Raw genomic sequence first — 288,358 nt, 5'->3', positions numbered from 1 at the left:
AGAAAGAATTTGTGCCGCATGCCAGCAAAAACGCAGATGCAGCCACATATATGAAAGTTCTTCAGTGGAAAGTGATATTTCCTCACATATAAGTTTGTATTTATTTTATTACATTTAAGAGCTCAAATTTGTGTGCCATAGAATAATTTGTCAAAGCAAAAATGAAAAAACCACTGTCTCCACATTTTTTGTGTAGAGTTTGGCGCATGAAAAAAGTGAGTGCTGCTCCAAGGAATGGAATTAGTGCGCATAGAAAAGATAACCTTGATGGAGTGTCTGCCAAGTGCTTTTACTGCGGCTTGCAGTAAACGAAGGGCATATTTTATGAATCTATTCAAGTCTTTCAATGTATTAAACTTCAAATTAATTTTAACATTCCTGCCTTCTACGCTGCTTGTGGACGGTGCAGATTTTCGTCTTCCATAAGAAAATTGCTGTTCCATTATTTCTGTATTCTTGTGTGAGTGTACTTGTAAATAGTTACATTTTATGAGTTTTTCCTCTAGATTAAATTAAAAAAAAAACAAAAAAAATAAAAATAGAGGAAAAATTAACAACCTCGGCGCTAAAATTTTCAAAAAAAAAAGAAAAAGTTGGCAACACAAGAGTTTTTATGTGTGAATGTGCACACGCACTTGTACGTATGTATATTGTGCTGTATGCTACATTTGCTGTGCATGTGGCTTTTGTTGAAGTGCGTTCAACACAGCAGTACAATCCATGCAATTGTGTCGCAAATGCCCCTGAATGCCGAGCATTAACACTAAACGTATTTAGAACCAGGCAATGGCGCTGGCCCGTCGGAAATAAACAAGCAAATGTAGGAATGAACAAATTAGGGCAATAATTTAGGGTAAGAGACATGGCTTCTAGTATCAAAATTGTTAAAGTTAGGTTAGGTTAGGTTAGGTTTGGCACCCCATCGGACATAGAGACAACGATGCCACTTAGACCACGAAATGGCTCCGTTGTGAGCCGCGGGGGCTGGGCTACATTTCTCTTTCCATAGTGAACCATCTTGAGCTTTTGACAAAGCGTAAAAGGTTGTTGATACCTAAAGTGTATAGGTATATAGATAGTAGAATATAGATTCTTTAAGAACTAGAATCTTAAATATTATAGAGCTGGACATCATGCGTGTAAATGCCTAATCTCTTCCCATGATTTCCTATGAGATAATGTCTTGTTAGGGCCCCTACTAAGATCCTAAATTGAAGTCAACTCAATTTTATGATATTCTTGGACAGACGTAGATTTATCCGCGGTCATGTTTGCCTAGCAATTTCACACGTATTGACACTAATCCATTTTTGATTGACAGAACTGATTAGCGCGACCTTAATAAGAAGCGTACAAGTTGCGAGAGATACCCGCTAAAATTTCTTATGTTCGACATACAGGTACATTCTCTTGCAAGTTGGTCGGCCCTACAGTTCCTTGGTATATCTCTGTGGCCTGGCACCCAGCATAAGATTGGAACAATGTAAGACACTCCTTGATGTTATTTGGAATGCATCCAGGGCTGGTAGGGCAGATTGGCTATCTGATAGAATGCAGATATCTGTTGAAGATATTCTGTTTATCTTTCAACATTTTAAGGATTCATGAATAGCGTTTATTTCTGCCTGAAAAAACTACAGTGATCCGGTAGTTTAAAGGATTCACTGAAAGAAAGCTCTTCGCAAAATAACCCTGATCCTACACCGGTGTCCATTTTAGATACGTCCGTGTAGATCTTTAAAGTTAATAATTTGTATTTTTTAAGACAATTATTAACAGAAGTTTTAAATATTTTTATGCCTTTAAATTAATTTATCTTAAAGAAAGTGGTTTATTTTTAAATGCTAACCTTTTCGATATAATTCATTAGATATCGGTAGAATGCATGTTTCTGTTGACCCAGAAATACTTTGAAAAAGTTGCTAGAAGGCAGAGTAGTATAATTTTATTAATGTGTTTCCTATAGACTTAGCAGACAAACTGTTCCCTTTCGTTTCTCGAATAAGGTTAGGTTAGACCTTAACCACGACCACTACAGTCTCTTAAAAACTTCGTTTGCACCACATCATTCACCTGTACAAACTGATTATGGGTCCAAGCAGATCTTTCTCAGACTACAACCGGTCGCAGTTAAACCTTTAAAGACTACATATTCACGAACGACTAAAAGTTGTGTAAAAGGGTAGCGTTGCCGTTATAGGTGTCGAAGTTGACGGAGCTTAAGTACTTGCCTTAGCTAATGCTTTGACTTTTTTCGCCTTCTGCCTTTCGGATAGACCAGCACCTGCATTCGAGTCCCCCGTACCGTCAGCCTCTCTACCAGTAATTTCCAGATTCGCACCAGATTTAACTGTTGTGTGAGACTTACGCGGTGGCAGAGATCCGTTTGCTTCTATTGAGAGATTTTCCGTGCCGTCTCCACATCCTCCGGAGCTTGTTTAGTTGCTTTGGGTGGTTTCGACATCGGCTCTCACCCTCTCGATTCACCATTGACATAGTCAATTTGCCATTTTTCACCTAGTAGTGGAACCCTGGATATCAGCTCACGTCGTAAGGGATGTGGGCTTGGGGCCTGCATATCCGTTGTCCAAGCCGTCGATTGCTCTACGAGAGTATTTCCTAAAAGTTCTGCTACCTCGCCCAGAAATATCCATGTTTGGCCTACCGTTTCCATTTCTTTTCAGTTTAGAAAGATAAAAAGCATTTCATACCTACCGCAAAGTGCCTTCTCAAACTAGATCGCTCGCAAGCCGATGATCAGGTGCTTGAACCGTATACAGAAGAATCGTCCTGACCACTACCAATTCCATGGTGATCAGGGACGTTCTCCACTTACGGGGACTTCCACACACATAACCATCCTCCAAAAAAACAGATTGGGGTTTTCAATGACAGTGAGGCTGTACTGAAGGCCCTGGACTACTCGAAGCAAACCTCAAAAATTGTTCAAGAATATAAGAAGAAACTTAATTATGTCACAAGACAGAACAGGCTCGTACTTATATGGGTTCCAGAACCCTGCGGTGTTCAAGGAAACAAAATTGACGATAAAATGGCCAACCGTGGATCAGAGGTTACCCCACAGGGACCAGTGTCAATAACCGGAAACAGTTCTGCAAGAATCATAAAGGGGATCAGCGATTATGTTTGCAATTTACACAAAGCGCTATGGGACAGTCTAGAACGTTGCAGAACTGAACTGCAAAGTGTTTTGTGGCATGCCCGCACAGGCAATTGTCGAACTTTCTTCTAAAACTTGGAAGGAAAGACGTTCGGTTGATGGTCGATATTATTACAGAACACAACCCATGGGGTCAGCATATGATAATATCATGAATCATTGATGACCCAATGTGCCTCTCTAGAACTGAAGGGTATTTACAGATTTACCAAAGAATCAAATTCTCACAGGACTACCTACCTCTGTCACTATCTCTATTCTTTCCAGAGCTCTAAATACAATGGGCTTTTTAGCCTGAATGTTTTAGGAGCCACCAAATCTCTTGGTGCTCCTAGGCTCGACCAATTCAAATTTAAACTTTTTTCAATCCTCCAAAGAGCAACAACACGCGGTGTTCAGAAGCGGTCCCCCATCCAAGTATTAACAGCGCCCAACGCTGCTTAATTTCGGTGATCGGATGAGAACCGATATTTTCAGTGTGGTATGGGTTTTGACCTTTGTTTTACTTTATATCTTCTTTATTATTAGTTCCTCTCAAATTCGTACTAGTTAACTATGCCTAATTTTTTTCTAAAATCGGTGAAAACTGATTTTAGTGGATTTACCTCTTAAGGTTTTATATAGAATACGAGTGTGCTAGGAACGATGTCTCGAAAAATTGTTGCATTCAAACTGACCCATCCTAATAAGCAGTTATACAAGTTTTTAACTTAAAAGCAGTTAATATTTCAATGTGATTTATTCTTTAGCTTAGTTTTTTAAACGCAATATTTTCTCGAGCCGTATTTGTTTACCTATTATAAAAAAAAAGTAAAATACATTTAACATTCTTGAAATAAATGTTTTAAATTCTCATTGGGTATTCGCATAAAGCCCATTCTACCTCCACGTATGTGGTCTTAAGTGGCACACAGTGTTAGTGTTACAAACTTTTATAATACTGGGGCATGCAATAATTGCGCCCGCATTCCTATTTACATACATTTCTTATATTAAACACTTTTACAACAACGCTTGTAATTCCACATATGCGCTTTTAAGTGTTTGTTTTTTTCCACATTCACAGCTATTTTTAGCCAAAGGTAATGCCAACAGCGGTCTGGCTAATATATATTCGTGTGGTAAGTACTCATGTAAACACGTATTTTGTACGTTGTAAATTACTTTTATATGCACTCGCACTTGGGAAACAAAAAAAACGTGATAAGCTAGTTTTACATGGCGATATATTTCTTGAGAGAGCGCACTTTTTTCCCAAGCGGATGCAGCAAATGAAGCCTTGAATGGCTTTGTGAGAGATTGCACTTATATATTGCGCGCGTTGGCGAAAATTTTCATTAAAAAAGCAAATGTAAAGTTTTTATTTCCACTAAGTTAAACTAATGGGTTCACTACTCATTCAAAATCTCAGCAATTCATAGTCTTCACATTGATTTCCTCTTTCAAGATGCTCAAACTCAATTAAAAAAGTTTAAATGCAGTGGCAAGTGAGTGCCTTTGTAGGAGCAAAATTGACTTTGAAACTAATGTAGGATGACTGGAACTATTCTTCTGATAGGTACCGTCAATATGGTTGAAAACAATGGATGAAGTAAAAAGTTTGAATCGTCTTTCAGCTTTATTTTGACGATCTGTGTAATTACATTCTTATCCCTGGCTCTTTGGCTCTTTTGCCAATTTCCTGCCAAAGCGTGCATCATCTAGACGTTTATGTTACCAGCACGAATTGATTGGAATTTTGAAATTGGCCGATAAACAGTACAGGTTTGTCCCACTACCACCGCCGACTTTTTACCTTAGTTATGGTAGTACGAACGCCGTAGCAAAATGGCTTGGTGCGTGACTACCATTTGGAATTCGGAGGAGTACTTAGGTTCGAAGCTCCATGAAACACCAAAATGAAGAAAAAGTTGTTTCTAATAGTGTTCGTCCCTGGGTAAGCAATGTCAAACCTCCGAGTGTATTTCTGCCATGAAAAAGCGCTTCATAAAAAAATATCTGCCATTCATAGTCGGTTTAGAACTGTAGGTGCCTCCATTTGTGCCCCAACGCACGCCAAAAATAGGAGAAAGAGCTCGGTCAAACGCCCAAAAAGGGTGTAAACGCTAATTATTTATTTATTTGTATGCCTCATAAAGAGTCCCGGAATCCTTTCATTTCAATTAAAGTGTCCCAAAATCCTTTCGTTAGCAATTACCGCATATATTGGCATCCCTAATACACCCACTAATGTTCCATACATTGCATTAATTCCAGTCCATGAGAAATTCCAAGCACATCTCTTTTAATAAGTGAACATATAAAACATGCGGCCACATCTGTACTCATCTCATCGCTGCTATGTACGGCACATTGCCAAGCCCAGCGCACACACATAAAAATAAATAGCTAATTGATTCAAACTTTTGCATGGCTGGTTGCGAAGCAAATACACTTATGCAGCTTAACAGAAGAGAGAGAGAAAGAGAGCGTCCGAAAGGGAGAAACGAGAAGTGCCCACTCTTGTAGTTGTTGTTGCCATGTTCATCTGTAGTTACATATGTACATTACTTAATTAAAAGCTCAATGCCAAAGGCAGCGCACACACAACGCCACAAGAGCATTCCAAGGAAGAGCAATGCAACTCATACGTAGCAATGCACCAACAAACTACACCTAAGCTCTTTTACTAGCATTTGCTGGAGAATGCTAAGAAATTGCTAAATTAAGTTGTAGAGCAGGTTTGAAATGGAAGGCAAAAAATAAAAATTAAAGCACACAAGTAAATATTTGCTATGTTAGATATGTGGCCTTTAACAACGACGAGCGAGCGAACAGAGAATGCTGAAGAGTCGGACACGTTTAATAAGTCAGTAAGCTTGTATGCGAATCAATGAATGTGAAGCCAAAAAAAAATTTTAAATTTTTTTACAAAATCTTCTTGATATTTTTGTAACAGTTCATTTCTTGCTGATTGATAAATTCATTGTTTCCCTAGGAGAGTTTCGAAATGATACAAAATTGAAAGATATTTCCGATACTGAGGGTGATAGCAAATCAATTCTGACAAAATTCATCGACTTTGCATCTTTCTTTTCACTTTTTCTTGAATAGCCTGATAACAATTTTTCTTTTTTGGCTCTCAAGCATGCAATAATCGATTGCGAAACGTGCTAGTAGACCGGAAAAATGTCTCATTTCCTAAGTAAATAGTGACCAAGTCGCATTGAACAGTAGTGCAGATATTTTGGTTTTCTTCACATACCCACGCACTTGCAATTCTTACTTTGACTAGGAGCAGACAATCGAAATTGTGTTTGCTCACACGCACTGTTAAGCACAACAACCAACTACCACACGTGCCTCAAATGGTAGCCACAAATTGAAAACGGCAATTCCTTTTCGAAAAATAAACAGTCATTTCGTACGCACTTCTGCATTAAAATAGGTGAATTTGTAGTTATGTATGTAAGTGTATTTGTGTGATCCATAGCAGTTAAACTGCGTGTGTATGTGTGTAATTGGGTTCAGCGCTTGCCAAGTTCATAAGCACTTAAAATGCTAATAAATGTCTATTTACTTAAACTCATGTGTATATGTTTGGGTATAGATAGTGCGGAGTGTGGAGTGTGAAGCGTCTGAATGCCCAGCCTACTTAAACCAGTGAATTGATGCAATTATTACAAATGAGCACTTAAGCCAAATTAAAAAAAAAATACACATACGATGTATCTTTATATAATTATGAGAAGCCTTTCTTCTACTTACCTTAAACCATCGTAAATATTTCTTTATTTTTTTGCGCTGGGTGGTACTCGAGTCTCAACATTGCTAAAAATCTTTTTTACAGCTTGAGTTGGTCCTTATTCGGAACAGATATGAAATAAAATAACTTTCACTAAAAGAAATAAATGCAAAAAAACAGGTTTGTGCAGCAGCTTATAGACTACCTTTTATGAGGCGTCATGAAAGCCACGCCATCCATGGCTGTGGATATCATTCCTACATATGCCACCCCTAGATCTCTTCTGCAAATACACAGCGGCCTGTTCCGCTTTAAGGCTCAGTGCGAACTTACAATGGAAGACTGTCACACATGGACATTCAACCATCTTAAACTCCTATACGGATATACCCAGTGATTGTGATTATCACCCTCACATTCTCTGCTTCGCAAAGAATTTCCTATTGAAAATCTCTTCTTGACTGGAATGGCTTGAAGAAGATCCAACTCCCAACATACCCAATAAGATTTACACGGACGGATCTAAAATAGACACCGGCATAGGAGCAGGGTTATATTGCGAAGAACTATCTTTCAGTGAATCCTTTAAACTACCGGATCACTGTAGTGTTTTTCAGGCGGAAATAAACGCTATTCATGAATCCTTAAAATGTTTAGAGATAAACAGAATATCTTCAACAGATATCTGCATTCTATCAGACAGCCAAGCTTCCCTACGGGTCCAGGATGCATTCCAAATATTCCAAATAACATCAAGGAGTATCTTACATTGTCGCCAATCTCTTAATGAAATGGCCAAACCCTATAGTAAGGCTGGCCAACTTGCAAGGTACCTTGTATGTCAAACATAAGTAATTTTATGGAGCTACCTTTCGCAACTTGTGCGCTTCTTGTTAAGGACGCGCTAATGAGTTCTGTAAATCAAAGATTTATTAGTGTCAATACCTGTGAAATTGCTAGGCAAATATGGCCAAGGCTAAATTTACGTCTATCCAAGAATATCATAAAATTGAGTAGACTTCAAATTAGGACCTTAGTAGCGGCCCTCACATGACATTGTATCATGGGAAATCATGCAAGGAGATTAGGCGTTTACACGCATGATTTCTGTCGAAGTTGCAGAAAGAGGAGGAGTTGGAAACAATTCAACACCTTTTTTACACATGCCCGGCTCTAGCCAAAAGCAGAAACCGATATTTAAGATCCTACTTCGTAACGAATATAGATAATCTACACACTTGAGGTATCAACAACCTACACTTTGTCAAAAATTCATTATGGTTCAATATGAAAAGGGAAATATAGCCCAGCCATTGCGGCTCGCAACGGACCCATTTCGTAGTCTAAGTCGCATCGCTGACTCTATGAGCAATACGGCTGCCAAACCTAATCTAACCTATAATAAGGCCACCACAAATCACCACAACTTCTATTGGGAGAAAAACGAAGCAAATTATAGCAGATCATTTCGACTAATTTCTTTTAGAATTCAAATTGATCGAATTTTTTGTGGATCTTGCGAAAGGTGGTGCTAGTCTGTCTTTTATCTTTTTTTCTGAATAAAATACACCATTTTGAGTGATGTAAATCTTGATTTTTATGTTTACTCGCTCCATTGGTGGTCTGTTTTTTATTACCGGCAGCTGTGTCGTTCAGAATGGTTAAATATAATTGACGTACGACGTCGTTTGCAAAAATTGTAAATCTTCCCATTGAGGGATTAATTTTGCGCCACCTTGTGCAAAGTTTGAAACTTGGATTAATGTGGTTCTGGTTTAGAATGAGATACATTTTTATAAAGAATAAAAAATTTAAAAAATTGTTGAAAAAAAGAAACTAAGTTTATTAAAAGCTGAATTTTGTACGCGCGCGTCTGCGCTTATAATTTGTATGAAGCAATGAAGTGGTGCTTCCAAGTCCAGCAAAGTAGTATTTTTCTCTTTTTTGCAATCTGATTTATCGACCGCAGACTTTCAGAATTCTGGATGGAATTAAGTATTAATTCATGTTTTTTTATTAATTAAAATATTTTCTTATCACTGAACCTTTTGCCTCACTTTATTTGAAATTTGTTTTTGTTGATTTGATTTTTTGTATTTGGAATTACTTCCCTTAATAGTTTGCTTATGTTCAACATATATTTATGTATATAAATGCATAATTTTATATAGACTTGACTTTCAAGACAGCGCAAAAGCAACTGCATAATTTGTAAAAATCTGATTCAATTCCGCCTGAATTCACCACCCCGCTTTAATGCAAGAAATTTACGAAATCAGGCGACTAACTATTGTAACTTTTCATATATCTGTGATGTTATTAAAATGAAATATTCTAAGCGAAACTTGATTTTTTAAGAATTTCCAGGAATTTTTACGCACTTGTCTTAAAAGCATTCTGAAGTGTTGTTGCGCTTAGTTGCATTGCACTGTACATTTTCACGCTTCACTTCAATTGACTTTACTGCTCATCTATGAAGTAGATATGCGTAGATATGCCAACAAATTGATTCTTGTATTTTTATAAACAGGAAATATAAAATTTCCTTTTTTCCACATGGCAAACACACAAACACAATCACTGCTTGCTGCGCCATTATGCTGCCAAATCACTTCTGCGCCATTCTCTGCTCGTTTTCTCGCACGCAGCCACAAATTCCTAATGCAAGTGAAATAGAATTGTTTTGTGTATAAAAAATGTGGAACGTGCCACGGTGGCTTTATTCTCATTTACCAGTTCGTGTTTCCCTCGCTTGAGGTCAATACATACAAATGTGCATTTGTGTGCTTATCAGGCTTTTCTGTAACTCTTTAATTAAAATCAATTAGAAAGTTGAAGGCAATACGAATACGATGAGCTTAAATGTTTGCTTATTTTTAGACTGTACTTATATGTACTTATATTTTCTTATAAATTTTCTTGAAAATAATCGAAGAAGTAATAAAGTGTAAAATAAAAATTAGTTAACTCTTTATAATCAGTTGCTGTTTACAAAAATTTGTGCGTATGGTTGCAGTTGAAAAAAAAAAAAATTTATTATAAAGCACAACCTTAAAAGTTTGATATATAAAATTTTGTAAGATTTCAGCGCATTAGGTGAAGTGAGCAGCTCTGACCATTTTCCATTAGATATCTTAAAGAAGTACTACAAGTCAGTGCGTTGAGGACCGCGTGTAGCTATAGGACGGGACACCATAGCTAGTAAAATAAACATCCGGGCAAATGACCAAAGGAAGTTGTACTGCAGAGATTGTATTAGCGAGATCCCAAACCGCGAGAGAAACTCCAACAAGCAGAACATTTTACCTTGATAGCTGAATGGCAATTAAAATGAGACTAGTAACCAAAAGGCTTATGGACGCGTAGGTTGTTGATCTCAGGGACTAACGTGTGGATCTGTCGAAAACACGAAGACGTTTATTTTTCCCTGACACAGCTATTAAGCGGAGACGGATGCTAACAAAAATGTCTGCATCGCCTAGACTTGGCTGGTAGTTCTTATTGCCCAGAATGCTTGGATGAAAAGGAAACTGCCGAAGATGTGGACTTTCATTGCAACAGGTTGGCTAAGGAACGGGATGACCTGGCAAATGAAACTGGTCCAATAACCTAATCCCACAAATGCTAGAGTCGGATGGAAAGTGCAGGACGATGCAAGCTTTTCCTACACGAATCATGGATTGGCGGCGAAGGAATGTTGCTAGACGAACGCAGCAGCAAGAACAACTGCCGTACGAGTATTGATAAAAGGCAGAAAGACGAACAGCCTACGAATGCAACTGTCGAATGAGCTCGATTACTCAAGACGGACTCCCGAAGTAGTTACCAAATCGGCATCTTTGTAGGATGAACCGTCCGACTTGATGTGATTTTAGTGGCGTTAAAGTCACACACAGACTAAGGCTTTGGATGGCTTTTACACCTTAATCAAAAACAAAAAAAGAAATGCACTCAATAAAAAAGGTGTTTTACGGGTTTTTTAATTAATGAATAGTTTTACAAAAATCAATTTTTCATTACAGTCGGAGCAGGCGGTTAAAGAAACTTATTCTGTTTATAGTCCAACAGCAAATTTTTAAATGATTTCAATGCACGTATGGACGTCGATGATGGGGCGCGCTTTGGTAAGCCAATCATCGAAAATGCTGATAAAATCATAGAAATGGTCAGGGTGGACTAGCAAGTGGGTACTAATTTCATTTCCTGGGAGTTGAGGTAAGACAGAGAACTATTTCGACTTTGAATTATTTGCACAAGGCTGGTCTCAAGCACGAGCTCGATTTATGGATATAAAAAACTGACGCAAGAACAAATTTTAGATCGAACAAACGCCCGACTCTTTCCTAAAATAAATCAAAGTAGGCTCATTTATAAAGTGGATAATAAATACTCATGAAAAACAAATACGAAAAATACGAAAAAAATTATTATGATTGTGATTAAAATGTGAGCCAGTTTAAAGGATGCACTGGTCCGAATTATGAGTAAGCAAATTTTGCTAAGTATTTGATTCAAATTGGAAAAGAATCAATCACTATGAACTACTCATAACAGGCCTAACACTCAATTCGGTCCTGTATTGTCAACTACTGACGAGACTGAAGCTGGTAATTGACCAGAAGTAGACGGAACTGACGAATAGTAACTGTGCTGTGCTCCATCAAAAGAACTCTCGGCAGAAAACCTCTTTAAAGATGCACTACAGGCTCCCAGAATTTGGAAGGAAAGTTTTATTCAACGCACTTAGACTCATTAACGAATTATCACCTTTTCAAGCACTTGCAAAATTGTCTTAATAGTACAAAGCCCCTCAAGAGCGGCTTTTAAGAATAAGCTGGTCAATTGCGTTAAGCAATAGAAAGGAGGTCTTCTTTTTTAATTGCGGAATTATCAAATTCCTTTCAAAAGAAACAAGAGTTATCACATAAAATGCTGCATATTTTATCTCAATCATGTAATCCCTACTAAATTACTTTCATCGTCAAATTAAATCAAATTAAAATATTTTTTCTTTCTTTTCTAACCACACCGAATGTGTGAAGAGATAAGCAATCAACACTAAATACTCATTTTATGAGAGTAGCCGCAGGAAATTCACAAGTTAAGGACGCAATAAAACTTTAACATCAAAATTTCACACATCAGTGCACGTACAACTACATACCCACACGCATTCATACATACCCACATGAGAGTGTCAATGCCTGGTGAATTGGTAGCCGGAGAGCTATCAGGCGTGTGAGCGAATTGCGTCAGTGCGACATAGAAAATGCTAAGTTAATGCTGGAGCAATTAAAAAAGTTTTATGGAATGTGTAGGCGCGCAACACACAAACCTGGCTTATGAAGTGCCTGCCAAAATGATGTCGAAACAGGCAAGAAACACCACAAAAAACCATGTTACAAGCACAGGCGAAGATTAATGCAGTAACTTTTACTTATTTCCTATATTTTACGAAAGTAGTTGCCCGAAGATACTTCCATGTACGACAATGTATGCGCCTATAAACATGTGTACTATCGTATATCAGCTATACTCGAAGATATGCCCTTCTCTGGCGGAGTCTATTTGGTTGGGTAGAAAATATTTGGATAACTTTGAGTGTTCTAAAAATATATGTGGAATGTTTGAATGAAGGAAGGAAACTAATAGAATAAATATTTTCAGAGGAAGGCTGGCAAAAGTCTGCACTGAAGCGTACATATGTACGCCGGTGTTCAAAATAATAGGACAAGGGGTATTACTAAGTTTTGAGAATTAAGACTTTTTTTTTTTTTTTTTTGAAAATATTTATTTTTTTTTTTATAACAGTATAACGCTTTCTAAAATAATAAACAACTTAGAGCTTTCAAGTGTTTATAAAATGCAAGACAATATGAAAATTAAAAAAAAATACTAATTAGAATCTCTAAAAAAATATAAGTTATACAGTTAACCAAATAACTCAGAGCTTCAAGCTTTGCCTAAAGTTAATAAATAAAAAAAAAAATTATAAAAAAAATTTAATATAATACTTCAAATTTTTAACTCTTTCATCAGAATTTCTAGAAAAATTCAGCTATACTGTTTTATAGCCCAATAAATTTTAGTAAGGCAAAAGTTTCAATTCACTCAAATTTTTTTTTGATTTTCGAAATTTTTCTTCTTTTATTTTTGTATGCGATGTTGGGAATTTCTTTTCATATAAAACACATTTTCAAAGTTTTCTATGTGGAAGAAAATGCGCAACACCGCAATGAAAAAAAAAAATCAAAAATCATCAAGAACTTTGAGCCACTTGAAACTTGCATTTTTGTGTATTCTAATTTAATGGTTTATAAAGTTGCATACTATTTGTACAAAGTAGAGCTACTGGCTAATTTGTATTGGAGAGCACATTTCTTTTACATGTTAAGTTAGGTTAGGTTGAGTGGCTGTCATGCGATACACTTAGGCCTGGATAGTACCATTGTGATACCATTCGAGCTCGATTTTTACACTGCAGAGTCTTTTCTAAGCCAATCAATGGATTTAATTAATTTTTGTTAATTTCGGCAATTCTATTTGGGAAAGGCTTTGTTGTCATTTTCATTGGGTAAGGATTTTTACGTGGCGGGTTCCAAGCCCAGTGCGCAACTTTGGATATTTCGCCTTCTTACACTAGCTCGCTCTCAAACGGATATTCGGAAGCTACCGAGAGGATACTGGGGCAAAGTCCGGAAATTGTGAGCTGCCTGAACCGTATGCAGAAGAATCGTTCTGGTCACTCCCAAGTGAATGGCAATTAAGGACTTTCCCCATATGCGTGGACTTCTACACACGAAACCATGCTGCGGAAGAAGATTTGTAAGACCTCTTCAATGCTATCAAGAAAGGCGAATTGGAGCGTTAAAAGCCTTTTTCTGTATAAAGCCATGACCGAGTCTCGGTAGCTTCGGCAAAAGTCATTATGTGGCACCCTCAGTCAATTTGCATCCCCGCCACTGAGACAATGCCCTGTTAGTACCGCTATCGTATTTCTCATACCCTGTCTCCGAAGATTCAGTGGCAATTTTCTATGGCCGTGGCTCCATTCTAGCCAATTTAGTGTGCTTATTTGATGAAAGCGCCTCCAGTGGGCATTAGTAGCGTTAGTAGAATGATATTATTTTATAAAAATATAAAAATAATTAAATAAAAAAAAAAAAATGATTCACAAAACTTAGTTTTTTACCGCGCTCCTATTATTTTGAATGCAGGTGTTATACTGACCAGTAGCAGCCAAGAACTGTTTACACAATTTTCACTCCAAATCTGCTGCACAACTAGAAGGACTGCGATAAGCGATAAATACGCACATTTGGGTTGTAAAATTCAATCCAATTCAATAAAAACCCAGACACTTATCAATAATTCAGAGCAGAGTGCAGACATCAAAAATGTTCAAAAATTCACTAAAAAGTTATTTGTATGGATTGGTTTATCGACTGGTTTTTTGCTAAACCAGAAAAAAAAAAACAAAAAAACCAAAAACAAAAAACACAAAAGCAAACCAAAAACAAAAAGGCAAACTCTCAATTTCACATCTCCGCAAGGGATCAAACGTATTGCCTTACGCTTGAACAATTTTTCAAAATAATCAATTTTAAAAATAAATTTCGACCAAGATAATGCAGCAACCATCTTTTAAATGTAAATTTGTAGAAATATTGAAAACTTGCATTTTCGCTATTCTCGTAACCAACTGGTCCATTAAAGTAAAATTATTACTGGTTGTGCCAAGCACACATAAACGCACTCATAAAGTTCAATAGGCTAAGAAATTTTCGGCATATGAACATCCACTATGCTATTGCTGCCTTGCGTGGACTTGGGATCAGCTGAGCAGGGATGGATGGATGGAATAAAAGATTATTTTTTTCGGTTAAGCTCAGTAACTACGTTCATAAGGCTGATTAAGACTCGGTTGAGCTGTCAATGAATGCTCCGCATGTGAATATTTGATGTCGTTTTACAGCAGTCATATTATTGGCTTTTTTTCAACCAAAGAGAAGCTAGCAAAAGCGCTGCGGTCACCAGAGGGCGCTAGAGCTGTGTTTTTTTAATGATTTTTTTTTTTAATAGCTCATTGGAAAATTGATCGTTGTGTAGCTGTAGTTTTAGTCAGATGGCTAAAATGGCTACTGTAATTTATGTTGTATGCGTTTTGTGGTTATTCCGGAGATGGATATACCAACAGCCTAATACCACCGCTCAATAGCACACAGATTTAATGAGCAGTGTTTTAATGACATAAATTCAACCGAAAGTTAGCCATTAACTGCGGAGAGGCGACCGCTGTTAGAAAACACTTTTTTATAATTCTATACTTTTGTACGTAGTGGGCTTCGAACCCCCAATAACCAAAAGGTAGTCAGCCGTAGAATTTTTGGTTCATGGACTTAAATCAATAAATCAATTTCGGCAGGAATTGTCAATTTAGTAGCATTGACCACACCAATTGACTACGACGGTCGCCCAATATGGGTGGGTAATTTTAAAAGCCCCCTCCCCCCAATCAAGTTTGACAGTTTCATTTAAGTTCGTAACTTTACTTAACCTAAGGCATTGGAGGCTTTATATTTACTGCAGTATCAACAGTTTCCACTGATTTACATTTTTTCTCGATTGTTATTTAAAAATGAGAATTAAAATCTCGCCCCTAGTCCACTAAGAAAAAAAAGTGACCAACTTTTCCTATGAACCAGCAACAGGTCTAGTAATTCCATATGATTAGCAAATAAAAAATAAAAAAACTTCGAACAAAAACCACTAAAATGTGCAACGACGGAAGTGTGCCTATGAGCGCATAAGCGAACGGTGTGCCGACGTGGCGTATACGCAACATAAATTAAAGCTATCCATTTAAATGCCTTTATTGTAGGTGAGCGAGTTTCAATTGAATTGCCCTGCTGCAAGCAGTCTCGTTCTATAAAGTTTTCAGCACAGTCGATTATAAAAACTAACAATGTAGCTGAAGCCCCATGGTGACCAGCTAACTTAATTGCCCCCGAAACGTTTTCAATGAATAAGTGAGAGAATGTCAATTGATAGCTTTTGTAGCGAAATAGTTTTAGCGCTAATGAAAATATTTTTTGCTCAGCAATAAATTGTTCAATAACAATTCGGAAAAGTTAATGAGCATAGCTGCTAGCAGCGAATACTTTCTATATATAAAAATTCACGTTATTTAGCAAGTTGCCAGCAACGCCACAAGCCAGTTAGTCCGTCTTCGCAGGACTAAGGCACGCAATATTCGCTTGTTTTAATTCCTTATTTAAAGCGCAGCTCAACTATGTTATGCCACATGAATAAGCTCATAACTGCAGTGGTTAAAGTGATATAAGTTCGGCTGGAGTGCGTCAGCTGCACAAACTACAACTCGCTTCCGTTTAAAGTTTTAATTTGTAATTTGTTTTGCATGGAATTTTTTCTTATATTTCTTTTTTTTTTTTTGTGTTCTTTTCGCGCACGCAATATGCCACTATAAGCTGGTATGCGAAAAGTTTTGAATGCAAGCTTAATTGCTTTCTTCTCTGCTGCTTATTTTGTTTTGCTTTCAGTGCTCACGCTCCCATGCCGCTGTAATTCAAGGAATCTATTTTGTGGCGCATAATAAAGAAAACTTGAAGTGAATGCAGCCAACACTGGGCATTTTTTCTGCTCATTTGTTGGTGCTTATAAGTGCGCACAAAAGTTTTCGCAAATTCTTCACTGCATCTACCACTAATTATGCCTGCGCATATTAACTCCTATTCTCCTTTCCATCTTAGACTACTTAGTTGTAGGCCTGCATTGGAGCATTTAGATGAACTTTAGCAGCTGCATTTGATTTGTATTCGAATAAGTCACGAGTTCAATTTGTTGCTTGACTGCAGTTCTTTTATTCTATTTGCACTTTATCTACTCTCGGGTCCGCTTATGAAAATTTATTGGAACCGAATGGAAGCAGAAAAGTTCATCAAATTTTATTTAATTATGGCTTCATTAATTATTCAGCGAGTTGCATGCAATTAGAAATATATACTCGTTGCTGCACGTAATGCGTATACAAAGCAGGAAGTCATAAAGCTGCGTAGAATTAGGGAGAAACCCCGTGGGAAAGCGAAAAAGAAAAAAAATGATTTGCTCCAACTTGGCAATTTAGAATGCAAAAGTATGCTATTAATCGTTTGTAAGTCAAGGCAAAGGCTTTGAGCGAGGTACCCAATATAAGTAGCAATTGACTCAGAGATCCTTTTTCTTTGAGTTTTTTTTTTTCAAAAACCACTCAATAATAACTAAGCCTCGATTATTTGTAGGTGAAAAAATTTACTTTCCTACATAGGCTGTGTAAGCTCGTGGACCCTTCTTCTTTTATAAATTAATATGCAGCCTCTCTCAAAATGAACAATGGGACTATACTAAAAAAGTTATAGAAAGCATTTCTGCAGGCCATGGAACACTAAGTGAAGATAGAAGCCGGGATAAGAGCTGTAATTTGCCGGAGGTAGAATATGTAGACAGCAGAGCACATCTGCAGTTACTCGCAATACTTTGCAGTAGACTAAGCCTTGTTTTAGCTTGGATAATGAAAATTCATAATATTTATTTGCAGCCTCTCCCCTCGGGCCATTATAAATATTTTCACCACCGCATATTTTCAGCAGAAAAAGAGAGCGATGTCAATAAAATGATGCGTTTTTAGCGCTAATTGGAATCATAAAATACTCGCCACATAAACCAACCAACTCGCCGTTTAGTAAAAATCCCAGCTGCATTTGCCCATTTAAAAGCTTCATAAAAATATAATACATTTATATAGACTTTTGCTCAGATTTAGCAGAGAATAAAATGATACTACAAACCAAAATAAAAAAATTAAGCAAAAATGTATAAGTGCGCGTTGAGAACGAACTTTTATTGTACTTATTGCCACACTTTAATGACTTGAGTAGACGACAATGGTGAGGGCTGTGAGTAGCTGTAACTAGCAGTGGGTCTAACTGTGGTACTACGCCTGAAGATATGCAAAAGCATGCATTCAAGCAATAAAGAAATGCGAAAACTTTGCGCTTTCCTCCAGTTCATCATTATTACTGGGTTTTCCTCTTCCACAGCTGCTTCGCAAAAATGACGCATAATGTATGCAGCTGCATAGTGCTTTGTGTCTGCTCACAAAGCCAAGGTAATGACTGCATTTTTGCTATCCAATGGCGCAGAACACGGAGACGCTAGGCGACAGACAGCAGAAGAATGCGCACAAAGACAAAAGAAAGCGCAGGAAATGCAAATTTAAATGATTGTGATAGATGGCAGAGAGAAGCGAATTGAGCGCATTTAACTGGCAGTTGCGGCTACCACTACTGGTTCATTTTCATTTATCGTGCGACCGATAAACCGACTGCCACTCAATGGCGGCAATTAAATGGCATTTAAAGAGCCTTTGGCGTGTTTCGCGTGTTTTCTTTTTCTTTCGTTTCACATATTTTTTGTGTGAAGAGTAATGAAAGAAGAATTTATTTTTTAACGTCACTTTAGTCATATATTTTGCAGCTGACAGTTTTTAATCGGATGGGATAAACTTTCAAGCAAATGCGATGGGTGTAAAATGGCATAATTTTTTTGAGGAATTTTATTTTTATCTCAGAAAATGTGCAGACCACATTTATTTGGTTTAAAGTCTAGAAAATGTTATCTGCTATACTCTGCATGAAGAATCGATGACAGCGGCGAAAAATTGCAAAAACATTTTAGCAATCTCGATGAAAGTAAGCGACTCAGGAAAGAGACAGCAGATACAGAGGAAATCAAAGAGCAGACATTTTTTATTTTCACTTTACGACCAGGTACAGAGGCAGCAATTTTTTCAAAAGTAAGCGACACAATTAGAAATCAGCTGTTATATATATCAGAAAGCAGACATTTTTTATACTCGCTTTGCAACCATGCACACAAACAGCAATTTTCCCAACTTCGTTTTTTCTATTTTCAAAATTTAAATAAGAATAAGAAATAATTTTTAAAGTGAACTAACGAAGAATAATAGTAAGAACTTTAAAATTTAATGGCAAAGAAACAGTACTCAAATTAATTGAGCCACTTTTGATTCGTTGCAGTTTGAAAATTAATTTCATCACTTTTCAACACATTTTAGCTTACTGACACGCCTCTTTTGCAAGTTTGTGCAAAAAATAAAAGAGTTCCTGTGCAAATCGAAATATACTGTACATTATTATTAGCATACATACATACGAGGTGTGTTCAAAAATATCGAGAATTTTGTGTTTTTTTTCAAAATTTTTTTTGTTATTTATTTAGGTTAGGTTATGGTGGTAGTCGGTCTGTATGACCAACTCAATTAGACCGCACAGGTCCGTTGTGATACCACTGTGTGACACGGGAACCTTGTTTATTTACTTTCATGAAACCATTTTGAGGCTCTTATGAAGCGCAGGATTAGTCTAATCCACGCGCCAGATAGTTCTGTAAGAGAATTGAAAAAGTGTTTACCTAGACGACCTACTCTGATTTTACCTAAGGCTGGACACTTGCAATCATCTGTACAGCTTATACAATATTCATCGCTCGTGTCTTCTATGCGACGCTATTATTATTTAGGGCAGCTCGGCATTCCTGTGCAACCTTTTATGATTATGGATTTATTCATTAATATCTATTTTGTCCCCTTCAAAGTAGTCCCCATGAGATATTATGTACTTGTGCCAACGTTTTTTCCAATCTTCGAAGCACTTTTAAAAGTCATTTTTTTATCTTGTTCAGCTTCACCTTCGATGCCGTCTTGATCTCATCGTAGCGTAGCGTCGTCCTTTCATAGTCCTCTTCAGTTTCGGGAACAAGAAAACGTTACAGGAGGTCAGATCTGGGAAATACGGTGGCTGTGGCATCATTAGTGTGTTGTTTTTGGTACAATGCCTCTACAATCGAAGAAAACCGTAAGCAAAACTTTTACATTCGACCGAACTTGGCGCGCTTTTTTCGGTCTTGGTTCGTGCGGGCGCTTCCATTGAGATGATTGAGCTTTGGTTTCCACGTCCCACGATTCGTAACCAGTTATGACCCTCTGGAGCAAATTTGGGTTGTCGCGGAGAAAGTACAACATTTTGGTACGAATTTTACGGCGACCTGTCTCATACCCAAATCATTGAAAAAAATCGAATGGCTCAAGCCAATCGATATGTCTAGGTCCTCAGCAACTTCTCTAACGTTGATTCGACGATTGGCCAATACCATTTTCTTCACTTCATCAATTTTTTCGTCTGTTGTTGAAGTGCTCGGGCGTCCGGCACGCTTTTCGGCCTTCTGAGAACATTTGGTACCACCGATAAACGTTGCTTTGGTCCAAAGTAGCTTCTCCGTATGACACAGTAAACATTCGGAATGCATCCTCGCACTTCTATTCGATTTTCACACAAAATTTGATACAGGTTCTTTGATCCATCTTTTTGAATAGGTAAAAATCGAAGACGAGCCGAAACACGTGCAAGCAAAGCAGCTGTCAACAATTAACTGAACATTCAAAATGGCCAAACTCGTCGGCATGAGTGAGAGACATGAGTACCCAGATATCGCCCCAAAAAAATCCAAATTCGAATATACGTAACCTGTGAAAATTCAAAATTCGCGAGACTTTTTGGACACTCCCCTCGTACATATTTTGTTGCCTTTTTTTGGGATAAGCATTTTTTTAAATTTTTTTTAATAATCAAATATAAATGAGTGGTTAAATTAAATCATATTAAACTACAATTTAAAATTGTTTTAAATTTAAAATTTTAATTCTTTAATGTTTTAAATTTTAAATATTAAATATAATAGTTTAATTTTTAATTTTATTTAGTTTTTTTTTTACTTAAAATTTCAATTTAATTTGGTTTAATTTTTTTTTTAATTTTATATGTTCAGCTTATTTTAATTTGGGCTTCAGTCGAATTTCCTTAAATTTATCTCCTCATCTGTTCGTCACGAGTTATTTTTGAATTCCAACATCTTTAAAATCATTCCCGCATTTCTAAGTTTCTGTTCTGATTTATACAAGCAGGTATGCACACAAAGTTAACTGCTTTCCTCATTATCGCATGTTGACTCACCTTCATCCCAAGCCAATGACTTTGGGGCAACTTTTCTATTTAAAAGTTTTATCTCGCATTTGTTGGCAATGATGCCGTCGAGCCAAATCACTTTCGCTTGTCTTTTGTGGGCGCGCCTGCTCACACATTCATTCCCCTTCATTGACACCAACAAATGGCAAAGCAAATAAAACTTTTTACACTATCCACAGTGGCAATACCAATTACATCTACAGTTGCCACTGACACACACAAAAACAAATACACGACTACAAATATGAATGCGACGAATTGCCGGCAGAAGGGCCACACCGCCACCAACTGAAGTACTTTAGTGCAGGTTGAGCGCTGTGAAAATAAATTTTACTTTCAATATGCGCCCGCAACTTACGTCCTCAACTCTGAACGAGAGTGTTTGTGTGGATGTGGGCTCCTGAGCGCTGAGACAATACGCAAGAACCACTCGCAGTACATCCAGAGGGAATGCAAACATTTTCGCTGAAATATCCAAACATAATAAAGAAAATATGGATGTATAAGTGTGATATATTCATATATATATGTATGTGTGTGTATGTATATATATATATATACATATAGTTGGTGCTCACAGCCTTTGTTAAGTACTTGGCCAAGCATCTACTACAATTCGTGGTCGGAAATTTCATGCCGCATACGCCAGCCAACAGTGGGTTTTTATGAGCTGCTTTTTCATGCCACAAATTCTCTCGGAGGCTTGTAAATGCTTGACTTGGCGATTGTTATAGGAATTTATTTTTCCTAACATTTCATATTTCATGTCTCTAATGGGCATCGAACTTAGCATCAACCGCATGGCCGTCTTGCACAATGCCATCAATTATTACGGTGTAAGAATACTTCAAGCGACCGAAACGTTTTCGATAATCTGCAAATGCCGTATTTTTTCAGTTTTACATAACTTTACAAAACAATGCATACTTTTCGAGTACCTTTGGCATTTCTCTTCTCCGTTATTTCTTTTCATTCTATGGCACCTGTGTATTTGTTCAGCGACCTAAATATGCGTCGGGCAATATTGAATGACAAAAACAAGAAAAATAAAGCACCGCTGCAAAAAAACAAAAAAAACCGAAAAAAATTAAAAAAACTGGAAAAACTAAAAAATAACACGAAAACACAGTTAAAAAAAAAAACAGAAAAACAAAACACAAATACAAATAAATTAGCACAACCAAAAAACTTGCATTGCCTATTGAAAATATCGTAGATTCTGTGTTCTTAGGCGGAAAAATTTTATAATTTGTAAGGCCATAAATTATACCTAACCATCTATGCTCAGCCTGGCACAGCAATGATTTGTGACTTCGATTAAGTATTTGGTTTTGGTCGAGCAAACTGAATTAACGCTTGCTGCCCCTCAAACTGCTTTAGGAAAAAAAATATTGTTTTTGTAAATGCAGCTTATATTTGATTTTTAGAAATAAGCGGCCACTTGCTTCGGTAACGAATTTTCAACATTTTATTTGTATGGAAGAAAAAAATTTCTAGAAAAAATCAGCAGAATTTTCTAGTCACTTCATACTTGTGCTTTGTTTGTTTACTAAAATTTAATGGACTATAAAACTGCATACTCGATTTTTTTTAGGTTATTGATTAAAAAATTTCAAATATGTATGAACTTGTTTAGCTTGTACACGGGGCACTATCCGCGGGGTATATATGCCATGTGACTCGGAATTACTTCCAGTCCTTTTTGCGTCAACTGTATGGAGGATGAGGTGGAATCATCTCAGCACACGCTCCTTAGCTGCCCAGCTCTCACGGGACTAAGATTCAAGCAACTTGGTTCTCACCACTTTTCTTTTTTGATTAACTTCATCAGCAGCATAAAGAGGCTAACACAACCGCAAATTAGTCACCGAACATGGCCCACAAATACTCATCCCTCCCTACCTCTTGCCTTTTCGTTCTATCATTTTTTCCTTCACCTCTTTTCCCCCTCTTGCAATGCTATCACAAAGGATGAACCAAACTTCTTTCGTCCAAATGGGCCCACTCTCTGGCCAACCATTACTACCTAACCTAATTTGTGCAAAGTTTGAAACTGGGATTTATACGGAGATTTATAGTGGAATGCACTGTATGTTCATAAAAGAGTTATTAAAATTTATTAAAAACAAAAAGTAAATAAATTACCAAAACTTCTCAGTAAGTCCCTGTGCTATAATTATTTACTAATTCTGAGACTATTTTATGCGATATGCCATGAAATATATGAACATCGAGCGATGAAGTTATAACGCATAGACTCTCAAAAATCCAACAACCAAACTTGCGAAATTAAAAAATTTTTTAAATTGTATAAAAATTGTCGCCCGTTGAAAATTTTGTGTACAAAAGACATCCAGGTCTTAAATTCATGAAAGTGAGTTCCAAACTAAAAACAATCACAAAAGATGTTTCGGTCGTTTACATTGTGTCAAAAAAGTACCTGAAATTGTTCAATAAAACGCAAAATAATTGTTTAATCATCAAAATTTATTTTGTCGCCTTCAAAATAGGCTCCATTCGGAGCAATACACATATGGCAACGGTTAGTCCAATCATCAAAGTCCCTTTTAAAGGCGTTTGAAGATATCTTCTTCAGCTCCTTCAGCGAATTCTACTCTTGAGACTCAAAGCGGCGTCCGCGGAGTGCCAATTTAAGTTTTTAGAAAAGGAAAAAGTTGGAGGGGCTAAATCCGGTGGTTGTTCGATGATCTTTGTCGAGTTTTTGGTCAAAAAAGTGTTCGCAATATGAACCTTGTGAGACGGTGGGTTAACATAGTGCAAGATCCCATATTGGGCCGTTTCCCACGCACATTCTCTCTCAAACGTCGCATAACTTCCAAATAATATTATGTTTTTACAATAGAACCATTTAGAATGAATTTCGAGTGCACAACACCATGATAATCAAAGAAAACGAGTAACACGACTTTTACTTTTGACCGAATTTGACGTGGTTTATTGGTTTCGGCTCACGTGGATAGCGTCATTCAGACACATCAGCCGCCTGTTGACTGGTTTGCATGTCAAACTCATATGCCCATATTTCGTCACCTGTTATGGTGCGCCGGATAAACATTGGGTCCGAATTCACTTGCTCAAGCATGTCTTCAGCCATCTTCTTCTGATTAATTTTTTGAAAGAAATTCAACTCTCTTGGAACGAGTCGAGCAGCCTCACGTCTCATGCCCAATTGATGATGTAAAATGCTGCGAATTGATTCGTGACACACGTTAAGGTCACGAGCTACCTCCCTCAAGCTTAAATGATGGCTTGATGGTTATCCAGCACCATTTCCTTGACTTTGTCAATATTTTCATCCATTGAAGACGTTGATGGGTGACCACACCGGGGCAAATCTTCCACAACTTCTCGGCCCTCTGCAAAAGCACACTCGTTATGGGCTTTCTGTGACATTTTCAATGACTCAGCACCTGAAATCCCGTTCAAAACACAACATTTAAAACAAACCCTTTATTCGATATTTTTATACATAGTGAAAATCGCAGAGCTCAGCTGCGGTTGACTGGATATAATTAAATGTCAATTAGATCACTCTCAAACTCTGCGGAATATCAGAGGACAATTGTACCAACATTTCAGCAAAAAAAATTTAGACATACTTGTGTGTTTAACGCGCGCTTTTTAAGTAAGCAATTCCCTATATTTTTTCATGCAATGTAAACAATTGGCCATATAAACGAAACAATATTTTTTTCAATCTTTAGCTATTCAAATCGATGGCATATAACCCTACTGAGCATATCTTCCATTCTTACGAAAAGGAAATTCTAACGAATTCAAAAATTATTAAAAAAGACAAAGAGTTTTTAAAAGTGGAATTCTTATACAACTAGAATGGATTTAAACCTGAAAAGTCCACCAACGACCAAATATTCACAATACGCCAAACCTTGGAAAAGACCCATGTTTTCGTCAATGTCAAAGCTGCATTCGACAGTACGAAAAATAGTTACCCTGTGTGCCGCGGTGTCTGAATTTGCTATCCCCGCAAAACTAATACAGCTTTGCAAGATGACGTTGCTCAACAGCAGCAGCACCGTCCGATTTCGGAAGGACCTCTCTGAGCCGTTTGATACCAAACGAGGTTTCAGACAGGTGAATCGCCGTCGTGTGACTTCTTTAACCTGATGTTGGAGACATCGTACGAGCCGCAGAACTTAATCGTTCGGACACAATTTTTTATAAGAGCATAAAATTTTTGGCGTACGTCGATGATATTGACATCATCGGCTTTAGCAACAGCGCTGTTAGTTATGCCTTTTCCAAACTGGATAAAGAGGCAAAACGAATGGGTCTGGTGGTGCACGAGGACAAAACGAAGTACCTCCTGTCTTCAAACAAACAGTCGATGCACTCGCGTATCGGCACTGTCACTGGTGACAGTTATAAGCGATTTTTGAACCTTTTGACGTTGGCTATGGCGAGTATCGTAGGCAATGGATTGATGAGCTGTATTAGCTTTCCGACGACACAAACAGAGCGCAGCGAATGAAGATCCCCTGGCTACGTTGGCTGGGCCATGTCGTTCGAATGGATACAAACGCTCCAGCTCTAAAAGTATTCGATGCGGTACCAGCTGGTGGCAGCAGAGGAAGAGGAAGGTCGCCTCTGCGTTGGAAAGATCAGGTGGAGAAAGACTTGGTTTCACTTCAACGAACGCCGGTTAGCGCGAGAATGAAACGACTGGCGCGCTTTGTTAAACTCGGCCAAAATCGCATAAGCGGTTAATGCGCCAATTCAGAAGAGTAAAAGAATGAAGAAAAATGAAAAAATAATCACACAGGTGGATGTGTAACCACTTCGTTTTAGTGAAGCTATAAAAGTGAACACAAAAGCTGGAGTATATATTAAAAATCATTTTCATTTGGCGCATTTGTATGGTATGGCATTTATACTCTACGACTAATCGGCTTTGGTAATTGCAAATTCAACAAAGTTTGCATATAAATCAAGCCGGAAATTCTGCGGTTGACAAATCATTATTAGGCTTGCATGCACATACACAGGCAATCACACATACATACATACATACTCGTACATATGTTATACTTATTTAAATTTGACTGCTGGTTCATATTGGGGTATTAGCAAGAAAAAGTTACAATATTAAATAGAAAAAATTACAAAAACAAATACATACAAATACCCTACGATCAGAAAGTACCGGGAAGGTTTAAATAAAGCAAAAAAGAGTTCAACTTCAGGCAATTTTATTCCATCTCCTTCAAAATATGACCCGTCTGAAGCAACACACATGTGCCAACGCTTAACCCACTCCTCGATGCACCCCAGGTAGGCCAACGAAGGGATGACCTTCAGCTCATTCGCCGCATTTACTTTGATCTCCTCTATCCATTGAAATCTCCTTCCACGAAGTGGTAACTTCAACTTGGGAAACAAAAAGAAGTCGCACGGTGCCGTTTGTCAGCATCTCTCAAACACTTCAAAATAGATAAATAATATTATTTATTGACTGTCTAGCCCGATGGAAGGTACTCATTGTGCACTACGCCTTGACAATCGAACAGTCAGCATCACCTTCCCGGTACTTTTTGATCATAGGATGTGTTAATGATCAAAGTAGTTACAAAACATTCGTAACATACCATGTAGGGAAAATCTGAGCCCAGGCAACTCTACAGCAGCGAATTTTCACTTCGGTAGTAGAGACTTCAGCAACTTTGTCTATTTTTATTTTTAGAATCCGTAATTTTTCGTGCCAAGATTTTTGCATGTAGGAAAATAACCCCTTCTGTTGTTGCGGGAAATAGTTTTCACATATTTGCATAAATAAATTACGTGCTCAATAAAGCAAAGAATGGCAATGTCGGAAAATCACTCAACTCCCAACGGAATGAGCGAAAAGCATCACTATTCTGTAAAATCACAATGTGAAATATTTATTATTGTATTTCCAATCAATGCTCAGTTTTATTTTTGTATGGATTTTTCAGGATTTTTTCGTATGGAATAAAAATATATGTAATTTTATACAGTCTTGCGCGAACGCTTAAGACCACTGTAGGTTATGCGACCTTGTGAAGCGTAGGACGCAAAAACTCAAAAACCTAAGAATTAACAAATTGAAATTTGCTTAAACGCATGTGTCCAAGGTTTGTAAAAAGTAGGGCATTTTCATCATCATCATTAGCACTACAGTCTTGTGCAGGCCATTGATTTCACTTCATCATCATATTCCTTAAAATACAGCGCTTTTGCTTTTAGACACGACTCAACTCTTTGGGGATCGTACTGACCACTTTCGTTAATAATTTTGGTCATTACTGTCCCTATGAGCTAATAATTGATCTATTTATTTAATATAATTCCATTTAATTTTGGATTTCCTAAAACTTTTCTATAACTCTCAATATTTTTTATTATTTAATAATACATTTTTTACTTTTTCACTTCTTAATCAGTCTTGAGCAAATATAAAGAACCGCTTGTAGTCTTGCCTTGCCCTGCTAGATTGCACTTCAAAAAAATTTCACCCACTACGTACGGGTATAAAGAATTGTGAGATACGATGCCTTCCAGAATAACTTTGCCTGAGACAGTACTACAAGGTGGCGCAAAATTAATCATCCATTTTTTTGAATAACTTTCTTGCTAAATAAAAAAAAATATTTCGAGTGATGGAAATTCTTATTTGGACCTTTACACTTGCCAACCGAGGGGTGACCGCTTTTAGAAGAAACTTTTCTATAATTTTTCTGTTCCATGCATGGAGACTCGAACACACGTATCTTAATTTCGATAAATTAATTGCACTTTCCACCAAAATGTAAAACTTTAGGGGTACACATGTAAGGCTGAAAAATCACGTTTTTTTAGAAATTTTTACAAGAACGATTTTATTAAACAAATACAATTTTTAAATTTTAAAATAATGTCTACTTTAAAGTGAATTATATCACGTAAGGTTAGTGAAAATATTGAAGTGCACGGCTCCTGCAGATGATCTCCCAAGTATCCTCAAAAAAAGGGTTCCGCGGTGGAAAAAATTTCTTCGGTTTGGATTATCTGAAATCAAAAAACCCAATTAGATTATCTTTGTGGATAGATAAAGCTAGTTATTAATCGAAGAAATAGTCAACATTTTAATTTTTGTAAATGGGCGGCTACAGGAAAAAAAATTCCAAATTTCTAAAAGGATTTCGCAAAAAATTGCCTAAAAACATAGAAAAAATCATCAGAATTCTTATTCCTTCGATTAATGTAATTACAATATATTATATATATAATTGCGCATACACCCTTTTTGGGTGTTTGACCGAGCCCTCCTCCTATTTGTGGTGTGCGTCTTGATGTTGTTCCGCAAATGGAGGGACCTACAGTTTCAAGCCGACTCCGAATGGCAAATATTTTTTATGTGCAGAAATACACTCGGAGGTTTGCCATTGCCTGCCAGGGGCGACCGCTATTAGACATATGTTTTTCTTAATTTTGGTATTTCACCGAGATTCGAACCTACGTTCTCTTTGTGAATTCCTGGACAATATATCTGAGAAGGTTGTGTTAAAATTTCAAGACGATCGGTTCAGCCGTTTTTGGGAAATCGTGTCCACCGACTTCGAAAACACGGTTTTGAGAAAAACGTGTTTAAAGTTTGAAAAGCACTTTACATAGGGTACAAATTCTCTGAAACGCATTTTCAAATTTGCGTGTAACTTGGAAAATATTCCTCGAAGCATTATTCAATTTTTTGTGTGCATTCTTAAATATATTAAGAAAATAAAATAAAAACAAAATCGAAAATTCTAACTGTATATAACCCCTTAATGCGCCGTGAAGAAAAATTCGTACTTCTGGACAAGTACTTTCTTCGGAAAAGTTAATTTGGCTGACAAAATTTTTCATTATTATTAGCGTTTGTTCAATGAAAAAATTCCGCTGTTTTTTCACCGCGGTTTCACAAGTTTCACAAGTGGGCCACCAAGAGTTACTTTAAAATTTTTTACATGTCTCTGGTCGATTTCGAAAGTTTATTATTGATATTATTGATTGACTGGTGACGTGAATAGTTCTATTATGTAGCCATGTAGCCTACTCGAACAGTTTTAGGCTATAAATAAGTCCTAAAACTGCTGCAGGCTTAATTTCTACCAGGAGGTTGGGATTTATAGCCCCATTTAATCTGCGTCGTGCACTGCTGGGCAGTCGCATAGAGCGTGTTCTGCTGTTTCTTGTGCCTCTTTGCAGAGTCTACAAGAATCGTTTTCTATCGCACCTATCTTTTTCATGTGATAATTAAGTTTACAGTGTCCAGTTAGTAGTTCAGTGTAAAGTTGGATGCCCCTTTTGATTAGGTTAAGGATTGCTTCTGATAAGCGCAGTTCTGTATCTATGAGTATTTTCGATTGCCGCATGCCCGATTGGCCTCGTTGTTTCTAAAGTGAATGATATATTGCCACTAAAGCGTTTGCGTTAAATATAATTTTTCGACGAGTTGTTTGTAAACAAATTTTTATGTAGTCTTTCCGATATTTCAGTAACAATTCACTCGAATCTGATGATTTTTTAAAGCAATTAGAAGCAATAAAGTAAAGTAAAGTAATTAGGTAAATAAATTAATTAGATAAATAAATAAATAATTAATTAAAAAAACAATTGAATTTTTACCAACTTCTGATATATTAAACAAATTTCAAATGGTCAAAATTCATGCAATGAAAAATTTATATGCAAAAGCGCTAACATCCCATTTTATTTTCCTTACTGTACTTTGAATGACAAAATAGTTATGTTGTTTCTACTGAAAGTATACGACTGAAAATGAGTGCAAATGCCAGCTCTCATAAGTACTTTTAAACCAGACCCCTGAGCAGAAATATGAAATAGGTTTTTAGTACGCTTTAGCCAGTGCGCGACGCCTGCCAGTATTAGCCCGACTACTTACATTTGAACTTTAAGGGGCTATTCTGGTCTAGAAATTTGAAAAAATCGATTTTTTTTTTGTGTTTTGCATATCTTCACCGTTTAGACGTTCAAAAATATGCCCTTCAACGGATTTTCCAAAATTCGAATTTTTTTAAGGAGATACAGCGGATTTTGTGACGTGGCGTCTAGCCGGCCGAGCGGAGCGAATCGCACAATGAGCGGCAGATGTTACCGGACGACTTGAGGACTCGTTCTTTCCAGAAAATCTCTTGTATCCCACACAACTTTTATTTGCTCTTTTCATATATACCTATATACTTTATACCTGGAAATATAATGCCGATTAATCCAGAGTGAGTAGTAAATATTATGATCTAAGTTATTCTATTGGAATTGTTGCTCAAACTTCAAACGCGATTTTCTCAAAACTACTTTTTCTGAGATGGTCGTCACGATATCTCAAGTTCTACTTGACCGATCGCTTTGAAGTTTGATTGATTTTTTTAATGTACATCTGTCTATCGCGCCTGCCTCGGATTTTGGAAAATTTCAGTTTGAAGTATTTTTAAAAAATTTGAAAAAGTAAAAACAAGAGGGTAACAATTTTTTTTTTAAGTTGACGCCATTTCGTGATTTTTTTTGTTTGATTTGGCGTAATCCGATAGCGACATCCTAACTAATGAAACGTTTTTTTAATTTGTTTGTTTTTGATCAATACAAGGGTTGGAATATGTCAATCATGGAGCACCGTTTGTTTGGAGCCCCCACTCCGCCGGCCTGTAATATCACGTTTTTTTTTTTATTAATTTTTTTTTATACTTTTCCAATATTAATGAAAACCATAAAAAAATGGATAGTGAAAATGTTTTTAATTTTTTTTATCTTAGTTTTAAAAGTACCTAAAATTAAGGCGTCTAGACCAGAATACCCCCTTAAGTGATTTGTAAACCAATAAGGAATTAACAGAAAGAAATACAATTTTGCGCGTGTCGAAGTGAAAGCTAAGATATTAAAGTGGTTTATAAATTTTGAATGTTCTACTAGTTAATACATGTAACTTTTACTGCTTAACTTGACTTGAGTTAGTACCCTTTACAATTTGTTATTTGTAGTATGTAATGTTCTTAGTACTGTAGATTTAAATAAAATAAATCAATTTGATAAAAATTCACAGGTTTCTAATTTTTTTTAAGAATACTGGGTATATTATTATGTTTTCACTGAGACATATCTACCTAGAACTGGCAGCAAAAAAAAGTGCGTGTAGCGTAGACACATAACAGAAGTGAAACTTTCAAAGCAGCCAAAGAAACAGGGAGAGACCCGAGAGAGAATGAGAGGGAGATAGAGAGAAAGAGTATATATCTGAATAAATTCACAACATTTGCAGAGAATACAAATAGACAAAATCACTGAAAATTAGCAACCGTAAGGAAAAACTCAGGAAAAATAGCCTAAAGTCTATCTAAGACATATATAAGGTATAGCTATTTCTCTCCTTTTCCTCTACGTTATATCTTTTTTCTCTCTCGCGGAACGAAAATGCCCAAAACGTTGCGTGCCTTGTTTCTTGAAAATGTTGATAAAATCATGGAAATCATCGCTCAGCATCGGCTGTGAGCACTTATTCCATTTTAAAAACAGCACTAATGCAGATGCAACAATTTTCATGCAAAAGCAATCCTTACCGCAATTCAAATAAGTCTCCTTTAAAATCAAAAATTCCCAAAAATTACACTTTTATGGCTTTAAATTGTTTGTGTGGTTCCTGAAGTTCTGCATAAATACAAAAGAAATTTAGCAGCACGTGCGTGCGTACACATATACATACATACAGCACGCTTAGCACACAGAGCACAGCAGTAAACAATTTTATGGATTATTTAAAGCAATATAAAAGTCATCAATATTTATTTGGCCCATCCATAAGAACATGACACACATTTTGTATCATGCAAAATATACTTCGCCGTGTATGTGCGGATGTGTGCATGTATGTACTTCAACTTGTACGAGCTAAAATTAAGTAAATATGAAAAGAGAAATTAAAGTAGGACCAATAAATGAAAGAAATATGGCAGCGCATAAACACGCATGGTATGCCATTGCAACGATGGTATAAAGTAAATTGTCAGTAAAGTAAATTGCATCAATATGAGAAGCCGTAAAAATTGGGCAGTTAATTAATTTTGGTCTTAAACTGATATTTCGGATAAAAATATCTAAATGTCTAAATTTGCAGTTTCATATGAAATTTTAAGATTTCAGAAATATTAATATGGTTTCACACAGCGTATGTAGGCAAATGTATCTCAAATAGGAAACAATTCCATAGCAGAAGACATGGACGACTAAAGCTTTATAGTGGAAATTCATTGGGTGGTGTATAGCGGTCATGCTGGTATGCAACTGAGTGACTCCTTGTAAAGTGATCCAAATATTTTAGGCAATGTTAATTCTTCTAAAGATTGGTTTATTTGTTCGCTTGGGTATAATAAGAAGTAAATTGAAAAAAGTTAAGAATTTTTAATATTTTTTTTATAATTTTTATAAATTAAATTTAAATTCCGATGGTTGGGTACAATAAGAAGTAAGTTGAAAATATTTTGAAAACAGCAAAAAATATTGTGTAACAGTGGGTATAATTAGCAATAAATAAAATTAAAAAAAAAATTAGAAAACTTTGAGATTAGTTTTTTTCTATTTTTAATTGTATATGAAGTAAACAATTGGTATAAGAAGTAAACAAAAAAATTTTGAAAAAAAATTAAATATTTTGAGATTTTGTTTTAATTTTTGATTAATAACTAAATTTAAATTTGAACTCGAATAATTGGGTACAACAAGAAGTTAATTGAGAAAATTTTGAAAAAAGTTAAAAAATTTTGAGAGTTTTTGTTTTTATTTTGTATGATTGGATTTAATAAGAAGTACACTGAAAATTAAAGAAAAAATAAAGATTTTTCAATTTTTTTAATATACTTTTATAAGTAAATTGAAAAAAAAAAATTAAATTTTAAGTTTTTTTAATTTGTATGACTGGGTATAAACAGAGGTCAACTGAAACAAGTTGAAAAGAAAGTAAAATAATTTGAGATATTTTTAATAATTACTAAATTTAAATTTAGATGATCGGGTATAATAAAAAGTAAATTGAGAAAAGTTAAAAAAAATTAGAAAATTTTCAGATTTATTTATTTATTTTTACTTTTGTATGGTTCGGTATAAGAAGTTAACAAAAAAATTTTGAAAACAAAATTTAATATTTTGAGATTTTGGTTTAATTGTGATTAATAACTAAATTTAAATTTAAATTTGGTTGATTGGCTATAGCAAGAAGTAAATTGAAAAAAAATTGAGAATTTTTTTTTTTTAATTTGTATAAGAAGTAAACTGAAAAATTATAAAATTAAAAGATTTTGAATTTTTTTAATATTTGAATTGAAATTTGTATTTGTGTGATTGGTTATAATAAGAAATAAACTTACAAGTTTTAAAAAAATTAAAAAAATGGTGAAATTTTATTTAAATTTTAGACGTAACCTGAAAAAAGTTTTGAAAACTGCTAAAAAAATTTAGAAATTTTTTTTTTTAATTTAAATTTGTATGACTGGGTATATAAGAAGCAAACACAAAAAAATGTGAAATAAATTTAAAAAATAAGAATTTCCTTTTTAAATTTGTAAAATAAAAAGGAGACTGAAAAAACAATTTGAAAAAAATTAAATAGCGTGTAAGAAAAGTTGGGATTTTTACTTTTCTTAATTTGTTTCAAAAATTTCCGTTTACTTCTGAAACTACTACAAAAACAAAAAAAATTTAGAAAAATTAAAAATGGGTTTTTTTTTTTATTTTAGAAGCAAACCGAGAAATTTTGAAATAAAAAAGTTTTTTTAGCTTTTTTTTAATTAAAATTAAAAATTTTAGGTTTTTTCTTTTAATTTTTCAATTATAATTCAAATTTGTATGATTGTGTGTAATAAAAAGGCAAAAATTTTAAAAATTATGAAATTTTTTTAACTTTTAATTTAAATTTAGAAATGTTGAGATTTTCTTTTAATTTTTAAATCTACATTCAAATTTGCAAGATTGGGTATAATAAGAGGTCAAAGACTTTTTGAGACTTTTTTTCATTTTTAAATTTTTCAACTGAAAAATTTTTTTTAAATTTTACTTTTTTATTTATTTTTGGGAAAATATCCTTTTTGCAAACATTTTTTTCAGGAATAAATTATGTTTTTGGTTAAAAATTTTAGAAAAACAATTTTTTTTGGTAATTTTCGCCTCCCGCAGATTTTTCTTATTTGGTTCAATAATAGCTGAGACTATACTCGGCCGCCGCAGCCGAATAGTTGGTGCGTGACTATGATTCGGAATCAAAAAAGAACGTAGGTTCGAATCTCCATGAAACACCAAAATTAAGAAAAAGATGTTTCTAATAGCCGTATCCCCTCGGCAGGCAATGGCAAACCTCCGAGTGTATTTCTGCCATGGAAATGTTCCTCATAAAAAACATGGCATTTATTATTATTTTTTCCTTGTTCACTCCTCTCGGGAGCATAGGTCGTCGACAAGACTCTTCCGCCGTAGACGGTTCTATGCTGTTGTTTTTACACCGTCCCATGAGAGGTCGACATCTGTTAGTTCGCACAGCATCGACCTTCTCCAAGTGTTTATTGGCCGACTGCGACCTCTGCTCCCTTGCGGGTTCCAGTCAAGTGTCTTCCTCGTGGTACTATCTGGTGGTTTTCTCACTTTCTGCGTCATTTTCTGCGTTAATCTCCACAGTGCGTCGCTACTGATGGTGTTTGGCCAAAATATTCTGCAGATGATGCGGAGGCATTTGTTGATGAAGGATTGTAGCCTCAGTGTGATGGTGTTAGAGACCAGCCATGTTTCGCTTCCGTACAACAATACTGCCTTTAGATTTTCGAACTCCCCCATACCGTATGCATTCACCCGAATGCCGCCCTTGCTTTGTTTGACATCTTCATCTGCAGTTGACATCTTCATCTGCTCCATCATCTGCCGTGATGATGCAGCCGAGGTAGCAGAAGCTTTGCATGATTTCCACCGGGCATCCGTCAACCAATATCTGCCTTGCGTTATTGTGGTTAACTCTCATGGCCTTGCACTTAGCGATGTTGACCTCCAGTCCGACAGTGCGTGCCAGCGCGACTAATTTGTCCACCTTCGCTTGCATGTCGGAGAGTTTGTTAGAGAGGAGGCAGATGTCATCGGCGAAGGCCAGGTCCTCAAGATGTCTATATATATATATATATATATATATATATATATACTCAGGTATACCCGTATTTATTTACAAATCGGGGCATCACTACCTAGATTAATTTTAGAGAAAACTTACTTAGCCTTGGCACTTAACCATGAAACGCTGTACAATTTAATAACCCATTGGAATTGTTAAAATTTGTTATCAAAATCTGCGGGAAAGTATTTTATCTCTATTACTACTTTCCGGTTAAGTTATTTCCTAAATAAGCAATATTTCTAGCATTGGAGCAAAGAAAACCCTCTTGAAATTCAATACCACTACACTCTGAAAAGTGATTGATATATTCATATGCCCATGCTTCCAATGCCAAACCCACACACTTTCTTACGCAATCTCTACTTGTGTTAACTCCTCCTAGTTATATTCACTTCTACTTCCACACGTTTCTTAAGCTGCTACCTTACTATATTAACTGATATTTTCTTTAATGACATTCTCTGAGCCAATATCTTTCTCTCTTACATTACAACAGCAACAATTTACAATTTGACTCTCACTATTCCATAGTTTGCAAGCTCGAGCTCATCCAAGGGCTTGAATTCACGTTTACTTAACCAAAAGGATGCCTGACTGCTTTGTTAATTAATTTGTATGAACTTTTAGTAGATTAAGTTAAAATTATATCAAATAAGTAGCAAAAATTAATTAATTATAATCTTCATTGTTTCTTTCGTTTCAGGTGAGTTAAAAAAACTCTTTCCCAAATAAATTTTTATACAAATTTTGGTAAGTGTCTACCCGTAACTAACGTCGCAAAAAGGAGACAATTTTGTTTTTAAATAACTTTTTTAGTAACTAAAAAAAGTTATTTCACTAACTACAAAAAGGTTATTTTGAGCAATTGAAATCTTTATTTTGACCTTTACGCGCTCCATTGCTTGGCGGTTTGTCTACTCCAGCTGTCTGGTTCACAAGTGTCAAATACGAATGATGTACGTCGCGGTTTGCAAATATTATAAAACTACCTATAAGGTGATTAATTTTGCGCCACCTTAGATATGTACATGAAATGGCTGATCATCGAACTAAAAAAGAGAGAGCAAAAATGCCTCTAAATGGTTACTTTGCACACCACTGTAGCCTGAGATATCATTTGAACAAAATGGATCTCACTGAGACCGAGCCGACTCCGGGAAATGGACGCGGAAAATTCAGAACCCATTCCTTGGGAGTATCCTGTGCTAAGCAAAGAGCACTTTCGTGGTATTGACGTGCGTTCAAATAAATTATGGAACACTAAGCCCCAGAATGTGCTAAAATATGTAAAAACCGTAAAAATACAGGGTACGTCGATAGGTTTTGCACAATATATCTCGATGTGCGCAGTAGCCTAATAATAATACTCGTAGTATAATATAAATATGTTTATCGAAACTACTCGTACAACACAAACAGTCAGTTTTTAACTTTTATGCAAATTTACGTATGCTTTAAAAATGTCCTTAAAAATCATCCATATTTTCATTCTAAGCCGAAAGCTGTATGTGTTGTGCTTTTGAAATTAAAATTTTTTAAATTCATATAATATCGAGAAATATCGCAACAGAAAAGCGACACCTACGCTGATAAGGAATCCTCTGAAGCTATCAGTTCTGGCAGCTATTCATCAAACTGTAGGCGGCAGACAAATTCAATGAACCGTTATAAAAATAAGTCACCCACATAGCCATTTATTCTCTATGCACTCACAACACACAACCTTGCATAAGCATGCCTTACACACTCACTCTCATATATACATATACACATATACCTACATACATACGTCCCATACAATTTAAATTTGTATTAAGCGGATGTATTCAACACCAAAGAGGGAATATTGTGCAAGACAAATTTTGCGCGATAAGCAAAATGCAGGTACTTGGGGGGTGTGTACACCCACATACAAATAACGGTTAACTTTCGTATGTACATTAATATATACTTTCGTTCCAAACATATTTACGTACTTACTAAAGAAAGCAAAGAAGGTTAAAATATAAAAATTATGCTGAGAAAAATGTCTGAAGGTTGTTACGAAAGTAGAATATAACCAGCAGCGCCGGCACCATATACACGTGCAACAAACACGAAATGCTGCAGGTGAATGTAGCTGGTCCCGACATCGCTAGCCTCACAACCAGCACCGTCAGCAGGGCTTAAAAAGGTGGAAAATGTTGATCTAACGAAAAACGGGGACAGATCGAAGTACCGGCTGGTAACACATAGTTGATTCTCGTGACTGGCAACACATGCCGCAGTCATAGTGGAAAAAATGCAAAAGATGAGGCCAATATCAGACCACCAACCAGCGAATTTGAAAGAACCTACTGATTGGTTTTGCGCTAAGAACCCTAACTCAAAATCGTGTCCGTTGGCGAAGAGGAGTGGTTGACGTCCTATGCTCCAAATAGGAGTTAAAATAAATCATATACTCATATATATATATAACTGATTGGCTGAACTGGATCGTGCTGGTGATATAAGTAAAAAATCCACACAGTCCTCATTCATGCTGCTTCGTTGCCGACTGATCAACGAATGATTGGACGAGCGTGTGAATACGTGGGAAATGAGCGGGCGGAATTCTGCTGCCGAGGACCCGGTGACGCGTGCAGCCGAGGCTACTCGCGGTATTTCCAGTCTTTTTTTTTTTTTTAACCAAACCAAGAATAAATTTTGGTATTTGCCCTCGATAGATTACTGAAGAAATACATTCCGAAAAACTCTCACTGTGGCCTTCCTTTCATTTGGCATAGAAAAGTGAAGGATTTCCAATAAGTAGAAGAAAACTCTTCCTGCATTCGATTGAATTATTAATGACTACCAAACATAAGACACGAACTCAATGGAACAAGATGTTTAAAAAAAACCATCCGCCCTTGAAATAAATAACTGTCTCAACTTTGCAAAGATGAAATGTAACTGTCATACCTGCAGGAAAATACAGCAGCATCGAGAATGCACCAAGCGATTATAAAGTAGATAATTTCGGCCGCGACTACTTCTTCTTTAATGTTTTTTTTAAGAACTGCCAATTCGAAATAATCGAAATAAAAAAACCGTACACAAATTATTGAAAATCCCTGATGGATATGGAAAAATTGAAAGAACTGGCCCGAAGCCTAGGATTGACTACAGGTGTAAAAGAGAGATAAGACTGATGGCCTGCAATCGAAGCAACAGCCCTTACCAAATTTGATGTGAACTTTCTCTAAATGTTACGAAGAGAAGAATACAGCTAATTTTAAATGAATTCGAATTTACAATATCACAATAGACTTTAGCCTGTCTTACACCACGCCGGAATGCAGCTTGACTCGAATCTGCTGATAATTATAAGCTCTGGAATCGTGAATGGGAATCCATGAAAAATAATTTAGTAATGGAAAAAATGTAATTTCGATGGACCTGATTATTTTCAGAAGTATTGGCGAGATATTCGCGAGCCAAGATAAGCGCGTCATACCCGAAACTTCCACGGTGGCTCTCTTATAATCTGGTGTGCTTTTAGCTACAGTGGCTAGGTCCAAATTTGTTTTATTTCGCATAAAGTGAGCCCAGAAAGTTACGTAGATTTCTTTTATAGACGTATCAGCAGGACAAGGCTCCAATCCACAGGCTAGGTGTACAAAGGAATTTTCGCGTTGAAAAATATTCCTAGGTACACTGAAGTAGTCTGCAGTTAGTGCTGAACTAAATCTAATGGAGAATCTCTGCAGCTTTCTTAGCAAGCATGTTTATAAAGGCGGACGCCTGTTTAATATCCAATTCTTCTTCTTCTCTTCTTAATTGGCGCTATAACCGTTTACGCGATTTTGGCCGAGTTTAACAAAGCGCGCCAGTCGTTTCTTTCTCGTGCTAATCAGCTCCAGTTGGACACACCAAGGGAAGCCAAGTCCTTCTCCACCTGATTTTTCCAACACAGAGGAGGTCTTCCTCTTCCTCCACTACCACCAGCTGGTACCGCATCGAATACTTTCAGAGCCGGAGCGTTTGTATCCATTCGGACGACATGACCGCTGGATCTTTATTCGTTGCGCTATGTCTATGTCGTCGTAAAGCTCTTACAGCTCATAGTTCCATCGCCTGCGATATTCGCCGCTGTCAACGCGCAAAGGTTCAAAAATCTTGAGCAGAATCTTTCTCTCAAACACTCCAAGCGTCGCTTCATCGGATGTTGTCATCGTCCAAGCTTCTGCGCCATACGTTAAGACGAGCATGATGAGAGCCTTGTAAAGTGTTAGTTTTGTTCGTCGAGAGGGGACTTTACCACTCAGTTGCCTACTGAGTGCAAAGTAGCACTTGTTGGCAAGAGAAATTCTACGTTGGATTTCAAGGCTGACATTGTTATCGGTGTTAATGCTGGTTCCTAAGTATACGAAGTCCTCTACAACCTCAAAATGATAACTGTCAACAGTGGCGTGGGTGCCGATATGCGAGTGCGCCGACTGTTTGTTTGAAGACAGAAGGTACTTCGTTTTGTCCTCGTTCACCACCAGTCCCATTCGCTTTGCCTGTTTATCCAGTTTGGAGAGCGCGGTTGTTAAGGCCGATGATGTCAAAATCATCGGCATACGGCAACAATTGTACGTTCTTATAAAATATTGGGCCTGAGCGATTACGATCCTCTCCAACATCAGGTTAAAGAAGTCACACGACAGTTAGTCACCCTGTCTGAAACCTCGTTTGGCATCAAACGGCTCGGAGAGGTCCTTCCCAATTCTGACGGCGCTGCTGGTGTTGAGCAACGTCTTCTTGCATAGCCGTATTAGTTTTGTGGGGATACCAAATTCAGACATCGCGGCATACAAGTAACTCCTTTCCGTACTGTCGAATGCAGCTTTGAAGTCGACGAAAATATGGTGTGTGTCGATTTTCCTTTCATGGGTCTTTTCCAAGATTTGGCGTATTGTGAATATTTGGTCGATGGTAGACTTTCCAGGTCTAAAGCCACACTGATAAGGTCGAATCAATTGACGGTGAGCTTCAGCCTTTCACACAATACGCTCGCTAGAACCTTATAAGCGATTTTTAGAAGACTAGTCCCATGGTAATTGGCATAGATTGCAGGATTATGATTTAATGTAGTATTTTGGTGAAATACTCATTTTTTATAGATATTTTTTAAGAATTTTTTTTTAAGAAAATAAAATGCGATCGTTTTGATTTTATAGTACGTTACTATGCACATCAAATAGTATACAAAAAAAATTTTTTTTAACAAATTTTTTTGTAGTAGCACACTACCCCAAAGTAAGCGTCTTAAAAAATGATAGGTGGCTTGTCAACAGGATTTTGATCCTTCAGGTCATCTGAAGCGAAAAAGTTAAACGGATAATTTTTCTGTAGGATTGTCATTCTGGCAGGTGCTACGATGGGAATTTTTTTGAAGTGAAAACTTCTTTAGAATCGTTGGGAGTGATTTGAGACTCGATGAAACGAAAAAGCAACACTACGAAGCGTTATATGTTGATATACGTATATGTGTGTGGCTGCGTACTGCTGAGCCACGCTAGTATAGTGAGTATTGTAGTATGTATACTACACTGCCTATTACTTGCTTTGGTGTTTAGTTCAAGCGTCATACGTATGTATGTTTGTATGTATGCAAGTACGTAGAGAAGGCATTATGTATACCTATACTACACTACCTAATACTTGCTTAGCCCAAGCGTCCTACGAATGTTTGTGTGTATGTTAGTACATCTGTGTAATATACGCGTTACGACGCTCCTAATAGCAACCGCGAGTGCTGTATTGCGTCCGTATTTTTATATTCGTAAATATTTTCATTTTTAAATATTTACCGCAATTGCAGGCGGTGTTGCAATATACCACAATCAAAATGACGGTGCTCGTATTGTAACTCCACAGATAGATCTGAGTGCACAGCAACTAGAATCACTGTCTGTTCAGCTCTCTCAGTATAAATATGTGCATGCGAAACCAGATTGAGCAATGGAAAAACAGTTTTAATTGTGGCAATTTATATTTCACCGAATCAATCAATAAATAGCATCACGGAATTCATTCACGAAAATTTAATAAAGTATACACCAGAAGTATCGCGGATACTTGGAAAAGATTACGATAAAGTTCCAATGATTTTAAGTGGCGATTTTAACGTAAATTTTGCATTGGACACAGCGGTTCCTTTAATTGACTTTCTCAATACAACATTCAATTTAAAAATGTGTAACAATCGCACTGAATCGACAACACTATCAAAAACAACAATTGACGCGGTATTTCAAAGATATGTTGACAACATCGAAACCAAAGCATTTGTATCACATTTTAGCTATCATAAGCCACTCGTATCATTTGTTGAAATTGAAAACATTGAGGATGAATAATTATAAAATGAAGAAAATAAAATATGAACTTTATAGCAATATTATAATGAACCTATAATTATCCCGCTCCTAATGCTGCCTTCGTCTCATTCTCTCTCAGTTTGTTTTACGGAAGGTTTCACTTCTATCGCGTCTAACCGTTAGACTGGTATTTTTTTTTTTTGTCCCATATACCTTCTTTCTTTTATGCTCTTGAAAATTATTAAAAACTAAAACTATTAAAATTTTACAATAAAATACTGAAGTAAGTCCTTTAACATGTTTTATTTTTTGGTTTGTTTTCTTCCCTTAAGTCGAAAGGTAGAACCATTTAACCTCTGATAAAAAAACAAAAATTTCTTCAATGTTCCATGTTACTATTTCTCTTAGTGTATTACAAAACCCCACAAGTAAGATGCACGATTTCCTCTTAGCCCACAGCACATTCGCTCAATGGCAATATCCCTTCACGCACATTACGCCACGCTGGTCGTAATGTGCGTGAAGGGCTATTGTGTGCATTCAATAATAAGCTTGGACACTTTCACACTCCGGAGGCAAAAGTCGCTTCCCGCTATCGTAGATGGCGAAATGGCTCACAAATAGCGCTTCACCAGTTCAGGTTTTCCTTGGCAGGGCAATTTCTTGCTCAACCACGTAAATATGTATTTCTGCATCTGTGTTTTACGGGATGTCTTTAAACTATGTGTGTTTGTATGTATGCATTTACGTACACTTGACTGTCTGTTCACCTGGCTGACACAGGAGCTCAATGTCAATGAAAGCCGCACACAAGCTGCCAAAGCTAGGTCATTCAGCTCTGCTACTGTGTCAGATGCTATACCAGACAACTACTCACGCATGTAACATAAAATAGCTTGCACCCACACTAGCATACATAACAATGGCATACACTGTTCAATAATGCTGTTAGATAGCTGCGAAGAGAGCAATAAGCAGAAATCAATGAGAATACAAAATCAAAAGAACTTAAGCGTTGAATGGCATATATTGTATATGATACATACACACATTTGCATATGCATAGATTAATCCGCTTCGACTCACTCTCTTGCGCGCCAGGTGAGCCACAGACATATCCCTCAAAAATCTCTACTAGTCACTAAATGGTTCGCTTCTAGTTAAATAAGAACTATGACTAGTTCGAGCTCCTTCTCATTTCAATATGAGCGATTGGTGAGCTTTATACAGCGATGTCCTAGAAAGCGGCTAAAAATACAAAGTGAGATATTTTCTACAATTCCAAACCTGTGTTTAAATAAATTATGTAAATGGGGATCAATTTATCTTGTGCTATCCAATCCACTGGTCCGAGAAGAGAGACAAATTGCTCAACGAAACGACAGCAACGACACTGTAAATCAGTAGCGCCGTCTTGTTGGAACCAATTGTTGTGGAGAACTCGGGCTTCAATTTTCGTGATCAGAAAGTTGTTTATCAGCTGAACGAAATTCGGTTCCAAAATTTCATAAAAAAATTTTACGATTGGTAAACGTTGTTGGATAAAATGATAAAATGTCAATGAATATGAAAAAAAATTGAGTATTTACCTTGACAGTATTCACACCACAACCAGTTCAAAGTGTCAATCTCTTAGCTACCAGAACACTGAGCTAGACACGCATTAACATCCTCATACAGCGCAAAAACCAGTTACCACTCTAAAGGGTGAATTATATACATACTATAGCTGCAAGGTCTTGGACCATCCCACGTGACGAAAATAAGACCGGTGGAGACTAAATAAAGCCTAGCTTTACCGACGGCTAAATTAAGGGCGCTCTGGAGTACCTCTAGGGTGACTGCCTACCATTTTACAGATAACCGCTTATTTTCCTTGGTTCTACAGTTCTTCTTGCATTGACAGATACCGCAGATCAAGCGATCAGCATTCTGCTAAAGCTTGCAAAACATTGAATCATGAAAGAAATTTGAGACATACGCTTCCGCATATCCTTTCTTGGCAACACTAGCGACCAGTAATTGATTTATGTGACATTAAGAATGATGAATAAGTATAACAAAATTTCATACAGTCCCCGGACAAGACGATAGCACACAAACATTTTGACTAGTTTTGACGATTTCTGTTTTCAATGTCCATTGTTTTTGGTTTTTCTTTTTTTCTGTGAAACTTATTTTTTTAATAGCAACCATTTACTCAGAATTTCTAATTTTATACAAAAATTTTAAAAACTACACGGTTTTTATTTACAATTTTTGAATATTGTGGACGCAGTTTCATAGCTTATTATTTATGAAAATTTTAAGTTTCCAGTTGCTAAAAAATTTCGTTGATTTCTTACAATTTTTTTCATAATAAGATTGATTTCTTACAACTTTTCTTCATAAAGTAAGTGTCTGGTGCACATTCTGTATATTTACAATCACCACATTTTTTCCAGTCCGACGGAAATCTACTTTGTCGCAAACCGTTACTTAAACTTTTCTGCTCTGACGCTTTTAAACTCTGAGAACAGATGCCACTCTTCGCTCCGAGGGTAGCGAAATGCATTACAATTGACGAAATCATACTAGTTCTGAAGAAGAAATTTGTTTCACTGGTCACCCTGCACTGAGCTCACACAACACATACTTACGACTGCCAAGTGATGTTATTGTTATTGCTGGTAATTGCACTGCAGCAGCTGCGTATAGGAATGCGGGCATGGATGCTCATTGATTTTCGATACACTTACAGCAGCAATACAACAACACCTTTGCACTCCTCGTCTTTACATTTCTGCTGCTGAGAAGTGACAACCAACCAATGCATTGCATTGTCAACTGGCAGTTTCCAGGCGAGAGAATAAATGTGCTGCAGCAGTTCTTTTCGCCGAAAAGGTGGAATGGCGAGAAGTGGAAGAAACAAAATTTAATGAGATATTTAACAGTTAAATATGGGAATTACTTTTGCATTCCACTATCTTGGTGAAGAGATCTCCTAAATCTTTGGTTACAAATTGACTGTAGTTCCTATTAAAAATGTTAGATGAAGGTTATGAGGGCGATGAATAGATTTTTAATGAAAATAGTTATTGTTAAAATAGTCCACTTTTCAGGCAGTAAACCCTCTTCTTCTCAAATACTGTCATCCCCGGTGAAACATAGCGTCTCTAAAGTTTCAGTTGTAGAACTGATTCCATGTTCACGAATTTTACAGCTCCAAATCCGATGGGCTTACTACCGAAGCATACGGATTATCCAAAAAAAAATTGTTGAGACTGACTTGCATTCGGGCTTACACTAAATTTAATTTTTTTTTTGCTTTTTTTTTGTTTTTTAATTTCATTTAGAAATTCACTGAGAATGAGAAAGGTGAAGTGCTTCAATGAATTACAAGCTTAAGGAAGATCTGGTAAGCTCCGCTTTTAATATAACTAAACAAGAGGCAGCCTCTAACATTGGGAACAGACGCATTTTGCAGCCGCTCGCTCCGAGACAGACGCTGTCAAATTTTGGGGGACCTTTAAGTCATATATGACGACGTAGACTATTTGATTGACTTCATTTCAATATAGACCCTTTAGAACAGGTCAGCGATCTGCAAGAATTGTCCAATGCAAGCAACAAATTTGAACAAAAGTTTTTCTCATTCCAATTTTAAAACTTTGTATATGGAGGCGAATTTTAAACAGCTCTAAAATTACACTTGCACAAACTCTAAAAACCAATTTTAAATCGAGTGCTTCTTTACTCACCACCGCTGAGGCAAACCTCTACCAAAGCAAGAAAGATAACTTTCCTACAGCCAATTACGTTCACTCAAGATGAAAATCATTTGAATAATCAAACACCAAAATGCTCAGATGAGGTCTCAAATACTTATCGGTAACACTTGACCAAATTAATTTGACTGAACGGAATACAATTTAGGAACAAACGAAAAACGAACGAAGTTTCCAAATAAGTTTAAAAAAAATTAAATTGGTTTATTACAAAATTCAATAAGCAGTTGCACAATTACGATTGCCATAGACCTCTGACACAAATGAAATTGGCCAGCTAAGTAAAAAAAAGAAAAAAAATGCCCTCTCACACACTTCCGCTTTCACTTGAAATCGCATACGTTTCGGCTTAAAGCAAAAGGCGAAAGACTATGAAATGAGATACGAAGCGAAAGAAAAACTTGAGGCGAAAGTCGAGACCGAAATGTCAACAAGCGAAGCAAATACAAACTTATTTGAACATATTTATGTATTAAGGACCAATGCTGACTTACAGTTGAGAGCCAACTTCTGAGGAGTAGTCGCCAATGGTTGCGGCCAGGTGGTTGCTTACAACTGCATTGGAAAACGCAAGGCACAAAGTGATGAGTCCGCTGCGGCAGTACAAAGCACGAAATTGTTTGAAAGTAGATTTCAAAGAAGAACTTAAAAAGCATATCAGGGTGAAATGGTTATTGATATGTATGTATGTACAATGTGTTTGATGAGATGTGCACGACTTTATATTGGCAATCACAGCGACAGCTTGTAGAGATACAAAAAATGGAAGGCCAGATCTGCCATCAAGCAGTGATTCTTTGAAAAATTACCGTCAATTATACGCACAATAACTGCGATAAGCGCGTATTTTAAGATTTAGTCACCATTCAGTGAATTTATGATTCGACACTTTTGACATAGACTGATTGTTTTTTCTTTTCTTTTTCCTGATTACTCTTTTGAGAAGCATAGAGCTTCTAAAAGGCTTCTTCAACGTACGCGATTAGATGATATCCCTGCGTTTTTGGCCCAGCTTGTACTTATGCAGGATAAGTCATGCAAAGGGTCGATTCTCGTTCTGTGCAAACGCGAAGTGAAAAAAGTCTTCATTTTCGTTTTCACATACACTTTTCGCTCTGTCCTTATACAAACGATTATTTTGCGATTCTCGTTTGTGCCATAATAAAACTGTTCCGTTTCCGCTATAGCTATGAAACTTTTCCAAGTGTGATATAAAAATTTCAAATGACATTTGCTTTGAAGCTGGAGTATACTTCAGAAAAATATGCACCAATTATTTGTTTTGCTTCATTTGGAGCAAAGAGTTGGAGATGAGGAAAGATAAGCTAACGGTTTTTAGTAAATTTAATCCTTTTTTGAAAATAATTTAATGTTTATAGAAATTTGTTGCTAGTGCTGAGACGCCCATTTCGCGATAGATCAAATCCACTAACGACGAGGTTTTTTAGAGGGCTTTGAGGAACCTGAAATTTATGATAGTCCCCCTACCATTATTTCAAGTCGCTTCTACAATACGATTCAAAAATGTATTTTGCAGTTAATGGTTATATTTTAGCAGACCAACACGGCTTTAAGAAAGGTAGATCTACTATTTCAAATCTTGCAGTGTTCTCTGAATATTGTATATCATCGTTTGAAAAAAACTCAAGTTGGCACTGTTTACACAGACTTTTCAAAAGCATATGATAAGGGTTTTAATTTCCAACTTGAGTGCTATAGGATTCTATTCCATTCCTTTAAAATGGATTACATCCTATCTCTCCTCTCGGAAATGTGTCGTCAACGTTGATGGAGTCTCATCTATTTCTTTTAGCGCCCTCTGGTGTACCCCAGGGTAGCATACTGGGTCCCCTACTTTTTATAATTTTTGTTAATGACATTTCTAGTTGCTTTAATAACGCAAATTTTCTCTTGTACGCCGATGATTTAAGGATATATTCGGGGATTGCTAGTACAGTGGGCTCTTTAAACCTTCAATCTGATTTCAATAACGTTGTTGCTTGGTGTAAAAGAAATAAGCTAGATTTAAATATAAGCAAGTATTTTTATATTTCTTATTCTAAATCTTGTTCTCTTATACCCACTTCCTACCACATTTTTGGATCCAGTTTATCCAATCGGAGTGAAATGGTTGATCTTGGTGTGGTATTTGATTCTAAATTCTCTTGTCAAAGACATTTAAATTACACTATTTCAAAGTCTTATTCCGTACTCGCGTTTATTCGACGTTTTAGTTCAGACTTTGTTGATCCATATACTCCAAAGTTGTTATATACGACTCTGGTGCGTTCGAAGTTGGAATACGCCGTCTTTATTTGGAGACAATAATATGCTTGTCATATTAATAGGCTCGCACGTGTCCAGAAAGCTTTGTGCGTTATGCTTTGCGTTCTTTAAATTTCACTGATCCAATTCCATCCTATAAAAGGCGGTGTTTGCTCATAAATATAAAATCACTAGATATTAGAAGGACTATTCTCTCCATTACTTTCCTTTTCGATTTAATAAATGCAGTTATTGACTCGCCATTGCTACTCGAGATAGTCAATTTCAATATTCCTGAGCGAAGTTTACGGAATCATGATTTTTTCTGGTTAGCGATGGTAAGAACTAATTATGCTTCCAATGCTCCGATTTCTAGAAGGAGATTTTAATTCGCTTTCAAATCATACTGGCCTGGATTTTTCTTCCACAAAGAACCACTTCAAATTGGTACTAAATGAATTGTTGAACTAAATTCTTAGAATTTTCTAATAATCTAGTTAATTAATTAAAATTGAAACTAGTTAATTATAAGTTTAATTTTACTTTGATTAATTTATTTAGCGTTAAGCTGTTTTCATAAACACAAAAACATTTTCTCATAAAGTACATTCGTTAAAAACTTTTGTTTAAAGGGAACTCAATTCTATATATTTAAGGGGTTATATACCTTGTGTTGGACTAAAAAATCGAAAATTTTTTTATGGCATTTTCTAAAAGTACATCATTTTAAAAATCACCCATCTTAAAAATCATAAACATCGAAGCACGAAGAACGAAAGTTACAGACCGTGGAAGCGCATGAATGAATGTGCCCGCGAAACTTTAGACGAGAGTGTCTTGAAGTCGTTTTTTTTTTAAACTACCGTCGCGGTGATCATTATTTATCAAAAACTATTTGACCGATTTGCATAAACTTTTTTTTTAATTATTCGCTAAGTTACAACCTCGTGAATCTGACGGTTCACTTTTTATAAATATTTGCATAGTTCGCTGGAACTAATTTTTCTTTTAATTTTTCAATTCCTCAAAAATCGTAATTTTGGTGCAAAGCGGTTTTCATATCGAGAAAAAAATTTTTCGGGTAAATGAACCGTTCAGATTCACTAAAAAACATTTTTCTACAATTTAATTTTTTTGATTTCAGTTGAGCTGCTCATGCGCTACCAAGATCACCGCCTCTTCTAAAAAACGGCGTTTAGGGGGAGGGGCGATATCAACCATAAATAATAACATTTTTTAAAATAAGAACACAAAAATGTATTCTTCGAGAATTACGCTTCAGTATGATATATACTTCATTAGAATAAAAGTTCTAAAACATATATTATATTATTTAAAAAAAATTATGACAATCGTCCATTTTTTCGGGCTCACAAGGTATATAACCCCTTAAGCCTAAAATAAAAATACTTCGAATAAGCCCTTCACTTTGGTAAGAAATATTAATCATAAATATTAGTTTGACATAGATGCACACAGTGGCTCCCAGACAAAGTGGTCCACTGTTCCCTTTTACATCATTTACTACATTTTTCGTGTACAAATGTTTTTTTGTGTCTAACTTAATATAAATTAGCTAATTATATATTTTTTAATTATTTAAGTTAATATATTAGTTGACAGCCCCTTAATAAACTACTCACAGCATGCGTACACACGCATAAACAACTTTCCACACGCGAAAGCTAAAACACAACCCGAGAAGCAGCGTGGAAAAAAGTGGGTCTTGATGGTGATTTTGTAACTATAAAAACCTTAACAATTTTTTTTTTGAAAATATTATAAAAGATATGAAACTTTTTTCAAATAAATACACAAAAATAATTTTAATTCGTAACTGATGGCCTAGCCGCTAATGCTTTTAAAATCATTGTAATTGTAATTCATTGCTTTTACACGCTTTTACGCTTGGCACGGACCTCCTCCATTTTTTCACACCCGAATTGCCAGTGAAAAGAAAATTTTTGTATGAAAATATTGTCACGTTTCTTTTAGTTTTTTTTCACGGAACGTGAATCGAAAGTGTAATGAAAATGGCAAAAACATTTAATTTCATATTTACACTGAACGAGAATCGACCCCTAGGATGAATAGTAGTCGGACTAACATTTGTTAAGTGAAATTCCAAAACATTTGTAAGAATGAAAACTTAGACTAAACCTTTAAACTGATTTATTTAGATTTTTTTTTTCAGATCTCTATTTATTTCATACAATCTGTCGTAACAATAAGAATAAGTACTATTTGAACCTACAATTGAAAGAAGAATAAATTGGAGTAAGAACTCCCAGTGGAATTCGTTACTTAGTAATGAACATCATGTAACATATATATTATACAATTTTATAACTTTTGCTTCTAAGTATATTACGTTTTAAGTCTTTTCATTAAATCGTTAGGCTGGCGTTATTTTAATCTTGAAGAGTATCTTGGAAAGGTTATGTGCTCGGTTATTCGGATGAGTGGCAAGTCGGTTGTTGTATCTCTGGCAGAGGTTGTTTATTTCTTCGAAAACTGTCGTAACTTTTGGGTCACGGTGCAATATCTCGTTTCGTACAAACCATGGCGCATTGGCACACATGCAGAGCACCTTTGACTGAAATCTTTGCATAATTTTTAGATTTGATTCTGCAGCTGAGCCATAACTGATCTCCATACGTCCATATCGGTTTCAGAATAGATTTGTAGATAAGCACCTTGTTGCCTAGTGTAAATGCTGGATTGTAGCCGATTAACCAGTATAGTGATCGCAATTTCAGTCCAAGTTGCTTTCGCTTTAAAAGTATATGCGATCGCCAAGTAAGACGCCGGTCTAATAGAATACCTAAATATTTGGCATTATCTGTTTGAGGTTTTGGAACGCTGTTAACCCTAGAACACACACCCGGGTACAAATGTATCCACTTCAACTTTGAAGTGTTGTAACTTTTGAACCGCTATACCTCTATACCGGATTTAGGAAGATTATTTAGTTTTGAGTTCAAATTCAAAATTTGAACCAGATCGGACCATTGGTTCAGGAGCTACAGCCTTCCAAACACATTATATACGTAAACACACACCCGGGATACGTTTGTACCCCAATAGTAAAAATCCTCATAATAATCAAAAAAAAAAAAAAAACATTTTTTATATTATTTTTTTATTTGAAAAATTAAAAATATTCATTTCACACATTATATTATTGACTTTTATTATAAAAATTATAAAAATGCATCTTATATCTAAGGAAAATCATGGCAAATAGAGCAATTTGTTGATGTGACCGAATGTTCAAGACACATTGGCTTCTTACATTTGGCGCACAGCTTTCTGGTTTTTCTACGGCGTTTTTCCTCTTGTGCGTAACATAAATAGCAAGATCCGGACACAGGTTTTGGCGTGCGCGCTGCGGCAGATGTTGATGCTGCTGTTGACACCATTGATTCCAGCGGTCGGTTGAAATATGCTTAGCAATTTTAGTCGAAAAATTTTGCGTCACAATGCTTCAGCCAAGCTGCGCAGGATCTGCTTACGCTTGTTGTTTGTTCTCCAAGGCAACATAGGGTTATTCAAATCGTAGACAATGTAGGCTGCAAGAGCTGTAATGTCCAACATGTTGAAGAACATCGCTAGTGGCCATCGTTTTGTTTGTCTTTGTGTTGGATACTCCGCAAACATTTGGTCCATTCGATCAACACCACCTTTGGTACGATTATAATATTCAATTATTTCAGGTTTCCCACTGTCAGCTATGGTTGAAAGCAAAATTACTGCTTTATTTTTTTTGGGAACATAAAAGCACATTGTCACATTATTTCTGAAGCCAAATGTCGTTGAACTAATTGTCCTGTTTTTGTTCTGCTTCATTTCTTGAGGAATATATGATTTGTTTTTGCGCAAAGTTCCAACGATCGTGAGTTTCCAGGTGAGAAGCAGTTCTGCAACTGGCAAGGTCGTAAAAAAATTGTCCATTGTAATGTTTCGGCCACTTCCTTGGTATTTGGCCGACAAATCCTTCACCACTCGTTCGCCTTGGTTCGTTTCCCTACCAGTTTCTGCTTGGCCGGTATATATTTGTCCATGCAGTGGATATGCATTTGTGGCATCGCAAATCCACCAAACCTTGACTCCATATTTAGCAGGTTTTGACGGTATGTACTGCGTAAACCGTGGGCGTCCACGGTAAGGACGTCAAGCATGAGCTGGGCTTGTAATGTGCAGCAAGATTATTGTTCATCATCGTCCACAACTCACTGATCGGTGCTGCTTTATCAGTTAGTAAGCGTGTTGCACGAGTGTTTTTATCGTCAAATCTTAGGAACCGCAATATCGAACAGAAACGGTTGACTCCCATTGTGGCGCGATATAAAGTATAGTTTTTGACGCTCCATAAATCTCGAACATGTTCTCCATTGCTATGGTTCGCACCAGTCATAATAAGTATGCCAAAAAATGCATACAGCTCTGTTATTGACACAGGCGTCCATGACTTAGGAGTTGTGTTTGGATGCGCATTGTTGTAAGCATTATAAGTTTCTTTTGCTAACTTATTTGTGTGGCGCATAATTATATCAGCCATTTCAACGTTCATGAAACATTTGAATGTTTGCTCTATTGACAACATTTCAGTGCTTCTAGCTGGTCCAGAACGTTCTCTTATAATATTTTGTCTGAGTACCTGACGACTTACATTTGGTTCTTTCATCCACTCAGTACCATCACGTGCAACAAATTTTTCATTTCAAGGTCATAGGGAGCGTCATCGCCACAAATTTCATCAAATAAAGATTGTATATATGATTCTCGCTATTCCTCAGTTAGCCTGCATAATAAAAAAAATTAGTACATGTTTACATTGTTGCTTATTTTACATTTTTTACCTTCTATATGCTGCACTTGACAAATATTCGTTTCTTCTTGAAGTCATTTCGTATCCAGTTATTTATAGTTTCAGTTATATTTATTTTCACTTATATTTTCACTTCTTACACTTTTGAGCACCAAAACAATAATGAAAATATCAACAGGCAGCATTTATAACAACACCTCGTGTGAAAACAACCCTTGCAGCTGCATATAAAATACAAAAACCAGTTATACCAGTGTATTTGCTACCTACGTACCCATACCTTGCGCGACCTTTTTGCACATATCTTTTGAACCAGGTAGAATATTTCAATGAAATAAAACCCAAAATGTGTATTCGTTGTTACTCTACAAGTATATTATTATAAATTATATTATTTTGTTTTGCATTTATCAGGACAACAACAAAAACAAAAATCCACTGTTGCATGTCCTGACTTTATTTGCCCATATCGCTGGAACCAGTAGGAATATTCGAATGAAACAAAAGACAAAATACTTGTTATATATTAAAATATACATTTAAAAAAAAAATCATAGAAATCAAAATAAGGTCCCGGGTACAAACGTATCCCGGGTGTGTGTTTACGTGGTATTTTCTGTGTGTGTGTTCTAGGGTTAAGAGATACGGCAGGACATGAGCCATTTCGAAGTGTGAATATTATCTGCGCCGATTTGCTTTCGTTAGCTTTTATGCGCCATTTTTCCATCCAGTCGCTAACACTTTTAAGGTTTTCTTGTAGGTAATCAAAAGCAATTGAGGGAAGGGTACTCCTGGCCATGACGGCAGTATCATCTGCATACGTGGCATCATCTGCATATGTGTTCTTTGATAGTGGCAGGTCTGCCGTGAACAAAGTGTACAAAACGGGATCTAGAACACTTCCTTGTGGTACACCTGCTCTGATTGCGTGGAGGTTAGTGGTTTCGTTGTTTACTTTAACAAGAAAATGTCTATTTTGCAAGTATGATTTTATGAGCATATAACAGTTGTGCGGTAAACCTGCTTAAGCTTGTATAGCAGGCCTTCATGCCAGACTTTAACGAAGGCTTGCGTTATATCTAAAAATTTAGATATGAATTCAATATATTTACTTGACTTATAATTTTATATGATCAAAAAACCAGGGATGTAAAAAGTAGCAATATTTGTTAAAGAAAACTACAGCGTTAAAAAATAAATGAAATGAGAACTGAATTCTTTTCATGGCCTCGTATTGGGTCCTCTTATTTTCTATCGCATAAGTTCTATGTCCCCGTGGCGGGGCCTTTCGGCTGTTAAGGGTTAACTTACAAGTGCAAGTAGCACACTTTAAGTGCAATATTCCCATAAAAGTTTCATACCACTCAGAAATAGCCGTCCAACAATTTCATATATTTACTCGATATATCTTAAATATTTTAACATTTCAATTTTCTCATTTATTACTCATCTTCTTTGCTATTAAAACACCTTCTGTTGCTCGATGTCGCACCTGAGTATATGAAAATATTTATAGCTTAGCACTTGGAATGAATGAATGAACGAGTACTTACACACACAGCTATACACAGCGAGTGTCGTGTGGAGCAAATGAAAATTAAGGCTAAAATAAAATATTTTTTCCAAATTGTGTGGGTACACATTGACCACCAGAAGAGCATCCAGCGGAAGAAGCACCAGTAAGGATAATAAATTAAACAATTTTTTAAATAAAAATAAGAAAATAAAAATAAAAATTAATATATTTATATTTAATATTATTTTGTTTCTTATTAATATTTAATAAATTTGAATTTTAATTGATTTGAAGGCAGTTGAAAAAAAAAATGAATAACAGTTTTCATTCTAGTAGTAATATTTTAATGAGGATGTTATAGCACCAGTAAAAGAGTCAAACTCGTATGGATGTTAAGGTCATTAAGTGGAACTACCATTTTTCATGGAATCACCTTTTCCAAATAATCATCAAATCAACAATCAAAATAACTATCCGAGGCTTAATATATAATAAGTTGGATGCATTATCAAAAGATTTCGACAAGATTCTTTTCGGTATTTTTTAAGAATTTTCGTATCGCTGACCTTTATTTTAAGAGAAAGACATACAGGGTTGCCCAAATTCGACAGACCCGTGTGTTTTTTCGGCACATTCCAATCGATGAGGCTTGTCCGCAGGCAACAATCTTTGCGTCAATTCAATCTTATACGGGAATAAATGCAAATTAATGCGGATAATTCGTTGTAAAGTGGTCCGAGCAATGCCCAACTGCAGAGAATGGCGATTTTGGGATGTCCTTGGCGACGTCTCAACACTGGCCCGTACAAGAGCAATTTGACCTCTTTGGATTAGAAAGAGCATCACCAGTCAAAAACCTTTCGTAAAAACGTTTAATGGTGTTCTTAGAAGGCGCACTTTTCACCTATTAGTAATTTTTTATACGCACGTTGAGTTTTCACAATTGACTTCTTTTGTTGAATGTAGATACAGGGTTGGCAGATGGGTCCGTCGAATATTGGCAACCCTGTAGAGGCAGTAAAAGACTCATCTGGATAGAACCACTTAACATAGGTCTTAAAATTGTGTATCGTTGGCTTTTAATTGAAAAGCAATAAAGTCGTATGCATAATTGCAGTAATAGATGGCTAGGAAGTGAGCTCTGTGATTAATCCGTCATTGGTAATATTTTTCTAAGTTTGATAAAAGTACGCATATTACCACTATAAATGGTGATCAGATTGGAGGCGCTTTTTTCAATAGAGGCTTTTTACAGATCACGAGTGGCCACTGTCAAACTAACTACATAATTTTTTTCAGTATTCATTGATATTTCATCATGGAAAGACTTACGTCTCAACAACGTCTATTAATCGTGTAATTAAATCGTATTACGAACGTCGACGCTCTGTGAAAAGTGTTCATCGCACCCTCAAGCCAACTTACATATGGTCTATATAACCGTCCTAGCGATGAGGCCCATTTTTATCTTAATGGTTACCTCAATAAACAATATTGTCATATTTGGGCTGAAGAAAAACCCGAAGCCATTCAAGGACATCTATTCCATCCATTGAAAGCAACCGTTTGGTGGGGCTTATGGGCTGGAGAAGTCAACGATCCAATTATCTTTTAGATTACAATAAAAAAAATCATTTCAAGAAAATTCCTGTTTTAAATTATAATTTTAAGTTCTTATGCTCTTAAAAAACACCCGTTACAATATGGCGCATCCATTTTTGTTTTTGAATATATTTTTTAATAAGACAAGAAAAATAAGTTTGAGTGATGGACATCCCTATTTTGCTCCTCCATTGCTTATCTGTTTGTATACTATATACATATATATATACAATTGGCACGTACACCCTTTTTGGATGTTGGGCCGAGCTCCTCCTCCTATTTGTGGTGTGCGTCTTGATGTTGTTCCATAAATGGAGGGACCTACAGTTTCAAGCCGACTCCGAACGGCAGATATTTTTTATGAGGAGCTTTTTCATGGCAGAAATACATTCGGAGGTTTGCCATTGCTTGCCGAGGGGCGACCGCTATTAGAAACATGTTTTTTCTTAATTGTTCGTGTTTCGCCGAGATTCGAGCCTACGTTCTCTCTGCGAATTCCAAATGGTAGTCATGCACCAAGCCATTCGACTACGGTGGCTGAGGCTGTTTAATTCAGAAGTGTCAAATATGATTGACGTAAGCCGCCATTTGCAAAAATTATAAATCTTACGATAGGGTGATTAATTTTGATTTTTAATATACAACTTTATAGAATATATTACATATAGAATATATAGTACATAGAAACATCCGTTTTTGTTGGAATCGTTTGCCAATTCGCACAATTTGCGCAGTGATTGGTGAATCTTCCAAGTAAAATTTTCTTTAACGCAAGGAAATTGACGTTGCTAAGCCCCTTAGCGGTTGTTGACTTGTTAAGTGGTGTGCTGACAGCTCAATATTATTTGAAACTGCGTTTAAGGGGGAACGCCTCTGTGAAAATTCAAAAACATCGATTTTTTTTTGGCATAAACTGTTAGTATAACTACTCAAGAAAATGTGGTAAAAATTTTAAATCGAAATTCGCTTTACTCCCGATTCTATGTGCACTTAAGTGGGCGCCCGTCGGTTCAGCCCCGTATCGCTTACGATACGATGCTTTATTTCAAACGCGTTTTTCTCGAAACGACTGTTTTTGATACGGAGGCAACGATTCCTCGAAGACTAATGATTTTTAATTTTCTTTTTTTCAAAACTTTTGTTATCGCATTGGCTATCGTTGTACGTAGCCCATTTTCAAAATTTTCAATATAACTATTTTTTTGGGCCTGTTGAAAATCAAAAAATTGTGACAAACACACATCGAAATTCAAATCACCACCATTTTGTCAAAAAATGGTCAAAAAAAAAACGGCTACGTACAACGATAGCCACTATTGTGTAGATCAATGACATTTTTTTACGTTACGTTTACTTACATAAATTTGTCAATTTTGAATATTTAAAAAAAAAAAACTTTACATCAACATAGTTTAATACTTAAATAATAAATTGCCATTCGTCTGATCCTCGAATAATCATTCCTACTTACAAACAAAATTCGCAAAAATCGACTGTTTTTTGACCCCCCCTCAGTGGCGTTCCCGCTTAACCTATTTTCCACCGCCGTTGCGTTTTCGCAACAGCAACTTTGAACCTTTGTAGCTACAGTAAAAAAATGATACCTCTAAAATGTTATATTTTATATTGTAATTTGGACTTTTGACTTAATAATTATGCTCTAAAATTTTTTGTGTGCGGATTTCTTCCAAATCAGGACAAGTGTAGAAAAAAGTGTGCAAAATAATAACTTTTTCATAAAACTGTTTGAGAGCTAAAAATAGTTTTTTTTTTTACGTTTTCTACTAGTTTCTTAAAAACAAGATATGAAATAGTAACATTATCATAACAGCTGCTAATTCAGCTGAAGTTTTCTTGCAAAAATAAACTCTTAAAAACAGATGTTGCGAAAACGCAACGCTGGTTGAAACGACTCATATGACTTCAACGTTTTGGTGACATTATTTTTGGCGGGAAAATTGATGTTTATGTCATTTTCATATGGCAATTTGTACCATAAGTGCTATTATTTTTATTTGTGCAAGTAAAAATACATTTAGAAGTATTTCGTTGAAAGCTTTTATCGTTTTGGTAAGACTAATGTGCTCTTGATATTTTTTGTCAAAATTTTGTACCCTTATTTGAAGAGTAATGGATCGTCGACGTTTTTTAACCATTGAGGAAATAGAATCTTACATAAATACTTCGAGCAGTGAGGATGAAGGCGAAGTAGTTTCAGCTAAACGAATGGAAATTGTTAAGCCTATTTCGAAAAAAATATTGTAACGTCTGTCGTATATATGTATTCCACCAGCAGATGTTGATGCTGTAGGTGACGAAGAACTTATTGACGATAATGAGATGATAACAGAGGTACCAGCTATGACGGATGTTTGTGGAGAGTTGGAGGTCGAACATGAACAGATGTGGAAGATTTTGCGTCGCCGCCGTCATGCTTAGTTGGAATACCTGATGATGGACCATCCTGTTCTGCAAAAACAACTAGGTACACAGCAGAAAAAGATTTCGGTACACCAAACTGGAAAAAAATCGAACGAATTGATTTAAAATTTGGACCCCCTGACGAATCAGGTGTGGAATTTTTAAAAAGCAATATTGTTGATTCTATGAGTGAGTCTGAATATTTTATTCCTATGATAATTTTTGGCTCATAAAATTTTTCTTTCAGGTGGCAAAACACCATTTGAATTGTTTCTGCAGTTCTTCGACGAAGAAATAATGGAAATGCTGGTCGTGAATACAAATATGTATGCTCACCAAAATAATATCGTAGTGGATATTAGCAAACAACAGATATATCGTTTCATTGGAATTTTGATACTAAGTGGTTATCATAAAGTACCTCACGTTGAACATTATTGGAGTACACAGCAAACACTTGGTATACCTATAGTAAAGCAAGCTTTATCACGTAATAACTTCCAGTTGATCAAAATAATATTTCATCTAATGGACAATTATGGCATTGATGCCACAGACAGATTTGCTAAAGTTCGTCCACTTATTGATGCACTGAATCGTAAGTACATGCAGTTTGGAGTTTTTGAAACGTTTCCGTCAATTGATAAACAAATGATACCATATTTTGGTCGACATTCGTGCAAAATGTTTATTCCTAACAAACCAATTCGATTTGGTTTCAAGTATTGGGCTCTTTGTTCAGACAGCGGTTATGTATATGCAGTAGCACCATATGGAGGATCGAGTGTACCGTATGACAAGAATGTAGGCTTAGGCGTTTCTGTTGTTCTATCATTGTTAGTAAACGTTCGAAATGCAGATAACCACGCCATATATTTTCATAATTTTTTTTCGTCATACTATTTGTTTTGTTTGTGGAGTGAAAAAAGTTTCAGAGCAACAGGAACTGTAAGAACAAATCGTCTTAGAGGTCCAGAGAAATTGCTAAGCACTGGAAAAAAACTGAAAAAACACCAATACGACTACTGCTCCGAGATAAATAATAAATTATTTGTTGATCGTTGGCAAGATAATGCAGAAGTAACAGTCATTTCTAATTTCAAGTCTGTCGACCCACTGGCTGTCTCACAACGTTGGTGCAAAGCCGAGAAGAAAAAAGTATCTGTTGAACAACCTAGACTTATTCATGACTACAATCAACACATGGGAGGGGTAGACCTACATGATAATGCCGTAGCTAACTATGGCGTTGGTATTCGTGGAAAAAAATAGTGGTGGCCGTTATGGACTAATTCAGTTAATAGTACCACTGTTAACGCATGGAAAATTCATTGCCTGATTTGTAAGGCAGAAGGAACTCGCCATATGTCTCAAATTTCTTTTAAAACTAAAATTGCAGAATCTTTACTTTTATATTGCGAAGAAGTTTCTGATGAAATAAGTGATTCATCAGACATCGAAGAAGCAGAGAGACCAGTCCATTTACCTCGCATAAATGTTCGTGATCATGTCGTATGGAAACTTCCAGGCAACAAACGTAAAAGATGTGCTATGTGTCACTCACAAACTGCTTATGAATGTAAAAAATGTAATTTGAGATTACATCCAAAATGTTTTGATGAATACCATACAGATTTAGGAAATAAGAAAAAAAAATGTTTTTTTTTAAATATTGCAAAACTATTACATTGTTAACTTAACAAAATACAACTATATTAATAAAGAAAATTCAAAAAAATACCCAACTACAACTCCCCGTAAGTTATATTATTTCTATGAATAAGATCACAGCGTTTCAACCAGCGCTGCGTTTTCGCAACAGTCTATCCTGGTGCATCCGCAAGATCTATCGGTCTGAAAATTTGTAAAGGTGATCAGGAGTCCTTTAATACCAACCATACAAAATTTCACGCAATTATCTACACGGAATCAGTTAGCGGTAATAAGGCAGATTTATATGAAGTTCATCTGCTGCCTTGTTTACATTTTTATAGCTGCCACAATTTACACAACTCTTTATTACTGAACATTATCTCAAAAAGCATCCAAAAAATCCAATATAAAATAAAATTTTTTTATTTCCAATAAATAAATTAGCTCCTACTTTTCTTTTTATATTCAAAGTTGCCAATATTTTTCAACTCATTTAATAGAGCTGGTGAATAATCAATTGCCTTGTAGATGGCTTTCCCCGCAACATATTTTATTTGTATAACACAAGTTAATCTGTTTTACATATGAAACATTTTTGAACATTCATTTTCATTCTCACTTCTTACCATTCACAAAATAAATAATAGAAATTAGCCGCTCCTTTCACTCCTTCAATGGGTTCACTCTTTATTCACCACTCAGTGAAAGCTAATCACAGATGCAAAGTAAACAAGCAAACAAATACAGAGGTAAATAATTCAGCAACGCAAGCCTGATGCAAAGAATTTATATAACGATGCTGTCACCTGCATCCTTCTTTAAACTTTCGCATGTCTGCTGTCAGCATTTTTCCTTGCATGATCGCGTACAACAGGACTACAAATTTTATTCAGAATTGTCACAGAGACCACCAAAGGAATTCAAAATTTAGAAAACATTATTCAGTAGCAACAAAAGTAAATCAAATTGCCGATGGGTGCCTAGTATAGTATGACAAAATATGTAGCTTGAGCTCTGTTTTACTAAAGGATCGCAAATTTGACGCATACCTCACATAGCCAACGCCTGCAGGTATGCTTTTAAATGCTGACAGTGTATCAGTAATAGTCCAAAATTAGCAAAAGGAAGCAGCTAAGAGCTAAAAATGCTAAAATGCTAAAAATATGTGCCACGCACGTCTGTGCTGCTACTCAAATTTCATTAATGCTGCTCATTTGTGAATATATCTTTTTATTTTTTTTTTTGTTGTTTTCATTTTTCACTAAAGTGTTTCTTTTCATTTTGCATCATGAATAAAGCAGTCCGCAAACACTTTAGAAAAAGTAGAGCAGGCTTTTGGGCGCACCATTGCAAATGTTTAAAGAGCAACAGAGAATTTGAGGTGAAAATAAATGGAAACTGAAATTTAAAAAAGTTATTGGGACACCGTAATTTCCGTAATTTCATGGTGCTTCAAAATTGTTGTCAAACATTTCGGTATGTTAGTGACGTGACCTTTGACAGCCTTTGGGTATTTAATACTATTGCCTATCACTTTTGATTTTCTGGGTGCACGCTTTTATATTATTTTGGCTTCACTGCTAGCATAAAATATACAACCAAAAGAAATTTGCTCTGACTTATATGAAACGCTTCGCACTCGAATATTTTGCACTTTGCGCTCAAAAGTGCAGCTGAAACTTTATTGTAAAAAACGTTAGTTAGGAGAAACCTCACTTAGTCATTTTGTGAAGCATGAAGTTTATTTTGCCAACTTGCCCACCCATGGTTAATAGGGTAGCTTTTCTACAAACACCCACTCTAATAAGTCTCTAAACGGTTGCTGTGTGATTGGTGCCGTTGAAGGCTGGATTGAGTGTTTGATGGAGCAAGCGATTAGAAGTTTGCCTTTCGTTCTTTCTATTCTGAAAATAAGCAGTTTATTTATGAGCTGGGTCTAGCCAGGTTGCAGGCCGGGCATCAGGCACCAGCAGTAGGTACTTAAAGACGCACACTGAAGTACTTTATTACTGCTCATGCATTTGAGAAAAGTAGACAGCCTCTTTAGTGTTTTTTAGCACAATCAAACTTTCGAACTATGATTCTCCAGACCTTTGCTTTTGACTTGCGCATCACTTTTCACTGCCTTCTGTCAACCAGGATATGCTGAGCGGCAGTTTAGCATTATCCTATTTTAATTATTGTTGGAGGGCAGGATTCGGCAGTTAGTTTTGAAGTGCCAATGGGCAGCTAAGCACTGAGCAGCCTGATGGCAAACTAACATAGTAGCATGCAAAAATATGACTTCTGAAATCGTGTGTTGAACCTGAATATTCACTGAATTTATTGAACTTTATAATCCTATATAATTTTTGAGTTTTGTCCATACTTAAGAATTTTCCTTTTTATATTGAGAATTAGTATGATTGATGTAACGATTCTTTAGTTTAGATATATCCTGATATTATGTATATATGTCACTAAAAATTGTCTTTTGTTTGTTTTTCGTACCTCATCTAAGGTATGGAAAATAATATTGGCAGACACTTTTTTTTATTCAACAAACCCGAACCCGGTCGAAGGAATCATAGGGTCAAAGAGAACCTTAAGATATATCTACCCTATTCGTCGCCAAATTGGAAAAATTCTCTCACCATACCTGTAACATAGGGTTGGTATGCTACGCAGGCAGTATTTTGTTATTCAATCAATTTCCGTATAATAATGCAATATTTGGAAAGAAAATCTTCTACATTTTCCAAAATCTAAAATATTGAAAATTCAGCGCGTGACAGTAGCTCTCAGGAGGCACATTAAAAAAAGTGGTTTTCCATTGAGCATCATAACTCGCAACAGAATCACCCAAAAAAACATCAAAGTAAATTTGTTAAAAAATATGCACGAGGCCACGTAATAGGTTCCTCAAAAAGTTTTGCGGTTCGATAAGAAAAACATTTCACTATTCAGAATAGTCTCATCAATACACTTTCGAGACACCAATTTATGAATTCCATCCGTGAAGCTGGAATATGAAAGGGCTACCAATAGGCTACCACAGCTGTTATGACCTCATCATTTGATGAAAAACGCTTTACACGTATGCATTTTTTTAGGTCTGGAAACAGTTGGAAGTCGCTAGGAGCCAAATCTGGTGAATACTGTGGATGTTCCAACAATTGGATCTTTAATTTATAGATTTTAGTCAAAATGCTCTTGCTTTGTCCTAATGAAAAATATCTTTTTGCTTTTGCAAACTGGATGTTTTCTCACGAATTTTTGCTTCAGCAGATCTAAAAGGTAACAATAACATTGGGAGTTTATTGTTTTACCAGTTTGCAAGTGGTCCACAAACAAAATTCTTTTCGCATCCTAAAAAAGCTATGCTAACACCTTCTTGGCCGATTTCTGGACACGAACTCGCTTCAGAGCCGAGAAATCAGGTTCTAACCACTCTTTAGTCATTCATAGTGATGAATCGGTTCACTTTATCCTTCTGAAAATGCTCTAAATGTTGCTGTGAAAGTCGCATTCGAATGTGTTTTTGTTCCATTGTTAGCGAATGCGGCACTCAATGTGCCCACAGCTTTCTGAAATCCAGCACTTCAGTCAAAATAAATCACTAAATATCAAAAAATATCACACTATATTACACTACTAATTAAGATGCCTAGGGCTTCTATCAAATCTTTATCAGTCTCTCGACATTTTTCCAGTACGATATCCTATATTTTTTCTACGATTTCTGATTTTGTTGCTGTTTTTGGACGTCCTTGACCTGAATCTTCTTCTACGACTACGTTTAAATTCAGCAACCCATCTTTCCAATCACTGCACCACGTTTGATTTTTCCCATCGTAGAAAATATTGAGACACGTCGATACTAAATGGCTTGAAAAGAAGAAATTTCCAGATTAAAATGAAACTTCACATACGTTCAGATGAAGAGTCTACCAACATAACAAAAAAATTTAGGCTAGTAGCAACGCCTTCTCGTATCGAACCACAAAATTTACTGAATAACCTTGTAAATTATATTGCTTCCAAATCATTCTCAATGTTGGATATTATTTGTCGAAAAAGTTCTTCGTTTTCTGATCCCTACACTCCCAAATTGTTGCACTCGATCCTTGTTCGGTCCAAGTTAAAATACACGGCATTCGTTTGGAGACCATTTCAAGCAGTCTATAATATAAACTTTTCTCCTTGTTTACTACATTCGGGAGCATTGGGCCGCGACAACTTGCGTTGCGTTGGTTTCGTTAATCTTTTTTGATTTCTGACAGGGTAGGTGATTAGCCTTAGTAGTGGGAATGCCCACCTGTCGTTGCTTAGGAATAACGCCTTCTTACTGCTTGAAGCGCCATCTGTGTCTCACATTTTTGGGGCAGAAGGATCACACAGATGGGTGAGGACTTCGCTTAATTTGGTGTGTCTGCACTATTACCGCGGTTGTCCGCTTCCTCTTACTGGCGCCACTGATGCAATGTGTAACTATGTGTTTTTCTTTGTTTTAGCAGCCACAAAGTCAATAATGCCCTGACTATTGTGTGGAAGTAAGGATGGAAAGGATAAGTTTTTGGGTTTGAGGAATGAGGTTTTTAGTTTTAGAAACAGGAAAGAAGGTAAATTTGGAAAACTGCGAGAACCGTGCTTTACATGGGATTCGAACCCCAACATCTGGGATGGCAGGCTAGTGCACTTACGCTAGACTACCGAGGCTGACTATATTATTCAGTTACATTTCTTTTCATTGAGTCTGTTCAGAGAGGTTTTTGCGCTTTTGCTTGCACTCGATAAATTTCGTTGATCCCATTCCGTCCTATCGCCCTCGTTGCTAATAAATCTCATGTCTCTAGAATCCAGGCGTGTTCTGTTTCGATGTGTTTTGTCTTTGACCTTTGTGCAGACCCAATAAATTGTCCGACTTCGAGTTTTCTTACTCTAAGTCTGCTTTTAATAAGTTACTTATAAGACACTTTTCATAACGACTTTGTTTGTATGTATCTACCTAAAGACTGTAGACATCCTGTTTGTTCGTTAATAAATAATTATTTTATATAATATTTAATCATCACCAAATTCAAAAATAATAGATTTTTAGAGTTTCATGAAAAGTATGCCGATTAGTAAGTTAGGAATCGAAACATCTACATTTGGTAATTGATAATAATTTTGTTGCTTCCGGACAACGCACGCAGTTGTCACCGCTGAAAGTGAAATTCGCTCTCATAAAGAGATTGGGTGGCGAAGTTTATAGCAAATAATAGAAAAAAAATTCCCCTGCAAATCAGTGGCACGTAGACTTGCACATGCAGTGTTACTTGTTGAAGCAAAAGGCCACTTCAGTGAAAGTTATTTTTGCCATTAAGCAGACTTGCTGAGAAAAAATCTCTGCTAGCCACAAAAACACCCAGACTTCATTGCAAGTGCGCTGACCAAGCGCTTCTTCAGATAGCATTTTACGACCGTGCCGTAAGCTGAGCAAACGTAAATGGTCGCATTGTGGATATTTTTATTACTAAAAGCGATAAACAAGGAAAAATTGGTACTTGTCTCTGGTGTGGTATGCAACTTGACAAAAGAAAAGGCCAAGCATGCAATTCGTTTACAATTTCCACTTTCCAAGACTTATTGAAAAGGTATAATAATAATGACGAATACTGCGAATGCAACTTTGTGGGTTTTTCGGTAAATTTTCTCCTAACAATTGTGGTTTGTAGCTCTTATGCAAAGCTTTAGAGTTAATTATAACCCGAATGGCAATGCATTTTAATGAAAAGCTTTTGTAGAATTGCAGAAATGTGGAATAGGATGTAAGCCGATATCCAACTGAAGCTCTACATCCGGTATGCCACGCACAAACACACCCGGCGGGCACAAAATATACCATCCACAACTCGCCATCACTCACAAACTTTTTTAGCTATGATGCAGGCGGTTCATTAGCTTCATCCGTCTCTGCAACTGTAAGTGAGTTGAAATGAAGCATAAATAAATTTATTATCCTACAGCCAGTGGCAACAACGCTTTGTAGAGAGTAAGAAATTTGCAACACAAGGACAAGCTGTGCGTCAATGTAGTTGCTGATATTTAACGACATGTCACTCATTTGTCCAGCTGTAGCCGATAAATTGCGAACAACCTTCGCACCGCCCTCCTCACCTCACTCGATGCCAATTTAAATTTATGAGTTGTCGACATTCATCTGGTTGTCCCTTGCATGCAAAGGTGACTATGCATCAAAAAATGTGGAGAAAACGTAACAAAAGTGGTGAGCGTCCAGCCACTGCAGCAGTAAATTAATGATGCAACAGGAGAAAAATCGCAATGACTACAAATGGCCGCGCAACAGGATATTACTTATACGCCATGTCATCCACAAGTATGCAGCAAGGCTATGCTGCACTTTGAGATTAATGAGATCGAATGTTTGAAATACTTTCATAAGCTAATGGGTTCGCATTGTGAAGAATTTTTTAGCTAAAACAAAAACATCAGAGCTTAGTGCATGAATTTCTTACAGTTGGCCAAGTACTTCCACAAGTGTAAAATTTCGCCGCATCACGCATGGCCTGCATTGAAATCGCATGAATCTTCACTGCTACTCACTGCATTCCTGGTAAGCATTTTTGGAAAAAAGTTAGTTAACGTTGCATAGAAAATTTGATGTTAGTATAGCGAAGGGCGCTTGGCCTTTAAAAGTTTAAATGTGTTTACGCCCGATTATTTATGTTGGGTGAGAATAATATATTTCGGGCATTTTTCATGAAACTTTGAAGCTTTATTTAGAAACATTGTTAGCTACTATAACATGTGATTCATGAATCTACCAAATTTTGGGCTTTTTAGGCTGATGAGAAGTGTTGTTTGATCTACATCCGGTAGAAATGGCCGAAATAACTTGTAGGAAAAGTTTCGTTAAGTTGAAGTAGCTCCGTCTGCAGATCAGCATACTTAGCATTCCTTATCGTTTGTATGGCTACGACTTTCGACTTCTGGCGTTCGAGTAATAAAAAATGTAAATGTAAATCTGAACCACCTCCGAGGTGAGTCAGGTGGCATCTCTTTAAATAAAGGGTGTTTTTTTTACAGGTTAGGTTTTCAAGTTGGCACTACTTTTTTCGTAGACGGTCTTTTTGACAGCTGTCACTTGATTTATGCTCAGTTTGGTTTGCCATTTCATAATGAATAGACTTACACCTGAACAACGTTTGCAAATCGTGCAAATTTATTACGAAAATAATGGTTCGGTTCGCGCGACGCATCGAAGAAAATTTTGTTCAGCGATGAAGCTCACTTTTGGTTGAATGGGTATGTCAATAAGCAAAATTGTCGCATTTGGAGTGAACATAATCCACAAGCCATTGCTGAGACGCCGTTACATCCTCAAAAAGTCACTGTTTGGTGTGCTCTATGGGCAGAGGGAATCATTGGCCCATATTTCTTTAAAAATGAAGCCGGCCATAATGTTACAGTCAATGGAGAGCGCTATAGAGACATGATTAATGACTTTTTCGTGCCTGAATTGGACGATGTTGATATGGGCGACCTTTGGTTCCAACAAGACGGCGCTACATGCCATACAGCCAACGCAACAATCGATTTATTGAAGGAAACTTTTGGTGAGCGCATTATCTTGTGCCGTGGACCTGTGGCGTGGCCTCCAAGATCGTGCGATATAACACCGCTGGACTATTTCTTGTGGGGCTATGTGAAGTCGCTTGTCTACGCAGATAAGCCCGAGACGATTGATGTCTTGGAAGAGAATATTCGGCGCGTTATTGCTGACATACGGCCCCAATTGCTGCAAAAAGTGGTCGAAAATTGGCTGGAATTTATTCGAGCCAGCCGCGGCGGCCACTTGCCCAAAATCATTTTTAAAACATAATGGCAAACCCTTATCTTTATAATAAAGCTAAATTCTTTGTCATAACATTAAATTATATACGTTTTATTTCATCTTGAAAACCTAACCTCTAAAAAAAACACCCTTTATACTGACGAATAAATGTATATTACTATTTTTGCATGACATTGAATATACCATTTGGGATGAAATGGATTAGAATCGAAACTTGGATAGCCGAAAACTTTTCCAGGTACTCAGGCAACATTGTCTAGTGCACCTACGGCCAAGAGAGAAGAGGTTAGAGAGAAACAGTTGGATAGGGTTTCATGACCCATGACTTTTATTACCTCGCCGTTACTGTGTCTTAAATGAATTGTTTATTACAAGAAAAGAAAAGGATGAAGATAGTTGCTATGCGGACGATGTAGTCGACCTGATGACAGGGAAGTTTCTCTCGACTACGATCAGGCTCATGCAATTAGCGTTAAGGGAGCTTTTTAAGTCTAACTTGTTCTTTTCACCAGAAGATATTAAACACCGAGTTTTCAGTTACCGTCTATTGATTGAGTAACACTGATCCTATCAAACGAAGCCAAGTGTATTGTCATAATTCTGGGCCCAAAACTCTATTGGAAAAGAAACACCGTGGAAAGGATTAAGAAAGCTTGTAGTGCCCTCTTGATCTGTAAGAGAACAGATGGCAAGAAAATATGGTCTGAAACGGTTTATGGTTTACGCGTGAGATATTGTCTTTAATTAGAGAGCGTAGTAAAGCATATAAGAAATGGAAAAATGATAGAAACACTCACTCGTGGCAAAAATATTGTGTAGCAAGAAATAAAGTAACTGCAATCACTAGAGATGCCAAAAGGGCATATCTACAATGGAAGCTCAATGATAGTTTACCTCCGAAAGTCCTATGGAAAAACCTTAAAACCTTAGGTGTCTCAGGAGAGAGACACTTTCTAGCATCTAACAGGACTCCACTCGACATATCTGTAAAAGTTCCTCTACGAGTGCATGTTGATGACGGTGAGTTTGAATTTGTGTCTGCAACAGAGATGAATCTGATACAGTGTGTACATACTGTCAAATCTAATGCTATAGGGACCGACGGCATTTGCCTTAAATTTCTTAAAATTATTCTACCATTTGTAGTACCACCACTTACGCACATAATTAACTTTTCAATCACCTCATCTACATTTCCATATCTTTGGAAGATAGCAAATATAATACCTGTGCCAAAAACAAAATGTCCTACCGCTCCTCAGCATTTCAGACCAATAAGCATTTTACCTGCCCTATCGAAAGTATTTGAAAAATTTTTGGCGCGACAAATTACCTGCTACTTGGACAAGAATAATCTGCTGAGTAATTTCCAGTCGGGTTTCAGAAGTCTGCATAGTTGCTCCACAGCTATGCTTAAAATTTTTGAAGATGTTCGCTCTGCTTATGATAAAAACTACCTAACAGTGCTAGTATTACTCGATTTTTCAAAAGCATTAGATACTATTGATCACAACATTTTACTGCAAAAATTGTGCTATCACTATAAGTTTGGAGCATTTTCTCTGCAACTAATAAAAAGTTACCTTTCGAATCGGCTACAACAAGTTAAATGTGGTGGTAACTACTCAAGTAAAAAGGGCGACAATAGCACTATACTCTTGTAAACAGCTGATAGGACTAAGTTGGGGTCTCTCCCCATCTATCGTATACTGGCTTTACACGGCAATTGTCAGACCTATCCTAACATACGGCATATTAGTATGGTGGCCAGCTTTAGATAAATTGTACATTAAAAGAACCATGGCACACGTACGAAGAATGGCCAGTCTTTGCATCTGCGGGGCCCTCAGAACCACACACACAGATGCACTAAATATTATGCTTATCATTTTACCAATAAAGCAGTACGGTAAGCAAACAGCTGCCAAAGCAACTCTCAGACTAAGAGAAATCGGTCTACTCAGAACAAACCAAAGAGGACACTCCTCAATTTTAGAACAATTCCCCTGCATTCCCAACACAACGGATTTCTGTAGGACCAAGGACATCAATTTGTATAAATCCTTCGTCACAGTATTTCCTTCCAAAGAGGAATGGGATAACGGGCTCATTGTTAAGATAAATGAATTAAACATCTACACAGATGGCTCAAAACTGGATAACAAAGTAGGTGGAGGGGTCTACTCCGACAAACTCGGAGTATGCCAATCATTCCGCTTACCTGATCATTGCAGTGTATTTCAGGCGGAAGTCACTGCCATAAAAGAGGGGCTTAAAGAAATAAAAACGAGAGTATTATCCACAAATGAAATCTTCATTTACTAAGACAGTCAAGCAGCAATAAAAGCGCTGGAATCAAAAACGCACTCGTCAAAAACAGTTATAGAATGTTTTAAACTACTAGATGACGTATCTAAGTGCTACAAGGTGCACCTTATCTGGGTACCAGGCCACAGGGACATTCCAGGAAATTGTAAGGCGGATGAACTTGCAAGAGCCGGTACAACGCTCGATCTCGAACCGGATAAGGCGCTGATACCCATGCCTATAGCCACTTGTAAATTACTTATAGACAGGGAAACCATCAAAAAGGTAAATACAATCTGGCAAAACCTCACAACATGCGAACTAAGCAGACAGACATGGCCGAACTGGAACAGCGGTCGATCGAAGATCTTGCTAAGATTCAACAGGGAATCTATAAGAAAAATGATAGGTGTATTAACAGGTCATTGTTTAATAGGCAGCCACGCTAGAAGGTTAGGACCACCTTACTTCGATTTCTGTAGAAGCTGTCTAAATGCAGAAGAAGAGGAAACAGTCAGACACCTTTTATGTGAGTGTGAAAGCCTAGCTAGGAGAAGGCTGCGCACCCTCGATACAGCATTTCTAACCGATGTAGCGGATATAGCCCATCTAAAACTAACGAAGCTCTGCTCGTTTATTAAAGCAACCGGATGGTTTGAAAGGGAACACGTAGAGTAAGGATAAGCTCCAGTGGTATCACAATGGACCTGCCGAAGGTCTAAGTGTGTCTTACGACAACCACCCTACCTACCTACCTACTACTCAAGTCTAAAACCAATTACGTCAGGTGTGCCGCAGGGCTCTATTTTAGGTCCAATTTTATTTTGCATTTTCATTAATGATATTGTTGAGTGTTGCCAAAATTCGTCGATTCATCTCTATGCTGATGACACCCAGATCTACCTGTCAAGGCCAATAGGTCTTATTGAAGATTTGATAGCAAGGCTTAATGAAGACCTTATTCGTATTTCTAACTGGTCCAAATCTAACAACTTGAAATTAAATGAGTCAAAGACAAAGGCGATTGCTGTTTCTCATTCAAAGTATGATCTTAACTCTTTGCCGCCAATATTACTTAATGAAGTAAATATTAACTTTGATGACATAGTAACTAACCTGGGTTTCAGAATAAATTCAAGATTATCATGCGTTGACCATGTAAACTTTGTTGTAAACAAGGTATATAATATTCTTAGAAAGCTATATTGTACTGCCTACTTACTGCCACGGCAAACTAAATTAAAACTTGTTAGATCACTCATTGTTCCTCATGTATCATACGCTGAATTAGTATATTGCAGGCTTGATAATAATTCGAAACAAAAATTGCAAATCGTTTTAAATAATGCAGCGCGTTTCGTGTTTGAAAAACGGAAATATGACCATATATCTATCTACTCAAAACAGATTCTCGATCATAACCTCGACTCGTATCTCAAAATACGCTCTGTTTTGTTCCTGCATAAACTAATATACACACAAAAACCATTGTACCTGTATAAAAACATTAAACAATGCCAGTGCACCCGAACATTGAATCTAATTATTCCGACTTACACTTACTTGGAATCAGAACGCATGTTCTTTGTCAGTGCCATTAAACTATGGAATTCTATACCAACTACAATAAAGCTTATAAAACAAGCAAGGTGTTTTAAAACTGCAGTTTCTAACTACTTCTAACCTTTAATACCCCTTTCCTTCTCCCATTCCCACCATCTTTCTCTTCTTCTCCCTTACTACTCTAAGTTTTAGTCTATAAGTTTAATAGTTAATATAGTTTTAAATCTAAGTAGCATTTCTATGTATACCATCCTCGTATTCTAGAATTATAAGAAGATGTACTACCACAAGACTCTGTCTTACTATGTACAAAACAAATCAAATAAATTGAAATTGAAATAAATTGAAACTGTATGTAAGCCACTACGTGTACGATGTGATCATCAGACCCATTTTAACTTATAGAGCTTTCGTCTGGTAGGAGGCGGTGCAGAGACAATGCTACCTAAAGAACTCCATAAAAGTACAACGATTAGCTTGTGTAGGAATAACTGGTGTACTCCGATCGCCGCCTTGGGCGACTCTGGAAGTGATGCTACAAATTCCATCCATTCATATACAAGTTAAAGGGATAGTGGCCAAATTTGCTTCCAGGATTAAAGCAGCAGGAAAACTAAAAGAAGATATGGACGGTCATGCATCAATTCTACTATCTGTGGAACACTTTCAAGGCGAAAGAGAGTTTAAAATACGAATAACCGGCAGAAAGGATTAGCAGACCAGAGTCATATCAGATGATAGTGATCACCATACTTATACTGACGAGGAGTGAGGAGCTTACTCGGAACAATTATCATAAAATTGCTCACTTAGACTCCCAGACTCGTGTAGGGTCTTCCAACCTGTGATCTACGCTAAAGGCAAAGCAGCAAAATGAACTAATGGAGTTACCTCCGACAAACCTTACCATTTTTGTGGATAGTTAAGCAGCGATCACAGCACTGGCCTCAGCGCGCATCAACTCAAGATGTGTAAAATAAGATCGCCCTCGCTTATCCAGCAATACAACATTCCAATTTGTTAAGCCTCCAGCCACTCTGGAGTGGAGGGAAATGAAAGAGCAAATGACTGTGCAAGGAAGCCTCTAAGCTTGACCTTCAGTATTCCTCTAAACGAACTATGCACTGCTATTGACTCGAACTGTACACTGCTATTGCTCTTGGCCTCTGAATACGAGCAGCAGAGTCTCCAAAGCACTCTGACCAAAACCGACTCTTAAAAGGACAAATTGCCTACTTGGATGCAACAGGCAGCGACCTCATAGGTGTTATAACGGGTTACTGCACTATTGGTACCCTAGCCAGTAAAATAGGTGTACCTCACAATCACTTCTTTAGGAATTGTGGAGATGAAGAAGAAATTGAGTCGGTACAACACATTCTCTGTGAAAATCCTGTACTTCAAAGAAGCCGCGGAAAAAATCTTGGCGATTATTTCTTTCAAGACTTGGGAAATTCTGCAAATTTCTCACTGGAGGGACGAGTTACCTTCTTAAAAAGATCTAAGTTCGAATCTAACTTAGTTAGGGGATAGAAATCAAATGTAGGTATCACAACGAGCCTTAGGTTCACCGAATGTCTTGCCTTAGAGAAGCACCCTGGCTAAACTAACCTACCACTGCTTCGCTGGTTAATATGTCCGTAGGAAATTTGGAAAAATATTTTACTCTGCCTCATATTTTCATTTGCTGCGTAAGCCACATGCTGCGTATATGTGTGTGTGCAAGTACTCGTACATTCATTCGTTCGAAGTAATAAAGTATAAATATTTTCATATACTCAGCAAGGTGGGACATCGAGCAACAGAAGGTGTTTTGAAAGCAAAGAAAATGAGATATAAATGAAAAAAATTAAATACTAAAATATTTCACGGATATTGATTGAATATTTGAAATTTAAGATGCCAACTACTGAGTGGTATGAATAGTGTTATGAGAATACTGCACTAAAAGTATGAAATGCTGTTTGCACTTCTACTACTTGCACAGTGGCTAGAAGCCAAGAGAAAAACATAAAAAATAAAAAATCAGCCTATGCCAGTATTGATAAATAGAACTTCGTTGAATTGCAGCTAAATCGTAAAAGAAACACTTATCGCAGTTATTGCAAACATAATTGACTGTAATTTTTCAAAGTCACCACGCTTGATGGCAGAGCTCGATTTTGAGTTCTTTTTACCTTTTCTCGCTACTGAAGTAAAAACCAATGTTACGAAGTAAGCATCTCAACGCATACACTCACACATACTTACAGCCTTCACTCTTTGATATTTTTCCAAATTTTTTCTTTTTTGAAATCTCCCTTTGATCCTTTTCCTTTATCCGTTTTTTCGTTACATCCAAACCACTTGGCTGCTGCCATTGGCGACCAATTTTCAGTCGCTGACGCTCAATCAACAGAGCTTTGGCGGTGTATTCTCTGCTTATGTGTGTATGTATGTGTATATCTGCTTAACCTGTTAACATTTCAGTCTCGACTTTCACTTTGAGTTTTCCTTTCGCTTCGTGTCTCATTTCCTGCTTTTGCTTTGTGCTTTAAACTGTTTTTCAAGTGTAAGGGTAAAAAGGTGCACGTGATTGTCCAACTCGGCTCCCCAGAGGTCAGTGACGCTTGTAATTGTGCATTTCCTTGTTGAATGTTGTAATTAATTTATTTTCCTTCTGTGTTTCGCGTAGCTGGAATGCTATCATCTGCTGCGCATTGAATGTGCATGTCGTTTTTGCATTTAGTTGTTTAGTTTTACGAAAGCTTCTCATTTGTCTAGTGAAAGTAGATTGCAATGGCTAGTCTTGAGGTCATTAACGAGCTGGGATGCAATCGAGTTCACTTTTCTTGCTTCATTTTGCCTGTTTACTGATATATTTCTGATTTGGTATGCAAAAAACACGAGAGCACGTAATCGCTTAACAAGAAAGACTTTTGAAAAAATTGTGGAATGGGAAAGCGTGCAATACTACGGAAAAACTTTTTTAAATTTGTGTCAATCTTTCAAAGGCTTTTCAAACGTTTATTTTGTATGGGGCAAATTTCATAAAAAACTTAATTCTTGGATAACAGATGTTTATTAAATTTTGTGATTTTGTGATACTTGGTGTGCTAAATTACTGCGTTCAATAATTGATTTTTTTCCATTTTGCTAGAAATTTGTAATTAAAGATTTTCAGGAAATTTCCTACTAAACACTATTAATCATAAACAATTTTAGGAAAACGTTAGGTTTTTACAGGGTGACAAAAAATAACCATATACAAACCTCTCTGTGCAATTAGATGAATGTCAAATTTTTTTTAGCGAATGCTCTTATTTTGTGATTGTTGTGTGTGTTCTGAAGTACAAAAAAAAGTTTTTTTTTTCAGAAATTGGTTTACAGAAGCCCCTGGACCTTCGTCCATTACTGAACATCGTCAAAATCCACGATCTGTCATGGTATGGGGTGGAATTTGCGCCCAAGAGTGGTGCAAAGCCAATTTCCCCTCTTTCATTACTTCCCACGAATGGCGACCCTACTCACCGGATATGAATCCGCTAGATTACAGCGTATGGTTGATTTTGGAAGCAAGAGCCTGTGCAAAACGCCACAAAACTTTGGGGTCCCTGAAGCAAGCGTTGCGTCGAGAGTGGGATCGCATAACGGTAGACGAACTACGGCCTTTAGCCCAACATTTTTTGAAACGTTTGAGCTTGTGTATTCGTGCTAAAGGTGGCCACTTCGAAACTGGCTGAATATATGGTAATGCTACTCAAACATTGTCTATTAAAATTTCACAATTCGTTTTGATCTACTATCAACGATAAATTTTTTTCATTAAAAAATGTTGTAAACACTTATTTTTTGTCACCCTGTATATTACCAAAAATATTTATTTTCAAAAAAAAACCTTTCTTTTGTGGTGGTAGTTGTTGAAGTGTTTAAGTATTTCTACAGAAATAGTCCTAATTAGCAACTAGAACCGGTTGACTACCACTGTTCTCGTCTGATGTCTTGTTGTTGTAGTTTTTTTTTTTTTTTTGTTATTTGTCTTGTTTGAGTCAGATCCATTTAATGAGATTCCAGTATAGCAGCAAACCTTTTATTTCTTTATCTCTTTGTCTGAGATTTCATTCATTTGCTGTAGGAAAAGCTTACCGGAAGCGCGAAGTCTTTCTCTGGCTAGACCGGGACATTCGCATAAATTGTGGACAAGACTTCCTTTCATCCCCTCTGTCTGACAACTTCTGCAGATGGGTTTGAAAGGAAGGTTAAGTCTGGCTGTATGATCCCCCAACTTCCAGTGACCTGTAAGGGTTGCACTGATACTTGAAATATTGGGCGAAAGCATCCCGTTACGTAATTCGTTTTCTGGTGTTGCACGGCGGCCACGTTTTTCTTGTTGTGGCACATGTAGTTAATTCTTTCCACCTTTTTTCGGCTAAAACATAGTAGTGGGAAGCAATGGATGTCACCGCCTATGTTATGTCTAGTGCCGAGCCTTTTCTTGTTAGCCCATCTGGTGCCTCATTACTCTCTATATTCCTACGGCCGGAAAACCATGCAGGGTAATTTGAAGCCAACGCCTAAGTAATTCTAATTCTTCTCTAAACTATAAAACTAGTTTGGATGAAATGGAAATTTTAGTGTTCTAGTGATTTGGATGCTTCTCTAGTTGCTAATAGTTCTGCCTGGTAGACGTTGGCATAGTAAGGAATTCGAATTGGTTTGGATAAGTTGGCATCTCCCACACTACAGTTCATCTTAGAACCGTCAATGTAGATTTCAATGTCGAATCGAACAATCACCTCTCCTTTCCCCCATTTGGCTCTTTTAGGAAAATGTACCGGAAAATCTTTCTGAAGTCAAGGTCGCTGATTGTGAAGGCTGATTTTTTTTTTTGAGCAGTAATAGTTTTTAGTAAGTAGTTTAATCACTAATTTTTTATTGCACAGAAATTGTGCCATATACATCATCGATTTTCCCCAAGAACAATCTGTTTTTTTAATTTGTGAGCATTTAAAAAAAAAATCAAATTTGCGGATCGAATAGAAAAAAAATTTTGCGCGCCTAAATGAAAATGTTTATCCTGAAAAACGCGAATTGTGCCTTATTCCCGTCCTCCATCAGTTCGTCTATTAGAAAATTCCCTCAGTAACAATTTGTGAGTGGTGTACTGCAAACCAATGCTTTGCAAGTTCAGCTGCCACTTAGCTTTCCTTTATGTGCGGCACCCAAGTGAGATGGAGTACATTCGCTCATCTCATGCAGTAATCGATGTCAGTCCCGCCCAACTCTAGAATTAAAAGTGGCACTGCTCAGAACTGTAATTGCCCGGCTTTCACTGTGGCTTTATTCTACAAGGCACAACAGTGATCGATAAATCGAAAAAGTAATCGATACAAGTAATCGAAAGCGAAATCTTTTGTACACTGCCATAGAAAATGCAATTGTAACCAATCAACTCTTCCCTGTTTGGGATTATTATGTCAAAATTGCTCTCGGGAGCTACAGTCAGAGTACAACGGCATATCCTGCTGAGAGAAAGCTAAATATTTTCAGCATGTTCCAGTGCCTTAGAGATTCATAACCTCCTGTGTTGCTGGACCAACTTTACGTAAAACAATTCCCCAAAAACGAAAGGATTTGTGAGAAAATAAATCGTGGATTTTGCAGCTTGATAACGCACGATCGCACAGTGCCGTGCATTTTTGACCAAGAACGAAACGAAAACGAATAAAAAGCCATTGAATTCAGCTAATATATCTCTCTGCGGTTTGTTTCTGTCTAAGCGAATCAAACAACCACTACGGAGAAGGCATTTTAACAGCCGAAAGGAAGTAATTAAGAAATCGAAGACAGCTGTGATGGCTACACCGAAAATAGAGTTCCAGAAATGTTTCGTGAGCTGGATCAAACGCTGGCATAAGTACATTGCAGTTGATGGGCAGTACTTTGAAGGCGATAATATCACTTTTGCGGAAGACCATAAACTTGCATTTTGAATTTTCTGAATACATTGCGGGCACTCTTTCATCAAGGTGAAATGTGAAGCTCGTATTGCATACCAAATGTATGCCACTTTCTAGCGTTCGTTTCACTTCTTTATTCATGAGCACTGTAACGCATGGCACCCACTCACTGCTCACATTTCTACAAGTTAGCACTGCGGCAACTGTTGTCACACTATTTATTCTCGTCTGGGAGCTCACAGTTGGCAATGAAATGCATTGGCTGCTTGGCACTTCTGAGCAGCAGAAATGCAAAGAACGAGGAGTGCAAAGGTTAGCTTACAGAAGAGTGTATTGAGAAATCAGTGCATAAGCACTCGTGCGCTCGCATAAGAACTCGTACTCGCACATTCATATCCGCAACATCTATAATCACAGCAACATTTGACAGCGGTGCTTTTTTGGCTTTTTTGGCTTTTACGCCATGACAGCCCACATCTCAATGTGTATTTCCACTGGCGCGTGACGTGAGTGTGTCTTATGCCTTTAAGCGGATTAATTTATGGTTATGCTTGTGTGTGTGTGTGTGTAAGTGTATCATAGGTATCAGTGTTATTCAATGCTTTACTTGTTTTGGTTTTATATTCTCAGTGATTTCTGCTCCCTCTGTAGCCACATAACGGCATTATTGGAAAAAGTACGTGCATATATATGTACTGTTGGTATGTCAGCTTGAGTGCGTGTGTGTTATTTTATATTGCGTGCTCGAATGGTTGGTTGACGCAAACTGACAGCAGTAGAATCGAACGCCTCGGAGTTGGTCGCGTCTTAAGCGCACGTGAGTGCGACTTTCAGTGACATTGAGGCGCTGTGCCAGCCAGTGCATACATACGCGCCTCTGTACCTCTACACATATATCCTTATATATACCCTTATATATACAAGTATGACACATAACGTGCAGCCACAGGTTCAACTCCCACGCTGTGCATAGTTGAAGTGATAGACAACTTTTTTCTTTCAGCGGTCACTCCCTGGCAGTGGCGCACCTAGAGGACGTAGCACCCATGGCAGCGAAAAAATCGCGTCCCCGCCCCCTTTCCTCTTTTTTCTGTAAAGCTATGAATGTGTTGTATTTAATCTGTAGAACTCGCTTTTAATCCTTACGAATTAAAAAAAATTGTATAATAATTTAATGAGAAGTACCTCGTAGTTTGTTTCACTATCATAATGCTAAAGAATGGAAATTAAATTTGCATTTTCAAGATAATTTATTATTTCGGGATGTTGGTTTTCAATAATTGCGTAACACGTTTAAGGTTAGATTTAAATTATTTATTGAAAGACCTCGCATCATTACAATAATATTTCTTCAACCAACTTGTTACTGCTCTCGAAGCTGAGCAAAAATTACAGTTGATTCATTGATAATATCATCGAAATCAGTTTTTTCAGTTTCATCCCTTTCTACACTTAATAACGTCAAATCGCACAACCTTTCTTCACCCATTGTAGTTTTTAAATGAAGCTCTCTTGAAGGATCTCTCGCAGATAACAATGGGAACTGCTACTGTCAGTAGAATTTTAATTGCGACGCAGAGACTCGGGAACACGCTTTCATCTCCGAACTGAACAATGAATTCGAGGAGTGTTTCTGGACTTATCCTGCAGTCAAGAATTTCTTCGTAAAGTTCATTTCCATCAATAACACTCACGTAGAATTGACCTAACTCGTTGCATTTTTTGTTTGTTTTTGAGATCGTATTCTTTTTCCTGCTAAGTAAGACCTTTGACATCGAGAAGGAATCCAAATTTTTCATCGATTTCATTCAACCGTTCGAATCTTCCGTTCAATTCTTCAAATAATCGATCAATTGTTTCTTTCAAGACCCTTTTCATTTCTTCGATGGCACTCAAACCTGTATCAATCGAAATCTCACCATCCATATTTTGTATTCTTCTTCGGCGTCTTTCAATTGCAAGGTCCCATGTTTGAATCCATAAAATTATACCTTCTTCTTTCATTGTCGAAATAATTTTGGAGAGCCTTCAAGTCTTCAGCAGCACCGTGAAAGTTCATCGTGGGTTCTTGCAGCCTCTTTTGAACGTGGTCAATGCGGATTAGTACTTTATTCAAAAATCCCAGCAAAATCACTAAATTATATATTACTTCAAAATTCGGTTGTTTAGTTGCTGGGCATCACAATGCAATTTCGATAATGAATTTTCAAAAATTAGTGACCATGGATATCTATAACAAATAAAAATATAATCTGCGGTAAAAATGAATACCTACCGATATGGTGGCTCCTTACAGAAATTTTTATCTCTATGTAACAAACAATTAAACTATTCAACAATATTTCACTGTATTGAGAAAAAGAGGATGAAAAACACTGAGCGAAGGTTACGTTTACACCAGAATTGCCGTGACGTAGCAAGTAAGTTGCATGCAAAGACGTGAAATGTCCAGAACGGGGGCAGTCCTTCGCTTCCCACCTCGGTGTTTTTTCTCGATCGCACATACTGCTTTCTCCGACACGATCGCGGCCCTCCACGCTGTTCGGAGTTTTTCGAGTCACCGGCAGTCATCAGCTAAACCAGCTTTGACTTTAAACAACGTAGAGAGGCGCGTACAGTATACGTTCCAGTTTTTCTCGCTGGCGAGTATACAGATTATTCATTCATGATGAAATTCAAAACCGTGCTTGAATATATATTGAATATACAAATTTGAGGTGTCACTTTGCGCCCCCCTAGAGTGGCGCCCATGGCACATGCCCTGCTTGTCATACCCTAGTTACGCCACTGCTCCCCGGCAAACCTTCGATTGAGCTTCTCTCTGCTAAAATTCCTTATAGAAAAAATCGGTTGTTCAAAGGTGCCATAAAACTGCACGTCCACGTATGGGTTTGGTGTTTGACCCTTGAAAGCACACAATCTTCAGAATATCGATGTTCCGCTCTTCTGCGAATAAAATTTGCTGTTTTTGTGACCGCTTCCAATCGGTATTCATCGCTGAAGATGATTTGTAACAAAAAAAAACAAAACCACAAAAAACTGTAAATATTCACATCTTTTTACTACTATTTGGCAAAAGAAAAAATGTTTTTTCAACTTACTTTTATCCAATATTCCGCGTCGAAGTCTCTGTGAAGTTCTGCCCAAAGTTTCCGCCGATTTCGCATACACGGTGTCAGTTTTGGCTTTTTTGCTGTTCGTCTGCAAACATGTCCATTTTCATATAAGCCGTAACGTTCTTTCCGATATATCTACTCCAGATTCCTGAACCTCTCTTAAAATCATCCGACTTGAAGCATTTCTCTTCCAGAGAACCGTTTGGACGATTTTGCTATCTCGGCGACAATTTTGGCGATTGTTTGAAGTTACCGCTAAAATGTTTTTGCGACGTATGCACAGCTCAGGTTCTTGTCTTTCAAAAGAACTGCAATTTGTTGCTTATGCCCCGATGTCAAATCCGACTTTCGGACCATTTTCTAAAAAAAACTGGTTAAATTGAAAAAGAAGGATAATCCACGTGACAAATTCAAAAGATATGTATATTTTGTAATTACTGTTGTTATATTTTAGATATATGAATATTCACTATTCAATTATTTCACTTTTCAGGCGATCTTAATTAGTTTCTTTATTCTCTTCACACAAGATCGAATTAATTCGCACTGGCACTTGCACACTCAACTTTTCACTTATAAGCAAAAAAACTTATCCTTTTCTAGTCATAGCAGGCCAATTGACCGAAAATTCTTAAAGACATCTAAGAGCAGGTTAAAAACCCCTTAATACCCTTTTTTATCTGGAAAAGCCTAAATTAGATTGAAAATTTTACCTGATATTTGAAGTTTTCAGAAAAAATGCCATCGTTCATAATTCAAGGGCCCGGTACTGTAGAAAACAATAGAAAACATCTAAGAAACTAATAAGGAGGCTAGATTAATATACGACTAAAGATAGCAATGAAAGCCACTTTTTTAAATTTTAAAATATTATTCATATAATACACCTAAACCTGGTTTACATATGAAAAATGTTTCTAAATTCATTTTCATTCTCACTTCTTCGCATTTACTAAACAAATAAAAGAAATTAGCCGCTCCTTTTCTTCCTTCAATAGGTTCACTCTTTATTCACCACTCAGTGAAAGCTAATCACAGATGCAAAGTAAACAAACAAACAAACAAATACAGAGACAAATAATGCCGCAAGTTAAGCCTGACGCAAAGAATTTAAGTAACGATGGTGTCGCCTGCATCCCTCTTCACACTTTCGCATGTCTGCTGTCAGCATTTTTGCTCGCATGAACGCGCACAACAGGGCTACAAATTTTAGTCAGAATTGTCACAGAGACCACCAAAGGAATTCAAAATTTAGAAAACATTATTCCGTAGAAGCAAAAGCAAATCAAATTGCCGATGGGTGCCTAGTATAGTATGGCAAAATATGTATCTTGAGCTCTGTTTTACTAAAGGATCGCAAATTTCACGCATACTTCACATAGCCAACGCCTGCAGGTATGCTTTTAAATGCTGCCAGGGTATCAGTAATAGTCCGAAAGTAGCAAAAGGAAGCAGCTAAAAGCTAAAAATGCTAAAATGCTAAAAATATGTGCCACGCACGTCTGTGCTGCTACTCAAATTTCATTAATGCTGCTCATTTGTGAATATATCTTTTTATTTTTTTTTTTGTTGTTTTCATTTTTCACTAAAGTGTTTCTTTTCATTTTGCATCATGAATAAAGCAGTCCGCAAACACTTTAGAAAAAGTAGAGCAGGCTTTTGGGCGCACCATTGCAAATGTTTAAAGAGCAACAGAGAATTTGAGGTGAAAATAAATGGAAACTGAAATTTAAAAAAGTTATTGGGACACCGTAATTTCCGTAATTTCATGGTGCTTCAAAATTGTTGTCAAACATTTCGGTATGTTAGTTACGTGACGTTTAACAGCTTTTGGATATGTAATACCATCGCCTACCACCTGCGACTTTTTGGGTGCACGCTTTTATATTATTTTGGCTTCTCTTTCAGCATGAGCAACATCCCCAAGCGAATTTACCTACTTTGTGAATGCCCTACATAAAAATTTTGCGCTTAAGGTTAAAATTGCCGTTAAAACTTTATTTTTAAACATTAGCTAAGTGAAGCCTTACAAAGTCTATTCATACTTTGTGATTTGCTTCGAGAGTGAAGTTGATTTTGCCAGCTGGTGGGGAGTCAGAGATGCAGTGGCTTGCGTTACTGCAAGCAGCCACTTGAGCACGTCTCTAAATGGACGCTGATTTGAGTGGGAGAATGGGTTGAATATAATGTCAGTAAGCATTTGCAGCTCTTCTGATGAGATTCGATTCCGTACTTTTTATTCTCAAATCAACTACTTCATCGGTACACTAAGTCTAGTCACTTTAGGGGTAGGCACTTCAGTTTCAGCAAACATTTAGTTTTTGCATATACACACACACACACACTGCTCGAAACACTCTAACTCATCATGCAATTCCCATAAATTTGTGAAGCGAGAGTGCGCTGTGTAGTGTTCTTGAGATAATTTAAATTTGAAATTACAATTCCGTCATTGTCTTGGACAACACTTGCCATTGCTTTCCGTCGTTGAGGCGACCAACTTTATTATTCTATTTTCATTGCCTTGGGCACGTCCAAATTGCCAATAAGTTGTTGAGTCCCATTGTTGAAATGAGCACTAACAAGCAGTGCACTAACAACTAATGAGAAAGCAAAGATGTTATTTTGCTATGATCCTTCACATTTAGTAGGAAAATTATACAAAAATGTGTGTTGAAATGTGATCCTAACGAGAGTCTTGAAGATTTGAATCTTTCTCACGTTATTTGCTATGATCCTTCACATTTAGTAGGAAAATTATACAAAAATGTGTGTTGAAATGTGATCCTAACGAGAGTCTTGAAGATTTGAATCTTTCTCACGTTTGGGTGTGCATTTTTACTGCTCCTAATTTTCTTTTACAGAGTATATTATAGTCCGCAGAAGAATATTTTATACTCACCATTCTAGTAAACCAGCTTCCAGTTCAGCCATAGAGACCACAAAGTCAACTTTTCTCTCCTAAAAAGGCTTTTAAGCTCATAAAAATATTTTATAATTTTTTTTTTTTTATTTGGGGGTTATTAATCTCGTATTCTCTTACATTTTCTTTCTCAAAGGAGTAACTGAATTTCAGACTTTATATTTTTGTATCTTTAAAGAACCTAAAAATTTAAATAGAATATTCTTCATAACCTTATCACCCTTTCACATCTTATCTTTTCCCTGGTGGGCCCTTCATACAAATTATATACACTAACACCCACCAAATCGTAATCATTTTATCACTTCTGCATTAGCCCACATTTGTCATCATTAAAGCTCGAACACGTACGCCTATGAGGGTGTAAAGTGCGTAGTTAACAGGGCTGAAAAAGTCAGTATAGCATCAAAATAAAAAAATGAAATAAAAAAAACCAAAAAACAATTCGCCAGAGTGACAAAATTCGGCACTATTAACGAGCCAATTGAATTAAAGCTATTCGAGCAAACCTATTCGCTAGCTGGAAAAACCAAAAGAGGCCAGTTTTTTGCCTCGAAGGTTTGCTAAGGAAAAGTGACCGTACAGCTTCTGCCTCATGGCAATTTAAAATAAGACAAAGCTGAATTTTTTTATTAAAGACGATTAATGCCAGAAGGGGAATGGCAAAAAGAGTACAATCAGTAATTGAGAAATGCGAAGAGGGGCATTATCTGCGTTAGAGCAAAACAAATGCGCTTTATTCCCTGGCACTTTACTTGTGGCCATCAGCTGATTATGATTGTCATGGGCAACAAACTTGAGCAAGACGTGCAGCTGTGATTGCACGCAAATGCAGATATTTAATGGCATGTCACTCATTTGCCAGGCCTTACCAAGAAAATTGTAAATAGTTTCATCTCACTGAATGTCGATTGAAATGTATGAGTTGTCGACATTCATCCGGTTATCCGTTGCACACAAAGGTGACTAATGCATCAAAAAATGTGGAGAAAGCGTGAAAAGAAATCCATTGCAGCAGTAAATTAATGATGCAACAGGAGAAAAACCGCTATGACTACAAATGGCCGCGCAACAGGATATTACTTATACGCCATGACATCCACAACTATGCAGCAGGTTAAGCTGCGCTTGAAAAGAGAAGAAAGAGAACTAAAATTTGAGACATTTTTATGAGTTAATGGGTTTACATTGCAATGGACTGAAGGTACATTAAGTTAAAAGGTGCAACTCGCATATACTCATTCTTCTAGGTGGTAAATCGGAGGGTAGCGTATGGACATTCGGGCAAATATTACCTCAGGTATTAGATGCCCCCGCATTACATATGCCCTGCAAGACACAATATACAGAATTCCAGTGATTAATTTTCCATGCTTTCTCAAGCATAATACTTCGGAAATGCTATGTCAAGATTTCAAGGAAAATAAAGAACAACTTCCGGAGATATTTGACTTTAAACAGAGAAAGGGAGATTAGGGAAAGCGAGCTTCAAAAAGGCCGAAATGGTCAAATATAATAATAAACTGTTCACATTTTTTTATTATTTTTTATTTTTTCATACATATTAAGTAGAAGATCCGCAATTTACTGAAATCAAATCGATTTCGCTGGAGGATAGTGTTTAGTTATATAAATATAAAATATTGGATATTTATAGACATCAAGCGGAACCTCGGATTACGATCTTGTGATTTTTCTACTCATCACAATAACTCCTCGAGACTCCGTTCTTTTAAAAAACTTAGAATGGGCTATACTGGACTGTGCTAAACGTACATGTCGTCATTTGCATGGGATCTTCAGAGTTCTCTGTAATTTGATGATCTAGATGGCTGGTTGTTTGAAAAAACTTGTTCTATCATTTGGTGTTGCATGCACGGGGAACCTGTGCGTTTTCGAATCGTAGTTATACACCAAGCCATTAGGCTACAAAGACCGCTGATTAATTAATACTCTTTTAAAAAATTTAAACTTTTTTTTTAAGAACAAAAAAGAATTGTGATAATTTTTTTTTTTTAACATTTAAAAATGTTCTTTGAAACAAAGCAATAAAATTGTTTTATTTAATTTTTAATTACTCCTGACCTTCAAAACAATTTTTAAAGATTCCTTTAAAAAACAAGAAACATAAATTCTTTATTTTTTTTAAATTTAATTGAAAACAAATTAAGAATTTCGAAAAACTTAGCAACAGTATTTAAATAAAAGCAATAGAATTTCCTTACTTAATTTTTAGTAACTTTGGATCTTAAAAAAGCAACAAAAAATATATTAATTTTAGTTACTTCAGACCCTTAAAAATAAATTAAAATTTTTTAAAAATTAAAAAACTTACTTTAAATAAAAGCAACAACAATTTTTTATTGAATTTTTGTAAAAATTTAATAAGTAAAAACTTTTATTTATAAAATTTTTGTAAATTTTCTTTAAAAAAAGCAACAAGAAATTTGTAATTAGTTTACTTCAAAAATGTTTATTTATGCCACATTTTTTAATTTTCTTTAAAAAAATTATCAAAACTTTTGTATTTATATTTGACTTACTTCAGACCTTCAAAGCTAAATTAAAAATTTCGAAAAATTTAATTTTTTTTTAATGAAACTAACACAAATTTTTTATTTTATTTTCAGTTACTTCAAACCTTCAAAAAAAGTGTTTGATTATACAAAGTTCCAAAATTTTCCTTAACTAAAAACACAAACCACAAAAATGTTTGACTTAGTTTCCAAAACAAGAAATTTTAGTATTAAAAAATTAAAGAAATTTGTTGAAAAAAAAACAACAAAACTGTTTGACTTAATTTTTAGTTGGAAACTGGAACTGGAAAAAATTGAAAAATTGTTTTAAGAAAAAAAAACCATAAAAATTTTAATTTATATTAACTTTTAGTTACTTCGGACCTTCAAAAAACCAATTGAAAATTATAAAGAAGAAAAAAATTGTATTTAGTTTTAAGTCATTTCAGACCTTCAAGAAAAGAAATTTTAATTTAAATAAATTTAAAAAAATTCTTAAAAAACGGAAGAAAAATTTTTTATTTAACTTTTAAATACCGCAGACTTTCAAAAAAAAAACTTTTTAAGAGTGTTCTAGAAATTTCAAAAAACCGATTTTTTATTTTTTCGAAAGCATGGTGTCTTAAGAATATACTGTGAAATTTTCATACGGAAATTCTTAATATTATAGCCTCTACAGCCTATTAACTAGGTTTCGCACGCTCCTGTACCTCAAACTTTAAACTCATTTACCTCGAAACGATTTTTTTTGGCCTGGTGTTGTCAAACAAAAAAATATTCAACCGAATCGTGTGAAATTTTAATATGTTGTTTACAACATCAATGACTATCGCCTGTACCCGAAACATATTTTTCAATTATTTCGTATTTTTTTAATTAAATAATTGAAAACCCGATTTTTAGAGTGCCAAACTCAAAATCGCGCCATTTTGTCAATTTTTTTTTTCATCTAGTACGGGATATACCTACAGTCACACTGACTAATATTTTTTTTGGCTTTCGTGTTTCAGACAAATAGAAGAGCCAAAATAGACAACACCGTCCAGGACCAATTTTTCGGGAGGGTCAACTTCAGTGACATTTTTTAAATTATTAACACAAAAATTTTTTTTTTCATTTTTGAATGTAAAAGAAGTTATATAAGAAACCTAAAAAATTTAAATAACGTTTTTAATTGTTTTATTGTAAAATTAATTTAATTTTTCTTATTGTGTTCTGAAAATACCCTAAATTTTCGAGCTCTAGACCATCGGGAGCCCTTAAGTTTTCGTTGCTTCAGACTCCCAAATTTCACCTTTCATTTGAAAGAAAAAAAATGTTTCCAGACACTTCAATAGTTCTTTAGATACTTCACTTTCCGTTAAGGCGTGCAGAGCTACAGCGTTAGCACTGATGAACTGGAACACACAGTTTATAAATTTTTTTAAATTCCTTTGGTTCTCAGAAGCCCATCACCCAACCCTTTACCTTGTTTTTATTTCTGGTGAACGTAGCGACGCCTGGATGGAATTGCAAACCGACGTAATGTATGGGTACACATGCTAGGGCTGCATCTTGGACTGATTTTTCACTAATTCGCTGTATATAATCGAGTACATCTCAAAAAGTTATGAGAATCCCACAATGAAACTTTCGGGGATTACTATGCATACTCCCAGTTCTTGGCGAGAAAACTGTCTGAAATTAAAAAACTAACTAAAAAAATTTTGAAGTGAAGGCATTTACCAAATAATTTTAAAAAGCACATACAATTTTTTTCCAAAAAAATTTTTTTTCTAAAAATGTATTTTACCCTAAAACCCTTTTTTCTTTTTCAAAATGTTAAAAAAAATACCAGTCTAACGGTTAGACGCGATAGAAGTGAAACCATCCGTAAAACAAACTGAGAGAGAATGAGACGAAAGCAGCATTAGGAGCGGGATAATTATAGGTTCATTATAATATTGTTATAAAGTTCATATTTTATTTTCTTCATTTTATTATTATTCATCCTCAATGTTTTCAATTTCAACAAATGATATGAGTGGCTTATGATAGGTAAAATATGATACATATGGGCATTTTCACGGTAACGGACGCGACATTTGTACGCTTTTAAGTGCGTCCAAAACAATGAAGACAAAGTAAAAGTTTATATATATTGATATTGTTTTAAAGGGCTGACGGAGTGCTAGATTTTAATATATACGGGAAAGATCTTTTACAAATAAGTACGTAGTTATAAGCAATTATAAAGTGATACGGTCGCGACAAAAAATAGAAGTTTTTTTGAGGCGCATTCAGAAATATACAAATTTCAGCAAATTAAAGATTTTTATATATATACAATATATATGTTAATAAATGCGAACAGATTACTCTTATTCGTAGGTTTATGAAATATCATAATTTTCTCTTCGTTTTTTTTAATTGAGTATAGAAGAAATACGGACGCGACATAGCGGACGCGACAAAATTTTCCATGAGCTAGGAAGTAAAATTTTTTTCTTTATAACACTTCAATTTTATTGAAAATAAAAACTTAAGTAATATTACAGTAAAAACGGCTTAAAAAATTAAGAAGAAAGTTATTAGTTTTTAGGATGGTCTATTTTAATTATTTTCTTTAATGAATAGACCGTCCGAGCAACTTCAATACATTTACTGTCGAAATATGAAAACCAATGCATACTTTTAACTCCTTTGATATTTGGAACATTTTGCCATAACTCTGACAGTTGATTAGAAAAACTATCAATTTGTGTTCCAGAGATATACAAAATTTTAACTCCATCAATGTTGTTCTTAGCACATTCATAGAAGCATAAGGCATCACCGAGAATGATATTTCTTGCTTTAATGATTTGCCAGACTTTTCGTTTAACTACGGCACCTATTCCGTCTACAGCACCTTTGCCATGTGAAGTGGCGAAAAAATTCCACTCTAAGATTCCGCAATGAAATTCAGCTGCTAGTCTTGGAATACTAGAAAGAATAAATTTATTTTTGAATTGGAAAGTGCTTCCATCAGAGAAAATATAAATGCTGGTAACTCCTTTGTACTGGTTTTGTAAGATATTGATAATTTTGGAAATAAAGCAGTAAACGTCGAATTTACTGTGAGTCAATCTATCACTGATAACAGCATAGGACTTGATTTCACCAAGAACCCAAGCTACGCACGTAAACACTGTTACTTGGTTATAACTAAAGTGGGCGTCTTGAATTTCGTTTTGGCATGTCAAGCAAAATCAACTTGAATAACAATTTCATTAGCTGCTAAATTTTTCTTTTTAATTTCAAAGTAATTTTGTTGGTGACGTTTAATAAAACAATGCATTTTAAAAGCTGGTAGTTGCATCTCTACATCATGAATTAAGTCGCTTAAAGGACCTATAGTGTAGTTTAAAGTTATGCGATCGTCTACTTTTCTCCACTGTTTCCATTTGATTGATTAAATTGATTAATAAACTGTATTGGAACTAGATCGTCTTTAATATCGCGTACACAGCTGTCACAAGTATTAGCCATGCACTTTTCATTCATAACGTCGCAGCAAACTCTTGTAAGAAATAAATCAGCTTTGGCAGGAATCTGCGCTATAATCTTTGCACAGCCTTCTAGTAAAAAAATAAAATTTGCATGGTACTTACAGATACACATATTGTGTCGTAAATTATTGATTAACTGAATGTAAGTTGGCTTAGAACGAATAAAACCAGTTTTGCAGACTTTTTCCTCGGTATATTCGGTTTTGAAGAGTTGATATGCTTCTGTTAAGGTCATAAGCATAAAACGTTTTGAGACTACTTTCCCATTGATTAGCATTGTATCCTTTCTCCCAGGAGCTTGAACGCCGATTCCTTCTTGCAAAAAGAATTTTTCAATTAATTTTTCACGCATCAGGCTTTTTGATGACTTGGTAATATTTTCACCCATCGTTTCTGTTGGCCTAAGATATAATAGATTTGATATAAAGATTTGAGAATAGCTATCTTTCAATTCAGATTTTTAGGTAACGCACGCTCAACTTTTTTTATTGCTTTTCCCATCGTTTGCTTACATTTCGCAATTCAAACTATCAATATTATTTACGCTCTTTTTTTGCCGCAAAACTTGTTGCCTAACACGGTCCTTTTCTTTCTTCTTTTCTAATAAATTGCTATCACTTTCCATTTTTTGCGATAATCTTTTTCGGTACTCTTGATTTCGTTTAGCTTCTTTCTTCTTGTCTTCCTGCCATTTCTCGACGTTTTCTTTCATTGTCTCTCTATATTTCGTTGTTATTGTTTTTCTTGTTTCTTTTGCCGTTTTTGCCATCTATAAAATTTTAATCTTGTGCAATCTCTACGACTTTATTTAAAATTTAAGGTTCGCGGTAACGGACGCGACGAATTTCAAACACCAATAAATTTTATTAATCGTTTTTGTCGAGAGTAAATGGCTACTTTTCTTAAGTGAAATAAGTTATTTGCTTAAAGTCTGAAAGCATTTTATACTTCAACACTCTTTGCACTAATGAGAACAATAAATGCTATTTTTCGGTAACGGACGCGACATACGAATATAAGCAGAAGTAATCAAAAAAAACCTACTGTTATTCGATCTCCACTAAGTCTCTCTGCTTGTTAAACATTATGTTACTATCAGTAGGAGATTTTTAAATTATAAAAACATCATAGTATTGCTTTGAATAAGGGAACATTACAAGGAAAAAAGTTGGTATATTTGGTCAAAAGAGTTCGATTTTTGTAAATTTTGTATATTCGTTGTATATTTCGGCTCAAAATTAAAAGAAAAGAAAAATTCTTTTATATTTATAAAGTATACACATTTGAGATTTATTATTCATCAACAAAAAGTTCTCAGGAACAGTTTGAGTTTTGCACTCGTGGTTGACCTTTTTGTGAAAATGCCCATATGCTTTGGTTTCGATGTTGTCAACATATCTTTGAAATACCGCGTCAATTGTTGTTTTTGATAGTGTTGTCGATTCAGTGCGATTGTTACACATTTTTAAATTGAATGTTGTATTGAGAAAGTCAATTAAAGGAACCGCTGTGTCCAATGCAAAATTTACGTTAAAATCGCCACTTAAAATCATTGGAACTTTATCGTAATCTTTTCCAAGTATCCGCGATACTTCTGGTGTATACTTTATTAAATTTTCGTGAATGAATTCCGTGATGCTATTTATTGATTGATTCGGTGAAATATATATTGCCACAATTAAAACTGTTTTTCCATTGCCCAGTCTGGTTTCGCATGCACATATTTCTCCCACTTTAGAGAGCTGAACAGACAGTGATTCTAGTTGCTGTGCATTCAGATCTATCTGTGGAGTAACAATACGAGCACCGTCATTTTCATTGTGGTATATTGCAACACCGCCTGCAATTGCGGTAAATATTTAAAAATGAAAATATTTACGAATATAAAAATACGGACGCAATACAGCACACGCGGTTGCCATTATGAGCGTTCTAACGCGTATATTACACAGGCGTACTAACATACGCACAAACATTCGTAGGACGCTTGGGCTAAGCAAGTATTAGGTAGTGTAGTATAGGTATACATAATGCCTTCTCGCTTACCGTGGCTCCGTAATACATAGGCGCGCACACCTACGTACTAGCATACATACAAACATACATACGTATGACGCTTGAACTAAACACCAAAGCAAGTACAGTAGGTTCTGTTTTTATGCGGCTTTTTTTTATGCGGTTTTGAAATAGTGCGGTTTTTTTTTTAAATTACAAAATGCATGTCGACCTATCGGGAATTGTACATATAAACAAGATTCTAAACCAGCTAAGCACAAACTAATCACAGATTACATCAGAAATGCTAACCCTACAAGTATAGAACCGCCTGCATCACAATCCTGATCAGACATGTACATTTCCTCAAGTGACGGAAGTGATTTTGCGCCAAATCCTAAACGAACGCGCAACATGTGGGTATTGTCTGATTCTATTTCTGACTTAAATTTATTTTTCGATTCTGACGTTTCTTAAATAAAGATATAATTTTCAAAAATACAATATTTTGTTTATGCGATTTTATTTAATTATTTCAGATTCATGCGGTCTATGGAACGTATCTATAGTTATAATATGGGACTAGTGCCCTTTTTTATGCGATTTTATTACATTATTTCAGATTTATGCGGTTTTAGCACTTTGAAACGTATCTACAATTTTACTATAGAACTAGTAGCTTTTTTTATGCTGCTTTTTTTATGCTGTTTCTTGCGGAACGTATCTACCGCATAAAAACAGAACCTACTGTAATAGGTATTGTAGTATACATACTACAATACTCACTATACTAGCGTGGCTCAGCAGTACGCAGCCACACACATATACGTACATCAACATATAACGCTTCGTAGTGTCGCTTTTTCGTTTCATCGAGTCGTGATTTGAGACCCAACGATTCTAAAGAAGTTTCCACTTCAATAACTCAATCTATTTCAGTGCTAAAAACTACATATCAAAATTTTCAGCATTGAGTTAAATTTTTATCGAAACATCTCCAGTTCACTTCTTATTTAAAATTTTTAGAAAAATTGACCACAATGCCCAAACTACTTGCGTCACTTCACATGGAATCGCTCATATATGGAATATGATAGAGTTCGAATGTGAAAGAAAAATTTCAAGGACTCTGACTCAGAAATCCACCTGAATATGAGCAACGGCGTGAGTCATATGAGCTTCACGTCTCTTCAAAATGAAAAAACCATGCCAAAAATTGTTTATAAAAAGTGGAAACATTTACACGTTCTGCTCAATCGTATGATACATTAAACACAACAAATGTACCTACTCACCTCTGTATGCAAGGAATTTGTAATAAATATGCAAATCTACATTAAATTCAGTGTCAGCTTAGATATGGCGGCACCGCAAGCTTCTGAAACTGACAACTTAATTAACAGCATCATTGACGTTAATTTTAAAGGCCAAACCAACCAGAAGTGTCCAATGCAATTGTGGGCATTCAATTTGAGGCTGGCGCACGAAAAAGGTGTAGACGTGCATGCTTTAAATTACAGGTCGTGTATGAGTTAATTTGACGACATATGTCACGTGTCAAAATCATGGCTTCAGGTGCTAATGAATCTTAATTGTGATTGATGTAATTGCTATTCAGCTGAGGCTGTTGCTCATCTTACTGCGGTGGCTCAACACTTGATTTCTTATTTTAGGTCTTTAATTTTGGAGTTTGGTCGAATTTTGTGTACTTTTCTTTATAATTTTGCTATAAACATAGAAGTGTTGAGTGCGGCGCTTTAATTAAAATATTTTGTGTCAAAAATAAATTTAAAAAATTAAAAATAAAATTATCCACCTCCTTTAGGTATGCAAAAATTTCTTAAACCTGGCTAAGACGAGCTCTAATTGCGTACTGCATGGAATATTTTTGTTTGTATCAATGAACTATCGGGTGTACAACTAATTAATTTCGTATTTGTTACTAACCTCATATCTATTTATATAGTCAATATTTTGACAGTGACCGCTATTCTATGTTAAAGCACGCCAAAAAATCAAGTAAGTTTGGTATGTCACAGTGAATATTAGTAAACACACAAATTTTTTTACTACAGTCAAAATGTCAAATTACGTTGTGACAAAAAAGCATTTGAGGGGAGGTTTGCTTTTGTTCTTCAATTTAAAGAAAAGTGCAACAGAAGCACATCGTTTACTCTCAGAAGCTTAGCCTGAATATGCTCCAGAGGTTAGAGTATGTCAGCAGTGGTTTGCACGATTTAAAAGTGGTGATTTCGACACAGAAGACAAAGAGCGATCAGGTCCATCAAAAAAGTTTGAAGACGAAGAATTGGAGGCATTGCTCGATCAAGATCCATGTCAAACTCAAAAAGAACTTAGAAAAATATTGGAAGTCACTCAACAAGCCATTTCTAAACGTTTTAAGGCAGCCGGATACCTTCACAAACAAGGAAATTGGGTTCCACACTAATTGAAGGCGAGAGACGTTGAGAGACGATTTTGCATGTCTGAAATGCTGCTTAATCGCCACTAAAAGAAATCGTTTTTGCATCGTATTGTCACTGGCGATGAAAAGTGGATTCATTACGACAACTCCAAGCGTAAAAGATCATATGTCAAGCCAGGCCAACCAGCCAAATAGACACCAAAGCCGAATATTCATGGTTTGAAAGTAATGCTCTGTACTTAGTGGGATAAGAAGGGTGTGCTGTACTATGAGTTGTTAAAATCGGGCTAGACGATCACGGGAGAGCTATACAGGTAACAATCGATGCGTTTGAAGCAAGCAATAGCCGAAAAACGGGCAGAATTGGCGTCCAGGTACGAAAAATTGATTTTCCATCATGACAATGCTCGGCCACATGTTGCAGTACCGGTCAAAAATTATTTGGAGAATGCCTGATGGGAAATTCTACCTCACCCGCCTTATAGCCCAGATATAGCTCCTTCTGATTACTACTTGTTTCGGTCAATGCAGAATCGTCTTCATGGAATACGGTTCACCAATGCTGAAGGTATTAAAAAATGGCTTGATGACTTTCTCGGCGCAAAAGTTGAGAAGTTTTTCACTGATCACTGTAGCACTTCTCAGGCGGAAATTCTTGCCATTAAAGGGAATAGATAAATTCAAAAGCCTTATCATCAAGTTCATATCAAACAGTTGGACTCGGTTCAGAAGTCATTTAAAAGGTACGCTCGACGATCTCTTAATTCCTCGCACTCCCGGCATACTTATCTCGTTACCAATTGATAAAAGTATTTGAGAATTTTTTAGAATTGTTTTCTATCTCGGTTTTGTGCATTTTTAGCAATTTTTTATATGGAAGAAAACACCCAACCCCATCAGCGGAAGAAATTGTCAAAAATCAACGAAATTTGTAAACCACCTGAAACTTGCCCCTAATGTACCAAATCAAATTATCTAAAAAATCTGCATACCCCATTTGTTCTAAAAATTCTTATTAACAAATTTGAAATTTTGATGGAAATATCCGGATTTTTTTTTTTATTTTATACAAAACTCGAAACTGTAACAGTTCATAAACTTACTGACCACGAGCATTAGTGAGGAGGTTTAGTTCATCGGCCACTATCCACATAATCCATGCGATGAGACCCAAAATTACTACGAGTCACTTCTGCAGTAGCTGGGTGAGGGCGCTATCTCATTAACTACCAGTTCTCTTCAGCTACTTTGCTCTTGCGTGACTAAAGTTTTAGCATTTTGACTCACTCTTTTCCTTCTTCTTAATTGGCGTGAAACTACTTACGCGCTTTTTGTCGCGTTCAACAAAGCGTGCCATTCGTTTCTTTCTCGTGCTAACTGACGCCAGTTGGACACACCAAATGAAGCTGAGTCCTTCTCCACCTGATCTTTCCAACGAGGAGGACTTCTTCTTCCTTTGCGCTCAGCTGATACCGCATCGAATACTTTCAGAGCCGGAGCGTTTGTATCCATTCGTTCGATATGGCCCAGCCAACGTAGCCGCTGGAATTTTATTCGCTGCACTATGTCTGTATCGTCGTAAAGCTCATACAGCTCATCGTTCCATCGCTGAAGATACCCGCCATCGCTAACGTGCAAAGGTCCAAAAATCATTAGCAGATTCTTTCTCTCAAACACTCCAAGGAACACTTCATCGGATGCTGTCAGCGTGCACGCTTCTGCGCCATACGATAGGAAGGGTATGACGAGAGTCTTATAAAGTGTTAGTTTGGCTCACCGAGAGAAGACTTTACTACTCGACTGCCTACTTTTCGGCTAGAGAGATTCTACGCCGGATTTTTTTTCTCTCTTTTCTTACACGGCACTATTTGACTTGGCTATTGCACTGCCTGTGGAACTCTATTCAGCCAGCAGCAGTTTGCCGTCCATAATTCTAATTAGTCACTGTTCGCACTTGGCCTGTTTCTTGCCTGTGTTCCTAATTGTACAACGATTCGTTTACCTACTTGCCTAAATATACCCCCGCTCTGTAAGACTGTTAAAGCCACATTCTGAAGGAGCTGATATTCCCTTGAGCTAAACGATTGCTATTAAGTAATTTCAGTTCCCAACTATTCCTTACAATTTACTCACATTTATTCCCAAATGGTATGTCGCCTCTAACCAACACTCGCACAAAATGCTTTCAACCACATTTTCCGCTGCTCTCACCAGATGTCAGTGTGTTTCGCACTAGATTACGCTCAATAAATCGAAAAGGCAAATGCATTCAAATCATCCGATACTTTGCAACAATTTCATGCACAAACACCTTCTTGCACTCGCAGCAAAAACCAACCACAGTCAGTAGCACACGCACACCAGCATACGATTGATTGAATGAATGGTAAATGCTTTGCAATGAATTGTGAGAGCTGCCTTTTAGTGCCGTGTACTTGTAATGAAATGGAATTACATAGTGGTTTTTCCAGCAAATAATACACTAACAACAATAGACGTAGTGATTGTAAAATAATCACTCAAAAGCAAACAATAGCCGACAAAGCAGCGTCCAGTAATGTTTGCAATGAAAAGCCGATGTGACTGCAATTGTTTCATTGTAGTAATGCTTAGCATGGGGAAGGTAGGAGTGCCATTGGTAAAAAGGAATGACGAGTAAAGCAGAATCAAAAAGCTATATTTAGCTTTGAGTGTACTGAAGTTGTTTAAAAGAGAGTGCGGGCGTTTGGTGAACGTGCAGCATAGCTACTAACAACTTTGAAAATCTATATAGAGAGTAAAAGAATTGGAGGGGTGAGATGGCGAGAGGTGAGATGGCGAATGAAAGGTGAGAAGCACATGCAACAATTTGAGGGACTGCTGCAGCTAATGGAAGCCATAGCAATTACCATCTCCATTTGATTGTATGTCGTGGGGAGCCCTTCGTTGAGCCCAGTATAGCGTGTAGGCGCAAGCTACGCCTACTGCGGTTTATTTAAAATTGAAGGAACTTTGTTTTAGGGGGCAGAGTGCAATTAGTGATTTTTGTGCAATTAGCACGTGCAAAATTAGCAAGAGCAAAAAACGAATGTACTTATTTTCATAAAAATTGCAAAGCTTCTAAGCAGAATTAAAATTTACAAATTTCCAATAAAATACTCATTTAAAATTCAAAATTTTTCCAGATTAAAAATATGTTTAACCTTCAACAGAGTTAAAAAAAAAAACATTAAAAAAATGCTCATCAATATTTTTAATCAGAATTAAAACAATCTTTAAAAAATTTTCAAAGCTTTAAATTAGAACTAAAAAATCAGAATTAAAACAATCTTTAAAAAAATTTCAAAGCTGTAAATTAGAACTAAAAAAAAAAATTATTCATCAAATTTTCATTCAAATTTCAAATCTTTCAATCAGAACTAAAAAAAAATGCATCAAAATTTAAGATCTTTTAATCTTTTTTATCTGATATCAACAAAATATCATCAAATGTTAAACATTTTAAGCAGAATTTAAAAATACAGATCAACAAATTTGCATCAAAATTTCGAACCTTTTAATTAGAATTACAAAAGAAAAATTAAATAAATTTTCATCAAAGTTTTAAATCTTTTATCAAAATTAAAAAAAAAAAACAAAATCAATTAACAAGTTTTTCATCAAAATATCAAACCTTTTAATCACAATTAAAAACATAAAGAGCAAATTTAATAAATTTTCATCAAACCTTCAAGCTTTTAATCAGAACTCAAAACAGAAGAAAGAAATTCAAAAAATGTTCATCAACATTTCAAACGTTTTACTTAGAATTTAAGAAACAAACAAATTTTCAGCAAAATTTCAAGCTTTCCGATCAGAATAAAATAAAAAGCAAAAAAATTCGTCAGCATTTCAAACCCTTTAATTCGAATTAAAAAAAAACTTCAACAAATTTTCATCAAAATTTCAGACCTTTTAAACAGAATCAAAACGAAAAAATCAAGATATGTATATACAAATTTCAAACCTTTTATCCATAGCCTATTGAATTTTGGGTATAAGAAAGTAAAAGTTTGAAGTCTTTACTTTCGACTATTTTTTGTTTTGCTGTCGATCTTGTTCATTTTCTCCATATAAGGAATGGTCGACATCTATTTTATTCAATTTTTATAGTTTCTAATTTTTATTAAATTCTGACTAAAAGTTCAAATTTCGATTAATTTTTAAATTTTGTTTAAGTTGCACAAAGTTTGAAACTAGGATTTGTGTGTTTTAAGTTCTCAAGCTGTTAAAGCAGCAGCCGATACTAAGAGACCCGAACTCGTTTTACATTTTGTTGGACTGTATAAAAATATGTTTCCAATTCAAACAGTTTACTTTACACTTTTAAAATACTAAATTTCCTGTCTGCTTAAAAATTTCAATTATAGCGAAAATCTCTCCTTTTTAAGCCTGAATGACAAATCTTACTGCCATACTTAGTCATTTCACCAACAACCAAACAAACAGATGTGTCTAAATATAATTTTCTCTTCTTTGAAATCCTCTCGTACAAGCATATGAACAAACCCTTGCATTTGGTATATTGCAAACGCCCCTCATATGAACACCACTCCTAATACAACATCCCAATTAGGCACTAAAGCCAAGCCCTGCCAATAATGCCGTAAGAAAGTGTGCCATTGCTGTATTTCCTTCTCTTCGTCTTCGCTAAATCCTCTGCCTCATCGTTTTGCGCCATTGATACCCATTTCAAACACATCAGCCGTTATCCCAAACAGCAAATTGTTCATGCCTCTGCTCACATTTCTAACTCCTAGGCGTTTTTGCTCATACTCGTCTATTCATACACTCATACACAAACACAAATTTCGTTTTAATTAACGGTATTCGAGCGACAGGTGCGAATTAGTTGTCGTTAATGTGTTTGTAATTTGCCGGCGCACGTCTTGACATTTCAAGTTTTTGCCAAATTGCGCAACAACTTTATCGGAATACGCTTATCCTCTAACATTGTTGTTGTTTTATTTTCGTTTGTTATTCTTTTCAGTACTTAAAAGGTTCTTTTTACATTTATCTCGGTGTATTCATTACCTCAGCGATGATATTAGATTTTTGGTTGATTGTATGAGATGGCAGAGGTGTCGAAGTGAGAAAGAAGAGCAGATGACTAGTGTGTCTGCCCCCCTTCCTCTTGCACTGCGTGCGCATCTTGTCAGCGGTAATTTTTGACAATTAAGCCTTTAATTTCCACAATGGTGCGCTTGAGTAGTTTGTGTTATGCGTCGGTAATATTAGCTTTGGGAGAAAGGGTGAGGCAGCGGTGATGACAACCTTTTATGCGATTTTAATGAATTCTTCAATTAGAGCCGGGTGAAGTGAATCAGGTGGAAAAACGATTTTCACTGATAAAGAGTTGGGTTTTTAAGTTGTAGAATTCATGGAAAGGCGTGGGTATTTAGAGGGTATAAATTAGATTTCTGACGGAGCAAAAATTTCTATAAACAATTTGTGTGGTATGAAACAGTTTGTTAAATAAAAAAATATTTACTATTTACTTTTTTGACAAAGTTTTAAGTACGCATACTGCATAGGGCCGAATTGTTAAGGAGTGCAAATGCATCCATATACTCCTCCATGTGCACAAATACATACATACTTGCCAGCATTTTTGAAAGGGGTCATATCAACTTGCTATTCAATTCACCCACAAAAGTACTAAATGAAGCAAAGTGCGCGTGGGGCAGCTGCAAACGAGATGAAATGTACAAAATGTGTGCGAAATATATCGCCCACTTACCCATGAATTTATTGATGCAAACACCAGTTGAATGCAAATAAGTCGAAGTGCAGCATCAAGCGCCCGTTACTAGCTATGAGAATTATTATGAAGAAAATACGAGCAAGCAACAACAATAAATACAAGCATTCATTTTTGCATGTGAATAAACTCACAGCTGAAAATATTTGTTAGCCACTGACTCGTTTGCATGTATTGATGTGTATATATGTATGTATATGTGTATGTCTTTTTGTTATTATACTTTTATTCATAGTGAACATTTTATTTATACTACCCTTACACAGTTTGTTGGATAAAAATTTCGAATTTTGTATATAAACCGTAGTATCTACATTCACTCACACCTTATTTGATACAAATACGATTTTTTTTAAGTGTCACAATTTGGAAAACATGAAAACGGAAAAACAGACTATACAGACATTTTAATACTTTTGCTTTATCTCATTTCTCAACATAAAATACAAAAAAGTGTTCACTCATTCCATTGTAATGCAAAAAAAAGGAGAAAAAACATACAGAAATTTCACGCCGCAGCTTAAATGATGCAATTAAAAGTATCGCTGTTCGCGGCGCAAGTTTCAACAAACGAAATTGTATTTTTAGTATGTGAGAGTTTTTGGAAAGAGTTTGATATAACCGATCGCTACTAGAAAAAACTTTTTCTTTATCTTGGTATTTCACCGAGATTCACACCTTCGTTCTCCCCGAATTCCGAGTGGTGGTCACGCAGCAACTCATTCGGCTAAGACGGCCGACTTTGATATAAAGCAATATAAAATTTTTTGTACGTTTTTTTTCGCCCGGGACCGCGTACCTCAATAGAAAAGCGTGAGTTAGTTTCGGAGCATTTCAAAAAAGGAATGTCGCGTCCTAAAAGCTAAAATTGTACTTTTAAGTTCTGGTGACTAACTTCATCACATTATTGTACGCCTTATGCATGAAAATCGTGTGGTAAATAAGGTAGGACAGGCTCCAAAAAAACGTTCACAGGAAAAGAGTGTCAGTGGTTAATGCCCCAAGCCAAGAAAAATCCAGCAACAAGCGCTGCCCAAAAATCACCTGTTCTGGTGTCAAAGAAATTGTTGAGCCAGTTTTTAAGCAGCTCTTTCTTATCGAAGGTAACGCCCTTCATATGGTTTGACAGGAAGCGGAAAATCGGTCGGATGGTAATCGGTCGGTGCAAAGGTCGGAGAATACGGCGCATCCTGAAGCACCTCCCATTCGTGTTCTTGGAGTGCGCCTTTGACGACTTGGCAACTTGGGCCCTGGCGTTTTCGTGAAGGAGTATGGTTTGTTCATGTCAACAGGTATTTTCTGTCGAATAGCCTCATTCACGTGGTGGAGCTGGACAATGTAAAACTCTTTGTTGATCAAGACATTCTTTCTGAGCATTTCCCAGTGCACCACGCCCTCCTAGTCCCACCAAACACATATCATGATCTTCTTTGGATGAAGATCCAGCTTAACTCTCGCCTATGGCGTATCTGCTGGCGCCACCCACTCCTTTCTTTGCTTCATATTGTTGTATAGGCACCATTTCTCATCTCCCGTGAGGATTCGATTCAAAAAGCGCTGTTTATGACGACGTGTTACTCGATGGCGGGCGAGATGCTGAGAAGCAATTTGAAGGCGACTTTCTGTGTATTTTTCGTTGAGCTCGTGAAACACCCAGGCTCCCAATTTTTCGGTAAGTACCAATGAGTGAAGGTGATTGAGAGTCGTTTTATGATCGCAGTAATTTTTTCCCCAATTACTCCTTGAAAGTGATTTGAGACGTTCTTCATCCAGTTCAGAAGACCTTCCGCTGCAAACCATTTCCGTGCAGTGGACTCGCTCATGATATCTTTTCCATACACGTCGCAAATTACCCGGTCTGGTTCGGCAACTTTTTGACCTCGATGAAAAGCAAAGAAGAGCAGGTGTCGAAAATATTGATTTTTGCCTACTGGATGTTCTATTTCTAAGCCTCAAAACTAATAAAAATTTAAATAATTTTGTTGAGCAGAAAGCGTGAAACCAAATTAGTCCAGAATGCACAAAAAACAATTTGTTGTCTCCATCCCACGTAGACTTCGAGCTATTATGGACAATAAAGGTTATCCAACAAAGTACTAAATACCGTACAATTTTAAAGCTTAAAAGCAAATAGTTGCTCTATATGTTTTTTCACTTTCACTTTACATAAAAGTCCTGTGTGTATCAAATAAGTTGTGAGTGACTGTGTGCTTCAAACACAATATGAAATTGGTTTGGTTTCATTATACTCGCACTTATGCAGCTTTCCCATTCGATGCCTACCTCGTAGAATAATCATTAGAGTGACAGCAAAAGCATCTTATGACCGTCCGTCGTTCGAAAGGGACTAAAAACTCAAAGGTAGTTTAAAAAAAGATCGGAAAGTCATAAAGTGCAAAAGAGTATAAATAAATTAGAGTATAAAAATATATATAAATACCAATTTTAACTAGAAATGTCCATCAATGGGCATCTCATTAATTAAAGATTTATTCATTTGCTATTTCAGCAAAATTAAAAAGAGATTGTCGCAACCGGATTTAACCCTAACGTCCTCTCCATTTACTTAACCTACTATTTTACCCCGTTCGACTTTTTGTCCGGTTTTCTATCATACTTCCGGCTTCAGGCTACGCTATATATTTATAAGTTTAGCTTTCGAATTTCTAAAAAATATTTTAGGACGTCACCTTTGAGTCCCTTGAAAGCCGGAAAATAATAACTGAAAAAATAATTCTCAAAGTAAAACAAAAATATGTAATAAAAATAATCTGAAAAATATAAAAAAGCACTGCTGCCGCCCTTATAAAACTGAATTCCCTTTTGGTGTAAGTACTTTTAAGTACTCAAATTATTTCTCTTATACATTTGCAGCATTCCAATGCATCAAATTGAATCTTCACCTCGAACAAAGCTTAAGGAAAAGCTTTGGTGCGACTTTTCACCACGACAACTTTTTGCAATTTTATTTTTGTGCAGATATCGAAAACTCGAGAAAAAGCTGCCATGGCATAAGAAAAGCTGAAGCACATATGTCATACAAACTTATCCAAAAAGCTTTGAATTTTATGTATGAAAATACGCAAATAGGTTTGTGTATGTATGTGTGTATGTGCATGCATTCTGCATAAATGTTCCCTGCAGGAAAAATTGCAGGAGTATCAACTAAAAATCAATTTTCAGTTGGGGTCACTACCAACAGAATGCAAAGAGCACGAAATGAGCATGCGCTAGTGTGTTGACAATGGGACAAAATGGAGGCCGATTGACATAAATTCTTTAGTTTTATAATTTTTAAGATTTTATTTAATGGAAATTATTATTTGTTTTTTGTTCAAGAACTTTTGTATTAAAAATAGGAACTACGTTATTTATTTAAAGCATATTATTGCTGAGCGATAAATACACCCCCAAAAGGCATATGTTTAGTGTATTTTGTATTGTATTTTAATAGGGTGACAACACTGACCCACTCTTTTCAAATTAATTCGATATTTTTGAAATAATTACAAATGATTTGTGAAGCTAAAATTATATTTGGAAACTTTTACGAGCTTTGGATTCAGTAAGAATCCCCACCCTTTCTTCTCAAATAATCGATTGTGGCATGATTTGTATGAATTCAGTAGTCTATCATTCGTCTTGACAATGTGAAATCATCGTCTCACAGCTGCGATTACACCGCGTAAGATTTTTCGTGAGAGCAAAAAACATTTCAGAAACGCTTCTGACCCTTTTGGGGAGTTAACTTTGGAACCGTTCCTGAGCTGTGGCCACAAGCGGTCTTCGGAAAAAAAGGAAGACGGGTGAGGGAATGTCTTGTGGGTTTTATATTGTTCGAGAAAAGAAATTAAATTTTTGTATTTTAATTAAAACCCTACATATAAGAAATAGCACAAAATTAAACACTCTATTGGAAGATTTTTATTTTTCGCAAATAGCGTCGTACGGCAATCATATTCCACGTTTATGAATTAGACAGACAAACAGACACCGTAGCCAAATGGGTTGGTACGTTACTACCATTCGGGATTACGTAGGTTAGAATCTCTGTGCGTGAACATCAAATAATAGAAAAAGTTTTTTCTAATAGCGGTCGCCGCTCGGCAGGCAATGGCAAGCCTCCGAGTGTATTTTTGTCATGAAAAAGCTTCTAAAAATATCTGGCGATTGGAGTCGGCATAAAACTCTATGCCCCTCCATTTGTAGAAAACCTTCAAGACGTGCATCACAAATAGGAGTAGGAACTCAACCAAATACCTATCAAAAGTGTACGCGCCAATTATTTATTTATTTTTTAGTATACAAACAGACAATTGATGGAGCACGTAAAGGTCAGATATAGATTTATATCACTCAAAATTACATTTTTTTATTCAGAAAAGAAATTATTCAAAAACAAAATGCACGATTAATTTTCTGCATATGCAGCTACTCCGTATTATATGTAACAAAAATTAGTGCATGCAACATGGTTTTCGATTTCTCTAAAATTTTGAGCATCGGCCAAATTCATGAGCAAACTGCCAGAAATGAATTTAAACAATTTTGACATTTTCTTTGGCAGAAGTAGTGGAGTGGTCTCCAATCAATCCCTAGCAAAAGTTATAACCTTAAAGCTATAACCTTATAGTTTGATTTGATTTTTTAGCTATTATCTTTTGAACCAGTTGGTTTAAACAGCTGACGCACGTTTCGTGTTTTGATTCACTGTCAAAAATCTTCAGTTTGGTCTATAATTTAACCACGAATCGTCTTACAAACGAACAACGCTTGCAAATCATTGCATTTTATTATGAAAATGCGTGTTCTGTTAAGAAAGTTTATCGCACGCTTCTTCCATTTTATGGTCAGTTTAATCGACGCACTGAAGCGGCTATTCGAGCTATTGTGACTAAATTTAGAACCAAATTTACGTTATTGGACATCAAACCACCAACGCGCTTACGTAGAGTGCGAACTGAAGAAAATATCGCAGCTGTATGAGCCAGTGTTAATGATGACCATCACTTATCGATTCATCGCCGTTCGCAGCAATTGGGCCTCTGTTACTCAACAACGTGGAAAGATTTGCGAAAGGATTTAGGGGTGAAGCCTTTCAAAACACAGCTGGTGCAAGAGTTGAAACCGAACGACCTACCGCAACGCAGATTTTTTGGTGAATGGGCTCTTGGAAAGTTGGCCGAAGATCCACTTTTTTTTCGAAAAATTGTGTTCAGCGACGAAGCTCATTGCAAGAATTGCAAGAGCTACCAATGTATACAGAAAAGGTCACAGTTTGGTGCGGTTTATGGGCTGGAGGTATCAAAGATGCTGCGAATCGTAACGTAAATATGAATGGTGAGCGCTACCGTGAAATGATATCCAACTTTTGTTTGCCCAAAATTCAAGAGATTGACTTGCATGACATGTGGTTTCAGCAAGACGGTGCCACATGCCACACAGCACGCATAACAATGGACTTGTTGAGAAGCGAGTTCGGTGAACATTTTATTTCACGTTCGGGACCTGTCAATTTGCCACCCAGATCGTGCGTTATAACGCCTTTAGATTATTTTTTGTGGGGCTATGTTATAGCTCATGTCTATTCAGACAAGCCTGCTTCAATTAACGCATTGGAAGACAACATTAAAGCATTTATATGTGAGATACCGGCCGAAACATTGGAAAGAGTTTGCCAAAATTGGACTAAGCGGATGAATCATTTGAAGCGCAGTCGCGGTCAACAGTTGCATGAAATAATCTTCAAACATTAAATTATATGGGCTGTACTATCGATTTAAATAAAAATTGCATGCATTTTAGTGAATTTTACGTGTATTTTTTTGAAAAACTTTTTATTTGAATGGCTCTAATTTTGTAGTTTTCAAAGTTTCCTTCCATGTTACCAACCTTTTTTCAATTAAGCTATAATCAATAAAAAGACCAAAAAATTATCATTCAAACAAAGTATATTACAAGATGGAGTCTGAAAGGTTTTAGACGTTATGACTGCTTCGAAATATACTACCAAATCAAAAAAATATATACAATATATAAATAAAAAAATTAGAGAATTTAAGAAAATAATTTCCATACTTTCTGTCATGAAAAAACTCCCCATAAAAAGTTGGACTTGGCATAAAAACTGTAGGTCCCTCCCATTTGTGCAACAGCATCAAGATGCACATCGCAAATAAAATCAGAAGTTCGGCCAAACAATCAGAAAGAGTGTAAGTACCATTTATGAATAAAATAAAATACAAACAAATTTCCACTAGAAAATTGAAGTGTTTCTTAATTTGGCATAAGGGTTGGGACATAATTTATTTTGAAATATTTTAATCTAAAGGTTCATCTGAGAAGAAATCTATGGCACACTTGAAGACATAAGCGCTGAATTATGTGGCGATAAAGCAACGCGGTCTGCGCAGATGGTTAGCTTCCTGACGGAAATGTCTGCCATCTGTCAATTTGCAGAGATCAACTTAGATAGAAACCTGCGGAATGAAGTAATTGGTATTTTGAGCAACAGTTAAATGGCACACAAGGCACTGCCATCCTTTGAAGTTGACTCACATTAATTCTGGAGTGTATCGAGGAATTTATTAGGAATGAAAAATATCATCCGAAAAAATCATTCCAACAATATTTCTGGTCAGTATTATTATTTTAATTACTCAAGCTCTTAAAAAAGCACCCGATACACACGTAGCATTGGCTTCACTTTTATTGTTTAAAAAATTTTACAGAACATTTAAAATTATTTTTTCAGCAATAATTTTTTTAATAATAATAAAAAATAAAATAATTTTCAAATTTTGCTTCCAAGAAAAGAAAAACATATGACACTTTGGGGTACGAAAGATTTTATTTAAAAATTTTTCCTAAGGCACATAAATTTCATATTGACTTTGTTGCACTGCTTGTTCAGTTGAATAAATCGCTGACGAAAATAATTTGGAAAGATTTAAAAAGTAATAGTTCAGCCAATTAAATAGGAACAACACCCTCCCTTGCCACAGCCTATCGCACTGTCTCAGGCGCCGCAATTTTCGTCATCAGCGGGCAGATACCCATCGACCTCATGGTCCGGGAACGAATGGATACGTGGATCTCGAAGAAGAAACACGTCATCACTAGCTTCTCAGGACAGAGACGCCAAACCATGCTGCGGTGGCGAAGCCGATGGGACACTGAACCGAGTGGCAGATGGACGGCGAAACTTATTCCATCAATTGACAAATGGGTCCAAAGAAACTTCGGGGAAGTGAACTACTTCTTAACTCAGTTCCTCTCGCGCCACGGATACTTCCGGAGATACCTATACCGTATGGGCAAGGTAACCGATTCCAAGTTCATATACTGCGAAGCGCTGAGCGATGTCGCTGCACACACTTTATTTAGTTGTAATAGATGGCTCTCGGGAAGAAATGCTCTGAGGGAGCAGATTGGCGACATCGCACTGAGCAACATAATCAGCAAAATGCTCGAACGCAAGGACAGTTAGAACGCGGTAAAGAAATACATCGTGAACGTACTACGGAAAAAAAATATCGACCTCGACATAGTGCACAAAGTGAAGCCGCACAGGTAGAGACACAAGAAGACGAGCCTATAGCATGAAACTGGTTACAAATATGGTGATCCAGACGTGGGTGAATATAATTGATTTTTTATGGCCTTCGCGAAGGCATTTTGAACCTCACCTCAACCTACCTCACCCACCACAAAAAAAAAAACAAAAAAAAACACCCTCCTCTGCACGCACATTTTATTCTACTCAAAAACTGAAGAAAACTAAAGAAGAAATTAAAAAATTATAATAAAAAATAAATAAAATGTTAAAATCTGCTTGCTGCTTTGCTCGGTCACAACGGCGGCACCAATGCATCGCTTGCTGCTAAGCCACTGTGAGATTTCTGCAGCTGAGCGTGCGTGCTGGCATGCCGTCGCTTAAGCGTTCAATCAACAAATTTTTGGGAGCGTGCGACAAAAAGGCGATAAAACCGTTAAATGTGCAGAAATCCACGCCAAACGTGGTAGCCATGAATATTTTCCAGAGGCTTTTCATATTTTTTCTCAATACAAATACAGGCACGCATTCATTTTCACATTGCCACAACAGACAACAGACACTGCCAGCCATCGCGCCGAACAACAATTGTAGCCCAACAGCTGCGCTCCGTTGTTGGTCGCTGGTGTCTGGCAAAAAGGTGTAGTGCCACAAAACAAAGCCTTAAAACAAGAAACAAAAACAAACATAATAACAAAATTTAAAGTTTTGCTAATATAGTTTCATTGTTGTTTTAATGGTGTTTGCTATCCACATTTTTGATTCAAATAAAAAAACTAAGAGACAAATTTGTTGCTGCACACGCACGAATTATAGTCAGATGCTACAAAAAGCAGCTGCAAGGCATTCAAGCGCTTGTCCTGCTTGCAACGAAATTGTCGTCAATTTGCTTTGCCTGCCACTTGCAACCAAATGATCAAATCAAGCAAAACACAGAAGCGAGGAGACGCTAAATGTGACAATATGAGTGAACCAAAACCACAACAACATAAAACGAAAAGCTAAAAAGATGAAAATTTATAAGCGCAAGAATGGCAAAAACAAAGCAGCGTAGTTTTGCGGTTTATGCAATTAGTGTGCGAGCAAATCAAGGCAACCGCAAACCAACAACAAAGCAAATAGTCGTTTATCGCTGGTGGTAGATAAATGCGGCCGGCAGTAAGTGTAAGTGTGTGTGTATGTGTTGAAGCTAGCTTGCGTGGTTTAGCAAGCAGTTGGTGATTGTGGAAATATTTCTTTATATAAAAAAAAAAAAAATTAACATTTTTTTATAAAATATATTTGCTTAATTTTTTTATAAAATTTATTTGCTTCTAAAGTCTAAATTATTTATTATTATTTTATAATTAAAATTTCATGAAACATTTAATTTCATTAAGCAGCTAACCGCAATAAATTGCCAATTCGGCAGGCGCTAATTAGCGCCACTAAAGGTGGCTTGAAAAATGTATTTATTTTTTACATTTATTTTACACAACATTTTTTTTTCCTAACTTTTTATGTTATACGCAAGTGAATAATGAATCAAAAACAAATTAAAAAAAAGCAAAGATCGTACCATATTTTTGTTTCTGTTTCCATTGCTGTTGGACAACTGTTCGTCAACACTTTTGTTTTTCCCATCTTTAACGCGTTCTCGCCCATGTTCGGCTCCAGCCTGCCGCTAGCCATAGGTGCTACAGGTGTGCCGAAGCTTGCGTCTGCGCCTTCTCCTGCTCCGCGTGCCAGCCTAGCCGTGAATGCAACCACTCGCAATTCGCCGCTTTGACATTTGATTTATTGATTTGATTTGCAGCGGCGTCAAATTGGCATTTGACGCATTTGTGCAACAGACAAGTATTTTGACATTTACATTCAATTCAATTTGAAATAATTTGAAATTCAAAATTCGGCAGTACGCACCTTTTGCGGGCGGTGTGACATAAATACTAGACAATACTTGAAAGTGTTTAAATTTGTGTAAAAGTGTGTATACAGTAGACGCTCGATAATGTGAACGAATTAAGGCAGGTGGGCACATAAGACCGATTTAATAAAAATAAGTACCGAGTAAAACCTAGGGCGACTTAAGCGGGAAACAATAAAAAAATGGTTTCCTGAAAATCTTTTTAAGGCTGAGAAAATTAAGTTAGGTTAGGTTAAACTGGTTGACTTGATTCGGTCCCGATACCAGATGGAGTTCATTAGCTATGCGTTTTGGAATAGTCCATCCAAATGTGCCTGTTTCTATTGCGAATTTAAGGATACATTTCCAATCCACTGCTGCAATGTTTTCCAGTAGGTCAAACAGTGCTGCCCTCAAAAATTTAAGCGTGCTTTGAATAACGTGGCATATGTTCTTAAGTTTCCCTTGGATCCTGCTCTCTACATTTCCTGCTGTACTCGCTGTGGGAGATTCCTATCTTACAGTCTGTGTCAGAAGAAAAGAACCGGTTTTTTTCTTGTAACTTCAAGATATATTTAGTTTTGCTTTTTGCTGCGTAATAGTCTGACTCAAGGGCTACGACGTAGCACTGGCGATTAGTGTCGTGCGAAACTTTCCCGTAAACGCAACCAAACAAAAATGAGTGAGAAGTACGGGAAGAGTTTCGAGGCGGTATTTTTATGCATGCATTCGAAAGGGCCGCAATTATCTTCCGCCGCGGCTGCAAAAGTGATTGAAACATCAAAAAAGTTTGTTACGATGTGGAATTAGCGGTATAAAGTGTACAAAAATGTTGATGACTTTTCCGAACGCGGCTTCAAGTGACTGACTACAAAAAAGCAGGATAAAGTGATGGACTTTTAAGCGAGACCCTTCTTTGTGACTACGCCAAGCACGATCAGTTCTTGCCAAAAAGGGAATAGATGTGAGTATCAACACCATCGAACGTTAGCTGAAGGAGGCAAACATATCCTACCGTCCCACATCATCAAAACCACTGCTCTCAGAAAAACACATTGAGAAACAACAAATCAAGGAAACGGCGTCACAGTATTGGACTGTCCTTCCCAGTCCCCAGACGCCAACCCCATTGAAAATGTGTGAGGATTTATGAAAACGCAATTTGCGGGAAGGCCAGTCCATGATTTAAAGCTACTCGTGCGACAAGTTCGCTGAATCTAGTCCTGTTTGTCGACGCAGAAAAGCTGGCTAAAAGCATGAATAAGATACCACGCTATACTCGACAACGATGGAGACTACACGGTACATACTTTCATTTAAAAAATTTTAAATATATATCTTTTATACTTCATGCATAATCGCGGTTCCTTTTTTCTGACACAGACTGTATAAGCTGAAAAAAACTAAGTTCAACGATTTTTTTAAGATATTTTCAAACATACAAACAGTCACAATAACTGCACAGCGTTATTTTACCAAATTTTTTCATTAATTTTTTGTATAATTTTTTTTTTTTTTTTGAATGTGAGTTTTATTACAGAAAAAACCACGAAAGTTCAAATGATCTAAGGAGATTCGTAGATTGAACTCCATTTTTATAAAGAATTAATGAAAGTTAGAAAAATAAAAGAAAAGTAGTCAAAATAGGTCCAAATATCGCGTTTCTTTTTAAATACACTCAGTTGTATGTCCCCGACGTGCGTATGTTGACACTCTCAGCCAATTTTGGTTTATTTTAGTGTATTTTATCAAATTTTTTCTAAGTTAAAAAAAATTATTCAAGAAATTTTGTGTGAAAAATACAACGAAATGCTTAGGAGTACTTAAATTGTTAACTTTGATATTTGTTGGGTTTCTTTTTGGGGGAAAAAATGTGTTTTTAAGTTTTACAATTTAATGAAAAATAAATGAAGTTAATTGAAATGTAATGAAATAAAGCTAAAAATTATGTCAACTTTGAATTTTTTCTCACGGCTTCTTTCAGCTACAAAAGCGTTGCATTTTATGGGCACTTATCAGAAGGAATACTAGCTGGTATTTATTCGCCGTTTGCGTGAAGCCGTACGCAAAAACACTCTGGAATAACCAGTTAGTAACCACTTTCCCATTCTTCTCCTTCTTGGTTGATAACCGCTTACGCGATTTTGGCCGAGTTAACCAAAGCGCGCCAGTCGTTTGTTCTTCGTACTAGCCGCCAGTTGGACACACCAAGTGAAACCAAATCCTTCTCCACCTGATCCTTTCAATCAGAGATCAGAGAAGACCTTCCTCTTCCTCGGCTACCACCAGCTACTACCGTGTCGAATACTTTCGCGTAAGCGGTTATCGATCTAATTAAAAACAAGAAGAAGAACGACGTAAACTTTCGTATGTACTTGACCACTTTCGACAAATTTCAAAAAATGCAAAAACATTTTGTAGCTCATTCTGCAAAGCTAAGAAGCGCATTCGGATTGGAAAGGAAGAAATTTTCGCGAGAATACACATTTTCAAAGAAAAATACTCAAACAAAACCATTGAAAATCGCCTGTTTACACAATTCAATTAAATTTCCTGAGTTAACTATTTCGAATGTTCATTTAGGCAGCGTTTACATCGCCGACCTTCTACTGTAATTTGGAAGTATGTAAGTTTAGTTTGATTGTCAAAGCAAAATTATATTTACTCACATTCTTCAATTATGATGCACATATTTTATTTCTTATTTGTATTTCTTTTAGTTATTAGTTTCTAAAAGCAAAGCTTCTGTTGCTGTTGTTGGAGTGTAACATTACAGTCCGCTGTAAGTGCATCTGCTCCCACTGTTGGTCACTTACACAAGATACTTTTGTTATTAATTCCGGTGTGGGATGAGTCAAAGCGAATTCTTACCAACATTTGTTTACTTATTTTAGAATGAAGACTACTACAATACCACATTAATACTAATTATAGGAATAGAGAAATATTTATAAAAAAATCATTACAAATCGAAAACAATCGGCACTACAAAACCAAAAATAGAAATAAATAAAATATACTTCATACCATAACAATTAAAGATACCACAAATAGCACTGACCTATGGGCTATTACTAAACAAAAGCCCATACTCCTCGAAGTACTACATCGCAAATGTAACTGGATCGGCCATGCACTACGTAAGCCCGGGTCTGACATCACAGTAACTGCGTTGGACTCGAATCTCCAACAAAGTTGCAGACCCGGGAGACCAGCCAACACGTGGAAATTATTTACTTGTTACCTGCTGTTGTAGGTTTTTTTGCGGCTGGCTTTTTATTAGATGCAGACTTCTTGGATTTAGCAGCAGTTGCTTTTGCTTTAGCTGCTTTTGGCTTAGTAGTTGCAGATTTGGCTTTAGTTGATTTCAGCAATACCTGGAGGTGACAGGTGGATGCAGAAGCGCAGAAAGCACGCTAGTGGAGATAAATAAAATGAATAAGGCTTCAAATAAATCTCAATATACGCCATTTAATATAAAATGTTAGAGCGATAATGATCACCTCACAAAACTCCTTATCACTAATAAGAAGTATGGAAATCTTAGTTTTAAGATAAATATATAAATACATTGTAAAAAAAACAAAAATTACAATTTGCTTGTTAAGGCCCGGGAAAATATAGTATATAAGTAATATATAAACAATTATGTATTTAGTTTTTTACTGCCTTTTACTGTACATTAGCCCATATACCATATGACATAAATACATAACTGCCCGCCTCTGAGCTCGCATTACACGAAAACCGCTGACCATTCGACCCCCGCTTGTGGGTATATAAATAACCCAACCGTGGAAATAAAACCTCTCATATAACTGTAATACACTCGCCTTTTTTACAAAGTGAACTGAAAATTAATTGCCATTTACAAGCCCAGATATGGAGCCATGCGCGCGTATGTGCGAAAAAATGGACAACTGGTGGCAAAAAAGCGTAACGCTAATAAAAAGTGAGCCCAAACAAAGTGCGGCTGCTTGATTAACCCACTGGGAAATCGCAGTGCTAAATTAAAATGAACAGATATGATTTGAAATTCGCCAATAATGCAATGCAAAAAAAAAACACAAACACAAAATTATAAAAATGCAAGAAAAATCAAAATGCAAATTGCAAGAAAAATGAAAATGACAAGATAAAAAAATAAAAAATTCAAAATAGAAAATAGAAAATATAACCATTTACACCATATTTTTGTGGCATCTGATATTTATTTTGAAATATTTTCCAACTATAGTATGACATATCATTTGAACCCTATTTTAATTTGAAAAGGCTGAATTTATTTTAGTTTTTTCAAACTTTTAATTCGTGAACGGAGCTTACCAAAGATTAAAAATTGAAGCTCATGAGTTTAAGAAATTTAATTTTAAGTTTAAAATTAAATTTATCTTTTAATGAACCATTTTGAATCCTCATATTAGTCTCTGAGATATTTGTACAGGGTTGCTGGGGAAGTTCTATATATATAGCTCTGATTTCTGTTTAGTTATACCTTCTGCTTAAATATGAACGAGACGTTATCAATAAAACGGTCCGCGGATGACATATGGCAAAAATAAATTTTTTGTTTTTGGGTAGGACTGTTAAAAGCTTACATGGCAAATTTCAGCGTGATATGTCACATAGTTTGTTTTCTGTGCTACTGTAAACAAGTCAAGCTCGAGTGTGTTCTTCGAATTCTCTTTTATGACTTCAATTGTCTCAAAATGTTTCCACGGAGCGGCAACTTGAGCTTGGGAAACAGGAAAAAGTCACATGGAGCCATATCAGACGAATACGGTGCTTGCGGAACGATATTAACATTATTTTTGTTCAAATAATCGCGAACAAGACGTGATGTGTGAGCTGGTGCATTATCGTGATGCAAGAACCATGACTTGTTGTCCCACAATTCCTTCCTTTTAAGACGAATGTTCTCGCGCAAACGCTTTAAAACGTCTAAATAATATTCAGCGTTAACCGATTTTGCGATTTGTGCGATTTTAAAGCACAATTTCCTTTACTTTTCAGATGTTTTCGTCGTTTACTGATGTTGCTGGACGACGTTCATGAGGCAAGTTTTCAACCGATGTGCGGCCCTCTTTGAACGATTTGTACCACTAGAAAACACGTGTACGCGATAGAGCAGAGTCCCCATAGGTTGTCTGCAACGTTTTTAAGGCGTCTGAAGCCGAAATTTTGTTGAAATAACAAAATTTCAAACAAATTCTTTGTTCAACTTGAATTTCCATCGTTAAATTCGAAGAACACACTCGAGCTTGACTTGTTTACAGTAGCACAGAAAACAAACTACGCTGAAATTTGCCATGTAAGCTTATAACAGTCCTACCAAAAAACAAAAAATTTAGTTTTGCCATATGTCATCCGCGGACCGTTTTATTGATAACGTCTCGTTCATATTTAAGCAGAAGGTATGACGTATTGTGATGTCCAAAACTTAACTATTTGCTTGCCATAATGCATGCAAAGTAAAATAAGTGGATTTTATGTAATTTTTAGACCGATTTTGCTTCGCCCTTCCAAAATTATATTTTTCAGCTGATCTTTGTTGCTTGTGTGGTGTGTACGGATTTTGGGGCGGTGGTTGCATTAAATGTGGACACTTTCATAAGAGCCATGTTTCGGATCGTTGCTCTGTTAAGGGGTTAGGAGTAGTCAGAATTTTCAAACAATTTAATTTTTTTTTGCATTGCCTAAAAGTATGATATCTTAAAAATATTGTGTGAAAATTTGAAGTGAATCCGGAAAATACTTTTCGAGTTATTCAAGAAGTAACAAAGGGCGCTCGGACGCTCCGGTAATCGATAGCAAGACTTTAAATGCGTTTTTCTCAAAACTATGTTTTTTGAACTGCTGATCACTGTAATTTAAAAACCACTTGGTAGATTTCAATAAAATTTAGACTGCTTTTGAAATCATAAAAAACTCGTGCCTGATCAAAATTTTCGAGTTTTTTTAAATAATTAATAATGATTAATTTTGATTAATGATGATTAATGAAAATGAAAATGTGAAAAATATTTTTGAGGCCTACTGGTAATTTTGAAAAAAAACTTCGAATTGAGGTTCATTGTTTTGGTCATAATACCCTCAATAACGACAAAATTTCCATCACCACGTTTCACAGTCGTCTTTATTATTACTGTTATAGAGCACGATATTAGGTTTTCCTCACACTCCAGTCAGTCCATCAGAGAAAATTACTGCCCTCCAGAAGATTAAATGCTTAATTTCTATCTTCTTAACAAACGCAACTTGGCTCAGTTGGTTTTTTTTTTTTTTTGTTTTGCTTAAAAAGGGCTTCTTCGTGCTACTTGGCCATTGAAGTCTTGCCTACGAGGCTCACCGCAACACTATTTCGACGCTCAATAATTTCTCTATTTCCTGTTGCATTTCGTTTGCCAATTTGGAAGCCGATAGCTTTTGAATTTTTGTTATATGACGGCTCATTTTACAAAAATTTGTTAACACCCTAAACATAGCATAAAACAATAATTCAATATTAGTTACAAAAAGCGAAATACCATTGACCAAGCGACTAGCCGTCACCACAATATAACCCACTATGTACATGAAAAGAACACTGAGCACAGATTTTGCTTTTTGGCTGCCGTTCAAGCCCTAGTGTAAGTAAGAGTATATTTCCACGAATTCTGTTCTGCTCCATATGTTGGTAAAGCGTTTGGCTAAATATTAACATTTCAGCCTTTTTTTTAAGTTTTTACAGTTTTTCACGTTAAAAAAATGTATATTCTTAATTGAAACTGCATTTAATAAGCTGGGAGCCACTGTATATATATATGTGTTCCTTTAACTCCTTGTGGAGCATAGGGCGTCGATTTGAAAGATTATTTAAACAAAATTTCTTTTTGCCTTTGGATTTTTTGTTTTTAGTTAAAGGGTTTGTCAATTAAAGAAAACCATCAGTCAAATTTTAACCAAGAATTAGCAGTTAAAAGTTCTTAAAAATAAAAAAATATATAATTGGGGCGTACACTTCTATTATGTGTTTGGCCGAGCTCCATCTCTTATTTGTGGGGCGCGTCTTGATGTGGTTCCACAAAAGTTTTTTAGTTCATACAACTTTCAATTCACAATTTTTTATTAAGTGTTTTTTACTTCACATCATTAAAGGAAAAAAATTGCATATGATGGCGTGATGGCACAAAATTAATCACCCTATCGAAAAATTCATAATTTTAGCAAATGGCATATTTGATACTAATAAATTAGACAGTTTCCGTAAATAAACAGATAAGTAATGGAGCGCATAAAGTTCAAAATAAAGACTTTCATCAGTCAAAATCAGTTGTTTGTTTTTTGTGTTCAGAAAAAAGTATTCAAAAACAAAACTGGATGATTAATTTTGCGCATGAGCAGAGTGTGTCAGCAGTTGATTTCTTGTTAAATCTGAAGTTACTTTTACATAAAAGTATTAATTTTAGTCATTTTCAGATGAAGCACCCTCTGCACTGTTGGCCCACCCTCTACAATGAATAGTTTTTATTTATTTACCACCATTACATATCTAATATGTGAGCTACCCAACCGCCTCGCTATTTTGTTACAGAAGAATCAGTTCAATAATAATTCCACACGGGTTCCTTAAGCGCTTGCTCGATTTTATGTATTTCTTTAAAAAACCAAACTGTCGTCTGACTGTCTCACAGCAATCACTTAAGTTTGTTTAAAATGAAAAGCCACTACCAACTCTTGCGTATTTTGATACGTCAAAGATCATTTCAGTTGGCATTAAAAGACATGATTTATATCTTAAAAATCTGTAAAAAATTTAGCGAGACCAAAGAAAAACAAAAAGAAAAAAAAGAAAAAAAAAGGAAAATTAAACAAAAAAAATCTAAAAACATGTTATACAATATATTATACGGAGGTGTAAAATATTTGACTTTTATTACACACCAATACATATATATGCACATACACAAACACACACATTTATATACATCATGCAAATCGCATTAAAGTGCTTCGAAAAGTAGTCCTTCTGCGTTTGCGAGTTTGCCGATCCCCAACAATATTTTTGCTTTTGTTTTGCTTTTGTTATAACTAATTGCGCCTATTCCACCATCGTTGGGCTCTACTGTGCGTTATTCCAATATTCCTTTAATAGCGCATGCACGAATAAGCTGGGAAAATACCTTTAGTATGAAAAAAAGGCTTAGCCTTTATTAATAGTTTTCAAATAATTTCAAAGATAAGCCTGGTTTGGCTCTTAAGGTTTATATGACTTTCAAGGGCTACAAAAGCGCACATTCTGCTTACTTTTTGCTGATGTGTTAAATGATTTTTTGCGTTTTTTTAGCTTTTCAGCATATCAAAGATTGTATATACCTATGAAATGAGACTTTCTATTCAATTTCAAACGTTTATTAACAAAAAATGGTTACAAATTTAATCTTCAAAATAATAGCCATCGCCAGCAACACATTTTTCCCATCTCTCAGGCAATTTGAGGATGCCGCACCAAAAAAATTGGCCGTCTTTGGCCGCAAACCAATCATCGAGCCATTTTTGGCTTCTTCGTGAGAATTGAAGCGCTGCTCGGAAAGTGCGTGGCCCATCGATGCAAACAAATCATAACCGGCGCCAAGTCTGGTGAGTAAGCCACATGCACCAGCGGTTCCCCATCGTACGTCTCCACCAATTCCCGGGTCGCTCTTGTTCGATGTGGCGGTGCATTGTCAAATTGTCAGTTCATGCGGCACCCATCTTCCGATCTTTAAAATCAAGTCCATGTCTTTCAAACGTTTGAAAATGGTTTTTTGGGTCACTCTAACTGCTCTGCCATCATTTCCTGCGTTTGACCATCATCTTCATCCAACAATGATTGCAATTTTGCGTCCTCAAACTTTTTCGGTGGCCAGCCACGGCCCTCGTTCTCCACGCTAAAATCACCACTTCGGAATTTTTCAAACCACCTGAAGCACTGTGCTCTACTTAAAGCATGTCCACCATAAGCTTCTATAAGCATTTGATAATCTTGAAAAGCATTTTTCTTCAATTGATAACTGGCGAAAAAACAAGACATTTGGGAAGGTTTAAAAATACTCCTAGCGACATCGATGGACTAATAGCTGAAAGTCTCATTTCATAGGTATATAATATATATATAACTTAAGACAAATAGATACAACACTTTTTGAAGTTTTCATTAAAAAATTTCTAAAATTCTGCCAATCTCATTTGCTGTGACTTTAAAGATAAAGCTTTCTTAGCATTGTTCGTTTAACTAGTGGGTGATTCATCTTAACCAAAAAACCAAAAATTAAAAATTACAAAAAGAAAGAAAAAATATGTATAAAAAAAAAAGTAAAAATAAAAAATTATTTCTGATACCTATACACCCATATATTCACACATAAAGGGTTTTTCAGTAAGAGCGCTTCAACTTTTGAACTTTTTTGAATAAAACACAAACGGTTTGACTTTTTTAACTAATTTTTTTTTTATTATCGAGTTTGAACATATACATTTAAGTATGAAATTTGATTTCTTTTGCATGACAACCGCGTGCACGTTTTACGAAGTCCAATCGTTGAACCCAATTTTCGACCACTCTTTTGCATAAATCGGCCGAAATTCTAGCAATTTCGCGATCAATATTGGCTCTGAGCTCACAAATCGTCGCCGGCTTGTTACTGTAGAACAATGACTTCACATAACCCCAAAATGTGACGGCTTGTTAAATGGACCGTAAAATGGCCGTAATGCTCTTAAAGTAGCAGCAACAGAACGATTATTTGCAATCGTTGCTCAAGCGTGTAGCGTTCCATGATGAAATGTATACTAATGAAGTTTACAAATGACAAGCGAAAAATAAAAAATTTTGCGTCGTTCGCCCTCCCTATCGGAAAAAAGTTGAAGCGCACCTATTGAATAACCCTATATATGTATATACACTCATGCACCATAAAATAGGGTGCGACCAATTTTGACTATTGACTTTTGTTTATTCAGTGTATGTTAATATTTAGTAATAAAATTAACTCCATATACAAAAAAAAACACAAAAATCGTGTTTTCAAACTTTTTGCAAAAATTAATTTAAAATTGTTAATTCAATTTTTTTTTTTATTTTAATTAATTAAAATTTTGTAAATGTTCACACAAATTTTTTATTAAATTAAATTAAATTAAAATTAAATTTTAATTAGAATTTTCTAATTAATTTTTGGTATGCCGTTTAGTAGCCTAATTAATTTTGGTTAATATTTTGCATATTGCAAGTAGCTACAAAATATTGCTGACTTTTCACAATTTTTTTAACTGATAGTGTCACGCATTTTTTTCCATACATTCATCAATAAAAAATCGTCAAAAATCAACGAAATTTTGCAACTTAGACTTGGCCGTACTAAAATTAAGACGGCTATAAATTATATATGTATATAATTGGCGCGTACACCCTTTTTGGGTGTTTGGCCGAGCTCCTCCTCTTATTTGTGATGTGCGTCTTGATGTTGTTCCACAGCTGGAGGGACCTACAGTTTTAAGCCGATTCCGAACGGCAGATATTTCATGGCAGAAATACACTCGGAGGTTTGCCATTGCCTGCCGAGGGGCGACCGCTATTAGAAAAATGTTTTTCTTAATTTTGGTTTCACCGAGATTCGAACCAACGTTCTCTCTGTGAATTGTGAATGGTAGTCACGCACCAACCCATTCGGCTACGTCAGCCGTCTATAAATTGCATACCAAAAATTATTTCGAACATTTTATTAAAAATTTTGATTCTAAAATTTGCAAATTTGATGAAAATATTGAGAATTTTTATATAATTTTCGAACAAAGTTTAAAAAGAAGTGTACACTATTTTGGTATAATTTGCACTACGTTTTTTGCACAAAGCCTTGTAAAACCAATTGTAATAAAAAATAAAAAATTGTATTTAAATACTAATCGCACTTTTCTTGGGGAAGTGTGGAAAATTCTAAAAAAATCGATTCATTATTGAATTGGACACAATAAAGCACCACACTGTCTGACTAGTCTAGCGTACAGATAATAGAAACTTAGAATTTTTTTTAATTTTCGAACGTAAGTAACCCTTTAACCCAACCCTCATTGCATTTGCTTGCTTACAGGCCCTCATAAATGTTAAATTTGGTCTAGGACTAGTAGAACAAATCGCAACTTCAAGGTCATGAATACGCAGAATTTTATTCTTTTGGCGGGTACCGCCTACTTTGAATGCAAATACATTTTCTTCGAAGTTACAACTTTCGCCCAAACTTGAACGCTTCTCTGCTTATTACAAAATAATTTGCTTGCACGGAGACTTGCAAACAGGCACGCTTAGACATTAAAGATATAAATAAATTGATTATTCGTTTAAATAAGCGAGTATTGAATTCGAATACGTGACTACTGCTCGGCGCTGTCGAAATGTGCAGTTGCTATTGTTAGGCTTTTGTTGACAGATTCATTTCCCTTTCAATGCTCACACTAATCACAAAACCTAGAAAAAATAAGATAAAATAATTAGGTGAAACTGTTGCTGATTTCTATTCACTCTGTTCTGCTGATTAAGCTTTTGTGGTAACCTCAATATTTATTTCATTATGGAAACTATAAATGCATTTATATTTGTATTTTTATTTTTTTAATTTTATTATTATTTTTTTTTTTTATGAATTTTTCTCACGCCTTAATCTAACCTGCTTCCATTGGTAAGTGTGCACATCAAAGGGCAAATTAAAAGAGTATACACTCTACAAAAACCGCAAACGCTACTTTTTCTAATATGACAATTACATTTCTAAGTGTTTCCTATACACTAAACAAATTATCCATAAAAGCTGACTACGGGCAAGAGTTTGAATAAAAAAATCCCAGCTTAGCTCAAACATTCACTTGTGCATATAGGAAATTTGTGGCATGCCACAAACATTTTTCAATGCAGATATTTTACCACGCTGATCAAAAGGCAGCTTGAGCTGAGCTACAAGCGCGCAAAGCACTTCAATGCCATAACAGCTGCCAAAGCGCTGACACGCGAACTCGCTTACGAAGTGATCGAAAACCTATTGAGCTGTAAAAAAATAAACAGAAGCGCAAATTAATTATTGTGTCGTTCATAAATAGAAATAATAGGAAAATGGAGCAATATTTTTGCTAAAAATATCAATAATTTGTGATTCTTTTTCGTGTGTTTGGTGATACCAAAATTGAAAGAGTGGAACGAAGTGAAAGAAAAAGTGATTTGCTGTGATTTTGTCAATTGAATTTTAAATAAACTTTTTCTGCTATATATTAGAGGTAAAAAATATTTATAAATATGTAAAATCCTCATAAGCAACGGTGAGCATAAATGAACGTAAATAATTCTACTCTTGGCAATAAAATCAAATCTGAGTAGGCAAAGTGAAGCGTAAAGGTAAGTATTGATTAATATAAATAATTTACTTCATCTGAGTAATAGTCCTTTACCAGGCTCATTCTTAATATTTGAAAAATTTGAGTTTGTAAAGCCTTTGCACTAAAGAAAAAATCAGCCATTCTTGTTTTAATTACTTTATTTTTGAATCGATTTCCCTGAAGCTTATCTGAGGGATTGCGTATATTAAAAACTTGCAAAAATTTTAATAGAATTAATAATAAAATTAAACAGAGTATAAGAAATGTTAATAAAAATGAATTAATAGTAATAAGAATAATAATAACGATAATAGTCCTACCCATCACTTGCCGGTAACAGAGAGTATCTAAACTTTTCGGCAACGAAATGCCAAGGGTTGCCTAGGCTAAACTTATAAGTTTCAAAGTTAATTATTCAACTACTTTTTTGCCTGCATTTAGTTCGTACTATATTTAAGATGGTTTCAAAAAGAAGAGAGTTAAAGGGTTTTAATACTTGAGCATTTTGGTTAAAGGGGTATTCTGGTCTAGACGCCTTAATTTTAGGTATTTTTAATACTAAGATTAAAAAAGTGAAATACATTTTTACTATCCATTTTTTTATGGTTTTTATTAATAGTGGAAAAGTATAAAAAAATATTAATATTGGAGGTTGAATTAGTTTTAAAGGTGACACACAGATGGCGCTATTTATCACTTTATCGTGTTGGCAATACTGAATATATATTCATGACAAAGCCTCATCCCTAGGCTTTGTTTATCAGTATCTGTCATTTCGCTGAAGTATAAACAACGCAGTGTTTTCGTGCTCCGAGTATGTCAACTTTCGTGCCGTCGAAACGCAATTTGCGGGAAGCTTTGCTTTTCTGCTTCAATTTGAAAAAAAATACAGCCCAAGCCCGTGAATTGCTGCAGGAGGCCTACCCAGACCATACTCCGCCGATTTCAACATGTGAGTACTGGTTTCGACGATTCAAAAGTGGTGATTTTCACACCGAAGACAAGGAGCGTCTTGGCCAGCCCAAAAAGTTCGAGGACGCGGAATTGGGGGAATTGGTAAACGAGGACTCGTGCCAAACCCAAGAAGAGCTTGCTGAATCATTGGGCGTTAATAAATCAACCATTTGCAAGCGTCTAAAAGCGATGGGAATGATCCAAAAGCAAGGACATTGGGTCCCGTACGAGTTGAAGCTGCGCGACGTCGAACGGCGATTTTTTACGTGCGAATTGCTGATCGAGCGTCAAAATCGGAAGGGTTTTTTGCATCGGGTGGTGACTGGCGACGAAAAATGGATCCACTACGATAACCCAAAACGCAAAAAATCATGGGGTTTGCCCGGCCACGCATCAACGTCGACGGCCAAGCAGAATATTCACGGCAAGAAAATCATGCTCTGCATTTGGTGGGATCAGGTCGGCGTCGTATATTTTGAGCTGCTCCAACCGGGCGAAACAATCACGGGGATCGTTACCGACTGCAATTGATGCGTTTAAGCCGGGCATTGAAAGAAAAATGGCCGGAAACGGTAAAAAGGCACGACAAGGTTATTTTGGTGCTCCTGGGTTGACATGATTCCAACCCTTGTAATGATCTAAAACAAACAAATTTAAAAAATTCTTCATTAGTTAGGATGTCGCTAACGGATTACGCCAAATAAATATAAAAAAAATTCCCAAAATGGCGTCAACTTGAAAAAAAAAAATTTTTGCCCTCTTTTTTACCTTTTCAAATTTTTTAAAAATACTTAAAACTTGAATTTTTCAAAATCCAAGGCAGGCGCTAAAGAAAGATGTATATTAAAACACTCTTATCAAACTTCAAAGCCATCGGCGAAGTAGAACTTGAGATATGATGACGACCATTTCAAAAAAAGTAATATAGTTTTGAGAAAATCGCGTATGAAGTTTGAGCAACAATTCCAATAGAATAACTTAGATCATAATATTTACTACTCATTCGGGCTTAATCGGCGATGTATTTCTAGGTATATATTATAGAAGTATAAAGCATATATATATGTATAGAATAAATAAAAGTGTGGGATACAAAGGATTTTCTGGAAAGAACGAGTCCTCAAGTTGTCCGTTAACATCTACCGTTCATTGTGCGATTCGCTCCGCTCGGCCGGCTTAGACGCCACGTGACAAAATCCGCTGTATCTCCGAAAATAATTCGAATTTTGGAAAATCCGTTGAAATGCATATTTTTGAACGTCTAAACTTTGAAGATATGCAAAAAACAAAAAATCTAATATAATATTTATTTTTTCAAATTTCTAGACCATTTAAGTGCGGCCAAAAGAAAGGGTAGGAAGGTTGGTGAGCTTTGCGAATAATACAAGGAACTTAGAATGCGATTTTAGGCTCCTCCATTTAAATAAAATGTAGAGGTAAAAAAAAAAAATTCAAGAAAAATTCTATGAAAAAAGCATTCTAGCTCGTTCAGATGTTTAACAAAGGTTGCATCCAAATTAAAAAAATTAAAGTATGTACAGCCAGCGAGGCCTTATGTTCCACCTAGGAATCATAGGGCAAAAATAAATATAAATATAAATATAAATAAAACATAACAAAGTAAAATAACAAATATAAATTTAAATATTGTATAAATATGTACAGACAGCGACAAGAGATGGTACATCAATATTTTGACTAGTTGTAGCTATTTTTATTTTTATTTTTTGAATGTTGATTATTTTTGTATAAAGCATAAAGGTAGACACACACACAAAATGTTTGATGGTTTCTGGTTTATTCATTTCTAATATCTGGGAATATACCGCTACTGTATTTTAGGAACGCCAACTTTACTATTCAAATTCATGCAGTAAGTCCTCAGTATTTGGTACGCCCCGAATTTATGCAGATCAAAAAAAGTGATTGGGTGAAATTTACTCCAGTGTGTAGCTCGTGAATTTTTTTGCATATACAGTCAACACAAAAAAAAGTGTACAGCAAATATCGACAAATCTTGGACATCATCATCATCAAAAACCAATTATTTCATCATTCAAATCAGATACAAAATTTTCCACCTTGCTTTCTTCTAGACCTCATTGACATTATTGCTCTAAAAGAAAATCAAGCACACCCCAACAAGTTTCGAATAGAACATCACTGAGCTCAGAGCCCTGATTGCCGCTTGGCTGTCGGAGTAGATATTAACCCCCGTGACAGGTGTTTCACCAGGGAGTAGTCAATCCGCCGTTTCTTTAATTGTCGCTACCTCTGCTTGGAATACACTGCAGTGCTTCGGTAACCTGAACATGAGACTAATGGGAAGTTCCTTGCAGAATACTTTTCCGCCAACACTTCCATACTATTTTGAGCCATCCGGGGACAGGTTAACTAGGCTCTGCTTCCAAATACTGCAGCCCGCCTACACTTCCCTTGAAGGAGTGTGAGTGGAGAATATTCCGCTCGGACTAAGCAGGCATGCGCATTGATCAGTCGACAAACGATGAACCCAAAGATCCTTAAGACACTTGAGTGTCCGTAATTGCATATGAAAGTAAAGCATTTAGTCGATCAAATAGAACAAATAAAACAATTAAGTTAAATTTGCATAAACTCTCAAAAAAAGTTGAAATATTTGCAAGTAACACAAATTTTGGCGCAGTCAGCTCGAATGTGCAGTAAAGTGTGGGTGTAACTAAATAAATCAGATGCCTTAAATACCATAAACCAGGAGCATAAAAAAACAAAAATAATAAAAATCCAACAATGCGCATGAACTGCAGTTGAAAAAACGTATTGAAATTTCGAATGCAATTTCCAGTCGACTTCTGCTTTTTTCTGCACTAACTGCAGCCATTGAAATTTGGCGCTAATCAAATCATAAATATACAGTTGCATACACGCATACATATTTGGCACACAAGCAATAGAAATTCAGTGTTTTGTATACCCTCGAACTGCGCCACGGAACTCCAACTCACAGACACGTGGCTGTGAAAATCAAAATCCTATCGGTTTGCGATTAAAATGCGCAGTAAAAAGGTTTGTGGTTTTCGTGGTTGATTTGAAAAGCCAAAAAACATAAAAAGAAAAAAAACCACACCAGACGACCAACATGTCATGTCAATAAATGAAACTGGCATGGCACAATCCGTTATTCCTTTTTCATATCAATTATAAATGCGGTTTTGCATATCAAATGCTGTTATATGGCTGTCAAATTGCATTGAAATGCCAAGTCTATCTCAATCTAGCAAATTTCCATTCTCCACTAGCAATGCGTACTTCTAAATAAAAACACTCACATGCATATGTGTGCGTGCAGCACTCATACCACAGCACTCACTCCAATTTCAAAGTAGATTTGCTACTTACAGATATTACGAAATTTAAGTACCTCATTAATTTAATTAAACCTACATAAATGTATTTATCACTTTGAGATCGCACGCACATCATCTGATTTATTCATAACACCAACCATCATTGAATAAAAACGTTCCTCACAAATGCTGCACCTAAGCACACAAATGAATGACATTGAAAATTCAGAAGCAGTCAAACACTTATCCTCAAACCCAAGGAACACTCAGTCAGTTTTTGTGTGCGCAGAGTGCGCTAACTCATTTCAAATTCGCAGCACGCGTGCGAACTCATAGCCAGCGCGCCTCGAAGTATGCACAAATAGCAATGAAACACATTACTGAGCAGAAACATTCGTGTGCACGAGTGCATAGGGAAAATGGGATGGTGTGCAATTTTCGGTTTTCTATAGGCACTTCAGATAGGCCGGCAAATAAGACAGGTGTCAACATATTTGCAAATACCTACACACTTAAGATGTATTGAGAATAAGATATGTAACTAACTTAATCTCATGCCGGAGGGAACAAACAGTTCTACAGCCTTTAATTTTGGAATAGAGAAACTAAAATAGCTATCACTTGTAGAACTAGAATATTGGAAAGCTTTGATAACAAGACAGCAGCAGCAAATCCTTGCTCAACAACATCAGCGTCCGCTCCAAAATTATTAGGATATAAGATTTATAGAAATATTGCAAGCGAAAAATATGTAGCACCTCAACATTTTCACCAATTCCGTCTATGTTTCTTTTTTGGTTATCACAATTTTTTTAATAAAGGTATAGCTCATTGTCTAACAAAAATCCTATAAATCCATCTTTGAAATTTTATATAAAAATTAATAACTTCCACAATCTTTGAATCTCAATTCCACGATTCTAATCAAAATTTTTAGAAAAATTCTTGGCATGCAGTTTTATAGCCTATTCAATTTTAGTAACAAAATGCAAGTTTTACGTGGCTCAAAATTCACCTTGATTTTTTATAATTTTTTTTTCTTCACGGTGTTGCATATTTTTTCTACATTACGAATGGAGACAATTTTTTTATAAGGAGATAAAACGCAACTTTTTCAGAGAAAAAAATTATGAAAAATCAACAAGAATTTGGAGCCAATTCGAACTTGCTATAAGTGCAATATATATATATAATTGGCGCGTACACCCGTTTTGGTTGTTTGGCCGAGCTCTTCCTCCTATTTGTGGCGTGCTTCTTGATGTTGTTCTACAAATGAAGGGACCTACAGTTTCAAGCCGACTCCGAACGGCAGATATTTTTATGAGGAACTTTTTCATGGCAGAAATACACTCGGAGGTTTGCCATTGCCTGCCGAGGGGCGACCGCTATTGGAAAAAACCTTTTCTTAATTTTGGTGCTTCACCGAGATTCGAATCTACGTTGTGTATGTGAAGTCCGAATGGTAGTCACGCACCAGCCCATTCGACTGCGGCGGCCGCACTTGCACTTATGGACTGTAAAACTGCGCCATCAATATTATTTTGTTCTTAATTCTGATTAAAAAGTTTATAATTTCGTAAAAATGTATCTCATATTTATAAATCTTGCACAAAGTATGAAATTTGGATTAATATGGTCCTGGTTATAGAATGAAATATATTTCAGAAAAAAGGATAGTAATAATGATAATAACTGAAATGAAAAACATAATTAAGCAAAATGTTCAGGCTAAAATGTTGAGGAGCTACAGTTTTTCCATGGGCTGTATTTCGACTTCAAACCACCTAGCAAGTCCACGTATGAAAGAACTGCGGCATTGTCAGCAACAGCTCAGCAAAAGTTTCTTCATAATGACTAGAGTGATCGCTAATGGAATGCGTATGCGCCAAATAAGCAATTATTTTTATGCATAACATTCCACTCAAAAATAATTCATTGTCCTACTTATTTATATTTCATATTCATGTATAGCAATTTAATCCTCCATTTCATTTTATTTATTGGTGCAGAGGATATGTCGTCCACTTCCTCTGCGCTTAACAGCAGGTAACACATCGAATGCTTTCACGGCTGGAGCATTTGCTTCCTTTCGCATGGCATAACTTAGCCAGTGACGGCGTTGAATTTTAATTCACTGCATTGCGTAGTTGTGTGTGTGTGTTGAATTCATGCAGCTCGTCGTTTGATTGCTGCTGTATTCATCTTCATTCCTGCGCCATGTGCGATACGTTTAAGTTTAATAAAAAATAAATGAATAATAAATAAATTTGCGTTTTTCACATCGAAAGAAATGTAAGAAAAATTTTATTCGCAGTAATTGCCACTGACAGGTGCAAAAATGTTTCCCACCTCTCAAGCAGTTTGTGAATGCCGTGCAAGAAGAATTGTTTTGTTTTTTAGCCAAATCGGTAATCGGGCCATTTTTTCACATTTTTCTTAGCATAATAATGATGCTCCGCCAGTATGTGTTCTATCGCTGAACATAAGTGATAATTGGATGGAGTTATTTTTGATGAAAAATTCATGTTAAGCATTTATCGACAAGAAAATTTATTTTTAATGCCAATTTTAATATTCCATAAACTGTCAAAAAGAAGAAAATTGTCAAAAATCAGCGCGAATTTTGGACCACTTCAAGCGTTCCCTTTTTTATACTAAAATTTAATAAAAAAAAATCTTGAAATGCTCATAAAAATTTGTTGATTCTTTTCTTAAATTTGCTCATTGTTTGGAATTTGGATTTATATGGATTTTGTAAAAGAAAAAATAAATGGTTAAAAATTTTAAATAAGTTGTTTCTACCAGTGCAATCAGGGTAAAGAAGGTTGGCCTCTAGAGACAATTTCTCAAGGGTCGTGGTAGCATTTTTGGCTGTTAACACCGTATTTCTCCGTACTTCGAACAGATCTCTATCCGCAAACTAGAGTTCGAGGGTCGTGCTAGAGCAGTCTTTCCAAATAGGCAGGATTCGATCGAGGGGAAAATTTTGCACCTCTGTCTTTACTGACAGTTCCATGATGGAATCGGGAGTGGGAGCCGGAGTTTTCTCTAAATCAGCAAATTTATCTATCTCCTTTAAACTGCCAAACACTGCTAGTGTTTTTCAAGCAGAAGTCTTTGCGATCTTGCAGGCATGCAAAATGCTTAGGGAACGCGAAAGCGAGAGAGATATTAACATTTTCTCCGATAGTCAAGCCGCGATTGAGGCTCCGACGACGCCATGGTGCAGAACGAAACTAGTAAACTCTTGTAAGGAAGAGATCAAATCTCTTGGGTGTGCAGGTAACATTTCTCCAATCTGGGTTCCAGCACATAGGAACATAGACTGAAATGAAATTGCTGATGAGCTTGCCAGGAAGGGGACTGAATTGGCCTCAGAGACCTCCTGTCCGGTCATCGGCAGCCCCTTGATAGTTTTTAAAGGGGAACTGCACAAACTATTTCTCAGGAAAGCGCAGAAAAGATGGAGCTCCATTTCTTCATGTCGTATTTCGAAAACCCGTTGTCTCCAATACGATATACGATGGACAAAGTTCTTTGGACTCCTCGCCATTCAATTTCCAAACTCGTAGCTGTGTTTACCGGTCACTCGACGATCGGCACACACGCGGAAAGGCTAGGGTTACCATTTAATCCCCATTGCAAAAGCTGTGGGGACCTTTCAGAGAAGGAGACTGTAGAACATTTTCTCTGTAAATGTCCGGGTTTGGCAGCTAGACGACTAAGGTCACTGGGAGCTCCTTTCTTCGACAGCCTGGGGCAGTGTGCCAACCTTAATCCAATCAATATTCTCCATTATATCAACAGCTCTGGTTGGCTGTAGATATCTGCCTGTTGGAGGTCTCATAATGGTATCAAAACGGCGCTTTAGGTCTACTTGAGGAGTGGCACGTGCACTTTAACCATTTTACCTGCCTACCTACCTACCTGTTTCTGCTTTCTAGTAGACAGACAGTATGTGCATGTGTAGTACAATGCTTTAGGCACTTAATTCGTTTAATTCGATCACTTTTTTGGTATGAAAATCACTCATTTAGTCTATTTGGTAAGTGGTGCATAACATAAACGGTCGCGAGTAATGTACATAGCAGACAGGAGCTTCACATTTCCACTCAATTTTATACACAAAAGCACTGAAACTCGACTTACAAGAAGAAGTCCAAAATAAACAAGACTGAGCTAAAATAGAAACGGCAGGACCGGTGTTCTGATAAATTCGAGTTTATTTATTCACATTAGTCCCCTCTGGTCTCAATACACTGTTTTGCGCGATCTAAAATCTTTTCGAAAGAGTGTTTCAGGTCATTGACCGGAATGTTCTTCAGGGTGTCGGTACGAATCTTTCGGTTGTCCACTAGGGGACATACTCAGACTCACAGCCTACTTTGATTTTGCGTAAGGACGTGTCTTTATTCCTCCTAAGGCTTCTGCTTTTCACAAATTTTAAAAGATATCTGATTTCCACAGAATTGAAATCTTCTAATTCATTAAAAAATTGTCTATATAAATGGTACATCTACGTCTGGGTAGAGCAGGATAATGGCTCAGGAAAAATGAAATCGCCTCTTACTCATCTAGTGTTATGTGTTCGGACGTCCATTCTCTGAGCATTTCTGCATATTAGACAGTGGCTCGTTATAATACATAGCAGAAAATCTGTGAGTTTAGCATTGAGAGTCGGTCCCAATTGTCGGGTGGTTCTGCAGATGGTTTAATTACGCCATATTTCATTCGCTGCTCTTACAATTTCCTCAAAAATAAGTAGCTTACAAGTCTGCAGGGGTAGAACTCTAGCATTGCCTGTGTTCTCATCAGTCAACTTGGTGCAGAGACTCGCCAACTCATCGGCCGGGAATCCAATGGCCAGGAATCCATGCTACATTTAGATGAAATGACTCAGCCACCTCATGTGCAGAAAAACATTGCTACCTTGGAGATTGCCGACTGCTTTGTGAGGAATTTATTACCGCCTGGCCATCAGTGATAATGCAGATATCATCTTCTAGTATCTTCTCATCAATCGTTCTGCACCCTTTTTGGGTATTTGGCCGAACTCCTTCTCCTATTTGTGGCATGCTTCTTGATGCTGCTCCACTAATGGAGGGGCCTACAATTTTAAGCCGACTCCGAACGGTAGATATTGTTTTTGGTTAACTGCCATAAATGAAACATAGCTAACCACTAAAAGTCTGTGGACTAAGTCTGACGAAACCATGTTTCTTCACAACTTGCACGGTTTATTTATTTTTACGTTTAAAAAAACTACCTACTTGATATATAAAAAATTATTATTATTAGCACAAAAATGCGTGCCTGGTGCTCAATTATTATTCTTTTTGCCGGCCTTGCCGGCTTGGGAGGCCCTATGAGAGTAGCTATGCTACCGCCGGCATTGCTCTCTCTATTATTGCACTTACTAAGCCTTCCCAGCGCGGCAAGGTAAAAATCTTTTGAGGAGGCTCATATTTTGTAGTAACTTAAAAATATAATTACAGTTAAGCCATTATTGTTCCTATCCTTGAGCAACACTAATACATAATTCATTCGATTTTTTTCTATTCATTCCAGGTAAGCAATTTTATCGCATATTTTTATAGCAACTCTTCGTGATTGGTTATCACACAAGCAGCCTTTGATGTTAAGGAAAAAGAGATTTTTAACGCTGATATCAAAAGGAAATTTCAAGAAAAATTTATTAAAAATGAAAGCAGGTAAACTTTATTTATGCACATAAATATGTCATTAAGGTGAGATCAAAACTGTATGATTACCGAAATAAGAATAATAGAGAGCATAAAAAAAGGTGAGGCAGCTGTGTTTACTTATATCTTTTACATAAAGCATTTTAAGGCTTCCTTTCAATTCGTTTGTCAACTGGCATAAGCCAGTTTCAGTATATTTTTTTTGTTCTTCGTATTTGTCGAAATAAAAACATTCCATAAATTTTATGTATATTTTTAGCCCAGCGAAATCAGGCAACCTGTTGATAGGACAAGAAATTACCTTCATAACCAAGGTTACAGTGATTACAGCTGCCCTGGCGAGCAGCACAGGTTTTTGTTTTTATTGCGAGCTAGAATGCCTAAAAGCATATTATTTGAATATTTCTCTGTCCTGCTCGGTTTCTCTGCTGCTCTTTTTCTGTACTGGAATGCAATGAAGGAAATGAGTTAAGAGAGACGTGTAGGTACTCGCGCTCCTTTACTCGAATATAGGGTTTTACGTAATTAGAATTATATAAAAAATAAATGCTTTCCCACTTTTTCTGTAACAACAATGCAAAGAATTGTGAGACGCAAAACAGAACCGTAAAGAGAATAAGAGAGAAAAATATGGAAGTCCAAGTTAAGAAGCCTAAAATTATAGACATACTTTTAAATTTATGTAAAAACAACTTTGTGTACGCCAGTTTTGTTAACAGAAAAGCTTTGCTGTAATGAAATGTGTTAACATACATAACTATTTAAAGGCGTTAGGTTACTGGAGCGGCGGGAAATATTAGCACGGAATCCAAGTGGTTTAGCATATTCTGGAATCCTTGTTTTTGGAATCTTTTTTAATAATTCTGAAAACTGACATTTTCGAATGAAAAATCCATATACAAAATTTTTTTCTTCGACGAAATTTTTTTTGGAAGGGCGCGTGTCCGATCCACTATAACTGCGATCTTTCATTTTCGGTAAAAATATATATTTTTCTTTTCATTACTAATGCGAACAGCTATAGAAGAACAGTATATACAAAAATTTTTTTTATATAACAATTTTTTAAAACGGCGGATTTAAAAATTCAAATTTTCAAAAAAAAAATGTCAGAAAATAAAGAAATAAGTTTACATTATATCGAAAAATCTAGCTACGCTGCCATGCAAAATGAAATTTGTAATGTACAGTTAAAATTTCAAGCCAATAGGTCAAGATATGTTTGAGTTGTGAGTCTGTCCGGCTTGAAAAATGTAATTTCGAAAAAAATCAATACGCCTCACACCCAGAGAAGCTGCACCAAAATTAAAAATAGTATCATTTGCACATTTTTGCACCTTAATCCTGTGAATATGAAACTTTTAAGATACTTAGTCATCTTTTAATTAAAAAAAAATTGTCTTGAAATTTCGGCCACAGCTGTTATCTTAATTCATAGAAAAGAAATACTCCCAGCTTTTTATATGTTGTATATTCTTGATGGGTACTAATAAAAAGCAAAACCTATTTCTGCCTCCATTTCAAAAACTCAAGCTGAAATTATCTGGAATTGTGCGCTTGCTACATCAATTTTGTAACTTCCTTTACCTAAGGTATTTCGTGGTCATTCTTCCACTCAATACCTGGCGTCATTATATCCCGCCAAAATTTGTTGACTATTTTAGGTTGAAAGTTGAGTAAGAAGCCATGAGGTCGAAGTGCAAACCCCATAAATATCTATTCTTATCAAATCGCGGCTGGTTCGCAATTCATACCTAGAGCACATAGCAAATTTATTTTATTAAGTTCGATCTCTACATCCTTGGGTTTACTGACAATCAAATGAAGCAATAAGTGTTTCTTGCAATGAAATTTAGTTAATTTTGGTCAATGAAGGGAAATCTAATTGAAACGGAATTTAAACAAAAGTCGGTTTCATATATGGGTTTTCGTCATTAATATTCAAATATAAGTAATACAATAATACTGAAAATGTCCTTTGTCGAAGTGAAGTTCAAGCATTGGAGAAAAAATCTGTGCTCTTAGCAAATAATTTTTCGTTGATAATTTTAGTTGAACGCAAGGTCACAAATTATAAAATAAATGAAATTAGAATTAAGAAAAATGATCAAAAACATTAATTTATTCACACCTCTGGCTCCCTAACCAACCTTTTTCCCCGTTTTCTTAGTATCATATAATATTATCTTTTATTTTACTCTACTTTCGAAAAGGTTCTTTAATTTCGATTTAATCTTCTAATAATTCCATCATCTTCCAATAACTTCCAATATATAAAAGTATATAATTTTATTAGCTTTTAAAGTATGTGTGCCTAGAATAAAAAGTAATATTTATATGGGAAATATGTAAATAAAAATTTGCTTAATTGTATTCTGAATGGTTTAGGTAGGTACACAAATCATTCTAAATAACTAAAAGTGTAAGTTTCTTATAATAAATGAACAAAATAAAACCGAAATAGATTTGCAAAGGCAAAAAAAACAACCAAATGGAAAAAAATGTTTATTGAATTGTTGGTCCCACTAGTAAAAAAAACAATATTAAGAAAATGACTTTCTACTTTAGGACAAAATTTAATTATTCATTTAACTGACACGTGAAACATACAAATTACTGCAAATTTTTTATTCATAAGCAAATATTTTTACCTTCAATAGGAAAGGTATTTTTGATATGATGTTTAAACATTTTTTAAGTAAATAAAAATAACTTTGAACATAACTTCATATTTTGAAAAAGTGAGTAGTTAAATGTAAAAAGAAATATTTGTTACTGATATGAAAATATTTTTTATCTTAGTGCCGGAAAATTTTTTTTAAGTGGTGTTTAAAAATTAGTTGAAGGTAAAAAAAATCAAATGGGAGTATAAATTTATACTCTAAAGGCAGCAATTTGCAAGTAGGTAAATGTAAAAAAAAAATATTTTAAATTTGGTAGTGACATGAAAAATGTTTACTTTTGTACTGGACTTTTTTTTAATGATGTTTAAATTTTCTGGAGTGACGATTTTTTTTTAGAATTGTGTTTTATACTTATTTCCTAATATCTACTAGTTTGATCGTTTAAGTTTATGCAACTTCACTATTTCTGTTTATTGCTGTTTTTCTGCTTTGGAAACCATTGACCCACTTTTCTTGAAGCTTTAACCGAAATGGTTTATTTATGGTATGCTGGAGCGTAAGTCTTTTTATCATTTCAACTTCAAACACCACAGCTTCACACTAACGGACTTAATAAATCAGACGCCCCTGTTAACAAAAATTTCTTTAACAGAAGTTTTTTCCGCTTCTGTTATTCAACATGCGTCAAAAAATAAACTTTGCCTCAAGCTTTCTGTTTACCACAAAGTTCACTTTTTTTTTGTGGAAAATGAAAAACTTTCATATACTCACAGCTTTTACAAATACTGGGAAAACTTCAATAGCTGAGAAATGTTCAAATGCTTTTTCAGTCTCTTATTTCGCCATTGAAGCTAGCGAATGCCACCAACCCCCAAGAGTTAGCCAACTAAGTTGCTCAATTTGCGTATAAACAAAGGCAGAAAAAATCAACAAAGCGGCTGTCATGTTCGTGAAGGAGAATAAAGGAATTATTTTTAAGTAATATTTTTTATACATTTTTTTTATAAAATTTTTTTATAAATTTTGTATTATAACTTCTTACTGGAATACCTGCTGTGGACGATAATTCATTTTTCAGCATGCTTTCAATCAGCGGGTGGCTCTATTGTAAAACTCAACAAAAAACATATGGCGTCAATTTAATTATCTATCTTGGGAAAAATTGTACGTTAGTTCAAGGCTATGCCACGAGCTATAAAAAAATTCTTAATAAAACAACGACAAAAATTTAAACATATCTGTAGCTTAATGCAATTTTGAGAAGTATTCTGTGCAAATGGTCCATAGCTCTATTTATGTATTTGATTTTATTTTTTTTTTTTTACATTTTTTTTTTGTCTATTTTTAATTTTTCTTTTTTTGGGGGTATTTGGCGATCTTGGGCATATTTTTCTAATACTGACATATTCTTCCAATTTATGTTAAAAATTAAAAACAAACACAAAGCCTGTGCATATACAGGGGGGAGCAGAGGTAATGTCTCCTTAAAAATTTAACCGCGTGTTGGGGTAATTTTTCCTCGCTTGACGCTCAGCAGGTACCAATTGTTGAATGACTTGCATCTTGTAAGTAAATATCTTCAGCTCGAAATGAAATTATGCATTGGCTTTATTTTTCTATAAAAATAATAAATTTATTATAAAAATATATTTAAAGTAAGAAGTAAGAATTTTGTGAAATCACTGCCAGTCATTAGGAGCTGCAGTATGAGTAGCACGGCTATTTAAAAACATGCATCCAAATTCTTTTTAAGTTACTTACAGATAGTGAACATTTAAGTTCTTTAGAAAACGGTTTTGTTTTCAAACAGGCTGGACTTGAAAGAGGGGAGGTCTGCAAGGACAAAGGTATCTCTGTTGCCACCGACAGAGCCAAGATGGAATCTGGAGTTGGAGCAGGCGTTTTCTCCCAATTAGTCAATATTTCAGACACCTTTAAACTACCGAAAGCTAATAATGCGTTTGAAGCAGAGGTTCTCGCAAGCCTGCGATATGCAAAATGCTTTGTTAACGCGGGTTCGAGGGTGATACCATCGTGCAGATCCAAATTGGTCAACTTCTGTAAGAAGGAGATAAAATCTCTTGGCTGTGCAAGTAACATTGCTCTGATCTGGGTTCCACGGCATAGAAATATAGAGGAAAATGAAATTACCGATGAGCTAACCAAGAAGTGGTCGGTAGAACCGGTTTCAATTGTCCCCATCTCAGACATCGGTGTCCTCTTGACCGTTGTTAAAGGGTAAATTTCTACATAATTTCTTTCTTAAAAAAGTGCAAGACAGATGGAGTTCCATCTTATCGTATGCTATTTCAAAATCGTTTTGACAGAAGCAGGACGCTTAAAGTGCTTGAGATCTCCCACCATTCAATTTCAAAACTCATAGCTACCGGTTATTATGTGATCGGAACTCATGCGAAAAAGCTTAGACTTCTGTACGAGCCCCATTGCAGAAGCTTGGGGATCCTACAGAGAAAGAGACTGTTCAACACTTTCTTTGCCAATGCCCGAGTCTGAAAGCTAGACGCTTGAAGTTCCTAGTGGTGCCTATTTGAGATAGCCTCAGGCAATTCTCCAGTCTACAAGTAGATCCATTTTCTCTCCTCCACTACATCAACAACTCTGGATGGCTGTAGATAGTTTTTACTCCTTTAAGTATTAAAATTTTTCGCAGGTCTACATTATGATATCAAAACGGCAGTGTACCTGCCATTCTCTTTGTACTCTTGCCATCTAACTATCTATCTATAAAAAATAATAAATAAAATGACAAAATAAGATAAAATAATAAAATAACATCTGATTTATGTTAGCTAACTCGATTTCCCCAGCATCTCAATTCATTTGCTATTACAAGTTTAGTTATTCAAATCCATTAATTTTATACATTTTTCAGTGCCTTTGAATCGCGCAAAAATTTCGAAAACTGCTACTAAATCGAAAATCACAAACAGCCACCTGCTTTGCCTATAGGTATATGTGTACATACATACTTACACACGAATATTCTATTAATTATCTGTCACGTCTTTTCTACTCCATTCTGTTCGAGTTTCCTTTTCAATATGTCTCGCCGCTTGTGTGGACGCACCCCACAGAAATTTCGTTTACACTCTTAACCAAAACCGAAATGAGAGAAGGGCATTTGGCTAGTAGCAGATTTTACGTAGAGCAAATAGTTGATATTCTCGCTCGCGGAATGCCGGCCAACTGCCAGACAGCATCTCGCTCTCAATTGTGGGTGATTCCATTGGCGCAATGACGGGCACCGTTGCCGCTGCTGTTGCTTGACGTGCTGCTGTTTAAAGTGGACAGGTTATGCGGTGATGTGATGGTTGCACGCACATTTGTGCATACATACGCATTTTTTATTCCTATTTCAATTTTTATATTTTTTAGTATATCATTTTTTTTTAATATCATGTTTTGTTCATGCATTTTTCACCTTTCGTATTCTTCATCGGAACAAATGTCCACAACTATGCATCCAACTGCTCAGCACCTGTTTGCCATTTCCTCGCAAGCTTCCAACTTTTTCAAAGCCTAACAACAGTTTAGTCCTCCTTTTTGAGGGGCGCTCCCACCTTCTTCCTGTGCGCAGATTTTTGAGTACTCCGCTGCGCGCTCAACATCAGCTGTTGTTGGCCACCTGCCTGCTTAGTCTGCCATACGGCTTAGCGTCTCTCTACGGTCCACCATCTACCCGTCTGTTGTGACTTATTGACTCCTCTCTGTTGTGTACTACCACTCGATTTGCCATTGCGGTTGCCGTTGCCGTTGCTCTTCTCTACTCTGCCCTGCTCTGTTCTGCTTTGCTCTGCGCCGTCGCTATCTGCGTCTCTGATTGAGGTGGTGCGACTGCGATTTTCGACAAATGCCAACTCCGAAAATCCAGTTTATCCCAAGAAGGCAGCACGTACGGACGTTTTAGCAAACGTAACTCGTAGAGCACGTTGTTTTGCCCATAAGAAATCGCGCGCTGCATCGCGTCATTTTGTTATCACAATTATTTTTACTATAAAAACACACACACATACATATGCATAAATCAATTTTACGTAGTAGACGTCTTCGCAAACGTGTTGTTGTCTTCAAAGTAAAGTGCGAGTGCATTTGTTTGCATTAAGGTGTGAGTGCAAATGTGTGTATTTATGTGCGTGTATGTGGAAAACGTGTAAGCACGCGCCAATTGCAAAAACAATAAAATGCACGCACACTTGTGGCACCAACTGAGCTGAGTGCGTGATCGTTGAACTGAAGCTGCAACTGCAGCTCCACGACTAAACGCGCATACGCTTGGACCCGGGTCGGGCAGACGTCGATTGTCGGACGCTTTGAGTGCTGGTATTCGAGCGAGAGTTTAAAAGGCGCGCGACGCCACATAAGCGTGAACTCGCAAACACAAAGGCAGCATACAAATTGGACATACGTTTTTGAAAAGCATTGAGGTGAAGTGCTGAAATGCGGCGCTAAAAATTGTAAATAGCAAAATATTATAAAAGGAAGAATTTTCAACTGTATTTGAAAGCAAATTTTCATATTGCGAAAATGTTTGTAGGTGGAAATTTATTGACAAAATTTCAATTTTGTCACCTTTGAAAATAATTAAACAATAAAAATTGAGCTGGTCATTGAAATGCCGTTACCGCCAAGTGTGTATGTGGTATTCAATAAATTTATTAAATTTAACACATAAAACGAAACAAAAAAGTGTAAATTAACACACCCCAAAACAAATGAGTGTGCACACATACATACAGGGGTTAGACAAATTAACACACATTCAATACGTAGACTCATTTCAAATGCCAAAGTCATAAATGAGCAGCTTTTGCGTAAAATTAAAAAGAAAGAAAATTGTACAAAAATGTTAAAAATTTTAGAAAAAGTTTTTATAAAAAAAAAAACAGATAAATAGTCATAAATGAGCAGCTTTTGTGTAAAATTAAAAGAAAAGAAAATTGAAAAAATATATAAAAAATTTTGGAAAAAGTTTTTATAAAAAACAAACAGATAAAAAAATATAAAATAAAATCTAAGCTAAAGCTTCCATATATATCTAAAAAGTTTCACCGAAATTTACAAAATTTAACTAAAGTACCAAAAATGAAAACTGAAGCAACAACACAGCTGAAAGCATCCGTCTCTTTATTTGTTTATTTAACAATTTGAATGTTATTTAAGCTTTAAAAAAAAACATTAATATACAAAAAAAGTAAAATTCAAAATCATTGTAATTCAAAAAATTTCAATAAAAAAACAACTGGAACAACCATAAAATTTGCTAGGCATCAACTAAATGAAATGAAAGCAAGAAGTAATCCTAGAAATTTTTAAAATTTTAAAACGATTTACAGCCAAAATATTTTCTACCAAATATTTTTAAAATTTTTCCAAATATTTAAATAAAATCTGGTTTTACGATAAACATTAAAAATGCATAAATAATATTTTCCAACTCAACAATTTTTATAAGACTAAAAATATTTGTAAACTTAAGTGATTTCAAGCACAAATTTCGTGTGAAAATGTATGAATTAATTAATTACTTTGACGCTACGTAAAATATACAGCTATTTTGAAGTGAAACAAAAACGTTTCAACTACCACCACAAAAACAAAAATAACTAAATGAAATGAAACAAAAAAATGCAAATATTTGTTTAATTAATCCATTCACAAACGCAATGCTCAAAAACCAGCGCAGACAAAGAATACATTAATTTGTCGTAAGTAGTAACAACAAAAATAAAAAACAAAAAACGCAAAAAAAAACAATAGAACCAAATCGCGGAATCGCAATGAATTAGCAATTCAAAATCATACTTTTAAATGTATACATATTAGTGAGTCGCATAAAAAAACAAGAAAAATAGGTTAATTAATTAAAACAGTGTGTTTAACAAAATGAATAAATCATACTAAATGTTTCTGTGCAAAAAAAATTAAATAAAAATAAAAAAGTATAGTTAAAAATAGTGAAACCAAAAAGTAAATATTTTATGGAAATATTATTAATTTTCATATTAATATTAGCAGAAAGTATTTTGTACTAATTCCATTATTTTTTCGTAGTTTATATTTAAGTATAATATTTTATATACGTACAACATTTTTTATCTAAAACACGGTATTTTATTATTTCCGCTTGTATTCGCATGAATCCACTACTTTATATTTCGTTTCGTGGGTGGCTCCTCAACTTTCTGTGAATGTGACAAATAAGTGTGTTCTTATGTGTTTTTATTGTTTTTGTTTCTAAGATTTCAATCACTAATGCCTTCAAATACTAATTTACGGAGAAGTTTGAGTATTGCGGTTACAGTTGTGTGGCAGACATTTCAGAGACAGCTTAACAACCTGCAAATATTTTTGGAAAATAGACTTGATATTGAATTTTAGTTAATTACTTTGTTTTATTAGTTATTTGTTTTTTTTTCAATTAATTCTAGTTATTTAAAAAAAAAAAAACAAGTAATTTTTTTTAATTGTTTTTTTCAGTTTTACAGTATTTTTCTAGTTAATTTTCTTTGAAAAGTTTTCGCACTTAATTATTTTGTTAAGTTAATTTTTTTAATTGATATTTATAACTAATGAATTTTTTTTTTTGTTATTTTTTTTTTAAATAGTTCTTGCAAGTAATTAATTTTTTTAGATATTTTTTCAGTTAATTATTATTTTTAGTTAACGTTTCTTTGATTGGTTTTCCAGTTAATTTTTTTTAAAGAATTTTTTTTACTTGTTTTTTTCGGTTAATAATTTTTTTAGTAAACTTTTTGTAATAGTTTTTAAAGTTAATTATTATTTTTCAGTTAATTATTTTTTGAGTTAATTTTTTTGCAGTTAATTATTTATTATTAGCTAATTTTTTTAATTGTCTGTTTTCAGTTAACTATTTTTTTAGTTAACATTTTAATTAACTTTTTTAGGAATTCTTTTTTTAATAGTTGTTGTTTTCGGTTAATTATCTTTTAGTTAATTTTTTTATTATTTTTTCAGTTAATTTTTTTTTAGTTAAATTGTTTTTAATTGTTTTTGGGGCTTATTTTTTTTATTGGTTTTTTCAGTTAATTTTTTTTTTGTGTTAGTTTTTTTTGCAATTAATTATTTTTTGTTAACTAATTTTTCTTTAATTGTTTGTCAGTTAACTATTTTTTTAGTTAACCTTTTTTTTACTTGTTTTTGCAGTTAATTAATTGTTTTAGCAGAATTTTTTTTTAATTTCTTTTGTTTGCGGTTAATTATTGTTTAGTTAATTTTTTTTTTATTATTTTTGTTCAGTAATTTTTTTTATTTTTATTGTTTTATAAATTGTTTTTGGGGTTAATCATTATTTTTTAATTGTTTCCGCAGTTAACTGTATTTTTTAGCTAATTTTTTTAAATTGTTTTTTTCTGCCAATTATGTTTTTAGTTTTTTTTTTTTAATTGTTTTTGAATACGCCATTTTTACTCATTCAGTAGTTGAACATAATTATTACAGAAAATTTTGCATTTCACCAACTACGCTAGGCCTTGAATTTCCATCACACATCTTAAGTTCTTTTTCATCACACACCTTCAGCCTACTTCTTCAGCAAAAGTTTTACTTTGTTACTGTTTCGTATTGGTTTTCATTTGGTTAAACTTTGTTCACCTGTTTACTTTCACTTATTACTAGGCACCAGTCACAATTCTCTACATAAAAAACACAAAAACGAGCGAGAATTTCATTTAATTCACCAAATGAAGTAATGAATTTCCCACGGCAAAGAAGCAGCTGTTCAACGGGCACATTCTTATTTCACATGCCCTTTTTTCCGCAACATATTTCCAGGTTAAGAGAAACTACTTTTTTTGACTCATTCACCCCTATCACTGAACTTATCCTAGCATAATTGTCGTAAAAATTGAAATTTGTTATCAATGAATTCAAACAATTAGCTACCAGTCGCACTTAGAAGAGTGACCTCACAGAATCCATTCGTAATGACAAATCGGAGAGTTCTGTACAAATTTTCTCTACCAAAAATACATTATCGGTTCCTTTGCCAACGTCTTAAAATCTGGTAACAAATCTTAGCACTGATCATAATCAGTCAATTGAGTTTATCGTCGTTGACTTGCTACAGTTCTGCTTGCCTTGCTACAGAGCGCCTAGTACATTGTTGTTTAGTTGACACATTTTTATGAACCGGAAATTAGCAGCTCATTTAAATATTTTGTAAAGCTCACTTTTGAATATCTGCATTATCTTGTCCATTTTGAAAAGACGGAATGCATTTCCCAACATTTTTTATTTCTTTTCTGAATTTGAAGTCTGCTTCGAAATTTCTGCAAGTGCGGTAGCGAATGCTAATAAATCTATTTTTTAAGGAATTACATTTCAAATTAGCGAACCAGTACAATATGGCATATCTGACAACAATATTTTCGAATTGGCCCATGCCCATTCAGTGAACTGCGTAAACTTAGTCTAAGCGCCCAATTGTGCAACCTTAAACACAGCTTAAAAACCCACCACAGTTGAAATAATACCAAAAAACTGTGCTTAAGGGAATTTAGTTTAAAAGTCTCCCGCAGGTAAAGTTGCCCTTTTTGACTATCACACGATTTGCTATTAAATCGCTGCTCATCTAAAATTACCACAAAAGTTGTAAACAAATTGAAGCCTGCACTTCGTTCACATAACCTTAATGGAGAGAATAATAAGGTGGCGCCGATCGTGGCGCCGCTTCTTTTGTTTGGGTAATTTCTCCTTCTTCATGCATTCTTGTTCGCATTTTCACCACTTTCTCATGCAACTGCACCAATGGGACGTCACGCACTCTCTGATGGGCGCAGTCTTGTTTCTATCACTCGTACATACAGCGGTCCCGCAAATTGCAACAAGTTCTTCCCATAAGAGCAATATGCGTTACGAAAGCCTTTCAAGTCACATGACTACAATTAAATTGGAAGCAGGTAGTTAAACTGCTTAGTGGCCCCACTCTTCTTAGGCTGCTACGGTGGCAATAGGGTTCTATGGGACACGAGTTTTATAGGCTAAAACTTACTAAGTTTAAGAATTTAACACAGACATATTCAAATTTAAAAATCAAAGGAAAAACAAGAAACGAAATGAAAAAAAATTACATATCTAAATAAAATTTAAAACTTTAAATTGTACTATTATTAAAATTAAAATTTATTTAACTCCGAAGTCTAGTGCTCCTTGAAGCATTAATCCATTGGTCATTTATTTCAGTCCTCATCTTGTAATTGAATGCACTTGATTTAAAAAGATATTTTCTTGAAAAAACCAAAATGTATAGAAATAATGGCAACCCCTTTTATAAATACATATCCACACACACACACATACACAAATGTATTTATACTCTTTATTTTTATCGCACTAAAATTTTATTTATTTGCGTTTCAATCAATTCTGCGTGTTTGTTTTTCAAACAAAAACAAAACTTGCAGCAAACACGCCTTCTTTTTATGAAGCGTCGCTGCCGACGCCATTCTTTGGCTCATTGATTAGTCAACTTCTTTGTTTATCTATTATTTGGCATTCAAATTTTACTTATTTCCATCGTCACTTCTAAGTGTTTTCGCCGCATTGCGCCTCATTTCGGTTTTGATCGAAAAATCTTAGATTATTGTTGACGTTGTGCTTATCTCTGAATTAATTCTCGTACAAGATTTATGTGAGAAGCCGAGCGATTAAATTGGCATTCAGTTAAATCAAGTGACTGGTAAAGAGTAAAAGAAAATGTTTATAAAAATTGTACGTGCTGAGCCTAAAATCAAAGACAAGTGTATTTTTTGAACATTTTCAGAAAAAAAAAATTTTTGTGTTATTTACATAGTGTAAGAATATTTGCGTAATAGCCATGCAGCGGAGTAAACTGTAAAATATTATAATTCTGCTGTTGAAATCGAACATAAAATATTTTTCGTTGATTCCACCGCAATCAACTTAAAACATAAGCTGCAGGCCCTGGCATGCCCCATTAGATTAGATTAGATTTGTGAGGGGCTGTACAAGTCCAAGCACTCAGTCAGTAGACCATTGTACCCGGATAGATTTCAGTAGAAAGAATAGAGATATAGGAAAGATAAAATGTGGGAGGTAAGACGGAAAAATTAGTTTGAGCTCACTCCTTCACAAGTCTCGCGGATTCATTGATGAATCTTAAGTGATACGAAAGAGGAAGAGTATGAACCTTGTCCATACTCAGTATATCGCAACCCAATATCCTAAGTCTGATTCTGGAAAACGGCGGACAGCTAGAGAGAAAATGATCTGCAGTGTCGTTAACCTCAAGACAGGATAGGCATGTCGGGCTGTCTACGACCCCATCGCAGTCATATGCTGACCACAGGCGTTGTGCCCTGTGATTACACCCACCAGCACTCTCAGGTCCTTTCTGCTGAGTTTTAGGAGAAAGGTCGCTATTTTGGCGTTCCCCATGCTCCGGAATAACTGATTGTGGTTGGAAATTCCAAAACCAAATAAAAAAATTAAAATAGCAGACTTATTCATACTTTTTGTGTGAATGTGTGTATGTATGTATGTATGTATGTAGGTATGTATAAATGTAAGCATTTATGTATGTATGAGCATACGTCATAACCTAATCCAAGCTTAAAGTGTTTGATATAATAAAAACAATAAAATGCGTTTAATCTTTGTGTTAAAAAAATTATTATTTTTAATTATCGACTTTCAAAGGCAATTTACGCTCGATTACTGAGCATTAAAAGTTATTAAGTAGAAAGAGAAACAAAACAAAATGAAAACATGTTTTTAATGCGACTTAAATGTTTATCATACATTTTCCAAAGAATCTCCAGTTCATTTACATGTGCACACCCACACACACTGACTGAGCGCCATTAATAGGCCGTAAGTGATGCCCACAGAGCGTCAATTGAGCGTTGCGATAAAACTTTTCCCATTAAATCCGAATTAGCTGTGCGGTTATAGAGGATTAAGGAGAGCAGTAGTAAATTATGATCGTCCAATATACATACATACCTGCTATGTATGTAGTAGTGACCAGTGTATGTGTGCACATAGAGCGTTTCTGGCGAATTTAAAATCATGATGTGCCCTTTATAATCCATATCTGCAAGTAACTGGTGAATTTTATATCCTAATGAGAGCACTTTAATCGGCGCTGCTGTTAGTGTTCGATTTAGGACTTAGGTGAGGAAAGTAAATTTTAGTTATTTATTTATTTTTGAATATTTTATTTATTAATAGTCTTTTAATTTATTAAAACTCTGTTATATGTGTTTTTTTAATATTTTTATCCCAAAATGAATCGAAGGATAAAGTCCAAAAAATTGAGAACAACAACGAATCGACATTTCGGCATCTTCTTCAATACTTCACTCTATGAACTTCGCGAACACATTTATTTAATTTATTCTTTGTCTTTTTTTTTTCAAAGTAAACTTTCACATTATGGAAGCGTTGCTCTGCCGCTAAACGATTCGTCATGACTTGCCACACTGTGTGAATCTTGTTTTTATGACAAGCTTTTTCATGGCAGAAATACAATTAGATGTTTTCCAGCGACGCTCTTAGGAAAAGTGGACACTCGAATCCGGCACTGCCGTTCGGAGTCAGTTTAAAATCATTTTTTTGACGTGATAACGTCTTATAATTCGATTTAGCCGGCTGTACGCACGAAAAAATGTGTCGTTATCTTGCTCAATCGTCGTTATCTTGCTCATGCGTCGTTATCTTGCTCATGCGTCGTTACCTTGCTTGCACTGCAAGCGAGAGGGCGGAACGAACGACAAAGAGCACAATCGGCCCCCGCGTTTGGCAACGTTCGACATCTGGCTCTCTCCTACTTGAGTGAGCATATATATGTATGTAGGTATATGCGTATTTGTATATAAATTCACATACTTGTATTTGCATATGCCTTCTTCCTGTGTGCATGATAATGAACCCTTTCTCTGTTGAGAATAGGAAGATGATAGGAAAAGTAGGAAATAAAAGGGGGTGTTTCGAGTGTAATGTGTCTTGAAAAAGGCGAATCGATGATGCTGCCTCTTAGTGTTGTTGACTTATTAACGTCTGATGCACAATCGAAATTGAACATATCTTTCATGAATTTGATAAATGTTTCGTAATTTTTCACGTTTGTGTAAATGTAACTTGACCTATTCCATTTGCGATTCCATTTACCTCCTCCTCTACATCCATACAAAATATCTATCAAACAAATAAAATTAAAATTTTGTTTTGAAAATTGCAACCATTACATCAGTATTTTCTTATGACGTTGTCACGTTAAACTATCGTCAGTAAACTGACTTTACAGACAACCTCTTTTTTTGTTTTTACGAGGAGGAACCTTGGAAAGCCTAACACCCTCTCAGTGCGTGACTTTAGCCCGAACTAAACCTCCTAACGTCAAAGTACCGCTCCCTCTGGTATTACCGTTAAGTATTTCATCGGGAGGCGACTTGAGCACTAGACTCAAATGTTAATGGCGTGCTCTAATACGTCGCAAGTAGCGTCTGCTTATTACCACCCCACTGTTGAAGATCATTTAGTGAGAGAGCCACCCATGTCCTATCATTCCACCGTAGGAGTCTATGTATCGATTTTCATTTAAAAAAAGGAAGTTGTTTCATAAAATTTCACAGGCTGGTTTCTTTTAATCGAATACCAGTGGACTCCTCATAGAATTCGGGGAGTGATGTATTTGCACTAATAACTAACACTGCAATAACTAACTAACAGGAGTCAAATATTTTTCAAACCTTTACCGTAATTTTGATTGCATTTGAATATTAATTTCCGTAAGAAATTTTAAGTTTTCGGAAGCTAAACGTCGCATTTTTATTTGGATGGACACCAAAAGGGGAATAAAATTAACAAAAAAAATAATTTGTTCTCTTTGAAGGAAGTCGATAGCTTCGGCGATAGGTTCCATTATTCTTGCATCTTTTTCCAAACATTCTGTTTCTTCCTTGTTAAAGTTGAAATTTCCGGCTTGTTGTATACCTCAGCTAACCTGTTTTTGCTTCTAGAATTTCGAGAGTGCCAAATAAATGAGTCTGCTATTGACACCAAGAAATCGTGTTTTACTTCGCTAGATTGGCTTAATTACACCGCCTATACCCCAATAAGCATTTTTATCAACAAACTAGTTGATAACAAATATCAGAAAAAATATATAAATTCAAATTTGTTTTGTTAAAGATCATGTTTCACTGAAAACTTAGTGATAGTAAAAAAAAATTGTTAAATTTTTTTTAATAGTTAATTTAAGTCAATTTTTTTCATATCACTCAATTTTCAGGGATGATGAATTTTGCAATTTAACTTACACTGAATGGACACTAGTAGGTAGTGCAAAAATGGCCTACCCTGCCTGACAGGACCTGTCTTGTCTGCTGCCTTGGTCCACCGATATTTGCTAGTATTCTGGCTTAAAAACTTTAGGCCCCTCTACTGTAGGTTACTCCGTGGAACAAATCATGACGCACAGCACAAATAGGTGTAGGTGCTCGGCCAAACACGCAATCAAGAGTGTAAGCGCCAATTATATACTTACATATATGTATATACATAAGTATTACATACATACCTTAGGCTAAGTGATATTAGCTGTGCATATGTGTGTGCATGTATGTATGTATGCTACATGTCATTTCTATCGATCCATTTTATTGTCTTTATCATATTCATGGTGCTGAAAATCACTTCCACGATAAGCTACGCTGTTATCGTTTGGAAAGGTGTTGCAGCAAACACACTCACACACTAACACATGCAAGTACATTTATGTAGAAGTAAATTGCGTCTCACACATATCCAGCTGTCATGCAAGCCTAAAATTATTTATGAGCTTACATACCGACAAACATTTGGGCATAAATATGTTATTGCTGTTATGGTCGCGTATACTAGCCAAATTACATACATTAAAATCAGATTTCATACAAAAGTAGGCGTCAATTCCACACATTTCGACTGCCACATTTATTTATCACTTTTTTGCGGCACCGATTTTCCACGATTTTATTCTCTATGTTTTATTTATCCATTTTTATTTTTTTGGTTTACGGTTTTTGGCTAAGATTATTAGCTATGCGGCCACATATCTACTTGTCCACTTAAATATACACACATACACAAATACATACATACACTTATAACTATGTATGGATGTACAAACATACAAAACCGATTATCCATTATTATGTATGCAGTGACGAGAGATAAATTTTATGGCTAGTAGTGGTCTGTGATGTGTTGCTCTTGCTGTTGCTGTTGCTTTCTTCTTCTTACCTATGTATATTTCTTGCTATTACGTTATAGTATCACTAATGTATGCTCGCGTGTATTGATTTTATTATTGTTATTTGGCGGCAATACGAACAAATAGAATGTATATACTAATAATTCAGACAAATATTTGCACAAATAAATAAAGGCAACGATATGAAAGAAAAAAAACGTGTGTTTGCATTTACATACATGCGCACATACATACTTACATTCATATATACGCATTAAGCAAAGGCAAAAACAAAAAAACGCTTAGGTGTCGAAATGTAATGTAAAAGTGCGTATATGTGAGAGTATGAGTGCATGTGCGGGTGTGTTTGTGTGAACATGTACTTTCTTTTCATTATCATCAGGGCAACAGCTGCTACGCGATATAATTTTTATAATTTTTTTTTTATTTTTTACTACTTTTGCTCTTATTTTTATTTTTTTTTTATGTTTTTATTTATTTCTTGTTGTTTTTTCTGTAAGCTCACATTCATACATATGTTCCTATATAAGCACACATTTGTTTACATATTTATGTACAACAACTTATATGCAAGACTTTATTGCTAAATTTGTTTCTTTATCACACTCATAAACAATGCGCAATATCGGTGTACAAATACATATGGAAAACTAGTTCTAAAAGTGGGATATTACACCAAAAAAAATCAAAAAACCCAAAAAATGCACAAATGAACGCTGCAGAAATTACAGACTTTTTTTGCGCCCATTAGAAGCATCTCCCACGGCATTAATCTTAACGCTTCTTAAAATGAATGAGTACTCGGTATTAGGCTAAAAAGGACAGCCACCTTTAAGGTGGTGGATTTTGATTGCTTTTGTTAAGTTTTTGGCGGTTTTGCTGAATTCGAACAATTTTTCGGGGCACTTGTTACAATAATTACATACATACATATTAGGCTGTTCAATAAGTTTTTCGTTTTGATAAGAAAAAAAATTATTGTTTGAAATACACTTTATTATTAAGTATAGTCTCCCTGAACGTCAATGCACTCGTTCCAATGAGATCGATCCTTCAAGTGAGAATTTGGAAGAGCTGCAAAATATTGTCCACAGCTCTTATGACCTCATCATTTGATGAAAACCATTTTCCATGCATGCATTTTTTTAGGTCTGGAAAGCAGATGATAGTCCCTAGGAGCCAAATCTGGTGACTCATCAAACTTTAATTCATGGATTTTAGCGATTGTGACGCCGTGCATTGTCCTGATGCAAACGTTATTTTTCTTTTGCAAACTGAGTCCATTTTCACGAATTTTTTCCTTCAGCTAGACTAAAAGCTTACAATAATATTCAGAATTTATTGTTCTACCAATTTGCAAAAAACCGACCAAAAGTGATGCTAACATCTTTTTGACTGATTTCCGGACACGAACTCGTTTCGGAGCCGAAGATCTAATTTCGCACTACTCGTTAGCCTCTTGTATTGATTAAAGACCATGGTGATAGACCCAAGTCTCATCCATAATGACGAACTGACGCACAAAATCCCCTTTATCATTTCTAAAACGCTCTAAGTTTTGCTGCGAAAGTCGCATTCCAATGTGTTTTTGTTCCAATGTTAGTGAATGCGGCACCCATTGTGCACACAGCTTTCTCAAACCTAACATTTCAGTCCAAATATTGTGTATTATGCCAATGAGATGCCTAGGGCTTCTACCAAATCTCCTTCAGTCACTCGACAATTTTCCAATTCGATGTCCTGTATTTTTTCGACGATTTCTGGTGTTTTTATTGTTTTTGGCTTCTACGTCCGCGTTTAAATTCAGCAACCCATCTTTTAACTTTACTAAATGATGCCGAAAGGCCTTATACACTTTCAAAATTCGTTCAAAAATTTACTTTGCTTTTAAACCTTCCAATAATAAAAATTCAATCACGGCGCGGTGCTTGATTTTGGCCATTGCATAACCTAGTATGAATTCTGAAAGAACGCAGAATTCCACCTCTTTAGTAGACGCAACTGTCTAGGATATTTTTGAGCACTTGCGACTTGCGAAAACGATGAGGCGTTCAGAGGAGATGAAAAACAGACTCAGCTGTGGTAGCCAGTGCGAGTTAAGGGAATGAGTTGCCTGGTTTATGCAGTCTGCGTGATATGTATTTCTTTTGATGTGAAGATGAAATGGAAAGACAGACCAACTTTCTTCTGGCGATAGAAAAAAAGGGTATCTCAAAAGACGCGCCTAGCTTCTTTTTTTTTTGCAAATAAAATACAAGTATATAAAAATTTGGATTCTTTCAGGTTTCATTATTTTTGTTCAAAATCTGGCTCTAAACAATTATATAAATCAAATGTCCGCCATGAGCTCTTCTACAGATCAAATCTACCAAACAGTCCATTCATGAATACCTAAGCGTCCAGATATCGATGTTGAAAGTGAGCGCTACTGATGCAATGTTCTGAACAGAATATTCAGTTTCTGGTTCTTTTTTAAACTTAACGAAACCAGTGCCTTGACATTTTTCACCAACCTTTGAATTGTTGCCTCATTTGGGAGAATATTAAAGATTTTTATTACGTGTTATAGATATTTTATTAAACTAAAGGAGTTGCATTTAAGAATGTATGATCTGTAATAAATGTAATATATGTGGATAATGAACGTGCGAGCCAAATATGATCCAATTTACGCTTTCTAAAATTCAATTGACGCTTCATAAAATTCAAACGGTGCCTTTTAAAACCCAATTTATAATTTATAATACTCAAATGACGCTTTCTAAAATTGAATTTACTCTTTCTAAAACTCAATTGATATTTTCGATAATCCGAAGGAGCAAGGTCCGGGAAATACGGTGGGTGGGGCAAAATTTTCCAATTCAGTCCCTCCAAACATTTCTGGACCGATTTAGCAACGAGTGGCCTGGCGTTGTCATGCAGCAATATCAATTTGTCATGTCTACCGCCCATTCCAGCCGGTTCCCTTCGAGAACTCGATTCAAACGCATTAACTGCACTGATGGTTTCAGGTGGTTTAAAGAGTTCATAATAGTTGACACCTTTCTGATCCCACCAGATGCATAACATAATCTTTGAAGCATGGATATTTTTTTCGCTGTCGATAGACCTAGTTGAGCTGGCTGGCTCCAACATTTTTCTCGCTTAGGGTTATCATAATAGCGATGCGAAAAACCTTTTCTTTTTTGCCGTTCAAGAAACATCTCACACGTCACCAAACGTCTCTCGATACCCCTCTCCTTCAGTTGATGTGGTAGTCAGTTACCTGGTTTTTGGACCATTCCTATCACGTGCCAACGTTCACCAACGGTTGATCTGTCAACATTCACCTCTTTAGACATATCATCAAGGGTTCGACATGTGTCTTCATCCAATAATTGTTGTAGTTGAATATCTTCGAATTTGTTTGGTGCTTCTTCCCGATCTTTATCACCACGTCGAAATTGCCACTTTGGAAACATCGAAACCACTCTTTATAAATTGTGTTTTATGGAGCGTGATTATCGTAAATATTGATCAATATACGACACTTTTCTGCATGGCTTCACACAAATGCTGCTTTTTTTTGGAATAAACGTAGACATTTTTGACCTCAGATAAAAAGGGTGTTTAAGCTTCAAACGAATATCAAATACTGAGATCGAGACCTGACATACAGACCTTCAAATCACCAGTATATTACTAGAGCGAACACTTATTCCCAAATAAAATCCAACTGGAAATGAAATCGGAACACATCACATGAAATTTTCGAAATAAGTTTTATAAGTCCCTTTGATTTCAAATCGTATGATTTGCAGAACAAGTCCGGTCCACCCACTACGTTAAATAGCTATAATATTAGCTCATAAATAAATTTTGATAATTTTAGTTTACTTTTAAAATATTTTCTAATAAAAATTCAATAAACTCTATAATAAAAGCCATATAAATACAACTTCCAAACATTGTGAAAATTTTAAAAAATCTACAAATGTTCTTAAAACTTTCATTATTTTTAATCAGAATTTGTTTAACAATTTCAATAAAAGGTCTTAATTGAATTTCCTGGTAATAAAGTGCAAGGTTCAAGTGACGCAAAAATCGCGTTAATTTTTGATAAGTTTCTTTTTTTTTGTTGTTGTATTGTGGACTTGTGCATTTTCTCCATAAAGCCTATGCTGGATATTTTTGTTATATATATTAGAAGAATACGCAGTACGGTCAGAGAAAAAAGTTATCAAAAAGCAACGAGAATTTTAAGCTACTTCAAACTGGCACTTTGTTGTACTAAAATTAAATGGGCTAGAAAACTGCGAACCTAACTTTTTTCTAAGTTTTAATAAAAAGGTTTTTCTAAACCTCCAGTGACGCGAAAGTCGCTTTGATTTGTGATAATTTTTTTTACTGCATTTTGGATTTGTGCATTTCTCTATATTGTGAATGAATAAAATACGAAGAATAAAAACTTGTCAAAAACTAACAAGAATTTTAAAATAATGTGAAATTTTCCATTGAATGACTAATTTTTTCCCAAAAATATAATTAAAATTAATTTAAAAAAATACTGTCGAAACTTGTCAATACTTATCTTTATTCCACTCACTTAATAACCAGTCAATCGGTTATAGACTACAATTTATGTGATTTACTCCTCATAAACATCACAGCTTAATTTCACAATTAGCTCATTCTCTATGTGTTTTACACATTCTTACTACAACTACAACTGCAACTATACAGCAGACAGACATCGAAATGACAATAGTTTGCCTGTTACTACATGCAATAAAATTCCATAGTTTATTTACCCGCAGCTGTTCATTTGAAGTAAATTTGCAAAAATATGCTACGTCTGCGAATGTGTGAAAATACATCTACTTCCGCCTCTAAATTTTTCCAAATAATTAACTCGGCTACGGAGCGCTTTTCGTACGTAAATAAACAACTTTCCCTTTAAGTTCTCTGCCTTTCATTCGTTTCCCTGCTCATTCCTGGCCCTCCGTAATTTGTTTATTAGTTATGCGTTGTGATGATTTGATTTTTGTTTATGACCCAAGTGTTTGCGCACCACCACCTGCTCTCCTTTTCCCACGTAAAGACGCCTCAGTTTCTTAGCTTAGACTCTCCATTTCTTTCGTACATTGGCTGTTGGCCTTTGTAGCGTTGGCGCTAGCGCTTCCTCTTTTAAAAATAAATTCACCGCTAAGCACTGCGTTTGGATGTGTGTGCCCGAATCAGATCAAAGCAATGCTCTGCTTGTGGTTTTGTGGCTGTGCGCGGGCAGATAGAGGGACGTGATATTTAGCAAATGCACATATACCTACATATATATATACATATTGCTTTGAGAAAATAGATACTTTGTAGACGTGTACGTGTGGGACTTTGCCTGCAGGAAATTCTATGTTTCAAGGTGATACGTTTTCAGTGAGAAAGAGAACTTTTTTTTTTTTTGAGAAGGCAAAATGTTATGATTAACACATTATTTGATAAAACAACTCAAAATGCTAGAACAGGGTTGTGTAAAGTAGAACAACAACATAAAAATTAAGACGCTAAAAAAAGGAAAAAAAAAATCAAGAAAAACTTAAATTTTCATGTGACATCACCTGACTTTACTCCCAATTGGGTCCCAACTTTTTCTGACTGCAATGATAATTTTAGTTTTTGTTGATACTTTGCTGTGTTTTCGTTGTGAGGTGTTGTGTTTTGCAACAAAATCTATTCCCATTGAATGACTCTTCAGAAAAATCAAAAAATAAATATAAAAAAAATATAAAAAAATATCCTCGATTTGCCAGATTACAAAATGATGTGCTAAGAGCAAAGGAGAATGAAGCTAAATTTATTAAAATTTCATTTCATTTTCACCTTAGCATATTTGAAATTGTCTACCATTTTGAATACATTGTGAGCTAATATTTACTATTCTCATTTTAACTTCTGGAAAATGACAAAATTGGGAGCCATTTGCATTTAAATTTTAAAAGTTTTCTTATTAAAAAAGTTAGCATTTTCATTCATCAGAGCACTCACATATGGACATATATGTACATATATATATATGTATGTCACTAGTTGCACTTCTTGAGTGGAATCTTTTGTTAATGAATCTCTAAAAATTTAATATATGTATATTTTTTCGAATTGTTTGAATCGACTTAGACTAAGGCGGCTGCAAAAGAAAAATATTATATTATTCTACGCTGGTATAAAAGTATTTTAATCTCTCAAATCAAGTAACTTGGACTAGCATAAGAATGATAGAAACACGATTGCGCTTATCAGAGAGTTTAAATTTTTATAAATGACTAGTACGGAGTCTACAGACTGGACGAAAGACTATAAGCGTTTTTGCATTCTCGTTCTATTATTCGTTTTTTTGTTAAACGATGAGATCTAAATTATGCATTTCGTTTAATAAATTTATTGTCATTATATTTTTTTAAAATAAGAAAACTTGATTTCAAAAACTTAAAAACTGTTTTCCATTATACTTTTTCAACTACTCACAAAGATGCATAGACTTATAACATTAAGTGTATATATGTATGCGTTTCAGTGGCTGATCCATTAGTTTTTTTTTTTTTTTAATTCATTATTTGCACAGTTGTAACTTGAAAAACATTGCAATTACCCGCTACGTAGTCGAGTATTCACACACTTTTAGCCACGGGTTGATAGCGGCAATCATAAGCTCCACAATGCTACTCGCACTGCAATCCTCCACCCTTCATCCCTTTGATCTACCTACATCCAATATTACATCTTCAAATCGACACAGCGTGCGGCCACTACGACTCATTGCAATTGGCAAATTATGAATAAATCCAATTCGACTTGTCGATTTACTTACACACAGATAAATGTCAAAACACACTAATTAAATGACGTACGCGCTGGCAACTAATACAGGCGCTATTTTTTATATCTGTTGGGGGAAAAAATGTGCGCTAAAATTTATAAAAATAAAGTAAGGGCGTAGCTGTCTGCTATGAAAGCGACAAAGGAAAAATTCTCACATTTAACTGATATAAAATAATTGAAAATTGAAAATTTTGCAAACAATTAAATTAACCCCTTGATCCGAAACACGTCATGCACTTTTCCCTAAGAACGGATGAAGGGTTTTGTTTTTATTAATTTATTTTTGTCATGGCGTCATCTTAATACTTCGTATGTCACTAATATTCAAAAATAAATTCATTCCTACGTAAATGTATTGCTAAACTATTTCTCCAAAAATTAGATCCATCCCACATGCAAATGTCTTCTTAAATAAATCCGTACCTTAGGGTGATTTAATATTCTTTAAAGACACGAGTTTTTCAGAATAAATTTTTTGGAAAAATAATGGAGTAACTAAGAGAATTGGCTGCCTACTTGATTAGTCAATACAATGACTGACAACTACTTAGTACGACTGTCAATAACTTACAACAAACTTTTCGCGCCATTACTTAAGACCTCTTCGTTTCGCCAAGCGTTGGAGACGCAACTAGATGTAGCAACTGGTATAAATAACCGTTGTTGATAAGCAACCATAACTGGTAACTGGAAAAGAGCTGCCAAAACTTAAATTTATCTGGAGGCACCTAATGATTATTAGTAAGACCGCGTTCATACAAGCAAATATTTTTTGTTTCAACACGTTTCGATTCGAGGGCGCCTTTAGTCGCTCTGAGTTCTTTTTTTTTTTGTTTCTTGTTTTTTTTTTTTTTGCTATTATAATATTGTGACAACATTAGTATACCGTTCATTTCAATGGAAGGTATAAGAATTGCTATAAAACATCACAAAATGGCTAGCAGAACATTTAATTTCGGTACGTGTTAAGATGACAGGCATTGCTTACGATAAATAGCCGACTCAGCTTATAGTTTTAAGTAATATGCAATACGACAATTGGACTTATGTACATACATACTTACATATGTACGTACAAGTAGTACAAGCACACAGCTACCAGCCGCATCGTTGATACCCCAGAGTAAATCGCATTAGCTCAGAACCAGCGTAGAACCACCTCATTGGATAATAGCCGCGTCCCAGTGGCCAATGGGATAAAAATTTGTGCAGACAAATGCAACAACAACGATGTCATACTGATAGAGATCTGATTCTGTTTATGATTCGTTCTGTTTGGCCTATTTTTCGTCATTAATTAGTATGATAATTGGTAGCACTGGCAAGTGAATGTATGTAGTAGTGCCCATAATTATGAATCTGGCCTAACATAAGTCAGATATTTCTTGCTTCGAAACATTTAATGAATTGCATTTTACTGAATAAAAAAATATTTTTACATTATGCAACTGTTTTATTTTAATCTTTATTTCAATTTACCGAAATTTGCTATGAATATACAATTTTGTGTGAATTTCTCACGAAAATTATATTTTTAAAGATGGAATTGACTTAGACTCTTTTAGAAATTAACTGAATGTCCTTAGATGACTTAAAACAATCAATAACTTAAATGAAATACTTCAAGAACAATTAATATTTATTTAAAAAGAAGTAATCCATTTTTATCCTTTCGAGTTCTTAAGATTCTTTAGCTTCGGTAGACACACCAATTTTTTGTATATGAAAATGACACACCGAGGTTTTCACCCAAATTCACAACATTCGCCGAGTTTGTACTGTTTGCGAAAACCCGCACAACAAGTGGTCCGTTCTGCATCCACTTGGCACTAGTTCCTTGATAGCCCCAACTAACTTCTTGCCTTTGAGGAGACTACAACCATTTTTGATGCTACTCTTGCAATTGTGTAAAAATATAATCGAATGTAGAAATTTTTATTTTTTACTTGTTCTTCTAGCGTATTTGTTTTTTTTTTTTGACTGTTTATTCTATGCCAAACTTGTTGCATTTGTTGCTAACTACAGGCACTGCAGCGATTACTGTTCAACACACTTCAGATTCATGTCACGCGCGATTTTCGTAGCCGCTGGGAATTTGTGTTTTTTCGTTTTTTTTATTGTTATTGCGTAGTAAAGCCTTAATAGTTATAACAGAATTTTTAATTAATTCATTTGTAATTTAAGCTGTGCTAAACACAAGAATGCCAAAATCATCGCAAAAAAAAAAGAAATAATTAGTTATTGAATAAAAAAAAGCTTTAAAATCGTGTATAGTGTGACTTAATTGGTCGATAAGCATTAAAAATGATGAACAAATAAAGCAAGCGGACTTTTTTAGAGATTCTGGTAGAAAATTGGAAATGTATTATAATTTTCAAATATAAGCGTGTTAACTCGATACGGTATTCTAGTTTCACTGGTTTTTTTAGATCGAAATTCGATAGATCGCTTGTTTGATTCCCTTTTTCGTTAAAGAAGCTATAACATAAAAGTAGGAGATATGGTAAATAAATTTTTGGATTTGCTGGTATTGCGACTCTATTAAAAATTCTCTCAAGAACTGCTAAAACGTATCTGGATCTATGAATTTTATATATAGGACAGCATATCGCCGTCTCAAAGATAAATAAATAAAGAGCGCGAAAATCTAAAAACATAAAAATTTTCCTTATAGATTAAAAGAGTCCTCACCTTATTAGCGCTTCCTGAAATCCTCATAAGTCAGCAGCAAATTTCTCAGTGTTTTCATATTAAATATTATTGGATTGAATATTCGCACGCCCTCCAGGTAATGCCGTACTGCGAAAACACTTCAAGTAGAATAATTAGCTACAATTTACCAAGCGGAAGCTGTGCTGAGCCAATGAACAAAAACTGATTTCAGACTTATTTATTGTTGTTCTTTTTTTACCAGAGCAGATATGTCAGAATTTCATTTTGCAAAGGATTCTAGCGGAACTCGTCGGTAGCAAGACTGCATGAGCTAGTATGACAGGCTAACTAACCAAATACCAGCCTGAAGTCCCTGCACCAATCAATCGCTCTTAAAATCATTATAATCTAGATAACTTAAAATGGGACTAAACTAGAAAGGGCCACGGGGCACTGCCTAATAGGCGGATATGTCCAGACAGATGCTACTTATTCCCCAAAAACATCTGTAAGTAATACACAAAGATCATTGGGAAGGTTTAAGAAATATTATAAACAATTCTTTGTATACCGAGCTCATATGTTCCTTTAAAGTTCCTATTTATAATAGTACTATGCACCGAGGAAAGAAGGCCTTACTATAATTCCGAAATAATTTTTTGAAATAATCCACTTACTTATACTAATTTGAAGGTAAACCAGTAACTAAGAATTACCAGATTTAGATCCGCAAAGTTTCCGAGCTATGGCAAAAGAAGGAATGCTTTTTCCGGTTACACTTCCGGTTGTAATTACTTCAGGATCGATAGGATAAACTAAGCGATTACTTCTGTCGAAAATCTTAGAAATATTTAAGCACATTTACTTTACGTCGGGTGTTTTTTTAGCTGCATGAAGACGATCGATATCGTTAACTACAGGTATGGTTAGACAACTGAGATTAAAGCAGAGTAGATACGAAAAGCTTACACAATAGAGTGGTGAGCAATACAAAAAAATCTACAGATGAAGAAATCGGGTAGCTCTTTTTTTTTTTTGTTGTTGCTGTGCCTTCCCATTTACGCCACCTAGTGAAGTCTGGTACACAGGGAACACACGAAAACATTTTTTTTTTAATCTTAATTTTTAATTAAAAAAATTACTTTTAATTTTAATTATTTAATTAAAAAAAACGTTTTTTGTTCAAACACATTAAAAAAACAATTTTTAATTAAAAAAAAATGAGTTTTTTGTTAAATTTAAATTTTTAAATAAAAATAATAATTTAAAAAAAATTTGTAACGTCTTCAATTTTTTTTTTCAAAATTTGAATACAACTAGGAATTATTAACTTTGGTTAATGCAGGTTGTTGGTAAATATTTCAAATCTTTATAGAACGAAACAGTGCCCCAATCGGTTGTGCTATTTTTGCTTTGAGGCAGTTTTTTTTTTTTTTATTAATTAAAATTAATTTTTTGGCACATTTTGGCTAATAGAAACCTTTTTTGTACGTTTGTACTATTTCTGTGCTAATTGGAGTATTCTGTAAATATTTATTAACGAACATATATATTTTGGGACTTTCTTCTATAAAACTTTTTACATATTATTTTTTTAATTTTTTGTTTTTTATTTTCCCTTGATTTCTTTTATGAGGAGAAAACAGCGATAGTAAAGATAAACATCTATTATAAAAATGTGTTTGCACGTTCTGACCCACTGTACTAAGAAGCAGAAAGAATGTTTATCGGCACTTCTGCTCCATTTATAGCGCACTAAAAATTAAATCATTGCGAAATATTGAAATGGACTGCAAATTTGAAAAAAATCTTTGGCAACCCTGTAATCGCCTCCAATTCCTAGCATTTATGTAGTTCGCTTGCCTGGTAGTGATTTTTCTAATTGCTTATGTTTTTTGTTGTACACGAACATGACGATGTGGTGTGGTTGCAGTGGTTGCTATTGTTGTTGTTTATACATATTTTTGCTTGTCGTACACTTGTTGCGGTAATGCGACTTTTTCGTGCTGCTGCCGCCGCTCATACATAGCAAACCACCGCTAACTAATTTGGACACTGCGTAAGAGAAGTATAGCTTTCAGCTACTTAGCTGCCACCATTGCAAATTATAAACACGTTCCAAAAATGTTGGCGCATTCTTCTGCCACCAAATAGTACGTATTTATAGGTATGGTGAGCATATGCTTGCGTGTGCGTATGTATGTGTGTAAGTATAGAAGAGCTGGCATGCAGTAGATGCGAATGGTGGAGATGGGGGCTTTCATACGTGCAAACATATAAGACTTTCAGAAGCATTTTAGTGCATAGAGAAGCAACAAACACACGTACATATACAAGTATAAGTATGTGTTATATATATATATACAGCTGTGAACAGCAAAATAGCAGACCCTTAAAAAAATATTTTCAAGTAATTTATTGTTTCCCTATAAATCATACATAAGAAAATTTTATTAATCTAAATAAATCTGGCACTTACGTAAATATTGGTTCTTTATTGGCAGTACGTGTAACATTGAAATAGTATTAATAAAGTTTCCACAAATTTAAACGAGAGTGCATTTTTTTATATTTTTATATTGTAATTTCGCTGAGTGTCATGCATCTATTTCTTATGCCTTGACTGTAGTGACTCGAGCGCAACACCTCAAAATATGTTTAGAAAATGATTTCAAATGCAATCAAATTTGTGGAAAGTCGGAAAAAGAAAGTGTGAAAAAAGGAAAAATGTCTCTGCAAGACAAGCGCAGAATTGGAAGGTGCTCCAAAGGGAAACCCATGAAGTCAGCCACACAGATTAAAAAGAGAGGTGCAGTTAAATGTTTCTAACATAACTGTACTTAGAAGGCTACGGAAAGTTGGATAAGTAGCGCACACCCCATGAAAAAAGCCACTTCTGATACCAAAACATAAGGCAAAACGTTTAGAATTTGCAAGAAGACGTTCTAACTGAACAGCTGACATGTGGCGCAATATTTTATGGACTAACGAGTCTAAAATAGTTTTGTATAAGGCATGGTTTCACGAAAATATATTAGACGCCCACCTGGCACAAAAATCAGCGACAATACGCTCTAAACACAATCAAATAGGAGGGCTCAAAAATATGTGTGGATGTTTGTCATATTATGGCGCACGTCCCATGTGAAATGATGCATAAAAAATATCTGTCATTCGGAGTCGGCTTAAAAGAGTAGGTCCCTCCATTTTGTGGAACAACATCAAGACCCACACAACAAATAGGAAGAGAAGCGCAACCAAACACACAAAAAAGGGTGTAAGCGCCAATTATAAAAAAAAATAAATTTTGTTGCGGTATTTCAGAAAGGAAATGCCAATAAAATGGGTCTACCCGCAAGAAAATGCTTCTAAAAACATCAGTCGGAAGACCAAGGAATGGTTTAACGCAAATAAAACTGAGGTTATGGAATGAACCAGTCAATCCATCCTTCCATAGGATTGGAAAATATATCATCACCATCATTTGGCACTACAGCTCTGTGTAAGCTCACACCCGCTGAACAAAATGTCTCCATTTGCCTTGATGCTCGGTTAATTCTTTCCAGTTATTGACCTTAAGTTCCCTATATCATGTTCTAACTCGTCAATCCAACTTGATCTTGGTCTAACTTTTGCTTTCATTGCAATTTATTTAGCGTCAGTTATTTTTCGTTGAGCTCTCGTGGGTTCAATTCACATGATATGGCCTAGCCATCTTAGTCGTTCCGCTTCCCTTCTTATAAGTTGGTCCAGTTCATGGCTACATCTAATATGCCACTCGCCGTTGCCTTTGACTGTAATGAAGATTAGCCTCAAGATCTTTCTCTCGAATACTTGGAGTTTATTTTTGTCTCACTTATTGTTCAAGACTCCGATTCGTAGCAAAGAACTGGTCGGACTATAGGTTCATACAGTGAAATTTTGCGAGGTCTGTTCAGCTACGTCGATTTAAAGAGTTGAATAAGTGAATAAATTCTCTATATGCTGCTTGTGTCCTCTCATCGATTGAGATACTCCTTGCATTGTCGAGGCTTGAAAACCTTAAAAACTTAAAAATAGCTCTACGTAATGCCAAACCGAATAATAATCAACAACTTTGAGAAATTGTTAAAGATGCGTAGCTGAAGATTCCGAAGCAGCGATGGGAGCAATTGGTGGACTCAATGCCCTGCCGTAGTGCTGCCGTAATAAAAAATAGAAAATTCAACTCAAACTTAGTTTCAACTTTGAATCTGAAAACTCCAATGCAATTTTTCCTTAATTTTTTTATAAACTTGGTCAGAAGGTGTTACCTATATGACCACTGCTATTTTAATGTTAACGCTGAATTTCTATTTTTGTTATATAAATTTTTGTTTTTCGTTTTAGAATTCGTTATAGTATTTAAATAGAATAAAATTTCAAAATAATAATAAAAAATGTCTCATCACATCATAGATTAACAATTAAAAAAAAATAACATTGTAATATTTTAATAACATAAATAAATTAAAAAAAAAATTAACAAAATATTGAAAAAAAAAATTAAAAAAAAAACAATATTTTCAAAAATACAAAAAAATTAATTAAAAAATTAAAAAGATAATATTCTAATAATATTCAAAAATATTTAAAAAAATAATTAAAACAAATTATTTTAAAAATATGAAAAAATTAATTAAAAACAAAACAAATATTTTAATAATATTAATGTTAATCTATGATTTAAAAAAATTAAGAACAAAAAATTAAAAAAGAAAAACTTTAAAAATTTGGAAAAATTATTTAAAAAATATGAAAAAAATAATTAAAAAACGAATATTGTATTTTAATAGTATTTTTTACTTTTATTTTTACTTAATTTTTTTATATTTTTAAAATGTTTTTTTTTAATAATTGTAATTTATTTTTCTTTAATTTTTTTACAAAGCAAACATATTTTTTCTTTTATTTATTTTTTTTAATTAATTTTTTCATATTTTTAAAATAATTTTTTTTAATACTTTTAAACTATTTTTGTTTAATTTTTTTTACATCATAGATTAACACTTAAAAAACTATATATATATTTTTTTCTTTTATTTTTGTGAAATTAAGTTTTTCATATTTTTAAAACAATTTTTTTTTTAATACCTTTACTGATGATCGAACAAATGCTCCAAAATAGAATAATCACTTCAGAGCTTGGCACTCCTCAAGGCGGAGTACTTTCACCCCTTCTCTGGAATCTCGCTGTAAACAGTTTGCTTCGAAATCTCGAAGAAGCAGGCTGCAAGGTTGTAGCCTATGCAGATGACATTGCTCTCTGCGTGTCAGGCAAACACCTGAATATCCTCACTGAGCTCATGCAACGCTCAATCAATATTTTGTCAAAATGGTGCACCGAATGCGGACTAAATGCGAATCCGGCAAAGACAGATCTTGTTCTCTTCAATAGGAAACAACAATCTCCTCCACTGCAAACAATAACTTTAAAAGGGGAATCATTACTTCTATCTGATTCAGCTAAATATCTAGGAGTTATTCTAGATAGGAAGTTGAGTTGGAAATTGCACATCGAAAACAGATATAAAAAGGCTTTCATAGCTCTTTATACTTGTAAGAAAGCTATAGGCAAAACCTGGGATTTTTCACCTCGGATCATTTATTGGATATATACCTCGATCATCAAACCGATACTCTTCTGCGGTGTGGTTGTATGGTGGACAGCACTCGAAAAACGGTGCAGAGTAGCCACAATTGATCGAGTCCAAAGAACAGCATGCCTCCTGATAACAGGATGCTTAAGTACAACACCTACTAAGGCTCTAAATACGTTGCTTCACTTGTTCCCTATCGATCTGGCTGGCAAAGCGATTGCAGCGAAAGCAACGACACGCATGAATGCTATATCGAAATGGAATAAGTATCTTGGCCATTCGGCCATACTGAACAAGAACACTGTTATCTCTTCCGACATAGACTATCATGTAAGTCTTCCATCACCACCCTTGCTATTCTCCTGTTCACTCCCAACTAGGGAAGAATGGAAGACAAATCTTACCGAAATCGATGGCCCTCTGATTATATATACAGATGGTTCAAAACAAGACGGCAAAGTGGGATTTGGAATCGTTCCCAATTCCCCTCACATCAATCTATCATTTAGATTACCCGACTACTGTAGTGTATTCCAAGCGGAAGTATGCGATCTCTGGTATGCTACGCAAACTCTCTCTTAGAAAATAGAATATCACTAGAGGATATCCGCTTTTTCACCGACAGTCAAGCGGCCGTTCGAGCACTCAGCTCCTCTCATACCCACTCATATGTGGTTCGATCCTGTCTCTTATCTCTTAAGGAGATAAGTGTTCAGAATTCTCTCCAAGTTATCTGGATACCGGGTCACAGTGGATTCGAAGGAATTGCAAAGCTGATGAGCTCTGCTGAGAGGTGGCGAGTGGAAACTACTTGCGTTACGACCAGACAAATCTGGCCATCCTACAATCTGAAACAGACAAAAACCCTTATAAGTCTTTCGAAACACGAACTAAGGCATATAATATCTCTTATCACCGGCCATTGCCTTTTGGGCACTCACGCACGTCGGCTCGGGGTTCCTCAAAACGACCTGTGCAGATACTGCGAGGAGGAAGATGAGGAAGTATCGAGCAGATATTTGCTGTGCAGTGGTCCCGGTCTAGCCAGAAGTCGACTCGCTCTTCTAGGCTCTCCATCAATTGACAATCTTTCAGTACTCTCGAACCTGAAAATCGAGTCTCTCATCAAATTCTCGAAACGAATTAATATCTTTGACCAAAATCTACAATAAAAATCTCGGTTAGGTGGGGAAATCATTTAACATAATGAGCTCTAGGGCAACACAATGAACCCAACCCCCGGTCTATGTGGCACTCCGATGCGGGGTCATCCTTAAACCAACCACCAACCAATACCTTTCATTGATTTTTCTTTAATTTTTTACATCATAGATTAACAACTAAAAAAATATATTTTTTTTTTCTTATATTTTTTTTTAATTAACTTTTTCATATTGTTAAAATGATTTTTTTTTAATACCTTTAATTTATTTTTTATCATAGATTAACAATTAAAAAATATATATATACAATATATGTATATATTTTTTTTTGGAATTAATTTTTTTATATATTTAAAACATTTCTTTTTATGCTTTTCTTATATATTTTTTTAATGTTTTTAATTTTTTTTGTTTTATTATTTATTTTTTTCTAATATTTTTTTTTTATTTAATATATTTTTGGCACTGCTGTTTACGCCCTCGCAACTGTACATACACACGTACACCTGCAATATGCGTCTGCCGTATTTTGGAGCGGTATTTTTACTATTTCAGCAAACTGTATCACTTTTACGCAAAGACATTCTTTGCAGTTTTGCAGTTGCTGGCAAGAAATATATAAACATACTTGCCTTTATATACACACATGCACATACATGTATGTATATGTGTATATAAAAGTGCAAAAATGCATTCCTTACGCAGGAGTAGGAGCATTGAGCGCATCGCCTAATGGATGGCCGCGTTATGAGAAAACTAAATAAATTAAAATTTCAGCGATTGGAATTTGGGTCAACTCAGCTCATCTCAACAACTGCTTTCCCGTTCATTGCATGGATAACTACATTATTTAAGAAATAAATTGCGTGATTGAACTGCCACACTTGCAACAATGGGCGAGACTGCGACATGCAATCACCTCGTTGAGGCAGCACCAGCAGTAGGTCGTGGCTGTCAGGATATGGCTGCTGTGCCGAAAATTGCTGTAATTTAAAAATGTTGATTACCGATCTTTACCTCAGCTGCCGAAATCAACGCAATTAAGCGAAATAAATTTCATGCATCAAAAAGCGAAAAATTGCTTTTTATTATTTTTATTGTTTATTATTTTTATTGAGCTATTTTTCATTTTTACTTTTTATAAGCAGCTTTGCAAGCATGAAGTGATGATAAGTATGCAGCTGTGCATGTGAGGGGAAAAATAGCAAAAAAAAATCAGAAAATATATTCAAAATAAAATGAAAAAGTTTAAACTACGAATTTAGCAAAAAAACCCAAACTGGTTTCTGGCAGCACGTTTTTTGTTTTTGGTTTATTATGTTTTTTTCGCTTTTTTGCTTTTGGCGAACTTATCCTGCTCAAGTGCTTTGTAAGATTTTGTGATTTTCGGTTTCAACGCAACAGAAAAATCAACCACCGCGTTGATTGTGGCAGCCAGCTAGCGCGCAGCAAGCGTGCAACATATCTTCATACATAACCGCTTACGCGCATTTTTATGGACGTACATACATACATACGCATACTTATGCGCTTACGGCACACTGAACAAGTGGCTTGACCAGCTACTATCGGCCACTTCTCGGCTCATGTAGTTGCGCACTTGCGCCGGTCGTCATCATCGCAACATGACAGGTGCTGTCACTGATGACTATTGAACATGCATTGCACATACTCACCTACATACTTGTACATATGTATGAATGTGTATGCATGTATTTACACCCGTATGCGCACTGGCTTACGATCGCATTAAAACTCACGTTAACTTTTGGCTTTTTAAAAATTTTGCTTACATACGTACATACACACACATACATGCAAAAAGGTATGTGAATTTTTGCTTCATGCGCGCCCGCCCATTAAATGCTACCCTTGAGCGTTAATTGCACACAACACTGTTGCGGTGATGACGTTGATGATGATGATTATGTTGATTACTTTTTAAATATTGGCCATCATATCGGGGATGGTGGTCATCAGGACCTGGCATACATTCCGAAAGTGTGTTGGGCTATGTTAATTGAAAGAAAAAAATGTAAAAAACAATACTAGAATGCAGATGTAATATATGGCTTTAATAAAAAATAAATGTTTGTCTGTTAATTCGTTGAGCACTCCCTTACCATTCGCTCTTTGCGGACAGAGGCAGGAGAAACAATTTAGAGAGGGCTTACGAACTCCCACTGGATACTATTTATATATGAGAGTTTTAGTCTTCGGTATTATTTTAGAACACTAGTATAAGATGTTGTTTTAGCAGTATACGAACCATTTCACGGTTGAAAATGGGAAACTTGCTCCCGACTACTACAATGTTTTTCAGGCTGACTGATGGCAATACTAAAAGTCGTGACACTTATGTGATGCGATACCTGTATATGACGTCTATATTTTGATGTACCCAGGCGGTAATAAAACTTCTCACGAAACAATCGACAACCTTCGACGTAGCCATGAAATGCCGCATTTCTGTTAAGTAAGGCTTGACAAGTCATCATTTAACGCCAGAACAAGTCTTCTAAATTGTGAAAATTTAATTTGAAAAAAAAAAAATAATAATTGATCGTGAAGTTTATAGAGCGAAGTGTTTAAGAACACCTCGAAATGTTGATTCGTCGTTGTTCTGAACTTGTTGACTTTTGTCGTTCGACTACGTGGAAAATTTTAAGTAAGGATCTCTTAAGGTTTCACTCCAGATACCTTGATGCTGCAGTCGATCAAAAACAGGAAACGAAACGATTACTTCCCTATTCACATTTTGCTACATAGCCAACATATCAAACACACGAGTGGAGATAATAAAAAACTAGTAGTAGCTCCATTCCATATTCACGGTTCACGAATATAGGAACTCTCTTTATATTACGCAATAAAATTATAATAAAACTAAAAGAAAAAACCTCATTTCAATATTTAGAAACTACATAGCTAGGTACGAAAATTGTATGAAAGAAATATTTTTTTCAGATATGACTTATGAAAAGATGCTAAATATACGCGCAGAAATATTTTTCCAGAAATAAATGGCGCTGGTGTCCTATTATTCCTTTAATATTTGCCATTTGGTTCATATTCAGATGCAAACGGGAAGCAGCGAAGCGGACGAGCTAGACCTGTCCTGGAGAGGATTAGGATCCTCTTGATTTGGGATTTGCGTCAATTCAGCGAGCGCTGCCAAGTACATAAACTTTATCACATACGTGCCGTGAGACTTGGAATTACTTCGAGCCCTGTTTGCGTGAGCTGTATGGAGAATGAAAGGAAATCGTCTCAGCACCTTCTCTTTAACAGTCCTGCTCTCACGGGACTAAGATTTAGATATTTTGGTTCTCACTTCTTTCCTACGCCAGCTGATATGGCAGGCCTTTATATCAAAAATCTGATGAAGCAGTCACCCTTCGTAATTTACAAATACTCATACTTGTAGATGGGATTGATATATAATGATAAATGATATACTGAAGCCTTTAAATACGATGCATACGAAAATCATGTGTGCGCAGAATGCAGATAAATACGTCAGATTTATGCCAGCCGTGTCTAGAAAGGAAAGCAGAACTATCGCAGAACCATTTTGATACCAGATAGGAATCACAAACAACGATGTCTGCAGATTTTGTAATGAACTGGAAGAGAGCGGAACTTTAAAACACCTTCTATTTTCTTTCCTGCATTAGGTAGAGCCCGAATGAGATGCCTAGAAGCTCTACAATAAGACAAGTTAGATATGACAAGGTAGTAAGAGACTTTTAACCACAAAGAGCCATGGAGCTAACAATAGCTACAGGTTTCCCTCTCCCAAAAATGGATAATTGTGACTGCACAATTTTTATACCTGTTCGATTGACTGACCGTTTCCTTGAAGAACAGTTATGCTCTCTTTCTCCGCTGACAAAAGAAAAAAAATTTTTCCGCTCCGAAAAAAGAAATTACCGCTATTGGAGAAGAAAAATCAACAAATTCTCCCTGCCAAGTTTGTTTGGAAAATTGGCATAAAATGCCAAATCTTTCGAACTAGAAGCCCATACACCAAGCACAACCCAACTGGGCCACCATAAAAATACCGTTAATTTTAATTAATTGCAAAAAATGCAAAAGCAAAATAATAAATTGTCCCCACAAAAGCAAAGTGCAATCAGCCACTGTGTAAACAAACGGAAAGCACTGCAAATAAAGCAACAAAAGCGATGGCATAAAGAACGTACACAAAATTCAATACACAATCAGCCATGTGCTGTGAATTCAGAGAGATCAGAAAAGTAATGAAACCGCAGTACCAAACAAAAAAACGAAAAACAAAACAAAAAAAAAACAATAACGAATGGCAAGAATGGGTGAGACTAAGAAAAATTCAGAATATTTAAAGCAAAACAAATACAAACAGAAAAAGGCAGCGCACACATTTTTCTCGTTTTCAATGTTTCTTTTATTTATTTGAACTTTACTTAAAAATGAGAATTTCCCTCAGCAAAATGTTCGACAAAATGCTCATAAACTGAACATGCATAGCGACGTATGTGTTTGTACGTATGTGTGTATGTTTGTATGTATGTATGTATGTTTGTATGCATAAAGCAGAGAAATACCTTTGGTCTCGAATCACTGAATTTCGAGCTATTACAAGTTCTTATGATGCAATAAATCTGTTGATAGGTTCTCGCTGCAATAGTTGGCTGCAAACTTATAGCGACTGCATTTTATGGTACACCAGACTCTCGTTAATTCGAAATTCGAGGGACTCTTAAAACATTACGAATTATCAAGTGTTTTGGAATATTAAATAGTTCGAAATTTTTGAGACAAATAAAACTTCGCGTTATCAAGTGTTTTTATTTAACTGCTAATGTTTTACATATTCATAATGTGAATTAATTAATCTTTGAAAAGAACTCATTTATACGGGTTTGCTTCGAAGCACATTGCAGCTACTCAGTCTCTTAAGGAGAAAAGTGCCTGATATGCTGCTTTATCAGTTTCGTTTTGTAGACAAAAGCTTTGTAAGTTATTAAATGAGGCTCTTGCTACCTTAACTGACACCTCTGCCAAAGGTTCTGATGTATCGTCTTCATCTTCATCGTTGCTCTTTTCATTTTTAAACACGAGCCAATTCCTCTTTTTAAAATGTGTATGTTTAGAGTAGACGCGAACTCTTTTGTTTTATCCCTTAACAAAGTTCCGCTAATAGATACTTTTTGACCAGGCTTTCTTCCAGACGAGGAAACTCACCTTTAGTTGTTATTTTCCGTGCTCCAGCAGTTTGAGCAGCAGTAACTTTATCCGTGTTCTTTCTTATGGTTGAGAGAGTAGTGAGAGGAATTTTAAATTCTTTTGCAACATCGTTTTTCTTCCCACCTCCTTCTATTTTTTCAGCTAATTTCTACTTTTTAGCAATCGTCAGACATTTTTACCTTTAGGACTCTTATTTAATGCAAATTTTTAATCTGTAAACCAACGAAGCGATTCGTATGGAAGCGTTCGTCAAAATGTGCCCATGGTTTATGCGTAACACGCAATCACGCGAGTAAAGGTATTTTTAGAGGAGTCCCAAAATTCACTACATTACTAACACACCAAGAAACTTTGCAAATTTAAATCGTCGAGTGTTTGACCATATGAGTTCGAATTACCGCTTCGTAGCAATAATTTTTTCGTTCGAATTACCGAGTACATAAAAATGTATGGGCATAATACGAAATGTAAAGAGATTTTGTAGGGGACTCGTAATAACTTTTAATTAACGAGATATTCGACATATCGCAGGTTTGACTGTATTAAGAATATATATTACAAAATTCAATTTCTCAAGCGCTATATTAAAAAAATTTAATTAAAATGAAAATAAAAATAAAAAAGTGCAAAACGCTTAAGTCAGCGTCAGGAAAATTTGTGTTGCATTTTAAGTTTTTGATTAGTTTTATAAGCTCATAAGCGGAGATTCCAAATAAAAATTTATTAGCAACGCTGTTCAAAAATATTGATGTACTATATAAGAAACTAAAATTTCAATTTTTAGTAGAGCGACACTTAAAATATTTGAAGTTTTGCCCGGGACTAGAATTTCAAAATAGCAAAAAATGTTGTCCTAAATTGAAAATTTTTTGATTTTCAGCCACACAAATAACAACATAAAGCGGCTCTCACACGTTGAGCTTTGTTTTACAATATGAGCAGATTGGGGGAAAAGTCGGGCAAAAGTAGAGGGGTAAGATAAAGAAAAAATGTTCCTTTAATTGAAAATGCTTTAATACTCAAACACACAAAAAAAAAAGAAGCGGCCCTCAGACGTTACGATTTGTTGTACAATGTGAATAAATTAGACAAAAAGTCGTAATGTTTCAGATTAAGTAGCATCATCTCTTTAGTACTTAAAAGAGGTTTTATGAAACTGAAACTTTTTTCATGTTTATGCGAGTTCTATCAAGGATTGCAATGTATGAGTGGATGTTGTATAATTTCGTACAATTTCGTACAATTTTCTGCCTTCATTCGTATTATGTGGAACTTGTGCGAGCAAGTTGAAAACGACAGACCACGGCAACTCAGTGTATTTCATTTCCATTTTACCAGTCTTATCAAAGAGAATGCGAGTCGTTGATGACAGATTGACAACGGTGGCCTATCCCTTCTTTGCCTCCTGGCTTTCTCTAAGACATGATTATATAAACCTCACAGGCTTAATTAACAAATCTGACTTAACTAAGAATGTACCCTATGATCAAAAAGTACCGATAATGTTTAATATAAAGCAACCGAGCACGTGGGAGCCGGTCCATATTTTTGGGTTTTTTATATTGGTAGGACTGTAAGACACACATGTCTCACTTTTTAGCGCCATCGGAACATTAGTGTCTGCCTGGCCGGCCGGAAATGTGGGCAAACAATTCTTGGATTTTCCATTATGATAACGCGCAATCGCACCGAGCCAAAATTGTGCTGGATTATTTGACCAAACGCCAAGTAAATACCAGCGTGCAAGCACCGTATTCATCTGATATGGCTCCGTGCGACTTCTTTTTGTTTCCCAAGTTGAAGGAGATTTCAGTCGAAAGAGGAGATCAAAGAGAATGCGACGAAGGAGCTGAAAACCATCCCTTCGTCGGCCTACCAGGGGTGCATGGAGGAATGAGTTAAAAGTTGACACATGTGTCTGGCTTCAGACGGGTCATATTTTGAAAATAAATTTGCCTGAAATTTAAGTCTGTTTTGTTTTATTTAACCCTTTCGCTACATCTTTTTATTGCGCCATCCAAAAAATCCAAATTTTTGTCTGAGTATTTATTTTAGGACCAATAACAATACAAATAAATTTTTTATTTTATTTTTTTTTGTTAAGTGTTTTTTTTTAATGTTGCCATATGGCAACAAATGTTTTGTATTCGTTTCAATCGCAAATAAACTTCTGCTGTAATCTAATACAAGTTAACACCTTACCATATGGCAACAAGCTTAGTTTTAAAAATTAGCACAGCTTTTAAAGCTGCGAGCGAAAAAACATTTATATGCCAAATGACAGATTGAACATTTTTCTATATACTTTATTCAAAAATTTTTGAAAACATTTGCCCAAAATGCCTCAAAAATCTAAAAATGCAAAATACAAATTTCAGAGTGAAGTGCTATATGCCAGAAGGCTTTCTTTAAAAATGTTGTATTACCGATATATAATGGACGGTTATTATTTATTTTATTTCTGTTTAACCATTAAACTTCAATTTTTGAAAATATGTAACAAAAAAGTTGATATTTTTTACAAGAGAGTGTTGACGGCCTTTTAAAGTTTACTGTTGCCATATGGCAACAATATCGCGAAAGGGTTAAACATTCCCGGTACTTTCAGTCCATTGTCGGCGCTAACAACTCAGTACCTTCCATTGATGAAAACAGTGTCTTTCTTGAATGATAGTTTATACTTTTTCCAAACGGTGCTGGAATGTGTTACCAGATATCCGATTATAATTTAAAAAATTCGTGGGTCCTGCACGTTGTAATGATTTCAAACACTTCACATTTGAAAACTCGCTTTTATGTACTAACGAACTTTTTTAACTACTTCCTGTTTTTCTTTATTTGCCCCTTATTCCTAAAACTGGTGAAAAGAAATCCATTATTTTAGCACAAAATGTTTGCGAATGTAACGAATTTTCCCTTTGTTGACTTCCATTGTTGAAACCCTCTAACTCACAACTGAAGGAGTAAAACAAAGACAGGGAAAGAATTTTTTAGTGTGAAATGTCACCTTGACAACGAGACTAAACTTTATATTGTTTAATCGATGCTTTACGAGATATCGATCACTACAAACATTTATCGATAAAATAATGGATTTCTATGATATTTATTTTTTAATATGTATTTGGCCGAACTCTCCTCCTCCAGGAACCGATGATTTTTGGTTTGAAGAGCTTTTCTATGGCAGAAATACTCTCGGAAGTTTGTCATTGCCTGCCGAGAAGCGAAAAAACTATTTTAATGATTTGGTATTTCATGCCCGAATATTCGACCACCAACCCATTTGGCCTTTTCTTACTCTTTTCATACCCAACTGGGACTAATAGTGAAATGTTGTTAAAAAAACGAGTTGTATGTATAACGAATCGCAACCTGTTCGTTTACTGAGCAACATTTCGCGCTACCGGTAGCACAACCTAATCGCAACGTGTGATTGTCTAGATCGTGTTTTCACGACTAAATTCTAGCTCAACACGTTTCTTAACAGAAAAATCACCTTATTTTTAAATATACTTGCAGTGTTAAAAAATTGTATAATAATTCCGAGTTATTACCGTTATAAAATTAACTAATCTACTGTCAAAAAAATAATTAATAAAAATCACTTTCTTATGCCTCTGACTGCCCCTAACACCGATGTATGCGAATTTAATACTTTTTTCAATTAATTTGCGTATAAGCGTGAAAAAATATAAACAAATCTACCACGGCCAACCAATTTTAAAATTTAAATTCACAATCGTTTGCCCCCATAACTGCGACAAAGTACTTATTAATTTTCATGAATTTCTTATTCGCTCGAATTGAACAAAAAATTCTTGAAACAAATTAAGTTGACGATTTTCTTCTAATTTATAAGCCAAAAAGCCGAGTTTTATTTCTTTCCAAATCGGCTCATAGTTTTAAAATTAGAACCATATCAGTAAATATCAGTAAATTGAAGCGCCAAATGTTAATTGGTATTTAATTAGCGTCAAACAGAATCTGAAAAATGAAAATTGAGTACTTGAGCTTATTTGTTGTACTAATGAACTGGAACTTTACAAACAAAAATAAATTAATAAATTCGTACGGCCTTCAGCAATAGAGGCACATACACATACACATACACTTGTAAGTAGGCTAGGTTCGATTACGGTTTTCAAAGTTTCATTAGGCACGAAAAATAAATTTCGAAATGGAATGAAATATAAAATGGAAAAAAATTGTAATTACCTCAAAGCAACTAAAAATATACAATTCCATTTTTCAGAATTTGTTTGCTTTTCTACAACCTTACCTGCCGACTCACCCTCTATATATACGTAACTGTCCATTTATTACTACTACAAAAAAAAGAAAAATTTTCATAAATATTATTTGCAAGTTTTTATTTGATTTTCGTTTTAGCAAATGCAAATGCAAGCCGAATAAAATTCTCTGGAATTAATAAAAAAAGCTAACTAACTTTGGCCGTAGAAAAAAGCAAAAAATCTCACAAAGTGTAAACTCGTAGTAACTAAATAGTTAAGCAATTGTGCGGGTGTTAGTTAATGAACGCTCAATGGTCGCTGGCATCAACAGAACTGAGTAATACTAGGAAGAAAACAAAAACATAAAATATGAGCAAATAAGCAACGGCAAGTGCTAATTTATATTTATTTTTTATTATGATTATTTTTTAAAGCCAGTGAAAGCAACAATGTTGAGGCTGACAACCAGCTGGCAAATATTATATATTGAGGCTACGATATTTACTGCGAGTATGAAAATTCAAACTGCGGCGTCACTGGGCAGGCAATGACACAGTTCCTAGTTAATTTCTAACTAGAAAATAGGATAGGACTACAATGCTGGGTGTGTTAAAGATTCCTTCACAATGCTTCATCAAAGTGGTCCATCTTGAGTTTGGCTTTGTACATTTCCAATAAAAAAATGTGAAGATTTTTTACTTTTGTTTTAGTATCCAGACAGGAATGGCAAATGCTTCATCACATTTTCCAAGCCGCTTAGGTCATCTGTAACACCATCTTTAAAAATTCTGATACTATAATTTTGGTCAGTCCAAATGCCCCTCAGCGCTGGTTAAGAAGCTTGAGAGAGCGCAAGAGTCTTCCCTCTTTGTAATTGATGGAACGCTTCGAACCAGAGAAGTGGTCCGCTTAGTAGCGCATAACGATATGCTAAATGTTGTTCCCACAAGGAAAACTGCCACTGCATGTGCCGAAACCAGATTAAGGGGTTTGGGCTTAGACTTAAACTGCGGACACTCTACTATTCTTAAAGACTTTGAGTTTATCTCCATGGTGATGGATCAATGTACACCTTCGCTGGACCGAGCGGTACTTTTTCCATTCATTCTCACTCAAGGGAGAGTGTGTCAAGTGTGCAACGTTTGGAGACAGGGCATGACACACATGTTTACGGATGGATGGAAGTTGAACGGAAAAGCTTGGGCAGTATTCTGCGAGGGCCTCCCATCAAGTTCAAATTTAAGCTTCCACACGACTGTAGTGCATTACAAGCAGAGGTAACCGCAATTAAGAAGGCATTGGATTGGTTGCTTACTTCTCTAATTACTGTAAAGGACGCAAATATCTACTCCGACTTACAAACGGCAATTAAGACCTTGGGCTCGTTGTTTTTGCGTTCGAAATTAGTTAAGATAATGCCTGACTTTTCACTCGACTGCATCCGAATACGTCAATATTAAGTTCATCTTGGTTCTCGGTCATAGCAGTATAGAAGGAAACTGCTGTCTCATGAACTGGCTAGACTGGAAACCCTGGACACAGTTTCATCGCAAAATGAGGGAATTGGAGTTCCCTTGAGAACCTGTGGCTTACTCCTAAAAAGAGTGGTCTCGTTAGCTCAGTGAGCGCTGGCTTAGAGCACAAACGTTCAAATTTGCGTGATTCCTCTTCTGGCCATGGGTAGATCGCGGGAGCTCGAGAGTACTTTTAAGGCTAGCAAAGCCGCAGCTCCCGAAATTGGTAGGTATCCTTATCTGATATTGTCCGTTACGTGTCCATGCGGAGAGTCTTTTCTGCAGAAGATGTCTGGAGGATGAGGTGGAATCATCTCAGCACCTTGATCTCATAAGGCAAAGATTTAGGCAGCTGCGTTCTACACTTTTTCGCTGCACCTGTAGCTTGTAACGGATGATACGAATGTAAATAGCCACTGTGGGTCGTCGTCCTCTAATCCTAAGTAATTTTTCTACCTGTTTGGTTCTTTTCCTTCTGCCACGCATAAAAAGTTCTTTAATTGGTTCAATCAAAATTTGGTACCTCTTTTTTTTAAATGGGCATTTTAGTGCTTTTTTATATGCAAAACTAGAGAGCACTGCAGTTGTGCGAGAGAGATTTGACTGCTCGAAGAAGAAGACGAACTTTGAAAAAACTGTAAATAAAGCTAAGAAATATCACACACGAATAACACACAACAACACTAATCGCAATCGCTGACAATGTGAACAGATAATAATACAAAGTGAAGCGAAATAGAACTAAATGAATTATTGTACGAATTTTTGAAAAAAATTTATATTTTACAGAATTACAAACCACACATTTTAATTAAAAGAGGTTAAAAAATGTCTTTAGGAAAGAACTAAAACTCTGAGACTAGAGAAGAAAAAAAAGATTAATTGAGTTACTAAAATGTTAATCTGGTCACACTAACCATCGATTTTACCACTGACCACCGACGTTACAAAAATCAGCTGATAGTGTCAAACTCGCTGAGGGCAAAGTGACGGTACCACGACAGGCGCCACCTTATTATTCTCTCCACTTTCGATATATTTTCCAAAATATTTCACACTTCATAAACGAGTGTGCAAGTTAGATTAAAATTGAGTTGCGTCAGATTTACATATTCCACATACACCGAAATTCTCCGCAAATTAACAAGTCTACAATAAAATATCAATTTTCCTCATAAGTGAACAAATGGCTCCTTTTGGCTCACATCAAATTCAACTGCGCAAAAATAAACATCATTTATTTTTATCAATTCGTGTTGCTTTTAAAAGACTCTTCACCATCAGCTACCATGCGCGCCCCTTTAGAAGCATATGACTTGCATGTACGCCTTAAATTATGCATCATAAAATTGTTCAAATGTAGTAGTTAAACGGCAATTTCTTCTTCCTTCTTTTATATTGCTGAAATGTTCAAAAATTTATGACAATCTGTAGTCGCTTAAAAAAACCTTCCCACTTTACAAAAAGCATCAAAATGCCACTTTTTGCGATGCGTATACTTTGTGTCAAAAATGTTGTGTGTATATGTGTGCGCATGTCAATATTGTTGTTTGATTTCGAATGAAGACATTTACGTTTGCGCCATTTTATCTGCCTAAAAGCATAAATGTGTATGCAAAAGGGCTCTGTAATGAAATGTTTGGATACGAAACTGTTTACACAAATGATGATGACGGCGATGACGATGACGATGACGACAGAAAAGCATAATTTAAGGCGTGAAACACAATAGGGCCATGTATTGAAGTCACTCAACTGTTTGTTAGGGGATGGGGCTGTGTGTATACAAGTGGGTGGCGATAATAATGCAGAAGGCAAATTTACCTGAATAAATATTTATATGCTAATATTGCTGATTCTCCCTTGAGAGGCATAAAGTATTCGCGACTGGGTTTGTGTGTGTGTGAGTGTAGAGTATCATACATATTTATATGCATACAATAAAAGAAAGTCACTAGAGGGAGTTGCCAGTAGGACACAAAATTCCCTGGACTGACGTTTGATAAGCTAATATGGAGCTTTAGATATAAGTCTGACTGAGAATAAAGCAAGTGACTACAGTTTAACAAAGAGTTTTTAGATATTTTCTCTCAAGAAAGTAGGGGTGATGCTATCGGGGCCACTTTAGGAAAAATGAACAATTTGATAGAAAAATTAAATTAACTGCATGAAATTGTTCGGCCATTGAACCATTCGGTCAACCATGCAAACGCCTGGCCATATTTCAATTTATTAAAAATACAAATGGACAGGTAAAAAATTCAAATAGCACATTTTAATGTTTGATAAATTTAGCAAATCAAAAAGTTGAAGAAGAAAAAGTTACGTTTCACTAGTAAGCGGGAAGACCAAAAAGTGAGAAAACCTACGCGAGTGTCTCAATGATCGTAAAAAGGCTTCTTTCTCAAAAGAAATTAGAAAATCCGTCTGGGCTCGCACAGCTAGAAGAAAGCAGGTTCAAAATGATGCAAAGGCTTTCAAAAGGAATGCATAATAGGGTCAAGATATCTCTAAAAATCATACTTTTGGTTTATTTGGACAAATTCAAAAGCTACTTGAAGGAAATATTGTATTCCAAAATTGCCGCGATAGGTAGCACTGTAGTTTAGACATCTCTAAAAATCATATTTGTAGTTCGATTTTGCTCAAATTCAAAACTTAGAGAAGAGAAATATTTTATTCCAACATTTATTTCAATAATAATTTATACTCATACAGTTATATGCACCATATTTATCATATCTGCATCCCTACTCGAACCATCTGACGCATGCAAAGCCTCCCTGCGTGGTAGCCTAACGCCGTAGTCATCATACGACGCCCCAGTCGTAATGCCCAAGAAAGGAAGCAAAGGTATTCTTTACTTCTACTTCTCAGCTTTGGTACTATCACATCTAAAAACAGCGTAGTGACTCTGGAATAATTTGCGAAATGTTTCGCTATTGGTGCTATTCAATAGTCCTTTTGCTAAAATGGAAACTCCTTTTGGTAATTCAGCTTTCAGCTAATTTCAGCTACTGAGATATTTTTTTACCTAATTCCGATTTTCCCTGCAGGCCTTTCTACTATGCTTTTATATATCTACTTGTATGTATGTGTGTACAAACGTATTTCTGAATATGCGTCGTAAAATTTTGAGACACATTTCCTCCACTCCTTACACATTTTTGCAAAATTTATTAAAACTTAATATTTCTACCAACATTGAGAAGATTTTCTCAGGTATTCATTCGCTAAAAATATGTGACATAATAACTGGCATAGCTGAAAATATGTGCATGTATTGCGGGTGCTGCGACGTCTTGCTGAAAGTGGCTTAGTACGCAGGGGCATAATAAAAAACAAAAACGAAAACAACAATAGAAGGTTGTAGGGGGGTTAAACTTATTGCATACAAATAAACCTCGCAACCACGGTATATGAATTTCATTACATTGTGAATGCTACCAAAGGTTAGACACATATCATTGTGTACCTGCTTACTAATATACAAATGGCAAAGGCACGTAATATGGTATACGAGTATGTCGCCCAGCGCATCTCTAGAGTAGAACAACACTTTTCCCAGATGCTGTAGGTATTTGACAATAGGTCGAAAAGTTACGGGAATGGCTTTATGAAACTTGGAGAGGTTAATGAGCATATTCTAAGTATTACTAAATAAATTACAATAAAAACAAATTACGAAGGACATTTTCCAAAAATTACAACAAAAATTTAATATGCATTTGCTACTAAAATTTGATTTTAAATATTAAATCTTATCCTAAAATATTAAAAAAATCACAAAATGTTAAAAACGAGAAAAAAAAATTAACTTTGCTACCAAAAAAATTACAAAAATGTGAAAGAAAATTAGTCAAATTTTGTTACCAAAAAAAGTTTTCGTACCAAAAAAATAATTTGTTTACCAAATTTTTTGTATAAAAAAATTGTTTTTTTGCAAAATTTCGTACTTTGTCCTAAAAAAAATTACAAAAATATTTGTAGAGAAAAAAATTTTATCAAAAGTCAAAAACAAAAACACAAACTAAAAAAAATATACTAAAAATGTTTGAAAAGAGAAATAACTTATAATAAAAGAAATGTAGTACCAAAGAAATTTTTATTTTTTAATTTCGTATCAAAAAACCAAAAAAAAAGAACCAAGTCTCAGGCTCCGGCGGCTAGCGCTCTTTATTTTACTAATCGTTTTTATTTTTGTGTCCAAATAAATAAATAAGACAGAATGGAAAAAACATAGGGGAGTTAACTTTTACAAATTAACTGAGTTCTGCTCCATTCTAGGCAGCGATTCTGCGTTACCGAAAGAATCCGGAGTTATGTCTGATAGAAGACGATCCCTATAACAGTGTTGCTCAAAAATTAAAATTAAATAAAAATATTAACTTAAATTTAAAAAATATTAAAAAATTAAATAATTTTTTTTTTACTTCCACAATACAAAACAAACAATACATAACAGTTGTTATTGGTGCAAGGATTGCGCCATTGAAAGATGATTAATGATTTTTTATGGCCGGAATTGGATGGTATTGATCTGGACAACGTTTATTTTCAACAAGACGGCGCTACGTTACGGGAAAAGTTTCCGGACCGTGTTATCTCTTTAAGAGGTGATCACAATTGGCCACCGAGATCTTGTGATTTAACACCTTGTGACTTTTTTCTTTGGGGCCACGTGAAAGAAAATGTCTACGCCAACAGCCCAGAGTCAATTCAATACCTCAAAGATGGAATTCGTGAGGCTATCGATGGCATTGGACAGCCACTTTGCAATTCGGTTATGGAAAATTTCATGAAAAGGATATTGTCCTGCAAGCGTGGTCGTGGTGGCCATTTGCCTGATGTTATTTTACACCATTAACGGCACACTTTGCTCTTTATAATGAAATAAACATCCTATCATTTATATCAAAATATAGCATTTTCCTTTGAATATCAAAATAACACCTCTGTTTAGAAACCACTATATGAGTATAGCCGCGAAAGAAATAGCTCTTCACTTCGCTATTTCTTTATTTACTTTTATAAGAAAAATTGCTTTTTCATAAAAATATAGTTCAACCTATAATATAATAATAATAATCAAAAACATTCAAAAATATTCATCTAAATTCCAAACTTTGCTAAAGATTTATAAAAATTGACTAAATTCTCATCTTTAATTCTCTATCGAGGTTTTTTTATATAGATACGCAGCATCGTCAGGAAAATAAATTAAAAAAAGATCAAATAATATTGCGAGCCACTTCAAACTTACACTTTCTTGTACCACAATTTCATGAGTTATAGATCTGTGTATCCAATTTTTTTTATTTCTTATTTAAAGGTTGAAAATTCTGATGCAAATTTATGCAATTGTTCTAATTTTTGTACACATTTTGAAATTTTGATTTATATGGGTTTTGGTTAAGCAATGAGCTAAAATTTTATAAAAATAATAATGAACATTAAAAAAAGAAAAACAATCAAACCTGGTCAAAATTTTGAGATGAAATATCTTTTTCGCTGGCTGTGCATTTTTAATATCAACCCATTTTGTAGATTACTGGAATAAGGACTTCAGGACTCTTACGTTTGCCAAAGGACTCATAACTAATAGCAAAAATATTCCATCGAACTAAATTCAAACTTCAAATTACAAAAGATACACAGTTTATTTACTTAAGTAAAAACTTTCTTCTTCTTAAAAAAAATGAATTTTTGTTTTGCCGCTAAGCTCAAAGCGTTTGTTTCATTCTTTTATTATTACTAAATAATCTCTTCTTCTTCCAAAAAAAAAACTTGTTTTGCCGCTAACCTCAAAGCTTTTAGTTCAATCTTTTATTCTCACTTAAGAATTTTCGCATGGCTTCTCTACTTTATTTATTTTATTTTTCACAAGTTTTTTTGCTACACTTGGCCATTCACTTTTGGCAAAAACAGTTATTTTACGCCGACCTAGTGAGGAGTTGAGGCGTGTAAGCCATCGTTTTTTTGCTGGCAGCCGCACAAAGTTCAAAGTGTACCAAAGTCACAGTCCCAAAAGACTTCTCGAACGCATGTTTTCTAGTTGTAAAGGTTTAAATGCCAAAAAATCTTGCCAAGTGCTCTTTTTCCATTTATATTTTGTGTGTTTCTTGCTGCGGCTGCACGCTTTCTACGCTGCTCCGAGTCCTTTTTTCTGCTTTCGCTGCTTTATTGATATGTTTTTACGTACTTACACACACCTACACATCTGACGCATGAATAACTAAACGATCGACTTAAGATGCAATCAAGCAATAGGGCAATCAAATACGTGAGCAAGAATGTAGACTAAATTTCAAAACTTTTCGAACCTTATTAACCCTAAGCCGCCAGTAGGCGAAATTTGAGAATTTGGAGCTTAAATAATAAAATATTTTCAAAAACTTTCAAATGGCGTGTAGTTGTGTTACTCATCCGTTTCTTTGCTTGAGTGGCGAAACTGGCTAACTGCTGTCCTTCATAATGGCTGCTGTTTGTTCTTCCTTTTTGTTTATGGCATCTTCTTTCGCCGCACTTTTGGCCTTATGAGTGATATCATACAAATGTCTAGTGTATGTATGTGTGTGTGTTTGTTGTGAATGTATGTGCTCTGATGTGACATCACTGGCTAAGTGAGTGATTACGCAGTGCAGATGATTTTGTCAAAATGTTGACGTGAAAACACTTTCGATGTAGATGGAAATTCGTGCGCTAATGGTGTCGGCTTTTAGGCGTCACAACAGTAATCCATTAATGGCAAATGTATGTAATTTCGCTAATTTCGCCTAAGTCAGAGATAAGTTGAAGGCTGTGTGCTGGTTTAACAGCAAGTATTAAATGAGCTTAGTAATTAGTGTTAAAATATCATAATTTAAGTAGATATGCGTGTATTTTTGTTTTTTTATTGTTGTTGGTACAGGTGACTTACTTCTTGTGACCACTCCAGGACAGGCTATTATAGAATAAAAGCAGACTTTAACCCTTTTTATATATTTGTCATAAGAGCAAGTAATCCTAATACCTGATGTGGTGTAAATTTAGGGTAAGGGTAAGTTAGCTGCTCTTACAGAGATCACTCACGCCTCAGTGAGCCATTCGTCATCATCCAGCCGTTTACGTTCACTAATGAACATTGGCCTCCACCATTGACTTCCAATTTTCTCTATCTTGCGCTGATTTTATGCAATTTGTCGTTATTCTTTGATGTCATCGCTCCGTCTTGTCGACGGTCTTCCAATTTTCCTCTTGTCTTCTCGTGATCTCCATTCTAGAATTCTCTTTGTCTATCCGCAATACGCGCCCATCTCTGTTTTGCTCCGATAACTCTTTCGATTACTTCGGTATCTTTTATTTTCTGTCTCAGAGCTACATTTGAAGTGCTGTGTCTTCTTTTTACGCCCAGTATTGATATTTCCATTACTTTTTAAGCTAAGCGCAATTTTTGTATAGAACTCTGCGTAAGAATAGACATTCCACAGTCATAAGTTGTAAGGAGTAGATCGCATTGATCATAAGCCTTTCTTTCAAGGCATATAGGCAAAGGCCTATCAAATAGAATCCGCCTAATTTACAACTACTCATTGCTTAGCCTTCCTCATGGAAGTATGTTACTGGTTTGTAGCTTTTTTCTTTATGAATACGAAAAAAACCAAGTAGTCTAAATGTGTTGTCTCGATATATTAACCCCTGTAGTTCGTTTTCCAGCATATTCACCAACTTTCTCGTGATAGGTCTGCAAATGCTAACAGCTCAACTTACACCTTAATCTGATATAAATCGCAATGGAACTAACTGAATATTATTCCTCTAATAACGAGGATATATAAACTAAAGAACAAACTTAAGTTAATACATCGTGGACTATGTAATACAGCGATAGAGTGATCAATTTTGTGCCACCTTCTGCAAAAGATTTGTTTAGTTTTTTCGAGAAATGAATTTGTGAATTTTTGACTGTATGACTCGGCTTCCTTGGCTGGCTATTGAAATTTGTGCAAACCAAGCAACTTATTTTAGGGACTTTATGATATTTTGCTCCTTCAATGTATAACCTAAAACAAACGAAAAATATTTTACAAGGCTACCAAAGGTAAAAGACTGATGATTACAGTTTTTTTGGAGCTGTCCGGAATATATGTTCCGATTTTTTTTAATAAAGCAGCTCTACTCTTTACAGGCGAAAACCTCATAGTAGATAAGCACGAACGGAACAGAATGAAGGTGGAATAGCAAGAAGTAAAGACAGTGAATAAAGCAACACCGCGAAGTAATAATTACAAACGTTGCCTTTGTAAAATAAAACTTGTTACTTATTTATACGAAATTTTTTTATGAAACTACATAAATAGTGCCGCCTTGCGCTTCTCGGTAGTTACAGGCACAGCCTTAGGCCTGTCGAAGAAGGTCATTAAGCAGAACTAGTCCAGTTCATTTCATATATCTGCATCCTTGAAAGGTTGAGAATAGGTCCTGCGCGACACTGGAACTTCATTTATTTTTCTTCGTGGAACTATTTTGTAGCTTTTATGAAACGCAGGATTGGCCCGATCTCCACGACAGACAGTTCCGTAAGAGAATTGAAAGAATATCTGCCTAGAAAACCTGCTCTGATTTTGCAAAGAAAGTGCTCGACTATTTCTTATTCCCCCTCATCCTTATATTCACAACTTCTACAATATTCATGGGAACAACTCCTAGTCTCAAGGAATGTCTACGAAATAGCCAATGACCGGTTATACAAGCCACGACCTTCGCGATATCCTCTCTTCAAAGGCTTAGCAGTTCTTTTGTCTTTATCTTATTTACATGTGGCTATAGTAACCCAGCCGTTAAGTATTATTTCATCTCTCCATGCCCCTCTCTCCTAATTTTTAGTTTGCTCGTATTCATAGGTAACCCAATTGATACATCTACCACTGAGCAGTTGAAGAGTAGTACCTTTCCTCGTTAGCTCATCCGCTTTACAAATCACTCAATATCTCTGTGCCCAGAACCCAAATAAGGCTGACTTTGAATACGAGACTAATATTCCGGCATTCCGGTGTAGCCTTTGATCTTAGTGTAGCCGCATTCGTTGATTTAATGGCTTCCTGGCCATCCGAGAAAATATTTATAGTAATATTTGTAATGTTTCCATGTACAAGTTATATATATATAATATAAATTTTCATTCTCATATTTTTAAATTTCAAACTTCATATTTTATTCTCCCCACAATCTTATGAAAGAAATTCAAGAATTTTCATTTAAAAAACTATTTTTAAAAATTTTATTTCGTTCTTCCTTGTTTGCCTTCACTCAACTTTCCGGCAAGTTAAAAGGTTTTTGTTTATCTATCAACAATTCCTGACCCGAATATTAACGAGGACATTGTATTGGAATATTACGAATTATTTATTATAGTCGCAACTCATACTATTGAAAATCACCATTTTATTTTATTTTTTGATCCCCCCAACATTCTGATTTCATTTTCCTTCAACACAAATTAATCGAATGGGCGTATCACATTTCTTAAACTACATAAATTCTATTGAAAATTATGAAAAAGTGAACGTGTTTTGTACGGCTACATGCGTCTAAATGTATGTACAGGGTGGGCCATATAGAGTTTGCTTTTTGAACCACCTATTTTTTTTTTTTGAGAATGGTTTGACATTTACGAAATGGGACGCTATACGCTTGAACAAAATTGGGTCAAAAAGCAAAATTGTCGGATTTGGGGCTCAGAAAATCCACACGTTACTGTAGAGAAGCAAATGCATTCTCACTGTTTGGTGCGGTTTTCGGTCTGGCGGCATCATCGGGCCATTTTTTTTCGAAAATGAGCAAGGAGCTGTGGTTACAGTAAATGCGAGCGTTACCGTGACATGCTCAACGAGTTGTTTCCAAAAATTGAAGAGGATGACATGGACGCCATTTGATTTCAACAGGAACTTGTCACACTGCCAAAGTCACTTTCGAACTTTTGGCTACCGTTTTTGAAAACCGAATAATCAGCCGAAATTCCGATATCAATTGGCCGCCTCGGAGCTGTGATTTAAGCCAGTTGGACTATTTTTTGTGGGAAGCCGTTAAGGACAAATTCTATGCGAACCATCCAGAGACGATTGATGCTTTAAAACACGAAATCGAAGTTGCCATTCATGAAATTTGAGCCCAAACAATCGAAAATGTGCTTAAAAATTGGGTTGATCGAATGGCCTACTGTTAAGCCAGTCGTGGCAGTCATTTGAACGATATTATTTTTCATTCATAAATGACAATGTTCAATCTTCAAAATAAAAAAAAAAGTTTGAAAAAATATTGATTAGTTTTTTTGTTATAGCCGATTCAAAAAGCAAATTTTACATGGCCCACCCTATATGTGAGTGCGGCAGCAAATGAAGCACATATCAGATTTTATACGTAGCAGGCAACACGTGAATAGAAAAAGGAACCTACAAATAGAAAAAACAAAAACACCACTATTTTGATCTCGAGCTGGTTTGGTCCCACGCTTGTTTGGTTTCACTGTGGATGTGAAAAATTTATATGATAGAAATAAGTTTTTTCTAATATCGGTAACCTAGTCAATGGGATGCCGCTGAGTGCATTTCTTTCATGCAAAAAGCTTTCCAAATCACTCCTTTCCATTCAGAGGCACCTTAGTGTGTTGTTAGACAATCTGAAGACGCATATAATAAAGTCAACTGCAAAAAACCTAATATGGAAAGTGTGTAGGTGTACAAGTGTAGTATATACATTTGTACATATGTACTCGTGTATTTATATACATAGATATAAACTTGTACAGTGTGCTAAAAAAGTATAATAATATAAAATAAGGTTTCACATATTGTAACTGCTAATTAACAGAAGCAAAAAAAAGAGTCAATAAAAAATATTTAACTTGAAAAGCAATTTATTTATTTCTTAAAAAATGTTTATGAAAACATGATTCATTCTCCAGAAATGATATATTAATTTAAAACCAAGCTTCAAAATGTGTACAAATAAAAAAAAGTTAAGAAAATTTGTATCAGGTTTCATAACTTTTAATTTGAATCTTTATAACAATTTCGACTATGCAGTTTTATACCCAATTGAGTTTTTGGAAAATAAAGTACAAGTTTGAAGCAGGTAGAAAATCGTGTTGATTTTTAATTTTTTTTCCTGCTAGCTTTCCAGTGCCTTTTCTCACTGAATTAAATGCCCGAAATTTTTTCCATTGGAAAAAAACTTCTAATTCCACTGGCAAAAAAAAATTGTCTAACTTAAGGCAACCTTAAAGTTAATTCAAACTTTATAGTACGAAAATTGAAGTGAGTAAAAATCGACACACCCAAAATTATTCTTAAAATTCCCATTAATAAGTGTGAAATTTTGATCCAAACTTATTAATTTTTTTTCTAATTTGCGCAAACTTTGAAACTTAGTCTTATATGGTTTCTGCGACAGAATGAGAAAATTATAAAAATTAATTGAGTAAGAAATAAATGTCGCAACTTCCTTTGTGCTGCACTTTTTTAACACACTGTATTTGCCACAATTTCTCAGCAGCACCATCAGAATTGTAGCTTTTCCTATTTGGCACAAGTAAAGAAAATACACAAAAATTTCCCACATGAAAAAATTGCCAATAACGGAAGTTCGACAACACAATATTGTGACTGATTCACAATCAGCAATCGAATGGAAGAGAATAGCAGACGGTTTCGGGCTGATTATTTGCATCAGAGGTATTGTTCGAATGAGAAACGCAGTTGTTTACGAATTTTTGCTTTCTCTCGTAATTTGCTTTTCAACTTTTGGCTTTCCTATTTTCAATGCGGTGTTGTTAATTAACTAAACTGATAAAAGTGCGCAAAACAAAAATATTTTGATCAAAGCTACTCGTTTTATGTGTTCACTGAAATTCGAAACTATTCCGCTCTATTCACAAACGGATGAGCAACATTTCTGCAATTCCTAAATTCCAAAATCTACTTCGCTTTCAACCCCAATTGCATTTTCTACTGCATCCCGCACATGCACTTGCATTAAAACATTTTCTCACATTACGAAGAGGAAATATATGAAAATTCCTAAAAACAAAAATCTGCTCAAATGCACCAACTTGGGTTTTTATTTCAAATTTCCATTTCAGTAATTGCATTCAAAATTGTTTTTACTTTTCTTGCATTTATTCCAAACAGTTACTTGTAAACTTCTAAATTCTGTTCGCACAACCGACAATTATGCAAGCAATTTATCTGCCAACGCTTATCAGCTTGAGTGCACAACCGATTTCTGAATGCAATTTCGTGACTACAATGCAAAATTATTCCATAAAGAAGATGTAGAATATGGAAGAAGATGAGCCCGCTCATGCAAATAAAATTAAAAAAATGGAAATATGAACTGCAGGAGGTTTTTAATTTATTTTATCTTTGATATCTTGCAGCATAGGCAATCCAGCTGAGCAAAAATTAAAAATTATTAACTTGAAAAAATTGTATTTTATGTTAACACAGAAGTGAACTAAAATGGTTGTAAATCGTTTCAGACTGAATGCCTCAAATGTTCTTTAAGGAATGCAGCTCTGCGTAAAGATTCAGTGCTCTTAGTAATATCGACCTGTACCACTATAAATCTCGATAAGGTTCAAAAGGGTGCTTATTCAAAGGTGTATTCCCAAGCGAAGCTAAGTGGCGAAGAAGGCAGTTGAAATTTTAGGCCCTAGTTTGTTAAGGAGAAGGTACCAAGATAGTCTTCAGCTTCTATCAGTAAAAAACAACGCAATTGAACTGCGCAGCGTACTTGGCCATTGCGAAATTGAAGTAAAAAGTTACCCGAAGAACTGACTAAAAGATGAGCGCCAAAATTACTATGCGGTTCATGTAAGATATTTCCAACAACTGCGTACTCAGATTCAAAACGGAAATGTACTGAGGGTCAATAAGGAACCTGAGATAGGGTTTACTAAAAATAAGATTATGTAAGTCGTTCGGTGGTTCAGTTATTTATATGGCTCAATCTTCTCCTAACAGATCATTATTGACTGCTTCTTTAAATTAACTACTCAGGCAGATTGTTGATTTTGTTGTGAGAAAGGTATAGGTTATAACCAGAGGAAAATTGAGGTACTTCAACTCCTGTTGAATTGAAAGCCTTAGTGTTCATCCAGAAGTTCAACCACCTCGAACTTTTAAGCATTCGTTAGGAAGTCTGAATTACTTTTAGGCCGACAAAATTAACAAGTTGAGCGCGGCGCCGATATTTCTGACCTTATCCCTAGGCCAGCACAAAGAAGTCGATCTCTAAATATGTAATAATATAATGATTTTTCAAGAAGTAACCGGACAAAAAATATCAGTTACGAAATTTCAGAGACAATTGGTAAATGGGCTGACCCAGCGAGTAGATGAAAAAATTCCACTTCGAGAAGGAAAAATTGTTCATAAATTACAGAAAAAGGCATAAGACGTCCATAAATTTCGGAAATACTGTTCTCGTTATTATGAGGGAAATTCATGATTATTTGGGTCTAAGAAAGCCAAAAGTTTAACAAAAAAATTTTTAAACTTTTTACAAAAAGTGCAAATCCACATTTTTTTTTTATATGAAATGCTCATTAAAAGTATATTTGACTACATACATTTAAGTTACATTTATATTTTAACTTTAATACTGTCGGTTCCACGAAAAGTGTTAAGGGTGCTTTACGATGTGACAAAATAACTTTCGAGTCGGCTAAGACTACCCACTATAGATCCAGTTTGGTCGCAGTTTGAAGTATCTCAATAATAATTAAGACCACCCTCATACGCTTTTTATTAATTTTTCTAGGAGTGGTTAATTTTTAAAGGACGGTGTTAATTTTGAATAAATACAATTTTTTTAAGAAATTATTGTAATTTCTTTTTATTATGATAATATTGTTGGTATGGCTCAATTACGTATAAAACAAAATATTAGCCAAATGGCCGCCGCGGCCTCGACGGCACACCTCCACCCGTTAATGTGCCGAATTATCTCATCTTGAATTGTTGCTGACTTATCGACGTATCCCTTTCCTTTCAAGTAACCCCAAAGAAAAAGTCCAACGGTGTCAAATCACATGATTTATTCGGCCATCAAATTTTTCGCGCAAAAGAGCCGTTGTTTCGTTAGCTGTGTGACAAGTGACACCGTCCTGTTGAAACCACATATCGTCCACATTCATATCTTCCAACTCAGGCCATAAAAAGTTCGTTATCATCTCATGATAGCGAACACTATTCACATTAACTGCCTGACTGGCCTCATTTAGGCCCATAAACCGCACCAAACAGTCCCTCTTTGTGGGTGCATTGGTTTTTCGGCAATCACTCTTGGATTATCATTCGCCCAAATGCGGCAATTCTGCTTATTGACGAATACACTGAGGTGAAAATGTGCCTCATCACTGAAGATGATTTTCTTCACGAAGTGCGCGATATGCATTTTGATTTGAATGCCCGTTTTCATAATAAGCCTGAATAACTTTAACGCGTTGCTCGATTGTGTATCTTTCCATGGTTCAAATTGAATTAGTCTGAAATTGAAAAATGTCAAATGAAATGCAGAAAAAGCTTGACGTTTAGATGTGATTTACATTCAACATAGGCCCTTGAAATTTAACCACCCTTTATTTTAACTTTGTTTCAGATACATGAAGAAATCTATAATACTTTAATTATGTGCTGGTGAATCTTTGTTAGCAATTTGATCCATTACGTCAGAATTTTATAATTTTTTTTTTTCTTTATAGCACCTCCACTTTTTGGTTAAAGTACTAAAAAAATTACATTAATTTTTTAAGCCAGTGCTGCGAATCGCATTGTATTTGTAGAATATTTATTTATTGCACAAATAAACTAAAAATAAAAAAAAATAATTAAATAATTATAATTTTTTAGAGATATATTTATAGCATGAGCATATGGAGATCGACTGAAAGAAATAAAAAACAATTTGTTTTTTTCATAACAATTATTCAGATTAACTACTGCTAAGGAATAGTATCTGGCGGCCGCCGTAGCCGAATGGGTTGCTGCATTACTAGCAATCAGGAGTGCGCAAGTTTGAATCTCCGTGCATGAAACAGCAAACAGTTTTTCTAATAGCGGTCGTCCTTATCTCTCCTAATCCCGCTTTTCATAAATGTTAGAAGATCCCTGATTTCGTCAGAACTGAGGAAATTCAAAAATTCCTACCTAAAATGGTAGAAAAATGGATCGATGAAGACAATGGCACAGAAGATGCACGATCTTCTTTTCCTTTTCCTCAGCTAGACATTTTCTTTCGTTTTTCAAAAATGACAAAAGGATATTTTTCTTACAAATTTTGAAAAAAATATATATATTTTGCCATATTCGCAGTACTACCGTGGCATGCAAGTCTAATTCCCTTGCCTTCATTTCTTGCCTTTCCTTGCATTTGTGAATCTTTGCCAATTTTTGCATTCACCCAAGCAACATTTGCCCCGTAAGCCGCGGAACACATTCTCCATAAACAAATGTATATTTTCGAATCTTTGGATCCACTTGCAAATAGCGTAAGGACATGGTGTGTTCCTTTTAAATGCAATTTGAAATTCATTGAAAATTTACACAGTCTCACCATAAGCGTCGAAAGTCTTAAAGAATTGCATGACGCATTTCCTGTTTTTTTTCATTTATTTCAAGTCTAAAATATAATTGTAGTTTTTACAGACCAGTTTTACAGTAGTTAAATAAATAAAGTCGTAAAAAAGAGTTCAGAGTTTCAGAAAAATTATTCTTTGACACCGAAAAGTCAAACGGAATGGAACTCAAAATCTCATTGAATTCCCTAAGTGGAATTTCACCTTCCTTTAGTAACTTTATGTTCTGCAAGATTGTATCTTCCCCTTCCAAAATTACAAAAACATATTTATCCCAAAAAATAGTTTGAAAATATACTTTACCTTAAAAACTATTAAAAAAAGGTTTAAAAGTATTAAAAAGAACCGAAGATATTTCACTTTAAAACAATCTTTAACACTCTTTCCACATTGAATGAATTTCTAAATTATTACCTAATATACAATATTTTTTTTCAAAAAATGTAAAGGTTACTTCTTTTTATACCCAGCAGACAAATAAACCATTTTTTACAAGAATTGGCGAAGACATAGAATCGCTTCGCTCTTTAGCCAAATCACTTAACTTAAATATGGTATATATGTGGGCCTTTGGAACAAATTAGGCAGCAGATCGTCTGCAACATCACTTTTTAAATTTAATGATTTTTATGCAGCCGAAATTAAGCTATTAAGAAGCCGGGCCACTTGAAACGGAATCGCTCATACATATAAGTTCAAAGTTCAAGTTAGTCTTCACTCCACGCTTCACATTGGAGCCGAAAGTATATTCATGATGTTAAGTCTAGTTGGAAAAATTATCTTATTCGGTACTTGGAAATATATTTCTAAAGTCTTTTAAACTAGGGGATATTATTGTAGAACATTGAAAGTTAGTCATGTAGAAGTGCGCAAATGCTCAAATGCTAGAAAATGCAAAATTCACCTAAAAAAATTGAAAAAGGCATCCGCAGACGGTTCCGTAAGCTCAGAAATGTTATCTAGTGTAAGGTATTTGATGCTGTTAGTCTTTTTCTATAGATTTTTGAAAGGAATAGTCTATGATAATCAAGTGTGAAAAATGTCTTAAATGAAAACCTAAGAAGTAATCCAAAATTGCCTCAGAAGTACTAATTTCACATGAGGCAATCAACTAACGATTTTTATATTCAATGTACTTTGTTCATTGCAATAAAAAATAACTACTTTTATAAAATTTCAAAATACGCATTCTTGGTAGATCGTTCTTTCGTAGATATATGGTTTAAATTTCGGTGGGGACTTTAATAAAACCGACAACGAAAAGCATGCCTTGAAATTTTGAAAATTTGCTACTAACTAAGATTGATGCCTTCAAATTTAGAACAAATCTGAATATTAATAATGCTTACAACTTTCCAAGACTCTGTAATTCTTATTTGAATATTATAAAGATTAAGCACTCTCTAGCCTACTTTAAGGGCTTATTAGCCTACTTTCAGGCGTATAACAACGCTGTAGGTAGCGCGTGAGCCATTGATGTGTGCAGCAGAAGGGGCGTCATACCGCGAACAATGCCGGGCTGATAAATGTGTTGTCATTACTTTTTTAACCGCATCAAATACAGAAATGTGCGCATGTATTAGTGAACAACAACCGTAGGCCAAGCGTACACACATCTACATAAAGGTCTATATCCGTATGTAAATGTTAAATTGATGGCCATCAACTTAAAGGCTCTCCACGCTGAATGACTTTTGACCCAAAACGTTGCCAGACGGTGACCGAGAGCGACGAAGATATATAAATTTCATGCGTGCGCCATTGGCGTCAGTAATATTTAGCGCAATAAAAATGCAAAATAGAATTTTAAATAATATAATGAGAATCGCACACCGACACACACTCATACACATGAATGAATGCATGCCACAGAAATGTTGCTTGAGGCACACCAAGCTGGTTTAGTAAAGTGGGGAATATGTCAACAGCTGTTGTTGTGGCATAAATGCATAAAACTTACAAGCACTAGGTATGAGTGGGTATGTCGCCAGTAATGCTTACTAAAATATTTGCTCAGCTGTCAGACATTTGTCATTTGTGACACAAACACCAGCAAATTCGGCGGGCGAGAGACCCTTATGGGCGAAAAATGTGATTACAGAAGAATATTTTTGTACTGAGAGTAAAAAAGTGGGCTTATTATAAAAGAAATATATTCACTAATATACATTAAAGGATACTATTGCCTATTAACCTCCTTTTGTTGAATTCCTTTCCATAAGCTCTAAATAAAGGGGTAGAAATGGCACCTACAGATATACAAATTGACTGCACACAAATAACTGCTTGAATATGGAATTCTAATGCGTGTAGTGCACATGTGCTTGTACACTTATGCACAGGCTGGCACCAAGCTATAACCACGCGTTATAATAAAATATAATAAAAAATAAGTACCGATAAAATGACTTCATTCCGAAGGAGGTTGGTTGATTACTCATACGCACCGGTACCCATATGGGATAGAAGAGCCTGAGTCTTCTACATAAATCGCTCAATTTTGCATGCGACGTTATGTAGCGCTCTATTTGCTATTTATTATAATATTTAAATATTATCGTTATTTTTTTTTTTTTTGGTAAGAAGGGACTAACATAATTTCGCCAAGTTGCGTGGGAGAGAATAGGAAAAAATATTTCAAATTTACTTATTTTTAATTGCAATTTTTTTTATTTTTCCGGATAAGCATCATTATCATATTCAATAAAAAAATTAATAATTTGTGCGTATACTTCTGCTAAGGAAATAAAAAAATTGAGCTGCTTTAATCTCCATACAGAAAAACCCATTAATCAAATCAAAAGAAGAATTTGTTTTTTTAAACTTGCTCCAAAATTTTATGGAAAAATAAAAAGATTTATGTGTGCTGAATCGATTTGAAAATACCTCCTTAATTCGAGTTTTTATGAATAAAACTCATTTTTTAAAATATATCCGCAGAAAGTAACCTCTGATGATAGAAAAGTTTCAGTTAAACAAATCGGCACAAAAATGTAGAATAAAAGTAATGAAACTTGGTAAAATAAGTTGGGTCGCGGATGTGTTAATTTTCTGATAAATAAGAAAGGTGAGCAAATATCTTTGCCGAATTGCCTTAGAAGACTATAACATCCAAGATTTTGTGGAGTTAAAAAAAACAAATTTCGAAAGAAATTAATAGTTGCACCACTAAAATCTCGCTTTGTTTTGATGAAAACACAACTTTATTCTGAAAAAATGGTTACAATTGAATCATTGAAGGTATTGTCCATCGCTAGCCACTACTTTTTCCCATCTTTCCGGTAGATCTCGCATACCGTCGCGGTAAAACTGTTCATCTTTTGAGGCTATCCACGGATCAAGCCATTTTTTGATATCTTCAAATGTATGGAACTGTTGGTCAGCTAGACCATGTGCCATCGATCGGAACAGGTGATAATCGGACGGCGCAATATCTGGAGAATATGGCGGGTGGAATAAGATTTCCCATTTCAGTGTTTCCAGGTAGGTTTTAACGGGTTTAACGTGAGACCGGGCGTTGTCATGCTGTAGAATCACTTTTTCATGTTTCTCTGCGTATTGCGGTCGGTTCCCGCGCAGTGCTCGGCTCAATGGCATCAATTAAAGTCGATATCGATCCTCAGTGATGGTTTCGCTTGGTTTTAACAGTTCATAATTGCAAAACCCTGAAGAGCCGATGGATGACTGGTCTGTCATCGAGGTAGAGGGACTTCAGCAACGCAGCTCTTTCGTTCTGCTGTTGATTAGTAACAAGTCGCTGGATGTTTTAACTCCGCTGCAGCCTCAGCTTAGCCAAAGTAAAGGTTTTATCTGCCCAAAAAGAAAAATAAAATCAAAGGCGATGATGTTAACCCTTGGCAAACCGCTTTTTGAGAACTTCGAAGTGCTGGCCGGTATAGACGAGAACAACCTTATAAAGTTTCTCAATCGCACAAACTGGATATAATCATAAGCAATAACCTCTAAAACTTATGGGTAGCGAGGATGTGGAAACAAAATGGTACAAAAGCGCTAATTAGATGCTTGGAAAGTCACCACTTCAGCCAACTAACACAATAATTTTTTCACGTACGGTAAGCTTTCAAATAGCAAACTATAGCATAACCTTCGCATCGTGAATATTCGGCCGAGGCGTCGACGTAGAAGCATGACCGGGCAGTCCCCATGACTTTCTTTTTTTTGCATTGCTGTAATGAATCCACTTTTCATCACCCGTCACGATGCGATGAAGAAAACCCTTCCTTTTTCGCCGCTGGGCGACGTTCAATACCCCTTGGTTTTAACTCATAAAGAACCCAAGTCCCCTGTTTCTGAATCATTCCCAAAGCATGCAATCGCTTGGAAATGGATTGGCGGGTAACTCCTAATACTGAAGCAAGCTCTTCGCGCGTTTGACATGGATCCTCATTAAGCAATGCCTCCAATTCAGCGGAAGAGGAAAACCAACACATCCCGCAAATGACGATTATTCGGCACAAAATCAGACATCTTCACAAAACCAAAAGTATATGATACCAAAACAAAATAACTAATGTCTCGAAGCAGTTTGTTTACTGTATGTCTAAGCTTGGTTTATGATGTTTAGGTTATGTTAGAATCGACTAGCACACACTGCTGGCGGCATCTATTGCCAAAGACCGGGAACTTAGTTGCCCACCATGGCATCCAAAATTTTCATTTCGCTGGTACAAGTTTTGAACATTTTTTGTAGAAATTCTATCATTCGCAGTTATAGTTTTATTACCAAGGCAATCGATTTCTGAAGATATTGTCAATTCCTACTCCAGTTCATGTAAATCATAATATTTCGATATATTTTAGTGGAAGTGCTAAGGTGCATATAATAATTTGTTTAATAAATGTTATGAATAATGGACTTAAAAATTCCAGTGGAAACAGGACAACTTTTTCTGGTATCTCATCCCAATATAACCTTGTAACCAAATCAAAGCATAATGCACTACCCCAAATAACTTCGAATCTAAGGGCAAATAAAAAAATATAAATGTGCAATTGTGCGATTTATGCACATGAAAATCTACACTGAAACCACAAATGCTAAGGACATATTTTATAACCGCAAACATTTATCTGACAAATAAATTTGAAAAACAGCAGGCGCATAAATTGGCGCCAACAGACTACCCATAAATTTTGATTGCTTAAAAGTGTGCATATAATGGCCCTGCTTTGATTTGCCTTATGAAAAGCAAACAAGAAAATTGTTTTTGAAAATTTTAAAAATTAGTGAGAAACAAATGTTTTCTTGACAGCTGATTGCCACACAACTCTACCTTTCAATAATATAATATACTTTTGCTGCATGCCCTCAACCGCAGGGTAGTAACCATCTGCATTGCCGCAAAGTGCATTGGCCGTTATGCGGACTGCGTGAAAGAGGCAATTATTCGTATACTCAGTTAACTTTATTTCCAACTGCAGCACGACATGAACACACATGCATATGTATGTGTGCGTATGCATGTGCTTTCGTCCATATGCCAGGCTATAATTTAACATATGCACATAAACATTTCCAGCTAAATGAAGAGTTCTAACGACTACAATTTGTTAAGAGAACTAAGTAGGAGCATGCATCGAGTTATTGGCGGTCATGCTGTCAGGCTTGGCATAAACATAGACAATGAATTGTGGTAGGAAGCCCAGCCATCAACGCTGGCGCCAATATGCACAACAACCAACAACAGTTATACAGCGAGCAACAGCAAAAATGGATGTAGCAATTAACCTCATTATTTGTGACTCCCCTCGCAGGCGGGCGCGTGATATCACATATTAAAGTATGCTATATATGTACATGTGTGTATGTGTGTATGAAAGTGTATTATTTGCATATGTATTGGTGTTTTATTCACTTTTCTGCCGCAATGCGCTTTGCTGCTACTCGTTTCCCATGCTTCATGCGCGGCATTCCCAGGATAATTACTTTTTTATATGCCGTTCGCTACTAGCGCAAGCTAAAGATGTTTTGTCGATGCCAGCAATTAGACAAATTGGTTTCTACCGCATGCGCTGAACTGCTTTTATATTGCGTATTGAATGTATTTTAATGAAATGTGTGATTAAATGCTAAAATATTAAACTCACACAAATCCAGCTAACCACTTGCCGCTTGTTGGCAGACTGTGAATTGGAAAGAGGGACGAAGATTACCTGAAGCTTTGAATAAAAGGAGAAAATAATAACAAAAAGCTGATATTCGAGAGACAGATTTTTCATAACTTCATTCTCAAGTGCTGATGAGTTTTTAGTGACAGTCAAGCTTCACTGAAGGTTCCCGGGAACGTAAAGCAAACCTCAAGGAGTATTCCAGAATGTAAAAAGAAGCTTAATTCTGTTTCAAGAAGAAATAAAGTTGTACTTACATCGGTTCCAGTAGAAAACATAAAACACCTGCTCTTAACCACATATCCCTAGGAGGAGTAACAGAAAAGCCGAAATATCTAGGACTTGTACTGGATACGAAACTAAATTGGGGGCTCACAGTCGCAGATAGAGTACGCAAATTTTTGATGGCGTTGTACTCCTGCGGAAGGCTAATTGGAAAGAAATGGGGATTGGAACCCAGAATGGCACACTGGCTGTACACAGCAGTGGTTAGGCCTATTCTCTACTATGGCAACTTGAAAACGCTTGACAAGGTTCAAAGCCTAGCAGCTGTTCTCATAACTCGCGCGATGTCAACTACACCATCAAAAGCATTATATGCGACATTAAACTTCCTTCCGGTAGATCTCCAGGCAAAATATATAACGCCTAGTGCGGCCATAAGGCTCAACCCTCTAAGTAAGTGGTCAAATATGGATTACAGTCACGGCGAAATCATGGCTGGCACTTCGGAGATTCCCAGGGCACTCCCGCCCACACTTGCCATTACAACCTTCACGACCCTCCTACCCTCAAATGAAGAGTGGGAACGGGACGATGTAAGACAGAACGAGTCCATCCATGTATACACAGATGGCTTAAAGCTCGAGGGCAGGGTGGGCAGAGGTGTATACTCCGAACATGTGGGGATCTTCTTCAGTTTTCGTCTCCCCGACTACTGTGGGGTCTTTCAGGCAAAACTAATGGCAATAATAAAAGCTCCGACACTGATACAGTGTGATGCAATATCTGGAAATGACCTCTACATTTTCACTGACAGCCAGGCGGCGACAAAATCCCTCACAAAACAGTCGACAACCTCTCTTAATGAGATGGCTGAGTCATTTCGCTGAAAGATATTATGGGTTCCTGGCCATCGTAGCATTGAGGGTAACTGCAGAGCCGATGAACTAGCGAGACTCGGCACCAAATTGACTGATGAGTACATAGAGAATAGCATAGGGATACCCTTGCAAACATATAAGCTACTTATCCTTGAATAAATTGTAAGAAAAGCAAACCAAAGATGGCGTAATGAAGCCATCTGCAAAATCGCCCGTCAACTCTCACTTTGCTAAACCGAAATAAGCAAAGCCTTAGTACACTGATTTCAGTCGTAACGGGGCATTGTTTAATAGGTAGACACGCCCAAAGGATGGGTGTGCAAGCACATGACTTCTGTAGAAGTTGTCTTGATGAGGAAGACGAAGAGACAATATTGCACCCTCTGTGCCATTGTCCTGCTCTATCCAGAGGAGATTTGCTATTCTAGGCAGACAATTTTTTAACGAATTGGAAGATCTCAGTTCTGCAGAAAAAGGAGGTATTCCCAAATTTTTGAAAAGCACACCCTGCTTTTAGGAGAAATAGGGAAAGTTCCGCACGTGCAATCACAATGGGCAATGAGCCTGAGTGTGTCCTACAGAACATCCGCTTCAACCTTAACCTAAACGTACATCGGTTCCAGGACACTGCGGTGTTGAAGGGAATGGAATTATCGAAATTATAGAACTGCAAAGAGTTTTGTGACCAGCCAGCACAGACAACTGTCGAACTTTCTTTTAAAACTTGGAAGAAAAAAACTTAGGTAGATGGTCTATATTATTACAGGATACTACCCATATGACTACCATTGGAATCTTTAAGAGCCCGATTTGCCTGCCTTGCTTATGGCCTCCTCTAATGGCACTGTGCATTTTTTCTTTGAGTGTCCTGCCTTTGCTAGAGTAAGGTTACGAAACTTTGGTTTCGATCTTATGAGAACGAGTAAAATTCGTTCTCTCAAAGTGGGGGATATTTTCAGATTTACCAAAGAATCTGGCAAATTCTCACAGGCATATATACCTTTATTTCTCTATTCTATCCTATATTTTTCCTTCTCTCCTTCCATCCTTGACTATCTACCTTTTCTCCTTCCAGAATTTTAAATTCAATGCCCCTTTTAGCGTGTGTTTTAGGAGATACCAAATCTCTTTCTGCTTCTGGACTCAAATTTTCAAATTTCAATTTCAATACACAACACAATTAGAATTCATAGACTCCATACCTTTCCATATCTCTGCTACAAAAGCAAACTTAGTTATTGGCCAATAAATTCATTGCTGCATTTGATTTGAGCTCTTAGAATCCAGCTTACCCAGCAATCAAGCGCATGAACAATATTCGTTGCCAAAACTGTTCAAATCTATTTATCTCCACCGCAACGTTCCACCCAAGTGCACTTAATTTGGCGCATATTTAGCAAAATATGTCAGGGGAACCGCAACAACTAACAAATCTATATTGACATGCAAATTTAATTAAGTTTCATTTGTTATTATTAGTTTTTGTTTTCGTGGTCAAATGGAATGAATTGAATTTAATGTAATGTTGCTAAAATTCATTGCACTGAGATTAGTAGAAATGTGCAAAAATGTGAAATTAAACTAATCCCTGCGAATGTACACCAAATGCGGCAATGTGACAATTTGTTAAACAAATTAAACTGCTGGATATGATTTTTAATTTTGACAGATTTTTTATTTTAATTAACGTAGAAATCAACGAAAACATGCACAGGAGGCAAGGCAAGAGAAAAATGTGCAATCCACTTTTAGGACTTTGATGCAAATTTTGAACTTTCTTGCTTTATTGACTGCATCTTTAGAATACTTTCAATACACAAATTTCGAAATTCCCTACTATGCACTATATTTGACTTGCATATCCCACAGACTTTCATAATTCACAAAATTTGGCAATACGCTGGCCAATACACTTGACTTACATTTACAAATCGTTCAAATTTAGTTAATACCTTTAACTGCAAACATTTGGGTATATTTTAAGCACACCAATATTTTTATACAACTTTAGTTTATATCACAAACAAAAACCACGCAAAGCAAGGTTTCACACTTTGTAGAAAATTTACTTCAAAACTTATTTCATATAAAATACTCGAATATGCGCTTTGTATAGAAGAAAACTTGAGACAGCGACAAAAATTGTTATAATTCAACAATATTTTGTATTTCCTTAAAAGTTGCACTTTGTGGGATTAAAATTCAATGAGCTATAAAATTGTTTACTCAGAAAAATTCTAGAAATTCTGGTTAAAAAGTTATAAGCTTTAATGGAATTTTAAAAAAATTTGTGCAAAGTTTGAAACTTTGCGTTATATTGTTTTTTTTTTGTAGTAGCAACTACATTTTTACAATAGATTTTTACTGATTGACTTGAAAATTAAACAGAGTATTCTTAAATCGTTATCTATATAAGGACGTACGAGTTTGTTTGGTTATTCATGAACTATTTTCTTTTAAATTTTTTTTTTTCTTGATGGAGCTAAGCATTGTTGTTTTTAAATGTATATTACTTTTCGAAAACTGTCATAAGTTTCGTAAGTAAAAATATCAAAAAGCCTTGTGTTTTTATTCTAGAATGGAAATTGTACAGAAAGCTTTTCTCGTCACGTACCTGTTAGGCTGCCATATTTTTAAAATTATTAAAAAAAAATAAAAAAGTATGAATAATAAAGACATATAAACAAAATTTTCACTCCTAATATTCCTTTTTCAGAAAAAAATCTTTAAATTAGATTACATTTTGACGCCCTAACGTGGTATAATCCTTTAATGGGTTATATATCTTGTGTTGGACTAAAAAATCGAAAATTTTATTATGGCATATTCTAAAAGTACATCATCTTAAAAATCACCCATCTTAAAAATCATAAGCATCGAAGCACGAAGAACGAAAGTTACAGACCGTGGAAGCGCGCGACATTTCTTGGAAATGAAGTGCACGCACAACTTTAGACGCGATTATCTCGAAGTCGTGTTTTTTGAAAATTACCGTCGCGGTGAACATAATTTATCAAAAACTATTTGACCGATTTACATAAACTTTTTTTTTAGTTATTCGAAGTTACAACCTCGAGAATCTGACGGTTCACTTTTTATAAATATTTGCATAGTTCGCTGGAATTAGTTTTTTTTAATTTTTCAACCCCTCAAAAATCATTTTTTTGGTGCGAAACGGTTTTCATATCGAGAAAAATTTTTTTGGGTAAATAAATCGTTCAGATTCACTGTTTTTCTACAATAAACGTTTAATTTTTTCTAATTCAGTTGAGCTGCTCATGCGCTACCGTGATCACGGCAAGCCTCTTCTGAAAAACGGCGTTTCGGGGGAGGGCCCATATCAACAATAAATTTTTCAAATAAAAACACCAAAATGTGTTATTCGAGAGTTACCCTTCAGGCATATATCACCTCATTTGAATAAAAGTTCTAAAACATATTTAAAAAAAATTATGACAATCGTGAATTTTTTCGGGCTCAAAAGGTATATAATCACCTGCTCACTAAGCAAAGAAAACAACACAGGTCATTGGGAAAGAGAGGTAAACGACCTGAGTACGAGTAGTCTTATCCGAGAAAGTGCAACTTAATGTTGAATAGCTTCAAAGTGGCATTCATCAGCGCTCATATATGTATGTATATAGAAGTGACGTCCTCGTTTCTATGACTGTGAGTTCTACATTACCGGAGCGACCCGGACTTATACGAGTTTATACACGGAGTGTCACTCCATCAGCATTCTTCGTACATGTACGGGGAATGTTTATTCTGCAACGTCAAACAACAAGTGGCATCTTCATGAAAAGTCTAAAAACTAATTCTGGAGGATAAAAGTTGGAAAAGAAAAGGTTGGACTTATGATTCCAGCAATTTGAAATATCCTCTCTGATCATCTTGGTCATCCATGTCTAAGGTCAATGCTGTTGCGGGTGTGACGAAAATTCTGAGAATCTTTAGAAGCAACAGCCCGTCGATTATTCAAATGATTTATTGAATCTCTTTGGAGAGAGCAAGGTTGAATTTATGAAGAAATTTTAGTCCATCGCTATGAAGATGGATTGAAGTGGGAGCTTATGACTGCTTGGGGACTCCTTATTGGAGCTTATGAGGAAGAATAAAGTAGGTCGATCGCCGCCTAAGAAGTTTAAATGAAATGAGAAAGTGGAACAGAGTGCGGCTTCTTTGTTACTATAATGCGAATTTCAAAATATCCTCAATCAGTTTGGCTTCAAAACACATAACCCTTCTCTTTATAGCTAGTCCAGATGGAGCACTTCAGCTTACTACATCTCTTGAATACTTAAAAAATTCTTGAATACTCGAATTCTTCTTGATATTTTGAAGACCTAGCAAGAAGACTTAGAAGTGAAACTTTTTTTATCATCCTTTAACTTATTTTTATAAAAGAACGGAAGGAGATATTATGCTTAAAGAGGTAAGGTGGAAAAGAAGAAACTGTGTCACATTTATTGACAAATTCCCCGCTTTTAATTTCACTAACTCTTCGGCCTCACCTCTGCTTGTGGAAATATTTGCAAACATTTTTTAATACTATTTACAAAGCAATAAAAATTTATTTTCACAGGGCCAATGAAGGTTTAATTAGTCTTACTTTCACTTTCCTTCTTCTCTGTCGTGGAAGTTTTTTTTATAAAAATATATTTAAATTCTGGCATTTTATACAACAAGTCAACAAATTAGTGCGCATTTACTCACAGCAAACCACCAAACAAAAGCCCAAATATGCAAAACTACTTTAACCGAAATTCATATAAAGTAAGTAAGTAGGTAGTAAACATATTGAGCAACAAAAATTAAACAAAAACCAGATTAGTTGCGCCTACACTGATAGGTAGAATTGCTTATCATTGAGTTGGGCATACATTGCGTATACGCAACTTGCAATTAGAAATGCTGTGGAATAAATGTAAATAACCACCACAAAGCATGTATGTATGTATGCATACTCGTATATCTGCACGCGCTTATCTACGTAGCATTAGTTGACATTTTACTCCAAAATATTTATGCAAATATCAGGATTAGTTCGGTGTGCCGTTGAATTATGGCGCAAATTGTAAATTTTGCATTTGTGTACACATTTTTATGTATGCGCGTCACGGCAATTAGATAGGAATGATGGTAGTGGACATATTTGAGTTTACACTAGAAACGTAAGAGTTGCATTGGACCTGGACTTTCAAAGACAACTGTTACGGTAATGAGACCGATTTCATTGTACTCGACTTTCATTTAAATCTACATACCATTCAGGCACAACTTTAATGCAATAATTTTCAAGTTACAGCCGGAAAGCGTAAATTTATCACATTTGCGCAACAACGTGTTTTGCCAGGTGAAAGTAGCACAAAAGTTAAAGCAACTTCATGCTGCTGGCTTTCAACACCGGCGCAAAGTCGTTTACAAGTTCTAACAGGTACTCTGCCTCGTCTATGCGGAGGTTTTCAGCTCACTCCCCTTGCCACTATAGTCGCCTATTTTCTAAAGCCTTGCAAACATTGCTGCCGTTACAATGGAAAAAAATGTATACCCGCATAAAATAAAAATTACATTCACTTTTTCACAAGTTACCTTCCGAATGGTAGAGTAAAGCAGAAAGTTATGCAGAGAGTAAAAACAAAAAAACAAAAAAATGTTAGCGCAAACGCTGCCAAATGTTACCAAGTGGCAGAAAAAAGACACAATTGTGCATTTGAATTGCAAATTTGAATAGCCTACCTGGGCCTTCCTGATGGAAATTGCGGCTGCAGTTGCGGTTTCGACTAACAGCCTGCCTTCCAGTTGGGAAATATAAAAATGAGAACAAAAGCAAAACAAACATTTTTTTTTTGTGCCTCAAAGCAACTTAATACAATTTAGTTCTCGCTGGCTTTTGCCCTGTTTGCCCTTATTTATTGTTCTAGTCTGCTTTTTATCCATTCGCGTTCTTCACGTTGATATTAGCAATTTTTTGCGAATTAATTTGCTCAGCACCACACGGCGTATGAGTAACTAGCAAGTCATGCACGTACACACACGCGCGCTCGCAGCTATCGAAACAAGTCGCCAGCAACAAATACTAAATATGAATTATGATGTTTTCGCAATATTTGGTGTAAGAAACACGCACACATACACAAACATGCGCACACAAACTCGCAACGTCTTCATTTGTGTCAACCACTTAGCTATTTGCTCGCTCATTCTTGCAATACTTCATTCTATTTTCACGAGTATGTATGCATGCGTCTTGACATTTATACAAACACATACATACAGTTATTAGCCACCGCATTCGTTTGTCCGCCTGGGGTAACTAATCGCTTTTAATCACATAAATAATAAACATACAAGCAATTATCCTTATTAAACATTTATGTGTGAGCATGTGGCAAGTAGATGTGAGTTTGTGTCCAGCATATGTGAGCTTATCTATTGCGTGCATGCTTTTTGTATGCGTGTACGAGTAAGTGAGTATGAGTTTGGCAATTCTTCTCAATTTTTCTGTTAATAGCAATTTCATATAATTATAGGCGGCTGTCGCTCCATGCCCATTGGTAATGGATACAGATGAGGCCGGACACGTGATGGGTGCCTGCCTGGCAATGAGGCAGTTTCTAAATTAGTTTGCTTCTTTGTGACCTGGTTTCCATAGAGGATGAAATTGGTTATCATTCTCTAATATTGTCTGCATTTTTCTTATTCTTGCAAATCCATTTTGTTCCATTGCTATTCGCAATTTAATAGTAATAATAAGCCGCAATTGCTGTTATTCCTATTATTACTGCCGTGGATATTCATTATAGTTTTTTTCTCATCCCCATCCACAGCAGCCAGCTTAGCGTAAGCTATTTGACGCTTTTAATTATTGGCGAAAGTATGAATAAAAGTTGTATGCTTGTTTTATATACCCAAGTATTTGTATATACAGCTATGGGCAGAGAAATAGCCCTTTTATAGAGTCCTCTATACGAATTTTTATTTCTTAGATAATTAACTGATATTCGTAGATATTTTTATGCCCATATTATGCTGTGAATCACTTCTCAGTAACATCGGAGAATAAGCCTCGCTAACTTTATTAATGTTTTTTGTCATATTTTACTAGAAACGCGTTGGAAAACGGCATAACTCAGTTCTATTTCAATCATTGGTTAAGATAGTTAAATCCAATTTTTCTGTAAATTAATTTTTCTTATAATTCTCAATATCATTATTTCCTTTAAAGCCGTTCTTGCGCACTAAAATGGGAAGAGAACTTCGCTGCTCACATGAAAAAGAAAAAGAACAATATTTGAAGTCTTTACGAAAAAGGTGCAAAACAAACAAATATTGCAGAAATATTGAATTCTTCTCGTAAAATTGCATACAGTGATATCAAGTTTATTAGTACAGACAAAAATATGCTTAAAGGAAGAAAATTCGAAAGACGCTTGGGCAGAAGACTACAACTAAGCAGCACAAATCCGTCGTTAAGAAAAGTAGGTAATTACTTTTAACTCCGCTCGAGCGATAAATATATTGCATGGGCATGCCAGCAGAAAAAAAATCGCTACTATCGAAAAAACAAATTGAAGGCACGTTTCCTTTTGCAAATGACCATAGAAAAAGAGAAGACGTGAAATTCTGGAAAAAAGTACTTCCTACTGATGTCAATGGTGAAAAAAGGGCCTGAATTCCCGTTTGCAGCAACGATGGGGGTAACTCCAAATTTTGTGGATAATTTTCTTGAAATGAAGGTGGACCAATAAAGAGAATAAATGGAAATATGGATAAGTTTGCGTATCTCTATGATCTCCAAAATACGTTTGAGCCATATTCCTTTGGGTTCATGCAACTTAACTAGCATGCATTATAACGACCCCAAATATGCAGCAAAAGTAGCGAAAATGAACTACGGCAAAGAGTACAGAAAGCGTGGAATTCTATCCCTGTGAAGAGATGCGTCGATTTAATGGAAAGTTTACCTCGTAGGTGTGAAACAGTTCAAAAAACAATGAATAATCAAATAAATGAAAAATACTAATTTAACTAATTTTGCAGATCGATAAAATGGGATCTTTCAGGATACAATTTAAAATGTGATAAATTCTTAGTGAAAAATGTAGTAGTTTCATAAAAGTTTTCTACCCATTTTTTGACCGGGTCTCAATTTTGAAAGGGAATTGAAATGTCAATAAGACGCTGAAAATTTAAATAAAGGGTGTTTTTTAGAGGTTAGGTTTTCAAGATGAAATAAAACGTATATAATTTAATGTTATGGCCAAGAATTTAGCTTTATTATAAAGATAAGGGTTTGCCATTATGTTTTAAAAATTATTTCGGGCAAGTGGCAGCCGCGGCTGGCTCGAATAAATTCCAGCCGAGAGGCCCAATTTTCGACCACTTTTTGCAGCAATTGGGGCCGTATATCAGCAATAACGCGCCGAATATTCTCTTCCAAGACGTCAATCGTCTCGGGCTTATCTGCGTAGACAAGCGACTTCACATAGCCCCACAATAAATAGTCCAGCGGTGTTATATCGCACGATCTTGGAGGCCACGCCACAGGTCCACGGAGCGAGATAATGCGCTCACCAAAAGTTTCCTTCAATAAATCGATTGTTGCGTTGGCTGTATGGCATGTAGCGCCGTCTTGTTGGAACCAAAGGTCGTCCACATCAACATCGTCCAATTCACTGTGACTTTTTGAGGATGTAACGGCGTCTCAGCAATGGCTTGTGGATTATGTTCACTCCAAATGCGACAATTTTGCTTATTGACATACCCATTCAACCAAAAGTGAGCTTCATCGCTGAAGAAAATTTTCTTGTGAAAATCGGTATCGGTGGCCATCTCGTTTTCGGCCCAAATTTGCACGATTTGCAAACGTTGTTTAGGTGTAAGTCTATTCATTATGAAATGGCAAACCTACGAAAAAAGTAGTGCAAAATTGAAATCCTAACCTCTAAAAAAACACCCTTTAAATAATGTTTTATTGATTGAGTTTGTTTGATTTTTAAATATAGCTGGTCTTCTTTTAGCTCTATAAACTCCATCAACGTTCTACAATTTAAACATAAAGTCGGATTGTTATATCCCTTGGCAGATTCAAAGCAGGTAACGCAATGAATAGAGTTAGAATTGTAACTTCACACTCCCCATCGTCAATGTGCGAAATCTATAAACCTTCAGCAATAATTTTCTTTCAAATAATTCAGAGATTACCCCACCTTCACTAGGGTGAGCTATACAGTTGGATGGCTACATGAGGAGCAGTGATTTGATTCATTGAGAGATCAACTGGCTCCTCAATTTTCTATTTACCCTTAGACCAAGCTTTCGCTTGCTGACGACAGATATTCTCGGTTCAACTGCAGAACTAATTAACCATACAAATAATAATATCCAGATTGCAAACAAAATCGTCTATAAATACTTTTTTTAAATGAGGTAGCTGTAGCAACCAGAAATCGTGCTGGTTTTATGGAATTTTTATGTTTATTTTTTTTTCTAAATTTTTTGGTGACGGGATTTGGCTATTTCTTTCATGCAAAAGTTCAAGCAATTGTTAAATCAGAAAAAAATGCATTAGACAACTGGAAAAATATTTCGAAAAATTAACTTTATCTTTTAGCCAGTTGAAACTCGTTCTTTGTTGGACTAAAATTTCATACCTAAAATTTGTCTTAAAATTCTAATTAAAAAGTGCGAAACTTTCTCAACATTTTTAGAATTATTTTAAATTTGTACAACGTTTTAAACTTCAATTCATATGTTTTTGAGGAAGAATGAATTATATTTACATAAAAAAAAATAATAAAAATAAATGGGAAGCAAAAAAATTATCAAAACTTGAACATAAGTTCCTGTGCTCTTATTAATTACTTTTACCCATCCGCCTATATGCAGAGATCAATTGAAGTAGAATGTTAAGAAGAGCTAATTGTTTTGTTATCCTGGAAGGTTAAGTCCTCACCGATCCTTGAGTGCATCGAGAAACTGATTTTGTTAGGAATGCAGAACCGCATCTGGCTAATTTGAGTCCAGGACCCAGAGGTATAACTGGGAAGGAAGTAGCCGACGCACTGGCTAGAGAGAAGAGTTATTAATAAGATTTGAACTCTTTCTTGCAATGGGAAAAGACCAGCAAGAAAAATCCAAAACTATTTGGACAGGCCAAGCGAAATCCTTACTAGGAGGGTGCAACCAAAAGAAGTTTAAAAAACTCGTAACCCTCCCTACGGACGCAAATTGCATTGCTCTACACAGGGTTGGGATATGGTCCACTGACTCTGGTTAGTTCTACAGCCAATCAGCGGAGACGTCACTACACCTTGTGCCAGAATGCAACGCTATAGCGCGGAGAAGGTTGAGGCATCTAGGCCAGTTGCAGCAAGAAGAAGGACGTATACGCTCAGCCCGACTCAGTTCTGTCTCACGTTTAATAAAAGAACTGGGTTTGGATGAAGAAATGTGATGAGTAGAGGGCACAAAAGGCCATGATTTCGAAGTGCAAACCTCAAATCAAATTTTCTGATTATCTGTTTACTTACATTTCACGAAATATTCTTAAAACAGATTGAAAAATCTCAACTTAAGCGCTCTATCTAGTACGTCAAAGGAAAAACCTGATTTCTGTTAAGCAGCTAAATTTTTGTCACTGTTGATGACCACAGAATTAGTTTTGTCTTGCAAGATATTTTGCTTGCTTTTACATCAACAATCGCGATAATTTATATTATATATATTTACCAGTTGACCGTCAACCTGATGGAACATCAAACAATTTTTTGAAATATATTTTATAAAAACTAATTTTGTGCTTTAAAATATTTTAAATTTATAATAATAATTTTATTTCGTGAGTCACGAAGCAACAGTTGGGTACAGCGTGCGCGTCTACTCGGCATTTTTAAGATCTATAAGAATAAGAAGGAGCTGCGTAGAAAGGCAAGTAAAGGTAGACAAGAACAGTTTGACGTTAAAATAAAACAAGAATTTAGTGGTACACCCTGGTAACTTGAGGTTTTTTCATTCCACCATTTAAATAATAGCACAAAAAAAATTATAGTTTTATTAATTTTTTATTGTTAATCCATTTTTTGTCTACAAACTCGAGATACATCACGTTTTAAGCCACTCAGTTGAAGTCACAAACATCAGCTATTTACTACTAAAAGGCCTTGTACTACAACTAATTTAACAACATAGTATGAAATTCATTAAGTTTAAGTAAAATTCGACCCACTTACTTATAATTTAATACCTGTTTCTACTACTTCTAATATCTCTCCCAGCCGACCGCACTCTTAAAGCAAAATTCTTTAATATCCTCACAATGCTTTCATTATAGACAGCACTATTTTATCTGTATACCTTTCGTTTTATTTTTAGCATTGCACGACTCCTCTTCGATTTCCATTTACCAACACTTTAAACAGCAATCCACTCAGGCTAACCTAATTTGTCGCCAATATATTTTTGTTACACATCCATTGTTAGCGAAGGAATATTGAATGGCAGAATTTAAATGCTTCCTTGTTTTCCACCCACTTCATTTATCCAAGACATGACCTCCTACAACAAACAAGCCGGCCGTCAGCACTGCGGAAGCAGCTATTACGTCGTTAAAACACACCCTTCACTCTCGTCAGCACGAATGCACACACATACATACATATGCAAGTGCAAACATATCGATGTGTATTTAATTTCTTAATTAATAAGAATTCAATGTTGGATTTACTTATTCATCAATTTTCTCTGTTTTTTGCTTTTAACTTTGGACACGTAGCCGTTCTGCAGTTAGATTTCTGTGCCCAGTTTTGTTTCATGGGGTTAAATACGGGTTAAATTATGCAATCCACGAAGGCAATTTTTACAGAATTTCTAAGGGTTTAAGGAAGGAAGCAGGAGCGCATGACTTCCTTCTGCATAGTTTTCATTTGTGAGGAGCCAAGTAAGAGCATCGTTTTATGCTCGAAGATTAAGCAGAGAAGAAAGGATGAGACCAATACTAAGCCAATTCAGTCACATATAAACTATCCCTTTGGTCTCCGTATTTTCTTTAGTAAAACCAAGAAAAATTGGAAATCTTTTCTGAATACTCTGATTAAAAAACTCGAAATTATGAACACTTTTAATTTTTTTTTTGTTGTGCATTTCTTTCATATAAAATATGATCTAACATTTTTTTTCTGGAAAAAAGCATCATACGGTATATACCTATGAAGTGAGACTTTCAGCTATTAGTCCATAGATGTCGCTAGGAATATTTTTAAACCTTCCTAAATGTACTGTTTTTTCGTCTGTCATCTGTAAAAATATTCAGTTCATTGTTTGTTACGTTTCATACAACAATGCATTTTTACTGCTCTTAAAAATGTCGAATTTCATGCCTTCAAACTACGATTTGCGGAAATCGTGAAACCACTTGTGAAATGCTGCTCTCCCGGTTCCAAAAGAAGTCTTTTTTGCATCGAAAGGTTATGAAAAGTGGGTGTATTTCTCCAATCCCAAGCGTAAACGATCGTATGGTCTGCCCGGCCACAAGCCAAAAACAACGGCCAAACCAAATCGCTCCGGCCGCAAGGCCATACTGTGTGTTTTTCCTGATGGCAATGCTCCGCCACATCGAACAAGAGCGACCCGGGAATTGGTGGAGACGTACGATTGGGAACCGTTGGTGCATGTGGCTTACTCACCAGACTTGGCGCCGGTTATGATTTGTTTGCATCGATGGGCCACGCACTTTCCGAGCAGCGCTTCAATTCTCACGAAGAAGCCAAAAATGGCTCGATGATTGGTTTGCGGCCAAAGACGGCCAACTTTTTTGGCGCGGCATCCTCAAATTGCCTGAGAGATGGGAAAAATGTGTCGCTAGAGATGGCTTTTATTTTGAAGATTAAATTTGTAACCATTTTTTGTTAATAAACGTTTGAATTTGAAAAAAAGTATCATTTCATAGGTACCCTACACCCCTATACTCAAAACTAACTATTCAAAGTAATAAGTGTAAAATATTGATCAGAATTTCTTGATTTTTTTTTTCTTCTAAATTTTGAAAGAAACAAAATTATTAAAATTAAATGAGGAATAAATTAACTTTGAAAACATGTGGGATCAAAACACATTTGGATAGTGAACATTTTTCAGCTCATCAAAATTCAATGGGCTATAAAACTCCATACCCAAAATTATTCTAAATATTCTGAATTGTGAAATTTTGATGAAAATTTTTAAACTTTTTTTTTTAATATGCACAAAGTTTAAGCTTTGAGTTTACATATATGGCTCTTACACAAAATTAACTAAATTTAAGTTTAACAAAATTACTATAATTGAATGAGAAAAATAAATTAACTTTGAAAACTTGAATGATCCAAAGACATTTAGGTAGAGAATGTTCTTTCAGAAGAATGGGAACCGCAAAAGGATATCGAAATAGGAACTAATCTTCCACTAGCCAGTACACAAACCAGTCTTTTTCATTTTTTCTATATTTACTGCCCAGTTTGAAAATTTGCCCCCGGTGCTGATGTCAGTACCCTTTGGTAACTAGCAAAAATTGCCCACTGGGTCAATCCAGTACAAAAACGTCAAAGAAAAAGTCATACCCGATGGGTAAAATGAGAATTCGACATGCATTGCCTGCCGCCGATAGTCACATACACACATACACGCGCACACATTCAAATATTACTACTTTTATTGGACGTTTCGGTTGGCATTCACTTGCGTCACTTCTCTTTGGCCGCAACTGTGCATATGTAATGGTGGCGACACAGTGACGCCAAATTGAAGCGCGCCGACTGCCGACTGCCGACTCTCGACTGTCGACTGCCGGCTGTGGACAGCTGTCTGTGCACGCTTTTCATTTTCTTTCCCTAACAACAACTAAATGTCAAACATACACATATATTCACCTACACAGGCGCAATGTATAAAACAACAGCCCGGCTGAGTGCCAAACAAGGCAAACATTTACACGCAAACATTCATAATCGTACTGCTGCATATATTTTATTATACGTACGTATGTGTGTGTGTGTGTGCGTGTGTATGTATGCGTGTATCTCTCGAAGGATAGTGCATAAGTACGTGTGTGGACTACATAGATTGCCTTATGCGTCAGTGTCGCTTCAGCGCTTACTGTTACCAACACACACACATACACACATACAAATAAACGTACAAATGTATAACTGCTTGGCAGTGGCATTTGCTTGCGCCTCGGGTGTAATTATTACCTCTCTCCCTTTGCCACACAACTACATCCCCACGAGTATTGTTTTCCTTTCACAGGCCCCTGCTTGCCAGCGGCCGTGTTGTGACACTGCCTTATTATCCTTGCGCACAGCCGAAACGTTGTGTGCCTTTTAATTCTGTTTAACACTTTTTCATTCTCGAATTCCGTTGCACTAAAATATTCTTTTGTTATATGAGTCAGTGAGTGTGTTTGTGTGTGTGTGTGGAATTCATAATTGCGCCCTACTACGTCGCTGCTGGTTTTCCCTACTAACTTAAATCATTCGCTGGCTCTTTTTCAAATAAAGATAGTATATTTATATGGCACTGTTTGGGTGCTTTTAATAAAATCAAATATTTTTTTCTTAAATAGCTATTGTTTTTCTCGCCCAATAGTATTTATGTTCAACGACTTTCATTTAATTTTATTGGATTAGCGACCTTTGTTGAGAGCGGCAAGCACAGTTCAACTTGAGGCCAGGCGCTGGAGTGGAATACATTTTTCTAGGAATTTTCTCAAAATTTTTTAACCGAGTGGTATTAAAAAAACGAATATATAGCTGGTGTAAATAAAAGTGAATATATACAATAGAATACGAGACTCATTGAGTTTCTCCTGAGATATGCCTTTTAAAGGTTTTACAAGAAGTAAATTGAAAAAAAGTACTGAAATCGCTTACAAAAGTGGCAAAGTTCATATAGATTGATTTTCCCCATTGCTAATTTAATTTATGTACCATTGGTGCTCAATAGTACAAAGAACCCTTAACGCCTCAGTTGCCACTGTCACGCGCAACTGATGAGAGTTCAACTCTGGACAGTAATTTATGTTTTTTTTTCCTTGACAATAAATTTAATGTAAACAAACAAAACTTAATGTTATGTTAGAATTTAGTGTCGTTTCTAGCCGGAACATAGGACGGGCAAGACGAGAACGCGTTCTCTTAATCTCACATTTAAGTTATACAAATCAATCCCCCCAATTTTGTTTTTGAATAACTGTTGATCCCAAGGCAAAAATTTTTTACCACGAATTGTAGGGAATAACCTAAAAATTAAATAATTTATTTCGTTTCGTTTATTATAAGTCTAAAACATAATTATTGTTTTCACAGACCACTTCCCTCCTGTCCCTTCTTTTTTTCAAACATTAGGGTACTCAAGTTGGCATGTAAATGGTAATGGAAAACTTTAAAATGATACATTCCCTATATACTTTTTAGACTTTGGTATTTATTCCTTCACAATTTAACATAAGAATTGTGCCAAACTTGATGCAAAGAAGTTATTATTACCAAAAAAAAAGCATTAGCCAATTTTTATATTTATTTAATATTAACATTATATATTAAATAATAATAAAATAATTAAAAATTTTATAAAATTCATACATTTCAAATGCAATAAGCAAATTTCAAAAATATTGAGAAATCAATCAATTTCGTTTTCGTCTACCGAATGGAACTCTTGCCATCAAATTCATGAAGAAAGAGCTTTGGTTGGCCAAAATATTGCATCTAAATTACTTTTTGGGATAAATAGGACAGCAGTTCTAAAATTGGAAAATAGCTTCATCCAAATAGGTGCCAAAACAAAATCAGAAAAGCGAAAAAAATAAAATTTTGCTTAAAAATTTTTGAAATGTGAAAAAATTAAAATTTGAAAATTCACAAAAATTTTTTTTTATTTTTTTTTCGATAGTGAAAAATTAATGGAGTAATTCACAATTAAGTGATGGCCAAAATTATGGAAACACAATTATAAAGTGTACAAAAAGCTACTTCCCCCATTTTGGTGTGAGTTTTGGTATATAGAGGTACCTCCAGTTTTATCTGCCGAAAGGCCAATAAGTTTTTACGAAGACGAAAAAAATTTATTTTATTTATTTATTTATATGAAATATAATAATAAATAATTTTAAAAAATTTAAATATAGTAATTATACTAGCATCTGAAACTATTCGCCGAAGCTTAAAAAAATTTTAAAGAAATAAAATTTACGGTACTTACTTTAAAAACGAAAATAAAATGAATGCTACATAGTTAAATTTACAGAAATTCTCTCAGATGTTTACCATTGGTCGGAACAAACTTTTTATAGCATCTGGTGTTTCTTGACGAGAATAGTAGTTACGCACCATCCCATTCAGCTACGGCAGCCGCTACAGGTATATGTATTTATGCCATCATAATTTGTAAATGTCATGTTGCAAGGTCATTTGCACTTAATTGTGAAAAGCTGATTAATTTGCAATACTTCAAAGTTCTTGTTATTGGAATTGAAATTTATAGTTTTCAAGTTTTTTCAAGTAACTCTCGTCTGATGGCACTAATATTTGTGAATAAATGGCGAATGTGTTATAAACTTTTTCAGTATTTTAAATACGAACGTTGCATTTTCTGTTTACATCTGCAATTTTCGTTGGCATTTTCTTTTTTAACCTTTTTTTGTGAATAGATCTCGTTTATGTAAATTTTCTTGAGTTCAACTTTAATTATTTTCTCTAATGAATCAGAATAAATGGTTCTCTTTCATTTCCAATCCCACGCATAGCAACATTAGATTCACCCAGTATTTTTTGTGCTGTCAATTTGCGCAGAATCGATTTTCTTCATAGTCAGTTGAGCAGATTGAAACGAGAACTTCGCATTGTACCGCACTATTCATTCATTCAATTTATTGCAAAGTGATAGCTGCATATGCTCACTTCTATACAATAAAAAATTCTATTCAATTACAACAAATGAAAAATATAAATATAATTCCGATACTACCAGAAAATGTTTTTATTGCGTGTACAAACATCTGTTATGCTTTCAATGAAATCCTCCAGATCACTCATTCCATTCATGAGTGGACATCAACCCTACATGTACGAATGATTTCACAATTTGTTATCGCTTTCCATATCTTGTAATGTCAAAACTTTTGACATGAAAAATAACTCATTTAAATAAAAGCAAAATTTCGCTTCCACGTGCAGCGGCAGAAATGCAATAAAAATCACTCATACGACGCGTCTGACAGATCCACACAATTTTATTAGCATTAATGTATGTACGTAACTGATATTTCAATTGGCATTAAGCTTTGAGCGTTCAGCGCAAAACTCATGCATAAATTAAGTTAAAGTTTCTGAATCAAAAATTAAAAAAAAAGATAACGAACGAAAGTTCTTTCCTCGAATTTACTTTAATACGCATATATCAATATCCCTTGGCCAATGCGAGCGACTGAATAAGCTTAAGTGACATAAACTTTCATAGCACTTGCGTTTGAATGTTAGCAATTGATGCCAATGTTAACGACTGAAGTTTTCGAATAAATAATAAGCGGAGGCGGTCAAATGCCGGCAATTACTATACATGGAAAATACTGTGTGGAAGTAAAAATAGTTTTCACTACAATTTCTGATTTAGCAAAAGTTTTTTTCGTAGTATACTTTTCAATTGAGTTTGTTGACACAATTTAATCTTTATTGCAAAAACTTGATATCCGTTACAGTTCCATTAGCAGAAGCTGAAGGCTTTTGAACTCACCATCCAAACGTCTCCGTGTTTACATTAAAGATTTAGGAAATGAGAGATGTAGATATGAGAGGTCAAACACTTTTTGGTGTTTAGTATGAGCTTTGAACTCTGTTTTTAACTGCAGCTAACTCACAGCATTCGCTTCATTATTCCTGCTTGAACTAAGCAACAGGCGGGTCAAAAGTCAACAGCTTATGTAGATAACTGAAAAAAGATAACGAGACCAAATGTGCTCAATGTACGTATACACACACGCACACACACACACTGAACACGTGTACGTATGCATATAAATTTGCGCTGCCAAATCGGACTCTGTGACCTTTTCTTTGTACGGCAGCTCAATTACGAATTTTACTGCAGATTTTTATCTTACTCAGCAATGGCAATATCCTGTGAACGGCAATGTTGTTGAAGCTAATGAATTTTAGTGCCGAATTCAGTGCTTTATTAAATTTATTGTAGCATGACAGCTTATTGTGAATTTAATATTCCTCATACGCACTGTATCCCGTACGAGAAGCGCCGTTGTTGGTGGTGCTGCGCAGAAAAATAAACTTTATTTACATTTATACATATACTTACGTTGGGTATATGAATATGTGATGTGCACATTTTTGTGCGATTCAAAAACTTTTGTTTCGCTCATCCAATTAAAATGAAAATTGCGGTTTTCAAAATAAATTTTTAACAACGCTTGTAAATATTTTAGAGGCTATGAAAATAATGCGCTGAAATACGAGCATAAAGTTGAGTGGAACTTTACAAACCGTAACTGTTTACACTATTTCATACTTGCATGTGCTTAATTATTAATTACACTGCACAATAAAATCCAACTTTTTCCAAAATATTATACAAAGGTTCAGCTAATGGTAATCGGCCAAAGGGCCAAATAAATTCTGCAGAGATGTCAGCCGAACTCATCTGATATAGATTTTTTACTACATTACAAGCTATTATACAACTTTTTTATGTATAATTTCGATTCTATCTCAACAGATTTAGAAATTTTGTTAAAATCTTTTAAGGCTCTAGCAATGGGAGCATTTCGTACATAAAGAGATTTTGAGAGACCAACTTAGAAGAACTCCGAACTACGCAGAGCTCTGACCAGAATGTTAAGAAAATCCTCTATAGAAGCACCAGCAATCAACAGCAGCATGGAGCAAATCAGCGAATGAAAGACAAAGATAGGTTTACTCTCCTGTTCTGCAATGTTTTTAAGTTCATCAAAGAAGCATCACGCTTCATAGGTGGGAATAGAATCCTTAAATAGTAAATTACGCAACGCGCAAAGTTAAGAATACTATCTGAATTCGCTCAATTCTAGCAACAGTATTATAATCGCACTATTTTTAAATATATTTTATACCGCAGCTGTCTGTACCTCCAAATTTCGTATGCCGTTGCACTCTAAGTAAGGCTCAACTTTGAGCTTTCCTTGAAAAAATTCACGCGTAAAAAAATGGTGTTTGACCAGTGAGCGATTCCATGCCAATTAATCCAAATATTTTGCAAATTGTGGTCAATTCCTCTAAACATTACCTTATTTGAAGCCTTGCGTACAATTAAAGTAAGCTGAAATACTTAATTTTTTTAAAAACGCAAACATTTTGAGATTTATTCAATGCTCTAAATATTTGTAGAGAATTTTTGAAAGTGTAATATCTTCGGGTCTTCTTAACACTTTTAAACACTTTTAAAATCGTTTAGACAAAAAACTTTCTAAAACAGTTTCGGAAGAAAAACATTTTTATCTTAATTTGATTTTGTTGTTTTCCGTAGTAGCCGTGACTATCATTCGGAGTTTGGAGAGAAGGTAGGTTGGAATTTCGTTGAAACACCAAAATTGAAGAAAAAGTTTTTTGTAATGGCGATCGCCCTTCGCCACCAATGGCACACATTTGAGTGTATTTCTGTTCGGAGTCGGCTTGAAACTGTCGGTTCCTCCATTTGTGGAACAACATCATGACGCACACCACAAATAGGAGGAGGAGCTCGGCCAAACACCCAAAACGGCTGTATGTGCCAATTATGTATTTTTTTTTTTGAGGTAAACTGAAATAATTTAGTAAAAAATTTATAAATTTTCAGATTTAATCGTTAAAAAGTTTTTCCAAGAACTTTCTAATGCTTTTTCTTAACATTTTTATACATTTTTCTGAGTTTTAAAGTAAAATACAATATATTTTTCAAAAAAAATTTTCGGTACAAAAAATTTCTTGGTGAAAAAAATTTGGGAGAAAACAATTTTTTGGGGTAAAAAAAATATCTTGGTTAAAATTTTGGGTAAAAAAATGTTTTTGGGAAAAAAGAGGTTGGGTTACATTTTTTTTATACTCTTTTTTCTTTGTTACCAGTTTTTTGAAGTAAACTGCAGTAATTTTGCAAAACTGTATAATTTTTGAGGCTTGTTTGTGGACAAATTTTATAATAATTTTTTTTTTTAATTTTTATACATAAATTTCTTAGCTGACATATATTTTTTACGCAAGCCATTTTTTATATATCATTTGTTCTTTTTTTTATTAAAAATTATTTATTTCTCTTTTTTTTTTGATGTTTTTTTTTTTGGAAGGGGAGTATTTTTCAAAAACCACCAAAAAACGTCTCACAAATTTTGAGCAAAAAGTATATAAGTGTATGCGAAAAGCGGTGGTTCCTTGACAACTTCGGGTACACTCTACCCTCTTACTAAGGTGTTTAAGACCTTTTGGCTATAGATTGATCCCAGGCAGTTGATGAAGTTTTTAAGCCTAACCAATCCGGGGCTTTCGGTAGTAATTGGCTTTATGAGGTGAAACTGAGCATGTTTCTCAGATTTCAAAGGGCTAAAATTCAAACGTATTTCCCCTCATTCATTCTCAAAGCTTGAGTAAAATCTAGTACAAGCTGAAGGCTTTTTTCTTGTTCGAACATTTATGCGTACACATTTGTTAGACCTCAGTAATCTAGCGTAAGTGCACTAACCTGCCATCCCAGACGTTGTGGGTTCGAATCTCACGTAAAGCGCGGTGCTCACTTTTTCCAAACTTACCTACTTTCCTAGTTTCTCATACAAAATCAATAATAATAATTTCATTCCTCAACCCCAACAACCTTATCCTTCCAATCCTTACTCCCGCACAAAAAGTCAGCGCATTATTTGCATTGTGGCTGCTAAACAAAACCCAGCAACCCAGCAAGAAGAAGCGGGCAATCATAGAATAGCGCAGACACACGAAATTTAGCGAAGTCCTTAACCATCTGTGTGATCCTTCTGCAAGGAAAATGTGACACACAGATGGTGCTTCAAGCAGTAACAAGGCGTTGTTCCTAAGGAACGACAGGTGGGCATTCCCACTACTTAGGACTGGCACCGGCAGGCTAATCACCTTCCCTGTCAGAATTTAAATAGATTAACGAAACCAACGCAAGACTGAGTCTTGTCATATGCTCCCGAGAAGAGTGAACAAGGAAAAAAGTGTATATTTTCGGCTCTTTCAGCCTAACCATATTGGGATCGAGTGACCATGTAGATCTACTGTACTCCATAGCTATTAAGAAGCCAAATTTTAATAGGCCGATTTTTTACATCTGCTACTGTACTTATTCGCATAAATCTTATCACTTTGTAATGCAACATCCACTATTCTGTACATTAGCAAATGTATGAAGTTGAGGAAAGACTCTCCAGCTACAACATCTGTAGAATGCAACACATCGGAATGTCTGTGAATGCTAGCGTGCATCAAAGGAAAAGCTCTTTGTCAGAATATATCGAAAATGTGTTGTGTGTTGCTTGCAATCGAACTCAAACATGAGCCAGACTTGTTGCTTAGAAGGTAGTAAATAGCTAAATAATAGCACACATATTTCCGCATAAGAAATCAACACAAAAAAACTGACCATAATATGACCCATCACCTAATCAATGACGCTGATAAATTTTTCGAAGAATTTTCCACAACCGATTTAAGGGCACTATGAGAGTTGCATGTTTATTGTGGAATTTATGTAAGTTTGCTTGACTACCTAGTATGTATATGAATCGCTTTCACATATCTAATATACTTCAACTGCTCAACTCAGCCATGATATAAATATTAATCTGATCTAATCAAGCGAAGATAAATGTTTACATGTATTTTTATAAGTATGTATTGGTTTTCATTTGACTGTATTGCAGTCTCGGTCAGTCAGACAAAGTTCCTTTCATTTAGGGTTGCATTCCTATAACAAGTGAAATGCCATCGGTTCACTGAGTTTTCAGTCCATACATTTGTATACAAGGAAATCGATCCATATACATATATATATTTCCAACACTTATACATTTGTTGTCATTTCATAGAAATTTGTCGTATTTGTATTCATAGGAATTTATGTGCATAAATCTGATTAATTAACTAGCCGTGGCAACGTTTTGCGATACATTTCACACAAAATCCGTGTATCAAGGGCATATTAACGGTGATCATCCGGTGTGGTGTTGTACATGACTAACACTAGTCTAGCTATGGGTTCAATGCCCACTGTCAGACAAACATTGACGTCAAACACCAGCTCATAAGAAAACGTTGAGTCAAATAGTGGTCGCCGCTCGATAGACAATGATAGACCACTGTAAGAAAAAGCGTCTCTAAAACATCATTCGTTTTTTACAGGGCAATATTATCCACTTCCATTTATGGGATATTTGATAAATCTCATACTACAAATCGAAGAAGAAGATGGACCTTAAGGACATATACGAAAATCTATGCCTATATAACTATAATTTAAAAAAAATTGTTTACAATTTTTTTAGAATAAAATATGCAATACAAAAACAAAACAAAAAAAAATATTTTTACTTTTTTCAGATCTTTTGGCTAAATAATTATTTTTTTTTTTTTGCTTTTTTTTTTTAATTTAGAAAAACACCTCTTATTTTGTCTTATATCTTATATTAGCAGCTGATATAATGCATTTTTCATTACAAAACTTTTTTTATAAAATGAACAAAATATATTCTTTTAAAAGAGTACATTTGATTTTAAAAATATAAAAAACGTTTTATAAAAATATTAAAATGTAGTGAAGTTAATTCATTTAAAAAACTAATATATCAAATTTTGTCCACTTTTTTCAGTTGAGAAAAAATAAATAGGTATATCACCACAAGGAGACCCTGCTGAGTCAGCTTCTCAGTCCCACTGATTATTTCAGTCTTCCTGTGCGCGCTGCTGGCAAGCTTAAAAGTGAATATTTCGTATATGAATTCCAAAGGCAAATTGAATTAGATTAATTTCTAGGCCCCCATCAGTAAGGTCAGTGTGCTTCTACCATAAAGCTACTGGACTCGGATGCTGGCACTTTCTTCTGACTACCCTTTCCTGGCAACCTTAGGATTCCTATGACCTTCTCATGTACCGGAGCATGCTTCCCAGGTGACTGAGAGGAGTTCTGCTGTCATAGCGCAATGATTGGAATAGGCTCTTCTTTTCAAAACCATGCGCTTTGAAGGGCAAGATTTTAGCTGGTGCTGAATACTCCTGCTATACGCACGGAAGACGAGTTTTTATGTGGATTTTCGCTCATATTAAGACTTTGACAAAACTCGGCAATCCAGATAATACTTTTCCAATTCAATTTCCCTTTCGCTACTTGTAGTCTTAGTTTATTAGTCATCTAAGAGAACAAGGTGCTCCTTTGACCTCGCAAGCTTTACAGTTTTTGTTTTTGGGCCCAAATCTTCTCTATTATTCGAAAATATAGGTTTGCACATGCTTTAATTAATTTCCAATCGAAGCCCTTTCCCCAACATTCAAAAGTCGTTTCGGAAGGATGCTGTAGTTCCACACGATGAAGAGACCATACCAAAGCCCTTATGTGGCATAATCGCTGATCCAATTCATGATTCCTCCGGAACTGATTCCGATTATTGGCTCTGGCCCCTGTGGGGGCACCGCTGATACACGGTTGGCTAATTCGTCGGCGATTTTGTTTCCTTGAACACCGGAGTGTTCCGGAATTCATATAAGTACAAGCCTGTTTTGTCTTGCGACAGAATTGAGCTTCTTCTTATGTTCTTAAACAATCTTTGAGGTTTGCTTCGCGTTCTCCAGGGCCTTGAGTGCAACCTGAGTGTCACTGAAAACTCCAACCTTCGTTTAAGTACCATCCGGCTCCAGGCCCTATTTCAGCTGATTAATAAGATTAATTGTTTGCTATTTATAGCTTAAATAGGAGCTACTTTTGATCTGCTCATCATCGTCCCCAGGACCTCCTTCGTAACCCTTCAAAAATCTTTAACCGCAATCTAAGCAAATCCCCAATCGTTCCCAAGCTTGCAGGCCTTGCCAAATTTTTTCATTACTGACACTCGAATTTTTCAATATTTCCGCCACCTATTTTATACACAAATTTTCACTTTGCATGCACTTTTCGAAATGCAAATATGGCCCAGATATTCAGTAGCAGCAGCATCATAACTCATAATCAAAATAAACAGAAAAGCGTAACCCATTTGCAAAGTTTTCCTGCTGTCCATCAAATGTGTTCTCACACCCGCACGATATCCAAATATATTAGCTTGTTTTACTAATTGGCCATATGTGTGAGACGAAGTTTTGCACACATCGTGCACTTTAAGCACTCTGCTGATATTTTAATACCTTCTGGCTTTCAACGCTTTTGTGGCGTTTTGTTACAACAATAACAAGAGCCAAATTAATTTACTCTGGCTGCTGGTGCTAATTAATTCTCGGTATATAAAGTTTGCATTTATGCGCCAGCAGCGCATTCTCCAAGCGTCGGTTGCATGCAACTCAGCTGGTTTTTCCAAAAACACGACTTATGTCAGCTTTGAAAAGTAAATGTTTTTTAATTAATTTTTAATGGTAACAACTTAAGTAGCATAGCGTGAAAATTACGAAAGTTGTGAATGCAGCAACTTTGCTTTTTAGAATAATTATGGCTGCATAAGGGAAACTATTCCACGAGTTTATGGTATATGGCACACTTTGTGCCGGAAGTAATTTTTAAATAAATGATAAGTGTTTTAGGGTTCATATTTTAAACGATTTACTGTTAATGTTTAATGGTAAATACAATATTTTCCTGTTTTTCTTTTCTTATTTTTTTATTTTTTTGCTCTTACTTCGCATAAGTTATGATTTACTGCGCAAATTCTATGGCATCCCGCCATGTGGCAGTTGCATGTGTTGCACATTCCTGCCAGTATGTTGCACATTTATCACGCCTACCAACTGCATGCAATGAACTCAACTCGCATTCAACGGCAGCAGGCACCGTCATTTATTTTAATGCCTTTCTCCGCTTTGTTAAAAAACACAAAAGGTATTGTTGTTGCTCAACTGTGTGTGTGTATAAAAAAGCACTGTTGCTGCTCAGTGCAATTATTTACAATTTGTAACGAGATTTGAAAAATTCAACTCAAAAAATGTTAAATGTGTAGCTGAAAAAGTAAAAAATATTTAAGGCTCGTTGGCGAAGAGAGAAACTGAAAAGGGTTTTGGAGGATGCTGGTTTTCCCCCATTTTTCCATTGCAGTTTTGTGGCGTTGTAGCTTCAATTAAAATTTGGTTTGAAAAATCTTTTGATGTTGCAAAATCTCTGTAACTAGAGCCGATTTTACAAGTCTTTCTGTCGAAATTTGGCTCTTTCAACGTTTTCATAGAGCTGATTCTTCAAATCTTTAGGTGAATTTACAAAAACAAAAAGCACTTTTATCTCTATCAATGTTTTCACTTAACACTTAGAGGGCAAAACGAAAAGCAATTTTTTGCAGTCAAAGCCGAATCGAACCGAACTTCAGCCAATTGTGCCAATGAGCGGTCGAAACCGAAGTAAACTAAATATTTTCAAGTGCACGAAAAATAAAACCGGAGTTTCTTTATTAAGTAAGAAATTTCACATAAATTTCTGATTGTATTTAAAAATAACTAAAAGAGCTGAAAAATTTTTCCGATTACTTTTATAGAAGTCTGACAAAAACACAGAATTTATTGTAAATTTACATTGATCTGTAGGTTGAGGGACTAACCCACGCCATTAAGGAAGATTGCGTGCAAAATTAATATTCATACAAGAATTTTTTTCTAAGCACAAATAGTTGGATATTGGATTCTTTTATTCCTGTATGGAACATAGGGACTCACCAAAGTTGGGTATCATTTTAAAGGAATTTTTCGGGCATAATTGAAACATGCTTTTTTTTAATTTTACTATATTTTTTTCGAAATTAAAAAAAAATTTACCAAAAAAATGTTTCGAACTGTAACCTTTAATCAGGCTGAACATAATTAAAAAAAAAAATTTTTATTTTACTAGAAATTTTTTTCGAAAACAAAAAATGTTTCGAACTTTTTTTTTAAACTTTACATCGTGCTCACAGGCATTTAAACATAATTAAAAAAAACATTTTTTTAATTTTACTATATTAGATTATAGAAATTATAGTAAAAAAATTTGTAAAACTTTTTTTTAATCTTTAAATAGTGCTCACAGGCATTTGAACATAAGTTAACAAAAATTTTTTTTAACTTTAATACATAAAATTTTTTTCGAAATTAAAAGACAATTAAAAAAAGTAGTATTAAAAATTGTTTCAAACTATCTTGCGATACCAGATAAGCGTCCTCTTTTTCGCGAAAATATGCATCACTCAAGATGCGCGTAGTACTCGCGAAATTTAGGAGTCCCTCTAGCTCCAGTTCAGGGAAACATTCTAATCATTCCAAACTGAGAGCACCCTGGAAGCATAGTCTAGTTTTCGAGAGAGCCGGACAGCAGCATCGGAGATGATCCTGAGTTTCTTTTGTTACATTTCCTTCAAGCATCGTTAAGAGTAAAATTTACTTCGTAAGCATGCGCTGCAACTTGGCAGTGCGCTGTTAGTACATCAACTAAAGTTCTACAGTTCCTTACATCGAACGATATAACCGATTTAGTATAGCTGTCTCCATATGCGCGTTAATATATGATCCTGGCTACTTTGTAATTGATTAAACTAAGCCATCTGCCTTTCGCCTTTCTCAGAATGTGCTCCTCTTGTTATTTTTAAATTGTGCGCAGAGGCTTAAGTACCTGACTTATTTGATCTCCCGTCTCACGCCTTCTTTTGCTATTTAATCCACTATCTCATTTTCCTCTATGCCTTTAAGCCCTGGAACCCAATAGACATAAAACCTGCGATTACAAGCAAGTTTGTTAATGGCTTCCTTGCATTCTTTGAAATTTTTGAATGAGAGACTGTATGATTTGATAGCATTTATAGCCGTTTGGCTATCCGCGTAGAAGTTTATTGTGCAGTTAATACAAGCAAGCTCTGTCGCTTTCTTTACAGCAAAGAACTCAGCTTGAAACACAGTGCAATGGTTGGGGACTTCGACTTATAATTCAAAAGAAAAAACCATTACTTTCGCTACAAAATCACATTATTTTTACCCCTTAATTCGGCAACCACTTAGTATCTTCTTCGCAGCCATTTACAAAATATAAGCAAATTGCATAGAAGAGTACTTTCACCAGCTTTCAGTAAAATTATAGCAATGCTGTTTTTAGGCATTTATACTGGAATTGGGTTGCCCCTTAAAAAAGGATATATAGGACCTTTTTTTTTTTATGAAAAAAAAAACAAAAATTACAAACCAAGCGAATCTGCTCCTGTTTTTATATATGTATACATGATTATACCCAGTAACAAACGTAATAAATTTTTTAAAACTTATTCCTTGAAAATACTTGTACTATATTTAATTTACACACTCCACGAAGAAAGGCCTATACAGAGCTTTTTAATTTCACTCTTCAATATTTCTTTCACAGGAACGTTAACTTAAGTCTATTACCCCATGGTTGTATCTACATCTGTATTGCGTTCCTTTAAAAAATTTATTTTTTTTTTTTGCTTTTTGTCAAGTAATTGAATTTCATCACTCAAAGCAAAGTTTCGTTAATTGAGAGCAAATAGTGCTTGCCTTTGAGCGCATCACATCAGCACATCAGCAGCCCGTGAAATCGAATAACTTCTTCTAATTCTATTTTTATTTGCAATGCCATGTTCGAGTTCACTCTCGAAACCACCGACAATATGCACCTCGCATACAGTATTCGCTACTGTCCTTGCCTCAGAAGGAGACGCATCGTCTTCTGCTCACTTTTTTTTCTGAAATTCTATTCATGCTAAGAAATTTATTTGCCTTCGCTTGCATTTTCCTTCTAACTCTCTTTGCTTTCCGCTTCTACGCAATATTCTCATCTTGCTGCTGCTGCTGCTACTGATGCGTTGAAAGACAGCTGCCACAGATTATGGCAAATACAAGGCTATAACAACAACATAAATTCTTGCCACGAGCACTTGGCCGATGTCAACAAATTCTGTTATTATTATTGCAAAGGATTAACTGAAGTTATGTTTGGAAAGCTGCTGTGTCAACACGCATTCGGCACATTAACATACATAAATATTTGTTGACTGTTAATAAATGTTAGTGTAAATTCATAAATACATGAAATGCTTGTACTTGCAAGCCATACACAACATTGCGAATTGAAGTAAGCTTATGGACGTGTCAACAACTCAATATTCTTTGGCACACACATTCAGGAAAAACATAGCTGCACTTCTACAAATATACTATACACAAATTTACTATGCATATACACATGTACATGTTACGGGCATATCCTGCAGGAAAATAAATGTATCGAACTGGTTCCATTGCCACGATTTCGGTTGAATGCCTAATTTGTGCTTTTTCGCGCTACTCATCCAGTAGGATAAATGGCTGCCCCAGCGAAGGAACACTTAAACAGAGAACCAAAACTGTCCATTGTGTTGTCATACACAGGGTGCAAAAAACCGAATAGGGGGAAAGAAGAAGGATGACAACCAATCGGTGATTAATTACTATGCGTTATTCGCTTCAAGCTGCTGATGAAACGCGTCGGGTGAAGCTGCAATATCCGCGGGTCTAGCAAAAAAGTAAGAGCCCAGATGTGTGATAAGAAAGCGCTGAAATTATTCCACCTCACCCTCCTGAGAGTTCTGCAGAAAATCCATCTCAAGCCTCACCGCATGGATACCTAACAGACAATGCCCAGTAAGGATATCCAGCGAATTGGAGAGCTACAGCTTTGTTAGTCTCCTCTGCCAGTAACTATCCTGAAATAAAAAGCCATAACTACTCGCCAGATATTCTTTGTCATGAGCTAATATTTGACGGTAGAAGGCGTACAAGTTCGAGAGCGACCAGAGTGGTACCAGTTGCAAATGACCAGTTAGATATGAATGCAGAATAAATACTCTTCTTTTATGTTTTTTCGAGTAGACGAGGCAGACCAGCAAATACCTGGAGACGACTTCAAGAAAAAGAAATCCGCTTTATGAACCTGAGCTGGAGGGAAAAGAAAGCTATGGCGTGCCCTTTGTGGCTCTTTGTTCCAACTTGGAATCTTAGTATGCACATATATTTTTTTGGTTCTTTTGTCTTTAACTAGAAATATTTAATAATTTTGGGTATGAAGTTACTATCATTTAGTTTCAAAAGAAATTAAATTTAAAGATATGAATGTTTTAAAAATAAAATGTTACCAAGCCCACGCAGTAAATTTAAAGATACCAAAAAATTTTAATAATAACAAAATATTTTTTAAAAGTACATTACCCAACTTTTTACTTACTTTTTCAACTGGTACCAAACTGGTGATTTAAGCCACAAGTTGGACTAGTTTTTTTTTGCTCACTTATGAACTAGTTTATTGAATGATGTTTTATTTATTTATTAACTCATATAAGATACGATGCTCAGACGTAGGCGGGCAACCAATATTTCGCAATCCATTCACATTTTCCATTTTAAAAATACAATTTTCTAGCCTCAAAAAAATATGGAGGATTAAATCCTCCAACTACTTCAAAGCAAACTGGTAGTAAGTTTGGCCTTAGGGTAGCATTGAGTTTAAAAGTTGAACCAATAGTAATTGATTTTAAATATATACGTATTGCATCTAATTCTCACGTGCAACACTTTATCACTTGCCACTCTTTGTCCCATTAGCCAACATGCGCCAGTTGTGAGCTAGAAAATTTCGCCACTAGTTGAGATTTGCCCTGCAGGGAATTACTTGTTTTAAACTGCACTTTGGTAGCTAACAAAAAGTGCTCGAAACGTGTAAGTGGGTGTGTGTATGCGGAAAAAATCAAGCACCACAAGTGCCGCAGCTTGTCAACGACGCAACGATCAAAATGTTCTGCATTGTAGTGACAAATGCAAAATCTGTGCTGCAAAAAAGAAGCGACAAAAAACGAATAATATGAGAATTAATAATCAAACAAAAAGGAAAATCATGAAATATAAATTGGAGCATATTGTGGGGCGTTCGTCAAACTAAGAGCTCGAGCGCTACTATACTGTATCGACAGGTATCTACATTTGTGCATGTTAGCGGAGGGGTGTGCATGCTAGTGTGCGTGAGTGAAGTAATAAATCACAGCTAAATATAAAACATGCAAACAAATTTTCTGGTTTTGCATTTTCTGTATTTTCAGACAAATTTGTTATAGGAATTAATTGCACGCTATCATAGGTGATTACGCGAGATAGAAGGAGTGAATTTTCCTTAATTGTTTAGCAAAATGAAATGTTTTGGCTATTTATTAAGAATATGCGGAATATTTTAACCAAAAATCGGTTTTTGATAGCTCAAAAGCAAACACATAAATATCATATTTCCGAAAACATATTTGACACTGCGAAAAATGTCGATCTCATCCGTTTAGTGAAAAAGTTAATCAAAAACAAAATGGGATGATTAATTTTGCGCCCCCTTGTATTTCTTCAAATTTTCCCCCAGTCAAATTACTTTATTTGAGTTTAGACTACCCACTAAAATCCCGCAAAATGCTGCTTTTAACACCAGTTAGCCATCATTTGAGCTTCATTACAGTGAGAGCCAAACTACCAGCCCGTTTTTCACTTGAAAATAGAGAAAGAAAATTGTTTGCAAAACTGAGGTGTTCGGAAATTTTATTTCTATTTTACTATTTATTTATTTATTTATTTATTTGTTTTCATAGTTGATTTATTTAAAACAGAAAAATGTTTTTCAAGCTATGCCTCAAATTTCGAAGGCAGTAGAATTTTGTTTGCATCGCGTATGTATCCACTCGTCTACATTCATTTCTACATTTAGATTTTCATCTGCATGCAGGAAAAATTACAGAATAATGCAAAGTGACTTTTTTCATGCCTCGAGTTACAAGCTGCAAATAAAGCCACAGTGAAAGTATTAAAAAATTTATAAAGCCACGTATAGCTTTCAATTGCCTTGCAGGGGTTTCCACACTACCAAATACGAGTTAAAGAGTAAAAAGTGATTCGTTTGAATAGTGACAGATTGTTTATAATTGACTGCATTTATGCATTGCAAAACAAAAAAATATTATAAAGCAATTCTCAACTCGAGTTAGCACAAAGCTGGTTGGAAGTACGAAAGTAGTAGCAGGAACTCAACCGCATGTCAAGCGCAAATTATAATCTGGATTTGAGAACATATATGATATATGAATTTGGTGCAATTTCCAGCAATTTCCGTTGGAGCAATTTGCTTTTGTCACTCGCAAATATAACCAAATGACCGCAAGACATGCAAAACACTTTTATGAAATAAAACCCCGAATCGAGGTGCTAATGGAAAGAGAAAAGAATGCAGTGTTTCATGTTAGTTCCAGGCGAGTGTGCATGGATTTTTAACAACCAGCTGTGGTCCAGTCGGCATGCTCCGCGTGCGTATGTTTTAACAGCCAGACTATTTTTGAAGCTTCCTGCCGCTGTGTAGTTTTCTTGTTTCGTTCTGCGCTTCTTTTTTTTTTTGTTTGTTTTTTGTTCCTGGCGGATACATTCATTCAACGCTACGACTTCCCACTTTATTGTAGCTGCTGGCGTTGCTGTCATTCTGTGTTTATTTTTACTTCATTCAAAGTGTTGCCGCCGTGTCAGTTTATACCTACGTAGACAAGTTAATTTTTCGTACACACATCCGTACATATACAAGCATTTTAACGATGAGTGCATTTTCACATTTCACATTTCCTATGGCTTTTTTTCATGTCATTGTCGGAAACAACAAAATTTTATGGGCATATGCAAGTATGTAATATTCTGTGCCGGTGTATGCGTGTGCTCGCACACATGTCCTTTTCCAATGCTGTTGGCCAATTTCTGCGAAAAGTGTTCGCCTTTTCTCTTTTTATTCTGTCTGCCTCTATGCATTACATGTAAATGCGGCAGAGACACGCACGCATCAGTTTGTTGCGACAATAACCGTTTACAAATTGTCACTGCCTCTTTGTTTTCATGCCAACCATTTGCTTTTTACCTTCCTGAAAGGTGGCGATCTTCGATGGCATTTCGCAGTTGCTCACTCAAGCATTTAAGTGCCAATTTGTATACAGGAGTATGGGTATGTGTGTGTTTGTGATTGTGTAGGAGGGTAGCGTCCTTTTCGCACTTTTTTCCCTCTGGGTTTTGCTAAAATCAAGAGTGCTAACGATTTTCGAAACCGGCATTAAGTGCACTGAAAGGCTGACTCAACATTTTATGCAAAATAACTTTTTTTCAGTCTTTAGATATTCAAGAGACGATTTTTCATTGTCCTTCTCACCTTCGGGAATATCAGGGAGTTAATAAAGTTGTAATAAGCGTGGTGAAGTTCTAAACTTGTAGGCAGCGGAGCTTAAGGGAAATTGCTGAGATAATTTCTTTTGTTACCCTCCTCATAGTCACAACAGCAAATACTTCCACCTCAAAGTGAGGGGATAAAGTTCCCAATCATTCCCTGAAAGACTTGCGCTGGCAACCACCTGAGATGAGGAAAAAATGGAACGTCTAGAACATTACTTTCGTCACTGCTGCTATCGAAACCTTACCTTCCACACTTGTGATAGTCATTTTAAATCACAAAAATATCGCTTTCCTCACATGCGGTAGAGCGCGCCTATGGATTATGATCAATAATTTACTTTGTCTAAATTGATTTGGTAACACTTATGCCGATATTGATTATCTAAACCTAATCTAATGACACTTTCTTAGGATAAAGGATAGGAAAAGATGAACGGCGATAGATAGGAAAAGATGAACGATTAGTGACGAGAGGATCTGCGACCGTCGGTCGGATATGACAGATAACATCAATTTTGTCCATCTGCAGCCTCTCTCAGCCTGCCAAGCTCGCTTGTGGGTTAAAGTAACCCGTTCGCCAAACGTGGTCTTGATGGTTACACAAGGAAGTATAAGAACAGACTAAAGAAGTTGGTCTCAGAACTCATCCTATCTAACGAGTCAGAGGTCTCGTTACACGAGATACACACCTGTCCTGGGACCCATGTTTCCATCAGATATTATGTCTACCGACCTAGTTTAGCCTGAATTTACAGGACTCAACTGCCCTTGAAGTATTTGAATCATTTCCTACACAACTTTGCCATGGAAAATATTTCAGTAGTATGAACACTAACTAACATAGTGTACTATAGCTCTCTTTTTATACACATTCATGCACGAACAGAAATCATACAATAGCAGAGCTTTGGAAATTAATATTTTAGTTTTTTTTCAGACCCAGAGACTAGAAAATTTCTAAAAAGTCTCAAAATATTGTACATTTGACCTCCAAAGGTTTCAAATCTCGACTTTTATACTTTTTTTTAGCCATGGAAGAAATGTTCAAATTTATTTCCTATTTCTTTTAGGAAATTCTTCGCTGCAACTCAGCAACCATTTGGGAACGTTCATAGTTATTATGTTATTGTAATATAACCAAAGAAACCAATAAAAAATCTATTTAACAATAAAAAATTCTATCGTTTTTTAGCTATCCACATGGCTTACCATTTCAGCGAGAAATCTCAATAAAATGTCAATATGAGCAATATAGTTATTAAACTCAGATAATTCTCAGATTGCTATACTCACTCATATTTGGGTGTAACTGTTAAACTTTTATAACTTTTGTGGTTGTGCGTCATATGTCATAATTGCCCGCAACGCGCTGGGTGGGTGCACACCCGTGCCCATTAGCTGAGCTTTAATATCGTATCTCTACCTATACATCTATGTGTATATATGTAAACATGTATGTATTTATATCTGTACAGATTGCTTAAACAGTTATTAGCCACATTTTTATTGACTGTTCGCCTGTTATTTAATTGTAAATAGTTTGTGACAGTGATTGATTCTGATAAAGTGACGTGTGTGACTGGCAAATATGGGGTCTGAGTAGAAAGTATGTATGTGAATAAGTGAGTGAGTATAATTCAATATTTATAGCAACAAAAAATAGTTGGTAGTTTGCTCGTATGGAAATTTGGTGAGGTATTTTTCTATTTGTTGTTTTTTTTTTTTGTTTTTTTTTTTGTGTAGAAGTTGTTAGGAAATATAAGTGCGCTTAGGGTTTTGTAATATATTTGCATAATAAGATATGAGGGAGAGGTATAAACTTTTACCTGACAGCACCAAAAATGGCCATAGTTGTAACAGAATTATTGTATAATAGAGGTTTTTATTGTATTTTCGTATCAAAATACGCACTTAGATGTTTTTTAAATAAAACATATACAAATTCAGATTCTTTCAGGTTTCACTATTTTTATGCAAAATACGGCTTTTTACAATAATACGCTAAAAAAATTTAAATTCTCAATAGCTCACACACACATTATCTCATTGGATTCAGTAATTTCGATCCGAGTTTTGTGTTTCAGCAAAGAATGCTTGTTGGCTTACTCGCATAGACTTTACTTTTCTAAAGGCCCTAGTCAGGTCTCCAGTCTTTTTCACAGTCTTCCAGTCTTTCCTCCGGAGAATCAATTTCTTGAAATGTTTTCCTCAACCTTTTGCATTGTCGACTCAATTGGACGATTATTTCCACCAAAAAAGTCACGAATTTGCGATATGTTATTCTTAAAGATCGATTATTTTCATTATAAGGATAAATAATTTTAACGCGTTACCTTATCATGCAAAATTGTATACCTGCCTACTTGGCAAATGTCAAAGATGATATAAAAAAGGTATCGTCTAGGATTTATTCGGAGCTACTCACTACTATCCGTGTCAGTTTCAAAAGCGTTCTATAGTATAAAGCCAGAATCCTTATAATAGAGTCGTAATTCCTGGCAGATTTGTATTTAGATATAAGCAGTTTGCTATTTCTAATATTGTATGAAAGGTGTCAATTCAGAGGTATCTGATTTTAAATTGCAATAAAACAACGAAAATTCAAATTGATTTGTAATCTTATTTGTTAATTTTGATAATCCCTTTCAAATGTTGGCCGCAACTGCGCCGTAATTCGGTCATCCGAAAAACCAAGTTTGAATCACTCCCTGAAGGACTTCGGTCGGTATCTCGTGAATAACTTTAGTAATGTTGGCTTCCAATGCCTCAATCGAAGCTGGTTTATCCACAAAGCATTCAGACTTTATATAAATGCACAAATAAAAGTTCAAAGGTATGATATCACATGATATTGGTGGCCGGATATACGGATTTTATGGCAAGTAGCGCCATCTTGTTGGAACTATGTTGGAAATGTTGTGGAGATCGGAGTTTTTACTGCCCTACTAGTCGTTTATAATGGCGCGATAGTGTTTGTCATTCACTGCAACATTCACGCTAGCCTTGTATTTAAAACAATATGAGCCTATGATTGCTCCAGCTGTAATGGCTGTTCTTAAATTGTTTCATGTTGCTATTTAACCCATATTCACCATAAGTCGGCCTGAGCGCGCGATTTTCACAGAGCGACGACTGGAAAAAATTATGTATTTAGTTCGATAATAGCCACGCGTGATCTGTCAAGAAAACCCTTCGAAAAATCATCTCCAAAGCCCTTTATTATATAGTATAGTGTATTTTGAAAGCCCTTCTCATTCTGATTTGAAAATTCATTTTTGAAATGTTGGTTATTTATTCTAAATGAGGCCCTCGTTGTCTTAGCCAAAAAAAATGTGTTTCATGTTTCTTTAGAAGAGATCTCCCGGACTTAGAAAATCTTTTAATATCTAACATATACGCTCACATAACAGCGCTGTTCACCTGCAAATCACAAACGAGAGTGCTCTACTGTTTACCCATACAGAATGTATATAGAATATAACGCAAAAGAAGAGTTGTATATGTATACATTCATATAAGCAGAGAATGTTAATGAAATGAGAAGCTGCAAATGCTACTGTTAAGTATATTTAATATAACTGAGTTTTGAAAGGTTGAGTTTTGATATAAGTGCTAATGTTAATGTGAGTATTGTTTCTTCTGTTAAATAAGAGACTTTGCAGAAACAATGTAAGGAATTAAGTTGAGTTCGTTTATATTACCACAAGCGAAGAATTATGGCATATACAACAACTAACATTATTCTTAACATAAACCTTTGTATATACATAAATGAGCATATGTGCATATATAACGCATAAAAACCCTGCTGTTGAGTTAATTATAATTTTTTTTCATAAAAGTACAATTGTGTTAAGTATTAGTATGTGGGTATCATGCAAGTAATGATTGAGATTATTTTGATTAAGATATTGAGATTAAGATTAAGATTAAGATTTTTTTATTATTCACAAGGTATTGAAATTTGCCTTATAATAAAAAATAGCTCTATCTCCATTTTGAAGTTTCATTAGACGAAAAGGGTTTCATTACTGAAAAAAGGGTCTCATGATTGCGATCTACCCATATTAACTCGGAAAAATGAGCGCTCAGCTACAATAATTCACAAATTTCTGAAAAAATAAATGGAGAGAAAGTGGTGTATACTTCAATAGATGAATCACTGATTGTCTAGTCGAGTTTTTAAATATCCTGAACGCACATTAAAAAACATCAGCTGAAATCATTCAGAAATCGTTGAAAATTTCCTTTCAAAATTGAAGTATTATTAAGTATTTTATAAGTGTTAAATGCATCAAGTACATCATTGCTTACGCCAACAAAGCCACAAGCATCAGCTAGTGAATAATAATAACAAAAAAACTATTTTTTATTTATCTTATATATAAATAAGACAATAAAAAGAATGAAAACAATCATATTATTAAATTATTAAACTTCCTTCTGACTTTGAAGGTTATAAGTTGCCAATGTATGGAAAATTCACATAAGTCTTGCACTACCTTGGTTTACTATATTCCTTTTCTGCTAAATTATTTTGTGTACTCTCTTAATTATTTTATATATATTATTTCTTATTGATAATTTTTATATGCAGTGTTCTTCATTTTTTTACCGACCTTTTTTACTCTTTCACTAACCAAAAATTTATATGAAAAAGCAAACAAATCAAAAAACTGTGAAAACAAAAAATTCAAGTTAATAAAATATGAGGCGAAATAAAATACTTCAGGTGCTCGACAGCTGGTAAACGCGCAACGGTAAACCCGAGACTCGCTCTGATCTTTACCGGTTAACAAAAACTGCGCGACTCGCCGTATATCACTAAACGTCACCCAATTTTCCATGCTACGCACCAAATGAAATGCATTTTTTCAAACAAACCAATCCAATAATCAATTCGAACACTTAAATTTCAACCACACAAATCATATTTATAAACAACAAAAATTCTAAAGAGTGATTGCTTCAAAAAATTATAAAACTAAAATGAACGAGAATTTTTAAAGACAATTTTCAATATAGAAAAATTCAATTTCAAGTAACAAACTTCCACTCTTCATATATTTGGAAAACTCATCAAAAATTGGTTCTGTGTGCGCGCCCTCCCATCATCCCGCGACCGCAACAATGAGCGATCCGCGGAACGAGTCCTTACGACAACCAACAAATCGCGATTCACCAACGCGCCGTGACAAACCGCAAACGCTCAGTGGCATTGAAGCCACCAAAGCGCTCAATCTGCAAAGAACTGCATCCGGTGCAACAGACACAAATATGACGGAAACTCAAAGTGACATGCAGCAAGCGGAGTTAGCAGCGAATTTGGCGCGAAATCGGGTGCGCTCGCATACAGTCGGTAGTCGCGGCATCGACGACAGTGGCGGGAGTGGTGGTTCAACGGATACGCGTGACGTACGTAAGCATTCGTGTGATGGTGTGGTTAGCATTGGCGCTGCCAGTAGAACTGGCAGTGGAAGTGGCAACGGCGGCAGCGGCAACAGTAGTGGTATTGGCGGTGGAGCAGCGGGCGGCCATTTTGGCAGTGGCAGCGGCATAGATGAATTTGCTGGTACAGATAATACGCGACGACGCGAAAGTCTCAACTGCGAGGACACGAGTCCATGCAGTCACAGCTTCAATAAGGCCATTTTTGGACGCACTGCACACAGTCGCACCGGTGTTGGTGGAGGCATGACAAGGAAATGTGTGCTGACACTGGATGGCTACTCTTATGTTATAGGTAAGTGTTGATGTGTGGGAGGACGTGAAATGTGAGAAGTTGCAGCGCAAACAGAGATAAATAAAATTCGATTTGAGTGAAAGATATGGCTGCCGCAATGGCATGACAGTTGATTACACCTTGAATTTTCAATATGCAACCAGTTCATTTGCGAATCATTCAAATGGAAGTGAGTTATTTTCACTCGATCGAATTTGGTTAATCAAGCAATGCGCACTAGGTGTGCAGTCGAGCAGGTGCGGACAAATTTAAAGAGGAATGTGGCAATTTTTAAAAGAGATTTTTTTTGATTTTTAATCTTCAACGTAGGAGAAATAAGTACTGACCTTATTCTGAAATACATGGTAATGCAGTGAGAATAATTGCAGATTTGAAGCGTTTTGAATGGACTTACGTCTGCTACTAACTTAAAAAAAGTAAAGCATTGCAAATTAAGTCGAAGTGTATACAGGTGTAACAACGATCCTTCCAGTTTCTGATTCGGACTTCGAGCAGGCCAGCTGTGGCCCTCTCAATACAACGATCACTTGATCTCCTTCGACTTCTGCGTCCCAGCGGTAGTCTACGGAACGCTATACTCTGTACGTATGCCCTAACCATCTTATTCTCTGACTTTTAATAAAACGTATCTCATTTTCTTGACGTATCAATGCATCAAGCTTTTCATTTTATCTGATTCTTATTAAAAAATAGCTAACACAAATCTGTCAGCGGAAGATAATCCCACGAACAAAATTATAAAAAATACAATAGTTAAAACGGGACTTATGTAGTTGAGCTGAGTAAGAATACATTTCATATTAAATTTTTCTAGGAATAAACTATGCGGCGAAGAAATTTTTTTTCTAGATATTGGGCCAAACCAATTTTTTATTAAAATATTGAATATTAAGTAAAAATATAATTTCTTCGATTTTCGAAGTTAAATTTGTTTTCGAAGTTAATTTTTTTTGTATAATTTTTTTTTTTTCATTCCTAATTTTTTTTCAAATTTTTATACACAGAATATTTAATATGTATATAAAGCAATTTCTTATATTTCGAGAGATACATTTTTTTTACAAAAAATATTTTTTTTTCATTACCATTTTTTTTTCAAATCTTTATACACAAAATATGTAATTGGCATGTAAAAGTAGTTTCTTCATTTTCGACTTTAAATTTATTTTTATAAATTTTTTTTTTCTTTGCTAATTTTTTTTCAAGTTTTTATACACAAAGTGTTTAATGTGTGTGCAAAAATAATTTCCTCGATTTTCGAAGTTAACTTTGTTTTCGAAGTAAAATTTTTTTTTTTATAAAAAACTTTTTTATCTTTTTTTCAAATTTTTATACACAGAGCATTTAATGTGTATATAAAAGTAAATTTTTCGATTTTCGACGTTAAATTTATTTTTATAAATTTTTTTTTCTTTGCTAATTTTTTTCCAAGTTTTTATACACAAAGTATTATAATGTGTGTGTAGAAGTAATATCTCCGATTTTCGAAGTTAAATTTATTTTATATAAAAATAGGGGTTTTCATTAAATTATTTTTTACATAACATGTAATTAGGCATATCTAAGGAAAGAACGTTTAATTGCATTTAATATATAATATGAAGCTTTTCATTTTTCGAAGATATGAAATTTCACCCCTAGTAGCACCTGTAAAATAAATTTGGGCAAAAAAAGATTATATGCTATTTAAATAGGTGGCATAAGCGAATCTTCTTTAGTTATTTAACACACATTAATTTCAAATAAAATCGCCAATTTCTCACTTCGGTGACTAACTTCGACAATCGAAGAAACTATGTACTTTTTCACTTTTTATTCAATCCCTTAAAAAAATTGGTTTGGTCCAATATCCAGGTGAGTGCTATACAGTGTAATAACTTTTAAAGAGGAGCCGAGGAGAATCACCCTAAATTGAATAATATTACTCACTTGTAATTTCACGAAAAAAATCATTTCATTACAGATCACTTTTCGTAATTTAAACACATTTCAAATGATATTATGATCACCATCACACTGCTACCTCTTGCTTGATCATCTACTTCAGATCCTCCATAGTTAAATAATAAAATTATAAAAAATAGTAAAATAGTAATATTGCAAGTGTCCAAATCGAAACAGCAATTTCGCTTATTGACGTAGCCATTAAGCCCAAAATGGGCCTCATCCCTGAACTGCCATGTCCACCATAAGTTAGCCTGAGCGCGCGATGAACACTTTTCACAGACCGTCGATTTTCGTAATAGAGTTTTACGATTTGTAAACGTTTTTGAGTCATACTTTATACTTTCTGCATTATTTCGGCAGGGCTCAGGGCCCAGAACGGCGTCTATAAAATGGGCCAGTACTATTCACCCACGTCTGGATCACCATATTTGTAACCAGCTTCATGCTATAGGCTCGTCTTCTTACGTCTCTGTCTGTGTTCCACTTTGTTGTACTGTGTCGAGGTCTACCTTTTTTCCGTAATGCGTCTTCAATATATCTTTTAACCGCATTCCAGCTATTTTCGCGTTAAAGAATTTTGCTGATTAGATTGGTCGGCGCGATGTCGCCAAACCGCTGCCTCAGAGCATCTCTTTCCATGAGCCATCTGGCCCCTTGGGATCGCTTACCTTGCCCATGCGGTATTGGTATCTCCGGAAGTATCCGTGACCCGAAAGAAACTGAGTTAAGAAGTAATTCACTTCACCAAAATTTCTTTGCACCCATTTGCCTATTGATGGAATGAATTTCGCCGTCAAGAGACTCTGCAAGCCTGCGCTGTATGAGTTTCTCAAGCAATTCCCCGGCCCTGTCCCGCATGCAAAGCGGACGCGAGGCTGACGGTTGCGCTGGATCGCCTTTAATCTGATCAGCGTCAGTTTCTGTATTTTCCACAGCTTGGAAGCATCACATCTGGTCGGCTTCTATGTCGTGGTTATAAGGGACCATCTCGTCACCTTGGGGTCTCAGTCCCCACACAGTATAGCGTGTATGAGAAACAGTCTATCCACTATTTTGCTAATAACATCATTGCCTAGACGTGGGGCTATAGGTTTAGCTTCCCTGTTACAATTTCATAGCGCAGTCCCCAAGGCTTGCTATTTAAATCTGTTTGAAGTTCCTCCCATATATATATGTGCGGATATATATGACCACATCGATTGCTTATGAAAATCTAAAATTGGTAAGAAAGAACACTTGAAGAACATGCCCGTGTAATCGCTCAACCTCTTTCAAGGTCGATTACGTACATTGCAGTTTTCAAGCAGGAGTGGGTGCACGTTGATTTTTACTGTATAATACATCCAACCACTAAAATATGAAAATATGGAAAATATAGGAAACTGTTTTGAAGCTTAAGCCAAGTTTCATCATCTTTCAAGCAATTTAAACATTCTTGACATTAACGATACAGAATTCACCAGTTGCAAAATATGTCAGAGGGGTTTTACTAAAGCTTTCTGCTCTTTATAATATTCTGTAATACGTTGCAATTCTTATAAAACTTAGTGCGATTTTTGCTCCGCTTTTTGCTTTTTTTTAGCAAAACAAACTTCACGCCAACCTAATTAGAAACAATTTGGCTTGCATAACCGGTTTAACTTTCATTAAGGATACATCAAATTTAAGTTACTTGCGGAATTTATGCACATAGAAACTAAGATCTCGTATTTTCTTAAAACTTTTCCTCCCCGAAACCGCAGACAAAGCATGTTTCAGGGATTGATGTCAATGAGAAAAATTCTTCTCCACATACCTGACTTTTAGAAGCCAATAAAACCACCAGCGGTATTATAATTGACAACAACATGACGGTACCAACAGTAGAAAAACAATTTAGATAAAAGTTAAAATGAAAGAGAACAACAACAGCAAAAAGTCGTAAACAGACCGACAGGTATTAAAGGTCCACAAACGGTCGCAAAGGGTAGACAAAGGTCGACCATAGATTCGCATCCCTTTGACATGGCGCGAGCATACGTTTTTCTGCGTTGCACATTCACCCAAGAGTCCTTGAGAAATTTAACAAAAAAACAAACAAAAAAAAAAAAAACAACAGCAATAAACCTGCATAAAGCGCACAATGACTGGGAGTGACTTTGAACTTTTGCAAATTTTCCTTTCCCTATCACAGCAGTGGCGCGTGGGGAGTTACAAGCTTTTCAGTATAACAATGCTCGCCAACGTTATATAATATATAAATGTATATGTATGTGTTTGTATGTTATAAATGTTTATATCAGTACGACTAACTTCTAACGCTTGCATACACACACAAACAAACACATGCGTAACGCTTCAACATATTTACTCAAGTCACACGAATGTCAGCCTTTTGGGACGCTTCGATGACAGCAAGAGCGAAGAGCCATCGGGTAGCCGAGGCCTTGCCCATTACCAAGTGCACTCAAAAGACATATTACTAAGTGGTTTGCAAACAGGTAGAGTAACAAACAACAATGCTGATGCCACTCTCCTCTTCATGAGCAACCTAACGGCACAGGCGAAGAGCAAAAGTGTGGCTGTGTCTAATTTTGCTGTCGAGTTCTGCATCTGGCAACAAAAAGCACCATTTAATTGAGTGAGCTGCCTCATTTGTGTTGTTATTGCTTTTTGTGTTATTTATTTTTATTTTTAGTAAAAAGGTAGGTAACTTTTGAATTTGGTATGTAAATATGCTGGGCAGCCTGTCAAATTTGGAAATCGCTTGCAGGTAAATTATGAATTCTTTTTTGAATACTTAATTGAAGCAGAAAGTCCAGTGCGCAATGAAAGTTTGGACTGGAATGGTTGAGGTGTTCATTTGGATCAAAAAGCCAAAAGGCGAGTAATGCTTTAAAGAAAATTGAAGAAATGTAAATAGTGTCTAATGGAATTAAGTTTTGCACTTGGTTTTAAAACAAGCAACATTTTATCATTTCACTAATTTTAGCAAGGCTGCAAGTGGCGTTTGTAGCTAAGCTTAAAAAATTTGTGTTTTATTTTTATGTTACCTAAACTTTACATATTTTAAGTTTAAATAGAAAAAAGTAATAAAGGAATCAAGAAAAACCAAAAAAAATGTATATTTAAGGGCCTTTGAAAATATTTCTATCAAATGAGTGCTGACTGCCGCCGCAGCGAGTACTTTTCCGTATCACTACCAGGCTGTTGCTTTCCAATTCAGTTTGTATCGAGGCACGAAACGTCAAATGACAGCAAAAATTTTCGAACAGTGATTGCCTCGCGCCAGATAATAGTAAACTCAAACATCAAACGAAACTGTTTATACTTCGCAGGTGCTGCAGCATGGAGTTTTTTTAACAGCTGTGAATAGTGAACACTGAGGTTCAGTCATGGAGAATTGATCAAATGTAAAAAACATGGAAATTATGAAAACCAACGAGAAAAATGTGAGAGTTCTTTCAAAAGCATTATACAAAAATCAAGTTTAACACAAAAAATAATGATTGGCGTGTACACTTCTGTTAGGTGTTTGGCCGAGCTCCTCCTCCTATTTGTGGTGTGTGTACGGCGGCCACCGGTTTCTTCCTATTGCTTTTTTATCACATTAACTTGTGACTTCACCTAAATCTAGACAAAGGCTAAAGACTAGACAAAGAAGAGTTCAAGTCACAATTTACTGAGTGTGACGGCAGGCATCTTAGCGAGTACTAATCTCTCTTTCGGCCATAACCACAGATTTTGAGTATTTGGTCCACATTGTGTCTGATATAGTCCAAAGAAATTGAACAAAGCGTTTTAGTTTTGGCTTAATTTATTTCTATGCTCATATTTTTTGCTGTTTTTTCCATACTTTCAAAGGCTTCATTCAAATTAGGCAGCTATGCTGCCAACATGTCTAATGTCGTCCGCGTAAGCCTGCAACTAAACCGATTTCAATAAAATAGTTGCCTTCGTGCTTACGCTTGAACCCCTGATAACCTTTTCAGAGGCAATACTAAAAAAAGCCATGATAGTTCATTCCCTTGCCTAAGTCAGTGCAGAGTGAAGAACTCTCGCGACAGATCGTTTTGAACTCTTACGACATTCCTTGTGTTGTGCCCAGTCGATCGCATCAAGCGTATTAGCTTATCTGGAATACCGAGCTACCGCTGGGTAGAGATCGTATCAAACTATGCTGTCGTAAGCTGTTTTGAAATCTATAAAAAGATTATACGTCGTCAGTCGCATTCACGAGAATTTTACAGTATCTGCTTTAGTATGAAAATTTGGTCAATCGTTCATCTTTTTTTAGGAAACCGGCCTGGTAACTACCAATTATGGATTAGCATGCGGTTTAAGTCAAGCATTTAAAATATACTAGAATATTTTGCAGATGCTGCTCAAAAGAGTTATGGGCCGGAAATTTTCACAGAGCAACGTGTCGCCTTTTTTGTATGGAGGGCAAACTATTCCTATTTCCTACACCTTTGGCATGCATTCTTTGCCTCAGATTTTCCAAACCAACTGATATAAGGCCTAGAGGGTTTCATTGCTCATGTATTTGAAGAGATCATCCAATGCAGCGCTATAGCGTGGAAAAGGTTGAAACATCTCGGCAAATTGCAGCCGAACGAAAGGCATATACGCTCCGCCCAACCCATCTCTTTCTTAAGTTTAATAAAGAATGGGGTTTGGATGAGGTAGTGTAATAGTAGAGGGCGAGAAAGGCCATGAGGTTGAAGTACAAACCTCAAATCTCTCTTTCTGTATATATATTGAGTTTTCCCAAAAGGTATTCTATGCTAAGAATCAGAGGAGACTCATTCAAATCAGTGGATTTGTTGGTTTTTTGAGCTCTGATTTCAGCCACATACTCCTGAAAGAAAAGCTCTACCATCATTTCAAAAAATTTTGCCCACCATTTTCAGTATAGCAAAGTGCAAGTTTCAAGCAGCTAAAAGTTCTCGTGGATTTTTGGTAATTTTTTTCATTGCTGCCTGAATACTGAAAATTGGTACAAGAAAAGTGGCGAACTGCTGAGGCAGGTGTAAGAGTAAAAGCAAAACAAAAAAACGGCAGGCAATGGCAATCCTCCGAGTGTATATCTGCCATGAAAAACTCCTCATAAAAATATTCCTTCGGAGTCGACATGAAACTGTAGGTCCCTCCATTTGTGGAATAACATCAAGACGCACACCACAAATAGGAGGAGGAGCTCGGTTAAACACTCAAAAAGGGTGTACGCGCCATATATATATAAAACAAAAATATATTATTTTTGAACAATTAGAAAATTATTGAAATTACTATTTTTGAACAATTAGAAAATTATTGAAATTATTTAATATAGTATGATGAAAAATATGCAATTTGACTACCTGAATTGTATTTAAAATAAATTTAAAGGAGAAGAAATTCGAAACTTTTTGCTATGCAGTGATGCAATTTTTCGCATGTCACATACGACTTCAACAGCAGCTTTAACTCTACGCATAATCCCACATAGCCAACTTAGTTACAAAGCAGTTAAATCTCCATCAATTTTAATAGGATAAACTTTTAATCACCTACCAAAATGCATCGACTTTCCCCCTCAAAAGGACACAGCGCAGTCTCTTCTTATGCTTGGTTTAATACTCGTCTTTATTTAGCAACTAATTTTTTTTTCTTAACTTCATGTGTCGCTCAATTTTGTAAAGTGACATTAAATTCTTCGTAAGCGCAAACCAACGTAAATTCCAACTATTGCACACTTCCAACAAATTGTCCGATGATGCAGCTAAAGCGCCAATGATTGACGCCATCTCCGACAAGCACCAACCATTCAGATTAATGTTGCAGCACAAAATAATGCGACCATGACAAAAACTAAAGCACGACAGTAAAAACAAAATAAGGCTGGGCTGCCAAAGTAAAAAATATGCCAAGCAAATACCCTGCAGGGAAAGCAGAAACAGTTCAGATGCTGGTATTCAATAGAAGAACTCAAACTAGCTCATCCATTGACTGGAATAAGACCAGTAATAAAATTATGAATTTTTCTGCAACTTATTTGATTTTGGTTAGAAAAGTTTAAAATTTTGAATAGACGAACCAATGCATTCCGATGATTAGAAAATTATATATAAGTGGATACTAATAAATTTATTTATTCCAAACACCAATTTGATCGAACGTACCAAATAAAGGCATCAATTAATTAAAATATGCATGAAATTGATTCACTTTATATGGAGCCTCGCATACACAAGTCAGATTAGGGGAACGGATTTCCCCTAGCTCAGATTAAGAAATAATTGTTATATGTCGTTAATGTAGGCGTAGGTACAGGAAAAAATAATTACAGAAAAATTTGTTTGGCAAAATTTTACGAAAGAGTTCATTAAACCTTCTTTTTCACTGAACTCTACAGAAGTTCACTTAAAATGAATGAAACCTTGGTGCCGGAAAACTGTGCTATGATGGCATGTATTACCTTCGATCACAAATGACACGACGATGTTGATGATCGGGCGGCTTGAGTTCTTGTGTTGACTGGACTTTATAATCCTTAAGACCCAGATCTTTATGCAAAATACGGTGTAATGACGTTTGTGGAATGCCTAATTCCAAAGAACGACGAGGAATGGACAAATGGACAAACCTGGGTTTTCTTCAACACTTTCGGCTACAACAGCAATATTTTCGGCTTGAACGACGTGCACGGGTTTTATTCTTCACATCACTAACTTGTCCCAACAGCTCGAATTTTTTCACCAATTTCTGTGTTGCGGTCCGACAAGGTGACCCTAATGTTCGAGTTTTACGAACCGTCACTGGCAAATTTTCACCATTTTCATAGTGAATTTTTAATAATTTGAGGACATTGTTTAAGCGTGTATAGTTCCATTTTTATTAATGGCGTAGTTTCTACTTGTCAAATATCAAAAAATGACAGCTTCAAAAGTGACATCTACCGAAATAGCGGGATATTCAAAATAACATCTGTTATTGGAAAACCTTTTATATCTGCAATAAGGGGTCTGCTTCAGCATTCTATAGACGAAAATTTCAAAAACATTTTATACAAATGGACTACAAGAGAGAGACGGAACCCATGGAACTAAGAGCCTCAGGAAACATTTTTTTGCCATTTTTTTGGATAATGAACTTTTAAATAATATCAAGCCGAATGTATTCTTCTTAATGTATTTTATTTCAAAAGAAATAATAATTTTCACCATCGCTGCTGAAAAGGAAAAGCACTTCGATGCCATTAGGAAAAGCACTTCAATTAAATAAGTCAATGCTCCATACTATGTGAGAAGCCGCGACCTCCATCGTGAGCTTAGTAGGCTACTCGTCACTGACGTGACGAAAAAGGCAAAGTCTGAGTAAAGATGAAGCTTTGGCTGTACTCCACCCAAATAGTTATCGTCTGGCCTGAAACGTAAACCAGTTTTAGATCAGATGGGCATTCAGTAGAAGCTGTTCCCTTATATTGTATTTACACTTTCATTTTGAACTGAGCAATATTGAGGCATCTTAGCTGTCTTTTCTTCTAAAGGGTGATCAATTTAGAGGTATCGGATTTTAAATTGAAATAAAATCACGAAAATTCAAATTGACTGGCCAAACTTTCATTATTTTTGTGTAGAACCATTCATGGCACTTATTTTTTAAAGATAGTCCCTTTAAAATGTTAACCATAACTGCGCCGTAATTCGGTCATCTGTAAACATCAATTTTAAATGAATGACTGGAGGACTTCGGTCGATGTCTCGTGAATAACTTTAGTAATGTTGACTTCAAAGTTGGCTTTTAGACTTTTCATACTCCCACAAATAAAAGTCCAAAGGTGTGATATCACACCATGTTGATGGCAAATCCACTGGTCCGAGATGAGATGTTTTATTTATACACAAATATTAACTGGTCCAGAAGTGCCTATCTTAGAAACATTTTGCACTAGACTTTGTTTTTGGCCGGTATGAACTAATATTTTGCTGCTGCGCGGCCGTAAAATTGACATTCGCAGGACATTGGCGACATAAAAATACAAAGTGGCGCAAAATTAATCATCCAATTATGTTTTTGAGCAACTTTGGAAATCTTTACTTCGACCTTTACGCACTTCATTGCTTGTCTGTTTCTATACTGCAGCTGTCCAGTTCCCAAGTGGCAAATATGAGTGGCGAAAAATTACAAATCTTCGAATAGGGTGATTAATTTTGTGCCACCATGTACCACCCCCTACCATGAAAAAAGATAGCACACGAACTGGTTGAGCTGAAAAGTGAACTTGGAGTATTCCAGTAATATTTTCACTGCAGGGTATTTAGCATGACGCTCAGCACACACATACATACATAAGTATATGGGTGAACCTGCAGTAGGTACACGTGTTCGATACCATATCCGGTACGTTATAAAAATATTGGTAGCGGCAGTGGCAGAGCCGGCAATCGAACACACATGTGGCCCACATGTGGCTGCCATTTCGACGAGGAAAGTAATACTCTTACTTCCGTTACACATACATACACAACACTTAGATATGTATGCAACTACATATGTATATGTGCAAATGTACCAATGTGCATTCGTGTGTGCTGCTACTTGCCAGCTTTGTTTGCCAGCATTCCATTTGTGCATCACATCCGATTGCGGTTAGTGGCATAAACGTTTGTTGTTATTTTTATTGCGCCAGTGGTCATCCGGTGTGGCCGCTCATAGACGATGAAAATTCTTTTAAGATATGAAATTTGATAGCTCTCCAAGCACAATAAAAGCAGTTAAGAGGAGCATTGCATCAGTTTGGTGGCCATGAAACAAAAAAAGCAAAGAACTGTATCGATGGTTGAGCGCTACTTGTGGCAAATGTGGATGGATTTGGCAGAGATTAATAAAAGGAAATTAAAGTCCAGTTATTTGTGGAAATTATTTTAAACAGAAAAAACAAAAATTGTGAATTTCGATGAGAAATCCAAAAAACTTTAAATTTCGAAGTATTCACTCTACTGAGTGTACTTCGACCCAAAGATTTGTTGTGCCTTCTACTCGTCACAATACCTTATCCCCAGTTCTTCCAATAAACCTAAATTTATGCAGGGCTGGGCTAAGTGTATGTACCTCACTTTCAGCTGAACGGTACTTCGCATTTGATTAGTAAGTGTGACGGTGTTTGATATTCAAGTCCCGAGCCTTGGTGATGGCTTCACAGTCTGTAATGATGAGTAGAAAGGTCTATGAGTATTCTGAGCTTGTTTTTAGAAGGTGAGAGAGGCAGACCTACTAGCCTGCCGACTTTGAGAAACCCCGTATCGATGTTTATGACGGTTTAATCCCGTTTTCCAAGAATAGTTCGAGAAACGGACCTTCTGTACTCGTATTCGTGTACTCGTACATTAGAGCCTATCCATTTGCATGTAAACTACCGTGCAAAATCAACGATTTTAGAAGTGATCAAATAATATAGATTTTATTCCACCAAACCCTTGATTAGTCATTGACAGGTGTTCAAAGTCTAAGCGAGTAGGCTCCAGTATAATTTTTGGTATTCGATCCATCATTTCATATCTTCGGATCGGATATAAGTGCACCTGCTTAAGTGAAAGTCTTGGCGGGAGTTACAGGAATTCCTTTAACTGCCAAAATAAAGCGAAGAGGCCGAAACCGCTTTTAAAGTTAGATGGACTACTGTGGTACCCTGCACATTTGATTAAACCAACCCTCGATGAACTCAAAATATACTTTCAATATACTTCTTCTCTCTTTTACAGTACCGTTTTTTCGTTGACATAGGGTAACATCCGACATAGGTTGAAAGAATATTTACCACTTTGTTGTCAAACCAAGTGACGAGACCAAGTTCAACTCCACCAATATCTACTACTTTTTCAACCATACTTCCACGGCCTAACTTTTTCATTTCTTTTTCGGTTGGCATCTTACAATTTGTTACACGATTTAACCTTACTGTGCCTAAAGGTAATATATATTACCATTTTTCATTAGATACACCTGAAGCTTCGGACTGTTAAACCAATTATCAAAAAATAGTTGATAGTTTTTTCCTTTTGGTATTGTAGCTGCTAGTCTCGTTACAACATTTCCACTTACTCCTATATTTGGTGCTCCTTTCGGGAATGTATCGCTTTGAGCTCCGGCAAATATATCAAAATCGTAACTGAAAGCTGAAACTCCGCTCAAGACAAAATTTTTGAATCCCCATTTGTGGGGTTTAGCTGGATTGTACTGTTTGAGGTGATATCGGCACTTTGTGGGAATTATTTGTTCATCAACCACTAAATGTTCTTCTTTGAGTACAAGCAGCAATCGAGTACGAATTTTGTCTAACAATGGTCGAATCTTAAAGAGCTTATCAAACCCGAGCTCACCTGGTGATCTTATATTTTCATTATTATTGAAGTGTAAAAATCGTTTGATGTTTTCCCATCTGTTACATGTCATTGCGTTACGTACAAATTATTGGCCAATGAATGTGTTCCAATAATGTTTGGATGATGGTAGTTTTATCAAAGACATGTATATTGTTATGCCTGAAATAATTTTTATAAGTAATTTTTTTAACTTTTTTACTTGAACTCACCTATGAACTGATCAATCTCGTTCCGAGTAATATTGGCAGGTTTATTTATATGCATTTGTAATGCAATTAAATTCGATTGTTCTACAATAAAGTTCATCAAATCGTCATTGAAAATAAAATTAAACATATCTGCAGGTGTCTCCAGTTCCTCAATAAAGTCAGAAAGGAATCTCCTTGAAATGGAAAATTTTCACTGGAATAAGGAGGCAAACAAATTTCTTTCCAAATTGGAGGTCTAGGCTTTTTAGCAAATTTTGCATTTGATGTAGAAGGCTTGTTATAGTCATCTGAGTCATCGGTATCATCAGTCTCTGGTACATAAATATGCTCCTGTTCTGGCGGTTTACTTATAAAGTCTTCTTCGTCGGTATCAGATATGTAGTCATCATCACTTTGATCACCTCTATTAACTTCACAAAGATACCTTAAGTTACCATAAAATGATCGTGCATTCATTTCTAGGAAATTCCATTTCAATTTATCAAAAAACAAAACAGAAATATGTATACACATATGTATGTTAGTTCATTATTTACCTACTATTAGTGCATGAAACGTCATATATGGCTTCGTCAGTTTTTACAAAAAATCAAACACAATATACTTACTTTTCATATAAATTATATTTTTATTCAAAAAATAACTTCACTTTCTATACAAATATATATTTTTTGCTGTAGTCTTGCTTTTACTCTTTATGCAATAGTGCACATAAATCACTTCAAAATTTGCTTTTGTTCTCACACTTGAAGCACTCAAAAAAAGATAACGGAAAAGGTAGCTCAAACACTTGTTGACAATATTTAGTTTTGCGTATGAGACGAAAACAAAGCATAGAATTTGATAGTTATTATTCTCTTTTGATTAAGTCCCGTTTTTATAAAAATACAACACAATCAAAGGTAAAAGACATATTTGGCTTTATAAGCGGTAGAGGGTTAAGCTGCCTCGCAAGTGCGCTCATTGATTTTGAAGGGTCCATATAAATGATCGCTTGCACTTGTTAAATAAATTCTGCAGATCGGGCACTGTCAGAATGTTTCTGGTGCGTTCTCGAATGAACGGGGGCACTTAAGAAAAGTATAGATTTCGGTAAATCTGTATGACTTGCACTTACAACGACGATAACTGCATATCTCTTCATTTCTTGACTACAATTTAAAGTCCTTCATGTCTTATCTAAAATAGAGTAATAAGAAAAATAATGCTTTCGGAAAGTTATAGCCACATATATGCGTGTCCTCAAGTACCCAGTACCTTATGCACCCTGTATATGGATGCGTGCCGCAGCCACAAAGTATATTCTGTCCTATGCTCCTCACAATACTTCATCCAAACACAATTTTCTTATCTAACATTAAAACAAAACATCATTAATGGATTAATGAGTTGTTTAGTTTAGGTTAAGATGGAATGGTTGTCTAATGAACTCACTTGGACGAAGATAAACGGACTCGTCCTTTGTGATACCGTTATGGAGGTGAGGTGAAAGAGAAAGCTGATGGGATGAAAGGAGAGATCGGGGAGAGGTGGTGGGGGGATGGTTAGGATGAAGGATTTAGCGTGTGTGCGTTTGCATCAACCGCTTTGCATCAACCGCTTTGAGCTGCTGAGGAAATTTATCAGATTTTTAATATCAACGCCAGCTATATCAGCGGCGTAGCGAAGAAGTAAAAGCCAAGATGCCTGGATCTTAACCCCGCCAGAGCAGGGCAGATAAGCAGAAGGTGCTGAGATGATTCCTGCTAATCCTCAATACATCCACCGCAAAAAAGGACGCGAGGTAATTCCAAGTCTCACAGCATGCATTCCTCGCTCATAGTGACCTGTAAGAAAACCCACGCGATTCGAGAGCTCATATTTTGTCAACCTCAGAAGCTCACCCAAACGCCCCCGATCCATATGAGGACAGAAGGATTTCGCGACCTTGCAAGTTAGTGTACTTACCCAATGCTCCCTGAGTTGTCGCAAAGCCCTTCTTTCCATGTAGTCAGGAGGATCCCAATTCTGTCCCTTCGCGGGGAAATCACCTCATATGCCCTTGTCTAGCCAGCTCATCCGCCGCATAATTTCCCGCAATGTTGCTGTGAGCAGGAACCCAAAGAACAGGCATTCCCTGACCAGTTTCGAATGCACCGTCACTGACCCGAGGGCACTTATTGCAGCTTGGCTGTCGGAGTAAATATTTATCTTGACTGTTAGTACGCATGTGAGCAGTCAATCACCTACCTCCTTAATTGCGGCTAACTCTGCCTGGAGCACACTGCAGTGGTCCGGTAACCAGAATTTGAGTCTGATGGGAAGCTCCTCACAAAAAACTCCTCCGCCAACCTTCCCTTCCAACTTCGATCCATCAGTGAACAAGTTCACCAGACCCCGCCCCAAGTGTAGCCCCACGTGCACTCTTCCCTTGATGGAATAATGGATTAATGAGCTGAGTGTTATACCAAAATTTTAAGAATTAAAGTAAATTTTAAACAAAAAGTGGCAAAACTTATTTCGTCTTAGATTCGTGGCATCAGCTATCAGTATCGAGAAATATTTAAAACTAATCGCAATTTTCTTTTTCACTCAGCTTACTGGAGCTTTAGCAATAATTTAATAAGTTAATATTTTAACTGCAAATTTCCTCTTTTACTCTTAAACCAAACCTCCGTGCATCCTTCGCAAGCAGGAAATCAACTACTTTGACTTTTAGCACCGCAAAATGCCGGAGGTGTAAAACACAGTTATCCAACAGCAACTTCCTGCTGTCGGTGTTTCGCCCACACTTTAACACAATTTTACTCTCTTACGTTTCACACCCCCTACCTAGACCAACCGCGAGCGCTGCATATTGCAACGGTGCGCAGGTACACAAATAATTGCAACTTGGCCTGTAGCTTGTAGCCAGTCAGTTGGCGCTGACAAGCCAAGAAATATGGTTTTATGCACACAAACTAAAGCGAATGCCATTTGCGCATCACGAATCTCCACAAGCATTTCACTCTTCGCCGCTCTTGCTCTCTATCTTGATTTCGCTCTCACTGTCATTTGTTTATTTTCACTTTGCCATGAATGCCGACATATTTCCTTGACGCCAGAACGTTTCGGTATGTCCGCCTTTCTTATTTGCCTACTACTCACAATTATTTGCCAAGTATACAAAAGTATGCCAACCAGTTAGTCTGACTTGAGACAAGTAAACGAGGCGTAAAGTCGCCAAATCTTCAAACACGAATAAATGCAAAGAATTCTCTCGAAACAGCATTGCACAGCAGGCAAATTCCGGTGCGTACTGATATTTTGCCTTGAGCATAAATTTGTGCTTGCATTGTGTGGCGTAGCTTTATTCAAATGCATACTTTTAGGCAAAGACCTTCTATGGGAAATGTGCCCCCCTCACGTAGTGCAAACCGTGTAAGTCGATGCGATTAGACACGTTTTGATGTTTGCCAACCAAAATCGATAAGTAGCAATAGCTCCCGAATGTATACTTCGATAGTTTTGTTGTTTCTCACACAGCCATTATTTCTGCAAACGAGTAAAATTCCAACACGTCGCAGCTACCAGCCACCAGCAAATAACTGGGTGGCAATGAGAAAAAGTCGATGAAATAAAATGGTTGCTCATCCACGCAAATTGTGAAGGCGTCTTGTGGCATTCCAATGTTAAGCGCGTCTTATTGTTCCTAAGATGATTTGTATTTTTATTGTTGTAAAGCAAAAATGCGCTAAATTTATGTCCGCAAAGCACTTTGTAGAGAGATTTTTGCGCAAATGCCACAGCTCTGCCTTAAGACCAACTGCCTAGCCAAGTGAAAATGTAAACACAAAAGCATTTATTGGCTAAACCTGTGCGAAAGTGTAATAGATGCGAGCATTAGATGTTTATCATCGCACAACTGACCTTCGCATGCGTTCCCTTGCACCTCTCATATGTCTGCAATTGTTTGCTTCTCCGCTTTACTCCTCTTGTGCCTTTATGCGCTGCTTGCCATGCTGCTTAATGTGGTGTGACAATGAAAGGACAACATGAACAGTGTTTGACCAGTACCAACAATAACAATGGCAATAACGGCAGTTACAACGAACGCAGACAACACATCAGCAGGCAACCTCAATTGCCATGATTCAAGTTTTAATGCTATCGAACAGCAGCTGTGCGCTGTCTCAGCCAGTGTGCGCCATTTATAGAAGACATTTCTTTTGCATAGTTCGTTTTCGTGCTCATCAGCTGAAGATTTCCCTTTGTTGTGGTACGACAAAAACCCAATAACGAAATTAAATGAAGACATTCTTTGGCGCTTGTGATAAAAAATTCGCATATCGACTATTTGAAAGGATCGACGGCCACATAAATCCCATTATAGTCCAGTTATCGTTGGTGGTGCATGAAGCCATCGAACTTCGAATGGTGGCAGCTTTTCAGCCAAAAGCGAATTAACTCTGTAAATTGCTATTAAATTGCAATTTATTATAATAAAAAATAATGAAGAAGCGGGCGTTTGCATGCACATGGAAAACTCTTGAAGATGCAGGCGAACATGGAAGGGATGATATGATTTAAAATGCAGAGGTTATACTCGTAAAAGATCCTAAATAAGAATGAAACTTTGTCCCAAATGCGTTCTCAGTCGCGTATGGAAGTTATGTGGTTAGACGAAGTTAAACTAATTAAAAAAATGCAGAATTCAGATTAAAGCAAGCAATCCAGCGAATAATTTAAAAAGAGTACTGAAGTCGAATATAAAATAAATAAATAATTGGAAAACAGTTTAACTAAATTATGAATACAATTTAAAAAAATTCTAACAGAAGGTTTCAAGACCGGGGCGTTTTTCTGTAAGAACAAAGACGGCGATTTGTTTACTGACATCTAGGGCATTCTTAAATTATGGAGGGAACACTTCTCGAACCTGTTAAACAGTTATAGTTGCGCATGTCACAGAGAATGTGAAGATCCCGATACCCCAATCGTTGACGACGGAATTGTTGTTCCGCTGCCCGACCATGCCCGCAGAACTTAATCGCTCAGGCACAATTTTTTATAAGAGCGTACAATTGTTGGCGTATGCCAACCACATCATCGGCCTTAACAACCGGCAGCGGCGGAAATCGCAGGCGATGGAACGATAAGCTGTATGAACTTTACGACGACATAGACATAGCACAGCGAATAAAGATCCAGCGGCTTCGTTGGCTGGGTCATGTCGTCCGAATGGATGCAAATGCTCCGGCTCTGAAAATATTCGATGCGATACCAGCTAGTGGTAGCAGAGGAAAAGGAAGGCCTCCTCTGCGTTGGAAAGATCAGGTGGAAAAGGATTTGGTTTCCCCTGGCGCCGGTTAGCACGAGAAAGAAATGACTGGCGCGCTTTGTTAAACTCGGCTAAAATCTCGTAAACGGTTATCACGCCAATTATAATTATTCATAATTACACATATTTCTAATAGGGTCAGCTGGGGTAAATATGAACATGCGGTAATTCCGAACAAACTCCGTTAGCGCTCCAATGAGGAATGTAGAAACCAAAAAGTATTAAAATGTGTTGGTTTATCAGGTATCAGTCGACCTTATAGCTGTTTTCCGCCCGTTTGACAACAGTGATAATGCCATTGTAGTTATTATCGATGTCAAGGATGATAGATACCAGGTTTGCTCGTTCGGTATGATGGAAAAAAAATTGAGGGAACTTTGGATTCTACGTCATTCGTTTTGTGTTTCACAAACTTTGGCTTTAGCTTAGTGAAACACAAAATTAATGTCATCGGCATATCTGTCAAATTCGCTCAGAGCTGAATAACGGTCTGCTAGGTAGTACACCTCTACAAATCTTTTCCCCATGTATCAAAGTTCATATCTCCGGAGAGTAAAGATGATTTTATTATGTGCTCAATTTTCTGACTGCCTCATTAAAATAAATTCATATAAGATGTTGTTCTCAACTATTTTGCATTCTCAACCAGATCTCGTTCCTACTGATTCACAGAAGAGTGTTCACATTTATCCCACTTTTTCGGATTATGGGATAATTATGAACCTTTGTTTCAGAGCATTTCCTGACGGATATGAACGCCACATGAGTATTCTAATCATTGAGCAAGCAACATCAAACAAAGTGAAGCTCATCGAGTTTCTTTCCTACCTTACTGATCTACTCTAACCACTGCATAAGTATGTTTTCGATCCAATGACGATGGAGTGAGATAAACTCTTAGTTTCCTGTGATACAATAAAAATGGGACTGGGGTCTTCCTTCAGGTTTGGCATAAAATAAACGTAAACAACATTGTTAAAAGCTTCAAAAGTACTGTGCTCTATCCAGTTAATCCATATGACCCGTCCTGGTGCACACAACGGAAAGTTACCATGCAGCAAGATATTCAGCCAAGAATACCCAATCAGAACGATGAGAACCAAAATAGAAATGAGAGCCTGCTCAATCTCACAGCAAGCAGCGGAACAGTAACTACTTACCGGGAGAAATAATTCCCCCAGAAGATTGTGTTGAGGTTCCATTGGATTTGAGTATGGAAAGACCCAACGCAGAAGAAGGCATATCTGGATGTAAGATAAATAGTATGGATCAGAACAAAACTAAATTTATTTTTGTGAAGGGGAGGAATTCGGTATCACCAAAAGTCAAGTTAAGGTGATTTTCCCTCTCCAACAATAGTTAAGTCGGCGAGAATTCTTGTGTTAATGCTGAATAAAAAATCAATAATTCATCGCTGCTCATTTTTTGTATTATCCTAATAAAAAGCCATTCGTTTTTTGGTGACTTTTCAAAATTTCAGCGTGGATGAAAGATGTTAGTACTTGAAATTTATAACATTTGCTTATAACTGCCCCAGCTGGTCCTAAATAAATAAATCAAATTTAAAAAAATGTCGAATCTTGTTTAAAAAAAAAATGTTTCCAACAGACTCAATTTTTCAGATTTTATGCTCTAAAATTCACTAAGTATGATTAAAGGCGGTTGCCGTAGCCGAATGGGTTAGTGCGTCACTACCATTCGGAATTCTCAGAGAGAACGTAGGTTCGAAACACCAAAATTAAGAAAAACTTTTCATTAATAGCGGTAACCCCTCGGCAGGCAATGGCAAACCTCCGAGTGTATTTCTGCCTTGAAAAAGCTCCTCATAAAAAACATTTGCCGTTTGGAGCTCGGCCAAACACTCAGCAGAAATCTATGCACCACTTATTTATTGTATATATTTTTTTACTCATTTAAGTATATTATAAAATTAATATTAAGGAAAAAAATTAAAAAAAAAACCTTTATTTTTATTATTTATATTAAAAAATATGTTGCAAATATTATAAGTTTCCCAGTTAGATAATTTTTTTGATGGAAATTACATTTAATCGGGTTAAAATATGATCACTCATCGGCAATGGGCAAATGTTAAGCAATATTAGGAGCTATCTAATAAAAACTGGAATGTAAGGTCGCATATTTTTATATGTATATTAGCTCTGTATTTGCCACAGTTTGAAAGTGGGGCATCACAAAGTGCAGCGACATATGTTTCAAATACGAAAAGCAGAAAAAGTAAGATGTTGAATTTTTTGAATACAAAGAGCTTGGAAACACCGCCACCACCCATTTTAATCACACCTACATTTTCTACTTTCAGTACACAACTCTTTTAGTCACTTCAAGTTCTGTACTAATATCTGATAAATTTTAACGAGACCACAACCTTGGCATTGCCGGTTACTATTATTTATGTCTTGCTTTGCGCTATAAATCAAATGCTCCTTTCAGCATAGTTTTCCAATGACCCGCACCTCCCACAACCTTTGACATTCGCAGATGCGTATGAGTGTCTACCCAACTAATTACTTACATACTCGTACATGTGTACATACGTACATATGTATGCACGATCGACAAATCACTTTGGAATATTCTTTTTAATAAATCAATACTTGTTTGCATCGGTAAGTGCTGCTCTTTTGAACTTTCTACCAGTTGTATATGGAGCACAAACACATGCATACTTACGTACAAATGTAGCTGAGTGGGTTTCAATCGTTCACAGGGGCACTATAAATCGCAGCTGGATGAAGCTGCATTCAAAAGCAATGCAACTTTGGAGAACTTTATTGCCACTTTTATGGTCACAGTACCACAGCGACAGACTACAAGCGTGGCTACAGAAGAGCTCAGGTTTTGCAGTTTGTTGCTATTGGTTTTGGTAGTTAGCAAATTTTGCAGTTCTTGTTTTGTTATAAGCAGATGAGTTGGATTTCAAGTCTAATAAATCTGTTGTTAAGTTTCAAACAATTTTCAGTACATGATTTGTTAATAGTTTCGCATATGAAGGCATTGCGTTAAGTATAATATATAATTTAGATGCAGTGGAAAAGTATAACCTGATTATTGACTAAAAATCGTCCTATCATTCGGTGTTTCATGTCCGGCGTTTCGAACCTGGGCACTACCATCCCACATTGCTGCGGTGGCCGCTTTAGTTTAGCCGCAAAAATGGAATGTAAGTACAGGGCCCGGCCCTCGAAGTGTAACCAATTAAAAATGCATAAATTTAGTTTGGAAAATTACTTTTATTCAAAGTAAAAAATGTGTGAAAATAATTCAAAATGAAGAATCAATTTACTTTTGCTCGATATGACCACCTTCTGCCTTGACTATGGCCTTGAGACGGTGCAGAAACGAATCGCCCACTCGCGGACAATGGCTTTTTTCAGCGCCTCGAGACTAGTGAATGTTTTAGTTCGGACCTTACTCTCCAAACTGGCCCAAAGAGAATAATCCATCGGATTCACATCGGGTGAATTCCAGAACTCTTGTGTGGACGTTATGAAGTTCGGAACGTTGCTTTTTAACCATTCTTGGTTTGTGAGACGGTGCCGAGTCCTGTTGAAACGTCTATGGTCTGCCACCGAAATGTTTGTCTGCACACGGCTTCAAAGCCACCTCCAGAATACTTTCCCGATAATATTTCGCAATTACCTTGGCGACAGGCTCAATGAAAACGATTGAAGAGCGCCCATCTGCGGTTAAAGCGGCCCAAACTATTACTTGTGGCGGGTGCTGCCTCCTGGTGGCCAATCGAAGACTCAAATTCTTGTATGAATGGTCGGTCAAATAAACCCTATTGTTCTGGGAGTTTACGAAGTGTACAATTTGAAAAATATTCTCGTTAGAAAACACAATGTTCGAATATTGACCGCTTTCGGCCCAGCGAAGCAACTCCTTCGCTCTCTCAAGTCTGACTTGTTGCGGCTTTGGTGTGTGTATATATATGCTGAAGTCAAGATATTCTAAAGTCATATTGATTTATACTCGGAAATTATACGAACTGAAACTGAAATATGCCAAAAAATCATCAAATTAGGGTTATATTCAGGATATATATTACAAAAATTATCTTAGAAAAAATATTTTTTCAGGCATTGGAGCAGTCAGAATGACAGTTTGTAAGGAGTAAAGCAGCATTAAAGCAAAAAATGTCTTCCCTCTATTTTATGTATTTAATGCATTTCTTTATTGATAATATAAGGAAACAAAATGGTTTTCTTCTTTTACTTAGTCGCCTGTGCCACCAGAGATCAGCAGAGTCAAAGTGAAACAAATTTGGGCCATAAGTGGGCAGGCTACAGCGCTTAGGAACATCCGATCTAAGAAACTCATGTACCATCTTGAAGAAGATAATTCTGAATCGAATAGATTAATTCCAGTTGTGCTAATTTTGAATTTTTTTTCAATTTTTTATTCTATTTTTTTTTTGTTACTTTTTGTTTTTTTTTTTGCATTTTTTTAATTTTTTTTTATGTATATATATTTTTTTTATTTTACTTTATTATTTTTTTTTCAAATCTTCAGCCTATGCCTATAAGTCGGACCGAAAATGATCACTAGAATCACCGAAAACATCAATACAGAAACGATTTTGTTTGTCTTCCTAAGCCGAATCACAATCCAAAACAGCACTGAATATAAATATTTGTGAAAGTAGAAAATTAATTATTTCTAAACCTTCGAACTCTGAAACTGGAGACAATTTTTTAATACATATATTATACTACAATATATTTTATATTTTTTTTTCAATTTTTATAAATACATAAAATTCAAAAACCGAAAACTAAAATTTCTTTATTTTCTATTTTCAAATTTTTAAATAAATAGGTATTAAATTCAGCAATAAAAAAGTAAAATCTTTTTTCCCGAGCTAAAGCTAACCACAATTTTTTCTCATCTTTTAGTCAATAATTACTTGTACAATTCTAATTTTTGTTTCAGTTGAATATATTTGTCTGCATTTGAGATCTGCATGCTAGTCCCTGGCGTTTTAATATTTTGTTTTGCATAACTTTCCGGTGGCTGATTGAAGTCGTCGACTGCTTTGATGAACTTCCAGGCGTGGGCAAGCGGTTGATTAGTTTTATTAACTAGAAAACTTTGCGGTACATTGACACGGTTGCCCATTCGTGTATTATCCACTATTTCACTTTTCGATGAGTTTGCGGACAATGCTGGAATGCGCTCAAGCGGAATGAACAATCATAATGCAGTCTAAGTGGCAATCTGGCGCTCGGAAGGAAACATGTCTGGCGATTAAGCCGCCAATGGCGACGAAGCAAAGTCGTGAAGGAAAATGAGATTATGTTTTTGTTTTTGTGTTGAATTTTTAGAGCAGTGCAGGGTCCAAATCGTTTAATACTGCTGGTAGCTCTTGTTATTTATTACATATTTCAGGAGATGCTGATATTATAAAATCAATAACCCAATTGGTATCCAGCCACTGTAAATGTTTCTCTAAAATATATACCGAACCACTATTAATTCATACTCATAGTATTTCTTCTAAAATACTGTCCATTGCAAAATTATGACCACACCACTATTTGTTTATAAAAATATTGTGCATACAAATTTTCAATTTACTTATACAAAATTTCGACAAAGCTTTCAATTTTTTAATCAGAATTTTAGAGTTTTTCTGGGTATGCAGCTTTATAGCTCAATAAATTCCAATATAGCCAAGTAGAAGTTTTAAGTAACAAGAAAATACCGTTGATTTTTGAACATTTTTTCGCTGAGGTGTCATGGCTTTTCTTCTACGCAAAATACGTGGCGGCCGCCGTGGCCGAATGGGTTGGTGCGTGACTACCATTCGGAATTCAGAGATACAACTTCGGTTCGAATCTCGGTGAAAGATTAAAATTAGGAAAACGTTTTTTCTAATAGCGGTCACCCCTTGGCAGGTAATTGCAAACCTCCGAGTGTATTTCTGCATTAAAAACTCCTCATAAAATATATCTGCCGTTCGGAGCCGGCTTAAAACTGTAGGGACCTACATTCATTTGTGGAACAACATCAAGACGCACGCCACAAATAGAAGGAGGAGCTCGGCTAAATACTCAAAAAAGGTGTACGCGCCAATTATATAATATATATATATATATAAATACGTGCGAAGATTTTTTATTATTTTAATTCGATTCATTAATTCGGAAGCTTCGTGAAATATTGTACCTGTATAAGATAACATTGTCAATAATATTTACGTTTACATGTCTGCGAATAACTTAGACAAAAATTGTACGGTAATGGGTATAAATTTGTAGAAATCTTCCATACACAAAAAAAAAATTTCTTTTATTATTTATTAATTAACAAATTATTAAAAAAATGTATTCAAAACGAAATTAATAAAAAAGAAAATTAAAAAGAAAAAATTTTGTGAACAAATATTTTGGGAAAAACATTTTAGAAAATTAAAGACATTTTTTGTTTAAAATTATAAATAAAAACTAATAATAAAAAAGCAAATATTGTTAAGAAATGTATAAAAAAATGTGAAAAAAAAATATTTTAGGAAAAAACAAATTTTGGGAAAAAAATTTTTGAGAAAAATTTTGAGAAAAAAATTTTTTTTTATATTTAGAAAAAGATAATAAAATCAAAAATAATAAAAAAAAATTACAAAAACTTAAGAAAACAATTTTTTCTTATTTTTTTATTATTTATAAATTTAGCAAACAAAACTATATTAAGAAAAAAATTTAGAAATTTGGAGATTTCTTTTTTTTTATAAATTATAGATAAAAGCACGAAGTTATTAAAAAAAAATTATAAAAAAAAATACATTCACATTTTTTTCATATTTTTATTTGTAAGGAGCCAAGTAACAGCACTTTTGTGCTCGAAAAGGAAGGAAAAAGAAGAAAGGATGAGACTTATACTAAGCCAATTCGTCTACATATTAAATATCCTTTGGATTTCCGTCTTTTCTTTAGTAGAGCCAAGAAAAATCGAGTTGATTTCAATTATTATTATTTTTTTTGTGTTGGTGGTCATTTTTTTTATTTAAAAACTGCTCAAAATTATTTTATGCACACAAAAGCATCAACACCATCAAAATTCAATGGGCTGTAAAACTCTACACACAAACTTTGTCTAAATATTCGAATTACAAAGTGTGAAAAATTGAACAGAATTTCTTGCATTTTGTTTTTAATTAAAAAAAAATTATTATATAAATGATAAAAAATAAATGAAGTAAATTTTGTTTCTATAATTTTTGTTTATGTATAAATTTTAATTTTCTATCATTTTTTATAAATCATAAATAATAAAAACAATTTAAGAAAAAACAAGTTTTTTCTCATTTTTTTTAATATTTATAAATATAAGAAACAAAAATAAGAAACATAAAACAAACTAATTACAAAAACAAATCATATAAAATCATAAATTTGCAAAACAAAATTTATCAAGAAAAAAATTTGAGAGAAAAGGATTTTAGAAAAAAAAATTTGAGAAAAAACAATTCTGAAAAAAAGCTTGAAAAAAAATTTTTATAATTTATAATTTTAGAAAAAGTTTTTATTTTATTATTATTTGAATTATTTAAAGCTTATAAAATATGTCCTTTTCTAAATAAAAAAAAATCAAATTTACTCTTTTTTCATAAAGTTTGTTTCATAAAAAAAAAATATTTTATAATTTTTTTGTCATTTATAACTTATGACATTTTTTTTTGTTTAATTTTCTAAATTTATTCTTCTAAAATTTAGTTTTCTACATTTTTTCTTCTTAATTTAATAATAAAATATTTTTTTTTCTATAATTTTTTTTAATAATTCTTTTTTTATAATTTTTTTCTTCTTAATCATCTTTTCCTTCTTCTTCTTCTTCTTCTTCTTCTTCTTCTTCCTCATCACCTTCACTGCAGCTATATGTCCTGTTTTTTCAACGTACGAAAATTAAAATACTGTTATTGTTCTAAAAATAAAATATAATTATGGCATCATTCGAAACGGGATCCAGACGTCCAACACTCGTGCCAACGCCTTCGTAGACTTTCTGAAAGTCGTGGTGCTTTACGCTGACCTTTCAGCTTTGACAACTGATTGTCGCCCATTCCCTTTACTTGCTGGTTTCACTCTTTTCTTCCTTGCGACTCGATTTTACTACGTCAGTGGCTGACGTACAATGATTAATTTTGCGCCACCGATTTGTGCCTTAGTCTTAAGACAGTTGTGACATCAAAGGTAGCAATAAAACTAAAAAAAATGTCAACTGGTTGAACGACTGAAGCAAACCAATTCCAAAAAAATACAAATTGATTTCTGATTAAAATAAGATTCCATTTGATTTTGTAAGATTCCAGTTATTCACTTATTTTAGACACTTTTTTATTCTGTTACATTAAAAGCTGTTAGTGTTCGACTGTTCAAGCTCGTTGTTCTAAAAGGGCTTTAATCCGAGGCTGGGCATCTAACTCACATTTCGCGCCAGCTAATACTAACCCTTTTGGCAGACTCTTTCATGTAGAAAAACCGCCGTACGTTGCGGCTTTGAATTTATTATTGCCGTCACTGACTTACAGCCCTAGTCAATTATTAAGACCGCAGGCATTTTGGAGACGCATCAGTCGATCATGCAAAAACAAAGGAAGAACGCAGAAGAAGAAAAAAAATTAAGAAGAGGAAAAAAACAAAAGCAAATACGAGTAAAAAATAATAGAAAATTGTATCAAAAGAGTCCACAAGCAAAGTGAAAACATTTTGTTGTGGTTTTGTGCAAAAAGTTAATGCCAGTAAACTTGTGACCCTTTTTCTTCATAAGCAGCAATAAGGCATCGCTTAAATTTCAGCATACTTTGAGTGAAAAGCTTTTAAGTGGCTTGTAGCAAAATTTTAACAAACAAAATTTAAAAAATTTTGCAACAGATTCAGTTAAGTTCCCTAAGTTTCCGCAAACTTTACCTACATGTAGTGGCATTCAATTGTTATTGTTTTAGATGTATGTGTGTGCATGCATACACTGAAGGACCTAAAATTACCACTTACATTTATTTAATTTATTTTCTCTTTCCTTACTACCTCTTTTCACGAGTCAAATGCCAACTGTGCGCCACTGCAATGAAACTGGCAAAACAATTCGTGCAGTACCCAGACGGTACCGCACAGCTTGAATGGCAAACAGAAAGTAAAAAGTAAGGAATAAAAAATAAAAAAAATATTTTAGACCACCCACAAATGCAGCCAAGTGGATTGGATACAAATGCGGATATATTTGCCTGTCAGACAAATGTCACAATTGACAATAGAGAGGAAGAGAGAGCGCAAAAGTGAAAAGGAAAAGGAAGAATAAGTAAATAAAATCTGAAAAAAAGAAGAACAGTTCTGACATACAAATTTTAGGTATAAGTAAAAAAAACTAAAAAGAAATCAACCTGCAGCGCAATAAAAGCATACAATGAGGCTAAACTCGGATCAATACATATCAAAGCGTTGAAGAGCACAGCCGTAAAATGGTGTTAACTGAAGCATAGAGAGAAATTAACTAGGGGAAAGTGTGGAGGAAACTCTTTATTGGTGAATGCTTATGGAAATTGCGCACATTTAGCAGCTGTTGGCAATGAATTCAACATAGTCGCATGCACATATTTATGCACAAACGCGCCTGCAAGTATGTTAACTTTCTCCAGTGACACTTTTATAAGCATATCGCTGCTACTACAAGCAGCTACGAAAAGTATTTGCACAAATATTTGAACTCATGCAATTGACGGTAATTTATGTGCGTCCCTTATGGCTTCGAAGCACATAGCCATTGAATTTTTGTTTTAGAATACTCGGCTAAGGCAATGGCCCTACGGCACAGACTTTTTTTTTCACATTTGATAGGTATGAAGAGGTTAGAAAATTGTAGAAGCTAAAATGTGCTTAAAATATTAGGATTGCATTTACTTTCGTTATCAAAGGGGGGAAGTAAGAATTCTAAATATTTGGCATGTGCACATGCGAATGTACAAATAAAATTCTGTATAGATCTTAATTAGTTTCATCTGTCCGTAAACTATTGAATATAAGATTTTGCTGGTACTAAGTAATTCTATTATGGATTTTGTTTAAAAAAAAATGATTGTGTATTTTTAAGCGTGAAGTTTAAAGCTATAAGTTTAAGGGTTTAAATAGCATACGGTCACTCTAGCCAAAAATTCAGAAATTAGTTCCTCGAGAAAATCAAAAAATTGATTTTTTGTAAAAATAGCAGTTTCTAAGAAAACTGTAACAAAACATGTTTTTATAGCTTTTTATTATTTCCAAATACAAAAGAAACTATTATTTTAAGTATTTATTTGAAAAATTGAAAAAAATTATTAAAAATTTATGAAAATTATTTTTACAAAATCATTGAATTAACCTTAGTTCATTGCCTACAACTTTTATTGACAAATTTTTTTTTGTGGATGACGACCGAAAAAAGACTGAATCACGCTTCGAGCTGCTGATGAAGCTCAACAGGTACCATAGCAAAGAAATGAGAGCCAAGATGCCATACGCTCAGCCCCGTGGAAGCTGGCAGCTGTGGAGAAGGCGCTGAAATGGTTCCTCCTCATCCTCCATACAACTGTTGCAAAAAGGACTAGAAGTAATGCCGGGTCTCACAGCATGCTATCACGCGGACAGTGTCCAGACAGGCTACCCACAAATATCGAGAACTGAAATTTGTTTGTGCTTTGATTCATGAATGCGGAGATCTAAGGTTCTGACTGCATTCTCAAGTTTGAGAAAATCATTTTCCAAAGCTTTTTGTTATCCTCCAGGATATTAGATTGATGTCATCCGCGAAAGCTAGAATTTACGGTGATTCTATCAATAATGCTCAAATATAACATCAATTTTCAAAAGAAGAAAAATCGAATTTGATTTCCGTTAAACAAGGTGCACACCCAATTAACTGCACCTGCCTGAGGTTCCATATCACTGCAACGAACTTACTGTCTTTTAAACGCACTGAGTAATTACACATTTGTTAGTCAGCTAAGGCACTGAATGGTTCCAGCTCCATAAATACGGTTATCTTTCCTTCTCTTGGCAAAGTCAATGCTTTGTATCCCAAACTGACCAGTGATAGCTTCAAAATGTATAGAGAATGAAAATAGACTCATCCACTTGTTTAAGGGATCTTAAAAAAATAGATGACATCTGAGATGGTTCTATGCTCAGCTTTAATTTCATTATTTCCTTTCATCTCCAGCAGTGGCGTACGTAGTGCCCCTTTTCTGCTTTATTTCTCCACCACTTTTTTTTTAACTTTTAGTTTCTGTAAAGAGCGATAGAAAATAACCTATTCTCCTTTAAGCATCGCGAACAGTAACTGGCAGTTCTCTCAGAAATTCACACACACCTTCTTCCACCATTTCTTCACCATTCTGACATACACTGTTGTTTTCGTACTCGACACCTACATATATGTAGAATACATTCGGCTACGGCGGCCGCACTTGACTCAATACTCACCTAATTTAAGTAACTGTGTCTGCTCAGACATTAAATTGTGTAAAGTCCAAGAATTTAACATGTAACTCTCCCCACATGCATATGTGTACACATACATATACACGCACTCTTGAGTTTGTATGAACCACTCCTGCAACCAACGCTAAACTGCCAATATGTCCAGAGAGGCACATAAATTTAGATGGTTTGCACAGACTAATTAAAAGTGCTTGCCAACGACAAAAGGTAAGGTGTAAATGGCAAAGTGTCTCGACACTAAAATGAACAACAACAAAGAAATAATAAATGGAGCAAGTAACTAGGACACTTATGTGATCAGTGGGTGTTTGCGTTGGCGCTCTGTGTGATGTGCTGTCGTGAGCCAGGTAGACTCAAAAACTAGTAAAAATACGTAACCTTACATTTTGCGAGCGGATTGCTGGGATTAGTAGGTGTAATTTTCGGAATTTTACTGATCCCGGAATTTTAGGGATATGGATTTGGTAATTCCGGGGTCCCGAAAACAAACGAAGTGTAAAGTTTTTGTATTTATAATATATGTTAGCGAATTATTTTTAGAGCTTAAATTACTCCTTGTTTCGATTAAAGTGTATTAGGCAAAAAAATTAAAGCATTGAAATTTTTTTTTCTCCGAACTTAATTTTTTAGGTATTACATGTAAAGCAAGCACTTCTTTATTTAAGTGGGCCCTCGCAGCGTGGCAGCGATTTATTCTTAGCTTACCTAAGCACTTGAGAAACACCAACTTCCGTTGGCTGAATTGTTGATAGAAATTGAAACGCTCTATGTTGGCCTCTATCCCCAAACATAGAAAAAATGTCAATTTCCTTAATCAAAACTATATCATTTCGGCGTAATGGATTCTGAAATATCAAACAATGTTTGCGCAAAAGAACATATCGCACCCTAAATACAAAAGGTCACATTTCAAAATTTTCCACACTCGAGCTTGACTTGTTTACAGTAGCACAGAAAACAAACTATGTAACATATCACGCTGAAGTTTGCCATGTAAGCTTATAACAGTCCTACCAAAAAACAAAAAATTTATTTTTGCCATATGTCATCAGCGGACCGTTTTATTGATAACGTCTCGTTCATATTTGAGTAGAAGGTACATTTTGAGTTGTGACCCTTTTGTATTTAGGGTGCGATATCTCAGAAATGATAACATATTGATTTAGCTTTCTTTGCTGCCCGTAGAAAAAAGAAATCTTTCTTTGGCCTTGATATGTGTTCTATTTTTATTTTCTTTTATGTTTTTTATTTGTCTTATTTTATTTTATTTTTTACTTATTTTAATTTTATTATTTTTTATTCTTTTTTAATTTTGTTATATATATACTTTAAGATGCCATTTTACGAAGAACTAATGAAATACTATAAAAAAAACAATCTCTTCGCACGTATTATCGCTCCTAGTCGGATCATAGGGCGGAAACAAGGATTTCTGTTACCCGTCAAATACATCATTTACGACTGTGCGCTTCCAAGTTTGTCATGGGCGTCCTCTGCACCGCCTTCTTTGTGACTTCTATTGAAAAGGCATTTTGACAACATTGCCGTCTTCTCTACTGAAAGTACTCCCAATGCAGTTCCATTTTCGTCTTTTAGTTTGAATGTTGATTGGAGACTGTTCTTGGTCAAAAAAATACGGCATATAAATCTAAGGTATTTGTTGATAAATTTTTGAAGACGTCTGCTTATCAGATCCATAAGATCTTCTCCATAAATGTGCAAAAAATCATACAGCAGATTTTAACCTGGTCATATCCATCAGGCTAACTACTTTATGTGACAGTCATTTCTGGCTGTTATTTTTTTGCACTCTAAAAACACAATTCTCCGCCCTATACAAACTCCGCTGTTTTAAAAAAGGTGCTGCCAAGGCTGAGAGTTGAACCAATTTTGCAAACTCAGCTTTTCTTTTCTCAAAAAGAAGTATTTTTGTGAGGAAAATTTGCTCCTGATGAAAAAAGTTATGCTCAACAATCTTGAGACTTGAAACGACTAGTCGCGGGATTCTAAGAAAGCAAAAATTAAAGAAAAACGGGATTGGCATCCCTAGTGCACACCTACGTCACTTTAAACAAAGGCGATATGCTCCCTCGGCTGCGTAAATGACACTGTCGAAAGAATAGCATAGAAAAGTCGTAAGTCGCAGGTTAAGTTAGGTGTTTGTGGCAGTCAGCTTATAATAGTCAACTCACTAAGACCCTTTAGGTCCATTGTGGTTGCTCTGCATAACACAGGAACCTCAGTGTTTATTTATTATAGAAACATTTAAGCGCTCTCATGAAACGTAGGATAGGTTTTATCCCCACACTGAATAGTTCCGTAAGAGAGTCAAAAGAGTATTTTCCTAACAACCTGGCTCTACTCCTAGCTAAGACTGGACAAGGAAGACTACTAAGGCTAGAGAGGAGTTGTTCCTCTGTTCTTCCTCTTCCTCGTCTCTACAACTTCTGCAGTATTCTAGCCTAGAAGAGTGCCTACCTAACAGCCAATGACCGGTATCACAAGCCACGACCTTCGCGATGTTCTCTCTTGAGATGTTGAGCTATTCTCCTGACTTTGTCCCAACCATTTCCGGTCAAATCAGCCTGATTGTAACACAAGTATATTCTTCTTTCCACGGCCTATTGGCCTCCAGGAGAATATTATTTTTTATGCTTAATTTGCAAGTTGCCATAGGAATTCCAGTGTTGTCTCTGTTTGCAGTGAAAGATTAGTACCCTTTCTGGGTAGCTCATCGGCCTTGCAATTTCCTTAAGTTTCTCCCAAATAAGACTGCCCCTGAAGGCGGTGCTAATATCATTTAGAAATGCCACGCATGCCATAGCAACCGTAAGCCGTAAGCACCAGGCAGATGTGACAATCTATCAGTAAACAACGCTGGATCCTGGAGCATATTGTTGCTTGTGGAATGGAGGCATTTATTTGACTTTATTTATTATTATAATTTTACGATCAGCTTTTCTAATTAACTTTTCAGATTTGAGAATTCATACCCTACTCCTCCTTTGGACCAGTTTGAAACCACTCATGCAAGGTGCTTCTTAGCACCGATGCTTCTATGAGAAAGCCGGATTCAATTACTGTATGGGGTGCAAAAGTTTATGTGTGTTCATATGTACTCTTGTGGGAGTGACATATTCAAGCACCCACATTGCACAACGCAACCAACCTGGCTGCACTCCACAGGAAGAGGAAATGATTGCTGGTGCAAGACGCAAAGTTGCACTGCCTCCCACATGTTTCGTATATGTATGTATGTACGAGTATTTATGGTAGTATGCAGCTTTAGCTTTGTTTGGATTCCAAATATTTTGTCTGCTCTGGCGCCTCGGTACGAACATCGAAAGTCAATTATGCGAAGCTAAGAAATACGATAGTGTAGCGTAGTGTTGTAAGCGGAAGAAGGCGATACAAGTAGAGTAAAGAAAGCGATTGAGTGTGGCATGTTGCACTGGTTGTAAATTTTGCTGGAAGACGGTAAGATGTCTGGCGTGTATTTGCGCACCACTCCGAATACTTTACGCTGCAGCAGTGATTTGCTGATGGCGCTCTTTGCAGTGCGGCATTATCAGTGGTAATAAAATGGCACACAGGAATAGTTTTCCCTTTCTTCAATGCAGTAAAAATAGCAAGCAAAATAAAATAAAATTTCGATCACAATAAACTAAAGAAGAATTTTTGATTTGTATCCCTTGGAGAAACGTACAAAGGATAGGAAAGAAAAACAATATTTTTATTGCTTTTAGGTATACATTTACAAAAAATCGGTTAGTGAAGTTCATAGAGCACTGGAGGCATCATCGGTCCGTATTTCTGTCGAAATGGGGAAAGAGCTGCCTTTGGGGTGAACGGCGGGGGCTATCAAGCCATGTTGACTGAATTTTTGTTTCCAAAAATTAATCAGATAAACATCGACGTCACTGGGTTCCAACAAGATGGCGCAACTTTGCGCAACAGTGTGCTTAGCAATCATTTTATTGCACCATTGACGTCATACGACCAGATTTATTGGAAAAAAATGCATTCCAACAATATATATGTTTTTTATTATGATTTTAAATTATTAAGCTCTTAAAAGCCAACCGATGGATGCACTGATATCTGGTTTTGTCGTAGGCAAGCAACCATCAATGCACGATCAGCCACATTTCTGAACAGCGAGTGGGCTTTTGATATCTTTTTCGATGTTTTAAAATTTAGTAGATATTAAATAATTATTTTGTGTAGATCCACACCTCTTTATTCCTTATAAAATCGGAAGGGAAGCACTCCGACTATTAGAACCAAACCAAATCTGACTGAGGAAAACTTTTTTCCGTTGTTAGATACTTATTTTATTAAAAAGAGTAGTTTTATTTTATTTTAAAAGAAAGTATTTTTTGATTAATAAATTTAAAATTAAAAAACAAAGTATTTTGATTTAATTTTATAAAAAATTTCAAATGCCGGCACTGGGTTCAAATAGTCCGAAAAGGGTCAAAAACCGTTTTTCGATGCACAGCAGAATATATTTTATAGTACACGATATTTTCTTGCATTTTATGTAAAAAATTAGCACACCATGTGAATAGATTGTAATAAAAATATGGAAAAAAATTTAAAAGAAAAATTGAAAAAAATTGGAAAAAAATTTAAAAAAATTGATAAAAAAATTGGAAAAATAATTGAAAAAAATTGAAAAAAACTATTAAAAATATTGGGAAAAAAATTTAAGAAAAGGCGAAAAATAATTGTAAAAAGTTTGAAAATATGGGAAAAATTTGGAAAAAAATTGGAAATAAAATTTGAAAAAAAGTTGAAAAAATAATTTAAAAAAATATAACATAATACATAATTAAAATAAATATAAAATAAATTAAAATAAAAAAAAAAATAAAAAAAAATTAAAAACAAATGTTTGCCCATCCTTTTGTGCTGCTTCAAAAAACACACCATAAAAACATTATTAAATATTTTAAATTTTGCTTGAGAATTTTCGCAGATGAATATATTTTATAGTACACGATATTTTCTTGCATTTTATGTAAAAAATTAGCACACCATGTGAATAGATTATAATAAAAATATGGAAAAAAAATTTAAAAGAAAAATTGAAAAAAATTGAAAAAAAAATTATAAAAAGTGGAAAAATAATTGAAAAAAAATTGAAAAAAACTGATAAAAATATTGGGGAAAAAATTTAAGAAAAGGCGAAAAATAGTTGTAAAAAGTTTGAAAATATGGGAAAAATTTGGAAAAAAATTGAAAATAAAATTTCAAGAAAAGTTGAAAAAATAATTTAAAAAAATATTATATAATAAATAATTAAAATAAATATAAAATAAATAAAAAGAAAAAGAAAAAGAAAAAGAAAAAAAAAAGTTGGCCCATCCTTTTTTGCTGCTTCAAAAAACACACCATAAAAACATCCTTTAAATATTTGGAATTTTGCTTGAGAATTTTCGCAGATACTCTACTGGCTTATAGTTGAATGTCAAAAATTGCTCATGCTTGTGCACGGTGGTTGTATATGGGTTAAACACCGCCCAGGTTCGAAACTCCGGCATCAAACACCAAATGTTAAAAACAGTTTTTTCTCATAGCGGTCACCTCCGGACATGCCATGGCAAACCTCTGAGTGTATTTCTGCCATGAAAAAGCTCCTCATAAAAATCCAACTGCCGTTCGGAGACGGCTTAAAATTGTGGGTCGCTCTATTAGTGTAACAACATCAAGACGTACACCACTAATAATAAGAGTAGCTGCTCGCCCAAACACCCAATCAAGAGTGTAAACGCCAATTATGTTGTATATAGCGGTATAACCCCTCTTAATTCCTACCTCTACAAATCTACTTCTAAGCACTTCTCCTAAATCACTAATTTTTACATTGTTGCCCTGACATGAAATCCTATGGTAAATAGTAGCAAATAGCCACAAAGCACGAGCCGCAAGTAAATAACAACGATTGCAATCAACAACAGACACTTCCACTTCCAAAGCAACTTCATTAACGGCAACAACAATAGCCACTCACCACACAAGCTGTTACACACTGAAACAAAATTGCTCGAAAGCTAAAGAGGCGCATGTTGCTGCATTGAGTTAACCTGTCAAACGAACCTGTCACAACAGCAAATTACGGAGATTCATGTACAAAATAGCTTATGCAGTGCAGTGCGAAAATGCTAGTGCTGACGGCAACATGCTGCTCCTGCCCCTGCTTGCAACATTGACAAAGCTGAATGAACTCAATTGTCAAGTGGCCAGAGCAAATGTCAGCCACGCTATTGCAGGCAAAAGACAACGATTTATATAAGCACTAAGCTGGAAGGCACGCACAAATGCACATCTTGTGCGCCGCCAAGCCAATGACAATTTTTGGCTGGTGCATACGAGCAGATGGGCGCCGATGCCCTTTCATGACATGAAACCAATTTTCGTCATGCTTCAGTCGAGCGCAGCCCATTTTATTCTGAGAAGGTTACCTCAGCAGAGTTTATTTGCGCGTGGCTATCAGACAAGGGGTCATGGATTCGATTCACAGTTTGGACAACAAACGATAAAATGATGGAAAAAGTTTGGTCAGCAATAAAAGTGAAAAGCAATGACAGACATCCGAGTGAATTTCTGCCATAAAAAGCTACTCCTAAAAACCATTCGCCATTCGATAGCAGCATAAAATTTCAAGTATCATTAATTCACTATCAGCATAAAAACGCACACAATAAAAGGGAGAAGCAGCTCGGCCAAACACTTAACAATAGATAAACCAACTGTACAGCCTTGCGCAGAAGTTAGGGGCCACTAGAGTACAAATGAATTATGACGGATTTACTTAAAAAAAAATAAACTATCTATGTTCTTTTATTTTATTTTATTAATTTATTTTTTTAGATAAATATTTATAATCGAAAAGTGGATAACCGGACAAATTCCAACCACTCGGTCAATATACAGTGTGAAGCCCAAAATAAGCAAGACTGAGCTAAAATAGAAACGGTAGCAACTTTGTTCTTATATCTTCGAGTTTATTTATTCAAAATAGTCCCCGCTGGCCTCGATACACTGTTTTTCGTCATCTAAAAGCCTTTCGAAAGAGTATTTCAGTTCATTGACCGGAATGTCCTTCAGGATGTCTGTACAAGCCTTTTGGATGGCCTCTGTGGACGCAAAACGTTTCCCTTACGTGACCAAATGTAATTTTTCGAATAGGTAGAAGTCACAAGGAGCCATATCAGGCGAAAACGGTGAGTGTTGGATGGTTAAAATGAGATTTCTAATCAAGAAATCAGTCACAAGAATGGATCGATTCAGAACAAATTCGATGGATGCAATACAACAAATGCTTCAAAACGTCAAGATAGAAAGTTACATTGACAGTTTGGCCCATTAGCACGAAGTCCTTGTGGGCAGTTCCCTTGGAATCGTAAAAACACATGAGCATCGACCTGATTTTTGACTTCTCCACATTTTTTGGGGGGTGCCTCATCAGGGGCCTTCCATTTGGTACTTTCACGCTTAGTTTCAGGTTCATGTTGGAAACACCACGTTTTACCACCAGTACAGTATTGTGAAGGAAGCTCTTGTCTTTTCTCGCCTCTTTAATGAGGTCTTTCGACTGTTAAATTCTGAGCAATTTTTGGTCCTCAGTTAACTTGTGCGGAATGAAACGTGTATAGACTTTCATAAACCCAAATGATCAGTTAAGTTGGGATATATGGGTAATACCCAAGAACTATAGAGATGATTCAAAGGATTAGAAAATACCGGTAGGGTGGCGATTTATAGACTCTTTGCAAATTCCCAGATTTTTTTAAGAATCTTTGCAGTTTGTCGAAGAAAAGCGAATGTAATTCGCACATTCTCAGTGCATCCGACTCAAAAAGACACCATCTTAGTTCAGCAAAATCCTCCAAACAATACCAAGAGCGACGTAGAGTATATAGTCCCATACGGGACCGTAGATTATGTAGACCCCTAATTAGACCTTTCAAGGCACGTAGCTCACTTCTTTTCTGTCTGAGAAGGCATTTTGCTATCATCTTGTCCGGCCTTTCAGGAAAGAACTGGTTACTTTTCAGGTACCAGTACGGCGGCAACGGTTCTCATACGCTTTATTAATTACAGTCTCGATGCGCCCAACTGTTTCCACTAAGCATTTCATTAAAATTGGTAACGGTTCAATTGACATTCGGTAGAGAACTTAGCAAAAGTTGAGAAGTTCTAAGTTACCAAATCAAATAGACACTTTTGGACAGTTAATGCCGATCGCCAACACTAGATTGTGGCACTGAGAACAAAATAATTTTTTCTCAGACAGACAGCAGAAAAGCTGTAGATAAGTAAAATTTGTGTAAACTGGTTGAATGACTCAAAATCCACTTTCAAGGCCACGACCTAGAATTATACCAGAAGATAATTTCTCCCAACAGCCAGTTCTACATTACCGAATTTAACCCTCCGTTGAGCGCCCGCATCTGGCCAGACTTTTTCGACTTTGGAGGTGAATTTAACATATTTCTATTATAGCTAACGACTTGAGCTTCCATGTAGCTTCCTAAAATTTAATTTTCTTTCAATTTATTTACGTCCTTTTAAAAAGGATCCTCGAATAGAACGAAAAAAGGTGAGACCCGGGTGCCCAACCGAATGTTGAAAAAAATGTTGGCAATTGGCAGGTTAAGTTCGACTAAGGACTGACAATTCAGCAACTTTCTTAAAAATTCGTGAGAAATGCAACAACAATGAACCAAATACACCACTAAATCATATTGTGCATATTGTGAACATATTTTCTTTTTGTTTTTGCATTAATTTACGCTACAGCTGCTATATTCTCCACAGAATGTCCAGTTTTCGATCAGCCGGTTCCTGCTCTACCCACACCAGAACCAGTGTCTTGAAATTTTTTCACCAACCTTTGAACTGTCGACGCATTCACATGATTATTTCCACCAATAAAACTAGGAATTTCGGGATATTTTATTCTCAAAGATCGGCCATTTCTATAAATAGTTTCAATCATTATAACGCGTTTTTCTAAAGTGCAACATTGTACGAGTACATCTGTCTGCTCAACAAATGTGAATGACAACATAAAAAAAATACTTTGCAGGAATTATTCACTACTGACATCTAGGCGTGGTTTTTGAAGTACCCCTTACTTATGCAGTGTCTTAAACTTTTGCGCCGGACTGTATGTATATGTATATGAAACCCACCTCACTGCACTGCTAGTTGGTCGACAATCCGTCACGCGTAGCGCACACCTTCGCCATCCTTACCGCTCAAACTCATTAGCGGGTCCTGCAAGCACCACCACCTTACCACAAACACTTATGCGCATAAGTGAGTTGGAACGCGTGCACCGAAATGCTGAAACGTGATAAAATCGCGCGCGTGATTGAAATTCACCAACACTGCCGTGTACCCACCCAAGCATAAATTTATTGCACTACCTGCGCCAGCATAAACTACGCATACTCATACTTACCCTATTATCTGGATTTTCTTCCTTTCCTGTGCATATTTTACGTCTTTTACACTTTTCGTGAGTTGCGAAGAAAAATAGTTTTTCGACAGCAGTTTTTGTAACTCGCTTAAAATTATTCGCGCTTGCTGCAACGTAGTTAATAAAAGTGAAATGTGAACAGTTGGCAGCCGCTGCCAATGCCGTCACTGTGTGTGTGTGCAGCAAACACTTCATCTCGTTTAACTTTAAATACATTGTCATTGCTGCACATTAAGAGCTGCGCTCCTTCACCCACAATTTCCTTTGCACATTTCCCAAGTTCCCTTCACCTTAGCGCAAGTTTCATCTCCGCTTTCGCTCTTACATACCTGGGTCGTAGCTTATCTTAGGGTCTATCGTGTACGCTCCTGCTGCTAAGACTTTATAGTAAAGAGTAATAAAGAATGCAATATTTTATTGAGCGCATTTAGTGATGCGCCAGTAACAATGTAGCAGTGGAGGGGTTTCCAACTCAATTCCCACCCACAGATAATTTCCTTACCCCAGCACTTTTGGTTAATGCTAAGTTACTGTAAAATATTTCTCATGTTATTTGCCATTGTTTACGCTGTTATTCTTGCCATGACAACATTACCGACTTTTAATGGAATTTGCAGATAGTGAAGCTTTTGCGCAATTAATGCGTATAAAAATTGGTTGCGTAGGATGAGTATTTGTTCTCGTTAATGGATGAAAATTAATTTTAAGTGAGTTGCTGCTTTCGTCTATTCTTAGTGCAAAATAATGTTGATTTCTACTCTTCCACTTAACACACTTGGTGTTACTATGAATAGCAGAGTAAGCGAAAATGTATCATCTAAAAATGTTTGGGTCACGTATACAAAATATACATTGAACATTTAGGTATAAAATAGATTAAAAATTTAAAAAAAGTTGGACAATATTTGTGGCCAAGGATATGTCAGGCAGTATTTGTACCAAACGTTTCAAAGTTAAGTTAATAAAATGGTGAAATAAATATTTTTGTGTAGATTTTTGCACATAGAATCTCTCTTGCCAACAAGTGCTACTTTGGACTAAGTAGGCAATTGAGTAGTAAACTCCTCTCTCGACGAACAAAACTAACACTCTACAAGACTTCGTACTAACGTATGGCGCAGAAGAACGGACGATGACAACATCCGATGAAGCGACGCTTGAAGTGCTTGAGAGAAAGATTCTGCGTAAGATTTTTGGACCTTTGCACGTTGGCAACGGCGAATATCGCAGACGATGGAACGATGAGCTGTATGAGCTTTACGACGCCATAGACATAGCGCAGCGAATAAAGTCACGTCGTCCGAATACAAACGCTCCGGCTCTGAAAGTATTCGATGCGGTACCAGCTGGTGGTAGTAGAGGAAGAAGAAGACCTCCTCTGGGTTGGAAAGATCAGGTGGAGGAGGACTTGGCTTCACTTGGTGTGTCCAATTGGCGCCGGTTAGCACGAGAAAGAAACGACTGGCGCGCTTTATTAAACTCGGCCAAAATCGCGTAAACGGTTATCGCGCCAATTAAGAAGAAGAAGAAGGTGCAATTGTACAATGCTTCTAAAAAATCAATAAAAAGAGAATAACGATAAAACGATTTTTTATTGAACCACAGTTTTTTTCATGTTTGATAATAAAATTTATTTATTCTTTATTATACGTTTACAACTCAATGAATATCTTACTAATTATTTTTAAATTTATCTCTCATTTCAGGTAAGCCTAATCATCATTTGATGTGTGTAAAGGTAATTTTTTCCTAATAATATTTACCTCACCGCCAAAGTACTGCTTCAAACCTTATACCAATAAAGGAGAAAAAAACTCGCTTAGGAGAGTTACTATGATATCTCTTTTCTATAGTTTTACGCTGTAAATTTATCAACTGTGTACGTCCAGCTGTTACTGAACGGAACTAAAATTTTACAAATCCAAAATGTTGCACCAAGCATCCTTGTCTTTCACAAATAAACACCATTTCTTCATGATTATCTGCTTTATTTTCATTTCATTGTCTCAGCCACTTTTCTTAACTAATTGAATTTTCGCAACAATTAAATTACAACACACAGCCAGGCGCATTTAAGATATCACAAACACATATTTTATTTCCAACAAACCTCTGTCAACTTAATGATAAACTGGCCACGGCGTAAAACTAATTTCACCAAATTAACAAATTTACCCACGAAATCTGCTCTCCTTGTTACGCCTGTCCAGACGATCCCAACAACGCAGCTGAGTCCACTTTTTCGTTGACGTTCGGTGCACAAACAATGCGACCAAAATGATGCTCACCGATTTAATTAATAACCTTATAACGGTGCGTCTGTGACTGTGATAATAAAAATGTTGGAGAATTGCGGAGAAATTAAAACTTATTAAGGACTTTACTAACAACTTTTGCACTCTTCCACTACTTACGCTCTGGCATTGAGCACCGCCACAGGTAAACTTAAGCCAAAAACAATACCTTCGTAAGCGGCCAACGAAAAGGTGGCATTCGGGTGCAGCTGTACGCTGTGCATACAAAGAAAAAAGTAATTATGATTTAAATGTTTTCAATTCCACATTTTGAATTATAGTGGAGGTGGGGAAAGCGTTAATTTAAGTAGTTAATCTGAGACAAAGGTTTATTGTATGGAAAAGAAAATATGTGGGACGAAAGAAATTGGCTGATAGAGAATGATTAAGCAAATGCAAATAATTGGTGGAATAGTATAAAGCAATATGAAGTAATAAATTATCATAACATTTTTTTCTGGTTAATTGTGAGGCACAAAATCAGACAAAAAATTATTTCTGCAACTTGCTTGTGTATAAGTAATATTTTATGTAATATTTTTCGAAATATTTTTTATGCTAATTTTTTTTCCTTAATTTTTCATAAAAATATTTTTAATTAAATAAAATTAACTTCATAAATCAATGTTCCAAACTTTGTGTAAATTTCACAAATATTTAATAAATTTCAAAAAGTTGTCATAAGATTTTCAACTTTTTAATCAGTACGTTTAGAAAACTTCTGAGTATGAAATTTTAAAGCTCATTTAATTTTATAGTAATAAAGTATAAGTGTAAGGTCGCTCAAAACTATATTAGCTTTATTTTATTTTTTTTTGCAAACAATGTTGAGCATTTTCTTCCTTATAAAGCTTGTGTTTTGCGTCAAATAATGAAGAGGCTTCATTTTCGAAGTTAAATGGGCAGTGATTGGCATTGTGGGGATATAAACTTAGATCTCAACTCAGTTAAAATTGCTTCAGCGTTCATCGCGTTATCAGGAAGAAGAAGATGAAGAAGAAGCTTACGGTCTTGCGAAAAATTCGCCACGAAGTGAGCTGAATGATTTGCAAATTCTGCTAACGGCGTGAAATTCACTGATTTGCTTCCCTGTTAACTGGCGCACTTCCGGCAGCAATTTATTTATTTTTCTGTTTATATTTCATAGTCGATTTTTAGGCTTATAAAGGGTGGTTAAGTTTCAAGGGCCGGTGTTGATTTTGAATAAAATACAATTTTAGCATAGCATTTCTCTTTATTATAATAATATTGGTATGGCTCAATTACGTACGAAACAAAATACCGGCCTCGGCGGCACACCTCCATCCGATGGTCCAAATTTTCGATGGCGCTGAAGCATAATTGAGGTTCTATGCCGTTAATGTGCCGAATCATCTCGTCCTTTACCTATTGAATTGTTACTGGCTTATCGATGTACACCTTTTATTTCAAATAACCTCAAAGAAAGAAGTCCGACGGTGTCAAATCATATGATCTTGGCGGCCAATTGACATCGCCGTGACGTGAGATTATTCGGCCACCAAATTTTTCGCGCAAAAGAGCCATTCTTGCGTTAGCTGTGTGCCAAGTGGCGCCGTCCTGTTAAAACCACATATCGTCCACATCCATATCTTCTAATTCGGGCCATAAAAAGTTCGTTATCGTCTCACGATAGCGAACACTATTCACAGTAATAGCCTGACCGGCCTCATTTTAGAAAAAATGCGGCCCAATGATGCCGCCAGCCCATAAACCGCACCAAACAGTCTCTCTTTGTGGGTGCATTGGTTTTTCGGCAATCACTCTTGGATTATCATTCGCCCAAATGCGGCAATTCTGTTTATTGACGAATCCACTGAGGTGCAAAAGTGCCTCAACACGAATCACGAAGTGCGCGATATGCATTTTGATTTGAACGCTCGTTTTCATAATAAGCCTGAATAACTTTAACGCATTACTCGATTGTGTATCTTTCCATGGTTCAAATTGAATTAGTCTGAAATTAAAAAATGTCAAATGAAGTGCAGAAAAAAGCTTGACCTTTAGGTGTGGTTCACATTTAATATCGGCACTTGAAATTTAACCGCCCTTTATTAAAAACGCAGAAACAAATATTATTAACAAAAATATTTAATAAAAAATAAAATATTAAAATTGTCTATACTTTTTATTAAAACTTTAAATTTCTTACTGAAAAATATCCAGCATAACTTTGCACTACTATTGATAGTTAATGCGTTGGGAATAAGGATGTCGAACGTAGGAAAATTCAGTCGGTCATATAAACACCGAAAATGTAACCGACAAATGCTAGGCAGACACAAACGTGGGAAATCATCAGTGGATTCATGGAAAACATACTCCGAATGAAAAAGCGGGACCTGGACGCAGGCCCACAGCCACTGATCTTGAAATGAGAAAGATTGAACGCCACTCTGAAGTAATGCGAAAGCGATTCCAGAGTGAGCGACGGTTCCAATTGAAGGGCAGTTCTTTAGACCCATGACCTACCACTGCTTTGACGGTAGCTTTGATGATGCATTCGGCGGATTAAACCTCCTCATACGCGCAAACACAAAGCAAAAAAAAAATATTGAGATTCAGACAGTAGTCAGCAGTTGCTTTAGTAAAAAGTGGAAGAGAAATTAGTCTGCTGGTGATGATTTGAGTTTGCAATTATGTATAATTTCATTTAAGTCAAAAGCCGCAGTCGCTAGTGCTGTTCTTCAAATAATATGAGATTGTATTATTGTTTTTTTTTTCTAAATAATAATAAAAATAATTTCCAATAATTCATATTAGAGAACGTAATAGAAACAAGTTTTTCAATAAGTATTTTGATTAGTTGCATACACAGGTGGTCACAACAATAACAACACAATCATTTTGCTAAACTTTTCTATCTTAAGGGGTTACATACGTCCAGAAATTTCCAGAAAGTCGATATACTGTGAAATTATATTTCAGAATATTATAGCTTCTACAGCCCATTAATTAGGTAGAGAGCGGCCCGCACGCTACTGTACCTCAAACTTTAAACTCGTTTTTCTCGAAACTACTTTTTCCGGCACGGTCCGCATGATAACTTATACACTTTTTAATATTTTCCAATGCAGTTTTTTTTTTAAATATTCGAAAGTGTTTTCTCTGTAGATTTGATTTTTGATATTTTTATTAAAAAATTGTATATACATAAAGTGTGACATTTATGACGTAAAACGCATATATTTTTTTATTGCCGTGAACTGCAAAATTTTTCGAAATTCAAAAATCCGGCTTGACTGAGTATAACTACGACTTTATTTTACAAGATTTTTTTACTTCTTACAGATACATCAACATGTCAAGGAGAAATGATACAGGCCCGGGGTACACTTTTTTTCATTGTATTTGGGTCACGTGATTTTTTATATACGCATTTTTGTAAAGAAAAATTAAAATAATTTTGTTTAATTAAGTTTAAGTACTAATAAACAATACATAAATTTTTCTTATATATATTTTTTTATATACAATATATTTTGTTATTGCTATCTATTCTAAAAACAGCTTTTCTTTTAAAACTAAATATTTAATATTATTTTTTGTATACAAAAAGAGGTTGTCTGTAAAGTCGGTTTACTGACGATAGTTTAACGTGACAACATCATAAGAAAATACTGAGTAAGGGTTGAAATTTTCAAAACAAAATTTTAATTTTATTTGTTTGATAGATACTTTGTATGGATATAGAGGAGGAGGTAAATGGAATTGCAATGGAATAGGTCAAGTTACATTTACACAAACGTGAAAAATGACGAAACATTTATCAAATTCATGAAAGATATGTTCAATTTCGATTGTGCATCAGACGTTAATAAGTCAACAAAACTAAGAGGCACCATCATCGATTTGCCTTTTTCAAGACACTTTACACTCGAAACACTCCCTTTCATTTCCTACTTTTTCTATCATCGTCCTATTCTCAACAGAGAATTGGTTCATTACCATGCACACAGGAAGAAGGCATATGCAAATACAAGTATGTGAATTTATATACCTACATATGCGCATATACATACATATATATGCTCACTCAAGTAGGACAGAGCCAGATGTCGAATGTTGCCGAACGCGGGGGCCCATTGTGCTCTTTGTCGTTCGTTCCGCGCTCTCGCTTGCAGTTCAAGCACATTAGCTTACATTTGCTTGCGTACGGAATAGATTCGTATATTTAATATGTTCATATGATTTGTATGCATCTTTACATATAGATTTGTTCTTTTTGAAAATTGCGCTAAATTGTATATGTATATGCATGTTTATATACATATTAGTATACAACATATCTTATAAGGTATATGGTAAATATTACCATACATTTTTTCCTTCATATATAATAAAAAAATTAATAATAATAACATTAAAACAACAGGTATTATTAACAAACTTGGCTTTATTTTAAATTCTTCAAGTAAATCAAACTAATAATAATCAATAAGAAGGCATATGCAAGTACAAATACGTGAATTTATATATGTAATTACATATGCGCATATACATACATATATACGCTCACTTAAGTAGGAGAGAGCAAGATGTCGAACGTTGCCGTTCGTTTGCTTTGTTCGTTCCGCGCTTTCGCTTGCAGTTCAATTAAGGTAACGACAAATGAGCAAGGTAACGACAAATGAGCAAAGTAACACTAATGAGCAAGGTAACGACACAACGACAGCCGGCTAAATCGAATTATAAGACGTTATCATGTTAAAAATACTACAAAAACCTTAATGCACAAAGTTTCATGTTTTATATAAAATTCAAAAAACCTCTATAGGTGCGCAACTAAGTTCCCGCTGTTTGTCAATAGATGCCGCAAGCAGTGTGTGCTAGTCGATTCTAACATAACCTAAACATCATAAGCCATTCTTAGACATATGGTAAACAAACTGCTTCGGCACATTAGTGATTTTGTTTTGGTATCATGTCTGATTTTGTGCCGTCATTTGCGGAAAGTGTTGATTTTCCTCTTTCGTTCGAAAAAAACGGCGGCTGAAACGGATCGAGAGCTACAAAAAGTTTGTGGAGATGCTGCTTTAAGTGAAACTACATGCCGAGATTGGTTCCGTCGCTTCAAAGACGGTGATTTTATTGTTGACGATCGTCCGAGGGAATGAAGGCCAAAAACCTTCGAAGACGCTGAATTGGAGGCATTGTTCAATGAGGATCAGTGTCAAACGCAGTATTAGTAGTTACCCGCCAATCCATTTCCAAGCGATTGCATGCTTTGGGAATGATTCAGACACAGGGGACTTGGGTTCCTTATGAGTTAAAGCCAAGGGATGTTGAACATTGTTTTTCCGCTGTGTCGCCTGTGAACAACTGCCCCAGCGACAAAAAAGGAAGAAAATCCTTCATCGCATCATGACGGGTGATGGAAAATGGATTCATTACAGCAATCCAAACAAAATAAAGTCATGTGGACTGCCTGGTCATGCTGCTACGTTGTCGCCTCGGCCGAATATTCACGCTGCGACGGTTATACTATAGGTATTTGGTGGGACCAAGTAATATAGGTGTTATTTATATTATTATGAACTATTAAAGCCAAGCGAAACTCTCACTGGAGATGGGTATCGACTTCAATTGATGCGATTGAACCGAGCATCGCGCGAGAAGGCCCCAATACGTGGAGAGGCATGAAAAAGTGATTCTACAGCATGACAACACTCAGCCTCACGTTGCCACACCCGTTAAGACCTACCTGGAAACACTGAAACGGGAAATCCTACCCCACCCGCCATATTCTCCAGATATTGCGCCGCTCAATTATCACCTGTTCCGATCGATGGCGCATGGTCTAGCTGACCAGCAGTTCCATTAATATGAAGACATCAAAAAATGGCTCGGTCCGTGGGGAGCCTCAAAAGATGAACAGTTTTACCGCGACAGTATATGAGATCTACCAGAAAGATAGGAACAAGTAGTAGCCAGCGATGGGCAATACTTTCAACGATTCACTTGTAATCATTTTTTCAGAACAAAGTTGTATTTTCATCAAAAAAAACAGCGAGAACTTAGTTGCGTACCTAATAAATTTTCGTCAGAATTTTTAGAAAAATTCTAGATTTACAGTTTTATAGCCCATTCAAGTTTAATATAATTTTGTTCAAGTCTAAAGTGACTCGAAGGAACGCTATGGTTTATAAAACAAAGTATGAAAAATTTAAAAAAAATTTGAGCATTAGTTCAAAAATTGGATGAATGGAATGAATTATTACACCCTCAACAAAAAAAATTATCAAAAATGCAAATAAAGTGTGGTTAAGTTTCAAGGGCCGATGTTGGTTTTGAATAAAATACAATTTTTTAAGAAATTATTGTCACTTTTCTTTATTATATTAATATTGGTATGACTTAATTACGTATGCAATAAAATATCGGCCAAATGGTCCAAATTTTCGATGACGCTGAGGCATAACTAAGATTCTATGCAGTTAATGTGCCGAATTATCTCACCCTTTACCTCTTGAATTGTTGCTGGCTTATCGACGTACACCTTTTCTTTCAAATAACCACAAAGAAAAAAGTCCAACGGTGTCGTTGGCGTTTAGGTGTAGTTTACATTCAACATCGGCCCTTGAAATTTAACCACCCTTTATACACGCCCATAAACACAAGTATCAAAAAAAATTCGTTGGTGAGTCAATAATGGGGAAAATGCATTCATATTAACTATCACACAAAGCGCTCCATCAAATTCATTCAAGGCATTAACTTCATTTCAAATTTGCTGCCACTAATGGGGGGCATAAAAAAGACGGGTTGTCTTAAAAGCCGTAAATCTGTGTCACTGCTTAAACAAAAATCCGTGAGTGCAGCATTGAATTATCCTCAGCCGGCACTTGATGTCAGAGGAACATGGCTTCCAGTTGAAGAGCAGTAATTTTATGTAGTCATTTAACAGTCAGAAAAATCAGTTAAATTAATCTTCTTTGAAGCAATTTGAGTGACATTTGCTGCCACGTAGTACTTGATACAAAAATAGGGAAGAAACTGCACTTAAGTCATAGAAAATACAGCAAATGAAAAATTATCACCGTAGACATGGCGGAGTCACCGAAAAACGCACAGACTCACACACCGCTGGAGGCCTTAAAGTGCGCTAATGTATTAGGACTTAAGTGCAACGTATGTAGGTATGTTTGCGACACTTAGCCTTTTTACTTGTCGGCAACACTTGGCTAGCTGCCAAGCCTTCGGCAAGAAGTTTGACGTCATCAAAACCGACACACGCCGTCACTTTGATTTGCTAACAACTGCAGATTGTTTTCGTAGAAAGCAATTTATTAAACATATTAAAGGCGGAGGTGGGGTTGCGCACCAGCTGGAACCTCAAAAAACTGAATACATTAAACTAATTGCTGGCCAATGAAAACAGCACAAAATATTTAATGACTTTTAGGCCACAAAATTAATTTTGACTGCCTTCGATGCGGCAGGTGCAAAAACATAAAATTATACCCAGACTCAACAACTTTTAATTACCCATCAGACTATAAATGACCAACTCATTTGATTTAAAATTTTACATGATTTTGCTTTTATTTATTTCATGCATATACATAGCCTGTTAAATCAATAAAACCCATTCAATTGTTCGTGACGATAAGCGGAGATTCCAAATAACCTATAAATTAGATATGTAAATCATTCAACCGATCATGCAAACGAGCCCCTCATAAGGCGCCAGGGCTAAAGCGTCGGCGGGCAGCGCTTTACTGCAAGGGTACAAAGGTTGTGTGTTAGTCAGCTGGTTGGTTAGAATTAGGAAAAGTTGTTGCAAAGCAAACTCACCCAGCCTCTTTAGTGGACAAGGAACTAGCAACCAACACAGTTAGCTTTTGCTGGTATTTGAGATCAAAAACTGCGGTCAAATTTACAGCGCGCGCGCGTGGCCCAATGTTGATGACGGCTAGAACGGAGCTATCGTCTGGAACTTCCCTGTAAGAAAAAATGTGGATGTTCATTTTTGAAGCGATTTTTTAAAAGTTTGTTCAATTAAATATACATAAAATAAAAAAAATTAAAAAAATAAAAATATGTATAACAAATATAAAAAACGATATAAAAAATATTTGGGATATTTATTTCTAACCGAAACTTTAACGCACTTAAAAATATATTAAAATTTATTTTTTATAAAAATTTATTTATTTTTTATAAAAATTTATTTAAAAAAATGAAAAGTTTTCAATTACCTTTCAATTGCAAGAATATCGCGATCGATTGCCTCGATTTGTAAGCGTCCTCTGCTGAGTGCCGGCATCTTACGCATTTCGGTTAGCGCCTTGTAGACCAGGTAGTGACTTCTTCCGGTTGTCTGCTGCTTGAGATTAAAATTTTTGTAGTTGGGATGCACAGGCATCCACGTTCTATCGGCGCCTGAGAAGCCTAAAAGCACGCATATTGAGTAAATCTGGCACTGCAATCCGTCCGGCAACTTTACCTGCATTCATTAGAGAATCCCACTGGAAGGGTGTTCGCTCGGGGTCACGAGACAGCTGCCTGTATTTGGCACGCCCAGCATTGCGTGCAAGTGGATCGAAGGTGTTTTCCCAGCTAAGATCACGATAATCTTGCATACCAATTTCATCACCCTAAAAACGATGCCAAAAACAAAGTATTAAATTTGCTCACATTCAAGGTATTGCAATAAGCAACAACAACTATGTTCCACACTTACATAGTAAGTTACCGCCACACCAGGCAGAGTCATCATTATCATGTGCATCGAATCGATGCGCTTTGGGCCGAGACGTGTTGCCATGCGCGGATTGTTGTGATTGCCCATGACCCAGTTGGGAGTGAATCCACGCGGCATGTATGTCAACCACTTCTTTACAACGAACACATAATCACGTGCATCTGAGTGCTCATTCAGTGTGATCAAGTTTAGGTTGAGTGGAATATGCGCGCCCTTCTTGCCATCGCTGGTTTCGTAGTACTCCATCGACGTCTTCACGTCAGCATAAGCATCGGTCATGAGAACGCGTGTGGGGCCACCATTTTTGCTAGTGTAGTCATCCAGCAACCTGCGCCAATGTTGCACCATTTCGATAGTATCGGGCTGTAGGGATAATATTATGGGTAAGTCCGCGACTTGTGTTAAAACTCATTACGCATACCAGATGTTTGGTGTAGATGTGTGCGGTGTAATCGTAGCAATTGGTGTCGTCGGTTTTGCCAGTGCGTGGTTCATCGCGCAACTGTTCATCTTCGAACAGATAACCGACTGAATCCATGCGAATACCGTTAACGCCTTTTTCCAACCAGAATTTTAAGACATCATCGATGGCTAGAACTACTTTGGCTTCACGGTAGTTTAGATCAGGTTGTTGTGATGCGAATTGGTGGAGGTAATATTGGCCACGTTTTTCATTCCATGTCCATGCGGGGCCATAGTACAAAGATTGCTGTGGAGTATTAGAACAAATGTTTAAATTGTGCAAATTTCAAACGGCACTAAATCTCGTTGCATTACACACCCAATTATTTGGTGGCATCCGTTCACCTTTCTCATTCATTTTGGCATCAGCCCAAATGTAAAAGTCTTCATAGCCGCTTTCGCGGTCGACGGACTTCTGAAACCACCCACTTTGATTTGAGGAATGATTTGGCACAAAGTCCATAATTATTTTGATGCCTGCAAGCATAAAAAAAAACAAAGTAATCTATAAATCCGTTGCACACACAACAGTATCAAAGATTAACAGTTACCCAAGAGATTCGCTTCCGTTATTAACGTTTCCAAATCTTGCATTGTACCGTATTCGGGCTGGATTTTTTTTAAATCAGTTACGTCGTAGCCAAAATCAACCATAGGAGACTGGAAAACGGGGCCCAGCAAAATGGCCTGAATTCCAGTCTCAACGAAATATGGCAGTTTCATGATTATACCTGCAACAAATAGATTTTTTTTGTTGTTTTCTGCATGCATTAACAAATAATATCTCTCATTTTTACTCACCTTTGATATCGCCGATACCATCGAGTGTAGTGTCCAGAAACGAACGTGGATAGATCTGGTACAGCACCATACGCTTCCACCAGTCTTTCTCCTTGTTGTCTATTATTTTCGCTGTATTAGACTCAGCATCAGTCTTGACGTTTGTTTCCGTCTTTGAGGGCTCATCATTCATTGTATCAGACACCTCTGGCCTTGTTTCCTTAGCTGCTGCCCCCGTCTCGGCAGCGGTAGAGGTTGTGGGTATTTTTAACTTCTCCGCAGCTTTATCGTCAACAGGCGAGCTGGGCGTTGGTGCAACCGCCGCATCTGCCAACATTTGCGCTCGCTGCACCAGCAAGCAAAAAGTGAAAATCAACAACAGGCCTTTGAGGCCCAAACAACTTTTAAACATTATAACGAAAACCTATATTTCTAAACCCGAAAACAAAATTTAATACAAATACTTAAAAACAAAAAACTTAATTTTATCACAGCTCAAAACTTTGGATGTGTATATTTTTTTTGGTTTTTTGTAAAAATTTTATGTCTGCGCTGGGATATATGTACGTTAAGACACTTGTCTACAAGCACAGCACTTTAGGCTAGAGCCACGTACAGACAGTGGCGCAATCACCTCGGCGCACGCCTTTAATAGTGGCCGCCATTTGCGACCCAGCTGCACGGGCATGTATCGATCCCGCTGCTATTCAGCCAATGTCACAGTGCATCGTTGCGCACATAACTGCTTCCATTTACTTATAAAAAATTCGCAGGAACTACCGTTCCGCTTACTTGAACTGTAACAGAAAGGACTTCTCACTTCGACATCGCCAACAACACTGACCATATG

The 288,358-nt window shown here is 35.7% G+C and overlaps 2 protein-coding genes and 1 pseudogene across 2 annotated transcripts; 1 reads left to right on the top strand and 2 right to left on the bottom strand.

Moving 5' to 3' along the window:
• Positions 1-3,557: 3,557 nt before the first annotated feature.
• Positions 3,558-3,676, bottom strand: LOC128865474 (5S ribosomal RNA; annotated as a pseudogene).
• Positions 3,677-135,649: 131,973 nt separating this feature from the next.
• On the top strand, positions 135,650-274,639 carry LOC128864871 (uncharacterized). The gene is made up of 3 exons (XM_054104629.1): positions 135,650-139,909; positions 235,316-236,461; positions 274,563-274,639. Exons 2-3 carry the CDS (start codon positions 235,849-235,851, stop codon positions 274,637-274,639), a joined length of 690 nt encoding a protein of 229 aa, XP_053960604.1. The 5' UTR covers positions 135,650-139,909; positions 235,316-235,848.
• Positions 274,640-285,073: 10,434 nt separating this feature from the next.
• LOC128862869 (maltase 2-like) lies at positions 285,074-288,150 on the bottom strand. Its single transcript, XM_054101650.1, has 9 exons — positions 287,530-288,150; positions 287,280-287,459; positions 287,048-287,205; positions 286,688-286,975; positions 286,246-286,629; positions 286,009-286,159; positions 285,761-285,953; positions 285,357-285,503; positions 285,074-285,280 (listed from the first exon to the last, which is right to left on the bottom strand). The coding sequence occupies exons 1-9, from the start codon at positions 287,918-287,920 to the stop codon at positions 285,214-285,216; spliced, it is 1,959 nt and encodes a 652-aa protein (XP_053957625.1). The 5' UTR covers positions 287,921-288,150; the 3' UTR covers positions 285,074-285,213.
• Positions 288,151-288,358: the final 208 nt, after the last annotated feature.

This window comes from Anastrepha ludens, chromosome 5, assembly GCF_028408465.1.
Source record: "Anastrepha ludens isolate Willacy chromosome 5, idAnaLude1.1, whole genome shotgun sequence".
Lineage (NCBI taxonomy): Eukaryota > Metazoa > Arthropoda > Insecta > Diptera > Tephritidae > Anastrepha > Anastrepha ludens.
Note: the sequence above shows the minus strand (reverse complement) of the source record. Positions and strands in the feature narration are given on the sequence as shown.

Coding starts and splice junctions, on each gene's coding strand:
- LOC128864871 (XM_054104629.1), top strand. CDS start 235,849: ATGAGCGATCCGCGGAACGAGTCCTTACGACAACCAACAAATCGCGAT. Junction 236,462..274,562: donor TGGCTACTCTTATGTTATAG/GTAAGTGTTGAT, acceptor TTTACGCTACAG/CTGCTATATTCTCCACAGAA.
- LOC128862869 (XM_054101650.1), bottom strand. CDS start 287,920: ATGTTTAAAAGTTGTTTGGGCCTCAAAGGCCTGTTGTTGATTTTCACT. Junction 286,160..286,245: donor GTGTGGCGGTAACTTACTAT/GTAAGTGTGGAA, acceptor CATCGTTTTTAG/GGTGATGAAATTGGTATGCA. Junction 285,504..285,760: donor GATATTCTTGCAATTGAAAG/GTAATTGAAAAC, acceptor TTTTTCTTACAG/GGAAGTTCCAGACGATAGCT.